Here is a 288,358-nt window from a genome sequence, read left to right as displayed (position 1 = left end):
ACCTAAACGCATTTCCTTTTCAGCATTTTTGAAGTTATATTATGTAATATCTAAAATTTGTCAATGTAATCATTCATAGGTGTATAAATTATGTACATACTATGCATGGAGTATTTATAAAATAAATGTATAATTATTTTTGTATTATATACCGGATATAAATACAATAAAAATATTATACTCTTTAATGTGTTTCATTTTAAATTTCCTATAGAAAAATGTAGAAAATTAAATTAATTCAATAATGTTATGAATAAAGTAACTAAGTATTTATTACAATTTCACAACATCTGGTCAAATATTTACTATTTTACATGTGAATATATAGAATTGGTGATTAAAGGCAGCCACAGGATTAAGGTACGAGGGAAGCACCTAAATAATGGCGCAGGAAGGTCAAGGATTACACGGAAAGAGGAAGGGACTGAATATGGACGTCTAACTACAGGAAGGCAGAGTAGGGCCCGATAGTTAACATCAAACGAGAAATTTAACAATGACCTGCATTTTATACATACGGTTTTGAACTCATTATACTCGTACTTTGACGTTAATTTATGAGCTCTGTAAAATTCAAATAGCACCTGATAGCAATTGCGTTGCTCCGACATATGAATACAGATACAGGGTATCCTAGTGTGGGGGCCAATGCACTTTACTTTACTTAAATATCCTGTATATCGTGTATAATAAAGTTTTTCTTTCTTTCTTTCAAATACAGTCCAATATTTCTGAATATATTTTAATGTTTTTTTCCAAAATTAAACATATAATTTTCTATGGATTGTTAAAATAACAATCGATCCAATGTTGAGCTTGAGTAAATAAAACATCCACTTATGGAATATTAATTAATCACTGGGTTATTTGGAAATATCTATACCCAATTTGACCCCATTCGCAATATCGCCCGAAGCGGCAATAGAGGTCTATCGCAAACAAACTTTGTACAAACTGAAAGTTATCGAAATGTTCGCTTTTATTGAATTGTTGATGCCGGAAGCTTTATATACTTCGAACATATGTTTATACAGGAAACAGGATGTTTTGCAACACAATTTTTTCAGATAGATTTTTCTAAATTATTATTTGTGTTATTTGCGACACTGTTATGTGCATGGTGATTGTTGCCAACAAGTGAGCATGAATAAATTCTATTTTGAAAATAAAAGTAAAAGTATTTGACTACCGTAACCACACATTTCTGTGTTTGTCTGTTATACAAATCGTTTCCTTTATAGGCAAGAAGGTAAGGCTTGATTCTAAGTATGTAATCCATTGAAAATATTTATTGTATCAGTGGATTACAGATTACTACCAGTTCGCAAGTTAAGGGCGTAGAGTGGGCGAGAAGAACTGGAAAGAACTTTTTTTAAATCGCCAAGTATTGATTAATATAAATTGTTTGAACTGGAGCAATCCCAAGGATTAGGATCATTTAAATATTTGACACACACATACGATGTACACATTAATAATAACAATTATCTCTATTCTTTTCTCACAAAAACTTTGTACATAAACAATAGTCACAGTTATTCAGTAACTCAGTGGATTACAGAAGTAAATTTCACGATAACCCATAGTGCTAGTGTTCTGATGCTAATATTTTTTGGTTCTAGTACATGCAGAGTTATTAGAGTATGATTGCCAATAAGTTATTCATTAAAACCAAGTGCAGACTGCAATTATTTCTTAGACGCACAGGTTTCCTTAGAATGGTTTCTTTACCGACAAATGAACTCAAACGTATCCATTGTACAACAGTATTCAGGACCACGAATACAGTTGCACTAGGCGCATTTTTAACCTAAAAGCTATATTAACAACAACTTACATCGTAAATAAAGCTTAACGCCCATAAGCCCTAAGTTAAGCAACAATTAATTGAAAAACTTTTGAGTTTATTGAAATTAAGTCGGTGTCATTGTTTCATTCACCGGTTGAGATAGGTACGCGGGAATTTTAATTACGTTTTTACTTTCGTTTAAACTAAACTAAAAAGTATGTAAGTATAGAGGATTTTTTATCCTATGCTATTTTAAAATGGGTTACGCAAAAACAAAAACACACACACACACATTTTACACACACATGTTACACATACAGTCCCCTTTCTCTCGTCTTTCTTTGGGGTTTTTGTTGTTAGATTAATTAATTTGTAAGTGCATATTGCACTGGATTCCTGGCGAACTTAGCCAGTCATTCTGACGCTTATGGAGGTTTAAGAGATATTTTTAATTTCGCTTGCAAAGTAAAATGCAATTTCAGACTGCATTTGGCACTCACTACAGCTGTGTTCACCATATACGGAACAAACTGATCGTACTAAAATTTAAATTACTTTTAAGATACAAAAGCGTATGAAGAAACTTTACATATAATACACTTAAAATCAACATTTATTTATCATTAATATTAAATAATACAATGTTTGATACATATTAAATCCATTATTTTATTACCTTATCACAAAATTAAATGATTAATTAACTGGGACGAAAAGAGAAATTTTTTTTTTCTAAAACTGATTTCGTTAGAGCGACACGATTATCTTTATGATTCAACTCTCATAAATAACTTAATCAGTTATTTTACAATTTAATTAACTAAGTAGACAAAATTATAAAGTAATTTTTCGGTTTTATTTACATATTATTTGTTAAAAAGTGTTAAGACTGACATACCATGTGTATGCATGGGACATCAAGGTCTTCCTTTAAACTACGATCCAAACAACTATTACAAAAACTCTTTCCCTAAGACAATTAATGGTAATTTTTTCTTATAAAACCTTTTTAACCGATTTTTTTAGTTTTGTTTTCGTCAAGACAGTTTTATCAGTTCGATTATTTTGGTAAAGTCTTAAAAACGACTTAAACCTATTGTCTATATTTATTTATTTTATATACATTATCACGCCTTTTTCCTCAAGGGGTAGGCTGAGACCACGGATCTCACTTGCTACGGTCTTAATATACCTCTATCGCTTCATCCACTTTCATGACATTCACCATGCATGCTCGTCGGTAATCTATGCTTTTAATTTGCCCCCTCCTTTTTACGTTCAAGATTTGGTCCAGGTCCAGGCTTTGAACATCCACGGTTCCCTTATCAACCGCTTCTCATTCTTCTGTTCTACACTATTAGTACTGATCCTATCTCGCAATGTTACACTACACATGCTTCTTAACATTGTCATTCACTCCATGGCATTAATTCTATTTTCATTCTTACACTGCAACACTCAACGAAGCTTCTAGCTTGACACACATTCGTCTAGTATAATGCAGTTTATCTTTAGAAAATATAGAACGAGAAGCACTTCGTTTACTATTTTGTTGTTATTCTATGATACTGTTTACGTTTTGGCCAAAGAAAAATAATACTTATAAATTAAATATACATTGGTCCCTATAAAAATGTAAATGTTTATAAGCCTCGATCAAAAGAGACAGTGTCTTCTACTCGATAGAGCGTATCACCTATCACGGCACCTAAATGAATGAATGAATAATTCAAATCCCTTTCACACTTCGGACGTGATTTATTTTCAGAAATGTTCACCGATGCGATTATTTAAATATTTTTATACTGAAATAAATGTTTGTCAATCTTCAAAGTCGTCCCTGAAAGGTTTTTGCATTTTCTCACAGTGGAGGTACGCTTGTTTTCTCGTTTATTGCTTAGACTTTATAAATATAGGTAAATATATTAAAAAATACTCGAAGTTTCTGATGTCTGAAGGGTCGCATAGCACATGTTCTTTAAATCTAAAGACTAAATAAAACCAAAAAGAAAAAAAACACAATTACTGTTTAAAGGTCCAATTGCCAGGTGATATGTTGAGATTTGAAGCATATCGTCGTTGCGTTTTTTGAGGCAGTTTATGCCACGCACCACCTCTATCTGGAACGAGCTACCCACTATTTCCGTACTAATTAAAACTAGGGTCCTTCAAGAAAAGAGCTTACTAATTCTTAAAATGCAGGCAACGCACTCGCGAACCTTCTGAAGTTGTGAGTGCCCATGAGCCTGATGTAAACCATAAGTTGAGGATCCCATTTGCCCTGTCTTCTATTAAAAAAATGTCATCTATAAGAAATACGACCATACAATTTAAAAATCAATAAATTATGCTCTCTAAAAGGCCGGCAACTTAACTAACATGGCTGTCCACGGGATGCTTAGCTGCCTTTCATGCTTCTTTTTGATTCTTTAAAGAAAATAAGCTGACAATTTGGGTATTGAGGGACTTCAACCGTTCATAAAAGGATTATGAATAAAATTATCATCACAGTGATTGCGGGCTGTAAATGCTGCTTTCAATTTTGTTTCATTCACTTTTACTTTACTGAATTCGGGTAGCCTCAAGACATTGAGGCATTTTGGTTAAATTTATATTAAATTATTTGCAATAACTAAAAAAGTCAGGCCTCCTTCCAGACCAACAAAATTATTAGCATTTTTTCATATATATGTACTAGGAATTTGGCGAAAATTAACGAGCTAAAATAGATTATTAAGTATTCATTCATTATTTTTTTATCTGCTTAGAAACTTTACGATCTTATGATCAGAGAAATTGTTGCCACGTCTATTTTAATATCAGTTTCATATCGTTATGATTTTCATTAATAAAATGTAAACAGTATGTGAATTTAAAATTTGACCACAGACATCGCACTGATATATGCAATTTTTTTATACAATAAATAAGTAAGCTTTCCTGATGTCAAACTAGGATTAACGCTTTGATTTGTGATAATGGACGTTCTGCAAATCAATTAGAACCTCTAAAATCGTCTCACATTGTAAGAAATAAACAAAGAACATCCAGACCAAATTATGAATATCACGTTCTGAAATTCAAAACTTACTTAGTTGATTGAAGCGTAAACCCATGTAATTAAATATAGACCCTAAAATAGCTTTAATTATAACACCTGTTAAATAGTGCTGCTATTCATAATAGCAGTGATATGTTTTAATAGTTTTGGGTAATGTGGAATTTATTTAAAACTATTACTGATATAAATGGATAAGGATAATATTGTAAAAAACAATTAGTAAGACCATTTTTTTCAGTTTTAGGCAACTCGTTTGTCAATGTGTCTAACATGTATGGCTGTAATAAAATAATAATTAAGGAATCTGCGATGATTTCATTTCTATTTAAATAAAGTTGTGACGTGAAACGGTAATGGTATTAGGCAGTGACGTAACTATATCATCAGGGGCCCGTGGCAATTTCTTTTGATAGGGCCCTGTCAGTAACAATCGTCACCTTGGACTCACTTTAATTCTAACAAACTTCGAGATTTTCAGCGTACTCAATTACACGTTGTATATATGTAATTAAAATGAAATAAAAATAACAACTTTTTGATCTCGCGGCGTCTTGGGCAGGGGCCCGTGGCATTTTGCTAGCCCTGCCACCCTATTGTTACGCCACTGATATTAGGTCCATACATATGAAAATGGCGTTTTGTCGTACTGGCCACATTGACCTCCAATATCTCCTCTTTGATTAGGAATTATTAAATTATTATTAAATTTTTAACAGCTTTTAATTTAATCGTGCAAACGCACGTCGACTGCTGCATTACATTACTCAACCGGCATAATTATATAATAGGCTCGGTGAATATAAATACATATATATTCATATGATAAAAAATATACGAATAAGTGAATTTTAATATAAATGAAATATACATGCTCTAACTCATCCTAATGCTATGCATTGCAATTTAATTAATATCGTATGGTTTATGACTCTATTACTAATAATAAATTAATGCTCGAACGAATGAAGCTATTTCGATTTCTTATAAATATATAAGATTTTAAAGTATTGCAAAATTGTATAGATTTCTATCTGTAGATATAGCAGTGACTTTTCTTTTGATAACTGTGATTACTGCGTGTAACAGTGATTTAAGGGCATCTGTAAAATAATTTTATTGTTTAGACGTGGAATTTCAATTTTGTATAATTAAACAAGTATAAAATTCACAGGTAAATTTTAAAATTAAAAGTCAAATAGAATTTTCGTTATGAATAAAGTTAGCAATATGAAATAGACACAATTATAATTATAATTAAGAGGTACGAATACAATAAAACGAATATAAACTTAAATTTGATGACGAGCGCATTGCAATATTTGTAACTGCAGAAGTATATCAACATGTAATTCATATATAATTAAATGTAAAATATTATATTTGTTTGGAGCAGTGATTCCCAATGTGAGGCCTCCACCTCAGATGTGGCAATTTGATTGATAAGTCAATCGAAAATTTAAAATTTTCAAATTAAGTTACTGTTTTTCGTTATCAATTTTCCAGTGCTTTATTTCCTATGATTTAAGTTTCTTAAATAAACAATTTTATATAAAAAATTATGTTATTTAGGGAAATTAATTAATTAACTAAATTTTTTAGAAAGGCTAACGTGAGGCATGGCAAAATAAAGGTTAGGAACAACAAGACTGTTTTAAAAAATTAACGTCTTTGAAGTTAGTTAAACGTTTAGTATTCGTGAAAACAAACACTGTATAATTTATTTATTAGTTTTTTTCCATTATTTATTATTCACAGTAATATAATTCTAATGAAAGATAAAACTAATTATAAATGCCACATATAATACGACTAGCGGATGCAACAGACGTTTTACTTACATACAGAAATAAATCTAATCTGAATCATTATCGACTCCACTTGGACACAAAAAAATCATCAAAAGTCGTCCAGTCGCTTCGGAGTTTAATTACGAACACATGCACATAATATTTATATATAAACCAGCTGTTAATTTGCTGTATAGAGAAATAACCTAGATACCGACTGTAGAATTATATATATGTAAAGATGATCGAATGTTATTAGAAACTATTATATTTATATATTATACATATCAATATATATTTTGTATAATAACGGGCACTTACGGAAATTTACGCTCTAAGGTCGGTTACCATTAATTATCTGACGTAGTCTCTATACTCATAATCATGTAAACTGTACATTAATAGTGAAGTGAATTTTGGCAATTTAAAATAAATAAATATGAATCCTTTAAAACTGATGTACACAACAAGAAGTGGTCAGCAATAAAGAAAACAAGATTTTTAAATAAAAGTTGCATAAGTTAAAACCTTATAGAACCTTGCAAAAATCACACTTACTCTTCTGGCGATATTTTCACGGTGCTTTAATTACGTTACAATGACCCTTTTTAGCTTACAAATGTTTTGTGGAGCAGGTTGCACGGTAAGTAACCTAAACCTTTCGAACGAAATTATTTGACTACTTTTATTTCTAAACTATGTACTGAGAAAAAAATGTGTGCGTGTACTAGTGTACACACGAAGTGTAATTTCTTTATGACAGAAATTGGTTAAATAAAGTTAAATTAGATAAAGTTTAAAGGCTTTTCTTATAATAGACATGAATACAAATAATACAAATATTTCATTTTACCTTATTACTACTAAGATTATTACAGAATTTCATTAATTGTAATAGAATTATTACTATAATTGTTATAGTTATTATATATTTTGTTGAATCTCTAAGAATCAACCGTGGTAGGGACAAGAAAAACATGCCGCGTAACGGAAAAATGAGACGCGTAACCGAAAAATGTGACGGTAAATTTTTTTACAACGCCGAGAAATTTCACTTCAAAAATTATAAATAGCTTTTTCAATAAAACTGTTTTACAAATAAAAAATAAATTAGTAGTAGATCAAATATTAAATATTTACAAAGGGATATCACAATTTATCTGGTAATTTATGAACTCGATACAAAAACAAATATTGTGTCCCCCAAGTTTCTCTCAGCCGAGGGTGACAATTTTTACGACCCTATGAAGATTTTACTAGTATGAAGTACGATTTGAGTTAGAAAACTGTGAACTTGATATTATAAAGAAGTATCATCAGTGAATTAATATAAAAAATTCTTTCACTGTTTCATTACAGAATAAATCTATAATCAAAAATGACTCGATGGACATTTTCAGAGTACTCTATATAGACTGTACGAGCCAAGGCTGTATATACTCACTCGGGTATCCTTAGTTTTATAATCGGGGCGATTACCTAAATCATGGTGGTTACGCCCCGAGTTTCATTGCATTGATTCCTTTCATAGCAATTAACAATTCATTATTTCGTTTATATTGTATTGTTGTCTTTAATATAGAGTAAAACATCTATTATTTTAAAGCACCCCGATGGAGGAACCGTACATAGGACCTTTCGTTGAGTCGTTTTAGCAACCTTGCTAACTATTTACTATTTTATTTTACCCTGTTATATTACTACATAATTGCTTTTAATGTATTTACATTGTATATACGTGGATGGTTAAATGCGATTTAGATATAAAAAGTCCCCTTGAGAGTTAAGTGTCACGATATTGTGGGCTATTCGATTGTGAGGAAGTTGCATGGATCTGGGTAACGCTGCGTCTTCATAAGATTTCATGTCATTTTTACGTTCCTATCCTTTGTATATTATTTTTTTATACGTATTTGATTGTATGACACGTAAACTAAAATAAAAATGAATTATAACATTATATAAACTTATGAATTATTATTAAATATTTCAAATTTAGATCTAATTTCTTGAACAGACCTTTGAGTCGCAGATAAATCATTTATATTCGTGATGTATTCAACTCAAATCAAATTTTCGTCGCAATTATAAAAAAAACATCTACTTACTCAACAAAAATCTTACGTAATATAGTTTTTAATTATTTGCTTACACTGCTAACTTTTACTATTATTATTTGTTTCTACTGAGTATTAGATTATTATTTGTTTTTTGCGACTGAGGCAAACTAGCTGCTGTTGTCTCTGGCAGAATGACCAGCGCTGTGGAACAACTCTGCTCCTCAGCATAATGCTGAGCCAGGGCCAATGCATTACACAATTAATCTTCCACATTCTTTTTTTATTTTTTTAGTTTTGTTAGTAATAAATGTTATGTCAATGTATTGTGTATTGGTATTCGTCATCGAGGCATCTACTGATACGAGCCAATGCATCGATTTTGAAAACGATCTTACTTCACAGCATAAGTCTTCCTTTCTGGTGATAAAATAATATATATTAAAATGTATAAATTTTAAGGTAGACACTAAGATTATGGAATTCACTCCGTGTTCTTATTCTTTTATGCCATACCTTTGTTTAATCTATACTTAATACGTATATTTTTTGCGCCTAACAGATTTTTGTGATTCAAAATCTTTATACTTTTATTTGTTAACATCATTTACACAAAGGCACGCATCGAAGCAACCCCTATGGATGACACCCCTATTTAACTCGGCAGGGCGCTCACTCGACGACCGGCTTCCAACAACACGCGCTCATAATATAGATTTTGTTTCCGTTGAAGAGTAATAAGGCACCCCATTGCCCTAATGACATAAGTCTGAATGTACTAGTGTTTATGCAACGAAGTTATAAATAAGTTAGACTGTGTGATATTCTGTGGACTTTAAATTCTAATTTTCAAATAAAGAATGCGAGCAACAAGTTCGTATACTCTGTGGTGCATTTACGGGAAATATGTGTGCAGCTTATGATAACACTCACATTATTGTAAGGTGACCGGGTCACGTATGATAAGGCTTTTCACATTAAACGACCTCAGAGCGTCCATATAAAACGCTGTAACCCCAAAGATTCATTTTGCTTCACGTTGGTGACTGTCAACGGTGTTTAAAGCACCTTTATATAGTATTTATTTATTTATAATTGATCTAATAATTCTGATTGTATTCTGATTTATGATCCTAACAAAATTCCCCAATATCCTTGTATCTTTTTAAATATTACATCATTTTATATGAACTAAAAATAATATTTCTAAGAATAATTAAACATAGTTTTATAAAATGGTTTTACCAAAGCTTTCCAATCCAATTTATCTTATCCTGTATGAAAGATAACTTCCTTTTAAGATCATGTAGACAGGAGCATTTAGCTAGTGATTAGTCAAGCCCAATAGTGAGGTCATACGTTCAAACCCCAGTAATTCCTACTTGCCCGTGGTGTGAAGGAATATATATATATATATATATATATATAAATGAATCCATATTTCCCTTGGTCGGGATCACACGTGAACGGCTGGGCCAATTACGCAAATTTTTTTTCGTTATGTTTGTTATTATCAGGAGAAGGTTCTTATGAATGTAAAAATTAAGAAAAGTGCGCGGAAAATTGGATAATTTAAGAATACTTTACCACCATATTATGTAATCATGACTTTTATTACGATAACAATTTTTTTTTCAGTGCTTTTACTTTGCAACCTTTTTTGATATAACCTTATGGCGTTTGACATAACATTGCCAGAATGCGTGCAGCAAATACCTTCAAGGAGGACGTAAGAAAAATGAAAATCGTTTAAAACAAATGCTTTAATCGGAGTTATTATATTAGTAATTAATATTCATAGTTAAGTTGTGTATATAACTGAGTACCATGTAATTCCCGAAAACAGCGACTTCCATTTCGTTTTTTTACGCACTACGGATATTAAGAAATATATGAAAAGTGTCGTGTTTATAGTTTTAGAAGTTACAGAGTACTCGTGCTGGCATAGATCTAGAATTTGATTATGTGTGACATACCCATGGCATGGAGAGGTGGATCGTGAGGTTTTTTAAATATATTTTTTTATAGAAGGCTCACGTGATGTTAAGTAATACCGCCGCCCATGGACACTCTCAATGCCAGAGGAAAGAGTATTGACGATGCATTATAAATATATCTCCATATAAATCCATTTTAGGTACTTCATTCTTAATTTTTTCTTCGTCATTTTAATTTTACATTCTCATTCATTCTATTACTTTTATTATTATTATCCAATTTCATTCTTAAGTTACGATATTTAATATTCCTGTACAAAGTCTTCGCAAATTAATAGGACGTAACCAATTTAACCCTAATTATTTTAAATTATCTTCGTAGTTTGTCTCGAGATTATATAAAAGTTTAATTTACCTTTCTACCGTCTTAAAATCTTTATATTTCAGAAGCCTTCACGTGTTCTATTACCATAGACTAGATGGTGATGTATGAAATTTGACGGTTACCTGGCAATGTTTTTCCAACAAGGTGTTTGTTCAAAACAATCTCTCTCAGTCTCTGAGATTTTAAATAAGATTATGATATTGTCTTTCAGTTGAAATTTTATCGTCGTTTAGCATTTAAGTAATATAATATCCCTCAAAGTATTATACAAAGTAATACTGATTTCAACTATTTTAACTGAATAACAAATTTCTGATGGATCATGGAACTAATTGTAAAATTATTTGGATTACATACAGTTTTTTCAGTCAGGACTGTAAGTAGTAAGTTTATTAAGTTATAGTTAGTGTTACATGTTATTTTTGATATTGTTATGCACTTCTATACTTTACCCTCTATAGGTGTTTATTATTTTACTATTCCATATTAGGGTTGTCTGTAAGAAATCGATTGCTAGGGATGAGGCCACCCGTTGCCTAGTTACTTATGTAATCTTTTTTATGTTTGTTTTTATATTAGGTAACGAATTGTGAATAAATAAATAAGTATAACCCTCGGCTGTGTGTAACTAACGCGGCCAAAAATAATTACTACGGTACGGTATAGAATAATCTTTTCCCGTAAAATTGTCAAAAACATAATTTCCGGAGTGTTTTAAGGTACTAATTATTAACAGTCATTTCAAAATATTGAGTAAAAATAAGTTCGTTTCACAGAATTTGTCGTGTATGTGGGTGTTTTGTTTTTCATTTTCATTGTTAAGTATTTATGTATTTAAAACCAATTTTGAATAAGATAGTAGATATAAAATTAATTATTTTATATTTGTTTTAAGGGAATGACGATTCTTTGATTTGTGGCTATATTTTAATAAAACTCACAGACGAAAAAACTTGAAAAAACTGAATGAACACACCAAAGCCTTAAAGGGAAATATTCTTATCAATAAATAAGTTATATGTTGTAATATTCATATTAAATGAAATATTGATTGCGAGTAGAGCCATTGGACAACGAAGATTCTGTTAGTTTTATAACAGAATATTTGTTTTAGAGTTCGGTTGTTCGGCATATTTATGTAGAAAATCTAATCCTTAGTCGTTATGAAATAATTTACGCGTTTTAAAACAGGAAACCAAAGTTTACATACAGCGCAAAGCCGTATTTGGTTGTACAAACAAGCTTAATTTATTTATTACAGGAAAGGTATATTTTTTTTGTTGAAGAAATGTGAAAATATATTTCGTAAAGGTTTATTTTATTTTTGCTCTCAAACATCACACATGTGTAAATTAAGACATGCAAATGTGTTATAGAAAGGATATACATGTGTAAATAATATGAGAACTTAAGAAGGACCAGCGCTAACCAGATCGATGCTCTTCTCGATCGAGTAGCCCTCAATATCGCAGCACTCAAATCGCATAGGTACATTATTATGTAGGGTAAAAAAAATAAATAATGACCATAGCAACGTTTCTAAAATAACTCGGTGAAAAGAGTCTTTAGAGTTGGTGTAAATGTTGTTGATGTAAATGTGATTGTCGCTATAAAAAAATATCAAAATATATAAAAAATTTAAAGACGAAATACCTAAAAAACAATTGAAAAATAAATATATATTCAAAGATACATTATTTCTCAAAAAATTACATTCACTTAACCAAAAGGTTTAGAACGGGTTAGTTATGTACATCACGTTATGAAATTATTTGAATAAGCTATATAAAATTAAAATATTAGTTTCTAACTTTTATAAGTTTTTTAAATTTGTAAAAAGGTTTTATTTCTTTTAAATTGGGTAAATACATAACGAAAGTGACTTTTGTGCTTCATAAATCATTTTAATGTAAGATAATGTCATTCAAGGAATGCAATATCACCTAGAGAATCGCAAATAATTTTATATGGTAAATTAGCTCGCTACAATGGCTTGGCAAGCACTAAACCAAACTTCTTTGCTTTATCACTTGACACCGAATGCAAAGATATTTGGAGACATTCCAAAGATATACAAGAGAATTTACATACTAATATGACATAAAAGTTTATGATTCAAAAAGTTTTGTTTGGAATAACATCCTTGAATAGACGTATTTTTATCGGTTAAATTTTATGAGTAACTTAGTTACGTCATTGGCCTACGGGATCTATCATATGACAATTCCAGGTGATTTGCTTTATTTGCGTAATTAATAAAAACTCTCAGTTTAATAAACCTCTATGATGTATCGTAAGCCAAGAAAGCTCATTATAGCACAGTTCAACACTGCCAAAAGGCTCGCAAGTGCGTTGCTTGCCTTTAAGGATTTGGTACGCTCTTATTGTAGGCTATCGTTCTTTGGGATCACTTTAAAAATCAAAGGCAGCGTCTAACCAACACAAAAACTTTTCCGGATAATAAGAGTAAATTGCGTGATTCGAGTGCTAACATTTGTAAATCAGATCATGCAGAATTTAGATGAGATGTAAACATATAAAGTTGTTTTTTATTTCATCAATAATATCAAACTTTTTTACCAAGTACTTTTGTACACTAAACCGTGTTTCCATTACGCCATTAAATAAGTTTTTAAGAGCTTACAAGAAAGATACGAAATAACTACTTATGAACTACGCTTTGGAGCTACGGGCGGTAATATTCTTAAATTCCTTCAGAATATACTACGGCGTAGCTACGAGTGTGCTACGAAGTTTCCAGACTGTATCGGTAAATACGGATAATGAATTACGTTTTATAAGTAAATAAAAACTAATAATGTGTTAATATGTCGTTATAATCCATAAGGATGAAGAAGTCTGTAGATCATGAGGATGTGGTTGTGTATCAGTATCTTCGGAGTATCAGGTATAAGTTTGTTATATAAGAGTTTGAACACAGGTAATCTTAACTTAAAAGTTCCCAAATCTTACATAATGTAATGCATTTGTATAATAAATTACTTTCTTTTTCTAGTTTTTTCAGTCATAAAATACGGAATAACAAACATAACATCTGTAATTGAAATATAATTTTAAAATATTTCAAGTATTTAGTAATACTATACTAATGTAGCGTATAAGCATAGCTCCCAGATTCTAAGCCTAACTGGTGGGAAATGAGTGAAAATTTTTACGACGCAGTAAACTTCGCTACCGTAAATTAAGTGTGGAAGTTCATCGTTCCCTCCTAATTCACAAGGTTTTATTACATTTATACATCTTTTATTTTCAATTACTAACACGAGTACATAATAAAATGTGTCCATGTACTAGTGTACACACATAAGAAGTGAAACTTCTTTACCTTATTTTTCGAAAAATGATTTACAGAAATTAGTTAAATAAAGTTAAATAAAATAAAGGCTTAAACAAAAGCTTTCATTATCATAGACATGAATACAAATAATACAATTATTTCATTTTACCTTATTACTACTAAGATTATTACAGAATTTCACTAATTGTAATATAATTATTACTGTCATTGTTATCGTTATTGTATATTTTTGTTATTAATGGCTTCGAATCTCTTCGAATTAACCGTGGTAGGGAGGCACAAGAAAAGGTGGCACGTAACGGAAAAGTGAGAAGCGTAACCGAAAAATGTGACGGTAATTTTTTTCCAATAAAAAGAAAAAGAAGTTTCACTTCAGAAAGCAGAATTCAAGATCAATTGTAATATAATTTATATTGTATTGTAATGTATTATTTCTCATTTCGTTCAGCGATACATCGCATCCTGGTGCTAGCTGTTAACGGGCGAGGCTCTAACGGCTGGCTAGTTCATGAAATTCGACAACCGTTCATATATTTTAGAACCGTTACCGCATAACATAGAAACACTTATTCAAACAAATGAATATTATTTAGGGTAGTCAGTATCTGTCAACTACTCTATAAAGTCCAAACCACTGAACAACTGGGACAATAAACTCAATTCAATGGTAATGATTTAGAAGGGTTAAAGTAGTTGTGTGTCAGTGACAGGTTCATTATTATAATCAAAGATTTATTACTCTCAAAGTTTGGGAATTATAAGAGGTATTTATGTAATCAATTTGTCATGTCAAATAAATGGATATTAATTTTAAAAGATTTTACTGAATTAAAATTATCAACTCAAATCCTGTGTGTGAGCCGTGAGTTTAAAACACCCGACATCTACTCTCCGAAGCTTCGGTTTTATCATTTTGTTTGCAATATATACGTCATCATAGTACGATAGTATCTTGTAACTTGGTTTGAAAAATATATGTATGTATGTATGTGTGGACTCTGGTTCCGCACTTAGACGCTCAATAGGTCCATTGTGCGTATTGAAAAATATATAAATTTGTGTAATTTTTTTTTTGCGTAAATTAGTTCGCTTAACACCGGTTCTCTATCCACAAACTTTGTCGGTAAACGTACTTTCTCACTGCACAAACTCCAATTTTGCTACGTTACATGTTAGTTGTATTAATTCCGCTAACTAGTATAAATTTTTTTGTCTGATATACGTTTTTCCAAAATACAATAAAAAATTTATATATAATCATAGAAACACATAAATTATTAAGAGGCTTTATACACGAGTGAATGACACTGACTTATTTTTTTTAAGAAGGAGCTTTCTGGAAATCTCCGAAAAATTAAGAAAACATACATAAATAAATACATTCAAGTAAGAAGTCAAAAGAATGATATATACATATTTATAATGTAGTACTATCCATCTTATTCGCAGGCCTCAGGCTTTAATACCTTCTTCCAAAATTCTATAAATGTAAGTAACTATTAATTATATAGATATTTTAAGAAGAAAAGAAATATTTAGTTGATTAAATAAAGTATATAGTAATGTCTATTGTTAACATAGCTTTTACACATTAAGAAAACGGATTGAAGCTATGTATTATTATTAAAAACTTATAATTAATAACATAATTTTAAATTATTTCCGACGTTTCGCGTGCTTTTCAGCTTGCGTGGTCACGGTGGCTGAAGGCAAAAGGTGATAATTATAAGTTTTTAATATTAATACATAGCTTCAATCCGTTTAAAAAGTGTTTTCTTAAATAAAGTATATTTAAAAAATAATACAAAAACAAACGCTTGAATCAAAAATAGGCCTAATCATCTCGGAGTAACACATACATGTATCAATTATAGTTATTCCTTAAAATAAATTAAAAAAACGTTCGTAGCTTTGTGTTGAAACGACCTTTTTGACCCCAGCCGGATTTATTCTGATACTCCTAATCTAACCTCAAGCTATTCAATAAGTTTTTCGTCCCAAAATCCTCGGACTTGGCATTTGCATTACAATTTCGACTAAGTTTAGATTGCGTGCCTTGTATGAGAATTGTGGTCTAAGCAACCGTTTATTATTAATACGTTATACTTATAGTGATAACATTGATTTGATTGAGATTGACAAATTTTTTTACATAATTTATCCTACTATGATGAAGCTATATCAGTTAACAACGTATATTGCCATAAAATTAGTATTTACAATACTGCCAGTTTTTACGATGATGACAAATAGTATTATTATCGTCTTTTATTCTTGAAACACCAAAGGACTGCTTCCGCTGGACCGTATTTAACGAAGAGCGATTCAAAGCGTGAACGACTAGTCACTTTCTGTGCGGCTTGATCCCTTGGCGTTGCGTAAAGAGAGTGTTCAGAGTACTTATTCGGTCTAATACCTGCGGCTGAGTTCCATTATTGGCAATCACGGCTCAATACAAAGTACCATCCGTAACACCTCGACGTCCGTCGTTCCACAACTAAGTGATTTTTAAGGAAATTTTTACCGCGCATCACCGCTATGTGGAACCAGCTGCCCATTGAAGTATTTTTGAACCAATTCGAGAAAATAGTGTATCAATTCTTGAAGGGCCGGCGACGCGCTTGCGAGCCTTTCGGCAATGTGAGCGGCCATGGGTCGTCTGTCCAGTTCTGTATTGAAAATAATAACAATAACGTACTGCGGGAAGTCATTGCTCATTACTGCTGAACAGCATTTTAACGTCAAATTAAAAAAAATATATTATATACGCGATCGAATTTCAACCAATTTCGGTAAAATTGTTACGGCTATTTAAAATATGCGAAATAAATATAGACTTTGTTCTATAGCCCCAGCTTTATAAATTGCATCAATAAAAAAACACTTTCTTCTTAATAATATTGTAGATAGAACTTAAGTTTGAATGAGTATTCGTAAATTAATCAATATTAACAGAATTCGCGCGTGTGTATTTAGTACTGCTGAATAAAAAGCATAATAACGATAGGAGTCCCGTGACCTATCTCCATGTAAACACATGAACCGTTAAAGTGGATTTGTGAATTTTCAATAGTCACAAAGTTACCTTTCCAGTAAAAACTAATTAGACTATTAAAAGAACCCAGCTTAATTACAACGTATTTTACTTTGAGAGAACCATTTAAAAATAAATTCATTTAAGGTGAATAAAAATTTTGTTGAAAGTAATTTAGGGATTGGAAAATGGTGGCGAGGATGGGAGACAAGTGGATGAATCTGGTGGAGGCCGTCACTCCGTCGAAGGTCGTGTACTAATGTTAAACATAATGACATGGACTTAATGTAGTCCTGATTATGTACTATTCGAACACAGGTTTTCTGTATTTATATTATTGACGTGACAACGTCTTATAAGTCGATGGAGCCGGCTGCACGCTCGAAATGACATGACTCATGCGGCGTTACCTCGCTCTTCGGCGTTACCTCGCTCTGCGGCGTTACCTCGCTCTGCGGCGTTACCTCGCTCTGCGGCGTTACCTCGCTCTTCGGCGTTACCTCGCTCTGCGGCGTTACCTCGCTCTGCGGCGTTACCTCGCTCTTTGGCGTTACCTCGATCTGCGGCGTTACCTCGCTCTGCGGCGTTACCTCGCTCTTCGGCGTTACCTCGCTCTGCGGCGTTACCTCGCTCTAAGGCGTTACCTCACTCTGCGGCGTTCCATTTAAGGCTTGAAGTGCAAGCGAGAGAGCGGAACGAGCGACATAGAGGCACAATCGGCCTCCGCGTTCAGCAGCGTTCGACATCTGTCTCTCTCCTACTTGAGTGAGCGATGAAAAAAAAATGACATAATTGTATTTATATACTTACTTCTCTATATCCATCAAACAAATAAAATTAATATTTTCTTTTGAAAAAGCAACCATTGCATCAGTATTTTCTTATGACGTTGTCACGTTCAACTATCGTCAGTAAACCGACTTTATAGACAACCGACTTTTTTTTATTAACATTCTCCGGATGGAAAATCTTTAAAATATAATTATTATGCTTTTAAATAAAGGTTTTAATAAAGGAGCACCAGCCACTTTTCATCACTGCGTAATCACAATTTGCCAGTATAAAACTAAGCATTTCTTGACTGTGTTTGTCAGTGAATAACATTTTAATAAAGTCATAATGTTCTATTTATTTTAATTCCAAAATCTACGAATCAAAAATTACATTATTAATTTAGGCCGAAAATCAATTTAGGAATAATCTTTTCCTAGTTTCCTAAGGCAATAGTAGACTAGGTAGGATTTAATTCATAACCGCAAAAGGGGTCTGATTACCTAATGATAGATTGAAAACATTAACGCCGTATTATGACTGCCCTAAGTATGTTTCATAATAAATATATCTTCACACTTCGATTTCTGTGAAAAATGATTTAAAAAGGTAACAATTTGGTATAGGCAAGTAGGTGATCAGCCTTCTTTGCATCATATACATTGATTTTAGTTTCTAAGTCTATTTTTATCCCCAGACTAATAAAATATTAATAATACTGTAAGTTAATAAAGTCTATCCCGATATCCTGAAAATCCAAGTTCGTAGAATAATAACGTAATAAAAAACCTCATAAATACCATAACCAGAATCCTCTGGATTGTGAAGGTTAAGTCGACCTTGGACGCCCTTGACTTGCCAACAGGTTTACGATCTGTTTTATTAGAACCTGCCGGAAATCCCGGAGCTTCATGTCAACATCACTCGCTATCTCGCTGATGTTAACTGTCAAATACAATTTTTATCGGTGCTTAGATGTTTTCGAAGTTCTCCTTTCAGTTTATTTCAATAAATTCGTACGAATTATGTTTTTACTTGAATAGTTTTCATGACGTTTATATGAATTAATGTACTCCTTTAGAAACTAACTTTGGTAGTAAATTATTACCATAGATATAAAAGAAATAAAAAATGGCAAAAAAATATGGTGTAACATTTAAGCAAGATGGCCGAGTTTGCTGGTACTTTTATTACTCACTCAAACCACTTTTTAAGGCTCATTTATAACTTTGAAAATGTGCTACCAGTTATTGTTATACCTGGCGTATATAACTAAACCTGGATTATATAGTAATTTTTACTAAGGTGACCATTTTCCCTATATATTCACAGATATTTATATATAAATATCTGTGGCCATAGGTCACAATATGATAAATGCGATTAAATTAGGTACTTTACAGGACTAGCAATTAAATTACTAAGAAATCTTGAAGGCACTGTTAAAATATGAAACACTTGATATATTAATAAGTCATACTGAGCAAAAAGGTACTTATCATTGTCTGATCTATGACCACATAAATATATATTAATATACTATTTATAAATATATATATATAATTATAATATATATATATATATATATATATTATAATTCGTTGGGGATATGAATCCTACCGTAACCACAGCCTTTCCAAATCAGAACGTGATATTGCTAGCGTAACTAATAACTGACTCCATGTCATGTTCTAGAACATTTCACTTTCAATAAATTAATTTTATTTTCCAAAATATTCAGGAATCCAAAATTATAAGTCCTCGGTGCATGGGAATATTATAGGCTCTAATATACAAGTAAAAATGTTCGTATAAATGTTCTTCGACATATTGTATGCTATCTAGAACATACCCATAAATATAATATTCGTAATTGATAGGAGTTCTACAAACAGAAACTTGAGTGTGACGTATCGAGGCTATCTCCGATCAAACAAAACTCCATTACACAAGAATTACTTTCTAACTCATATCCTGCCTACTCTCGCCCGGGTTTCTATTCATAATAGTTGTGTGTTTTCCTCAGTTTTTATTCTATTGAACGAGCTGAAGGCTCGCAAGTTAGCTGCACCGTCCAAGAACCTTCACACTGCTAGAGGATTAAAATGTTAGCGTTTCAGGAATAGATGCGCCCTTAAATCTAAAGATCTGGGGCGAATTGATGAAAAACTTCAATTGGCAGCTAGTTTCATATGATTGTAGGGTTAGGTGCACGCCTTAAAATCGTTTAATTTCTAGCAACATAATAATTCTTCATTCATACATACACAGGAAAAAGTACCCAAAATTAATCAGTAATAGTTTAAAATATTAATAAAAAGACGAACTATTTCTTTCAGTATAGGAACTGACACGAAACCAACCTTTTGTCAGTTCACCCAACGGATAATTAAAAACATCTGGTAAGATTTGAAGTTCATTATTAACCACACACAATCATGTGTGATGTGTTATCTATGTAATCATACTTTCCCTTGTGTTGCCCTCGAGTCCCTTAAAATGGTAAAAGCAAAAAAAAAAAGTAAATAGATACGAATTTGTTTATACGTAACTGTTAAAACATTTGTTTCATTTGGTTAAATGCTTCGACTAATCGGAACTAATGTGCTAGTTTTGAGGATTAGTCACATATTCCTATTAAGAAGTTTAATTAGACTGTTAGGTGGGGATTACCTTAGCTTTGAAATATTATGTACCCATATAAAGGCAACATTGACCTTTATCTTTGTCTTTTGCTTAACTAAAACATCTTCATAATAAAACTCAATAAATTTATTTTACTGTAAATCCTTTATTAACTGGAATTTATGTTGCCTATATTCATTCAGGTAAACTTTAGGTTCTAAATTAACATACGAAGAACTGGCAATAAACTCTCCGTCAATCTTTTAAATCGTCAAGATTTTTTTTAAATATTTCTAAGTACCTGCAACTTTTAAATTAAGTATTTTGAGTAATTAAATTAAAAAATATTAATAAATAAATATCTGCAAGGCGCGGTGAAAAAGGATCATACACTTACACTACTGTGGGAATAACAAGAGTATACCAAGTCTTAAAAGGACGGCAACACACTTGCGAGCCTTCTGGCAATGTGAGTGCATGGGCGACGGTATCACTTAACATCAGGTGAGCCTCTTATCTATTTGCCTCCTACAACATAAAAAACACACAAACCCTAAGAATCAACGTAAATGTAAGCAGTTATTAATAACCTTACACGTCACTAAGACTTTTATATATTTAACACAGTTGAAAGACTGTTCCATGTTGAACATATTTTTAAGAGGCATGCCAGAGTTTGTTCGGTCGCAGACTTGAGAAAATTTCATTAATCTCACTAACTTTAGGCTTCTCTCTTCAAGGCATAAAAAAACAGTTAAGCGTTGATGGGGTATGAACATAAGACCGGTCCGAGTCACGTCAAGATATCAAATGACTAAGTAAATGAAGGTACATTACGAGGTGTCCTGGAATAAATTCAGTAGTAAACACATTGTACTGTTGGCCCAGCGCCAGTTCAGTTTTAATATATTTGCGACCGCGTAAACAAAAGATACGTTTTTGGAGTTCCTTTTCTTACAAACCCACGTATGTATAAACGCGAGTATGTGTCAATCTTAATAAATTTACAAAGAAAATAAAAGACTTACGCAACAAAGTACTTATCATCTTAATATATATAAATCTCCTGTCACGATGTTTGTCCGCGATGTACTCCTAAACTACTTAACCGATTTTAAATTAAATTGGAATACCGTGAGCAGTCTTAAGTCGGTTAAGAGATAGGATAGTTTAGATCTTTAATTATAGAAACAATTTTATTTTATTGCAAATTATTTGTCTATAATTAATTGACAGTCACAATTATCTCCAAAAGATTCTAACAGATGTCGATACTTTTCGACTGGATTGAGTAAGTGATCAATAGATGGTACTGCTATGGTTAACCGACAAACGTGTCATATAAGCTACATTTCAATATCATGATTACCACGTGTTATTGAGGCTAAAGTATAAATTAAATTTATTTTGTAGTAAACGAAATACCGTGAAATTCAATTATTTCTACTATTTTTAATTTTTGGTGTTAGCATAGCCAACCACGTGTTACTTAGACCGAAGTCTAAATCAAATTCAAATTATAGTGACGATAATGCAGTGAAATTATTCTTTCGTGTCACGGTATTTAGGCTAACTAAAACCAAATTAAGGAGAAACGAAGTTCGCGGGGGCAGTAGTATATAAAATAACAGCTAACATTAATTAATGTAACATAAAACAATAACTAACTTTAAAATATAAGAACTAAAATATATTATCAAAATGCCCTTTAGGCAAGATTCCGAAGATACTGGCAGCGTTCCTCCTTTGAATAGCTAGATTAAATCTTTGTCCTAGGTTGCTGCCAACTCTTCGGTAAAATATATAAACTATAACATTTTGCAACGGTGTACAGAACCCTAGTAGTACAAAGTATTTGACAGCTTATAATATACTACAGCAAGTTATCATTTCTACTCAATTTCGTTACTATGTCTTTTGGTGTACCTAACCTAGACTAACCAGCTTCAAGAAACTACTGTCGTAATTTTTTTTTGCTTTCCATACATCTTACATCTTACTTACACCGTTATGAAAAGGGATTTTATTAAAAGAACTGTATTACTTTAAAAAATTACTAATATTTTCAATATCATTTTAACATGTAAATTATTGCCAGTTGACGTATTACGTTGTATTCCGAGAAACACCTCAAATTCATTAAACGTTTTGCACGTAGCTAATAATCTTAGTAAAGTCTAATCAACTTGTCACTTGCGTATTCCACAAAACCTAATCAAAAATTTCCAATTTATTATTTTTGAGCAGTGTTCGCGGAGGTTTCGGAGAGCGAATGTCCTCCCTGTCATAGATATCAATTCCGGCTGTGCACCAATATACTTTATATTTGCGCCTTTAACACTCGAGTTTTCTTGCGAACTTGGCTGCGGAACAATAACTGATATTAATAAATTTAGGTTGGTTCAATATAAACGTCAAGAGCTGCTTGAGGGCGACTTTCTTGTCCATGTACGAAATAAAAAAAATCGTGATGAACCAGCATGCTTTAGAGCCGACGTGTGCCAGGCTCACAACGCTGATAAATCGCAAAAAACAAATGATTACGAAACAGATACAGAAACCAAAGGCCAGACCTAACAGGTATCGCCCCTATTTTTGTTTTGGTATATTTTTGTCGATTTATTATGACATTTATTTTCGCGTTTCTTAGTCAGATATCCGTTTCGTTCAGTTCCAAGACCGGGAGATTATGTCAACATTTCCTCGAAAACGATTTAAGACAGTCCAAAGACAATTAAGAGCAAAACCTTGCCCGACAAATGTCAATAAAACGATAACGTCCATTAGCTGTGTTTATTCGTGATTCATACGTCTTAAATAAATATTCCTCCTTGGTTTCTTTCTTATATATTTTACAAACAAATTTAATTCATAGGCTTGGTTACATAAAGATACATAAATTTTTACAGTAATGTTTAGTTGTTCGGAGATGCACTCGGCTATTACTCCAACACCGAATGACGAGACAGCTACGTTACAATGAAAATTAAAGAACAAAAAATTACTTAAATACCATAAGTACATAGGATAAGTAATAACTACTAAAACGGTAGTAATTTAAATCTTACACGTTTTTATTTATCAGTTGATCTAGAATTTAAGAGTAATATTGTCCAGCGTTTATACTTAATATATTTTGTATAGTCAATACAAATTAAGTAAAGCCTTTATGGTTTCGCGTTTTCTTGTTCGGAATTTAAATTAATTTAATTAAGGCTCACCTGATATTAAGTGATACCGCCGAGTGTGTCCCGACTTTATACGAACTGGTAAATTATCTCTTATATACTTGTATTGTTTATTTAAATACTATTCCAGAGGTTTCAACATAAGGATGACAGCTGGTTCATCTTCTGTTCTTTAGTCTATAGCAATAACCATTGTACATCTCAGTTCAGTCAGTGTACACCTACATTCACGAATACGATTAGGTTGATATTTATAAAAGTGGCGTTTGGGTTTTCGATGTGCTTATAAGCATAACAATAATGTTACACATAAGGTAAAGACACAAAGAAATAATCAATACCAGTAGGTACAAGGATTAAAAAAAATGAAATAATTTTTACCAAAATTCGTCAATATATCATGTACCGCTGATAAAATCTCGGGTCAAACTATTTGTCGATCGAATGATGCCTTAACCTGAATTTCCACCGCCGACTATTACGTGTCTACAATAAAAACTAGGGAGCCATAAGACCAAAGATTTTATTACATCACCATAAATGCGTAATGCTTTTGTGACACTACCATAAAAACAGTGTAACCCACTAAAATATAAGGATTTTCCATGATTTTTTATCGCTTTTATGCAGAAAAATCAGTGACGCTACAGCCTTTGTTTAGGTCAGGACCTCAGGTTTTTGTTTCATAGTCATTAGTCAATCTAATAGGCACGTAGGTGATCAGCCTTCTGTGCCTGACACACACCATCGAGTTTTTCGGTCTAAGGCAAGTCGGTTTCCTTACGATGTTTTCCTTCACTGTTCGAGCAAGTGTTAAATGCGCACATGGAAAGAAAGTTGGTGCACAGTTGGGGATCGAACCTAGAACTGCAGGGATTAAAGTCGCACGCTGAAGCCACTAGTCTAACACCGCTATTTTATACAACTATCAAAGTAAAATTTTGATCAATGTTAGAAGAATTAAAAGAAGGGCTCAAAGTTAAAAATAATCAATTCTTCGGTGCTGATAAATTATTTACTGAATATAAAAGACAGTAAGTTGTAAAGTGTATAATGAAAACAAAACAAGCATTACTTATGCGAGAAACGTACAAAGTGAACGATAAAAAGGCGCTCAACCGCACTTCTATTCTAGTTGACGATTTTACCCTGAAGCCCCAAAGCAGGCGTTTCATACGAAATATTCCCATGATTGGGACAAAGGCCCTATACGACAACCATATACATGCTAAACAGCATGCCCGCAAGGGCCACAAAATCGATATTGTTTTATATCAGTTAAAATTTTAGGTAAAAAACTTTTTGACTAGTAATGTGGACTCGGCGTGTAGTTATGTGATGTAGTAACACATTTATACACATTACACTCTATATCCATGTGACTGCATGAGTCATACGCCTTACGCGTTTCGCAATGCTTTTTGTTAAATACAAGAAATTGTTTAAACAGTTTAAAAAATAATCATATTAATTTTGTTATGTTTTTAACTATTATTACATACATATACCTGATACACGATTTTTTTCATGGGGATCCCAAATCTTACACATTATGATGCATTGTTATATTGAATATTTTTATTTATTGTATTAAAAAAAACGACATATTTAATTCCTTATAACTCGTCTATTCAATGGCTCCATAAAGTAGTTGCATACGTAAGGGATCATCGCACTCGCAACCCATCAACTAGGAAGGATTTTAGTCACTGTACTGTATATACAATTTGATCCCGATTTTATTCTTGTGAATGTGACGTGATCTCTCAATACGTTGTATTACACTGAAGTATTTCCAAAACCATTCGATTTCAGATGCTTCAAGAAAAGAGCATACCAATTCTTAAAACGCAAGGCACAACCTTCAGAAATTGAGTCCATGGGCGATATCACATCAAATAAGCCTCCTGCCCGATTGTCTATAAATAAATACAATTTCAACGAAAAATAAGCTTAAACATAACTTGCATTAGATACTTTTATGGGTCTAAAATTAGTTATGTATTAGCTTCTTTAAAAGTTTATATAATAATGTGTATAGTTATTATACCGTTGCGAGAGTCAAGTGGCTTTTTATAGTTAAACACATATATACAATTGATATGTAAATTATACCACCATGAAATGTATAATGCTTCCTTAAGTTTCATCTGTTCGAAAATGAGCTTTATAGATATGGTCTGCGTCACAAATCGCACTCAAAGTTGCAACGTAATTTTATGTTAGGCTAAGCTAGTAAGCTAGTGTTTCTTAATTATATACATATATGTTATATGTCACTTATGAAATTGGAATAATCTAAGTGGGGAATCTATTATGAACACTTCCTAGCTAATAAAATGAATTGTATTAGATTTTCATCAATCACCCCGACCGTGGTCGAGAGATAAAAAAGGCGACATCCCTCAATTTTCCTTTGTTACACATTGGGGACGAAAGTCAAGGTCAGTCAAGGGTAGATAAACTTATAGGACGAGGAAACTCATCTTGCCATAGACAACCGTAATATATTCCGTCGTATTAAAATTAGTACTTGTAAAAAAGGCTCAAATTGCTATATCTCGATGCCTTGGTTGGTTATATTGTTTAAAAGCGGACCCGACAAACGATGTCCTGTCTTAAGTATGAATATTGATTTCGAATTGGTATAATTAACTAAAAATGCTTTATGATATACAACATTCTTTGTTTGTTTTTCTGGTTGGTATTCCGACATGAAAAATATGGATTTTCAAGATAATTGTCGACTGTAATTATTTTATATGTATTTTATCAATATAATAACTCCGATCGAAGCATTTGTTTTAAACGATATTCATTTTTCTTACATCCTCTTTGACGATATTTGCACTGTTATGTCAAACGCCATAAGGTTACATGAAAAAAGTTTGAATTGTAAAAGAACTATGCACTGAAAATAAGATTTTCTATCGTATTTTTACTAAATGTGGTGAAGAATTAGCGAAATCGGTCCAGCCGTTCGCGTGATGCCGTGACCTAGGGAAATAGGTATAAATTTATATATACATATATAGATATCATGAATATATATCAAAAGATAGCACCGATTTTAGATTTTTTATTAATTTTATTATAGATTCATTTAGTAGTTTATTATTTTATTTAGATATTTATTTTGGTTTTCGGCCGAACAGTCGTACTGGCTATGCCCCAATGGATTTTTGGTCTATATGCGAATTTATGCATCGAAAAACATCTTGAGGAAACCGTTATGCTATACGTGAAAACAACGGTTTTTATAAATAAAAAATATCTCCAAGGCTTACGTAGCTTCATGGTAAGAAAATTTTTCTTAGATAATTAATCTTAGAATATTTAATTAGCCGCGTAATTTATAATTACACTTAATTAGAAGTTCTTGGGACTGTCTTAGATAAGGTCATTTTTGCTTTGTACGAGCGTGAAGAAAAAATATAATTACGTGAATGTGATTTAATAAATAATTGACTGTTTACAGCGTCGTCAATCCAATTACTACTGAACCTGTTGGGCCCGCATGGGCACAGTTTTGTAGATTCATTTTTATATCGTTATAACTATAATAAAAAATTATGTTACAATATAATAAACTAAAGGCCCACGACTGCGTCTGTTTGGGACACCGCTAATGCATAAGTGTAACTGAAATATATTGATTATAGTTGAATAGGTCTTGTGGACGAAATGAAGTTAAAGCTTAAGTATTTCGGACACGTTCTACGTAATACAACTATTCAACTAATCATACAAGGCAAAGTGGCGGGTAGAAGGAGACCTGGCCACAGACGCATGTCTTGGTTGAAAAAACTAAGACAATGTTTTGATCAAAGCACCAAGTCATTGTTTAGAAGCATCCAAAATGATATTATACAGCCATGATGCCAGCGCTAACCGTGGCAAGACAAAGCACGTGGGTGAAGCTAGTAACTGACAGTTGTATTTATATGAAACTAACTAAAGCCCCATCAAAAGCGTTTCTCTATTTCATAGCATTGACACCACCCGCACAAACATTGCTAGGATTGATACAAAATCTTCTCAAGCTCATCTGAGCAATGGGGGTGTTCGTATCGATGATCCTATTTCAAGGCACTACAGATCAAGAACTTTTGATGGCTTTACAGTAGCAACACCTACAAACAAATTAATTGGAAGCTAGACGGGACTTACAGTTACTACGTACTGAACGTCATGAGGGTTGTAACGTACTACCCAAGTGTGCCTCAAGAACTCGGGTATGGGATATACCTTTGGGCTATGTGCGAGTGCGAAGGCCAAATTTGTTTGCGGTACCAAGGTCCGTCCATCCGTCTGTTCCACAGATCCCCATCAACAAATACGTTGCGCCTACTGAACACTGTGTCCGACACTATCGACATATTTATATGCTCCCAGAGTGAATCGCTATTTACACAGTAGCAATATTGCTATATTATGTGATTAATACCCTTCATTATAGTTTTTGAAGTTATACTTCCTTTGACGCGTTAGGGAAAAATGATGAAAGTAATTTTTTTCTATTGTTAGTGTAGTTATTTCTACAATCGTAGAATAAGACGAAAGACAAAAATTTTGAAATTATTTTAATTTTATTATAAGTTTATAATAAGTATCAATCAATATATCCTGATCAAGAATATGTTATTAATATTATTTTTATTTATATTTCAAGGTATTTAAATTTTTATGTAATATTCAAGAGGATTTTATGTAAAATTCAATATATATAATAAGCCAACAAATGCCTATTTATAATATGAAAATATCAGTATGAGAGAGGTATTTGTGGTTGATTAAATTTTAATCAAAGTAAATTAGGTTTTGCGGAAGGCAAAATTGTTTTATACAATTATTAAGCCTATTAAAGAGCAATTTGAGTCTTGTGGCAAGTGGCTTGCTTGCGCGTTTGAACATCGACTATATGCCTATGGGTTTTTGGGTATGCAATTTCAATGATGACGCTTTTCCAATGGCGAAAAATAAAAATTCACAGGCCTGCTTGACTGCTTTAAGCTTGTATATCCCCTTGGGTGGAGCAGATAGCAATTAGAATAGGATATAAGTCCGGACTTGGACCTCTTAAATAAAAATTGTTAAGAAAATAGATACTCGAAATGGTGGTTGGATTGCTTTATCCATTAATTTATCGAATTGTTTGAATTAAACATTTTAATTATAATATTTTCTTGAAGCCAGTATTTTGGTTAGATAGAAGCAAAATGTTCGGACAACTTTTTAATTTTAAATAAAAAAATATAGTATATTCTTTTTATACTGAGATTTGCCGTATATCTACTAGGCCTAAATTATTCAATAGAATCCAAAAATTGAATAAAATGGCCGAGCGTTCCATAAAATAGAAAAATGTTAAAATCAAGATCTCAAATAGTCCTTCATAAATCTCATGTAAACACTTCTTTTATTATTTACTCAGTTATGTTGGCACAGAGTTATTAAACGACCCAACGACATTTACCGACCCGCGTCTTATTTTTGGAAGCCTCTATTTTCATTAATTAAAAACATCAAAGAAATCATAATTAAGAATTGGGATTTTACCAGCAACTGCAAATGACTTAAATTAGTTCTAAGTGTGTGTCTTAATAATTAGGTTTACGCCAGCATTATTTATTGATTTATATACAAAATACATACACTACCAATACAATAATGTTAACAAATAGAATATATAACATTAAATATAATATCGCTACTGTGAAATCACTCTGCGAAAATGTAAAGATTTCGATAGTGTCTAAGATAGCATTCAGTAGAGGAAACTTCTTTGTTAACGGATAACGTATAAATATTGTACCGTTCGGTTGCTAAAAGTATATATCACCAAACAGTGGTGGTGTAACTCTTGGTCTAAGCCTCAGATTCCTGTATTTCGTAATAAGTTTCTAAACTTCTTTGCCTGACACATGCCGTTAACTTTTCGGGTCTAAGACATAACCCTAAGGTTTCCTCGCGACGCTTCATCCTACGTGTAAATGTTCACATTGAAAGTCTATTGGAGCACAGCCAGTGTTTGAACCTTAGAGATGTTAGTCGCAGGTTGAAGCCACTAGTCCAATTATAGCTGGATTTTTAGAAATATTATTGTGTCCCTATACTTTTCAATTATCTGTCGTTTTCATTACGAGTTATGTAATAAATTCTCATTTTTTCCAATATATAGGCTTTTTAAACAATGTTTTAAGTCTGATAAATATTATATATCAATATATAACGAATTTACTTCCAACATAAATATACAGTATTTAAAAGTCCTAAACTACTTAGTTATAATAATAATAGTTATCAAATGTAATATTAAAGTATCCCAAAACCCTCATTTAGGAAACAAATCCAAGTTTGAGGAAAGACAACCAGTATATATTAGATGTATACTTGTTGAATAAGGCACTGTGTTAAGAAACAACACTCTGCGAATGCAAATATGTCGTAAACTGAAACATACTTCAGCTGATACTCCATTCAAATCACTTAACGCTCAACGCATAATATCCCTTATTTTTATGGAAATATAGAATAATTTTAAACATCACACAATTTTCGCATGAGTAAAATTTAATTAATGTTGCTACGAAAATGGTTATACAATATGCTGTGCAAAGCTGTAAAATTATCATTAACACAACACAGCTAATGTTAAGCTTTTCACGTGAAACAAAAACAGATTTCTTCGTATAATCATTTTTTTAAAGCAACTGTTTAAGATCTTGTTATAAAAAAACTACCAGGTCTAATCTAACAATAATAAAATACGAATGATGTGTACAAAAATCGAGGAAAAAAGTGTAATTTGCTAACTTAGCTTTTACACATTAAGAAAACACTTTTTAAACGGATTGAAGCTATGTATTATTATTATAAACTTATATTTTACTTATAAATTATTAATAGTAATAAAAAATAACGGTCACGGTCACCGTGACCATGCACGCTGTAAAGCACGCGAAACGTCGGATTTTTTAAAATTTTATTTAAATAATTATAAGATTATAATAATAATACATAGCTTCAATCCGATAAAAGTGTTTTCTTAAGTGTAATATTGTTCATATTACACTCAAAGTATTCTTTTGAGAGGAGGAGGAGGAGCAACAGCAACTTAATAAAACTTCAGACTTCTATAACGCAACTGGTAATTGTATGATAATTAATATTATAAATTTTACTCAAAACTTTCAAAATCACTTCAGTCCTATTAGTCAAGTTTTAATTACTGTAAAGTTTAAAATTGAATTTTGACCCACAATGTTTTAAGTTAAAAGCCATATTAACAAAATAACGACTGTTTATAAATTATAGATATGACCGTAACTACATTTAGCACCCGAAACTCCTCAATAAAAAGAGTATATATACATAATAATAGGAGTACCAGCACATACATAGTTTGTGAGTCATCATCGGACGTTGAGGCAGAATACGAAAATCACCTCGACGTCCCGTTTCACAACTGAGCGTTTCTTACGGCAGTTTTCGCCACACCACCACTATGTGGAACCAGCTGCCCACTAAAATATTTTCGAACCAATTCGAATTAGGGTCCTTCAAGAAAAGAGCGTACCAATTCTTAAAAGGCCGGCAACGAACTCGCGAGCTCTCTGGCATTGAGAGTGTCTATCGGCGGTATCACTTAACATCAGGTGAGCCTCTTGCCCGTTTGCCTCCTGTTCTATAAAATATTATTAGGCCAAAAGTTCTATGCCCTTAGGAATAGAACATGACCACTCTTATCATTCTTGAAATCGCCTCAATCTTATACCCATTGGAGGCCTTCACCCTGGCGATATTGTATGTGTATTAACCATTAGTAGAAATACGTAGTTTCAATTACAATACATAGCAGCGTAATTTTTCATTGTCTTAGATATTAGATTTATAAAAATCATTTCTTTATACGTTGTATTGAAAGAAGTGTCATGTATAACACTAATGTTTAACTGTAAAAATCCAACTGAAATTCAAAATGTTTATGATCAATAAAAAGATCGTTTAATAGATGATAAAATGTTCAAAATTGAGTTGAGAAGCGCATTTTGAAGTATATTACTCAATTACACGTTTAACCGCGATCTATAAAACCCTGTAAGACAATAGAAAATTATGGTTGTACACACATTTAGAGATAGCTTCAAAGTGTTAAAGTTTTTTGTTTTTTCTCGTGTGTAGTTTCTCTACTTTACAGTTAAATGTTTTCTATATTAAACGGATTAGAGTTATTATTTTTAATGAAACATAAACTCATAACACACATTTTTACATATTACGTTAATCTTTAAGCTGCGTATTTTAAAATGTAATAAAACAAAATCAAAATTTCCTTCGTCTTAGTCGTGAAAGCTTCCTTTTTCGGTTCATCAGTCACTCCAGTTTAGGCATATCTTATGTAAACTTCACGCAACATCAAGCAGTAAGTTTAGAAGAATTAATAGCAATCAAAAATGTACGTTTTTGGAAAAAATAAACAGTTTTTTTTTGTTAGACTTTTAACAGATCTGCATGGTTATGATGAACCATAAAAAATCTATTCGCTACAACCTTCGGTGTTTGACTCAAATATATGTACGTGTATATTTCTTTACTTGATTGGCATATACGTGATCATACTTCATTGCTTGCCACATCGTAACGTTTTTTTCATGGTACGAGGAAGTGTTAAAGAACACAAAGAAAAGTCGATTGCACAGCCGTGATTCGAACGCATTACCTGTTGATTGAGAGTCGTATGTTCAATTCGCTAGACCAACACTGCGCATGATTACAGTTGCTCATCCAATAACGTCGTGAGGAAACCGACTTAGAAATTTATACTTACAAGTCGCATAAATATATATATTCTAGTATGTACATACATCCGAAAGTGCAACGACCTTTATTATTAATAGGGATCGCAAACTTTAACTGTTTGTGACAAAACATTTAATTTTTATTACAAAATTCCGGGTAATATAGTGACTTTTAAACTTCTAAACGATCTCAGTTGGCGATATTTCGTCCAACTTCGCCCCGAACTTGGCAAGTTGATATGACGTAAATTCCGTTAGAAGCCATAGTTTTCGTTGTTCATGATTGTTTGAAATTTTTCCACGACAATTGACTAATAACTATAAACTAATATTGAGTACTATAACTGTAATGTGAATTGAGGATCATGTTATATATATATGTCTAAATTCGTTTCAGTATCGATAAACATATATTACAAACAGGTAGTTCTAAACTGTAATTAAAAAATAAAAATAAATCAACGGCGCTACAACTATTTTAGGGCCTGGGCCTCAGGTTTCTCTTTTTGTGTTTTAGGCAAGCCGGTTTCCACATGATGTTTTCCTGCACCGTTCGAGCTAATGTTAAATGCGCACATAGAAAGAAAATACATTGGTGCACTAGGCCAACACTGCTCATACAAAGTCATATCACAGTTAAAACTTTAATTAAACCAACAACAAAAATAACTTTTACGGCAATCAACATTATAGAGTAAATTACCTGTGAAGAATTAATTCAAGCAGCAAACTAAAGTTTTCGCTGTCCCTTCTGAATCCAGTATCTAATTTTGTTATGAGATTAGTTTGCAGGCCAACAAGCATCGCTAGAGACGATGGGGAAGATTACGGACGATTGGAAGATGGGGCCAGGCTTTGATATGGGGTGCTTCTTCTGTGGACACGTTAGCCCCGTTTCATCTCCCTCGGACAAGGAAAAAGCTGGGGAGGCCGAAAGAAAGCAAAGAGCAGTCGGAAAATAATAAACGGATTAAATATAAGAGTCTTAGTATTGTCTTTTGTTAACATAGCTTTTGCAGATATATATTATGAACTTATAATTATTTGACGTAATTTTAAATATTTTCCGACGTTTCGCGTACTTTTCAGTGTGCGTGGTCACGGTGACTGAACACAAAAGGTGTTAAATGTCAAAAGTATCACAGCTGCAGAGAAATTTGTTTTATCTGTATTTATTGCCCCGAAGTTAATGTCGACTAATACATAGCCTTAATCCATTCAAAAACTGTTTTTCTTAATGTGTAAAAGCTATTTAAACAAAAGACAATACTATCATAATAATGGCAATATGACACGGCATCAATCATTAAGTCTTAATTATTATATGGATTGTCAAAAAGCCTTGGACTCCTTTAATAATAATAATTGTTATTGCCAATAAATAACGATATAACACTTATCAAAGGGTTCAAATTATAACTACGGAGTCTCATTTTAATATTGTGTTAATTACTATGGAATTCCCTTAGAATTTAGGAATCGCGTATGTACTGTTAATGAATAAAATTACATGGTACAATGAAAAATACATTTAAAAAAATCAGTAGCACTACAACCATTTAAGATCTGGGTCTCAGATTTCAGTATGTGTTGATCAGGTTTCAATCTATTAGGCTTTTATATAATTTTATTAATAAACTTTATAATAATTGTTAACGAATTTATTTATTTGTTGTATTAGACAGAGAATAAATTCAAATAATGTAAAATTGCATACTATCACTTTAATGGTAAATACTTTATTATTATAAAATAAAATTAGTATAACGTATATAATACACATACCTTAAACATACTTCCATAAATTAAGTTCTACGTTATAATTATAAGTTTATACATATCTTCAATCCGGTAAAAAGTCATTTCTTTAAATGTGTAAAAGCTATGTTAATAAAAGACAATATTATAAGTTCTACCGGTCAAAGTCCAGCATCAAAATTTAAACAACATTGAAAAATCTACAAATAACTAAGAGTGAACTGTGTTTGCAAGATTAAAGTCTTAATGTTTATTATACCTAAACATAAATTGCCTTTATCTAAGGAATTTATTCGAAACTTTGCTAACTATGACTCATACAAATATAATAAAGTAGTGATTTACTAGAATATATATATTACAATGAATATAGACCTAGTTGTAAGTACAATATAGCAATTGTATAGACGGAGCTTTCGCGCGCATTGAGTTTTGTAGCGTCTTGTCGCACGCACGTCCGTAGCTCTGTGGTCTCACGAAGTTATATCGAATTGAGAGCTTTTGTGTTTGAACTTTGTGTGTAATTGGTATGACTTTAATATAGTGTCATTTTTTCTTATTAGGTAAGTTAAATTAAAATTTAGTTTATTTTAAATGTAGAATAAATATTTTCTAATAATTTCGAAAAAAGCACTGTTAAAATAGTTGTTATCATTAATATTATTATTTTATCTATTTTTCCTTTTTAATTTTAAGCCATTCTAATTGCATATCGGACACTTATTTATTGTTATGATAAATACATTTAAATAAGAGATTATATGATATTATTAAGAAATAAACAGTGACAATAACCCATTTATTATAAAAAAGTATTTATTACAATCGTATGAAAAATGACAATGAACACCTAAAATCCTAACTTCTTTTTGTAAATGACTTATTAAAAGGCTAACTTGAGTCAACTATTAAATCTGCAAACAATTCCTTTAAGGCCTAATTATGTCAAAAAAGTCAAAATTAATTAAATAAGAAATATCGAAAGATAATAAGATAATACAATATACGAAACTAAAAATTATGTTTGAAAAATATTTTCATTTTAGTTTTTCGTTCGATGTTTTGATTAACATTTGTTCGGAGTTTTGAAATCTTGGGTGTACGCAGAGCTTTATAGTGTCGTTACTGGAATTAGATGGAATTGAAACCAAAGTCAGTGCTACACAACTATGTATTCCTACAAAGGAAAGTTTTATATATTTCATACAGCGTGCTTTCGATTGTATATACTAAATTGGTCATATACTCGTAATCAAATTACTTTTCACAATATGTTGGTCAGTAATGGTTGACACGGTACTCATTTGTTTCTTCAATTAATTAAAACTTATATTTGAAATACGAAATCTATTCCGATATTTGTTTTACAGCACACTGGCAAGGGCTGAATGAAAAAGGCTCGTGAGGCCTTGCTTCGACCGATAGGTGTCTGTGCTTCTTGCTTTTCATTTTGAGACGATTATTTTAGTTACTGGGGTAAAAAAGATATTATCAATACTAACCTATTGAATTATTTATAACTCATTTAATAAGTTATGGATCAATGGAAATGAGCAATATGAGTGGAAAAGTGGAGCAAAAACGCATAAAAATGGTACAGTAATCACAAAAGAGGAACAAAATTTATTTACTTTGTTTTATTTGTTGACGTCTCGTTGCAAGTATACAAAAATATAGTCCAATAAAATAACTAAATAAAAATAAGAGAAAATGGTGGCCTTATCACTTTCGAGTGGTTGCGTCCAGGCCAACCAACGTGAGATTTTTTTTTAAATTAATTTGGAAGTTGGATGGAAACAACAGTTGGTACATCGCAGAGAGTGGCATAATGCAAACAGAAATCATTGGGAGGAGGCCTTTGCCAAAAAAGGACACACAGATATCAAAAAATAATGAGATTATTTAAATGTTACGTATCAGAATTATGTTTCACTATTATTATTATTAAACATTACGAAAGTAGCAAAGTAATTTCTGTGAGTGAGGTCACCGCCTGCATCTATTAAGAAAATTCATGGCATTTGTGATGTATATATATTTAAATACATTATTACCATACATATATGTGTAAGTACATACTTTGTATGAATCGAAAAATACAAAGATTTTCGTGACATAAAAGTTTCAATGAAGTGTAACAAAAATAAATACCTCAAAACACTACACTACTGCAGCATTTATCAGGTTTATTTTGGATTTTTTAGTATTTTTTGAAAAATGTCGAGTTCTATGTTTATGTATGTTGCGGTGCTAGCGTAAACCAGTCATGAAAAATATTTAATGTACGTAAAATTTAATGAATTAATTAAAAGAATCTTTGCACATAATAACATCGATATTAAGCACATATAATGACCAGCTCAACTCCAGTAATAGGTTACCGATACTGTCTCTCAATTGAAACCTTTGTAATCTCTTTACTCTGCGGCCGCTCCAGAAACAAAAAAAAATTGTGGTTAAAATATTTTTACGTATATTGCTATGAATTGAAATAAATTATCAAATATGGTACTAATATTATAGTATATTATATTTATTATGACCTCAGAATTATGATATAGGCATAATGAATAGACAAACATAATACAACAAACAAATTGACGTATATACAAAAATATAAAAGCGCTGCCGTGCTTCATATGGACACAACCAGCGAAATAACCTATAATTTTTGGTATTATTTTTATAGAGAAACTCACTTACAGTCATTGTTATATTGATGTAGATTTATTTACGCCATAATTTGATAGGTAACGAAATTACGGTGATTTTAACGGTTTAATCAACAGCACAGAAAATATTGTTTCGAATTTCGTTGATTTCTTCCATCAAGATCCTGTCGGCTCTGAAAGTATAAATCAAAGAAAGGTCATGGAATCGATTTGACATACATGTAGCGTAAGAGTTGAAGACCATTTTTGTATGGAACTTTTCTATTATTAATAACCCGTATTACCCGTATATAATATTATTATTGTCTAACAGTTACAGAAAAGCACAATTATATTTTATTTCTCTAGTATTGTTCGTTACAAATAGCTTATGAATAGTTGATGTCGATCTGAATTATTAAAAAACCTAATGCGTTCATAAGTATTTTTTTTTTACTTCTGTTAATATGTAAGCTTTTTTGACGTGACAACGTCTTATAATTCGATAGAGCCGGCTGCACGAACCAAAAAACCATGACTCCAGCGGCGTTACCTCGGCCTGAGGCGTTCTATTTAAGTGCGGAACGAGCGACAAAGAGGCACAATCAGTCTCTGCGTTCGGCAGCGTTCGACATCTGTAACTCTCCTACTTCAGGGAGCGATGAAAAAAAATTAACATAATTGGATTTATGCGTACAAATAACTGTAACTTGATCAATTCAATTGTGATTTAGATTTACCTACTTCTCTATATCCTTAAAAAATATTTATCAAACAAATATAATTAAAATTTTCTTATGACGCTGTCACGTTCAACTATTTTTAGTAAACCGTTTTCTTAACCTTCGTAGTAATAGTCATTTTAATTATGTATTTGCGAGACTGGAACCAAACTTTATTTAAAGAGGGCTACCTTTGAATAAAGTAAAATGAGTGCTTACCGTAGGCCATAAACACTTGCAACACCGACGGGCTTTCATGTTTGTTGCCGGCCTTTAAGAGTAAATAAACATTTAACTAGCTCCTAAACTAACTGACCAACGTCATTATTCTCTATATATTTCGGATCGGATGTAACTCAGTGGAAAATTACGTATAATTCAAGGTCATTTATAAGTTTCTGGCCTTGACAGCGACCTTCAATCTTATCCGTTCCAATTTCCTCTTATTTACTGATCAATTAATTAAATACAATCAAGGTATGTAGAATCTTTTCCAAAAGTATTATATGTATTAAGGTTTATGGTCGATAACATAATAGCACAACAAAAGAATGGTTGTTTGTGAAGTCAGTTTACGGACGATAGTTTAACGTAACGTCATATTTCAACATTGTTGAAATTATTGCATACTTTTATCAATAAAATTGAATAGTTTTTATTGAATTATCGCTATTTTTAGGAAGTGGAAGAGAGAAAAATGACCATTTCAATTTCACCATCGGACGTCAAGGCTGAATATAATATACCATCCGTATTACCTTGACGTCCGACGTTCCACAACTGAGCGTTTCTTAAGGCATTTTCTGCCACACACTACCACTATATGGAACTAGCCGCCCACTGAAGTATTTCTAAACCAATTCGACTCAGGGTCCTTTAGGAAAAGAGCGTACCAATTCTTAAAAGGCAGGCAGCGCGCATGTGAGCCTTATGGCAGTGCGAGTGTAAAAACAAGATTCGGCGCAAACGTACAATGAGCGTAACGGGACAGTGGCCGTAATGGGACAATGAGTCATGCTTTTTCATGCCTGCAGCCGGTGTTCATCAATTTATTAGACGTTATCACTTCAAAATATTATAAAAATAACTAAACCTTCGAAATAACGAACTTAGTTCCTTTAGGTTAAGTCCGCAAACTTAAATACTCCAAAATTCGTTTAACATTTTTAACTATAATAATTTATTACTGTCAAGTTGATCTGTTAGCCTGTGAACTTAAGTTTTCATTGTATATACCTTTAACCTATTTAATAATATTTTATTAAATTTATCAACCTCCGCCATTTTAAAACCGAATTTCACCGGCATTATACTCTCCGCCACTGTTTTTGGCAGGTATTTTATTTTACAAAAATCTTTGTACGACACAATACACCGTTAGTTGGGGTGGCGTAATAGGAGCACGCACTTACATTATAGGGAAAACTAAACATAGTTCAAATAACTAATGATATACAAGTATAAATATGTATTCCTAAAATAGAATTAAAGGAAACATAAAATGATTGTATTAAATGCATTTTGCTATGATAACATAATCTATTTACAGCAGAATCCATCCTTTGCCTGCATTGATAAGAGCTTTGATAAAATAATTAAAACACCGAAGTGATTTCAACGCGAAAAACATATATTTAACTTTACATTCAACACCTCCAACGACAGACACTGAACTTAACTCACGTCTTGTATAAAATAATACTTAAATAGAATATTAACATTTAATTATTTATTTATTTACCACGAAGGAAACCTGATACATACATATCACAAATACAAGATATGTTAAAAAAATATATGTACATTGTCAAATGTCAATCTAATGGGCAAGTAGATGATCAACCTCCAGTACCTGACAAAATGATTTATTTCTTTTTGCTGCGTACAATATTTTCAGTGCAATATTCGTATTAAAGAAACATAGAAAATGAATGTGATAAAACTGTAAGCCATCTTCACCTGTCAAAATTGTTGATTCATTTATTGAGGATGGATATACGTAAAATAATAATTTATTTATTCAATCAGACAATCATAAGTCCATATATTTATTGTTGTGCTAGTTAATTTTGTCCCAAATATTACATTAGTAGGTTAGCTTAGTGGATTAAATCATAAAATTTAAAAGGGCACATTCAGTCCTTGGCAATGGCCCATGTGAGTGATAAGCCGGTAGCACGCGCCTTAATAGATACACAGCTCGCTGGCGCATCGTAGCGTAAAAATAGTTCACAACTGCACGACCAACTATTGCACGTGACATACGTGTTATTAACTATTGCGAGGACTCCTGAGAGATGTACTGAACGCATTTTTAAACTGAACACGGAGAGCATTGTATGATTTTTTTATAGCAAGATGTAATATTGATTTAAGCTATAGGCTTAAAATGATGTAAAATATGCTCTGAAAAAGGGTGTTTTTACCTACAGCCAAAACAGTGCAAGCTATCGAATGACATATTAGCTCTAACAAACAGCGCCCTTCGTCCCCGTCTTTTAGAATGCCTGTAACCTCTACAAAATGCCCGAGGTATTTTATCTTATCTACCCTCTCTAATAGTATACCATCATACCATACCATACGAACCAAGTTGGTGGTTAGCGATGATCGTAACGATGTTATTGCTAAAAAGTCTTAAAAATAGGTCTTTCGTGTGCTAAAAATTAAATAGTTACACTATTAGATACAGCTGGGAACGGCGATAATGTGTAATTTTGTGCACGAAAGTGTAAAAATGGCATAAAATAGCGTTCTAAAATAAAGCATTACGCTTTTGACAAATTAACGTAGTAGAAACTACAAGGCAGGGCTAGTATACTTGTTCAATACATATAACAATGGTTATAGTAAATAGTTAAGGTCAAAGTTAATGAAACTTCGTCGCTGTAATTCCTGTTAATTAACACATAAATTAACTGCCGCGCCACTGATTAAGTGTTGATTTTTATGGACTAAATGCAAGTTCAAAAATCACATATCGATAATATACTTGTAAAAATGTCATTTACTAAATTGACTAATAAAATGTATTGTCTTTGTTTTATTATTCCTTAAGTATATATCGCGAAGTCATATTAGTTACGAATGTCTTTGTCTTTTCAGCTTCAGAACAATTTAAATTAAATTTATATTTTTGAATTTATAACTCGGAAAGAAGCTACCAATATTTCCTATAATGCCTGACCCAAAAAAAATACGGCGCTACAACCTGTAGGCAAGTTGGTGATCAGCCTCCTGTGTCTGACACATGCTATCGATTGTTTGTATCTAAGGCCTAAGACAGAGGTTTCCTTAGTATTTCCCCTTTACCGTACAATCTCAAACCTATTCATATATGTAACCAACTACACTTATGAACGTCAACACAAAGGTATTAAAGTGATTCTAAATTAACACTTACTACCAGTTCGCAAGTAAAGGGTGCAGGTCGGACAAGAAGAACTGGCAAGAAACTCTCAGTCACTCTTTTTTATCGCCAAGTTTTGAGACACACAAATTGTTTGTAAGAGTTGAATATTTCAAGTTGAGCAAATCAATCCCAAGGATTACGATCATTTAAGTAATCGTCAAGTCTGTAGAAAGGTTTATTAAATAATTAACGTTTAACGAGAGTTTTTAATTTATTCAGTGATAATTCTCTTATTTCGCTTGGGGGAGTGTTGTAAAAACGAATACATTTCCGGTTTAACGACAACAGTTGAAGAATTATCTAGAAAATATTAAGTAAATACATTTCCATAATATAAGAAGTGGTTTATATTCTGGAGCCTGGTTGTTGGTAGAGATTTGTTTTGTTCTGTGTCGAGTATTATTGACATTTCAATTGTTTTACATAGATGTAAATTTTTTTATTTAAGATTGTTGCAAAGAAATTGCATTAACATGTTTTCCTTTTCAAGTTGTAGATACGCCAAACACCGCATGTAATAAGTTTGTTTGTCGAGGTCACAGATCTCTTAATAGAGGGTTATATTAGACCTCATTCGGATGATATCTTTGTTTGGAATTAGTTTGAGTTTAGAAAAAGTATATACTTTGCTTTGTTAGTTATTTAAAATAATGGAAATATCCAATTAACCGTCCACATTTCATCCCTAACGTATTAACTAATGTCAAACTGATCTAAAATTATCGTGATGTATGTACACATTTTCTTTTTCATTGTCCTGTAATTTATTTTTCACAGTGGTTGCCTGCAAGAAATCACTCCAAAGATATGAGGCCGCCAGTTGCCCTCCTTTTTATCAAATTATGTGTATGTGCAACGAAGTATGAAAAAATAAATAATATTTATCAAACCTGAAAGTAAACAAAAGCATTACCTAGCAGAGCTCATATCTTTTACCTAATTTACAGATTAGTATTGTCTTTTGTTAAAATAGCTTTTACACATTAAGAAAAACACTTTTTGAACGGATTAAAGCTATGTATTATTTTTAAAACTTATAGTTATTTACATAATTCTATTTCTTTCCGAAGTTTCGCGTACTTTTCAGTGTGCGTGGTCACGGTGACTGAGGACGAAAGGTGTTAAATGTCAAAAGTATCACAGCTGCAGAGAAAGTTGTTTTATATGTATTTATTGCCCCGAAGTTGATATCGACTAAAAGATGACAGAAAATTTAAAATTTAGTATTATGTAAATAACTATAAGTTTTCAAAATAATACATAGCATTAATCCGTTCAAAAAGTGTTTTTCTTAATTTACAGAATTTATGCAAAAAATAGTCATTTATTGTAAGCAATATTTACTTCTAAAACGCTATAAAATGATGGATAACGATTGAAAACGTCACGGCACACGGCTGTCTACATCACCAAGAGTAATTTTTTATCGTGCAGATAGAAGTCAATTGCGAGCCGCATGGTCAAGCCACTGCCTGAAACTATGTTTACACTTTTTCTTACACTATAGTTGGTGAAATGTAATTCCAAGGTCGCGAGCCTATTCAGAGTCTTCAGTATATTTATCTGTGTTACGTAAGAACCACGTGGATCATCTATAAATACAATTGAACGGATCAGAACATTGTTTACATTGCCGTAATAAAAACTCATTATAACCGTTCTTGAACTATTCGAAAAGAATGTATAATTTTTGTTGTGTTATTATATTAGATCCATACATTATGTATGAAATATTATCAAACGTGTAAAATGAGCTCGACAAGCCAGCTAGCCAGCAAAATGTAAAAGAAATGTTTATTTTTAGTAATTTTTGTTTAATATCTGTGTGTATATTTTAATTGATCTCGATCCGTGTGTTCTTGTAACATTTGAATACTTGTCGCTTTAGTGTTTCCTGTCTACATATTTTTGTCTATCAATATAATCATGTAGAATAAATAAAACCATAGAGAAAATAATCAGAACTCCAGGTCGTTAAAGGCTTTTGATCCCAATGATACTTTGCCGGTCATGATCTAGGCTTTCAGTCTAAATCGGCTCATTGAATCGTTATAACGGAACAGATTGAAGCATTTACTGCGTTTGACAGGAACTGATGATGCGTCCATATTTTGTTTATCATTTGTTAAGACTGACTGTATGTAATTGGGATATTATTTATCTACCTATGAGATTTTGAGGATGGTGAAACTCCAAGCCAAAGTTTGCTAAAACAGAAAATTAAATTTCCTACAGATAAAATGGTTTGATACATTTTTGTTCAAAATTTCAAATCAACTTCTGTGTAGATTTGTGACACTCGTGTCTGTTATCAGATCCAAATCAAAATCTCTAGACACACACAAAAATTGTTGCAAGTAAAAAGGGTACATATAATTTCAACTCCATTCCACATATTCAGATATTTTATTAAAGATGCGAATCAATCAGGGTACGATGAGATGTAAAGTATGGATATTAAAAAACGTATTTCCGTTATAAGGCAAGAAATAAACAATAATCTTATCTGGTATTCATTACATGAATATAAAAACCTAATATATCACACAAAACTCGACGTTTCAATTTCAAACGTGCAACACCGCATTGCCATTCAATCTAGTTAGATTTACAAAAGTGTAGTATATTTGCTAACCTTCGCCGACCTTGACGAAACAAACATAATATTGAGTGAAGCAAATATATCAGGAAGTGTGAGCGAGTACTTCGAGTACTACCACGATGTATACAAAAAATTGTTGCCATGGCTATAAAACTGTTTACTCACCCTTCTAGAAGTTATAGATCAGTGCCATGTATTTCTTTCAAGAGGAAGGTTATTAATTTTTTAAAGCCAAAGTGCCTTTATAGCGTAGGCGAGTATTTGGACCACAGATTTAGCATAGATTGTAAATAATTTAAATTTGACATTATTTTATGTAAAGTAAAAATTTAAATGACATTTGCATGCCTATTTATTTATGGCTGATTGTGTAGTTGATTGATCTAACCACTATACCACTATTTTGGCAAATAAACGATTATTATTATTATTGTTATAATTATTATCAAATTTCTATTGATAACACAAATATTATATCGAAAAATGACGAGGACGAATTAGGTAAATAATGTACGTTTATATAAGCAACTATAACGTTATATACATTTGGCGTTGAATGGGTTTAAATTTCGTTATAATATCAATTAATCATGCTTCATGTGTGTCAAAAACTATCACACGTAATATTCACTAATAAACACTGTACTCGTAAGGCATGTTTCGGTGTATTAATTATAGTACCGTATCACCTCGACGTCCGTCATTCCACCACTATGTGGAATCAGCTTCCCACTGATGTATTTCCGAACCAATTCTACTTCAATAAAGGAGTGTACCAACTCTTAAAAAGGCCGGCAACGCACTTGTGATCCCTCCGTCAATGACGGTGTCACTTAACATCAGATGAGCCTCCTGCCCGTTTGCCCTATATACCTCATATATAATAACTGTTGTGTTATGTCGCAATCTTGATATAATGTACGAATCTACACAGACGAAGCATCGGATGGAAGCCAGTTCCGTTTCGAATTGTTAGTTAAATTTACTTATTCAAGTCATGATTCATTACAGCTGCCATAAATTATTTAAATATTATATTCTACGTTTTAGAAAATATTAAACTCGTTATGTTATGTTGTAAACTACATTGCATAAAGTTTAACTATGTCGAGAGCTTAATATCTAAAAAATAAATAAAATGATTCAACTAGATAGGTGGATAGAAAAACTGTATACAATTTGTGTTTCCACCACACCAACTTCCTTTATATTAAGAACATTTATACAATAAATAAAAATAAAATAAATAACTGTTTGTTTGTTTCGTAACAACTTAATCACAGGAAATACTGGCTACAATTCAGACAATTGTGTTATCCATTTGTCGAGAACGGCTGTAGACTATTTGAAAAAATATACAACGTTATGATTAAATCAACGCAATAAATAAAAACCACATAATAAAATAAAAAAGCCTGTTTATTTTTTGTAAAGAACAAAGTAAACTTTATAATAGTATTAAGTTTACTTTTATAAATAGTGCAGTGTTGGAATAGTGGCTTCAGCGTGCGCCTCTCATCCCTGAGGTCGTAGGTTCGATCCCCGGCTGTGCACCAATGGATTTTCTTTCTATGTGCGCATTTAACATTAGCTCGAACGGTGAAGGAAAACATCGTGAGGAAACCGGCTTCCCTTAGACCCAAAAAGTTGACGGCGTGCGTCAGGCACAGGAGGCTGATCACCTACTTGCCTATTCGATTAATAAATGATTATGAAACAGATACAGAAATCTGAGGCCCAGACCTAAAAAGGTTGTAGCGCCATTGATTTTTTTTATAAATAGTTATTATATATGTCATTTTTAAGAAGGCCTCCTCCAAGGAACTCCAGGTATCTCAGTTTTGGGTGAGTTGCATGCAGCTCGAGTCAGCCGTTTTTGCAAAGTTGTTCGCCCATCTCGTGAGCGGTCTTCCTCTGTTTTGTTTTCCAATAGGACCACCCCACCGAGTCACCCTTATGGTCCATCGATCTTAAGGAGTCTTTCTACATGCCCTGCCCATCTTCATTTAAGGCAGAGTTTAACGCATTTAGCTTTGGTAACGCTTCTTATTTCTGAGTGTCTTATTTTATTAATTTTTTTAATGTTAAGCATGCTCCGTACTAGGCCTTTGACAAGTTTAGATTTTTCTTTTTATCTTCTCTGTATATTTCCACCAAATATAATATTTAAATCTTAATGAATTATAGGTAACTTAATTTGAATTGACAGTCGCGTTAATGAATAGTATAATTTTATATAACTGCGCGAACGAGATAACTTAAATCTTTTCTTTAATAAAATATTAGCGCAAAGTTCTTGCGGTTCACCTACAGTCTAAGTTATGGAGGCGACAAATTGAATTTTTTCCCTGACCGTAAAATTCCTTTTGTCTGATTACTTTAACAAAATACGTAGATCGAGCTAGCCCCGAGATTTATCTTATATCGTGGGACTTATCGGACTTTTATTTCGAAATATATATACTTTTGTTTAAAATAATTCACTAAATTAAAAAAAAAATTATAGAATTATGTAAATAACTATAAGTTTTAAAAATAATACATAGCTTTAATCCATTCAAAAAGTGTTTTTCATAATTCACATAGTTTATCTAGAGCAAACCTAGTATGTTATGATAATAATCCATTATTATCTAGTATATAAAATTCTCGTGTCAAGTTGTTTGTAATTAAACTCCTCCGAAATGGTTCGACCGATTTTTGTGAAATTTTGTGTGCATATCGTTTAGATATGTACAACCCTTAATTTTCACCCCTCTATGATCCACCCCTATTTTTTGTTAGTTAGAACTTATAACTTGAACTCTTGAGGTTTATATAGAGAAAAATTCACAGTAAACCATAAAACGTTTTCATTCCGGGAAACCGAACAGTCTCCGGGGTAGCATAGCAAAATGTTCCATGTTGGTATGCACTAAAAAGGTAGGCAAAGTAAAATCACAGTAAGGAGAAACGAAGCTCGCAGGGGCAGCTAGTGTACTTATAAATTACTTGGTTATAAATCCCAATGTTTGAAAATTGTAATGAGTCAGAAAAGTGTTAAATGTTATAATAATTTAAGTACACCCAATTCCTTTTTTTCTCTATAGTAAAGTTAAATTAAGTGATTGCAACATGAATTACAATCTAGACTATACAATAATTATGGCTAATAAGTAATATTACATTGACTTAATTTTCTACAATACCAGTTTAAAGCTAAAACTAAAGTAATGTTCATTAACAGTCTTAGTGTTCTAAAATGTTTTATCACTATGTTCGTGTGTCCAAGATACCACATTTGCGCTTATATACATTACACTAGGTTTATTAACTCAAAAGGTTAGTTGTCTTTGGGCGTCTAGTTCCTGTTGTATTTAGAAGTTGGGTTGCCAGCATTCACATGGTTATGTACCCTGTTTAATGCACCTTGTATCCACATTAATGTCCTAGTGGATACACAATGGATACTTTCATTTTTAATATAATATAGTGCATTGACAATGCCCCAAAGCACCTTGTTCTGAAACCGTTGCTACAAGTATTATTTCTAAATTGCTCTTCGCTGCGTTTTTTTATTTGTTAACTGTTGTGGTAAGTGAAGCATTTCTGTGCAATACTCAACATTTGGATCGCACGTTCTAACTCTGGCTGTTAAATTTAACGACTTATATTAGGCATAAAAATTTATCACCTACTTGTCTATGAGACAATATTAAATATAATCAGTTGCTGTCTAAGGCTTATGAATGCTTGTAGCTCCACTGAATTAGTATTATTTAACGGTATCATAATTTCATATCTTTCATCTCTTATCAAGTAAACTCACTTTGTATGTATAGAAGTAGTTGAAACCTCCATATAGTTTTTGAGTTTACTAATACAAAAACAAGTCTGTGACCAATTTTCAGGTCATATTAAATTACATTGTTCGGATAAGAGGCCCATACGTGCGCGTCCCGATAGGAATATAAAGGTTATTACGTTTACTATTTTTTTCTTTATCTTAGTTCACATTGTATTTTAGAAGGGTTCATCAAATTTACTTTGCTCCTTCAATATAAGTGTAAACTGTGCTACGCATGTGACTTTAACTCCGAAGTCGTTTCGTATGTTTAATTTTTGGTCTCAAACATCAAACATGTTAAACTACAGGTAAGATACTTATAAAAATATGACATATTATATAAAAATATAATATAGATAGGATATACACGTGTAAAAATGATATGAGAACTTAAGAAGGCACAGCGTTAACCAGATCTATCCAGGAAGTTGCTTCCTCACAGTCAAGTTGCGCGCCATATCGCAGCACACAACTGCCGTTTTGTATCGAAGGTGTCACATGTGTCTGAATCAAAATCAAAATCAAAAGTTTTTTATTTCAAATAGGCCTTTGCAGGCTCTTATGAAACGTCTAGTTGCACGGTTCCAAAAAGTGGGTCTCATGGAGAAGAACCGGTAAGAAACTCCATGGACACTCTTTTCAACAATGGTTTAGCTTACAAAGACTCGGTTACATTAGTAATAATCGGCTGAGAAGTTTATATAATGCAAGGTATACAGAGATTCTATACAATGCAAAAGAATATTGAGTTTTTACTATTAGTGTAAAATGAGATACACACACTTGCACAGCGCAAGTTGCCAGGGAAGCCGCACATGCAGAGATGAATTAGCGCCATACATCTTTATCGTCAACATAGTCTTGGATTTTATAATACACTTTTTTAATTAGGATTCCTTTGATGACGTTTTTGAACTTTTTAGTCGTAAGATCAGTTACACACTTCGGTAGCCTGTTGTAGAATCTGACACAATTCCCAAGAAACGATTTATTCGATTTTGTTAATCTGTATTTTGGGACTACTATTTTATGCTTACTCCTGGTATTTATAGAATGAATAACACTTTTGACAGTGAATTGATGCAATTTTTTACGAACAAACATGATATTCTCTAGAATGTAAAGGGAAGGCAACGTGAGTATATTAATTTGTTTAAATAATTCTCTCAGAGACTCGCGGAGGCCAAGATGCAAATGCACGAATTGCCCTTTTTCTGGAGAATGAATAGGGCATCTACGTCAGCCGCTGCGCCCCACAGTAGAATACCATAGGACATTATGCTATGAAAGTAATCAAAATATACAAGCCTAGCTGTAGCAACGTCAGTAAGCTGTCTTATTTTTCTGACTGCATAAGCTGCAGAACTTAGTATACCTGATAAGTCTGCCAAGCATTCGCGAATATACAAATACATACAATTATGTAGGAATATAAAGACTTGGCGAAAGGTCTCTGTATGTGCGCTGATAATTAATTAATACCCATAAGAGGAATAAAGACATCGTCTAATATAGACGACTTATCACCTAATTTTCTGCTATAAAAAATGTATAGTAATGTACCAATGAAGTGATACTTCTCACAAGTAAAACTTTATTCATAAAAGAAAACTTATTTTACGTCAGTTCTTGAATACCGCCCACAACCGTATATATAGATTAAGCTTATTTTAGTTGACACAAAAATGATCTTTATCGCAACTTGTATTATAATCTAGAGTGGAAATTTGTGTAAGCCACCGTAGCGTAGCAATGAAGGAGTTTGTATCTTGTCCCTAAGGGATAAGCGTAGCAAGGATATACTGTCCGGTGGCTTCGTAGAATTGTAGCTACTCGTAGCCGCGTAGGCGGCCCCTGTTTTGTAGCAGGATAAGTTCATTTGCTGGTATGAATCATAGTGCTACAAAAGCCTTCATACATTGATCCTAATAATTTTTGTTTACAGGTGGTAAGTAGAGCTGGTTTAATTATAAATTTCTATTTAAGTGGTGTAACCTATATTTATTATAATTATTTTGTTTCAAAGTAATATGAGGACCTATTAGGTATGATAAAAATGTCTGATTGTTGATCTTTCGATCCTACATATTTTAACTAAGTTTTAGAAACTATGGCTTACTACTTAACTAAAATAATAGCCCTATTAGCATCAATTAATTTTACAATTTATATGTCCATATATGAAAAGGATTCTTTTGTATACACAACAATTCATTCAATTTACTCCTACCCGTATTGATTAAGTCACCTTGGATGAGTCCTGGAAACTGCATATATTAAAATAAAATAAATAAAAAAAGGAAAATTAAATCCTTATTTGTAAGGTTCAAAATATTTAAGTTGTCGTAAATCGTTATGAGGCCATTACTTCTTCTCACCTAAAGGAATTAAGTTAAACATTAACTTGAAATTTGCTCTGGAGATAAACAACTTAGGGCACTTTACGCGATCAAGGTCAATTATATCGTAAACTAAGGTTAAAATGTTAATTGTTGCTACGTTCTAACTTTAATTATTTTCCTAATATGTAGAGTTTCTTTAAATTTTATTTAATTAAATAAATGATTTCTGGCATTACGTACAAAAAAATACCCGTCACCAAGTTGTTAATTCGGTGCATTTGGGAGCGTTTAGAGTTCACTCTATCATTTGATATTGGACTGGACTCACTAAAATATTATTATCACTAAAACGAGCTGTAATCACCAATAGTGTATCAGTAAGTGGAAGTAGGTGTACTAATTTTAGTAGTAGTTTTCAAGTTGACAGTTTGTTTAGTTTTGAATATTTTAAGTCCTTTTCATCTTCTAATAGGTCACATATTTTCGGGAAAATTTATGTAACACGCGATTCCAATTTATGATAAGTATATAATATAACAGACATTATAATTTTAACGTTTGAACACTTGAATAGAAAATCCATGATATTTTACAGCACTTGACTCGGAGAATACAATATTCTTTCCATGGCAAATATTTGAAGAACATTTATTCTATTTGAGCTACATTTTATGCATTGCAATGTTATTGCAGTTGGTTTTGCAATGAGATTTGAATACGTTTTATCGCACCTGCTAGCCTTAATTTATACTAGCTTCTGGGTACAGCTTTACTCATATTAGAGATCTATAAACATTTATAAATTTATGATATGCATTTAAAAAATAAATCAAATAAAGTTCTTACTTAGATATATAATTTGGTGTCCGTGATGGAAAGAGCGTTACGGACATAAAAGACTGCCACGCATTTGAGAGCCTTCTGACAATGTCCATAGTCGGCGGTAATAGATAATATCCGATGTGATTCCTGCCTGTTGTACTATAAAAACTACATCTATGTATGTTACTAGGTATTGTTATTTATTTTAAGAATACTATTTAAAGTTTATTAATATTATTTAATTCCAATTTATTCTTAAAAAAATGTAGTTAATGTGTTATTTCAACAGTACCCCAACAGGTTCTATTCAAATAAGCTAAGCTGATATTGAGCTATATATTGAAATATATTACTATATATCACTTTTTGCCTGTACCCTGTAGATAGTCCCCTTTAAAAGAAAATTACAACCACGTAATATATATAAAATAAGTGTTATTAATATATATTTTAAAACTACACATTTACAACAAATAAAGCTAAACACAACGTATTCTTTTAGTATATATAACACCTTTTAACAAGTTTGACAAACTTTAATGATTTTTAGGAGATTATTCAAAAATTCAAGGGCTTTTCAGCAACTTATGCAGGCTAGAGCCTGAGAGCTAGAGCTGATATTGTGATCAAATTGACAATTATCTATTTGATATGATAAATACAACCTTAATGTATATTAATTAACTTAGTGTTCATAATATTCCGATTTTGCTTCTTTGGTAAATTTTTACAATGTTTAAAATACAAAATATTTTACTTTAATCGATAGTAAATGTATAAGCTTAACTGAGCACTACTGCGAAACAATTCCGAAGCCATAAATATATGTTTCTTGAATAATTTTAAGTACATTTAATTTATATATATAAAATATTGCATTGATGTTTTCACTCATTGTTGCAGTCTCTTTGTTCTTTAATCTAGAAATTAACAAAGATAACAAACAATGACGATAAGGAATTAGCAAAATTATAATGGTTTTGAAAAAACAAGGTTCATCTCCATTCTCTGATTAAAATTTGAAAAGAAAGGCTCGCGATTTGTTTTAGAGACATTTTCCCTAAAAAGGGACATGGTGTTTGTCACTGATTAATTACGTCAGTCAAAAGGAGGTTTATTTCATAAAACCTTTTTGAGACTTATTTCTGGGACAACAAATGTATTTTATATGAGCTTAATTTTGCTTTGTTAATAAGCGCTCATGGTGAATGTTTAAGCTTTGATATAACAGTAAAAGAAATCAATTTTCATTTAGTATAGACTATTTTGGCTATTAAAACAAAGAAGATAACATAAGGCTTATTAAAATTATGTTTGTCTGGCTTTTATCTATTTTTTTATTTATTTATAAAAATATGTAGTTACAACAAGCAATTCAATTGCTCGTGAATAAAAAAACATATGAATCACTACACGATACTAACTTATTAAGACTATGCGAATATGTTATAATTTAAATTAGATGATATTATCTGAAATTCCACCTTATTAGCTTTGTATCAAAGTACTTTAATGTTTAATAAGTTAAGAATAGTTCACCATAAACGTTAAGAGCACTGTTGGTCTAGCTACTTGGCACACTTATCCCTGAGGTCGACTTTTCATTTGAACATCATGAAGATCCAGGCAAGGCATAGACCCATAAGAAGGTGTGTTGCAGGCACAACAGGCTGACCTACTTGCCAATTAGAAAAAACAAATGATCACAGATACAGAAATCTCAGTCTAAGGAGTTCCTGGCGTTGATTTATAAACCTTATTACATCTGTGTTTTTTTGGATTCAATTATATGTATGAATCATATCAATGATATGTTATATTTTGGAATTTCGTTTATATATTGCGCAAGAAAAGAAACGACAGATTCCAGTACTATCTGCCGATACTGCCTTACTTTGCAGTGGCACTTGTACTCCAGTAGCAACGACGGTTTTATGTAAAGGTGATTGTAATTAGTATATGCACCAAACGAAAAGAAAAGAAAAAATCAACGAGAATTTCAAATCTCGAACAATTTGACTTGACCTAGTTTCAGGGAATCTCAAGTTTTCTTCGCAACTAATTATCATAAGGTCACTTGAAACGTCAGTTAAACTTAAAGGGTGAAGACCGATAAGTGCAGAACTCATAAAACTTTATTACTCTTAGTTATCAATTCTAAAACTAGTCTGTGAAATTTCTCTTGAAATATTTCCGTTTTTATACTGAACAATGAGTCCTCTTACCTCTTCTATACAAACTTCTTTATTGGCAATATACTTCTTCTTTATTTTTCAGACGCGTAAATTTTCTATTTGGTAACCTCTAGTACGTGCGAATAAAAAGAGCCCCCCCCCCCCCGCAGATGAAATAAACTAGATAGCGATGAATGATTGGAAAAGTAGTGAAGATGAGAGACACATGGAAGAATTTGGAGGTGACCTTCAACCCTTTGGAGGTCGGGTACTTATGTTAAAATTAATATCGAATACAGGATAATTTTTAATTTATACTTTTTGTGGTGCGTTAGGGAAAATGATGAGAGTAAACTTTTTCGTATGCGCGAGCATACCGTCTCACACAAAGCTGGTCCCCTGCAGTTAGCATAGTCAACATTTTAAAATAAAAAAATTGCCATTTCTTTACCTATGTAGAAATATTTTTTTGTGATATTTAAATTAATCCAAAAAGCTTGGTGTGCTGAGCAAGGCGTTACTTCACTCCGGGCCACCGCTTGCAACTCTATAAAGCGCAAATTCGGCCCCACATGGAATATTGTTCTCACCTCTGGGTGGGGACTCCTCAGTACGAGCTCCTTCCACTTGACCATATTCAACGAAGAGCGGTTCGAAGAGCTTAGGCGTAGATATGTCTCACTCTGCATCTTCTACCGCATTCTACAATGGATGTTCAGAGGAGTGGTTCAGATTTATTAATCTGAGCTGAGTTTCATCATTGGACGTCGAGGCAGCATACAAAATTCCACCCGTATCACCTCGATGTCCACCGTTCCAATTCCAATTTTTGCCGCACACCACCGCTATGTGGAGCCAGCTGCCCACTGAAGTATTTCCTAACCAATTCGACTTAGGGCCCTTCAAGAAAGGAGCGTATCAATTCTTAAAAGGCCGGAAAGGCACTCGCGAGCCCTCTGGCATTGAGAGTTTCCATAGGCGGTGTCACTTAACATTAGGTGAGCCTCCTGCCCGTTTTCCCCCAGTTCTATAAAAAAAACTTTATTTAACTAGATAATGCGTTATAATAAAACTTTCAATGTATTAAATTCCTTTTTTTCTATTGATAGTGTCGTTTTTTCTACAAACGTAGAAAAAGACGAAAGGTAAAGTTTTAAAAAGATTTTTATCTTGTTACGCCAAAGAAGTATAACTTCTAACGCGTGTACATAAGTACACACACATGTTATTTAAAATTGTATATAATCTTTAGTACATTAAATTCAGTAAGCATTAATTTTCGCCTGTTATAGTTTGAAATTTAGTAATTTAAATATTTACAAAGTAGTATAATGGTTAAGTAAAACATCTTAGGACATAGAATGGAACCTAAAATGGAATACATACGGTAATTTCGTTGATCACGTTTCTCACTGGGCAAGTTAATCAGCTGTGGTTTCCAGCCCGAACTTCTATTTTGCAACATTTCCCAACATTATTTAATAATAACATTTTATTCATATAAATATAATCAAATACACGCTCTCCAGTATATCAAGATATGTTTGTGAAAATTCGAAGGAATTAGGTCTAGGTCTTAGAATTATAGAATTTAGTTGGAAGTTTAAAGGAGGCAAATTAAGTTTTAAAAGGTTGTTCGAAATACATAATTTCAATTTAATAATTTTTGATGAGGGTAATCCAAATATTTTTGCTCGGCCGACGTTACATTTATTAGTATAGTTACGTCCACTATTAAGAATTTTATAGTGAGTGTTTAGTGCATGGCAAGGTATTAGCATCAGTCTAACCTCTCTTTGTTCCCAAACTGATAGAATTTCCCCAAATCCTTACGGCTAATAATATTGTGTGCCTTACTTCCTGGTAAGAAGATATTGTAACGAGGTATGTACTCAGGACTTATTAATCTAGTATAAGATTGTGTATCGATGGCCACCGAACCGTTCTTTGTGGTACAAAGGTTAACAAATAAATTACAGAAAACAGTTTGATTTTTAATAATCGGGTACCTTTTATATAGGTTCAATTATTTTAATGTACGCTAAATTATATGTATGAAATGTAACTGTTTTTTAGGTCACAGTTATTCGCAAAGACATGATAAGATCTTTCTACAAATTAAGTTTGTGTTAGTCCTTTTTCTTGAGCACTTTGCCACATTAAGAGAGATGAGGCTTTACGTAGACTTAATACCTTAAGAAATAGAAGTTTTTCTTTCTTGACTTTGACACAAATAGAGGGAATTACTAAGCTATTTTTGATCGTTTCACTCAAAACGCAATTTGCGATTATTTCGTGATTTCCTTTGTTAAGAGAGATACTTTCGTTGTTAAGTAATCTTTATCAATCCAGAGTGTATAAAACACATAGAAGAATAAACTTATTTTTTTAAGTTCTTCTCTTGACGTTAGGGAAAAATGATGAATGTAAACTTTTTCTACAAGAACATGACGAAATTTTTGAAAACATTTTTATCTTGTTACGCCAAAGAAGTATAACGTCTAACGCGTACACACACGTCTTTTTAATAATTAAAGAAATTGTAAAAAAAATATATAGATAAATAAAGAGAGTAAAAACATAGGCCCACTGATAATTAGTGTTGTTGGCGACAGGAACTAAAGTTTTTAACCGCTTTTTATTAAAGTGAAAGTTATAAAAAGTAAAGTTATAAAGACAATTTATTCTTTCAAATTTGTTACCTTGTCTTACGTTGTACAAAAGTGCATTAACTTAATTAATGCCAAGTTGTATTTACGCTTTGATGGAAACAGACAGAGTAATATAGTCAAAACTGTGCAAGATTTCGTATTTTTCTTCTCAGAATAAGACGTATTCATACTGATGCCTGAGGGGGGGTAAGAATGTAAAATGACAGACGTAACGTCAGCGCATTTTGTTTGATTGTCATAGGTCAACAGAATTTCTAGTCCAACTCGTGACGGGATTTTTAATATTATGTCGAATTGTCCAATCACTACCAAACGCACGATTTTGCCTAAGCCACATTTTGGCATTTTACTACATAAACAATTTTCTTGAATATTGTTTATGACTTTGCGAAACGTATTACGGTACGTGTTTTGTGCGTATATTTTCCTGTTTTTCATAATAGCGAGTTTGTTTATTGTATTTTTTTGAGTGTGAGTCAATATCCTATATAAGTTGTCCAAATAATATAAATTTAATATTAATATTTTAGCCTTTACAATAATGGCTTTATTTTAATCTCAATTACCTTATAAACCTATCGTCTGTTGGATACATCTCATTTTCTGTTCCTCAATATTGAGCCGTATGCTCATACTGTAAGGTTGATAATCCTAACGTATTTTCAAACAAATATTCGTACCTTTATTTTTGAATAAAGTAATTAATTCTAGGGTTTATTGAAAGAGAGGTATCCGATCAAAAGGTATTTTAACATTGACGTTTAAATCACAATCTTTATTTATTCTGAACCAATATTATAAAGAAAACTGTGTATTTTGTTTATAAATTAGTTCAGAAACAAAAAATTAAAAATAATAATTTTAAAATCGTTTTAAGTATTTAAGAAAATCAAAAGCAGTCGTGCAAAGTCTAGCTTAGATAGTTATGAATAAAAAACACCTTTTGTATTAGTATCAATCTTCTTTCTATTGGAAAAACTGCATTTCGTAAATGACTATTTCTTGAAAATGTAAATAAATAATATGCATTAAAACTGAATTCTAATTAAGAAATTTTGGTCTGGTGGTATTTGTAACTTTGTATGACTGCTTAGAAAATTTTACTATGGAACTCGAAACACAAAAGCTTCCTCTGGATCATCAACCTTCATATCCACATTCAGTTTTATGTTAGTTCCCAAGTCCGTTCAGCGTGATATGAAGAAATTTTCATGAATAGTTATTTGCGATAAATGCTTAGGGCAACCATCTACGGAAAAAATAAATTATTGTTTTATATAATAGTATCATATTAAAGTACTAGCTACCCCCTCGAACTTCCTTTCTCCTTAATGTGGTTTTAGTTAGCCTTAATACCGTGACACGAAATAATAATTTCACTGTATTATCATCACTATAATTTGAATTTGATTTACACTTCGGTCTAAGTAACACGTGGTTGGCTATGCTAGAAATAATTGAATTTCACGGTATTTCGTTTACTACAAAATAAATTTAATTTATACTTTAGCCTCAATTACACGTGGTAATCATGATATTTAATTGTAGCTTATATGACACGTTTGTCGGTTTACCATTGCAGTGCCATCTATTGATTACTTACTCAATCCAGTCGAAAAGTATCGACATCTGTTAGAATCTTTTGGAGATTGTGACTGTCAATTAATTATAGACAAATAATTTGCAATAAAATAAAATTGCGACTATTATTAAAAATCTAAGCTATCCTATATCTTAAGTTGGACCACACTGCTCACGGTGTGCCAATTTAATTTAAAATCGGTTAAGTAGTTTAGAAGTCCATCGCGGACAAACATCGTGACAGGAGATTCATATATATTAAGATTACGGAACAACTCATAATGTTATATTTATTAGACAAGCCATATGAAGGTTTTAACATGATTATTAGCGACCTCTTCATTATTGTTATACATGGGCATAAAAGACTATATGAATAATCAATAGATATATATGTGCGACAGTTCGGTGTCTCACATTCACCAATATTAAAACAAGAAACAACGTACCTTTTTGGGTCTTAACAACAAAAATATCATCATTTTCTTTTTGGTATTAAAAATACATACAAACAACCCTTATTTTCCACCCTGATACCACAAATCCCTGTTGTTAATAGCGATATGTAAGTATAAAATATGAACAAAACAACATTTGCCCAGTCAGCTAGTAATTAAAAATTGTAAAGCAATTCTCTTGTTATATTTAATTGAGAATTTGTTGATTCAGAAAGATTGCAAGATAATTATAAATACATTTTATAATGTCGTGATAATAACGCTTTGTAAACTCATATGATGAAGAAAATCAATTTCTGGTTCAACAGGGAGCGACCGTGAGGGCAGCATACAAATACCGTAGTGTAATGTAAATCTTCTTTGACATAACACGGTCAGTGCCTTTGAATTGCATTTTATAATCCCGAGATTATAATTCTGAAGTATAATGTACCCTATATTACATATACGGGCTTATAATAAAACGTGGATGGAATTTCCCTTTTGTTTACTTATAATTATAGTAATATTTATTGAAGTGAAATTTCAAATTGACGCGCAAATTCACTAAAACCTGCGATGTTTATTTAAAATTTAGGATGAGAGTTAATCAAAAACACGACTAGTGTCTGTTTAATTATTTTTCCGGATGGATATTTATTATTGTTGCGATACCGACAACTAACATAAATAAGAAGATTTCTATTTCCTAATGTGTCTAATGAGTAAAGACTACGAGAGGAATACATTTTTATTACAATATGGAAGTTAGGTTGTAAAGAAAAACATTTATATCTCAAAACCGTAAATTATACTTTCAATTTAAACAACGTTGTCACGATACATCAATTATAAATGAATTAAATGGTTTTATATTAAATTCGCGTAAACCGTATAGTTACTTAAATATATTGTTTTGGGAAAGTAAATGCATTAACGACTTAAGTGATTATGGTAGATAATCCGGCGGTTCCGTTGCTTAATGGTATTTGATGATAATTGTGTGGGCCTGGGTATCCGGAAGCTATATCCAGGATGCTCCCTTCCCTCGGTGAAATAATATGCGCTGGTTCGGCTTTCGCGTGTCAGTAATAATAAAAAAAGGAATCAAAGGAAAGGATTTTCATGCGTGAAAATGCAATGAGAACTTAAGAAGGCACAGCGTGAACCATAAATTGTCAAAGTAAATCTGTCAATCTGACAGTAGTGCGTTTGATTGATTGCTGATTTTCAAATGTTTTGCGCTTTCGCTGCGCACGAACGTGCGCACTGACATATTTTATAATCGACGACTTTGACAGCTGTGGTGGGACGGTAACACAAATCATTCTGCATGCCTATCCATGAAATATGAAAATCTCCCATGAAAATGGAGTAGCAGGCAGGCAGGACTTCAAAGAATTCAGTCCCAGCAGGTCTTCACCTAAATGGTATCCAATTTTTTCTAAATATGATGGTTTTCTTCAAAAACTTCCAGCATAAACCTCCAAAGAGCATTATAAATAAAGGGACTCTGAAAACAAGCAGCATTTATCAACGGTCCGTTCATCCGAATAATTTTCAGTTTATTGCCGTCGGATTATGAAGCTTGTTATTGCATTCAGTACTTTGCAACGATGTGCCAAGAAGCAGGCTGTAGGTTCATAACCAAAATGTTAAATCTGAAAAAAATTGAAGGAGCAACTAGCTCTTCAGTTCATTAAAAACTAATGTGGAGGAGGTTCCACGACGTTTGCAAAATGGTGGACTACACGAGACAGCCTGTAGCTGGGGTGAGTCTCGTAAAAGTGAGGTCATGATAGCCGGTATTAGAGATACGTACAGATTTTCATTTCTGTAATAAGGTTATAATAGTATGAACATCTCAAGCAACACTATTTATTTTTGCGTAGTAAAAATAAAATTGTGGGTAAGCAACGTCTGTTGATACATGTTCCAATTGTTCCAGTGTTGTTGACAATGAAAATCCTTACAAACCTGGATTCTATTTTATTATTTGGTCACTCTAAATCACTAATTGTTTTTAGATAAGAAATAAACTTTGTATACCCATCTCCCAGATATTGCTTTAGTACCGTTTGATTTATAGTTATGTTGAGTTAAATAGGTTTTATACTGATATAACGTTACTCGATTTCTATTCACGTCAGGTACGTATGACGCCATCTTAGATATGGGGTTATTTATAAACCAGGGTTTGAAGTTCACTCTACTGTAAGCATAAATACGAGATAAGTTTAAATGAACACTAACTTATTCGAGCTTAGTGATATATAAAGACCAAGGGAAAATATAATAAAAACTATGGATAATTGTAATACTATCGTCAAAATAGCCACGATACAAATTAAACAAAACAACATAATACGTAAAATTATTGCGTATTTGGAAGGTGAGAGCTATTTACCTTTTCTAGCCCTGCATTTCTCTATAAGAAGAAAAATGCATTTGACCGTTTTTGCGTTCAGGACTTTAACGCAATAGTTAAGTTATACTTTTGGTATCAGGGCAGATTGGTATTCTTGGGCATTTTGTTTGTAGATGGTTTTGTCATCTGACTTCTGTTAATTTTTGTTTTATGGCATGCTAGCGAGGCTCTTGAACCCTAGTCCATATGTTCCGGATTTCGTGTAATTCCATTTTGGTAGGAGATTTGGTTTTGGATTCGAAGAAGGCTCATACAATTTACAAGTTAGCTGAAGAGTTTTATCTCATGAGGCTTCACTGGAGTTTATCCGGACGACCGACAGATAGCTGCAGAGTTTCCAGCTGGTCTACTTTGCTTTAAACCAAAGAGACTATAGATGCGTGGTTTTGTTTCGTTGTAAAGCCAACTATTTCCTTCCAGACATACATTAGTGTACATTAAGTTACCTATATGAATAAATAATGTATATTTTTTTTTCAATATAATTTTTCCTTATTCGTTAATAAGTAATTTTTGCAAAACTCTTAATTGATTTTTACGGTTGTAGTAACCGTGACTCTCCGTGACTCTCGTGAAACTCCATGAGAGCATATGGTGCAACCGTTTAACGAATAAACTGAACTCTAATATATTTCAGATAATTTACATAACGCCATAATACATTGTGTGATATTATGAATGTGTGTGTGTGCTATAAAAAAACTGTGCTATAAATAAAATTAGTTAAAATGTATGTTATTCTTTGGGTTAACATTTTGTAAATGTTTTTCGTTGGTGAATTATTATTATTATAAATCAATACATAAACCTAATAGTAATCAATCTGTTTTATTTTTTAATAAGTTTATTTGTCCTACAATTATGCGCTAATTACCTACTTGGAACATGTGTCGTCTAGTCTACAGTAATCATATTTGTCGTTGTTTTTGTTGACTGAGATGAAAGGGTTTTCATCAGTGCTTTTAATTTAATATACAAGGTCCTCGCGGTGACCCTATCATCACATCTGTTTCAAAGGGCTACCTCGCTCGCTTTGTTTATTTATATACAATCTTATGTTACTTACTTTTATCTTATATATATAAATATACTGGACTGAAAATTAAAATTTCGTGTCTAAGGCGTTACAATAGATCCTTGCCCTGGTCTGCTCTTTAAGCCCCATAACTCAAAGCATGGGGCAATATACTTGTCATGTTTATCATCATCTTAATACAGGTAGAATGTAGATGTAGGCTTGTGTGCAAACTCTAAATTCTTACTTCCGGGCATCAAACCCAGGCTTATACGTCAAATATTGGCGTATACAAGACAGATATTTACGACCTTAATTGTAAGACTCGGTGGCATGTCGCTTTTGAATATTTCCCGTAGGCTTGCGTATTTATACCAGGTCAGCGAACCTGGAATAAACATAATCTGAAATGTATATACTATGTAATTAAGACTATATCGTATACTAGTGAAATAATCGCGAATATGTTACATATACATTTACACAATAATAACACATGGAATACTGTTCTCACCTCTGGGCGGGAGCTCCCCAGTACCAGCTCCTTCCACTTGACCGTATTCAACGAAGAGCGATTCAAATCGTCGACGACCAATCACTTTCCGTGCGGCTTGATCCCTTGACGTTGACCACATTTACCATGGGAAGTGTTCAGAAGAGTTGTTCGGTCTAAAACCCGCAGCTGAGTTTCATTATCGGACGTCAAGGCAAAATACAAAATACCATCCGTATCACCTCGACGTCCGTCGTTCCACAACTGAGCGTTTTCTAAGGCACCAGTGGAACCAGCTGCCCACTGAAGTATTTCCGAACCAATTAGACTTAGGGTTCTTCTAGAAAAGAAGAACGAAATTGAAGAGACTTCAATTCTTGAAAGGCCGGCAACGCACTTGCGAGCCTTCTGGCAATGTGATCGTCCATGGGCGGCGGTATCGCTTCACATTAAGTGAGCCTCTTGCCCGTTTGCTTGCATTGCATATTACATTAAAAATTAAAAAAACTGTTTAATAATTGTTATCATTTACACAATTTGTGTTCTTCATCGTAGTGAACAAGTTCTACCACATCAAGTTGACATATTACTATTGGATATTATGATACCTCTTTAAATGACCATGAATACCAGTCGGTATTGGTATATATACTTATTACATTCAGATAAAGATGTTCTATTTCAATGTGTAGTACAAGACAAGTTAAGTGCTATTTTTTACGTTGTACGCCTAACGTGGGGACGACGATACATTATTTTTATGGCACCACAATCATTTTCAGTATGAGTCTGAAACCTAGACATGTTATAAGGGATCGCTGGGGCATTTATCGAAAGCATTTGTTTCTAGTATCTGATACAAAGTGAGGGAAACCTAAATCGTTTTATTGTATTGAGGTTACGATGCTATTTCAATCCTAAAACAAACGAACAATTACATTAATTGGAAAATATATCATATGGTAACACTTATCAAGGCACTTATGAAGGCAACTTTAACTTTGTATAGTTAATAACACTTTATATGCATCCATGCAACACACTCATACTTTTGCACAGACTCAGAAAAAGATATTTCATATAAATTCATCATGGACATGAACATATAAATTTATTTCTTTTAGTGCCTCTCCATAACTAGAGATTGCCCGTCAGTGTCTTGAAGCATGTCTTGTGTCAGATGCAGCAACGCTTCGGCAGTTGCAATATCCGTCCACCCCCTAACGTTGCGAAGCGAAATAAATATTATTTTTGAAGATTCAATAAACAAATTATAATTTAGTGTAACATTATTTCCGGTACGACTACATAAAAGCAATATACTACTGATCTATTACACTAAAATACATTTATATTTAAGTGTTAAACCTCCATCTTGATATGGAATATACGATTTTCCACAGATAATAAACAAAATGTGAATCCGGCATGGAAGAAGTCTGTGACAACTGCAGTCTTTACATAGACGAGAATGCAACTCTATGGAACAGCACCCAAAACGTCACCATCAACAAGTTTTATTTTTATCAGGTTAGTACCAAGTTATTAATTTATAAGAAGTTTTCCAACGGGCATTATAATAAAATGTTACATCTAGAAACAAACAAAAATAACAATTAAACTAATTACATCCTTTAATTCAAACACAGTTCATGTTTTAACGCATCCATTAAAAATGGGTTTCCATGGCTACCCTTTTTCAGCATCATGTCCCATAAAAAGTCCCAAATAACTTGACTTCCTCGATATATTCTCTGATTATAATATTTGAAACCCTGTATGCTTAATAAATTAATAAAGTTTTAATTAATTTAATTCTCTCGGTACTATAAGACCAATCAATAGAAATAGGAAATATTATTTAATACATAAATGCATTTTGAAGCCGGCTCGAATTTTCTTTTTAAATTTGTTTATTTGCTTCAATGCTCTCAATATGTAACAAAGAGTAAAGCATACTGATTCTCAAAAGGCCGGACACTTGCGAGTCCTCTGGTATTGAGAGTGTCCATGGGTGCTATCAATAAACATCAGCTGAACCTCTTCCCTGTTCTATAAAAAGGCATAATAATAACAGGCGCGTTATGATGTCCATTCGTAAAAACATCCCAAATAATATCCAAAGCATAAACACTACGAGTTCTCTTACAATTTATCTTAACATTAATTTTAGCACTCAAAATCTACTAAAATCTCACAAATCGGCCTTTCAATCTCAAGAATCATTATTAACACAAAATTTGTCACTTTATCCAAAATGTACAATGATAAACCTTAAAGTGTAAATAACAAGACTTAAATTTGAACAACACTTTTTAAGTGTGCACTGTGAGTGGATCTCTTTTATTAATTTGACTTTTATACTGTAAGCATAAAGTTTAATATTGCTTGTCACAGCAGAGTACAGATACTTGGGTTTCAATTAATTGTTTGAGGACGCTGAAGGATGGGTCTAGACGCAGTATTCTAATGGTTTTGAAATAGTAACACGTATTATTTCTGTTTCAACCGGATGTGACGTCGTTAATATCGCAAAACGAAAAATTAATTGTTAATTTTTATTTAAGAAAGTTAGTTAATAACAGTACATAATGTACTGTTATTAACAATATTTTAATTACTTTTACCCGCCGGGTAAACCTTTGATTTTGGTCAATATAACCAGTATGTTCTCCTAAACGATGTCGTAAACGATTTTGACTGCATTTGCAAAAAAACTTTACCATAAGAATATTTATAATTAACAAAAATATAAATAAATAATATACACAAATATTTTTGAAATACTTATGAAGCTGATACGAAAATTACATCCAAAATATTTTAGAATCTTATGTCATATGACTTCAGTATCTAAAAATGCAATAGTTGTCATAAACATTGACATACGGGAGTCAATTATATATCTCGTTTCTGAATATCACAATAAGTTTCGACACTGAATACTTGAACACGTGTTACTATGTTTTCACTCACCCTATGTACATGTTCGAGACTGTTCACTGTTATAAAGCTTTTTCATAGAAACATTTCTATGGACATGTCATAAGCATGTTTCAATGACCCATGAAAAGGTTCCCGTCAATTTATTCCTAGAAAATTTCTGCATCGAGGGTGTTTATGCAAAATGTATTTTAATTTACAACAAAAACCCATTAGTGTTGCCTTGTTATTCAGAACTCTCAACCGCTTTGCATTATGTTATAGATTTAATGTTAGTCCTTACTTTAGCATTATATAACTTGATGCTCGATAATATTATTAATTCATTTCGAAACTAAATTTTAGTTTAAAGAGATTAGAAAGTTAACGTTCAACTGCTTAATAATTGACTGGACAGATAGTTAGTCCAGTAGTAAGTACTTCAACGTTGTCTCACCATACACGTTTGCTCAAGAATTACAGAACTGAACTTGTATTACAAGGATTGTACGTTATTATGAACACCTTTTTAATGTCGTCTCAAGAAAAGTACGCGATTTTTTTCTAATTTGCTATACGCATTCAGTAATATATCAATGTTATCAATATTATTTTTAATAAGTAATTAAAAAATCAAATATACAGTACTTACAATACTTTTTGTAATTATTTGTAGGTAAATGTGTTATTTATGTTGAATAATAATTAACAGTGTTGCATCTGGCATTGTACCGTCAATGCTGACAGCATTTCCTTGATGTCTTGCGATCGTTTTTTTGTTATTTAATTTTAAATTTATATAATAATAAAAACACTACTCGATTCTTCATATTTAGTTTCATGTATCTCAGAACATATGTAACCTGAAAATAAATTCTAATTTTTTTTTTCAGACAGCGCAACTCGCAGTTCTATGGGTACTTTTGGTGGCAATCGTCGCTGGCAACGCGACAGTTATTCTTGCTCTTCTCCTCACGAAGACCAGGAAAAGTCGGATGAACTTCTTTATCATGAATTTGGCTATAGCTGGTTTGTAAATTTGCATTACATAGAAGTCACTGTTATTCTATAGAAGTGCTTATCATGGTCATTATCATGTAATTATTAAAACGAATATTTAAATACGTATTATAAACGTAATATCATAAATCGTATGTATTTAGGAAAATCACCTTTTGTATGGCATTATTTACAATAATTTACTAAAATAATTAAAAGATCTTTCGACTAGTCTTTAAAAATCGACTTGGCGTATTATTTTTGGAAATTTAAATAAATTATTATTTGAGTGAGACACTGTTGTTGATATAAATTTAATAACGTACAATATGATATGTAGGATACAAATAATATATGACTAATAATGTAAAATGTAAAAATCCTTTAAAGACAAATTTGCGCCCCATTGTGTGTGGCAGAATATCCGAACTTACTATTGAACCACCTCACACATAAATTATTATTATTATATATCGAACGGTCTACTTAGATCACTATTATAGAACTCAGGATTAAAATGAAATAATCTTCATAAAACTAAAATTGAGATTTAACGTAAACTATTTTATACATAAATATTTTAGCTACGTAAAGAATAATTAGATGCATTTCCCCTAATTCAGTTAATTACACTTAAAGTTTTGAATCATTTCTTTTCTGTAAAATAAATAGACTTATTTTATCAAGCGTAAATAGAGAAAATGAGTAATGTAATCTACTAGTAATTAGCCTTAATATACTATACATCTTTAAAACTCTGTCGGCATGCAATAAATCATGTGCAACATTAGTTAACTGTCTTAACTTCTTGGGATACAGTAACGATTAATCTCTGAAATTATATTAGCTTGTAAACTTTAAAAAGATTTTAGAATTAAAAATAATTTCATGAAATTTATGAAGTAAAGACATACCAACTTTTTTTGTTTAGACTGAATTGTTACTAACTCTAACTATAACTACATCTTTATTATATAATCTGAAAAAAGTTATTATTATTATTGTTCATGAAATGGTTTTGAATCCAGACTAATTTTTGAGATACAAATATCGGACTTTGTTATTGCATAACTCGCGTGGCTTGAAAGGACAAATTTATCAAGCGTTGTATATTGCAAGGTGATTCTTTGCCCACTGCCTACTTGTCCCATACACATATACAAAATTGCCACCATAACTTACAGTTTATGAAAAACTTTTAAAAATCGCTATTTATTTTTATCCGATAGTTTTTTAGTTAAACATGGCAACAATTACACCAACGAGGCAAGAACAGTAATAAACAAAGTAATACAACGAATCCAGAATCTGTTTGTTTAGTTAAGAATGATCATTGCGAAACTATATTTGTTTAGTTAAATCTAAAATTGGATTTCACTTTCAAGTACCTTCTAACACGTGCCAATATGTGCCAATTAATGCATGCCATACGCTTCGATAATTCTTGAGTACGCAAAGGTTGCGCGTTAGTGATACACTGAAAGAAATTAATTAAATTAATCTTTGATCTTATTTCATACATTTCAGGATTATATATGAAAGTACGTTTGATGTTTGATACAAACAACAGAGTTTAGTTTAGTTCGTACATTAATGTATAAAATATTAAAGATTTAAATGTTGATTATGAATTAGTTTATATAAATGTGATTAATATTTAAATGATCCTGATGATGGCCTAATCCTTGTGATTGATTTGCTCCAGTTCAAACAATTTGTATGACTCAATACTTGGCGATTAAAAGAGTGGCTGAAAGTTTCTTGCCAGCCCACTCTACGCCCTTGACTTGCGAACTGATAGTAAATGTAAATTTACAATTAATTTAACTTCTTTTTGACGTTCATAAGTGTACATGTTTACCTATATGAATAAAGAAATTTTGAGTTTGAGTTAGTAACTTTTATATCAGACCTACACGTAAAACGTCGCGCCACTAGTTTTTTAAAAGTTAAATATGCTAGTTGTTGTTCTAATTTCTTTTCCACCTTGAGTAAGTTGTGGAAATCCGACGGGACGGTCTAGCCTGTTGTCAACAGTACAGATGATTCTTGAGCCGAAATACGTGTTCGTTACAACAACCCAACTTGTTGATCAAACAATTAACAAATGCCTTAATGAGCCAAATTTTTTTTAGAACTTTTGTAACAATAACGTTTGTTTCAGATCTATGGGTGGGCCTTATCAGTGTTTTGCCCGATCTAATACAACGGGTAACAATTTCGTGGTTCGGTGGCTCCATAGCGTGTAAATTAATGAAATACTTACAGGTAGGCTACTATAAGCTAATAATCATGCTTTATAGACTAGTAAGTAATTGGCCTATGACTGACTCTCTTTTCAGTTGAAAGCTTATGTCTGAGCGTCGTGGTCAGCAAGAAAATACCTGGAGCGGACTATCTGTTTCCACCGGATTCTATGCAGCGTCATTCTAATTACACTGGACAGTATTGAGTCTATCACTTGATCGCTTCTTCTGCGGTACCAACCATGATCAATTTGTCCAAGTTCTCATCGCGGCCGCGCATTGTATGGCTGAAATATGAGATAGTTCGTTGTCGTTGTACGGTAGACTGGCGAGTCCGCTACCTGACACGTAAATTTGACTTTATAAAGATGTGTTCGTTTACTCTAGGTTGGTGTTTTAAATCCGCCGAAATTTGAAGGGTGAAGGCCCCTAAGACGTATCTGTTTAGAAATACCTCCACTTGAAACTGGGTTCACAAAGACGTGGTGCGCGGCAGAAAGTGTCTTCTTCACTTCTTAAAGTGTTGTGGAAGCGCTGAAATGAAAAGGAAATTTTAATTTTTTGTCCCTAAAAGAAAATGATTACAATTGTAATTGACAATATATTGTTAAAACAAACAATTAAACTGAAACATTAAACGACGTCCATCCGTGCCAAGATATAAATTAAGTCACCATTGCTCTGTACTGAAATCTGCAATTGATTTATTTCATTGATTCGGCTGTTTGAGCAATGTATACCAATTTAATTGCCAAACTGTCTCTTATTATATTGGAAATGAATACAACTTATTACTTTTATTTGTCACCCGTTTGTTCTCTTTTAATATTGGAAATGAATATTACTTATTTTACTAAGGTATAATTCAGTAGCAAATGAATGTTGGAAATCTGTGCAATATTTTAGTTTTTTTTTAATCTTTCTTATTTTTAATATTAGTTTAATCTAATCGTTACATAGATTGATTCCCCCCAAAATTGCTAACATTTTATGTAACTTTTTTCCGGTATTGAGTGTATAAGTTTTTATAAATACCATTCTGTATATAGAGCAGTATTAGCCTAGGCTTCAGCGTGTGACGCCCATACATAAGCTCGTAGGTTCTAATCCTGGCTGTGCACAAATTCCTTTCTATGTGCGCTTTTAGCATTCGCTCGAACAGTAAACGAAAACATCGTGAGTAATACGGTTTACCTTAGACCCAAAAAGTCGACATGTGTCAGGCACAGAAGGCTGATCATCTATTTGCCTATTAGATTGACCAATGATCATGAAACAGATACGGAAATCTGAGGCCCATACCTAAAAAGAATAGTGCAACTGATTTATATATTTTTATTTATTTATAACAAAAGTTAAATGTAACTATTGTTTCAGGGTGTAGTAACGTATTCATCAACGTATGTACTGGTCGCGCTAAGCGTTGATCGATGTGATGCTATCACGCATCCCATGAACTTCACAGGAAGTTGTAAGTAATTTTTTGTAACATTTATGTTTACCATAATTGTCATATATTTTAGAAAATATAGGTTGTAACATATACTGTATGATATAGCATTATGTATGATGTGGTGAACTTCAATTAATAATTAAATAAGTACTCTGTATTAAGATTCATAAATTTATATTCTATAACATTAATTTTGAAAGTCAAGCGACACTACGTTATTTTAAAATATATTCTATGGTTGATATAATATTCTAAACTTTTGTTTAAATATATTTATATTTAAGATTATTCGTTGCAGTTTCTAATACTTTAATGTGGCAATGTATACTAAGAGAAACCAATCAGTAAGGAGATATTTCTAAGGCATTTGTTTTACCATTGAAAACCCTCTCAATATACAAATACATCTTAAAACATATGCCACATCGAAGTGATAAGACTTATAGAAGTTATATGTCCATTATAAAATATTGGCAACTTTAAAAAAAATTAAAGAACTTTATTGCTCATTACAAAAATATATTTTATTTACTTGAGAAACTTAATAATATGTATATACGAGCGAGAAACACGTCGCCATTAGCCGTCCCAATTTCAGCCTACTAGTTTCACTCTGACATGTATCTTTGTTGCACTTTTGAATTTGTCAAACGCGCTAATATTGCGAATGTTTGACGGTACTTCATTAAATAATTGCACACCCTCATACTCAATAGACTTCAAATAATTTGTACGCGGCTTCGGCAAGATAAGTAAACTCTCTCCCGCTCGACGAGTATTGCGTGTGTGTTTGATTTTTTTTAATGACTTATCAGTGACTTACTGTAGCTTACTACTATGGAGAGAGTTATTTAATTTTTTTAAATTAAGATAAAGATGCTAACAAAATATAAACATATAGTTGTTTAATCGTCATTTGATTTCTTGGTAGACTGTATTAGTTTATGTTAAAAAAACGTGTCTAAATAGTGCTTTTATTAATTTATTTTGTAGTGTTTGTTAGTTAGAAATTTTGAAAATTACACATACATGTGAATAATTTATTTTAAACTTTCACAGGGCGTCGTGCGAGAGCTTTGATTTGCGGCGCTTGGCTTCTTAGTTTTTTATTCTGTATACCAATGCTTATATTGTTCGACGAAGCTGACATACAAGGTAAACTTTACAATGTGTTTTTAATTGATAAGACTTGTGTGACACTCTGTGACGTATATTCGAATAACGGCAGCGGCTATGGTATTTTCTCTCTATGCTAATTAGTACTTGTTGCTATGGTCAACTAGTCAAACATCGTGAGGAAACTGGCTTATCTCAAACCTAAAATTGTATGACATATGACTGACACATAAATACAAACAGGTCATATTTGTCTATGAAATTAAAATGTTCAAACAAACAGGGCATAGACTTATTTAGGGTTGTTGCGTCATTAAGTTGTAATTATAGTAATTGTACAGTACGCTGTAATAAAATATTACATAGCTTTATAAAAAAATGTATTTTTATTATGTAATAGAAATTATGGCTGGACTAGGTATTTGTTGTCTGGACTAAAAACAATAGGTATTGCAATTTCAGTCAAAGAAAACATTTCTATATTTTCGAAAATAATTTAATTGAACCGGTTAGAATCCATATTTTGTGATATATATATCTAGGGAGGTGTATACATATTTTAGATTTATTTTGGTATATGTATTAAGTCCTTACATATGAAATTGGCGTTTTGTCAAATATCAAATATCTCTTATTTGTTTAAGAATTCCAAATTCACAGCTATGCAGCTCATATATTTGATTTTGATAGAAAAATTTATATCATTTTTTTTTATTGGTGACTCCCGTTTTTTACGAGTACGAGTTCCACCAGGGCATCAGTGCTACAGAAACGGCTCAGCTGAATATTATATATTAACGTGTATATCCTAAAGCAATTCCCTAAGTCGAATTGGATCGACTGCTTCGTTCCTTTAAGAAAAGAGCGTAACAATTCTAAAATAGCTGACAACGCACTTGCAAGCCCTCTGGCAATGTGAGTATCTATCAGTGACGATATAACTTAGCATCAGGTGAGCCTCCCGTCAGTTTGTCCCCTTTTTATATTAAAAAAAAGACAGTATGGCAACTTTGCTTTAAAATTAATATAAGAAAAAGGTTTATGTTGAACAATGACAGTCCAACACAGCGTTTATGGCTTAACCTTTTCTTCTGAGAGATACAAATAAAAATGATATTCAGATGAACAGATATCTAAATATCCGTGGGTAATATTCTAGTTTACAGTTGATTGAATAACGTCTATTATTACTGAATATTTTTCCTAATATCAAAGGATTTTTTGCATGTTCGTTCGTGTTGAAATTCGGTATTGATAATCCCTCTGAAGTATCGTATGAATAAAAATATATTATTATGGGTTACGGAAAGTTTTAATTATCCACTTTTATCAATTATTTAGCCTAACATAAGTGTAAAAGTTACTTCAACTAACGCGCTACATCTCATGGTATTGGTCTCAGATTTCAGTATCTGAACTGATCATTTACACCTCTTCTTGCCTGTGTCTTAACGCACTAATTGCCTCCCATTTTCTTTCTCCATTTGCATGTATTAATAGTTGAATCCACCCATACTGAGGTTCAGACAAACGAACGATAGTTATTTTCCTAGACACTAGGATAGTTTCTGGTTCAAAGATATCTACTTAAAGAAGTCATTTAGTGAGAAAAAATTAATTTAAGGTAGGTTAGTTGTGTAGATCATGTTATTTTATTAGTAAATAAGCTATTTAAAATAAAAATATAAGTTGCTCAAAAATTAAAACATAAACTATGTCTCCCGGCTGTTTTCTTTCTGTGTGCGCATTTAACATAAGCTCGATGAGTGACCCAAAAAGTTGACGTCTTGTGTCAGGCACAGGTTGGTCACCTACTTGACTATTCGATTGACAAATTATAATGAAACAGATACAGAAATCTGAAGCCCAGACCTAAAAAGGTAGTAGCGCCATTGATTTATTTATTTTTTAATATTTTGTAGTAGCGCAAGTTTTTTTTTATGTAATAGGAGACAAACGGGCAGGAGGCTCATCTGATGTCAAGTGATACCGCTATAGACACTCACCTTGCCAGAAGGCTCGCAAGTGCGATGCCGGCCTTTCAATAAGTGCAAATGCATAAATGACATAACGTTGTTACAATGTTGGATTGTAATTATTTCTGAAGCGCTTGATCACAGATATAAATTAATTTAATGTAATAAAATAAAATGTGTGAGTATTCTAGAAGTGAAACTTCTTTATGACCTTATTTTTCAGAAAATGATCTACTGTATGCAACTTTAAAGAAATTCGTTAAATAAAGTTAAATTAGATAAAGTTTAACAAAAGGCTTTTATTATCATAGACACAAATAATACAATTGTTCCATATTAGCTTATTACTACTAAGATTATTACAGAATTTCATTAATTGTAATAGAATTAATACTATCATTGTTATCGTTATTATATTTTTCTTATTAATGGCTTTGAATCTCTTCCAATCAATCTTGGTAAGGACAAGAAAAAGGTGGCGCGAAACTGAAAAAATGTGACGCGTAACGGAATAATGTGTCGATAACTTTTTTCCACCTGAAAAATTACGCTAGCGGAATTGGATTTCGAATCTACAGAGAACTTAATACGTATTTTGGCATTATTCTGATAATCTGGTGCCGTAAAGTAACACAGACACAGCGCACGCTTAAACCAACTCTTAGCTGCGCACTCAAATACATGCGCAAACACCCCCATTCACACATACTTAATGTCTTAAGACTGGTGTTTGATTAGTTGTAATACTAAACCTACTTATTCTAAAGCTATTTTAAACATATACTAGTGACTAATTATTATCTAGTTACCCAGACAGCGATATATCAATTTTGTTCACAACCTATTAGTCATGAATTAAGTTTTTATGATTTTTATTATTATTTGGAAAAGTTATAAAATTACTCAATAAATACATTTATAAAGTACATACAGTGTTGGCCTAGTGGGTTCAGCGTGCGGCTCTCAACCCCTAGGTCGTAGGGTCGATCCCCGGCTGTGCTGAATGGACTTTCTATATGCGCATTTATCATTCGCTCTAACAGTGAAGGAAAACATCGCGAGGAAAACGGCTTGCAACCCAAAAAGTCATCGGCGTGTATCAGGCACAGAAGGCTGATCACTTACTTGCCTATTATATTAACAAATGATTATGAAACAGATTCAGAAATCTGAGGCCAAGAGCTAAACAAGTTGTATCGCCATTGATTTTCTTTTAAATACATTTATAGCAGTGATCATTACTGCTTGTACTACCATTGCTGCGTGTTGGCCTAGTGGCTAGTTCAGTGTAGCATTTATATGCTCAATTTATAGGCTGTGTACCAAGTTTTCCTGCTATATTATGACATCATTATGACATCAAGAGCCAAGACAAAACGTAGCGCTATATTTTTTTCTAATTACCTTTTAACATCAGCTTAAATCGTAATGGTATTCTAAATAGATTCAAATAATTTACACGCAATTTGGACGTTAATGTCTGGAAGCTAAAAGTTTGAGTGAAAACACGTTGTTGACTTTTTGCATGAGTCTTCCTCAATTAAAAATCATACTTCAAGAACTACATACATAACGTTATGCAGACATATATCATCTACGAGGTATTGTTATACCCAAATGTACCCCTTTTATTGAAATTTATCACCAAACCCAACATAGAATGGAACTTCAGTATTTCTCAGTTAAGCCACGTAAGGCCTAATGATTTTCACATGTTACATAACTAAATGCTATTAAAATTAATGTGTCATACTTGAATTTATGTTCTTTCTTCTGAATAAATTCATTAGAGAGAATTCCAAATTCCTTTACATGAATTACAATCTAGCCTATTCAATATTTATTTTATTAAAGAAACATTATGTTGACTTAATTTTCTACAATACTAATTAATAGCTTAAAATAAGGGAATGTTCATTATCAGTCTTAGTGTTCTGTAATATTTATGTGTTTATGCACTACGTTTATGTGTTCCAGATACCGCACTCGCACTTTTAGTCACTGCAGTAGGTTTATTAACTCAAAAGGTTTAGTTCTATTTAGGCGTCTTATTCCTGTCGTGTCAAGAATTTGCATTGCCTTAGATCTAAGAGATTAAAAAACCAACCGGTCTTTCTTATTAATAAAAATATTCTGAAGTAGAACAACAATTGTAAACATCATGAGAGCAGTCTCAGGAGCAGTCAATGCAGGTTTTGCAAGTCGAATTACGTATATACTCCAATAATTCTATATTACATTTAATTAACTGAAATTGACTCAGAACAAAAGTGAATTAGAGCCATATTCTTATTTTTTAGTTATTACACTATAATACATAGAACACAAATTATGGTGACGTAAGTGCAATTATTATTGAGGGTCTTAAAACCAACAAATTCTACATATGTTTTAAGTAATTAAACATTACGTACATTACGTTGTCTACGCACAACGTACCTAGAGTCTAAGTGCAGAAACTGATCCACAAACAAATACATTAAGTTGAAAGACGTAGAAGAGCGTACGCACTTTGTAACCTGTCCTAGGCTTCGAAGTGTGTCTGGTGTCTAGCACGTACGTACATACTGGTTGCAGTATTAAATGTATCTCGAAGTTTATTTTAATAAATGAAAATTTTTGAAGTGAAACTTATTTTTCGGCGTTGGAAAAAAAATTACCATATTACATATACCATACCATATTATATTTTTCGGTAGTGCGTCACATTTTTCGGTTATATATAACGACAATAATGATAGTAAAAATTATATTACACTTTATGAACTTCTGTAATAATCTTAGTAGTAATAAGGTAAAATGAAATAATTGTATTATTTATTATTATTCATGTCTATGATAATAAAATCCTTTTGTTAAACTGTATCTAATTTATCTTTATTTAACCAATTTCTGTATACTTGCACATAATAGATCATGTTTCAAAAAATAAGGTCATAAGGAAGTTTCACTTCTTAGTTTACGCACACATTTTTATATTAAATTCAAATTTCATACTTTAATTGTCATTCATGTATCAATCGAAATTGTAACAAAAACATCCGTCAAATAGACTTTTTATAGAAGGAACAATAAATTTGTATGTTATAATGGTAATTTTTAATACAAAAAGAAATATTTCTTTAAGTTTGCCATTATTTATAAAACGGTTCTTTCAGGCACGCTACAATGTTGGTCCGGCATCAACCAAACACAATGGCGGATATGGATGACAAGTGTCTTCCTGTCACTGTTTGTTGCGCCGGCGCTAATAATATCGGCGTGTTACGGCGTTATCGTTGTTACGATACGACAAAAAAGTCGTCGTGTGCTTGGTAAAAGAACTGCTACACGCCAATGTAAGTAATACATATTTTTTTTACACTTCGTTATTTAAACAAACATATAAAAATAAGTGACATAAATTATTAGCGAGTTGCCTTTCAACAAGCGATTTCTTCCAGGCAACCTTATTATGGAAATAGAAAATAAGACACCTACTGAGGGTAGAGTACAAGAAGTACATAAACAAATAAACATAAATTACATGTAACACTAGAAATTAATTAGGTTAACGAAACCAAATTCTAAAATAATAATAATATTAATAAGAATGTAAAATACAATTTTTTGATCCGGACAGAAGAACAATTTTTTTTTACGCCGGGAACTATAATTACTAGAAGCTATTATTGCAAATGTATCACTATGTCACGGAGACGAATGAATATATAGTGTAATAAGAAAAGGTTTTTTACAAAGATGAAATATTGCTCTCTTTTCTTATTATAATATTCTTAATACAAATACAAATTATGGGATTTTTTATAGAACAGGGGTTAAACTAGCAGGAGGCTTGAAGTTAAGTAATACCGCCGCCCATAGACACTTTCATTGCCAGAGGGCTCGTGAATGTGTTGCCAGCCTATTAAGATTGGTATGCTCTTTTCTTGAAGAACTCTAAGTTGAATTGTTTCCGAAATACAGCTGGATGGATCTACATAGTGCCTTAAACTGCCTTAAGAAATGTGGATATCGTGCTTCGATACGTGATGAACACTGCCTTTATGACATCACCACTCCACATGAAAAATCTCCAAGACAATAGAATGCCTTAGATGATTATGCGTAGCTGCTTTACAAGCAAAAAAATTGGCGTCTTGGAGCTCGCACTAGTGACCCAGTGCCTTTCTAGCGACGGGCTGATTATCATAACAGACCTATGTTATGATTATAAGCCCTAAGATGCTAACTAATTGTGATTTAAAGAAAACATAACTAAAAGATAATTTGTTAAAATCTAGTAGAATATTACAAACACCAACTTCGTAGCAATAAATGTCGTTGGTAAATATTGAACCATTTCAACAGAATCTAATCATCACATAGTTATCTTTCAACGAATTGTAACAGTTTCTTGATCATTGCTTGAAACGCCTACATGAAGTATGAAGAAAGAAAAAAAATCCCCAATAAAGTTTTTTATTTCTATTCTCTGCTCATATTCTTTATTTATAAATTCAGGCCCTACATGGTTTAGAAGATACGGTACTTCTTCTACCACCTGATCCTTTTAATCCACTTTTAGTATTTTCTTTGGTTAAAAGATCTATATAAATTATTTTTGTGTTTATGCGGTTATAAAAAGTTATAAATATAAATGCAATAGCATATAGTACAAATGCCGATGAAAAACTTTGATACTGTATCTTTCGGTAAATTAAGGCAAAAACGATCTCTGATTTAATGGTAATGTGAGAAGATTGTTCATTGTAATGTCTTGGCTAAACAGTTTGTCTATTCTATTTTTAGTGGCTACAAGTTCTTTTGTCATTGAACATCTTGTATCTTATGTGGGTCTGAGGTTTTTTTTTAATAATTTTTGCTTTTATTGCCGCGTAGGTAAAGTTTTCAATATTCTTTTACTAACTACTATTTTTTTAATAATTTTTAATACTAATACTTTATGGTTTTCTCACAGTATGAGTGTTAAACGTCCCAGATAAATGAATTGCTCCACATCTGAATTTTGAACAGCGTAAACGAGCCACACGTGCGCTCCTAAGCTACTAACAGCTACATAGTGGTCTGTCCTGGCTTCGCACGGCTAGACTTGACAATTTGTACATAAATCTCTATTAAAGGCCCAGTTACTTTTTATTTCAGCATACTATTTGACAGAAAGACAAATGAGCACTAAGCATTAAAAGTATATTAAGAATGATTTAGTTCGTTTTAATAATTATGTATGCTGTTAGGCTCTAAACTTAATATCTATGAATATTTAGATTTTAAGACCCCATAGAACCGAAAATACGACCCTCCTCCGAAACGACTTTTACAATTTTTATTAAAAATGGTGTATAAAAATATTTTGTATTTTTATAACATTTTTTTTTTTGTAATATATCAATATTGGTAGTAGCAAAACATTGGGTCAGCTTGTAGGTATAATAATATTTGTACTCTTAAACGGAAAATCTAATTTAAAATTAAATTTAAAGGTATCAAAGTCTTATGATTTCATATTCGTTCACATATTTATTATATGGATTCGTTTTGTATTTGTTTAGGCAAGAATATCGTGTTTCGTAATTGAAAATGTTCACAGCAAATGTTTATGTAAAAATGTTGAAAATTTCTATTACCCTTTGTTTGAACATTTGTTGTTTTCTTCAAGCCACAGGTTACATTCAGCTCTATTAAAATATATTTCATCAATCAATTAAATTTCAATTTCTTTATACAAAAATTTATAGTGATACATAACCAGTGTACATTATTTCCTAGACTGTAAACAAACTTATAAACATAACACGTTTTTAAACCGTTCTGCCTTTTTAAAACTTAAACAGATAAAGTTAGTTAAGCTAAAGTTATATTATTTCGAAAGGTTTACTAAAATTGAACTACCTGGGACCTATGCAAATATTTAGTTTAGATTTGCATTTTTGACATACCTAGTTTAAAGATGGAGCATAATAGCCTAAAAGCCAATATTTAGGATAAAAAGAAACTATTTAGTTATTATGACTAAAAATAAATGGGGTAGCACTGAAAACAAAAGAGTAGACGGCAAGTAATGACAGTAGGAACAGTCACCCGCTAAGGCTTGCGATAACGGTCAAGCGGCGCACGCGCATTCCAGTTCTATATCTCTAGATAATAAATATTCCATTATTGGCAAGTTTAATACTACTACTAATACTAACTAATTTCTATAAAATATTAATATGTTATTTCAAACAGGCGTATTTTTTATTCCACTCAAGTTAGACTCAGGGTTTCTATCGACTTTGTTCAAGTCGTATATTATTGCCACGTCGTTCTATGCTACTCAACCACAAATATTTTTCGTCCGCAATCGAATGCGTCCTCCAAACACATTCTCCATGTTAAGCATCGGCAAGCACTGAACGATGAAGGTAAGTATGATATTTAAAAAGCATTTCATTTATAGCATATATACGTCTTTATAAATTGCTTATATATTCATTCAAAGTCAAAAATCATTTATTCATATAGGTTACACGATTTACACTTATGAAGAAATATACATTAAATGCTTCTAATTTTACATTTACGGGATTGAAAAACTGACAATTAACTCTCCACCACTCTTTTTAATCGCCAAGTTTTTTTTTGTATTATATAACGTTTGTAACGAGCTGCAACCATTACACCATGTTTCACATGACATCTTAAGTAATGAATGAATTAAAAACAAAGATTTATCTCAGATTGTCAAAGATCCTCTATCATCAGGAGGCATGGTGAAATACGAGCACGAACTTACATTCTCGTGGGAACAACATGCAAATACATAGTCGAAATAATTAATATCACCAACATTAATAATAAAATATTTTATACATAATTTCGAATGAACGTTTCATCATAATTCAACGTGATAATAAAACTCCTATGAATACTCTACGTGATTACGAAATGAATTCGTAATAAGAATCAAAAAATTTTAAAGGAAAAATATCTTTTTCCTTACCAATCATCTTATTGAATTCCTTTACTCTCAAAGGATTTTATTACCAATATCTGTCATGTGACGGGATTGAATTTCAATAGGCTTCGGTTATGATATCTTATTACAATTGTACATTTTTTAAATGTATAATATACACTTTACAATATATGAAATAAAAATCGCGTAAGAAATATATATCAAACAATGATTTTTAGATAGATAAAATATAATATTACTTACAGATACTTTTAATTTAAATACATTTATATTTCTATATATTATCTGTGTGCCCCTTTTTTGGCAAAAGCCTCCTCAGAATACTGGAATTTCTGTTTGCACTGTACCACTGTGTGCCACTGTGTGTTTTCGTAACCTAGTATACCTTCTGAATTGACTTATCTTTTCCGTTTATTGTACCTCGGTAAAATATTTGCTTCTGCTTGTCTGCTCCAATTTTCTGTTCATCTTACCCTCGTCTGTTCTTTCACTTGTGATATAAACAATTATAGAATACAACAAACCTTAGGTTTTTTTATCCACTGTACTTATTGTACCCACTGAAATGTTTAAAGTATATTTACAACAAACAAATGTTGTAACAGTAACTTCCTAAGGTACTCTTCTCTGCTCTATATATTTACTCTTGTAGAGAGCAGTGTTGGCCAAGAGGCTTGACGTCGTGCGTTCGATTCACGGCTTGCACTGTGCACCAAAAGATTTTCCTTCTCTGAGCGCTTCTAACACTCACTCATACTAGTATGGTGAAGAAAGACAGCAAGAGGAAACCAACGTAACAACAGTGACAATATACTGCTAGAAGCCTATTCATAAAAAAAATATCGAGGAACAGATACAGAAATCTGAGACCACGGATTGTGGCGTTTATAATTTTTTAGTATATATTAAAGCAATATTATTTGTGGTAATAAAATATATATTTCAGATAGCGATGATCTGGACAGCAGACGTGCGAGCAGTCGCGGCATCATCCCAAAAGCCAAGATCAAAACCGTTAAAATGACGTTCGTTATAGTTTTTGGTAAGTGTTTCATTTGATACTTATTCTATGTCTGTATTATAAAATATATCTTTGTCAAGAGATCGGTCCACCGACTGAAAATAAAAATTTCGCCATTAATCGAAACTAAATTGCGTTAAGCGCGCCGCCAAGACCTTAGTAATAATTTTAGAAGTACTTCACAATTTTCACGCGTTCATAAAATGTTTTAACATTCATTAACACTAAAATATATTTTAATATTATATTTGCGTGCGTAAGGTTACGTGTTGATTTTTTAATTGTACAACAAAAGTCTAAGCTGGTTAGTTAGAAATGAGATTACTCGATTAGATTTCAGTTTCTCAGTCAAACATTGGATTAAAGTTTGTGTTATTAATATTTATCGCATATACTATAATATTGTGTATTATTGAAGTTTATTAGCAGTTTATTAAAGTGGTATAGTCATCATTGTCTTCATGTATTACCAAGTCTCTGTGAACAAAACTTAATTTAAAGCATACCAATACCTTTGTGACGTGATCATATGACTTTAAAAGAAGACAAATCCGACGCACGGTCCATTTCTGTTTTCAATTTGTGAACAACTATAACTAATTTTACCAAGTGAAATCAAAAGTCAAATTCATCACACTAAAAGCATTCATCAATGTTAAAGAAATTCTGACCAATATAAATGGAAAATTAATAAGCGTCTAGAAAGTTGACGAGAAAAACAAAATCATGTAAACGTCAAATAACTCCCCACTATTTGTATTCGCTTCATTTTCTCAAAGGGCCCTTTGTGTAGATTTATTGATAGTCAACTTATATACGACCCCACCGTTCTGAATCCGCTGACATCAATTATTCGTTATTATATTTTGTTTTTATTGTACAGACATGATGCCACAGAAATTGTTTATTTTGTGTATTGATAAAGTCACATACCTGTGGTTGTGCTTTGAAGCCCTTGTGCATCAATGACACATCTATGTACTTAGCTCCTACATGGTGATGGATATAACTGTCAGAAAATTTGTGTGTCTTAGGTTTATTAACGTCTCAGACACAGACTGTAAAAAACGATTAATAAAACGTTTCCGCCCCATGCCCCAGGGCTTACTGGATAGTATGGTTTCTAATAAAAGTTGTAGATGTACTCATACAATAGGACAGTTTGTAACATATAATTGTTTTTTATAATATGTTTTATTTCAATTAAAATTTACTGTTATCAGCTAAACCAATAAAGCTTTACATTATATTGTTCATTTAATTTAAATAATTCAACATGTTAACAGTTGTATACAACTGTCTAAATGTCAAACTGATTACATAAGGTAATGTAAATAATTAAAATTTATTTGAAAATACTCAAAATGTGTTGTTCTCACCATGTACAACTCTCTCAACTAACCATTTTTATTCTTCTATTGAAAGTCAAGCCTTTTTATCTATAATAACGACAACATAACGCCATAACCTAAACACGCAAACCTTTCTTGCAAATAATAAAAATCTCAAAAACGTTAAAGTCAAAGTCACTATCGCAGTGCCAAAAACAATTTTTCAGTTTAGACGCTTAAACTTTTATCCATTATACGATATCTTAATCGCTTGACAAAATAATATTATCGCCTATTTTGAAAACTTATAAAAGCTATGAAAATAAACATGAAAAGCTACAGCACAGCCATAAAGCCTTTACGATCGCTTCCATTATGTCTAAGTGGACAAAATTGTTATTCTTACGGTTTTACTATGAAACACGTCAAATTAATTAAGCCATAAAATTTATTGATTCTTAAGAAATGGTCTCTTTAGTTGTATTTGGCACTTAATACGATATTTGGTTAATGCCTGTTCATATAGAACTTATATATCACCATAATTTTGTGATACAACCAAAACATACAGAAAAGTATGTATTTTGACGCCGTCAACACGCATTTGTACTAAACACGTTAGTAAATATATGTATATGTTCTAATAATTGTTTTAATACAGTGATGAAAATGAAAATTATAATTGTAATTAACTAATTTACACAAAAAATGTATCTTCTAGACTAAAACATAACTTTTTTTCTCCAATCTCATATACATAGTTACACTTACGTTTAACATTTTGCCTCTGGTTATAAAGGAGATGATGCGTTATGCTTAATTGTAATTGATGAATCGGAATGAATATTGAACGAACGCTGTTAACAATTAATGTTAATTCTAACGCCTAAGTCCGAAACTTTAAGCAACAAATGCAGCAATATACATAATACATAGCAATAAATGGATACACTTAAAAATCTTTTATGTAAGTGTCTTTGGTGTAAACTAGACATTATATTTTAAACTTACAGGCAGTCACTTAAATCTTAATCTCATTTAATTCAATATAATATATTGAACCCTTTTATGTCCTCAAAACGTCTAAGTGTGCCTGAAGTCACTATACTCACGTACTGACATAACGTTGGGTGTACCGCGAAAGAATCTTATAAATTCACAATTTCAATCGTGACTCGACTTTTCATTTATCCCTTGAATACTTTTCTTTTAAATGATAAAAATATTATACAATGTAGTGAATAAAAAATTTGATCTAAAACATCTTGGTTTTTTAAGAGTAGAAATTTTAATGCTTTCAATGTCATCTGTTTTTACATTTGAATTTGTTTTTATTTTCTATAATATGTGTATATGCAAGTGAAAGATAATTTATAAATAAATGAATAATTATTTTTTTGATATTTTTAAGTGTCTATAAACTTCTTCAAGCAAAATTGCCTAGAGAATCGCGACGTTCAATGAAACACATTACATCAAAAATTCACTTGGATTAAACCCATAACTACATAAATATTTAAGGAACGTTAAAAATATGAATAATACAAGAATTACATACAAACACAAAGTGTAGTTGATGGCTATGTAGTTGATGATTTATTCAATGCAAGAGGATTTAAAATAAACAGAGATGTGTGGAACAAAAGACAACAAATACAAAGAACTCTAGTCGAGTACAAATTTACTACAAAATTGAATATCACAGTTAAATTTAATATCTAATCTTTAACTTTCGCGAATTTCTAAATCATCAAAAAAATAATTTATTAATATGAGTCATGATATTAGACGAACTTTATATTGAATAATTTAAATACTACAGAAAAAATACTCAGCAAAACAATATTTGTCTTTGGCTTGACTATGAAAATGTTGCGTCTCACAATTCGAGAACAAAATAAGATTGAAATTTTTGTTTATTTTCAGTGTTCGTACTATGCTGGTCACCGTACATGATTTTCGACCTGTTGCAAGTGTACGGATACGTCCCAGATACACAAGCGAACATCGCGATCGCTTCATTAATCCAGAGCCTTGCACCTCTCAACTCAGCTGCGAATCCTGTCATCTATTTCATATTTTCTAATCGGATATTTCTTAGCCTAAGGTAAGATATTGTTTTCTTAATTTAGTTTACTGAGCTAAGTTTCATTATTTGACGTCAAGGCAAAATACAAAATACCATCCGTATCGACTCGTCCGTCGTTCTGAAACTGAGCGTTCCTTAAGGTAGTTTTTGCCTCGCACCACCGCTATGTGAAACCAGTTGCTCACTCAAGTATTTACGAATCAATTCGACTTAGGATCCTTCAATAAAAGAGGGTACCAATTCTTAAAAAGCCGACAACACGCTTACGAGCTTTCTGGTAATATGTTACTTAGCGGTGAGCTTCCTATTACATAAAAATAAAAGTGTTGTATATTTTGAAAAATAAGTTTCGCACGCAATCATCGCAACTCAAAGAGCGATAACGATTTGTATATAATTCTCTCAATATCCGTAGGACTTATTTTGCGCCCTTGATACCAAAACTCAAACGCAAGGTACAAAAACTCACAACTGAACCCACGATAACTATTCCTACTAGGAACCAGTATCAAAGTATTATTTGAATATTTAACCTCTCTAAGTTTCGATGGTTAAAATTACTAATGAATCAAGTAGATAATAAAAAAAACAATCTTTCTTTGGAATAGTCGTTAATTTCTATAAATAATTTGTCGTAAAAATTGTGTGGAAAATCGGCAAATTAAATAACTTCTAAGCTACTTATATCTTAAGTAATTATTTAGTATAAATAGTATTAAAAATTCCTAAACCTAGAAATACCATATGTAGAAGTATGCCATTCCTCTGAAATATTTTTAAAAAGAGTGCGACTTGTCAAAGCGTAGGGCACACGCTTTCACGCTAATTAAGTTGTAGACTGATGTCTTCCTTAACAAAAAGATACAAAAATAGTTCATTTCCAATGAGCAGTTCCTGAAGGAAACAATATAATCAAAAATAAAATATGTTTATTATGGAATATAAGATACAGGTATCACTTATTCCACGTTATTAAATTTGTCATCAATAAAATCATCCCTACTCATCGGCAAAGAAGACAGAGGCCGAGCGAAAAGGCCAATGTAAAAAACTCTCGGTACTCCATTAAAATAGCAAATCATCATACAAATTGGTAAACAACACTAATTGTAAAACCAATATCGCAAATTTATTACATGAAATAATAGCTTTATGATATAAGTATTAGTAAAATATTTCATTTTAATATTATAAATTAATCTTACTTCTTAATCAATTCCTTTCCCTATCTACGATTTAAATGATTTATTGTTAATTGTTGTGAACGGTTTTATGGTTTCATTACCCGAAAGTCCATGAAATATTTTTGCCGATGGAGAAAAGTTTCTTACTGTTATTGAAAATTCGGGTTAATGAAAGGAAATTAATGGTCGAACTTTGTATTAAGTCTAAAATTATTAAGTGCTATATTACAACTGTTATACAAGTTTTTATTGGTTATTTTTGTGGACACAGTTTCCGCAATTAGCCTCTCAATAGGCCCTTTGTGCGTTAAGTCCTGGCTAACTAAGCCTGCGTAACTCAAAAGCACAGAAGGCTCCTGTTTAGCCACAGCCTCGCATTCCAGGGCTACGTAGGTGACTGATTCCTCTGCGCTGAAACAGCCTCTGCACATGGGCCTGTCTGTCGCGCCTAAGACAAAAAGATGTTTAGGTATTAAGGAGATAGTTTTCAGATTAGTTCTGTTTAGGTTTAGAAGTCGCTTTATCAATTGCGAGTTAACTGCTGACAGAGCCATTGTGGACTGTCTGCAGTCCGCGCTTCTCGACCATCGTGTTGTTTGTCGGAGAATTTTGGCAAATACAGGTTCGCACTTGCGACAAGGGCATGGGAAGGAGTGGCTATGAGTCAGCAGGCATCATTACGGAGCCTCTGCTTACAAGTTCATCGGCAGATTCATTGCCGAGAGATCCACTAAGTCTCTTCACCCACTGTAGGGTAACTGTTTTTCAGGGTTATTTCCTCCAGTACATTATGACAATCCAGTATCTATGTTAGACAAGTATTTTATTCAATTGCTTATACAGACAATTAAAATTATATAATCTTTATAAGCAGTCATTATTTTTTCTATAATTCAAACAGTATGTAACTAATGAATACTTAAGGTATTGCTGTATATATTCGCCATACTGTCGATTTCACATAATAAGTCATTTTTGTTTTCCTAAACTCTATGTAAAATATGTGTACTAATAGAAATTCACTTGTAAAAAGAATTTAGAAAGAAACCATTTCTTCGAGTGCGTCGTACTAACTGTCGATGAGATTTGTTTCATGTTGAATTTGTTATATATTATGTGCGTATATAATTGTAAATTATTTAGTATTTAGGTCATATTTATTTTGTTGATACACAATCATGAAATTTGTTTTTATAGAAACATTCCACCTTACAAGTGGGTGTGGTGTTTGATGGCTCGCGGAGATAGCCCGGCTGGAAATGAGTCGCGTGCGCACACCGAGTTGCTGACGTCATCCCACCGGCGCACAAGACATGATCTTACTATACGGGTAAATTGACATCATTCATTTATTTCGTTTTTTAAGTTTTTGTCCCAGTGTGTGTCTCAGCAGTGTTGGGTTAACCTCGTGACTCTCATCCATGAGGATATTGTTTCAATTCCCGGCCACTGGACTTTCTGTCTATGTGACCATTTATCACTCGCTCATACGGTAAAGGAAAACATCGTAACAGAAGGCTGATAACTTACTTATCTGTTAAGAAAAAAAGTGATCACGAAACAAATACCCAAAAACAAATCTGAGGCCCAAATCTAGATGGTTGTAGCGCCATTGGGTATATCATTTTTACACGGGGCTCGCTTTCCGCGCTCCAGATATGACCAATACTGTAACAAAATGTTTAGAAAGTGATTTGATAAATTGGGATGTTTACCAAACGTTTCCCTGTCACAAGCTTGTTCCTTGGGATTATCCCGACATCAAGCGTAATTTGAATATTTGTAGAAGCGAACTCATTACATATTTATGAAGCAGTTATTTTTATTGCCCATTATCCTATTTGCTTAAGATGCGGCGACGATTATATTTTGTAAAATATATAATCCACAGGATGTAAACGTGGCATATCAGACAACTGTATTACATCCTGATACTATACCATTATTTATATAGACGAACATCTTTTCTTTCACAAGGGAAGATTCAGATTCGAGTCGCGCTAATCAATTTTGGTCTATGTCCCGACTTTATATATTTCCCTCACACATGCTTTATGGTTTCCTCACGCTATATTTCTTGAAAGGGCAAATGCTAATTGCGCATATAGAAAAATCTGTATGTTGTAAAAGCTTTGATGAAAAACATAGAATAAAACACTCTGGCCTTTTGTGAGCTTTAATAAATGGTATGTCTTCCGTCGTGACATACTTAATTTATAAAAAATCTCTGCCTCTGACAAAATATTCTAAAGCAAAACATTCATGTATTCTTATCACATTTGTATGTGTGAGAAAATGTATTCAAACCAGAAGGGTGACCAAATGTTTTAGCTTTTTTTCCTACTTTCAAAGTATTCGCAAAATGTAGATTTATTAGTACCAAAAAAAACATAATCTAGAGGATTCATTAATAATGTGATTGCGAAACAGGAGGTAATAATTGTTATATTTTAAAACAAATTATTGTGAAGAGTAGGTTCTTTATTAAGTAATATTTATATTTAATTTACGAAAAATTACAGTGATTAATTCCATATATTTTTTATATTTCTATTAGAATACTCACTTAGCACAACAATCACTTATTACCACTACACTACAATGGTTAGGGTTGCCGTAAAAAACTTTACCTAGCTTAACTGATCACACTTGTCCTCAATTTTACGCCTAAAATAAAGATGTTTTTAGAAATGGTGATTGCATACATAGACTAATAAATGCTTCTAAATTTATATTTGACAATGTGTATCTCTATCCCTTTATATAAATGTAATACAATATTTTTAACAGGTAAAAGATGACAGCATTAAATATCCAAACCAGCGTCTTCAGTCCAGCAATTCCCGCAAAGTTAGGCTTAACTTGCCCGATCAAATACAAATTAACAACAACTGTCATCAGGCATTACGCCGACGGGACGACACCTTTCTCTAAAGGCAGATTAATTTGTTCCACATTACATCCATAATAATTACGTAAGATTTTGATTATACTTCTTTTAGAACAGAGTCCATTGAATTATTCGATTTTTTTAGGAAAACAGCTACGAAATTTAATGTCTACGTATTATTTAACGACTAATTTAGGGTACCTTTTATGACTTCCAATTAAATCTTTAATTTGACTCTATAATCCTTTGAATATGTCTGTAATTATTATTACAAAATAAATCAGCCGTATTTGTGTCAAACCTATTAAATAACAAATATATTTTATTTGAAAACTGATGTTAAAAGTTACTCGTTCCCAACCGAATGTATTGTAATTTACAGACAATTCAAATGTTGTATACGCTTTCTAAGTACACTGGTCACAATGCTAAAACAAATAAGTTGATCGGTTACTTGACTTCTTTATTAAATTATAAAAATACATTCATGAAACCGCATTTAAAGAGTCACCGCGTTAGACTTAAAGTAACAATATTTTTGTTGCAAAAAAACGAAAATATATATTTGCTTTTCGTACAGACGCTTGTCCACAGTGTGTTGTATGTGGAAAACTAGATGGTCCCAAACGTCAACGAGTAATTTAAAATTAAAATTTTCATAATTTGCAAGGATTATTTAGTCAACGTTCTTGCAGTTAAACAGACTTAATTTGATTTTATTCAATTGATGCTCGTTTTTGATCTTTGACGTTATTGTTACCCTACGTTGAATCTACACATTGTACACATATATTCATGTATGTTTATTAATGTTATTAGCGTCGAAACTTTTTGTTAAAAGCAGTTTATATAAAAATAAATAGATATACTATACACTTCTAAAATAACCATATATTAACATAGGGAAATAAATTACATCAAAATTGACGCAAATTATACATTATTATAGCAAATTGCGACTATGTAAGTCGTAAACAAATCGTATTTGTTATCAAATTTATGGTCTCACAATAACTAGGCAATCCATACCTATTAGTATAAATGTTAGGTTATTTAATTATTTAAAGCATATTGCTGGATAATTATAAAAGTCACGTAGATTTTTAGGTATTATTCATTTGTGTAATATTTGTATAAACAATCATGGTATTTATTATTTAAATAACAATGAAAATATCTAATGCAATATTTACAAATATAAAAACTGAAACCTGTGCTGCTTTCAGAACTTGCTACAAATGTAATCAAATTTTTATTTTCTTTGCTACGAAATGCCCGAACTACGCGTTGCTACGAAGTCGTACAACGCTACGAACGTAACATTTGTATGTAATTAGAAATATCACTGTAGTATAAAAATCAAAATACAGGGATTATATATGTATTATAATTAATATTTTTCACATATTGTCTATGTTTTGTAGGGCAAACCCACTATTATTATCAAAAATGCATGTAGTTGTTAGTATGTAAGAATGTATCTGACAGATAAACTTAAATGTCACCATAGCATTTGTATCTACAGAGAATTATAACTAAAAATAATATTGATTTAATACAAAGTCATTTAAATATACAAGCCATAATGTCAATGAAATTTATCGTCTTTCTACGTTGCCATAAAAATAGTTTTTTTTCTATATATACAAGCTTTTGGATATTTCTTGTAAAATTTCCTACCTACCTTTTGTGTAGTATATTTCCATCTCTTATAAATGTAATAAACGAATGTAAATATTAATCAACAGTGCCAAAATATCAGGAGTAAAACTCTAGTGATTGGTCAAAATATAATTGTTATTAAATGTAATAAATATTGTGTAATCTGTGTAAATAAATGTGTATAAATTATATGTATTTTATTTGCCTCCCTTTATTCTTCTTATAAATTGTGTCTGCACAACGACACAATGATCATTAACATCATCGTGACATCAAGATTATCATTACGATCTAGCCTAACTTAAGGCTAATAAGTAGTTTAAAACTAAACTAATTTACTAAAAAGCTTATAGAAAGTGTCCAATAACACTAAAGTTATTTTTTAAGTTTAGGACTAACCATTGTCTTTGGTGGGTATTTATATTGTAAAGCTACCATTCTCGCACACCATCGTCTGTATTCTATATTTACTACGGCTATGTTACGATCCGTGTCTAGAACGTTAATCTAATAATCTAGAACTTTTTCATATACAGGGGGCAAACGGACAGGAGAAGCATTTGATTTTCAGTCATACGCCGCCTATGGATACTAAATTTACCAGAAACCTCACGTTGCAGGCTTTAAAATAATTAGTAGTAGTAGTAATACTTTTCTTGAAGAACCCTAAGTTGAATTGGTTCGTAAATACTTCAGCGTACAGGATCGACATAGTTGCATTAAATATTAAAGGATTTTTTCGGTATAAAGCTAGACATTTGATAGCACACAAGACGATATTGTGTCTTTAGATATGTGCGTATTGATAATATGGACTTATGTGAGCTACAGAATGGAGAGAGCACCCATATATGCGTACATACTTGTATAAAAAAAGTCTCCTGGATAGGATTAGTTTTAATATATTATTGTCTTAATAATTTTAACTCAATGTACATATAAAATTGGTTTTATCATGCCATGGATTTATGTGACATTTCAAAGTAATAATTGAATAAAGTTATACAACCATAAATCTCAGCGAATCCAGATTCGTCTCGACGATAAAACTATCTAAGAGTGTAAATAAAGACAACGGTGAATGCTTTATGTCTGGGAAAGGGATAAGTTTGAATTTTTCAACTCTTATTCAGTTTTACTTAAAGACGGTCCCTCGAATTAAGCAGATTAGTTTGTTTAAATTTACATATTAGGTATAGACACGTAACTTTGCTTTTAACTTGTGGTCAGTTTCTAATTATATAATACAAATGTGGGTGTACAATAAAACACAATTCTACAATAGCAATAATATACTACTCTTTAAAAAAACAAGAAACTTAAACAAAACAGTGAGTCAGTCCTCAGACAGTCAGTCCTCTGTCCTCCGACAATGCTGGCTTACAGTTGGAGCTGGTCCTCCTCCAGTCTACTCATCTAGCGTTGACCAATACACACTTCAATTGAAAACAAAACAGAAAAAATAAGAATCACACAATTTGTTAATATCCCAGCACTTAGCACCACATAGAAAAGAAGTAAGGTAAGTTACACAAGTAAGTAGAAAAATAAAATAAGATCTTTAAATATTTCAAAGATCGTATCTTAAATAGAAGTAATTACCAAATATCGACAAAGATAAACCACTTGCTAATAACAAGGCAGGCACTTTTTGAAGGGAGAGTTAACCCTACTCAACAAACTTAATCACTAACTTGTATCTGATAATTATTTGTTATTGATCATACTTTGACACTTTCATTAACGAGCAAGTATTTTGGTGGTGTAAGTAATGGAATGACACATAAAAACAGTTGTTTACTTGTTACAACTTGTAAGGCATCGAAAGATTTATTAAATAATTGAGCAGCAGTTTGAAGAAGAAATTGTTTGATAAGAATTTGAATACGTGTTATATACTTAAAAAGTAGCTCAATACATATAGTATACGCCGTGCACGCAATAGTTTACTGTGTAAAGTATATGTATGATTTTGTGTTAAACAAAGAGATCGGACCTATAGCTATACTATGCTACATGAAATGAAAAAAGTACGTATATAAAATATATAAGGCAGTTAAACAAAATATTAAGAGATCATGTTTATAAATTACAAAATTAATTATGTAGCGTAGCTACAAAATCGTTTCAATATATTTAAAACAAGGATTAATTGTAACGAGCTGACGTTTATTGCTCCAAAAGATTGATTGTCAAAAGCATGAATGGTGAATTTCTTAAAACAAAGCCAGTGTTGATATAACAAGTTTTTGTTGTTTTTTGACCAGTATTTGATAGTGAGATATGATTTATTTTCTCCAAATTTAAAAATAGAACGTCTTGGTATGTTGTGTTAGAAAAGGCTTAAGCTCTAATTCAACATTTTCAAGTTGATATAACCACAGTAAAATGAAAAACGAATATTTTTTAATCTAATACATTTTCATATCTAACGTTAAAAAATACTTATCAATTAGGACATAAACGAGGATGATCAAACCAGACGATTTTATTACCAACAAGCGATTTCTATCAGGCGACTCTAACTAGTCATTTATGTAACTTAACTATTTATGGTTGTAACGCCTTTAAAATACGTTTAAGCATCACAATTGTTAACTAAAAATGAGTAATAATAATACTGTTAATATTACTGAACAAAATTATGTATGACATCTTGATCCGATATACTGTATGTTTTTTTTTAAATTGACTTGTTTGTTACAAAAGCTCTCCAGGTTAAGCCGGCATTTAATAAAATGTATTTTTTGTTAATCCTTTATAATTCCCCCAAGCTAACATCTTTTTTTAGCAAGTAGGTACATAACAGGTAACACTAACTTCAGAGTTAGGAACCGCAAATATAGCCATGTGTTAAAGAAACAATACATACAATTGTCATCAAAGTATCAAATAAATTAAATGACCTTTTATGAGAATAAATTCTTAAGTTTCACTTTAAATGCGCTCATTCTTCGCAGACACCATACAGACACCTTATAGCTTATGCCACGGGAAAATAAAATAAGAGGATTTATGAATCAAGTACATTGAAAATAAAATACTTTTCTCCTTGGTTTCTTTATCATCTCTTTGTTGTTTTGTTCATATGCTATATAATCTTAAAATACTGTGATTCTCGACGTCGCAATTGTGATAAAAAACAGTTTTGCTAGATTTATTTTTACTATTTATTACACGGGGAGTCTCTCCGTTGTAATAGAATACATATACATTAAGGGCTATTTTAAAGGCCGTCAACGAACTCGCGATTCCACTAGCATTGAGAGTGTCCGTAGGCGGAGGTATTACTTATGCCAGTATAATACAATTACCTAGGTAACACTGAAAATGTTCAGAAAATCACAATCAAATATTCACCAGTTCATGCGAAGGTGTTTTTGATCGTCTGTTAAAGTATGGGGAATACATCTGGTACAAAGCTTCCTGACGCCTAAATGTTCGTTTAATATTTTTGAACTTGTCTCATACCAATGCCTAGGCTTGCCCGTATCTGCTGATAGGTCACTTATCAGAGACATATTTTCTTCTATCATTCGTCGCACAGCACTGATGTTATCTTCAGTAGTCGCTGTTAATGTGTCCCTCATGCGAATCGTCATTGGCATTGCTACGTCCACGCTTAAACTCGTTAAACCAATTGTAAATAATGGCACGAAATGGGGCATTAAGAAATTAGTATTTTTAGCAGCCTATCATAGATTTGTTGTTGAGTAGGCTCATAACGAAAGTCATAATAAATCATTGACCGAAAATTTTCTCGCGTTAGGTTCATTTTCACGTATAACAAGAGTTTTAGATTTGCCGCCAATTCACATAAACAAATGACAAATGAATGCAATGCACTACATTAGGTAACCAAAGAGTTCTAAACTTAAAATTCAAAAAAGTTTTCATTAGCAATGTTCCTAATTGGCCAGTTCTAAACATTTTCAGTGTTACCCACGTGCAAATAATTCTTCTAAGCTGGAAATGAAATCCAAGGTCTACAAGCACGGGCCCCGTGCGTTAATAATTCGGTTACGACGCTAGGTGTCTTAAAAAAATATATTTAAAATACCAGTGTTAAAAACGTGTACGGCAAAGTTAAAATTTTACAAAAACATATAGATATGTTTTATGTGTAATTAAATGTAAACATTAATATGATTAACATTTAATATGATTATTAATATTATATTATTGATGAATATGATTATTATTATGAATAATAATTATTTTTATTGGGCACTAGCTGCTTCCGAGCTTGCATTTCACCTTCAAATTATTTTTAAACAGCCTACCTTTTTAGTTTATACCAACATATGGAACATTTTGATATGCTGCCCCATAGAAACTGTATCCTTTTAGAATAAAACCCCAACCTAACTGTTTTGTGTTATATTGTTCTAGTTTTTCTCTCCATAAAAATCTTCCTTAGCAACATATTCAGAGATTAATTTTTATTAATACATATTTCATTAAAATACATATCAGTTAATTACAAAACAGAAATAAAATTTAATATAACATTCCGTTATAAAGAAATCATAACAACGTCGCCAAATCTTATCTCGGCTCTCTCGTGTTTATGAGTTGTTGAAGACAATAAAATCGATAAAGGACTGCAAATAATCGGTGGTGACCCGATTTGGAACGGGTCACGACATTGCATGGGGTGATAGTGTAGGCTATAATTTTTGCTACAAACGTTATGCGATGGGATGTTAAGCTCATACGACACATGAATGAAAAAAGCCTTAAGCCGGCCTTTCTTGGCAGCAGAATATTACTCAGAGATATAATAATGCCGTTTCTAATATTTGTTACATAGTAATATTAAGATTCTTTGCAGGAATTAAAAGTTGTAACATTTTTTAAGTTAATAGAAAATGTTTAAACAGTGATTCAAGTATTAAGTTAGCACTATTAGATATTTGATTGTCTTAATTGGTGATTACGTCAACAGTAATTATTTACTTTTTTACACATATTATATCGATTGTCTATGATTGAAATGTGCCGTCGAGGATTCCAACATTGTTGCACATGCTACTGGACTGTCCGGCGTATGAGGGATTCCGGTCTGAACTACAGCAGAAAACAAAAGTAGCTCTGACGAAAGCTTCATTGCCCCAGTTAATGACACACACCCGAACACAGAATGTACTTGGAGAACGTGCGAACGGATAGTACAAAGAAATAAAAATGAAACAGTTTTGCAGTCTCTGTCAGTGTCAGCTACCGCATGGTAATTGTACAATTGTGCAAATTTGAGCACATCCAATTCTATAATAATGTCTAGTACATGTTAAGGAAGAGGTATATATACTCCAATACCTGTTAAAACAATGTAACTTGTTATTTAATCATATTTTTTTTCCATTTTTTAAATAACTAATTCAAAATCATTTATTCCTATAGGTAACACAATGTACACTTCTGAACTTTAAAAATAAAGATATATACATTAAATGCTTCTTATTTTACATTTTCTGCCAGTTTTCAAATCAAGGGCGTAGAACGGAAGAGAAGAACTGGCAATAAACTCTCCGCCACTCTTTTTAATCCCTAAGTTTTTTGTTATACACAATGTTTGTAAGAAGCAACCATTATACCATATTCCACATGACATCTTAAGTAATTAATAGTTAATATAAAAAACAAAGATTTTCTCTATCAGCAGTGGGCATGGTAAAACAGGAGCACACGCTTTCATTCTCGAGGGAACAACACGCAAACGTAAACTCTTAATAATATAACGACAGCTTATCACCTTGATGGGTCTTCCACGGTCCATTTCACAAGGCATTTTCTTTTGCGAACTTGTGAACTGTGGAATCGACTCCCAGTGTGGGCTTTCCTTGAGACATACGACCTCCAACTCTTCAAAATTCGAGTGTACTCCTCGGTAAAAGGCCGGCAACGCACCCACTGAAAATGGGTGTTTATAGGCTGTTATAACTGCCCTTTTTGGGCGTCCCTCATGGCCCCCCAATTATATCAAAACAGACCTGCTATATCCACCTTTTTATGTACAAAACAGTAACAAATAGTCTTGACTTAATGAATACAAATGTTTAATATAAAGCCTAGAAAGAAAAACCTACGATCCAAATATTTCCGAAGGTCAATATTTCATAGTGCCCGATAACTCTGACAGCTACAAATTACTCCACAACTCACTATCAGCAATCTTTATATCTAAAATGTATATTGTATATTAGGTAGACTATAACTTCGTGACTGTTCAGAAATTCTTCTAACATAAAAAAATGTAACTCACAACTAAGGAACCTGGTTAAGAACTTCCAGTAGATACTCCGTATAGCTATTTCGCAATTTCAATATTTTCTTTTTATACCTTGTCATTCTATGACATCAGACTGATATTAAAAGAACTACGACAAAGTTGGATCGTCAGATGACGTCATTGGGGTTCTGTAGAGTGGAAATCTCAGACAATTGTTATCTATTTATAGAGTTCATATTTATTTTATTTATTACACGTAAACTAAGGCTTTTGAGTGTGACGCCACTGGTTCATCATCAGTATTTGTATATGTACGGATGTTCAAACGTGGTGAAACTATTAGTAAGCCTTTATTGTCCAACCTTCAAAAAAATTACCAATAAGTGTATGTGTTTATAATCTTGAAATGGTATAATGATACATTAGTATTCTCTGACCCAGAATTTTTATGAGGTTTCCAACCCTAAAGACCCTTTCAGAGTTATACAATATAGCCCTTAAAGCTTAAGATACCCATGAGTTTCTATGGGCTGCAGCCTTTTATGGCTGTCCCGTAGACTGGTTTGTCCTCCATCATTAATAATGGGAAATACCATTCTGGTTTTTTTAAATCCAGTTTTTTTAAATGTAATCGTGAAATAGCACGTGTGAAAAAATATAACAGATTGTTAAATATTATTCAGACAATACATTACCTATTTACTCTATCAATTTAGTCAGCCGCAAACATTACGAACATCGAGAATTGTGGAATGCGGTTTTTATTCAAATCGTGAGCGAAGTTAGTGACTATGACTTTCATAGAATCCCAGATACTTCACTGAAACTTTATTGTATAGTGTTTCTGTTTTTTTTAATCAGCTACGTTATCGTGAAATAGAACCTGTGAAAAAATATAACAGATTGTTAAATATTATTCAAACAATACATTACCTATTTACTCTATCAATTAAGTCAGCCGCAAACATAACCAACATCGAGAATTGTGGAATGCGGTTTTTATTCAAATCGTGAGTGAAGTTAGTGACTATGTCTTTCATAGAATCCCAGATACTTCACTGAAACTTTATTGTATAGTGTTTCTGTTTTTTTTTAAATCAGCTACGTTATCGTGAGATAGAACCTGTGAAAAAATATAACAGATTGTTAAATATTATTCAAACAATACATTACCTATTTACTCTATCAATTTAGTCAGCCGCAAACATAACCAACATCGAGAATTGTGGAATGCGGTTTTTATTCAAATCGTGAGTGAAGTTAGTGACTATGTCTTTCATAGAATCCCAGATACTTCACTGAAACTTTATTGTATAGTGTTTCTGTTTTTTTTTAAATCAGCTACGTTATCGTGAAATAGAACCTGTGAAAAAATATAACAGATTGTTAAATATTATTCAAACAATACATTACCTATTTACTCTATCAATTTAGTCAGCCGCAAACATAACCAACATCGAGAATTGTGGAATGCGGTTTTTATTCAAATCGTGAGGGAAGTTAGTGACTATGTCTTTCATAGAATCCCAGATACTTCACTGAAACTTTATTGTATAGTGTTTCGATTCTATATTATAATAAAGAAATCTTTTTGGTTTTAAAACACAAATATATATATATATATACAACTTTAATGTATATTTTGTTATATACACTGCCAACGAAAACAAACTTTTAAAATTTATTTTAATATAAAAAAAATCTATTAATTTTCTTTTAATTACAATTATTATAAGAATGTAGGTTTAGAATATTATAATTACTCTATATCTGTGTGTAGGAAATATACCATAGTTGTACAATTATATGCGTTAAGTTTGCTACAAACGAAATAGTTTTAAATTTCGTAGCTACGAAATTTAGATCATCATAATGTTGCGTCCTGAATGAAATGAACAGTCATAATATCAAGAGAATATCTCTTACGATAGTTTTTTTTTTGTTTATATAACAGGGGGCAAAAGTACAATAGGCTTACATAATCTTTAGTGATACCCATACACAACCTTGAAGCGTTTATTCCAAAACCATGTTCGATAGATTTTTTTTGAGAATAAGGGGCACACGGGCAGGAGGCTCACCTGATGTTAAGTTATTACTAAACGCGTTGCTGGTCTTTTAAGAATTAGTACGCTTCGAGGACCCTAAGTCAAATTGAATTTTCTATTTCATGGTTATCCTAACAATAGCAAACCGTGTCTAAAACTAGACAATAGCTCACAAAGAGTACTGCACATAAATCTATGTAAATTTCGCTGGACCTGAATATAAAGAATACACGAGCTTAATAGTGGCTTTCATAATGTATTCCTGCTGAGTTTATTATTTAAAATTGAATCAATTTAAATAATAAAGAGATTACATATACATGTACATGTATACAAGGTAGAGAAGGAAGTTCCATCTTATTTTTGGAATGTTTAACTGCTAAGTTGGTATAGCTCATAACTCCAAGGTCCAGGGTATCTTATTTTTAGGGTACTGGTGGAAGGATATTTGATTAGGATAGGACGGCCGAAAAGACTGATTTCCTAAAGACGTCTATAAACCATCATCATCAGAAATTCTAAGCCTATAAAGTCAAAGTTGAAATAACTTTATTCATATAGGTAAACAAGTAAACCTATGAACGTCAGAAAAGAAGATAAATTAATTCTAAATTTACATTTACTATCAGTTCGCAAGTCAAGGGCAGAGAGCGGTCAAGAAGAACTAGCAAAAAACTTTCCGCCAATCGTTTTAATCGCTAAGTTTTGAGTCATACAAATTGTTTGAACTGAAGCGAAGCAATCGCAAGGGATATTATAAAAAAGCTTTATTGATTAATTTACGTTTAAGGTATGTAATATCACTATTTGTATGTATATTATATATATTTAAAATTTTATCTATAATAAGGTTATCTAAAAATACTTAAGCTACAAAGGACTCTCATAGAGCTTACGTAGTATGTTGACAATCTCCCAAAGGGCTAAAAGGTCAGAAACGGTCAGATAAAGTTCCTTTTTATAGAACGTAAAATATAGCCTAGGGGCGTAGGGCAATCTGGCTTAAATATTATGAAATTAATGTGTAAAATATTAGAAATAAATAAAACTTGGTTTCGTTCATCGTCATAGCCACATTAGTTACTTCCTTTTACTCTGGCTTTCTTTATAGATATCAACCAAAAGTTTTATTACTATATTTTGTTATAATATTTAAGATACGTATGAATTTATTTACGCCATTTGAGATTATATATAAAGCTTTGTAAATCATGGGACGGAATTCGTTGGTTTCATTGACAGTTTTTACTTAAGGCAAATATGACATCTTCTATGTCATAATAAATACATTACACAGCAGAGTTGAAAATAGCAGAATCAAGACTAGACTAACACTCTTCCAGTTACTGCTTAATTGCCGCAGCCAAAAAGGTTGACAATTGTCAGTTTGAATTGGAGCCAGGTGACGGATGATTAACATGATGATGCATCTTACATTATTGAGACTTGAGCACACGCGCAACAAATTTCAAACATATTTTTTATGAGTTATGCCAAAACCGTATTTAACTATGCATTGGATAAGAAGGCCAAGGTTAAAACAGAAAACCATCAGCACCAAATCTTAGTTTTAATGGGATTTACATTAATACTCATATTATTCACTTACTGTAAATTTATATTGACTGAATAATGGTTTGGACGACACAGCTTCCCTACTACGTAACTATTATACTTATCGATCGGTGTTGTTACAAAAAACAAACATAATAAACCTTTTTTCTTTAAATTTTAAACAAGTCATAAAAGTAAAAAAATTCTAGGCCACCAACAAAAAAGCAAAGCTTTAGACATTCTAAGTTTAAATTTATTTGCATTCTGTTCACGACAAAACATTCGGCTTCAGTATTCAGCACAAAATCAAATTTAAAATGTTTATGTAATCTTAAAATTTATAATACTTAAATAGCATGGCCAATTAGCAAATATTTTGATTAATTTCTTCATTGCACAAATAGATAAAAAATAACATGGATTCTCAACGTAAGTAACTTTTATTGTAAATAGCAAATATTGTTTTATGTCTATTAGTTAAATAGCTTTAGTTTCTGAGTAAACAGCTAGAAATGCTCTTCGTAAGCATTAATTAAAAAAGATAAAAGTGGAAGTAATTATTATTTATAATACGAAAAATGCAATAGATACAATTGGTTGAATTCAAATCGTAGTCTATATTCTCGCTTTAACATAGGATCAAAACATATTTTGTATATATTGTTTTCCATTTTTGGCTCTATTTTTAGTATTGTTGTTTATTTTATCTGTAGCATTACGGAATAAATCATCAAAATATTATTTCCAAAATCTTATGGGGCTTTGAGAAAAAAATTAAAACAAATTCGACAACACGACTGATAGACATTTGACGTCACCCTTGTTTTTGAAAAACAATTTCACGATGTAGATGGTTGACGTCGTTTCTGAAAACATTTTTGACTCATTAATGATACTTTTGCTTAATGTCATACAACTATGTAGCACGTCAAACTGGGGTCAGTAGTTGGATATATACTTATGTATAATGGTTTGTTTGATTAAAGACTTTTACATTATTCCTGTCATCGCTTCAATCCACAAATGAAAGTCAAAGTCAAATCATTTATTTCAATTAGGTCTATTGAAAAAACACTTTTGGAAGTCAAAATTACAAGTTAAAAATATAATAAAATTACTAGGTGCTCCGTCTAAAAGGCAAAAAACTCTATACTTCTTGATGAACCTTCTCAAACAACTCGTCCCTATTAAAAAAATTCAACAGGGGACGGCCTTATACACAAATATACAATTGTCCACATTCCAGAGAGCTCATTTGGAGATCTTTTAGACCTGACAGACACCGCATCATCTTCGTCACATACAGGACTATTTGAAACTAATGAAAATATTGTGCTAGAGCTTCATGACATCAAGAAGGGAGACCCTACTCCTCAAACGGAAACGGCGCAGACAGACTCGAAAAAGAAGAGAAGAAAGAAACGAGCCCAACCAGCAACTGATAAAAGTACAACTTCAACGTCGAGTGATGCTTCAGAAAGTGGGCCCAAGATAGAAGATCAGGGGAAAGAGGAGTTCTATGATGCCAAGGGGAGCGTGCATGCCCTTCCAGGTTCGCAGTTTTTTCGTAACAATCAATACATTAACTTAGTGCAAATCAAACATACTTTTCAAGTGATATTTGACAGTTTGACGTTCCTATTATTTAAATACAACTGAAATATTGTCAGTTTTATAGGTAACTAATAGTTTACATAATTTCTTAGCAAGGAACAAAACACTTGGGCATTTTTTACAAGGAAACAACGATGAGAAGCGTAAAAGATTACGATCTTGGATTACAATTATTTTGTTAGAAAAGTTGATATTTCTATGGATACCTGGGCTACCATTTAAGATGTATTCTTTAGTATTCTTTTATTACACGTTGTTGTAATGAAATATCTAGTACTAAATAAACAACCAATATTTTATTTTTATATTGTCTTGATCACTATTTACATGCGTTTTGATTGCTTTTTGTTCCATTAGTTTTGTCTAAATTACTTTGTCTTATGCATTTTTGCACCGCTTATCTTATGTAAACTTTTTTCACACAAAAGTTGCCTAGAGCCTGCCATCCTTTCAATTTAATTATGTCAATTTTATTATAACTATTTATGAAACAAACTGTTCTAAGAACGATAGAACGATAAATAAATCAATAATTTAAACATCAAATTAAGTTTGGTATAAGTATATTATTATTTAGAGAGTCAAGCAAAGCCAGCTGCAACTATAGTACTCGCACAAGCACACTCGGAACATGGACAAGATCCGAAAGCACCTGGAGCCGAGAGAACGTCTGCAACGCAACGCCAGCCTTCCACTATTACGGTAATACCTCATTGTCACTCAGCTCTTGCTACTTCTCCTACTACTGCTCGAATCATTGCCCTGAACTCTATTGCTAACAGTGAGTTTCGCAGTATCTCTTCAACTGAATTACTCACAATTATGGTAATAACAGCGACACCAGTAGTGGCTCCCGAGTTCCTTGCTCACATCGCTTCAATGTTTTCTTCTAGGTACTAGGCTCGCAAAGTAATTGAAAGTTTTGTCCTTATTGCTCTCGTGTGACTTGATGATGACAATAAATAATTGGTACATTTTATAGGTTAAACAGCCTTGTGTTAAAGAGAACACTTAAACAATTGTTTGAAGATTATCATTATTAGGTCTGTTTTTCAAAATAAATAAGTTACATTTATTGCTCAGCTGGATGAAACTGTTCAATAAAAAAATAAGCAATACTATATCATATTTTACATTTAAGAAATTTATTTATTACAAGATTAATATTTTACAGAAACCTGTAGCACCGCCCGATTCTTGATGTGAAGATCAATCATATAGAAGATCCTAAAATAGTTACACAAAGAAATGCCACTGATAACATTTTGTTAAAGCCAGAGAGCACCGTCCCGTAAAGCTCACCTAAATTGGATTATTCAATAAACCGAAGTTATTAGAAAAACGTTTTTTATTTGGGTCTAATCAATATTTGATTATAGATAAAATTACGCAACTAGTTGCTATTGCAATCTTCACACATGCTATCATCTTTTTAGGGTTAGGTTAGGGTTTATACTGCGCCCAATACGTAAATTAGGGTAACTACTCTTAAGTGATGATGATGATTGCAGCCACCACGAAAATTTCTACTACTTTCCGACGTTTATTGATGTTTTACTACGTTTAATGGGCCAATTTCTTTTGTGGTCTAATCAAAGGAAAAATCTTTACAATTCTGATATCGACAGACCATCCTTTTTCAAAAATTTGTTTCAAATCGGCAGTAAGTCGCAAAGACTACGAATAGATGAATTTATAATTAAGCATTTAGAATATTTAACAGGTGAGTTATATATTGTAAATAGTAACAAGCTCAAAGATCTGGCCTACTTATTCTCGCTAGTATAGTAAGCTTAGTATTAGTACTTCTACTATTATGAAACGGCCACCACCGTCAGCCAGTATATGATAAATTCCCAGATCAGATAAGGCTACACTCTGTCTTGCTTTTATTAGTACCGCGACGTATATCTATGCCGCGTCAATATCTTCAGCCGTGGTTTCTAGCATTACCAGTACTGCTCAAATCTTTGTGTAGGTCCAAAAATAAGTTTAGTTCGATAGCTTTTTGTCCTTCCTTCTACCCTTTCTCCCCGTAACTTAATGATAATAATAAAGGGTTTATTTACAAAGAAAGTAACATCTTTGCAACTTTGATTTGAGAAGAGAGTGAGTGGCTTGACTAAGTACCATTTCAAGGAAGTCCGTTTTCTGTATTTTTAACTGTGCCAAAAATTATAAAATAACAACAAAATATCTCATATAAGACCTTTGTGTCGGTCTCATAAACACATTACGATCACGCCCACTCACGCGCCACCTATAACCCATCTCATCTGGTCTCAACTGATATTTTTAAATAATAGATATAAATAAAATAGAAAAAGCCTTTCTTCCTGTACTTAATTGTATGGTATTATACAATCTTTATTATTAACACCATATCTCCTCGATAAAGGCCCCTTCCAAATGCCGCCATGTTAACCTTTCATTCACTATACTCTACTATTATCACCCCAGTTACTTATGTCGTCCTCCCAACGCCATACCTGCCTTCTCGTGCTTCTCTATCCATCCCTTGGGTACCTTACTTATTGTTTATATATTGTACTAGCGGGCACGATGACAACGTTGTCCTGCATGATATTTCCATTAGCGATAGTGATTAGGACATTAAACAAAGTAAGCCATCTGCCGGGCTGCGGGGCTAAGAAGGCTCCACCCAAACGCACACAAAAATCATTCAAATCGGTCCAGCTGTTTAAAAGGAGTTCAGTGAAATACACACGTACAGTAGAATTATATATCCATAGCGGACAAACAACATTACGCGTGATTTACATATGTTAAGATTTTATTCTATAATTGTTTTTGTCATATAAATTTACTCTATATATTTCATATTCTGACGTTGTCAATTATTAAATTCGTGTGGTTGTTTACCTATTTTATTTTTTAATTTTGTAATTAAACTCGGGAGTCCCTTGGTGTGGGGCATCCCGGGACTTTTCGGTGACTTTTATTTATTCATCTGAGACATGAAAATAATAAAAATCAAAGGCAAAATCCCAAACAAGTTTTTGTATAGTGATGGAAAAACCTACTAGACCGAAAAGTAAGAATAAGACTTCTGCAGCAAAGCCCAAATCTGCGAAGAAACGAAAAAGTGATGGTATTTATTTTTGATACTTTTATATTCAGATTAGTAGTTCTATTGAGTGTCAAAAGTGCTAAAGTCATATTTATCATAATCATACATACGTATGGGATTATGTACCAAATTGGTATTTTACTCTTAAGAATAGTATGTTTTAGTTGCATTAAAATGCTTACGTTTGTTTACTTTACTATCATGTTCTAAATCGTTCAGTATTTTTTAACCAAAAGCTTTCTTTTCTATATTTATTAGTGGATCGCGAACTTGTTTGATTTTCAGAGAAGGTTCTCTATTTAGTTTGGAGGTCCTTAGCCTCATTCAAATACTAGTCATAGAAAACGGTTTAGATGACAAAACTTACTCAACAAAACAACTTGCTTGTTAATTTAATATTACGTGTGTGTGTGCTCCATACATTGTCATAACTTTTTATAATTTTTACAAACTTTAAATCTTTAAATGCACTTTTTAACGCACACCTCCAAGTATATAGTGTCTATAATACCATTTTTTAAATATTTTTTTTTAACTTTCACGTAGTCATTTAACATCAGGTAAGGTTGTGATTTGTATAGTTTCAAAAAATCCCCCAGAACTTTACACAAGGCACGCTAGTTTCCTGCGTTCGCACTTCTAGTTTTATTATCCTAGATTAGGTGATCTGCCTATTGGAATCCTAATAGATAAATAGACAAATTCTTTGTTTCTTTAGGACCCACGTGCTCAATGTTCTTGGCTGATTTAACGAGGAAATTAATGTTGAAAAAGAAAGAGGACGCCGAAGCGCCAACAAACATAGTCCGTTAGTGTTACTAAATTATTCATTTACGTTTCTCATTGTAATGGATTTAAGCAATCGAATTTTTGTTTTCATAGAAACAATAATTGAAAGCCTCACTAACGCACTACCGGTGAAATTGTCCAGAAAAACACCACCTAGAAAAGATTCGCCTATGAAAATAGAAGCCTTACAGGCATACGCGCCCGAATTACTTTCGAATGACACACTTGATATACCTAGACCTGTAATTATTATTGCTGATGAACCCTCCAGTGATACTCTTGGCTTAAAGAACAATTTGAAGATACCAAAAATGCCACTAACAAGCAGTGACATGTTCAAAGCGCCGGAAAGGAAAATTAGAATTCCAACTGAAGATGTTGCCGTTAATACTGGAAGTGATAAAGATGTTGCGGGTGAAATTGCCAAGTATGTAAGCACGTTGAAGAGGATATCACTTATTGCCGAAGAGTTTAATCAGAAGACAGGTAAGAGAAACAAATTAAAAGGCAGAGATAGTTAATATGATGCAACATGTGAGTCTCTAGGGGTCACCATACATGCTCGTTTTAATAATTAAGTATGGCCGATACCCATACATATAAATACGGAAAACACATTGTGTTTTTAACCCGTGTCTACTACCAAGACGAAGACAGATAATAGAGAACGTAACATCGCGTGCACACTCACTTTGCCAGAAAGCGTGTATAGTAGATACAATTGTTGTTATTATATATACAGTAATAACAACAATTGAAATATATGTCGCATAAGATAGTGACGAAAGTAATAATTATAATAAACGTTATTTGGCAGGTTTAATTGGAATTAATTGTTTCAGCCAAAAATCTTAAAGAAATCGTCGACAGTGTACAAGAAGATCTCATAAAAAAATTGGAAGAAATTAAAACAGAACAAGGTGCGAGGCCTGCCAGTAAAATAAACCTTCAAATTGAAGCAGCGACTGCATCTAAGAAATGACGTCACAGAAAAATAAAACGCTGTCAACGCATGTCAAAATGTTTGATCGGCTTGACAAAATTTCTCGTAAATAAATCCGTAAAAATTTCACAGTTGTTTTACTAAATCTTACGTGTAGAATGTAGCCTTAAATTCACAGAAAAAGGTACTATAGTAAGTAGTCATGTCATTGTTAATTAGCAAATTAAAACTCGATAGTAAATTTGACATTTATATTGCTTCCTTAGATGGATATTCATGACTCACCAAAACTCTCAAATTCAAAAGAAACCAAAATAGCTTTTGGGCGGATGACGTCACGAAGTAAGATGGCTAAAGGTAAAGTTTGGTTCATAACGATTTTAAGACAAAATTGAGACCTCGTATTGTATATAAAGTGTGAAAGACTCATGTACAGCTTGCCAGCTAGTGGAATGTGTGTTTAAGTTTATATATAGTAAATGTCAGGAGTAAATGTTTAATGTAGATAAATAGATTAGTAGATATATGAGAGGGTAAGATCTAACTACCCTATGCGTCCCTAAGCCCTATAGATGTACCCTAAGACTTAACATAACAACCAAGTGAGCCATGCCAGCAATTGGTCAATGTTCAAATGATATCTGAACAACGACTTTGCTTCCGTTTTTAGGCATGTGTTTAGTCCGTGACTGATATATATGTCCCAAATTTTCAATTTCACAGATTTAAAACATACAACGCACGAGGAAAAGAAAGAAGAAAAGACAAAACCAGTAAAAATACCAGTTTTATATCTCAAGAAAAATAATGCACAAAGCAGCGGGCATCTTGATATTGCAGGTATTTGTTTATATATTAAAATAACATATGTAAAATGAGTAATAATATATATTAATCGATACAATTTTGTTATAACAGTCTCTTTGACAATATAAAACATTTCAGATAATTTAATGACTATACCTTCGCAAATTGTATCTTTTTATTCTGTTACATTAAATTACATTATTTTAAGTTACCTTCAACAGGCTTTACTATGTAACATGGCATCGCAGCAGGTTAAACATTCAGACACTAGTTTTTAGTGGGTTTATTATTATTATGTAATAGTGTGGCAAAAAATTTCAAATACATTAATAAAATACCCTGGAACCGCAGTTTATAAATAATGTTAGAATACTATAAAAGTCGATAATTTTGTACAAAAAAAAAAACTTAAACTATTTTGCGCAATATCTGAGTAGTCAATGTTATTCTATCGTACTTAGCAGTTTTCATATTTTTTCTTTAGCGCTTAATTTTGAAAAGGAGTCCCTGTGATTATTTCGCTAATTCTATGAAAAATACACTAAATACTGAATTTTTCGATAAAACATCTCTGAAGAAACTAAACTTCACAACACACCAGCATGTTACCGTCGATTCGACAATGAATGACTAATTCTGACCGATGTCACGTGACTAACATGATTTATTAACGATAGGTTTCAACAACGCTTTATTTCTCATACCGTCAAATGGCCTATTGCATAATAGCTTAAAAGTTGTTTAAAATGTTTATTAACCTGAACTAAATATTGTCTTTCCTTTCAAATCTGATGCGGATTAGCTTGTATTCAGACCTGTTGTATGACCAATTTTGAATCGCCCATAAATTTGTTTGCTTCAATCTATACTGTATCCATTTTCTAAGCCTGCATTATAGAAGATCGCGAATTTATATAGCTTCATAGTAATGTTTCTATTGGTTAGATTAAAAATAGGTTACCATTCTGTCATAATTTTGGTTTTACCAGATTTTCATAAGCGTTAAATTGCCAAATTTCATCTTTGATGCTATCTTGTGTTTTTGTTCGTGTTAAAAGCTTTTTTTTCACATTTATTCACAAATAATTAAAAATGTATTTATCAGATATATCGATATTAATGTATGTTTTAGGTGAACCAGCGACAAGCAGAAAAGCAAAGACAACAACAAAAAAGCTCGAATTACCAAGTAAATATTGTTTTTTTTTTCAATATTTACTCAAGCAATAATTAAAACATTAATAAGCCAAGCGTTAGCCAAGTGGTTAAGTGTATTAACTTTACGTAACACACTGAACTGAAACCGGCATGTCTTAAATTCAAAACCGCTAACTTGCTTGCTCATCGAAAAAGCATAGGCCCAGTTTTAATATCCAATATTGATAATTGCTAGGATTCACGAATATTTTGAAAGAGTAAACGAAAAATGTCGTTAAGACATAGAAATCTGGAAAGACATACATTTTCCAACGCTATTTTAATATGATTACAGAACCAGATAAGCAACCCAGCAGAATACCAAGGCGGAACATAAGTTTCATAAATAAGAAACGAGCTAAGGATACTGACCGCGTTTTCCTCCAGAACCAAAATGTTCAGAGAGTACAAATATTTAATTCGCCAGGTATTTTATTTTTTTACGGGGGGCAAACATATAGGAGAGTCGCATATAGTTAAATGCTAATGACCATGGATACCACGTGGTGTCTTTCAAGTTTGCATTGCCAGCCTTTAATAAAATCACTACTCTTGAAAGCACCTAAGTCAAAAAAGACACTAGTAATGGTGGCTGGTTCAAAAACGTTTAGTTCTGAGGAGTGCTTATATTTTATACTCGTTCGAAATATATGATAAAAACAGATGTTTACTAATCAAGTAATATTAGTTTTATTGTGAAGTTGTTATAATAATACATAAGATTATCTACATTCAGAGAAACAGCTTAGTCCTCTTCTAGATTCTTTGCGAATCGATCTATTTGCTATGCGTATGACGGCAATATATTGTGATTTAAAAATATATTTATAAAAGATTAATTGATTAATTGGTTTCGGTAATTTCATAAAAATCCCTTAATTATATAAAGTTTTATTTTTAGTAAATGTTTGTCCATGCCTAGCTGTAAATAAATAAATACTCGTTATAAACTAAATAAAAAAATCACGATTAAAACGAAAATACACTGACTTAAAAAATAAATTTCTGGAAATAAAAATATTTGAATTAATAATTTTAGGTTTAACAGATGTGGACGCGCCGGTTTCTGTTACTGCAACGAGGCCAATTCCAACGTTAGGAATCATTTATGGAAACTCAATATTCAGCAGTGACGTTTACAATGGTTATAAACTAATATATTTTTACATAAATAAAAAGTCAACAGTATAGAGTACATTTAAAAAGATCATTATAAACATCATTTCTAGATTGATGAAAGAACGCTGATATCAGCTATGAGCCTTGCATGACTATTATGGATTGACCAAACTTAATTTCATTGTCATAAAAAAGGGACAAAAATATTTTATTACAATCATCTATTGAAAACAAACTGATGGTTACTATGTAAAGAATCTCGATAAAAGTTCTGGGGAAACTTGGGTTCCCAGTTATAGTTGATTTGTTGAATGTTTGATAAATTACTTCGGCATATTTGTCGAAACACGGCTCCATCGTAAAACAGCTCCGAATTTTTTTTCCATCGTTCTTTACGATACCCTAAGTAATATTAAAGAGACGTAGGCTTTGAAAAATTATAAATATTGCATACATGATGTAAAATATATTGTCTCAGTTCCCAATGAATTAAATTAGCTAAGATTAGGTTACGTTAAAGCCCAAAATTTGTACCTTTTTCAGTCATTTCACAAGTCATGCTGTATTAATTAATTCCAATGGGGTTAAAGAGCATGCGCACACATTGCCGAGTAATAAAATAGTTGAAAAAAAATTGGAGCTGTTTTAAAGTAACTGTTACTTCTATTAATTGTTGGTGTTTCTTTGTAATATTGTTTGTGGTGTGTAACTGTTAATAGTAGCTGCAAATGTTTTTTGATAGTTTGAACAGAAAATATTCTATAATGATAAATATGGCACATTCATGCTGGTATTAATAATAATAATTTTAAAGTAAGATCTCAATTGTTACAATTTATAGATACCGTCTTAGAGAACTTGTATTATGAGTAACACTTAACACAAAATTTAATCGAATTTAATTCTAAATAACAGATAGGTAACACCGAAAATATTTAGAGAATAAAAAACGGCGTAATGTAGAAAGATGCCAATACTTTTATTGTTTTTCGAAATAATCTCTGTTCCTCTCTACGCATCGTCGCATTCGATGGAACCACTGAGAAAAGCAGTGGGTCCATTCTTCCTTAGAGGTCTCTTCTATAGCACTTACGTACGCTTTCAACGCATCTTTAGGGCGTGTAAAGCGAATAGCACGAATTTTATCTTTAGTTCTTAGAAATAAATGAAAGTCGCAGGGCCTGTATGTCGGATGACTCATTATCTCGATACCAGATATAAAATATTCAACAGTCCGTTTTGTGGAGTGCGCTGTAGCATTGTCGTGGTGAAGGAGGATCCTGCTTCGAGGGCGCTGCTGTTGAATTTATTCGAAGACCTTCTAGCACAACTGTCGCGAAATTAACTTTCCGACCCAAGAGTGAGACAATCATCTTCTTCCTTGACTTCTTTCTTTGTTTACCTTAGTTGGCCGATCTTCGAAAGGAAACAGCCACTGAGCTGATTATTTTTGGTTTCGGATTCGTAGCAATATATCCAGCTTTCATCACCTGTGACGATGTCAAATACAGCATTTGAGCCTTTGAAGCCATAATAAATCATTGACCGAAAATTTTCTCGCGTTAGGTTCATTTTCACGTATAACAAGAGTTTTAGATTTGCCGCCAATTCACAAAAACAAAAGACAAATGAATGCAATGCACCACATTAGGTTAGGATTATACAAACAGTTCTAAACATTTTCAGTGCTACCCACGTAAATATACGAAAACATGAGAACTGTAACTTCCAAAAGCGACCCCGATTGCAAGGTCTTATAACCGTGCGATCTCTAGGTTGCGATATCAACACTGCGTATATTAAGAGAAAGTACCTTGCATACAGTTACATTACACAGGCCGCAAAAAAAAATTGTAATTGTTTGTGTGTGCTATAATCTTAAAATGTTGCTTTTAGATTATTTCTTAGGATCAATCGAACAACACCATGACCAGTTTCGTCCACAAGAAAGTGAAATTACGAATAACGCATCGAGTGTCAGAAATAGTTCATCTAAATCTGGTAATATTATTTATTAATTTATTCACAAATATGGATACACTATACTTACTAAGCCAATGCGATAGTATCGACTATGAACTCACTCAGCGAACATATAAAGACGATGGAGTCAGAATTTAGCAGGCGCATCTTCTTAACGGGGTTCTGTGAACCGACTGGTTCAGGACCTTGGTATCGCAAACCACCTTGGCCTACGCCATCGCATATGTATATAACAAATTTCATTATAACTAGGGGTTATAAAGAAATTTGTTTTCTGATAAAGCGGAAATAGCAAAAAATTACATAATGAATAGATACGAAAATAAATAAAAAATTAACACTTAGATTTTACTTATAATATTTGTCGAATTAATATCGTCACTAAATTAATATGCGAGCTCATAAGACACAAAAAAATATTGTACAGTATTTAATTTAGATAAAATTCTATTACCTATTACTAATAACTATTTATAATATATTATATTTATATTGTAACGGCCAGCGGGTTCAAGGTACCGGATTTTTTTTTAATCACATACCCAACTTGGTCAAACGTGATGAATGATAAGCATAACAATGCTCCAAACTTACTTACTAATTTATATTTCAATGTCAATGTTATTATCAAACGAATCAATGAAGACAGACTGAACCATATTCAGAATTGAGACTAAGCACAAACTTTAAAACTTACTCTGTTTATTTTATGTTGATAGCCGTTTCGTCACCCGTAAACCTTGAAAAATTTAACTAAACCTCTCATGAATCATTCTAGGTAACCGCAATATATTCCGTACAGTAGTTTTTGTAGTTAATGCGAACTGACCGACAGATAAACGTGGCGGAAGATTTCTTTACATCCTGTCGCTGAATATTTTGTAGGCATTATCAAGCTACAACTTTTGTCTAGAACTCTATCATCATCATCATATCATCTATCTATCATCGTATAACCACACTTCGTAAGAAAGCTTTTCCTTAGATGGTTTTACTCCGACTACTACGAAAAAGTCTATCCATTTTTCCAGTTAATATAAAGCCTCACAAGTAATGTGTCTTTCTTTTGGTAAAAGAATTCAGAATCAGTGTAAAAGATTCTTTGTATAATATTATTTTATTATGTATTTTTTTTAGAAGATGTGAGCCAAATTCAAAAGGAGCAATCGAATAACACTGTTATATTCAGGAATTTTTTTAAAACAACAAATGAAAATGTTAAGGAATGGCTTTCGTCTGAACTGGAAAAACCTACAAGAGATAATGAAACAGGTAAATACTTTTCTATAAAATAATTTATAATTTTAAAGTGTGAAAATCGGTCCAAACAGATTCCAGCTATATATCGGCGATTTGGATTATTATTAATGTTATTCTTAGTCTAGCACATTACCGTTATTTGTGTAAATATATTTAAAAAACGAGTCATAATTTTTAAATCGGAGCTTTATATATTGTAAGTGAACATATAGCGACTATATATATATAACTCCGTCACTCGGGCCTTTGGGCTGACCAGTCAGTGGTTAGACTTATTGATGATCCTTTCTTTAGGTCAGAGGAAGAGCAGCCCCTCAGAGAGAGCAGAGAAAGGATTCTCCATGTACCTCTAACGAGTCCTGTGAATTAGTTTCAGGTTACCATTCAGTTAACTCTCCAAGGAATTGTCCTGATCCTTCACCCCATTCAAGCTCCAAAGAATTCAAAGCAGACTTAATAAGAAAATATTCGATGCTGTTTAAGAAACGTCGCGAACCTAAGAAGTCTGTCTCAACAGCTGATATATCTAAAAAAAGTAGTACTGGTATAGTCATTTTCTTTACCTCCGTATTTCTTGAAACTACAACACAGAAAAGTATACATTTACAGGATTCTACAAATTACCTATAATCAAATTTAATTTACTGATCTCGTACTCCCGACAGAGATTACTGCATTTCGATTGTTAAATAATAAATACAAAGGTTAAGTGTGTAAAGAAGTAGCAATAACTTAAACATTTAGAACACACCAGGCTGCTGTGTTGAAAACACTTTCAGGGACCTGTAGTTTGTCAGGTGTAAATTTTACTTAGATATAATACTAATCGCAGATTCGGAGCGATTAATATTTGCCAAAATGTTTTTTTTTTTGGCTTTTATTTATGCCAACTGGGCACAAGGTACTTCGCCAGTGTCGTGTAGATGGAGAAGACACGAAGGAGATTGATCGGTAAAAATAATAATTAAGTTAATTTTGAATATGCACAAAAAAAATTGTTGAAATTGGATTGTTAGTTTTGAGACAGCACAGACAACACAAATATGAGTAAAAGCATTATTAAATACTTGTTACTATTTATGAATAATTTATATATATTACACTTTAATTCTATTGTTTTCTATATATTTACATAAAAATCTACAATATGGACTAAACACAAACATTAACAAACATTTAACACTTAAAGGACGTGGGACTTTAGGGGGAAGAATGTCATAAAGAGGATAAGTTAGTTTGGGACAATTAAAGATACAGTGCCTTCATCCAAGCCACACTCACAGATAGAGTGATCCCTAATCCGGAGCTTGGCTAGATGAACAGGGGTACAAGCATGTCCAAGACGCAGACGCGAGATTGTAGATGTAATCCAGCGATTTGCATTTCGATAATAACAAAACCAGGGTTGTCTTGGTATGTTTGGTTGGATGGAAGCATAAAACTTACCCTTAACCGATTTGGAGTCATTCCAAAATGTCTTCCACGTTCTGTCCAGATATATCTTTGCAAGAGAACAAAGATCCTGAGCTGAATTTTTAAAATGATCTAGAGATTTTGCCAAAATGTTATAGATCCAACGATCGGTTGAACGCAATACTGTGAAATTGACTTTGACAATTTACAACTTATAAGATGTTAATGGTATTGCACGGTGTTGCCATTCTTATAAAACAAAAGACATCGTTTTGTTTTATTTCACACATGACTCTGATATGCTTAAACTATAATAAAGTATCGAAAGAAAACAATTTTTTTACCGGATTAAAGCTATTTGTATTATTAGATAACACAACTTTCTCTACAGCTGTGATACTTTTGACATTCAACACCTTTTGTCTTCAGTCACCGTGACCATGCACGCTGTAAAACACGCGAAACGTAGGAAAAATTTTAAATTTATTTAAATCATTATAAGTTTATAATAATACAATTAGATTTAATCCGATAAAAAATATTGTTTTCTTTCAATGTGTAAAAGCTATGTTAACGAAAGACAATACTATATAAATCATAGCTTATCTATATTCAATTTTAATGGTGCAAATTCGGTGAGGGTCGGCGATTTTCACGGCTGCCTTCCGTTTTGTTGCCGCGCTGTTTCCTACTTTGGTTCTTTGCTAAACATTCTTTACGTATTTCATTTTTTCAGCAAATTCAGCCAAATCAAAGTCTACAAAATTAACTGACAACCGCGAAGTAAAAACTAAGAATCTTTTACCTAAGATGAACACTGATATTAAGCCCCTGAAGCCCTCGAACGTTGGTTAGTTAAATAGTTTTGAACTTACTGAATTACTTTATATTTTTAAACATCCAAACATGTTAAGTCGGTTTTTAGTTAGTTTTAAATTACTTATTAATCTATTATTAAATTGTGTCTTGATGCAGAGACAATTTGTAAAAAATACACATTTGTAGCCCCAAAACATAATGACATGATATTATAAAAAATACAGAACAGAACTACAGCTATATATTGTACAATAGTTACAATATATAGCTGGAATCTCTTGGGATGATTGGGATCAATTACTTGGGAATTAATATTTATCATGATCATTGCATGATGGAACCACCAAAAGCATGTGCTATTCTCGCAGCTGACATTTAATATATTCCGGTTCAATTAAACTACAAGGAAATGTAACATAAGTAATGGACAAAAATGTATAAAACTAAGACCACGTAGTGTAAGCTGATAAAAACTTGATAGGGTTATTTTTATTATTCAACGTTTGTGGGTATCCTTTGTCGTCCAATGTTAAGTTTCTTTCCGAAAAACTACTCATTTATAACGGCAGCAACTGCAATCTATTAAGTCAGAGTTTACACTGTTATTAGGGAATGAATTGTATTAAAAGGGAGATCCTAGTAAAAGAAGTAATCAAGCGAGTGTTGAAAAACATACTTTCCTTGTTTTACTATTTTTATGCAGGTTTTTACGCAACATTTAAATTTCCGTCAACACCGAATCCAACTAAAAGAAGAGAGTATGGCACCAGTGCAGGCGCAGGTGTGCCTTCCTATGTTGAGTGTGCGTCCGAGGTTCTACAGAAAACTACCAATTTCGAAACAGAAGGTGTGTGTTAGACGCGACGAATAATTCTAAATAAATCTTGTAAAGCATTACGGCGCCGGTGAGCGGTAAAATTATCTGTATAAAATTTTGTTAAATAATTTCCTGTTATTTTTAAAAAATCTCCGAAATAATTACTCCATCTATGTTATCAGGGCGAGACACGCCCAGCACATTGAATGGCAAAGAAAACCTACCGAATTCAAGCCAGGTGCTGGATGATGTTAGCGAGATAACTGATCAGTTGGACTGGAGATTACCAAGTTCGCAATGCAGTACTATCTTCAAGACCTCCAAGGAATCGGAGACCACTGTCAGTACTTGGCACGGTCAGAGAGATTTATCAAGTGATTATTCCGCTTTTAAATATCAAGGTACAAAATACTTTATGATTTACAAAATACTGCAACTAGGACAATTGACTCAAAACAAATATAAATTAACTGGAATAACGCCTCATGTACGTATATAGGTGAGAATGTAAATAATATTCTGCCCTCTTCATGGTGGAAATATTAATTTGTCTGGATCCAATTACACCAAGATCCATAGTCAATCACGGAATATACGCTTGAATAAAAAAATGAAGCCAACTATTATGAGGCCTATTATTATCTATGATTGTAATAGGATAATTATGTTAAGAAAACAGTTTTTAAACGTATTGAAGCTATGTATTATTATTAAAAACTTATCAGTGCTATTCAGCGTGCGTGGTTACGGTCAAATTTAAAATTATGTAAATAATTATAAGTTTTTAATAATAATACATAGCTTCAATCCGTTTAAAAGTGTTTTCTTACTGTGTAAAAGCTATGTTAACAAAAGACAATACTAGGATAATTATGTATAAATTTTCTGGTAAAATCTAAATACCTGCAGCTGAGTTTCATCATTAGACGTCAAGGCAGAATACAAAATACCATCCGTGATACCTCGACGTCCGTCATTCCACAACTGAGGGCTCCGTAAGGCATTTTTGCCGCATCAGCACTATGGGGAACCATCTGCCCACTGATCAATATATTTCAGAATCAATTTAACTTAGGGCCCTTCAAGAAAATTGCTTAAAAGGCCGGCAACGCACTTGTGTGCCTTTTGGCAACGTGTCCATGGGCGGGCGTTATCACTTAACATCAGATGAGCCTCTTGCCAGTTTGCCTCCTGTTAGATAAAACATGAAGAAATTGTGTTTGATATATAATTAATGTTTCTATACCTTTTGGGTTATTATTTATTATAAAAAAACGCTTAACGCGAGTTTATACTAAACATACAAACACTAGAATTGAAATAAATTCACCATTTTGGTATAATATTTCAGATAATTGTAGCTATCACGAATATTTCTACCATTATTGTTGGCGGAAGGAAGTGGTTGGACGCGACAATGATCGGCGAAACCTTCGTGACTCGTACGGGAGATGCAAAAAGTGCCATAAGTATAGAAATTATCCTGTCAAGAGTAAAAGTAAGGCAAATTCGATATTTTAGTGTAAATTATTTATAAATTAAAGGAGTTGAGTGGCAATTCGTTCTTAAACAAATAAAACGCGTGCTTTCTCGACACAAATTTCGTTGACACAAATCTATTGATGACTAAAAGACCTAACGATTGCTATTTTTGGGTCATAACTCGTTTACAATTTTAAATAATATAAACCTAAGTTATAACGTAAGTGTTTAATAAATGATGCTATTAAACTAAAATAGTATATTATACGTTAGTAAACGTTCTCTTGCAGTTTCTAGAAGATTAGTGAAATTGAAAAACCGAATTGCATTAAGCCGCGTCTGCAAACATCGCTGGAATCGAGTGTGGAAGAAAACTACGCAGAGATTTTCAGATTGGTCTAAGTCAACTAAGTATACTAAATGTAAGGAGGATTAAATGTTAAACTATTTAGAGACAATTTCTTAACACAGACTAATACAGTCTACCAAGAAACCAAAATTATGACGATTAAAATAACTCTTTTCATAGTAGCTTATCATTAAAAAAAACAAACACACAACTACACGCAACACTCGTCGAGCAAGTTTGCTTATCTTGCCGAAGCCGCGCACAAATTATTTGAAGAGGTCAATTAGGTGCAACTATTTAATCAATTACCATCAAATTTCGCAATATTATCGCGTTTAACAAATTCAAAAACACATTAAAAATACATTTCAGAGTGAATCTTAAGACTGAAATTGGGGCTTGTAACTCGCTCGTATATACATAAAGTAAATAAAATACAATTTTGTAATGAGAAAATAAAGTTCTTTAAATATTAATAATATTATTAACAGTAAATATATGCGTATGTAAGAGTGAGGTTTCGACACGCCAGTTTATAGATATCTACTAGTAAACTAAACAATAATGCAGTCGTACTCGAGTCAAAATTACAACGATTAAAAATTTATATAGACTATCTTAGCTTATGAGTTTTTTTCCTCTAAATAGACTAGGGCTGAAAGAAGAAATAAAAGTTTTAATTAGGCGACTAAACAAAATAGAAACTTCATAGTCGTATTTATATGATTTACTTTATAATATTTATTATATTAATATAACCTACTGTTGAGGCAGTGTTGGCCTAGTGGCTTCAGCGTGCGATACTCATCCCTCATGTCGTAGGTTGGAACTCTGGCTGTGCACCAATGGACTTTCTTTCTATGTGCGCATTTAACGTACGCTCGAACGGTTAAGGAAAATATAGTGAGGAAACCGGCTTGCCTTAGACCCAAAAAGTCGGCGACCTGTGTCAGGCACAGGAAGCTCGCTACCCACTTACCTATCAGATTGACAAATGATTATGAAATATTCAGACATTTGAGGCGCAGACCTAAAAAGGTCGTAGTGCCACTGATTTATTTTTATAGCTTAATATTACGACCAAGTACGATTGTATAATAGTTCAATGTGTCGTGAATTTCCACACGCACATAGAATTACGTGTCAAATGTAGTTTCTATGAAAGGTGTCTCAGACAAAAACCACTCTAAATGAAATTTTCTCTATACAAAATTTCTGATCTTATTTACGCGTTGAAATACTGTATTCGAATGGGATTTTATTTGAAATAGATTTTATTTTAGATTTCAGTGAGTTATAAATTATAGGAGATAAAATTTTATTTAATTATTTTTAAATTCAAAGTCTTAGGCATGTTCGGATCCTATTTGTACCCTATTAACTATAACAGTGGTTGCCAAGAGATCGCTAGAAAACGATTAGGCCGCCAGTTGTTATATATTTATTGTACTGTATTACTGCAACGAAGTGTAAATAAATAAATGAATAGAATATAAACTCTTTTGTATGTTTTTGTGAAATTGTATTTACACGCAATTCTTGTTGTGTTAAAAACAATTTGACAGAATCAGATAAAACACATGAGACACACATGATGACAGATAAGTACTTCAGTGAAATCGTTGCTTAGGTACGTGATCAATCCAACTTAAATCTAGTGTCAAGACTAATTACACCATGTTTTTCTGTATGAAGAAAGCAAATAATTACAAATATTTGTAGAGTTTTATTATGTTTATACTTAGGGTTGTGTGATAACTTGTGTTATGAGAGTTTAAATTATTTTATTGCAAAGAATTGTTGATAAAATAAATACAAGTACAAATATACCGTAGTTTTATAATAAATTATTTTGTTTCAGTTCGAATGTTGCATTACTTACAACGGTATCATTTCGATAATGCTGACGTTCAAACGACATTGCTTGTCTACCATGAAACAGGTAACCAAGAGTTTATATCGTTTCATATTATATAAAATTGTTAATTTTGACTATTTTTTATTTTAAATTTAAATTTCGGAGGCCTATGGGTAAGATTCAGAAACTGCGCGAACTATGACTTCCTTTTGTCAAAATCCAATAGGATTGCGATAACAGCGCTGCATATACTGAGATAATCTTAATATATATAAATCTCCTGTCACGATGTTTGTCCGCGATGGACTCCTAAACTACTTAAACGATTTTAAATTAAATTGGCACACCGTGAGCAGTCTGGTCCAACTTAAGAGATAGGATAGCTTAGATCTTTAATTATAGTCGCAATTTTATTTTATTGTAAATTATTTGTCTATAATTAATTGACAGTCACAATTATCTGTAAACTCCAAAAGATTCTAACAGATGTTGATACTTTTCGACTGGATTGAGTGAGTAATTAATAGATAGCACTGCTATGGTAAACCGACAAACGTGTCTTATAAGCCACAATTTAATATCATGATTACCACGTGTTATTGAGGCTAAAGTATAAATTAAATTTATTTTGTAGTAAACGAAATACTACAAAATTAATACTTTTTAATTTTTGGTGTTAGCATAGCCAACCACGTGTTACTTAGACGATAATACAGTGAAATTATTCTTTCGTATCACGGTATTAAGGCTAACTAAAACCACATTAAGGAGAAACGAAGTTCGCGGGGGAAGCTAGTAATATAGAAATTGCATACAAAAACGTCATGATCGTTATCGGTATTGGAAATTCCGCGGTACCGGTGAAGTTAAGTCAAGACAATAATTACAGCAAAGGATGTTTATAATGTCTTATATGTATGTTATTTGTGAGTTTAAGGTAGTATGTAAATAAGATATTATAATTATGTTTTGCTGTAAATAAATCAATATATGACAAAACTTCGGGACGTATTTATAATTCAAATATATAATTTCAAGATTGTATTTGTTACAGACAAAAGTGTGTTAAAGTTTTCTGTTACGTCTGTACCATTCTCATTAGTGATATTTTTTTCCATATATCTTAATCATCAATTTTAAAGATCTGGCTGCACGGCAACAAATGGGCAGGAGGCTCATCTGATGTTACGTAATACCACCGCCCACAGCCACTCACAATACTAGACTCCCGCAAGTGCGTTGCCGACCTTTTAACAATTGGTCCGCTCTTTGAGAAGACCCTAAATCGAATTGGTTCTAATATACTTAAATAGGCAGCTAGTTCTTAAAAGTGGTTGTGAGCGGCAAAAGCTGCCATAACGCTTGTGTATATCGACGGACGTCGAGGCGATACGGGTGTAATTTCGTATTCTGCCTTGACGTCCGACGCGTTCAAAACCACGTATAAGACACATAAATTCTGACAGAAATGCTTTTCAATATATTAGATTATCTTAAATTTACTTAGAATTAATTTTCAGTAAGATCATTCAGATAGAATTATTCGAGTGTAATATTTTTATTCTATACGATATTTAAACGTATCATTTATCTCACGTAGGAGAACGTAAATTATGATAAAATCGGAATAAAATTTGCCATCTATTTGAGTTATAGCATAATAAGTCTTAATTCGATTCCTTTTCAATAACTTACCGAAACTGTCAAGTCTGAATTGATATTAGACCAAAGTTTAGCGGTTTAAAGAGATCAACTGGTTTCGATAGGTATGTAATATTGTGTTGATGTTATAATCTCTTCACGATGTCGCCAAGCACCACTAACTAACTCTGGCTAAATAGACCAGACTAGATCGATTTTCAGACCTCACTACGATATAGTATATGTAAATATCGTTATTAATTTATCTTTGAAATGTAAACAATCTTCTTCTGTAAATACAGTTCAATTTCCTTCAAAACTTATTCTTTACTACTTACTTTTATTCCTAATCGCCATAAAATTAAATTTCAAAAAATCTGTGGATTTTTTTTGATCTGGGCCTCAGATTTCTATAACTAATTTATGATCATTGGTCAATCTAAAAGACATGTAGGTGATCAACCTCGTGTAGCCGGATTCCTCACGATATTTTCCTCCATGGTACGAGCTAGTATTTAAATAGGCATATTCCAAAGTCCATTGGTACACAGTCGGGGATCGAACCTACGACCTCAGGGATAAAAATCCCACGCCGAAGCCACTGAGATCAGACAAATGATCATGAAACAGATGCAGAAATCTCAGGCCGCTGATTGATTAAATTAAACTAAACACTTGATGTAATAATAAGTCCTACTGAGAAAAAAATTACTTATCATTGTCTGATCTGTGACCATAGATATTTTAGACAGAAATTTATCTATAAATAGAATCATTTTACGTGTTGTAAAATTGATTCCAACCCTCAAGTAATAATTAAGTACTTTTGGAAATAATGTATCATTTGAGTGACATTATGATTAATATTAATTTGATAATATATTTTAATGATGTAGTGATAATATAAGTGTTGACTATAATATAATGTAATATGTAACTTCTATGGAAAATTCCTTTTAAGACACATTTTCACACCCACGGCAGACTATACGAAGTTAAGATCCACCACCATAACATTTTTGTACCATATTCTTGCATTATTATTATTATTGACAATTTAATCCTCTGTTCATAAAATGATAACTAACATTGAAAAATATTTGAATATATGAAAAGTTTATGAGTACAAATATATACCAACATTTTGTGTAAATCGCGGGAAATGTCGACTTAAAAAGCTTTTATGTTTTAGGTACTGACGCACGGGCATTGGCTCAGAAATCAGCAGCAATCACGACGGAAAATTTCCAAGTAGCTACACGGAATGAATTAGGTTAATATATTCTTTGCCTAACCTTACCTCAGCACAGAAATATAAAAACAGTGGATGCACATCCCTTCAGATTTCAGTATCTTTGACAAGTAGGTTGTTAACCTCCAATGCTTTTTTTAATAATACTAGAACTTACACTTACTTACTTTACAAGTGTAGATGTTGTAGGTGGAATTTAAATAATAATAACCATTTTTTTATCTTCATTTCCAGACAATAAGTTTTAAAGTTATGCAGGAAGTCAGAACCTTTACTTCTTAAATAAAAATATAGATTAGGAATAAATGTTGTTTCTATAATTCGTACAGAATATTACTTTGCAGGCCAAAGAGATTGAAATAATATTTATCTGAATGGTCTGTAAAAACCTCAAATATCTAATAAATGTTGTATGTGTGTTCCGATTAGCTATATATAGTTATATTTTATAGATTTTACCAGCTAAGGCTACATACATATTGTTCTCTCAGGTTTTTTAGTAGTATAAACGTGGTGACCTCCTAAATCGTCGAAGTTACGCCCCAAGTGTATAACTAGACATAGGCATCCCCATCAACTCTTACATTGCATTCATTCAGATAAAAATATAAGAACAGGTCTGTCTAACTACTTCATGAAGATCTTGCCTGAATGATATTATTATATATTATTTTAAGAGGTCAATTAGGTATGAGGGTGTGCAACTATTGATTCAATTACATCTAAAAAAAATCGCAATATAGCGCGTCTAACAAATTCAAAAGGGCATTAAAAATGTCCAAGTGAATCTACTAGACTAAAATTGGGACGTGTATATACATAATGTTAAGTTTCTCATGTAAATAAATTCAATATTGTAATGAAAAATAAAGTTCTTTAAACATTGAAAAATTTATTTTTCAGTTGGATCTAATACGTCCACTGTTCCCAAGAATAATCACGTCAACGTTGGACCTTCTATATTTCCAATGGTTGTTGAGAAACAAAGTAAGAATTTGTAATCGTTTTCTGTCTAATATAATATTAACGTTAATTATCGTTTATCTTTCGCTTTCTTTGCGTAACGGTTTTTTAAAGCCATCTGTGTACAGATTTCTTTCAATAAAATTTTATTGTCGGCATGACACATTTGATATCTAGCTGTTATTGCTATGCCGTATTCTCTTGATGAACATGCAGATATGAACGTCTTCATTTTAGCAATACTCGGTAACTTTACAATTTTTAATATAAAAAAAATGTTTTAGAACCTCAAATGATATCTGAAGCCATATCGACACAAAGATCCAAATTTTCAATGGAACCTAAACTTCGGGGAAGTGAACTTATGAAAAACTCGAAATACATTGAAACTGATGGTTTGTATAAGGATTTAAGTCAACATTAAATAGAGTACTAGGAAATTAAACAACCCATTAATAACTTGATTAACATATTTTTCTTCCCAAAATTCACTTAAAACTGTATCATTCCAAAGTTAGATAAAGAATGGCTGTACGCTTTTATAGAATGTCGCTCTTGGCCTGTAGGGCCTTACCTTGACAGCTAAGCTCGGGCTGTTTTTGAGAGCGTATGCCATGCGTATGCGCATGTACAACAGCTAGTTTTACACTCGATTCCCTACTCCCACTCAACTCCTCGGGCGGGCGTATCGGTCGTAAACCACTAGACTAAAATTTTAATAGCACATGTGTGCTTATTTAAATATTTTAAAAACATGATTATATTTTATTATTATTAATTATAAGAAAATATATATTCCTTACACTGTTATTTAACTATATAAGCGCCAATTATACTTTCAATAATATAATGACTTTTTTAAATAAAATTAGCATTTCCTTATTTTGGTGTTCAAAAGACCCATAACCCTTATTGTATTTTTAAAAGCCACTCAATCAAGGAAAAGGATGAATAATCCTCGCCAAAGAAAACGCAAAAATGTTTTTCTTTGTCTTTTGTCCCTTAAAGACATCATTATAATACTAGTTGCTCTCGCAAATCTTTTTCTTACTTATTTTTATTTGAACAAAGATTTTTAACTAAATGAGGCCTTTGAATGTAACTTGGGCATAAAAATATGAATAATTGTTTGCATTAAGAAAATATTTTTTACCAAAATATATTTGTACCTTATAAAACTACAGAATCACGTTGACTACTTGGTTCTAATAAAATAGCTATGGTTTAATTCATTAATCTTTGCTTAACAGAAAGGAATCAATATTTTTATTCAGTAGGTCGGTTTTGGTATTATGTATGGAGGGCTGGAAAGTTCATAGACTAACGCAGAAAAAATATTTTAATCGAATTGTATTTGATTATTCACTCACTCACTTTGAGAGCGATACAACGATTATAGATTTTATAAAAAAAATCGATACCATTTTTATAGTATAATTTGAATTAGCCTCGAAATGAGCTTCAGTCTCGGCGATGGGATAATCACCAATAATTTATACTTATGAAATCATACTGGTAAATAGTTTTAAAATAAATTTGTTCGAAAAAGTATCGCAGTAAGAAGTTTCTAGCTTTCGTGCGAAAGCCAATTAAAGTTTAATAAAAAAAAGTAAATTAGGCTCTACTTAGTACTACAATATCAAAAAAGATACATATATGAAATTCATATGACTGATAATGTAAAATGTAAAGACAAAATTGCGCGGTATTGTATGTGGCAGATTATGCGAACTTATGATTGTCCCACCTTACACTTTGGTACCCTATTTTTGCAATAAATTATTATAAGTATTAATGCTTCTAATTTTACATTTATTGCCAGGTCTCAAACCAAAGACGTAGAATGAACGAACTGGCAATAAACTCTCTCTTTATAGTAATGAATACTGTATATTAATAAAAACAGTTCGCACTTTTGGCCTCATATTACATATTTGTATTCCAGGGACCTGCCTTAAAAGTACATCTACGAATTTAGAGTGTACATTGATTCGAAAAGTGGATCAGTGTTCAGGTTTGTTGAAAAGTTTTTGTTTTTGTAAATTTCATCTCGTCTTGAACTTAATCTAGAAAAAATAATAAAACACATAGAAAGAGGGCTTGATTTATGAAGTATTTAAAAAAGTAATTTATTTAGCACAGAATATAATTATTACATCCTTGTAATTAGTTGAATAGAAATTTAGATATAACTAAGTATTATGTAATATGGTTTGATTCGGTTACACAAAGAATTCGCCAGATTGAAAGAAAACAATTTTTTAACCGGATTAAAGCTGTTTGTATGATTATAAACTTATAATTATTTTACATAGTTTTAAATTTAAATTTTTTCGACGTTTCGCGTGCTTTACAGCGTGCGTGGTCACGGTGAAATTGTTTTCTTTCAATGTGCAAAAGCTATGTTAACCAAAGACAAAATTTATGATACTTTTCTGTATACTCTATTTACAGTTTAAAATAAATGTATTATCTTTATCTTAAGTTCATAAATTGGGCATTATTGTGTATTTAATTTTATTACATATCATTCTCGTGTTAAGCTTATATGGGGACACAAATATATCATGCACGCTAATGCGTGTTAGGTGACTTAGGGATACCAGTCCGTTTATTCCTGTACTACATAGACATATCCAGAACCCATGTTGTACTGTTTCAAATCTAAATATCATTTCATTTATATAGGTAAAATTATGAACGAAAATAAAATAAAAACTTTTAGATTTACACTAACTACTTATCAAATCATGGTCGTAGAATAAACGAGATGGATCTGCAACAATTAGGAACACGAGATGCCATCTTTTTCTTTCTCTTTTTAACTAACATTAATTAATTAACTGTAAACATAAGTAATAGATCGTGCGCATCACAGATTATGTAGGTGCATTAACAAAACCCTAGTATATATTATATATTGTATTTCACAGATACAATGTGTATGCCGACAAGTACGGTCAGCGCATTGGTTTTTAATAACGAAATCCCGCGTCAAATTTATCCGCCGAATATGATGATCCCATGTCATAATGCAGGTAATTTTACATCTCACGGTCACGGTCACGGTCACTATTTATTTTTACATAATAATAGGAATCTAAAATTTAAAGCATGTCTTTTCGATGTATACGGTAACCGTCAAATTAGGTCAGTAGTAAACAGTTTAGATAATTTTTTTTACAGTATACAATATTTATTTTTTTTCTCCTGTCCGTTGATGATCTCATCTGATGTTAAGGGATACCACTGCCTGTGGACACTCTCAATTTTAAGAGTTGGTACGGTCTTTTCGTAAAGGACATTAAATAGAATTGGTTCGGAAACACTTTAGTGGTTCCACATAGTGGTGGTGCGTGGCAAAAACTGCTTAGTTATATAATGATATACGTTATTTCATAATTGGATTGTAACATACAATACTATGTCCTTACAAAGATATACTAACTATAAGTCAAAGGGTTATAGTGCGAGGCTTCCGACTCATAAAGCTGTTACTTTAGACAATTCTAACTCTTGATGTCATAATCTTGAATTTATTGCTTTGATGTCATTGTTACGACTGTAATTGTATGAGAACTCTAAATTATTTTTGAAATAAATATGATTATAAAATTTAAGGAAGGAATCTCTATTAAAAAGTTAATATGCCCTGTAATTTGAAGTTATTCATTATTAAAAAAAGTAATTCAACCTTTTTAGGTCTGGGCCTCAGATTTCTGTATCTGTTTCATAACCATTTGTCAATCCGATAGGCAAGTAGGTGATTAGCCTCCTGTGTATACACGCCGTTGATTTTTTTCTCTATGGCTAGCCTCTTTCCTCACGATGTTTTTTTACCGTTCGAGCCTATGTTAAATGCGAATATAGAGAGAAAGAGTCCATTGGTACAAAGCCGAGGATCGAACCTACGACTTTAGGGATGAGAGTCACACGCTGAACCCACTAGGCCAACACTGCTTTGAGATAAATAAGCTTAGTTGATGAATAGTTATTTCAGCCACAGACATAACATTTATGCCGACGTTAGAAGCTCCTCCAATAAACTCGTCGAATATTTGCCAATGTAAACTGCCAAGAGCAAACAATTCTTCAAATACAGGTAATGAATTCATACGATCGATGGATAAGTAGTTTCACGTTATTAATTATATTATTTAAATGATGTATTTAAAAAAATTAATTAAATGGAACTATAATTTTGTAACAAAATTACGCAATGCTACCTACTACGATCTGTTTCGTGTCAGCTGGATGTTGCTACGAGATAGCTACGACGCCATACTACCATATATTTACAATTTGTTTTCTGTAAATTCGTATGGCAACAAAACCAATAATCATCATTCATTTGGGCCCCATTTTAGTGGAAAAATAAAAAAAAAGTCAGTGGCACCACAAGCTCTTTAGGTCTGTGCTTCAGATTTCTGAATCTGTTTCATGATCATTTGACAATCTAATAGGCGAGTAGGCCCTTCTGTGCCTAATACACGCCATTGTCTTTTTGGGTCTAAATCATGTCGATTTTCTTACGATGTTTTCCTTCACTGTTCGAACGAATGTTAAATGCGCACATAGAAAGAAATCCCTTTGGTGGACAGCCAGGGATCGAACCTACGACCTCACTGATGAGAGTCATGTGCTGCCAACCACTAGGCCAACACTGCACAATTGTTGTCTTCAACCATAGACAAAATCTTTTATTTGACATTTTTGTCTCCGTCCGCTTGACGTAAAATGCCCCAGTTAGAAAAACAAATATTCTCCAATTACGCACATATTAAATACTAAGTAGTTATAACTAAAGTATACCGATTTAATTGTAAAATATATAGCCCCTGTATTTATTTTATCAATACAATAATAATAATTTAATGTAATGGAACACTTATAAAATTGTAACTGTTTCTTTTGAAGCAAGGATTTTGGAAAAAAAATCACAAAAGCGAGAAATAACTCGCTTCATTCGACATTCCGTTCACGTTAATATTTGTATAAGATTATGTTTCGCGTAGAAAAATATAAGTTTATTTTATTTCAGTTGGAGAAATAAAATGCAGTCCAACGAAAGTGCCTCCGGCTTATTGCGATTGCAGCCTTTCAACAAATACAGATTTAAAAAACACTTACAGCAATATAGGTATTTTCTTTATAATATATAAAAATATAATAAAAAATATAATACACAGACACGTGATAGTAGTTTTAAAAAAAACTATCATTCTTCCATGATTATTTATAATTCTTTTTATTTATAAATTGTTATGAATACATAACTAGCGGCCTGTAGTGAGTTCGCATGACTGCGACTTTTAAATTAGTCACGCATGATGATGATAGATTTTTTGCAATTCTGTTCTAAGAATAAGATATTGACATAGTCCAAATAATATATCGTTGTTTTTCAGGTACAGACATGATCATAAATACTCTACCAATTTCTCCTACCGTTACTATAAAGGCCGAATCAATGCTTCCGAGCGGCAACTCCAAAAGAAATTACTCCGTCCAGTTGATTTCAAATAAAGGTTAATTTAATGTTATCATTTTCCAGTTAAGTAGGTAGGTCGTCCAGTTTCCTTGAATAGAGCTCTTTCAAGTGCTTTTATATTGAATTTGTAGAGTATGTTAGTCTTCAATGTTTTACTGTTAGAGATCCCACCTCTTACTTGGGCCATGACAAGGTAGTGATCTGAGTCCACATTTACTCCTCTACAAGTTTGAACGACGGCTTGGTTGGAAATTTGGCGTGCGTTATGATCGATTTGGCTAGATAACTAATCATGCATCCTCCCGAAGATATACTTTTGCAATAGTTATAGTCTAAGAATTAACAAAATATTTTATACTCCAAATAAAATACAGTTGTTTTTCAGGTACAGACATGATCATAAATCCACTACCAATTTCTCCTACCGTTACCATAAAAGCTGAGTCAATGGTTCCAAGCGAAAACTCCAACAGAATTGATTCCGACCAGTTGATCTCGAATAAAGGTTAAATACTACTCCTATATAAGAACGCAGATCGTTCAATTTATATTTTAAGCTAAAAGTATTGAAGCATTTTTAGTTACTGTTTGTTATTGATGAATCTTTTTAAAAATATTAGATTGAAAAACTTTTCTAATTTTAAACAAAACTTTATTTAATGCTAATATTTGAACTTTGAAAGTCTAATGACGTAAGTACAATATCGAGAATAAAATATAAATAACGCTAAATAATTGCTCAAACGAAATAAGACGTCATTTCCACAAAGTTTGGATCACCAAATAGTTTTCATTATTTTGCTTGAAAGTCTATGCCCTGTGGTATGTTATAATGACAGCAATCTGTGACGCCATTACATCGTTGGTATACTTTATGACTATTCAAATCATCGCCTACTTTAAATTGAGAATTATTATTGTCTTATGTCTTATATTATTGTCTGTTTTAAAATAAATTAATAGTTATTGTATCATTTCTAGTTTCCAACTTAATACGAGCAACATCTACGTCTACTCATTCCACGTTAAAAAACAAAAGTAAAACTGGTAAGTGCATTAATTGTCTATAAACATATCTATATTCAAATAGCTACTGAATGATTTGTCTTTATCACTTTGCAAATAACATACGACAAAATATTCATTAATATGGACTGTTAGTACATGACCAAAATTCGTTATGAATTATTATGCCTATACATACATTTCTTGCCATGCACATAAAAGGATAAAAATATTCTAGACTTATTTCCTGCGAAGCTTAGTTTTTCAATTCGAATTAAATTATGGTAATGAATGTTTTGTTAAATTTTTGTCAAAGACAACTTATGCAAAAAAGCAATCACCTTTGGCGCTTATTGGTAAATCAGTTCTCGGTTTGATACTCCACTGGAGGTTAATAATAAAAACAAAAAAAAGATAATGAAAATAATTGTAAAACGTATTATATTATGATATTTTCGTATGTATATTTGTGTAATTTATTGGATGCTAAGTAAGACATTTTTTTAGAATCAAATGCGACCAAGGCACCACCAAACTATACATCAAATATAAAAATATCTACGGGCACACTAACCACAGAATCAAGCTTTCAAGATACACCAAGTGTTATTACTGGTAAATAAAATTGATAAATGAAATGTACAAGATTCAACGTTCCATTCCATTTTAATGTGTGCTAAAATTCAATAAAATCGCTGTAGATGTAACGTTACAGTTTGTAACTAAGTATATTATACTATTATTTAAATTAATGTTGAATTATACAATTAAGTCTCGTTACCGATTGGGACATGAACCAGACACTTTTGGCGTCTTATTTATTTATGTGTTAATGGACAACTAGGTGAGCCTTATATGATTGTTCGATCCACCCAGATAAAGCGACAACGGTTACCTCAATATATTTTAAAAGAAAGTTATAAACGGAAAAACATTAAACCCATCACATAACATGTGATTGGTGCGCGTCACTATTGGATATTTTTTTTGAATGGGTTCTCGCTTTTGGCCTCAATGGCCTCTACAGCATTGCTCGGCTGGAATTTGCGTTTTCTATATTCAACGTATTCTATAAAAGTTATTTATTTTTTATTTATAAATCTAGAGTGTGTATAATTAGTTCTTGTGAAGTTAGCGACATAAAGTTTCACATTCTTTGTTCGAAAATGAATCACTAATTAGTTGTTTTTTAATGATTTTTCAGATACATTAATCCCTTGTAAACGACTAGAGAATAGAGGATTGGCTAAACTAAGAACTCCTAAAGGCACAGTATTGTCTTGTGCAGGTAATGAACCTATACCGATAAATCGTAAAAAAATATTATTTGCTCTTTTATGTATCACGTAAAAGGATTGAAAAATACTCTATTAACCGAATGTTTTTTTCTACATACTTTCAAAGTATTTGGTTCGATTAAAAATTTCGAAAATGTTAGATGTTACAAAACAGTCAAATTCTGTTCCGTTTGTCATTATCTATATAACGTCAAGTGATATTGCTCTGTGCTAGACGTATCGCGCTGTACCATCCTTACTTTATACCCTTCAAAGTCTTTGACTTGAGTGTTAAGGTTTTTTACCTCGCAATCCGGAATGTACTACATCGAAAGAACTTACGTTACAACAATCTTCCTACTAACTTTGTGTATTAATGAGTTGTTTACGGTATTAATGAGGTTTCAGTTTCTATTTAGGTTTAGTATTTTTTTGCTAGTTTGTTATTTTTATGTTCTAATATAATTGATGTATGTGTATTTGTGTAAATTTTGATAAGTCATTTGTTGCATATTTTAAGCATACATGTCGTTTTAGAACTAGATTTAATCTTGGTTGTCATTCTAGAACATGAGCCAATAGAGTTTCGGGGCCACTCCGTTTTATAATTTACTACTGCTAAGTAATGAAACTTTCTGCCCGAGTTGCCTGATTATTATAACAGGGATACCATAAAAAATTGCACGGCATAATTAACCCACTCATTGTACATTCAGAATCTAAAAATATACATTTAATTTTATCCATAGCTTGGTATTATCTAAACATTTCAGGAACTAAAATAACATCAGTGTCTTCAGTCAATCTTCAGACCTGCTCCGTGTTCTGCAAACCAGCTAGTACTATAAACACAGGTAATTTCTCAAGTTGGTTTTATTAGTAGTAACATCTGCAGCTGCAATTAGAAGGATGACGGCATACACTGAATCGCGTTTTGGTATTGTGTTAATTCCTGAAATATCTCTTCCTTGCCTTTGGGCAAGTAAATGGTTAGACTAGTGGAGGATAATCCCTTTCTTCTTCAACACTGTCATATTATTTAAAAGCCTAGTATATGGTACTTAATAATATTTATATATGAACGACGTCCGTCGTGCCACAACTGAGCGTTTAAGGCTGTACCACACTATGTAGAAAATTCACCATTCCTTTGAAGGACGGCAATACAGTTGCAATTCTTGTGTGAGTGTCCATGGACGGTATCACTTAACATTACGTGAACCACATTAACTCCCGGATTTATTAAAATAAATTTAATTCCCATACCTGCCACAGATCTCTTTCCAAACAAAATAGTACCAAATATAGTTTCTTGAATCATTACCAGGAAAATTAAGGAAAATATGCGAAGTTGGTTATTAAGTCAAAATAGGTTTATTTATTTATTTGCAAGACATACATATTACACTTGCGATAATGTCGAAAAACAAAATAAATATAATAATGGATATATATAGTTTTAAGTACACAATATCGCTACTGTGAACCCTATGCGAACATTTAAAGATGTCGATAGTATTGGATACAGCATTCAGTAGGCGCAACGTCTTTGTTAACGGGGATATGTACATTGGCCTTTACCGTCACACGTACAGGTACAAAGAAGCCGAGTTCTTGATTAATATTGTACCCCAAGACAAATAATGTTGGATACATTAAGATAGTAAGTAAACAAAAATAATGTTTCAGCAATGACCACAAATTTGGTTTCCACAAGGAATACACAATGCTTTACAGCGCCATCTCTGTTCAGACGAAGACAAAGGGATACATCTATAGGTATGTTTGTATAAATTGTCACCCAAAACCAATTCTACGGCGGACTACTCATGCAAATTACTGTAGTGAGCTCGTGAGAATAAGTGTCTCAATTCTATTATTCTGATGGGACGAATGATGATCATAGATATCAGCAGGCAGCGAGAGCAATTGCAGGATAGCTTTAAGTGCTTATTCCAGATAAGAGGGTTCAAACACTATCGATGTGTCGCTACCGTAGAAATTTTTAATAAAAATCTAATTTTAAAAAACAGAAAATTTTAATTTTTCCTAATAATTCAATTTCAACCGCCATTTCAATTTTGGTGATGTAATTACATCACCAAAATGAATGGTCGTGTTTGAATACAGCGATATATAGAGCATAGATATGTCTTTATACTAACGGAATGTATAGACTATACTAGTAAAGAAACGTAATAAAAATTGGTTTTTGATTATTGTGATTTTGTTTGTTTCTAAGGGCTGTTTCTTTTTTTTCTTATGAACAAATAAATACTTCATTCTATAATTTATAGGTTTAGACGTGACATTGGAGGAAATGAAACACGACGATTCGACTTCCACTAACGAAATTAGAGATTTAAAATGCGATATTGGTAAGCGAACTCTTGTTTAAGTCTACTACCCTAGTACCTCAAAACACCAAAATATGTGTTCACTTTTTTATATAGATCAGGAGGAAAGAAGGCTCACCTGATGTTAAGTAATACCGCCGCTTATGGACACTCCCAATGCCAGAGGGCTCGCAAGTGCCGGCCTAACACTAACTTGTAACTTTATACCTGATACATAATTGTTATATAATATATTTATTTTAGTTAAAGAAGCACAAACCAAATGTTAAAAATCATTCAATAAATTTCAAAACGTCAGGTTTGGTAGTATTAATATAGGGATGTTTAGTTTATCATGCCCCCGTAAATTGTAAATTTGTAATATAAATTCTCTGATAATTATAAAAACGCGCAATGGTTTTTATATATTATATTTTATATATTATATACAATACTTTTAGCAGCACAAATTAATAAAAATTAATTGTAATTCTTATTGACACGTGATTGACAACTTGAAAAGCTCAAACCAAAACTGATTCGTTCGCGATATAAATAAAAGCTTTTATTCTAGTACGCATTAAAATATCTTGAATTAGGGAATTATTGATTAGTTTGCGACCATGGATTTTACAAAGAATTGTATTTGGTTTAATCAAGCACTATAAGATGTCGCTGACAATGTTGTATGAAACTCTCTCAACACACTAAAATAATATAATAATTCTATTACATCCGTTAAGAATTAATACACAAGTGTGTCACAAAACCTCAAAGTCGTGGGCTATTGTAGTCCAGGCATAATCTTGTTAGCCTTATTTGCTAAACATCGTATAGGAATGTGTAACGTTAGTTAGCAGCAACCAATACAGCGATACATCTGGTGTGTACTATAGAAATACAGTTCGATACTGTATTTTAGTAGAAGGAATTTCAATCCCTGTTCCTCTATTTTAAATATGCAAATACAGTTATTATTTATTCCCTTCAGCGCTGTCCACGACAAAGTTGATTGATACAGCGTCTTTCAATTGCGGAGCCCAGCTTTCTCAACGAAGTTTTAATGATGGTTCGTATGTTATATAACTAAAATTAATTATTTCTGACTATAGACACATGTGTACATACTAATAAGTATTAAAGTCAGATCTTAGCAATTTATTAAGTAATTAAATAAGCCGAACTAAAGATTAATCGGTTGGCAAACATTATTCATTGATAGTAAAAAATAAAATTTATTATAATTGATAAATTCACATTGATCAATTGCCTGCATTATATAGGTTCAATTCCCGGCAGAAAAAAAATCATTTTTTGGGTTTCCTTACTCCGCATAGGTATACTCTATATACAAATATTACATTCAAAATATAACTCGAATAGTGACTTGACTTGAAACATAATTTAAAGTTAACTAGGCAAACACTACACAAAAATGTCTGTAAAACTTAAAGCTTTCTATAGCAGATTTTTTTACAGTTCATAAACTTTGATGTAAATATAGTAGTATAGTAGTAGTAGTAATATTTACTTATTGTAATTGAGAAATTATCATTTGGCTCAGTTTATCGTGGATTTGAGTTCGCAAAAGCTCACGTTATACGATGCTATAAACTTGGAGATAAGTAGCTGAAAATGATTTCAGTAATCTCTTGACATCTTTTATGGTTTTGAATCTTTATTGGTTGAATTAAATTTCAAGTTGAAATAATTTTAACTGCGCCTAAATTTGGGTAAATTGTGAGTAATATTGCTTTAATAAAATCTAAATTTTATGTAAATTTAATTGAATAAGGACGTAAACTCGATGTAGTGTAGTGCTAAATCCAGGTACACTATATACACATAGCTTACCTGGATTTAGTGCTGGAACAATAATTGCTTCAGCGTGTATTCAAAAATAATAAAAACAACGGTCATATAAATGTATCCAGTAGTGAATAACCAACAGAAAAGCATTTCTAAATTTTATTTTTCTTGTTTAAATATACTTAAAATATTGTGTACTTTATAGACTATATTGTTTTCTATATTTTATGTATGCGAGCTGAAGCCTAGTAGCTTCAGCGTGCGACTCTTATCCCTGAAGTTTTAGCTTCGATCCCCGGCCGTACACCAATGGGACGGTGTTGTAAAACATCGTGAGAAAACCGGCTCGCCTTAGACCCAAAAAGTCCCCGTGTGTCAGACATACACACACACAGACACAGACAGAGGCTGATCGCCTACTTACCCATTAGATTAATAAATGATCATGAAACACCTACTTAAAGGTTGTGATTTTTTTAATATCTATTGTTAATTTTTAGATTTTCGCCCTACAACATCAACGGTTTTCACCAATACGGAACTGGAAGTGACGGAACCTATCGTGTTAATTAACGCTTCTGTTTTAACAGACCGAAGCAAATATACAACTGAAACGTGTGCACAATACAGTAGTAAAGGCAAGAATGGTAAGTAATATATATATTTAAAACACATGTTATATGTTAGTTATTGAAACATAATCCAACGCACAATTAAGTATGTCAACATCTTGCAGAAGAATGGTTCTGCCGATGTTGAGACTAGTTTTATTAAATATGCATTTTAGAATAAAGAATAAAAATGTTATTAAACTCCTTAGATGGATAGATATGATGTATCTTCTATAATTAATACAGATTTAAAGTTGGATAATGCGAAATATTTTACAGTTTGAAAGCAGTATAAATAAATATCCACCTCTCAGTAGTTGCCTGGAATAAATCGCTCGTAGCGATTAGGCTGCCAGTTAACCTTCTTTTCATTTATTCATGTCAATTGTATTATATTACTGCAGCGAAGTGTTTATTAATAAATAAATCATGTCTAAAAACGCATATCGTGGGCCTCTCTTATACTTATCAACTTTTTTGCAACACATTGATAACATAAATATAATAATTGCCAGGCACACATTGCAGTTTTATTCGCGTTTATTTAAAACGATACGAGCAGTGTTGTCCTTGAGCGTGGAACTCTCAACCTTAAGGTTGTAGGTTCCAAACCCTGTGCGCCAATATGCTTTGACTATGTGCGGATTTAACACGAGTATGAAATAAAAAAAAACAAACTAACAGAGACTGAAGACTGATTACCTACTTTCCTGTTTGGATTTATTGTATTTGTTGATTTTGGAATTGGATAAAAAAAATCCATGGATTTCGTAACCGTCAAACATTTGATGTTCATACTGGATGGAAAATTTTCCTCTCAAATTAAAAAAAAAAACGTAACGTATTTCAATATAGGTATCGCCGAATCGTCAAGATGTGTCCACGGTATAAGGATAATGGCGAAAATACGCATCAAAAAAGACAAAAGACAATATTTCCCAGCTTTTTAGTATTTTTCTTTATAGATTATTTATTTTTCAAATCTGTCCACAAATATTTCGAGATCATAATCAGCCAAATCGGTTCAGCCATTCCCGAGTTTTAGCGAGACTATAGAACAGCAATCCATTTATTTAACTTAATATAAATTAATTGTATTACTTTAATAAAATCGTATCCCGAACTTTCTTACTAACTACTAACTGACGTGAGACTTATCTTAAATTATCGTGATTTATGTGTCTTTTTACTCTTTAATGTATCTTTAATATTTTATTCCTGTTTAGTTTTGTTTAACAACTGTGTATTACATGTATTTTGCACTACTTGCCTATCTTATTTAATACATTTATTTTTTTCTTTACTCACAGTGGTTGCCTGGAAGAGATCGCTCGTAAGCGATAAGGCCGCCAGTTGCCCTCCTTTTGATTTAATTATGTTAATTTTTATTTTTATTTTGTAGTGTAACGAAGTGTAAATAAATAAAATAAATAAATAAAATCATAAATTAAGTTCATTTTTCTGTAACACGACGTTGATTAACTGTTAGACGGTACGAAGTTTGCAGGGTCCGTTAGTAATATTAATATATACATACACAGATCCGTATCCGTTCCGTTTTGTCTTTCAAAATAGAGATATTTTGTAGAGATGTTTCAATCAATATTTTTTCGGTAAGAGATATATTATGCGATGAGATATTTAATGGGGTTTGAATTTTCTAGATTCCCTAGAGTCCGAACATATAGGCCGCAGTCAACTGATGTCTGTTCGTATGCTTGGTGACTCTGTATCCGATATGTCTACGCAAGCCCAACCCTTATTAATAGATGCAGGTATTTACAATTGTGTTGATAAGTTAATATAGATATTATGTATATTTAAACGAAAATCCAATATTTCCTAAGGGTTAAAAACATATAATAATATTATTTTCACTGTCATTTGCAGAGACCCGTACAATACCAAAGGGAATAACTTCGGCCGCTGTTTTTACTTCACGCTTCGAATTGGATCGTAATCCAAGAGATTCTAAAGAAAACGCTATAGGTACGAGAAAATACGGTCTTGTTATAAAACCTAGTATTTGTCCTGGTTACCATAAGTTTTATAAGTTACATCTAGGGTAGTAGACTGAAAAGTGTTTTAATTTTTTTTCCTACCCATTAGCGTTAGTTAGCAAAGGGTATTAAAGATACATGTCAAATTGAATCTTGTAGACTAAAATTGTGTGTTTCGCTCGTATATACATAATATTAAGTTTCTCATGTAAATACAATACATTTTTGTAATGAGAAAATAAAGTTCTTTAAACATTAAACATTTCTTAAAATGCCGGCAACGACGAGCCCTCTGGCGTTAAGAGTATCCATGGGCGGCGGGTATCACTTAACATCAGGTGAGCCAGCCCGTTTGCCTCCTGTGATATAAAAGAAATTATATGGTATGGTCTATACCTAACAACTATAACCCTAAGCATTACATATGTACCTTAACAAATACATACTGAATATGTCAATAAGTACGGGATGCACCAAGGTACCTTAGGTAATAGACGACTACTGGTTGTATTAGAGGTTCAAGTGGGATTACCTCAAAGCTGTGTTAGCTTCAATCAACATCTTATTCACATGTACACAATATAACTCTTATGAGTTGTTGGATATCGCGCATCGCAAAGCATCTCTATGTAATCTAGCTATTAAAATATGTTCAATTGAAATATAAATAATATTAACAAACGCGGTAGATTCTCTATTAGGTGGGCTGAAAAGTTCTTAGGCTAATATAGAAAATAAACTTATTTTGATTTTATTATTCAATAGTTGCCTTTGAGAGTGATACAACGTTTATAGCGGGAATATTTGAAAAATTTATGATTTCAAAAATTCTTAGTTTGTACTGCAATTAAAAATATAATTTTTTTCTCTCTTTTGGCACGTGTACTACGGTCAAATTATTGTGATAATGTATGAACAGTGTTGTCAACATTAAAAGGTAATTTAGCACTGTAGCGGCCTCAAGTACCACTATGGTTTTCCACAGATTATATTTTCAATCCAATTATTTTTACTACAGTGTCCTAGTATACGTTGATATTTTATTTGTTTCTTAATATTAAGAAATTATAAAATATTATGGAATATAACATACTAATGTATTAGTATCTGCCTGTGTAGTAATAATGTGTTCTAATAGTGAAATAATTTTTGGAATCAGTCCTGTAGTTTTTCAGAGTTCGTTTCAAACTGTGTTTTATATTTGTGTATGTGGTAGCTTAATCGGGCCACAACATTATTTGTTTTTCCTATCGTTTTATACTGTCCATATATATTAAGAATGTACAGATAAGCAGAACTTAATTATTTATAGAAAGTACACAACTAAAGGACTTGTTTGTGTCTTTTTAGATTTAGGAACAGCTGAGGTGAAAACTGATATCAAAGCGAATAAGGAGATGCCAAGTAAGTGAAATATTAAATTTTAAATTATTAAAGTCTTCTATGTAATAAATATTGATTCGAACTTGTATAAGTCTACAAAATACTGGCGACGTAAACAAAATTTGTATGTAGCTTTTTTTAAACAAATTTTTGTTTAAAATATAGACTGGTAAGGTTTTGAGTATAATTTTATTCATAGTAACTTTATATAGATAAAGGTTGTAAATCCACTACTTTAACTATGTAAGAAACTTTCCAAAATTATTTTTAACTGTCGTCAAAAAGGGGTGGTTACACTTACTTTATCAAAAATGTTTGAATTACTTAATATTTTCTTACTTTTATAATTTCTCCAAGACTCAACATTTTAAATCTCGCATTAAAGATGTATATATAAATTGTTTCGCATATTTTCAAAACATGTGCCAAGTTTGTTAATTTACTTACTTGTTTAATTAAATCTATCCTATGAACTTTGTAACCACTTAGATTTTCAAGTCTTAAACCTTGTAGGCTTCTCGCTTCTTTAGCTTAATAGAAATCTGAACTTTTGTTCATTCATTAAGATACTTAAAAACTTTTAATCATTTGTAAGTATCTATGTACGCAATTAACATTTGTTGTTCATAATGAAACCTTTTATTTATTTAGATTTAAGTTCTAAAACAACGTGTATTCATTAAAATATTATACAAAGAAAATACCATAACAAATTTTACACATTAACATCAATAATATAAGTACATAAGCAAGGGAGAAAATTTAACAAGCAACCACCAAATAAAATACACAAGAAAGTAATAATAACTAAAACTAAATAGAAGCTTAAACCTCATTAAAGGTTCATTATTATTTAGATAATTGAATATTTACAATATTAGGTATTTTTCTAATGTAACTACCAGCTTCTTATCCGCTTGATAAGTTACGCGCCATTAATATCACAGCATATTTATGAAAATCGTCCAGTCGGCTATGTCGTCGTCGTCTACCACGCTTTAAGTGACATGGACACCATTCTGTCATAATACTGAACCATTTCTCCACTTCCATTTCAGCTTATTAATAGTCGTTCAATGCCTCTTACTCCGTCTATCAGCTTTTTTCCCATCATAGTCCTTTCTATTGCCTGTCAACTTCATATAGATCTCGGATACTGTTGGTGCCCACGATTCAGGTACATACGTTGGTCCAGGAAGTATGAATGAATCGAATAATTTCAATTTTATTAACATAACGTTTTAAATTTATTAAAACCGGCAACACACTTGCGAGCCCTATGGGTGTCTATATGTGTGATGCCACATATCAGGTGAAACTCCTGCCCGTTTAACCCTGTTACAATTTTTGTATACTTTAGCCACGTCAATGGTGAGGCCACCGAGCTGATCGTCACCACTGTGATCAAGCATAAATTCGAAGGGACCAACTAACTTATAGCTATAATAAAAACTTTATTTATAAAAGAATTATCGTTGTAACAAAAACGCCCTGTGCTGTGTGTAACTAGATTACAATACGTGGTACATGGTGCATGTTAACAACGATATGACAAAGTAGAAAAAGTAGAAGTAGTAAAAGTAGTCTTACATTTAATCAAACACAAGTCGTATAAAGCATGCGTGAATGTATGAGTGTGTGAATAAGTGTGTGTGTATGGCTGAGAGTTGATATAGGCGTGCGCTGTCTGTGTTAGTTTTTGGAACCTCGTGCCAAAATTCGTGAAGTAAAATGCAAGCTTTGGATTAGTATCAAAAGCAAAGTACTAGGTTTCTAAGAGTTCTTTAAGATTAGAACATGTACTTTCAATTAAGTTACAGTCATTAGAATTTCATGTCTGCTTATTAGCTTAATCTTGCATAGTAGTGAAATTAAAGTTGAAAAATTACCTTTATAAGATATTAAACTAAAGATGTTAAAAAGTTGATTTCTTAAATATATAGGGTTTGCCTTAATTAAATATTATTTATAAAATTCAACAAAACCTATTATAATACTGGATTATAACTAAGCTTATTAAAATAAATTGTATATTTAAGCATGAAGTATGCCTTTTCATCCTGTATCGTAATAAATATTATATCATACAAAATATTAAAAAAATTAAATTTGTCGTGATTAAACACGATAAATTATTCGGTACAGGCAAAGGTTAATGAGTCCACAATATCATTAAAGCAATCGAAAACAACGTTTTATTTGATATTTGTAAAACTTTGAGTATGTTATTAATAAAGAGTTGAGTGATCCTCGTAAATTTACAGTCAATAGCCAACAAGAGACGTCGCCACCAAAGCAGCCAGTAATTCCCTCCCAAGCTGAGAAATCGAACCTGGTACAACCACGCCATCCAAGCGTAGTTATATCCAGTAATTTAAATGCTGCCAAGTGGATGAAAGGGTGCACCAAAGATGGTAAGATTTTAGTTTTGGTTATAACGATATTTTTGGGTTGTGTCAGCCTTTTTTCCCATTGTACTAGTCAATTTTTTACTTTTAAAACGAATAATTAAACGTAAATTTGTTGTGTGTTGGCCTAGTGGCTCCAGCGTGCGACTCTCAACCTTGACGTAGATTCAAACCTCGGCTGTGCACCAATAAACTTTCTTTCTATGTGCGCATTTAACATTCGCTCGAACGGTGAAGGAAAACATCGTAAGGAAACCGGCTTACCCATAAAGTCGACGGCGTGTGATGGACACAGGACACCTACATGCCTATTAGATTGACAAATGATCATGAAACAGATACTGAAATATGCTGAAGTAGATTTATTTTATTTTATAAATAATGTGTAATGGATGTCTATTGATTGATGGCTACTATTATGTGTCCATTAAAGTGTTAATAAATAGTTTTGCTATTCAAACTAAGGACCGTGTTGGTTGCAATTACATAAGTGAGTAGCGAGTTAAGTCGACGGTTTATATAATTTATAGTTTTACATAGTTTTTAAGGATTGTAAAACTGTATAAATATTGTATTGTCTTTTGTTAAAATAGCTTTTACACATTAAGAAAAATACTTTTAAAACGGATTTAAGCTATGTATTATTATTAAAAACTTATATTTTTTTACATAATTCTAAATTTTAAATTTTTTCCGACGTTTCGCGTGCTTTTCAGCGTGCGTGGTCACGGTGACTGAAGACAGAAGGTGTTTAATGTCAAAAGTATCACAGCTGCAGAGAAAGTCCTCCTTGACAGAGGACACCGTGAGTCATTTTTGCAATAACCCGTCATCTTTTAGTCGATATCAACTTCGGGGCAATGAATACAGATAAAACAACTTTCTCTGCAGCTGGGATACTTTTGACATTTAAAACCTTTTGTCTGCAGTCACCGTGACCACGCACGCTGAAAAGCACGCGAAACGTCGGAGAAAATTTAGAAATATGTAAATAATTATACTTTTTAATAATAAATACATAGCTTTAATCCGTTCAAAAAGTGTTTTTCTTAATGTATAAATATTTGCAAACAACGTTTAGTATAAATGCTTTTTATTATCTTTCAGATTACCAATCAATTATAGATATAAGTGAAGTAACTGTATCAGAGTCTTTAGAGAAAGCCACTTTGGCTGTCGCAACCTCTAATGCCTTCAACTCCAATTTGAGTGCGAAGCCGGAACCAGCTGTTAATTGTAGTGAGTTTCGCTGAGCTTATTTTCAATGCAAGCGTTTAGGGATTTTGCTGATGATGCAAGTAATTATTCGATAGCCTAAACATTATATAGATTATTGTTAAATAAAATCACCTGTTTTGTGTATTCTTGCAATATAATTTAGCATACACACATATAGTTATAAATACGTATGGCGTCCTTTTACAGATACAGATTGTATTAATATTTATAAGAATCTGTTAAGTGGTTTGTAATATTACAATACACGATATATTTGGCTTTATGTAACGCAATTTGGATTTGGTTTCCATGGGCTTTCCAATTTTCCTTTCTCTAAATTCAAAGAATAAGTCAAACTAGTCGTCTTCGAGCTTTGCGTTATTCTTATGTGCAAATTAAAGGACCGGCGATGACTCGCGAGCCCGCATTGAGAGTGTCCATGGGCACTTAACATCAGGTTAGTCTTCTGCCCGTCTTCTCCCTGTAAAAAAAATGAAATATTTCAGTGAGTACACAGCCTCATGTTATATCGACTATTAACTTGGCGGATGTATTGCCTAAAAATGAAGAAAATACACAGCCCACGAATGACAGGCAAGGAACTAACGAAGGTATGAAGAATTGACTTAAATGTCTTTTTATAATAGAAGTTGTATTATCTAACCTCTGTTAAGTAATTCCCAAAAGCAAAATTAAAGTTGCGTATCCGACCGCAAACGTCGTACCAAAAAGCTACAAGTTTTAAAAGGTAAAAATCATCACGTATGTTGTGTGTAAAAAATGTATTACATGAGTATCTGTCAACTAAAACCGCTGGGCTCTTAAGTTCTCTCAGTATATATAATCTTACCAGACCAAATAGACAATTCTCTTTCAGACGAACAAAGAGAATCGGCGCTCCAAGTCCGGCCTAACACCTGCGATGCAGGTAAATAGCCTTTCCTGCTTTTGGTTACGTCAAAAGAACTCGTAAAAGTTCTGTTTACTTTTGACTTTTGTTAAAAAGTATTTATTAATTATACATACATAACCGAGCTAAAGATATTAAAAAAATACTGAAACAATATTATTTCTTCCGTAGTTCAAAGAAGTTCTACAAAACCCAATTCAAAGTTTGGTATTATATTAAAGTTGGACAGATTTAACAAAAGTAATTGTGTAATTACGATTAATATCGAAACGAACCCTAGGAAATAGGTAGGTTTTTTTAAACTAATTTACCTGTATGAGTTTAATTTTAGATTTTCAAATCATATTGCGTACTGCAGCACGATAATTTTAATTAGATAAAACGCGTATAATTGTGTATAAGGATGTTTTGTTTTTATTTTTGGGCAAAAGGGCAGAAGGCTCACCTGTATAAGTGTCACCACCGACCGTGACACAATGCCAGAATGGTAGCGAGAGCTTTGCCTGCTTTTAAGAATCGCTCTTTTCTCTTTACACTTAGCACGGACTATGAGTCAGATATGTCAAAATTCAAGTTTTATTTTGACATACGACAGTCCCACTTAGCATTTATTTTCGTTCCAGAATCTTACTCTAAGTAAGTAAGTAAGGAATTGGTCCAGAACTACTATTTATTTAATTACTATATACCACTAAATGTCTGTCGTGTGTTTCATTAATCATTACATACTTAATTCAACTTGCCAATTATTCAATAAATCACGAATGCAGTTAGTTATATAATTATAATTTTGTTTTAGGTATAAATGTAAAACTTCCCCTTCTTATTGAGCGAAGATCAGCCACTGTTCACACATCTCGTCATATTCTAATTACGCCGAAGAAATGTCACGCAGAAACCGCAGGTAACTTGATAGAAATATTATATAATTTATCGCTTAAAGGGCAAAACTATTCAAATTAGTGAACTAGTTTTAGTTCACGTTACTGCTAAACACTTGAACAATGGTAAGTGGAAATAATAGACAAGAAAAGAGTGTCTTCCCCTTAATAGGGACTGTACATAACAGCGAGATATTGGTAAACTGAAAGTGAAGTAAACTCTAGTCGGCCCACACATAGAACCTTTTTGAAATAGACTGAGCTCTGCAGTATATATACAGTTAAGAAAATCCGACTGTTTACTGATATGGACACGGCTGAAATTGTGTATCATGGCTACTTTCACAGCGTTATCTCGTACGGTATCCTACTGTGGGGTTCTGCTGAATAGGTTAAATCCATATTTCTGAAGAAGCGGGCTGTTCGGCGTATTCGTTGTGTTTCCTCAAGGGAGTACGGTACGGAATAAGTTACAAATTAAATATTTGTTTCTCGAATAAATCGACTTATCTACGACGACATCTTAACAAACACAAATCCAGCTCAATTTAGTATCGATGCTTAGTCTTCTCATCTTACCTCGTAACCTGGTCACTGCCGAATAAAGAGTATCTTCATAAAGAGAACGAATCAAGAGAACGGTTATGCAATACACAAATCTAAAGCCCAGGCTTAAAACCATGTCATGGGATGTATTCTATGTATGTATACCGTCGTTTCTGTAGCGCATAACAGACGTCATTGGTGATTCAAAATCCCCAAAAGCGTCGCTGTTAAAAAATAAACCCTGATATTTCGGTTCTTTTAAGTTAGTTTTAAAATATTGGCAAGCTTCCTTGAGATGCTATTTTGAAGCAGATATGTCAATGTCGGTAAAGTAAGTCAAACAATTTATTCTCACTGTAAAACGTTTCTATGAATCGAAGCGAAATCAGTCAAAGTTTGTGTTTACGTCATTTATCTTTGAGATCGATTTAGCAATTTTAAAAGTGCTTTTAAAGATTTAACTTGCATTATGTACGGATATAAATAGTATTATTATTATTACAGTAGCAGTATTATTATTAAATTTAATTAATTATATAAGTTGGCGCCTAGATAGTACCAGTGATTCTAGAGCTGGTGCTTTTATCGCTCAAAAAATGAGTATCGCAATACAGCGAAGCTGCGATCAATGTTGCCAGCGTTATAGGTACTCAGGAAGTTTTTAAATTTGTTTTAATTTTCTATTATTATTATTCAGTAGCAGTTAGTTTGTGTTGGATTCAATACAGCATCTCTTTCATAGATCATTTATTATAGGAGAGTAACTTCAGCCTTCAGTAACTAAACTTTCGTCGATACATAAGGGGTATAAGTGTAACATACTCCTCTTTATTTTTTCAATTCATTTTGTTGTATGTGTTCACACGTTCACAATCTTTGAAAATTTGGTAGAAATTTAACACTTTATAAAACATTATAATTAAACACGTATTTATGATTTGTAACTAGGGTAACTCAATCAATATTACCTACGATTGTTAACACCAGTTTGTACATAAACTTTTTTAAATTATGTTTTGACATAATAACATAATAAAAGCTTCATATTCTAATTCCTATTGTTAGCGGTAGTTGATCTAGTTCTTAGGGTATGAAATTAAACACTTCAATGATAACTTAATTCACTATAATTCACAGATTTTACGTGAACTGTATAACTTCAAACGTGTACAAAGGAATAGCCCGTGCGCTTTTTTTTTGTTTTTTGAATGGAATCTCGCTGTTGGTCTTAAGGGCCTTTACAGCTCAGCTCGGCCAGAATAGCCCGTGCGCATGTGTCACAACCTCTTTTATAATCACAACTTCCCTACTCCGACTCGACCATCCAACTTCGGTGAGATGGTCGAGTTAATTCGTAACAATTCGTAAACAACCGAACGAGTCAAATGAATAACTATTGCACATGCGCACTTGTAGTAAGATTCTTAAGAATATGTTTCATAAAAATGTTTAGAATTTAATTAAATAAATTTTATTTTAGAAGGTAACACTATATTATTAGTTTTTGTGCATATTTCAGATTGTCTATACGTATACGATCGCGCCCGCTGCGTTGTTCACAGTCAGCGGACAGACATGGGTGTTCAAATTAAGTCCACACATTCGGGATTTGGGCAGGAAACGAAAGGTAGTTTATATATTTTTAACGTGTCATTAACCCGAAGGTTTGGTTTGATTCCCGGTAACACTTATACCGGACATCATTACCGGTGGGTAGTGATGCAAAGATGTTTATAGAAGTGACAATATAGTCTACCAATATCAAAGACACGTTGTTAATTAATTATGCACTCGTTGTACTTTACCCTCTATAGGTGTTTGTTTTTTTTATTGTCTGATATTAGGGTTGCCTGGAAGAAATCGCTTGTTAGCGATAAGGCCGCCTGTTGCCTAATAACTTATGTAACCTACTTACTTTTTGTTTTTTTATTTGTATAATTATGGTAAAAAAGTATAAATAAATAAAAGCGTCGCACATAAAAAATGTTAATTTTAGAATTAGTTTTATTTTTGATTAGTACATGCTATACTTTGGCATTTGACTAAAAACTAAAGAAATCCTTTCAAATAGCATATAGTCGTGATATATAGAAAATCATATATTTGGTTGCCACTGTTGTGGCAATGTTTTAATTTGTTTCCATATTAATGTTATATGTGAAATCATCGGCTGGACTGGGCCTACCCACCATAAGGTCAATCACGGTTCGTTTGCCATCTGATCTGTTTGGTAAAATATAACATAATAATATACCATGAAAGAAGAATATTTCTACGGTCCAAGAACAAACGAGAGCAAACTGTGCATGGCAGTGTGTATACAGCCTAAAAAGTAAAACCTTTTTACAGTAAAACCGTGGCAAGGCAATCGTACCGTGGGCTTAGTGACGTCAGTTTTAAAACCACATTGTTGCCACAAACACACCAGCGGTTTGCTTGGCGAAGTTTTGACTCCACAAGGTATTTGCATTTAAGAATTTGTAATCTGTCGTGTTGGAAATTTGTAGTTGTAGCTAATGCAGATTTAAATTTAGAACATAAATTCGAATTAAATTAAAATTAACGAGTTAAAACACGCTGATCGTTGACTTGTATAGAAGTGACAATATAGACATATTAACAATTTACATCATATTTTATTGTATAATTTGACAGTGTTACATGTAATTGTATTTTTTATTTGAAACTTTGCTTCTGCACTTTTTGCCTGCCTTAGTACAGTGGAATCTCTATAACTCTTTTTTTTCGACTTAACAAGAATTCAAAAGTTACTTATGATTTTACTGTTGAAATTTCGACTGACAGAGGAGCGATTTCCATTTGTATTTTTCGATTTGTAGAGTCGTATTTGAATAACAATTTAACTTAGGTTTTGTAGTATATATTACCCATATATTATATGGTATATAACGAATGGTATTTTAATGAAGTAAGCTGTACACTATAAACGTATTCATTCATTTCACGTTTAGAAGACAAAAACGATAGATTAGAAGCCCCGAAACTGAACATTCATTTTGGATTTCATCCTATTATTTCGGGGAATTCCAAGTAAGACGTCATTATATTTTTCTAACTGCGACTTACGTAATCTCCTTCTGGAAATTGGAACTATAGATTATTAATATGTATTATCAATACTTCGTAGGGAAATAAGATTTTTTTCGAGTTGCAATGTCTATATAATACGAGATACCACGTATTTAAAGGGTTCAGCAGATGCGAATGGCAATTTTTTTCGACTTAACGAGATTCGAGTTATTAGAGATCCAACTGTATTTTTTTCTTACTACAGCCTCTAAGATCGCTTATTAGCGATAAGGCCACCCGGTGCAAAAAAAAAATATTTTTCTTGTTTTTTATTTGTTTTAACGGACTTTTAATAAATATATTTAAGCTATATTTTACTTTATAACATATTTTTAATGTTTATAAAACGTCTAAATTACATCCTGAGACAAAGATCCTTATATGAGCTTTCTCGTCTAGACATTTGATTTTTTAATATGTCGTCAAGTAGGGCGTACTAAGACACGCCTCCTGGTCCTGACAGCTGTTGACATAAAGCGGTTATGAGCTTGACAGCTTTATCGGTTTTTAGTTTACTCTAGACATTTCGCCTTCGATACTCACGTCCTTAATTCTGCAAATAGTGAGACAAATTAAAAGATCAGCTGGATTCACGGGACCTGAGAGTTTGAGACACCATGGCACATTTTATAGCTGGACCTGGAGCTTCCTGTTTCAAAATTCATCTAAATCTATTAAGCATTTCCGCGTGTGTCTCTTTTATATGAACAAATCGTTTTATTCAGATCGCAACGTAAAAACTTCACAAATTTAGAATATATACTAAAATAATATTCTACTTTCATATATTTAATCCCCCGTTTGTATGAACGCGATAAACTCAAAAACAACTCAACCTATTTTAGCGATAGGGATTCCTGAGTAGCAAAACAAAAAGTGATGAAAAATGGTGACTTGTGCTATCTGGGGCCGTCAAATGGACAACCATAATTAATATTGATAATGTGTTTTCATGACTCTTTATATCGCTTAATAAAATATTTTAGTGTACAAAACGTTGTACGAGACGTCGAAATTAATTGCCAAAGACCGTTCTTTGTCGAAGGAAATTGGAATTGTTGAGAACAAAGCAGGTTGGTCCGGACATTTCTAATTATTAGCTATATATTTTAGATTTTAAAATAATATAAAATGTAATCAGTTTGACGTCGATATTGTTAGAATTAATCTAAGAAAAACACTTTTTGAACGTATTAAAGCTATGTATTATTTTTAAAACTTATAGTTATTTACATAATTCTAAATTTAAAAAAAAATTCCGACGTTTCGCGTACTCTTCAGTGTGCGTGGTCACGGTGACTGAAGACGAAAGGTGTTAAATGTCAAAAGTATCACAGCTGCAGAGAAAGTTGTTTTATCTGTATTTATTGCCCCGAAGTTGGTACCGACTAAAAGATGACGGTTTTTGCAATTGCAATTTGGTCCAAATTAAAACCCGAAGACAAACAATCCGCGAAAACAGAGGACACCGTGAGCCATTTTTGCAAAAAGTGTTTTTCTTGATGTGTAAAAGTTATTTTAACAAAAGACAATACTAGAATTAATCTATTTTCGCTAGCGTACGCCAAATTTTTGAAGTATAGGTATGTGATTTTAACGGAAACTGAAAATCGAGATGATCCTCATTATCCCATTATCATTATCATCTATACAGCTTCCTGTCCTAAACTCCTTGAGTATATTTCGCCATCGCAATATATTTAGTGCTTCTTGCGTCCAACTTCGAACCTCTATTGTTTCGAGGTCTTTTGCAGCCTCGTTCCACCGGTTTTTCTCTTGCCACCATGTTGTAATTTCAGTAAGAACCTTGTTGTTCTGTCGTCCATCATTCGGTGCACATGTGCTCTGAGTGATTCTCTGATATAAATGAATTAAGAAGAAAACCCAAGCCTTATAGTCAAGTCAAGTTAAAATCATTTATTCATATAGGTCACACAATGTACACTTATGAACGTCAAAAAAAGAAACATACATTAAATGCTACTAATATATAATATAATATATAGATACAGTAGTTTTTGAAATATAAGTAGCCATTTCTTAACCAACCTCACGCACTAACTTCGCTGGCTTTACGACTGCAAATGTTTCTGCCTTCCGACACGAGACTCCCAGCGCTTCCTGGGCCGCCAATTGATTGCTTTAAACTGCAGCGGATCCTCCTCCACTCTTTCGATGAAGTCGCTGGACTGGCTGGAGACTAGACCAGGCTTTGGTGTGCATACTTCACTGCCCGATGTTGGCCCATGCGCTATTGGTGCCCGAACCAAGATAGTTGATAGTTATTGTATTCGGCTATACTCTTGAGCTGGGATACCAATTGTTCTATTTCATTATTTCCGTACTCTCCATGGTCCAATAAATAAATTATTCATGGAGCCGGCCTTAATTGATATTATATACCTAAGTATTTATACCCATGTATATGTATAGGTATATCTAAACTTTAAAGTTGAAATGTCAATGTTTTAGAACGTTCTGTACAAGTTTTAAGGGATGATTGGAGTTGTGTGATCTGCCCATATTGTGCTAAGAGATTTACAGCTCACGAAATTGGGAATTTAGGTAAGAATAATTTACAGACGTTATTCGGAAATTTATTAATTACTTTCGGTCTTAGTTTTATTTCCGAATGTGATCAGAAAGCCGATGAAAGGCTAATTTTAAAAATATAGCCAGTCTTTTAAAAAAAATAGTTCAATCATGGCGTATTAACTTATTACTTATCTGTCCCTTTTTGCCACGGCGTCATTACAATTTAACAGAAAATATGAAATAGCACTTTAGTTAGAGTTCTACGTACTTTTGTCCCTTAGAAATCGTAATAGAAGATTGTAACTCTTTCAGTAGTGTACGTAAGAACACAATATCATACCTCAAGTGACGATAAAGGCAAAAAAGCATTTAGACTGCGCTAAGTATGACTTTCCTAAGTCAAAACGTGTTAGTCATGTTTCGCACTAATTTCTGATTCTCGAATTAACCTCAGACTATACAAAAAGGTTTAAAAGTATTTTTAAATTACGGTTTATAGTCCTATATAGTCTTTATCTTTGATATGCATAGATTTTGATTGTTTGAACACCTTTAGTCCCTATTAACTATTAAAATTCATTTAATGTTATGACAAGATGTGACGCCATTAAAATTTCAGTTTTACGAGAAATTAATATGTGGTTTTTAGTATTATTTGTATACGAAGTCTGTGATTAGGCCCCAGAATATTAAATACTTTGAATAACACAGAATTTTTAATGTTTTAGATGTAAATAATGAATGGTTGGAAACGGAGCTGGCAACATGTTGCCGTAACCATAGCAACTACCTAATAAAAAATATAACTCGTATAAAGGATAATTGTAAGCACTTTACTTTTTTATAACTATTTCGCTGCAGTAATACAGAGATAAAGTGAAATTAAAACTCACTTTCGAGCAAACTCTTTCAAGCTACTACTGGAGGAGAAAAAATAAAATAAGACAAAGTGACTTGAAGACATTATCAGGCAGCAATCAAAAATATAAATTGTTAAAGTTCAACCGTAACACGTCCAGAGATTTGAAACGAATCAATAAAAAAACAAAACTTCTTTTACGTCGTTGTTGTACAAGCGTTGTAATTTTGACGTGTTTTTTGTAAATTGTTAAATGCCAAAATAATATTTATTTATGCAATAAAATTATTTAAAGATAAGTTAAAAGTCCAATACAAATACGTACTACGAAATTATGGAAGACTACTTTTACAATAATATCGATAATATGACGTTATAGCTGCTATAAAATAGCAACTTTTTCTAAATTTGTTTTTTGGCAATAACCACGTAAAACAAAACCTTTGTTTCTATGCATTATGACATTAGGCACAAGTCATGACGTTGACAGGAGCGACTCCGATCCATCAGGTCGTAGGTTCGATGCCCAGCTGTGCACGTCCACAAATTGATTTACTTTCTGTCCATACTTAACATTCGCTCGAATAGTGAAGTAAAACATCGTGAGGGTTGCCTTTGACACAAAAGTCGACGGTGTGTCTCAGGCACAGGAGTATGATCAGCTACTTGCCTATTAGATTGGCAAATGATCATGAAACAGACACGGTAATCTGCGGCCCAGACCTAAATAGGTTGTAGCGCCACTGAATTATTTATGATCAGTTAAGAATATATTATAATATTATTTTAGTTAAGAAACATCTACCAATGAGCCGGCCAGAACGGGACTTCGTCGAAGCCTGCACAATGAAGCCAAGCGGGCGCCAAGACAAGAATTGTCAAGCAAAATTTGCCCCAGAATATCTTTGCCAAAATTGTATTTTACCGCCGACAGCCAGCGCCACGGATATACGAGGAGAGGAAAGCCATGACTTGCGAACTGTTTACTATTTCCTTGCCGCCATCGAAGGGAGAGTCCGCAGATTGAAACAAAATTTGTGAAAGTTCAATAGTTTTCCACTAGGTGGCGCTTAACATAATAATTCTAATATATAAAAAATGTGGCCGTAGTTCAATCGTTTTCCACTAGGTGGCGCTTAACAATATTACTAATATATAAAAAATTGTAATCGTAGTTCTGTTTTTCTTACCTAGTTAGCTTGACGCAACAAGTAGATCACGCTACAATATTTTGTACTATATACGACCCTTTTTGTCTTACGAAATATAAAAATCCGAAATACTTACTTTTTTATTTATATAAATATTGTTGGTGAAGTTACTCTTATTAGATAGGCATACATTAATAAATGACACAGTTTGAAGTATTAGTTGAAAGTTTGTAAATTAACTGTATAAATATCTTTACTACTGTAATTTTTTTATTAGATTTTTTAGGTGGCACAGTTATTTAGCTTAAGTTTACAGTTAAGTACCCACTTTATTGAAGAATATATTATTTAGATATATTATAAGAATATATTATATATATTATTTAGATTTATATATATACTATATATATATATATATATATAAATCTAAATAATATATATAATTAAATTATATATATTATTGGTTTATTATTGGAGGTTATTGCGACCGATTGCGGGCGATAGTTGGACGGATCAGAGCGATCGCCTTTTTTAGGGATCGGATGTATCAAAGCTGTCTTCCAGCACTTCGGAACAGTGTTGAGGGAGTACAGGTACCGGAAAAGGCGCGTTAGGACCGGAGCCAACTCAGGAGCACAAGAACACCTTCTAGAATATTTCGATTATAATTAAATATTGCGGTATTTTTTTTGTAAAATCCCTTCTTATTTTTAGGTTCTAATGTGACTAAATCGAGTTTTAGATTTTTTTGTGGTAGTAATGTTTTATTACGGATACGGATACGTTGGAGCGCGGGGCCCGGGAGCATTTGCTTCTTTTGCTACGTGGCTAATCCAGCACTGCTCTTAGGTATGTCATTATCATGATCATTATCATCACTGGCTCTACAGCCCCTTATGGGCCTCAATCTCTCACGTGCTTTGTGCGTCTAACCTCGAATATCTACTTATTGTTTCGAGATCCTTGACAACTCCATCCCGCCAACACAGCTTCGGTTTACTGGATTTTGTCTTGCCACCAGGTTGTGGGTTCAGCAAGAATCTTGGGGTTCTGTCGTCCGCCGTTCAGCACACACGTTCCAACCACTTGAGCCTGTTGTATTTTATAAATTGGACGGCGGTGGTGTCGTCAAGGATATGTATATGTTATACAGTTCTTTATGAAAACGAATCTATTAAACAGCGTCGTTTCAACTAGGGCTAATAATTTTCGAAGAATCTTCCTCATAAAAATTAAGAGCGCAAGCTCGTCCGTCTTGCTAAGGATCCAGGTGAACCATAGGTGAAGCTTATCTCTCATAAATTCTCGCGATGCAGTATCTGAAACATCAGGGCAATTTAAAGGCAAGCTTACCAATTGATTATGAAAACTAACTACCTACTAGGCTGGTTACCCATTCGTCAGCGACGCGATGGCCATGTTCTCCATCTCCTATATTCCATCCTGTTCAACCCTAAAACTCCTTCCTATGTCAAAAATGACATCAAATTTTTGGGAACCCATAACTATAGTTTACGCTCTTCTGAAAACTATACCCTTGAAATCCCATCTCATATCTCCTCCTTTCTTGGCGATTCCTTTAAGGTCTCTGCTGTTAGGCTATGGAAGTCACTTCCCGTCCCTATACGCTTAGCTCTTTCTCTATCTTCCTTTAAATTTCTTCTGTACAAACATTACCTGTCCACATCGTATCCCTAACTTTCGTACTAACTACGAATTGGATTATCGTGATTCATGTTCACTTTTTACTTTTTGTATTTCATGTATCCAGTATCAGTTTAGTTTTTGTTCCTGTTTAGTTTCTTCTTTATAACCATATGTAAAATGTATCTTTACACTTCTTGCCTAACTTATGTAATTTAATACGTTTTTTTTTCTTTACTCACACTCGTTGCCTGGAAGAGATCGCTCGAAAGCGATAAGGCCGCCAGTTGCCCTCCCTGTTGATTTGATTATGTTCCATTTTTTTTATATTGTAATGTAACGAAGTGTTAATAAATAAATATTTACCCCAAACTTTAAAGTTTAGGGAATGCCTCCTACTTTCGGGAAACAAACTTATACATCACTATAACAGAAACAAGAAGATAAATATATAATACGTATTAGATGCATCCTACTAATTATGCACACGCGTCACAGCAGAACCGTAGACAAGTAGACAATACAATGTTTAGTTATTCAAGATGATGACAAAAAAACAAATTATATATTATAGGTCTATAATTCGATGAAGTTCTTTTTCATCAGCTTGTTGAACCTATTGGCGTAACGGTTCTTAAGAATATCTGAAAATTGTAATATCTGAAAACTGTAATTCTCTATTGGTTGTGTTAAGGAATTTGCTGTATTGTCTTAGTTTGATAAGTAGAGGAGTGCGAAAATATGTATTAAGTGTAAGGGTCTTGTAGTACGTTGTGGTTCACAATCCCGCGAGATAGATTACAACCAAACGGTATTAACAATTTTACGATGACACAAAATGACAACGCTTGATACATGACGCTATTTTGGTTGTTTGTTGTTGTCAAAAGGTTCTTATGGTCGAAAAAATTAAAAAAATAGCGCGGAATATTAGAAAATTTAAGAATACTTAACCACTATATTAAGTTATCATGACTTGTTTATTTTTTCAGTGTATAGCACTTTTACAATTCAAACTTTACAATCAAAACAAGACAACGTCTAGTCCGCTAATACTTAATAAAACTCTAAAATTTTGTAGGTATCCTAGGTAGATAGTAATATGTCTGTGGATGTGCTGTCAGTGTCAAGTTAGAATATTTATGACAGACAATACGCATGGCATGTCGCCATTTTGACAATGACAATTTGCCGTAGTATTTACGCACACTTGCAAATTAGTTGACATGGCGACATCGGTATTGGAGGACGTGTTAAAACGAAATAATAAAATCAACTCGAATAATATTTTCATTTAATATTTGGAGAATTAACAAAACAATATATTTCTTAACACAATATACAGTACATTTATGCCTTATGTTTAAATTATTCACATTATATACATAACAATACGAGTATATACAATTCCTGCGTTTAACAAACAAACAAGCAATATCTTGAAAATATAATCAGAAAAAAATATTAATCGTGACGGAGTTTTCCGATTATTTTTCGCGCCTATTTTTTTTAACTGTCCAAAGACACGTTTAATCCCAGAGCGATGGCAAGTGCGTTGCTGGCTTTTTAGGAATTGGTAAGCTCTTGAAGGAAATATTTTCCTTATAAAGGAAATTGTACTTTCTTGAATATTAAATAACGAATATATTTTATTAGAGAGTAATACTGTAGTCTAAACAAATAACCATTTTCTAAAACTATCACACTTCTTGTAAGGAATTAAAAAAAAAACATTTTGACATGTAACATTCGATAATAAAATTAAGTAAAATATTTACAATATCTTTGCCTGGAATAATCTAAAATGACAGCTCATGTCAATTGTCACATCAACACAATCATTGTCACACATCTGACATTTTGGAATTTCTCTAAAAACAATTGTATATAATCATGTTTTTAGTGAATGACAGCCGTGTCACTCTTTAAAATCAAAATCGATTAGTCAATAATTAGTTATTAGATACTATTAATATGGTTTTAACATTAAGTATCAATACGCCGAACTTATAATGTTCGTAACAGTGTTGTCAACATAAAAAATTAATTAGCACTGCAATCTCTAATCTAAATGGCTGGAATAGGCATTTTATATGGAACAAAGTTACGTACAAATATCAAAATCGGATGCAAAATCATTACTAAGCTAAAACCACAAATTTTCTTTAAGAACCATGAACACGTTTACACAATAGTATGCCCGATCAAGGATTTTACGATGCACTAATATCTGACAGTTATCAATAGCGATTATGTCACTGTCATTCACATTTAACCACAGCCTATATTCACAATAGCCAGATACAAATCTGAAATAAAATAATAACAATTAAAACTAAATGAATGTTTGGCCATCTTTAACACTAAAAATAATAATAATTCAGTGACGCTATAAGCCTTGGTCTTGGCCACAGATTACGTAAGTTTCTTTGATCATTTCATTTCATCGACAATTAGATCAGCGTTCTATCTGACACATGTCATCGATTTTTGTGTTTGAGACATGCCGGTTTCTTCTAAATATAATATAACGTAGGTATATATACGTATAACGTAGGTAATATAAATATAGGTAACATTTTTTCATCTTCATTTCATTTATTTCCAACAAAACACACACACACACAGAGAGAAACACATAAAATAACAATAATCAAAAAGAAAAATATATAAAAATAATAATAATAGAGAGATAACAATTTTTTAAAGCAAAAGGTTTAATTTAATTTAATTGTGTAATGTGTGTGTGCTGTGGTTGTAATTGGCCCTGGCTCAGCATTTTGCTGAGGAGCAGAGTTGTTTCACAGGCATTCTGCCTCAGAGACCACAGCAGCTAGTTTGGTACCATATCAAATATGGTATTACATGTATATTAACTGAATTTTTCTTGTATATAATATATACAGTTTAAAAAAAATTCATTGCGTATACTACCCGCATTTAAATAAAAAATACTTTTCGAATTCAAACAACGAAGGTTGATGTCCAAATGGTCGTATGATCGCTAACGGCCTAAGTGCAAATTTAACACTTGCACGTACGGTATACAAACACATGAGGAAACCGGAATGTATCAGGCACTGATAGCTGAGCAACTACTTGCCTATTAAAAAACAAATCCGCCACTCGGGTTGTAGAGCTGCAACTTTTTTATGCAAAATGAAAAAGGCCTTCATCAGAAAAATGAAATTTAACATTACCTTAAGGCTCTTCAGACGAGCGATCTCGGCGTGAAGACGTGAACCAAAGAGTCCCACCCACAATCGGCGAGCTGGTGCGGCCTCAACGTATTCCAGTCGAGGCCGTACGTGAATTCCGAATGGTGTCTTATCGTTTCTAATGGATCACAGCCGCGTTTTAAGTCCCATATTCTAAAAAAAATAGGCCTTTATTCATCCACGTCTTTGACATACATTTAATAAGAAAAAGATATAAATACAATTTTAACTAAGATACGGCCCCTGTCCGGGAGAAGGCATCCTCCAACTATTTCCACCCTTATTTATTTTGTGCCATCGTCATCACTTTCTCTTTTCTTCTCTCTCGATCGCGTCAGCCCATCGCTCTATTGATCTTCCTTTGTTCTTTTTTCCTGTTGGACAAGTCCATTCGGTTTCTGGTTTAGACCGTCTGTCATCTGTACAACGGGCTACGTGGCCTGCCCATCTCCATTTAAGGGCATATTGCTCAGCATCGATAATTTGATCTTAATCTTAAGTGGGAGCTTACATTTGAGGGTTTCTTTTAACTAATTTAGCCTACGGGCAAAAAGGGCAGTCATCGCAGCCCATAGGCCCCACAGCCAACCCATTTTAGTGGGTGGGTTACCGGCCTTTGAGGGCGGAGTATGCTTTTTTCTTAATACATAACATAATTCACGGATAAGACACGCCCCATATATATATATAAAAAATATTGCACGAAATTGTCTTCATACAACATATATATTTTACCTTGTAGTAAAATCGTATGACACAGCCGCTACTATCGAAGGCGCATGCGACGAAAACTGAACCCTCCTTACAGCACATTCACAGCCTGAAATATAACAAATATAATATTTACGATCTTATCGAGTGTTAAACGATGCCTCTGTACAGAGGTAATTTATAATCAGAAGTGAAACTTCTTTGTTAATTAATTATTACTAAGGTAAAAACCCCAAAAGATGACACACATGTATTTGTATATCTATATTCACACTGTTCACACACGTGTATACGTGCTAATGATAATATAAATAAATAAATAAAATGCGTTTACTGGACAAGATTGCCATCTAAAGTAAGTAACTACTAAAGGAATACATCAACCAATAGAGTGTATTTTTTCTCGATCTCCCTCAATCTTTCTCACTATAGCTCTCTCCCACCTCCAACTCTATGGCACTATGCGTGATGGGACGTTCGCTCTATACTACTATCTCTCTCAATCTTTCTCCCTTTCTCACTCTCTCTCAATCGGTCTCAATCGTTCTCATCCCTTTTCTTCGACAAAACCGCTGCACATCTTCGTGACGCTAATATTATTATTATTGCGCTTCAAAAAGAATTGTGTTTATTACAATTGAAAACAGATGACACTAACAAGTTAGCTAACCTAACCATAGATGGCGCAATTGAAAATAAATCACTTAAGAAATATAATTAGTTTTAGTTGTAAATTTTTAATAACACATTAGTAAATTAATAAAAAAAAATAATTAATTCTCATACACAAAAAGACAAATTATGTTGGATAAATAATTATTTATCTGTAATTTAATAAAATATTTTTAATAATGTGATGATGTAGTGACAAAGTAATATTATAACTGACTATGTAAAATTTAACCTTTTAAATATGTAAAATAAATTTACACGCACTTATATGTGGCAGAATATGCGAGGTTCAGATTGTACCACCATAATATATTTGTACCGTATTCTTCGAAATTAATGATTATTACAAAGATCTATAAATTACTAGCTTCCCGCGCTTCGTTTCTCCTTAATGTGGTTTTAGTTAGCCTTAATACCGGGACACGAAAGAATAATTTCACTGTATTATTGTCACTATTTTTTGAATTTGATTTACACTTCGGTCTAAGTAACACGTGGTTGGCTATGCTAACACCAAAAATTAACAAAAGTAGCAATAATTGAATTTCACGGTATTTCGTTTACTACAAAATAAATTTTATTTATACTTCAGCCTCAATAACACGTGGTAATCATGATGTTGAATTTTAGCATAGCAGTGCCATCTATTGATCACTTACTCAATCCAGTCGAAAAGTATCGACATCTGTTAGAATCTTTTGGAGTTAACAGATAATTGTGACTGTCAATTAATTACTATAATTAAAGATCTAAGCGATCTTATCTCTTAAGTTGGACCAGACTGCTCACGTTGTGCCAATTTAAGTAATCGGTTAAGTAGTGTAGGAGTCCATAGCGGACAAACATCGTGACAGGAGATTTATATATATTAAGATAATAAAAAAAGCGGGATCTGACCGCAAAACATCAACCCATCATCAGACTTACCTTTAAGAGTGAACATAGGCGCAGTCAGTCTCCGAAGGTCCCAGCCACGAATGAGACCGTCGGAACCAGCCGTTGCTACCACGTGGCTTTCCGACTTACTCCAGTCACAGGATAACACCTAAAACACCATCTTAAACTATAATAACCTGTGGTTTTGTCCGCATTTAGTCACCATACTTAGTGATGCCGACACCTATGAACACTCACATTGACAGCTCACAAGTGCATTGCTGGAGTTTTAAGAATTGGCCGTAAGTGTATTGACAGCTGGTTCCACATAGTGTTGTTGAACGCAATCGATTTATGAACCAATCCTAATGTTCTAAGAATTCTTCAATTGAATCCGCACTTATATTATAAAGAAGAATCGATTCTTTTGCATATCTTCAAAACTACTGAACCGATATGAAAAATTCTTCCACCATTGGAATCCTACAATATTCCTGATGTAAATAGAATATTGTCAAAAAAGTTAGGGTCTATATGGAAACTTTCACAATGTAATTTAAAAAATTAACAAAATCCCCGTATCGCAAATATACATTAGTTTGCAAATTAGATTACGACAACGTGTTCGTTGTTACGATTTGAACTTGTGTAAAGTTTGTTGACATTACCAGGCTGATGTTCTTCTCGGTCAGTGTCGGTAGGTACTGTATTTTGTATCCATCAACAGTAACTTGAATGATGAACATTCTTTTTTCTCAACATCAACACAGAAATGATACAGATACCGGCAAACATCTTGAACAAATGTCCTGCAAAACATATCACTCAGAGTGACGTGTCGATCGCGTGATTGGTAAGTCAGTTGACGTTTGTGTCCCGCACTGTGTACGATGCGCAAATTTTCCCCCACTCCCTTGTTTAATGCTCAAGAAGTTTGCCGGTATCTGTATGGCCAGTTTTTCCTACATTTGCAAACAGATGACGCCGTTGTGTTTTTCGTTACTCTACTGATAAGTATATATGACTCATTTTACATAAGAAATTAACAACATTATCCATAAAATAATATACATTTTTGAATCTCTAAATTACTACTACTACTACTTAATATAACTTTTAATTTTAATTAATTTCTTAATAATAGCGTCACCTATATTTGCAATTAGCTAACATGACACATCATTTACTTCCATTGTAAAAATCCTACAAATGACGTTTCGGTGATAACCATACCTCACCCAATTAAAACCCTGAAAACCGATTACAATATTTAAGGGAATATTACCTCTGCATCATGAGCTTTAACAACCGCCGCAGGCCGCGATGATTCCGTACATGACCACAATTTGAGGTGACCATCACCTGACACCGACGCAAAAGTCGCTGGCGAATGAGGGGAGAAAGCTGCCGTGTAAACCAGTTGGGAATGACCCGCGAATGTGTTGAGACATGTTTCCGATTCGGGGTCCCACTGTAATGGATGATAGATTTATTAATTAGGTATGCCAACTGTAAAAAGCAAGTGTCAGCCTAGTGGCTTTAGCGTGCTACTCTCTGTGGTCATAGGTTCGATCCCCGGCTGTGCCCCAATGGACTTTCTTTCCATGTGTGAAGTGTCAATCAAATCAATCAAACAGTGAAGGAAAACCTGGTAAGAAAACCGGCTCGTCTTAGACCCAAAAAGTCAACGACGTGTCAGGCACAGGAGGCTGATCACCTGCTTGTCAATTAGATAGACAAATGATATACAGAAATCTGAGGCCCAGACCTAAAAAGATTGTAGCGGCATTTTGATTTATTTAATGCTATGCTTTAAAAACTTTAAAAAATCTCAATGGAACCCTGCCCTATATTTAATGATATGTACTAAAACGTGCAAACATTACACATAAAATTTTTAGAAAGAATTAGAAAGAAACAAACTCATTGAGAGCGTAATACAAGCATTATTAAGTAGAAGCATTGTTACGCAATTTATAAATATTTTCATTAATATATACTACTAGCTGCCACCGCGAACTTCGTTTCCTCTTCCTGTAATTTTACTTAGTCTACCTTTTTAAAAAAAAATGTGTTTATTATGGAGCATAAGATACATGTATCACTAATTCCACGTCATTAAATTTAAATAAGTAGATATCCCTACTGATCGGCAAAGAAGACAGAGGATGTAGGCCGAAAGAAAAAGCAGGCGTAAAAAAACTCTTGGTACTCTTTTAAAATAGCAAATCATAAAACAACACTTATTTTAAAACAAATATCGCAAATTAATTAGAAGTAGCCTGTCTAGCACTAGTCCCAGGCCCTTTTATCAACTAGATAATCGTTAACTTTATTGTAAGCCTTTTTACACAGCTCTCTTTAATACATTTCTTAAATTTATTAAAAGGCAGAGATAAAAGAGCCTCTGGGATTTTATTAAGGAAAAGTATACCTTTTCCCAGAAAAGAATTACTAACTTTAGATAATTTAGTACGGTGAAATTGCAGCCTGCGTTTGTTTCGAGTATTAACATTGTGCGTATGTTCTATTCTAGAATACTTTTCAGTATTTTTGTATACATAAATATTGCGAGGGAAAGGTACATACCAACATGGAACATTTTGGATTTTGCAGAGGCTGTTCGGCTTACCAGAATGAAAACTTTTACATTTTTCTCTGTGAATTTTTTCTCTATATAAACCTCAGAGTTCAAGTCATAAGATTTTAATTAACAAATAAAATAGAGGGGTGAAAATTAAGGGTTCTATGTATGTTTGTATGCTGTATCATAAAAAAAGTGTAAAAAAACTTGACGAAAATCAGTGGAGACATTTCGAAGTATAATTACAAACACTGTGCCACAAGTTTTACATATTTGATTAAAAAACCAAAAGAAAGTATAACACGGGTCAACATGAAATTTGACTTTGATTGCAAAGCATTAAATTTCGGTAGTTTAGGTCGTAATAAGACGGAAAAAAATATATGGCATGAAAAACTTTGCTTTTGTGCTTAGAAGACTGATTGAACAAAATTTTTAAAAATCTCGGATTTTAATTTTTGATTGAAAATAAAACTATTGAAATAAAAATGTTTATTATTTTTATTAAGTTTTACTCTCAAATTAGCTTACAGAAAAGTGGAAAATAACTTAAAAGTGCACACTTTTACTTTTTCTTTTATGTTCATAGCTACTTTCTCTCAATAAACCCCAAACATAGTAGCCCATCATGTTTTCATTGTATTGGCCTTGATAGCGTTGTTCATTGTTTATTATAACTATCACAAAATCAAACTTTATACCGAAAAAAGGTATTTTCTTTTCGTTTTTGTGCATAACTAACTGGAAAATAATAGTATAAACTTTAGGACAAAGAACGATTTTTTTTTTGTAGAGTCGTGTAATTCAGCTATAAGGATAAGTTAATACTAAAATATAGTTAATTAATAAAAAAAAATACTCAGCATATATATTTTTATATAAAAGTATTGGAAAATTTCACTATACCACCACACCATATCCCATATATAAAATAGAGCCTTTGGGTGGACTGCGGTGCGCAGTGGATAGCTGGAGCACTGAGGCCCGCCTGCCCGTTATTACAATTAGTTACGAAAAAAATTATTTAATTTTCTTTTTTTTTTGAAATGAATTACTTGTCTTGCAATAAAATATATCGTGTAAATTTCAAAACATATTCTTTATATATTTTCGTCATAAAATGATATTAAAGTGTCAAAAATTGTCTTTGTTTGGATTTTTTTCTATCGAGCGAAGTTAATTAAATCGTGTATCGATCTTTCAAAATGGATACATATACCACTCAACTTCACCATATATTTTTTCTATTTGCCCTACTTCAAGAAACGATGCCAAAAAACTGGAAACAAACAATGTACTTTTTTGGAGTTTGGCGACCGGATAGTTCCTTAATCAGTAGTATTATTGAAAAAAATCATGTTTTATAAAACTTTATTGATTTATTATAAAGATTGGTATACTTTCATGAATTTCTTAACGCTTGCGTTTGTCGAGACATTTTTCATACTCAAAATAACTGTATTCATAACGGTAAACAAGTATACTTAGAAGCGTCAACAGAAAAGATGTTAAATGAGTCTAAATTTACATTTACTACCAGTTCGCAAATCAATGGCGTAAAACGGCAAATATGTATACAAATATCTTTGTTACCATTTAATATTTTATCTGTACCATAAACTCCAATCGATAACAAAAATATGTACACGCGTAAGAAGTGAAACTGACTTTATTTTTAGAAAAATCTCTCTCTCAAAAATATCTATCTCTAGAAGATCTACTATATGCAACTTTACAGAAATTGGTTAAATAAAGTTTAACAAAATGCTTTTATTATCATATAGACATGAATGCAAATAATACAATTATTTAATTTTACCTTATTACTACAAAGATTATTACAGAATTTCATTAATTGTAATATAATTATTACTATCATTGTTATCGTTATTATATATTATTGTTATTACTGGCTTCGAATATCTTCCAACTAACCGTGGTAGGGAAAAGACAAGACGGTATTTTTTTTTCCAAAGCCGATAAAGAAGTTTCACACACATACATAATTTTAAATTTCCTTAGTGTAATGGACTAAACATATGTTTAAGTTCAGCTTTGTTTAATAAATATACCGCTAATTTTAGGAAATTCCATCGTATTTAACAAATAGTATTGCAAAAGTTCAACGGAATATTTACCTACTACTAATAAGGAAACGTACCTTTAAACCTGTTTTTGCAAAGAAATTAATAAATAATAATGGATCTTATCTTTTTCTTTTTAGTATCCTTACGAGAATACTAAACGTTATTCTATTCGGTATACGATAATTATGAGATCGATTCCCAGCCAAAAAATATATATACAGTTTAGTAGGAGGAGAAAGAAGAGACACCAGAAGAAAGAGGAGAACCTAATTTCCTTAATCAATAAGACAGACACAGAAATATGTCTATCTTATGTCTTACAAAAACTAATTTATTTAAATTATATAAACTTTTTTTTGTCCAGTATAAAGAACTCGAACGAGTTAAAAATCACAATTCAATATAACTATACAAAAATTTAACTGTTTAATTAAAATAAGATTAGAAAAATAACTCACCAATTTGACCGTAGTATCCCAACTGGCGCTTAGCAAATGCGTTCGCATCCAATCAACAGAACAGACTTCACTGTGATGCGCGCGCAAAACTCGGAGGGGTGCGGCACAACCCACGCGCCACACGATAATCGTGCCATCGCCTGAACCGCAAGCCGCGACACCGTCTGACGTACCTGACCACGTCTGCAAATAAATTATATAGCCATACATATATATTATACCTACTTGCCTCTACTGGAATTTGTTTAAAATAACATATCAAAACAAAACAGTACATTAATGCCTTATACTGTATGTAAAAGTCATTAAGACGGTTGTCAGATTCCAGTAATTAGTATTTGATTAATTTTAACCAATAATGGTTATATCAGCAACACTGATTGTACTTTTGCAATAATCTATTAATTATTGATTTAATAAATTAATGTTTACACCATTTACATATGGGTTCGACACAGCTTTCATCGAACAAACATATGATATTGATAGGTTTGATATCAATTACAAATAAATAAAAATTAAATATTTCATATCAATTATTATAATCTACTAATTGACAATAAATTATTGAACATGAAATTCATTTGTGTTACGGCACATAGAAATAATTGTAATAAGATAATATATGTTAAGCCCTGCAATGTTTGTGTACACACATTTTTCTTTTAAACAGGTGTAGATGAGATATATGGAATATATATAACATATTAGGAACATACACTATGTACCCTATTTATAAGAATGATTATTCTTAGTTAATTTAATTCTTAATTATTCTGAATTACTTAGCAGTCATGGCTTACAACTCTCTCCTTTGTCATAATAACACTTCAATAACTTTGATATCAATTCATCAATAAATTATTTTTAATAATTGAAATACTTAATATCCTATAATGCATATAAAATATACTATCAACTTTTAAGAAGAGAAAATTTGAAATTTTCTTGGTAGGTAATGGAATGTTTATAATTAAAATTGGTTTATATTTCTTTCTAACATATCTTTTCTTATGTAGTTGTGTATTCATATTTTGAAGATATTGTAGATGATTTTGCTGAGAGCAGTTATCTTTAATAAAAATATCTCCCCATAGTATTAAGTAAAACAATTACGACAATGGAAATTTAAAGATTCCTTAAAATTTGGCTACTTTTGTCATTTTCATACTTGATTAGGTACCTCTAATCTTATAAACTTTACATTTTTTAATATACAATATGAATATTTTACCTTTTTTTATTATGTTTAGTAAAATTATGAAAATATTTACTACATGTTGCTTAAGCAGAAAGATTAAATGAAGGTAAATGAATACTAAGCCTCTTAAGCCCCCACGTCAGGCGTTCACATAACTGCACTTTGGAGGCTTCAAAAGGTTACTCATACTATGCCGTTCTCAATTGTGACCTAATGCAATAAACTTTAATGAGATTGAAACAGTTAACTCTGTTACTTAGAAAATATTTAAATTCTCTCTTAATTATCAGTAAATTAAGAATGCTTCATCTATATTTTCTGGAAAGTTCTTGTATATCTCTGAAGTATTAAACTCAATTAACAATATGTTAGTTGGATATATACATGGTATAATTTTAGAAATTTTTTTGTTATACAACAGAACAATTTGTGTCTCTAAAAGCTAATTAATAATTCACCTAACATAATAATAGCTAGCCATTACTATGAAATGAATGCACATCAATATTTAAGTCAATCAAAGCATCAAAATTGGATATAAATCATTTCAATAATGCTCAAGCTGACTTAGATGTAGCCTTTTTAAGACTTATTGTTTCTACAGAAAAATTTACTTACTACATCAAATAATCCATCAGTCCACTCTAGTTTTTGTACTTCAACTATTGTAGAACCATCTGGTGCAATCTCGAGGAAAAATAATGTCCCTCCACCAGCCAATCCATAGTACTGACTAGTTGCTACAGCTAAAGCATCAGGTCTTGTTCTTGAGAAACGGACACTATAGCCGTGCCGGCCTGGTGTTAAGAAGGTCGGCATGCTGAGTGTGTAACTGGAATTAGTAACAATTGTCTTATTAATATTTAACACATATAAGTACTTATACATAATGTAAGCAAGATCCTTAAAATTTAAAATTGTAACAGGTTCTTAAAAATTTCTTAGGCCACTTATGAATTTCATTAGGAAGTATGGTTTGTAAATGATGTAACATAATTGAATAATGACAACAAACAACTAATCTAAGTTAGGCAGATTTTGGGTAATTAAATATGGTTCATAACATACTGTTGGCATTTACAAATGTTAACACATTCCCATTTTATTATTATTTCTTGCAATAATATGTAAATATGTTTTTGTATTCCAACTTTGTCTAACTAGATTCTAACTGGAAACAAGTAAAACAATACTTTATTCCTTATAACTTCGTTTGTATTTTAAGAACATACTTATTTTCTAAATAAAAAACTAGATCATTTATTAATGAAGTCAAATTTTTTGTTTATCAAAATTTTCAGATTAATGTTGTGACTTAAAACGTTAGTATTTCGGGAAAATGTCTGTCAAAACTCATATTATGAAAACTGACAACGCTTGATTGTCAACTTATATTTAATATGACATTTCATGTATTTTTGACTGTATACAGACTAAGTTTAACTAGTGTTACCCATAATTTATCGATTGAACTGTTACAAAACATCGTCATACGAGTATAATCCAATTTGTGGCTCCTACGAGTTAAATCTCATTAACTTGCTACTCTAGCTAAGAAACCTCACAGGTTGCGGGTATATATAAATAATGTGGCTCTACACCGATCATTTCTGGTGAAAGCCTCACAGCCTAAACATTCCAACAACAATCCACATTAATAGAAGTCTCTTGAATCAGATTTATCCTGTGGTCTTGCATTCATTTGCACCTAGCAAAATGCTTGACTACCTCTCCCTTATCTTTGTCGTTGCCGTCAAAGTTTTCAAAAAAACCACCCCCAATGGAAAAGTTACGGTTTACCTTGGCAAGCGTGACTTCATTGATCACATTGACTACTGTGACCCAATCGATGGAGTAGTGGTCGTTGACACCGACTACCTGAAAGGACGAAAAGTTTACAGCCAGGTATAGTGTTGTGAAAAAGTGAAGAAAGTGAATTGTGATAAGTGGAGTGAAGCGAGGATATAATTTTGTTTTCTTTGTGCAGCTCGTGACCACTTACCGCTATGGTAGAGAGGAAGATGAGGTCATGGGAGTCAAATTCTCCAAGGAGATGGTCGTTGGTACGGAACAAGTCGTCCCAATGGTCAACGCTAAAATGGAACTTACACCAGTCCAGGAGAAGCTTCTGAAGAAATTGGGACCCAACGCCTTCCCTTTCACCTTCAACTTCCCCGAAATGTCACCAAGCTCGGTAATAAATAATACTCTGGGATTCAAATTAAATTAAATTCCTACTGAATCAAATCCAGATCTTAAAAATTTAATTCTCTTTTGGAATAGGTAACACTCCAGGCTAACGACGATGACCAGGGAAAGCCCATGGGCGTTGAATACTGCGTCCGCACCTATGTAGCCGAGAGCGAGGAGCAGAAGAGCCACAAGAGGAGCTCGGTTACCTTGGCGATCAAGAAGGTAAAATCACGTAACCAAAAGATTACTAATTTTTAATCACCACTTTTTCTTTATTACCCAGATCTAATTTGTTATTAATTACAGCTTCAACACGCCCCTGCCTCCCGTGGACGACGACTTCCAAGCTCCCTTGTGAGCAAAGGCTTCACTTTCAGCAACGGAAAGATCAGCCTGGAAGTCACATTGGACAAGGAGATCTACTACCATGGCGAAAAGATCTGCGCTAACATCATTGTATCCAACAACTCCAGGAAATCTGTTCGCAACATCCGGTGCATGGTTGTACAGCATGTCGAAATTACCATGATCAACTCTCAGTTCAGCCGCCACGTCGCATCTTTGGAGAGCCGTGAGGGTTGCCCCGTTACTCCCGGAGCTAGCCTGTCCAAGAGCTTCTACCTCGTTCCCCTTGCTCGTAGCAACAAGGACGTTCGCGGTAAGTTACATTTTCTAAACGTCTAACGTCTTACTATGCTGAATATTTCATTAACTAACATTTCAATGATACAGGAGTGGCTTTGGACGGACACCTGAAAGAGGACGACGTCAACCTTGCCAGCTCTACCCTGGTCACTGAGGGAAAATGCCCAGCCGACGCTATTGGTATTGTGGTATCCTACTCCGTCCGCGTGAAGCTGAACTGTGGAACTCTTGGTGGCGAACTGGTCACCGATGTGCCCTTCAAGCTCCTTCATCCAGCTGAGGGTAAGTGGTAGCAAATATATTTCTACAAACGCTTACAAGGTTAACATCAAATAAATTGGCGTTTTGTCTAGGTTCTGTTGAGAAGCAGCGTTTCAACGCCATGAAGAAGATGCAGTCTATTGAACGTCACCGCTATGAGAACTCTCTGTACACCAACGAGGAGGAGGACAACATTGTGTTTGAAGACTTCGCCCGCCTCAGGATGAACGAGCCAGAATAAAATGTGGGTCGTCTTGGGACAAAAATCAAAAAAAAGGAAAAAAAATATATCATAAAAATACCAAAAAAATACACGTAACCAAGCAAGTTAACCATGTAACTAATCTACTTAATCGGGCTAACATTGGCACCCCTTAATTAGTATACTTATTTAGAAGTTTATTTGTGTACTATCATAGTCATTATAATTATATAAATAATATAATTATAGCTTAACATCTATTAAATTGTGAGGCAAATATGTATATTCTGAAAATATGTTAAAATCACCCATCATTTCATTTAACCTACCTTGTTAAAATTGAATAAAAAAAATCACCAGACTTGTCGTATTTCACTTCGTAACTACACCTCTACCTCAATGTTCAATCAAATGAAACAAATTTAAAAAAGTAATGTGACCTCCATGAAGTCATTTACAATACTAACACTACTTCGACTTGCAAATCAGAAGTGCACATGACCATCCGAAGATACAACCCATTGTGTTTTTTTTATACCAAGGGGCGTTTCTCCCCAATGCTTATTAATTTGAATATATTAAAAAGAGTTTCAAAAAATTATATTGCTATTTAATAATATGATAATTATCGAAAACAAATAAACTTTCACTTATTTAAATTTCAGTTAATTAAATGTTTAATATATTTGTCTCATATAGTCTGAATACGAGTAGGTACATATACATATAATCGGGTAAATATAGCGTTTTAAATTACGCTTTAAGTGAATGCAGATAATAAAAATTTGACGTGGGTGATGGACTCATGGGGAATTCAAATAGTATAACTTTTATGTTTTTCTAGGCTTTTCTGTTTCTAAGATTTGTCTAGTTAAATAAACTATAATATTATTATTTTAAACAAAGGAAAACGAAAACAGGAAACATTTAAAAACAAAAAGCATTTCCTATTGGCTATTAATTAAATACCTACTTTTTAAACAAACAATGATAGGAATATCACAACTAAATAAATATTTTAAACGAAGTATAATATCATATTTGGTTTACTACTAATATAATTTAATTGGAAAAAATACTTTAATGGATTTTGTTTTACCCTGATACCAAAATACCTAGCAAAATATACAGTTCCGCCTTAGAACTCCTAAAGCTAAAGTCTCCTTCATCAAAAAAAAAGTTATGTACCTCAAAGAACGGTTCGGTCGTTGATACACAATTTTATATTATAATAATAATAAGATAATAATTTATTTATTTATTAACCCTTCGTTGCGGAAACATAATATAATTGAAAATTTAGTGAAAAGGAGAGCAACTGGCAGCCTTATCGCTTTCGAGCAATCTCTTAGAGACCACCACTGTGAAAAAAATTACACAAGATGAGCAAGAAATGCAAACATACATAATATATATAGTTGTTGAGACAAAACTAAAACAGGACATATGAAAAATAACACATAAATCATTAATTATTTCAGATCAATCAGTTAGCACGAAAGTTGAGGATACGGTGTGGACAGGTAAATCTTTAAAAGAAGATAGAGAAGGAGCTAAGAGATAGGGGAAGGGAAGTAAATTCCATAGCATTATTGCGGACACCTTAAAGAAGAAAGAAAGAGTTGTGAGATGGGATTTCAAGGATTTAGATTTCGGTGAACGTAAGCTATAGCTATGGGCTCCGAAAAATGTGTTTATTAGTTTGGGAACACAACGAGAGGTTAGACTGATAATATGTATACTGCTAATGCACACAAAGCAAAACACACACGTTACTCACTACAAAATTATAAAATTGAGTACGTAACTAATATACTAAACGTAACATAAACATCCGAGTGAAATAAAACATTAACGGAATCAAATACGTGATGATCCTAGGAGAAATATTTTTGAAAAATCTTATGAAAATTTATGAAACTAATTAATGTAATAATTTATCAAACAGTCAAAATGCCTATATTGTCTCGGCTTTGAAATGAATGAAAAGATAAATGATGATGGATATATATTTTATTAGGCTGCGAAACTGGTATAGTTTTATGTAACTTTGCTACATTTTTTCTTTTAGGCGTTAATAATAAAATGACTACTTGGTCACATAACAATGATTTGAAATTAACTTGAGTTTCGGATATATTTAATTATACAACAAAATAAAATTATCATTAGGCTGTAAGTTTCAGCCATTACCATAAAATCTCGAATTGTTCACCAACTTTGTTGAACTTTTGAAGTCGTTTATAAATACATATTTATTAAGTGTGTTGAAAATATAATTAAGCGCAACTGGATTATTATCATGATCAAATTAAATATTTCTACGAAGTATAAAAAATAGAATTATTGTATTACACCTAATTTGTTACAAGACTAAACAATACTTCACTTCCTTCAACTATGTTACAATTGTTTCAAAATTTTTTCAATTTAAATTAACAATTTCATTAAGTAATCATCAAGTCAGCAATCTTGTCCAAATAAATAGTGATCTATTTCATTGACAATGATGAAAAAATTACGTAACGTTTGCAAAACTTTCTCAGGACAAAACTGGTCAAACCAGTTGTGGACAATGGTGTCTAAAGACACTGTCCTTTATCATACAAGGGTTGGCCAAAACCCGTCTGACCGCCTATGTGGGAAAGGACACTGAATGACCCTTTATTTGCATGTCAAAGGTGAATTCGCAATAACAAAATATAGGGTTAATGCATTGCAATATAACTGTCACATGCAGAAAGTTGTCTGCTGATATTTTTTAGTAATTTTTATAGTACAAATTAATTTCTGTAGATACAAAAATTAGTAGATTTTTCCGTATTAGAAATTGAAATTATTTGTTTTGTTTTAAAATAAAATATAACATTAATCGACCTATTTCCGTACCTCTTCTACTTTTAGGCTTCACGTAACTAGAATGCTAAACTTCTAGGTATAATCTTTTCAATGATACATTGTGAACACAATAAATTTTCTTCATATTATATCAGTTTTTTACTCTGTGGAACGTGATTTAATATTATCTGTTTTATCTTGTATTTTAACAGTAATTTGATTCCTTTATTAAATAAATATATATCACGCTTTTAGAAGTACTCATAAAACAATTATTATAAATACATTTTAAGCCTAGCCACGTCTGGTCCTTTTATTAAAAGGTGATGAATTGTACACAGAGAACCAAAGGGAGCATCTGAAAACACGTCACGAAGATGTGAGAAGGGACCGTATGGACCATTTTCGAGGGTCAACAAATGCTTTGTTAATATTTTATTATACAAACGTTTTTGTTTGTTTAAAAAATTGTTTAAATTCAATATAATATTGTAGTCGCGTGATTATGGGTCTTCGCTTCAGGTATAGGTTTTCATTTTATATTTTTCTTTACAGTGAAGTAGATCTTCAGTCATTTGATACACGCCGTACAGCATTTTTTACGAACTCTGTATGTTGGACAGTACCAACTTTATATAACCTTGAAGCAGTTATAACTGTAAAAACATTAAAAGTCATTCAAATCATTTAAAGAAACTTGCCTGTATACACAGAGGGATCCAACACGGCTGCACCACGATGTATTCAAGAAACTGTTACGTGGCTATGAAATTATTTAATCACCTTCCTAGAAGTTAAAACTGTGTAATTCTTTATAGTGTGGTTGACTGTTTAGACCATAAGTTTGACACCAATTCTAAATACCTTATTATTATGACATTATGTTTAATGTTCTTATTATATGAACTTTATATGACATTATGACTGATTGTGCGCATTATTATAATTAATCTTAATTACATTAGAACGTATTTATTTATTTAGATATACCTACTAGAAGACTTTGAAGCTTAAACTCTCAGGCCGGTTTCAATAAATTCATCACCGGACTAGACTTCATCGTACCAAAGTTTATCACCTCATGATTTAGAAGGTCAGGACAGTTACATTATCAGTTTTGTAGACCGGACCTTTTAATAAACCCATAGAACTTTTGTATGACAGCCCGCATTGGATACATAACGGTAGACGCTTATCAGATAAACCTAGCTATTGTTTAACCTGTGAGAAAGTTCGTTTCTTGACCCCTGTTTTAAACTTTTAAGGGTCCTAACGAAGATAAGATATTTTTAAAACTTATAATAACTATATTCAAATGTAGAAAGTGTTCTATAGAGTAACTCTTCCCTTGTGCCCTGAATCCTAAGTATAAGGAAGGCTAAATATTAAAATTACTCAGTTATACGTTAGACTAAGACTTGTAATTTATAAATAAAAAAAAGGATATGGTTGGAGGACTCAGCTTTCGAACTTATAGCGTATAAATTAGGTTCGTGGTGCATGTCCTGGATAACTATGCCCGAAACACAGAAGTCTCCTGGGCACTCCACAGACTATAGATAGGTAGGTACATGATGGAATAGGTTACTATACATAGAATACTTAATAGTTTTGCCGTTTAGCTAGTGTAGGTTAAAATTGTATATCTTTAATTCACTCCCCCTACGAAACTTTTGCGAAAACAGATCACATCGTACGTTAGAAGAAATAAATTACGTTTGCAAAACTTTCTCAGGACAAAACTGGTCAAACCAGTTGTGGACAATGGTGTCTAAAGACACTGTCCTTTATCATACAAGGGTTGGCCAAAACCCGTCTGACCGCCTATGTGGGAAAGGACACTGAATGACCCTATATTTGCATGTCGAAGGTGAAGGTGAGTAATTTCTTTATACATCAACCCTTTCGACAAGTGTTAGAACTTCTTTGTAATGGTACAGACAATTGTAATGCTTAGCTAAAGGGAATAAAGGTCTGAATTTAACCTATGCCGCTGGCTACAATTGCCTTAGAAAACTGGTAATACTGGTTTATGCAAGAAGGGTTGAGTTGGTCAGGCCTTCCTACGTGGTAACGGTCTTTTGGCAGGGATTACAATCGGTCATGTGGGAATATAGATAGACAACTGTTGCTTTAAGAAGAGCTGTTTTAATTTAGAGCTCCTCTAATTTTTATTACTTTCTCAAGCCTTGGTTTTCATTTTTACAGTATTACAATATTCTTAACCTTCATAAAAAAATCGATGGCGCTACCACCTTTTTAGGTCTGGGCCTCAGATTTCTGTATCTGTTTCATGATCATTTGTTAATCTAATAGTCAAGCAGCCTTCTATGCCTGATGAACTCCGTCGACTTTTTTGGGTCTAAGAGAAACCGGTTTCCTCACTATGTTTTCCTTCAACGTTCGAATGTTAAATGCGAAAGTCTATTGGTTGTGAAAGTTGCACAGCCGCGGATCGAACCTACGACCTCAGGGATGAGAGTCGCACTCTGAACCCACTAGGCCAACACTGATCTTAACGTATAGTAATAATAATAATAAAAATTAAAACACATTATCAACTTATGTTATGGAAATATTGTATTGTCTACTTACAGTTTTGCTGTCATGTTTGTATAATTGTATATTATTTTTCTGTGAAACCGTTTTATGATACATCTAATATTCTTTGAATTTCTATAATAAGAACGTCAGATCTATTCCTTATTTCAAAATAAAATAATCGTAACAATACATTTTTTGTGAGTGAATACTTGCAATGATTAAAAACAAGATGCTGAACATGCTGATCATATACTTAACAAGTTAATACTATCAAAAAATCCAAGAACAGATTTTTTATTAAATGTTACGTATGTAGCATTTTTCACACGGGCAAAATGGCATTGATTTACGCGGTAGTTCTATATACATAGTAATTTTGGTAAGTTTAAAATTACAAAATGTATATTTAGTATCAAGTTCCGCAGTTAAAACTTAACAGTAAAATAAACAAAAATGAGTCGTAAAAAATATAAAATCGATCATAAATAAATACTGAGTATATATAATAGCTAAATGGGTATATAATAGATCAATGGTACGATTGGCCATCCTAAACCTGACCTAACTTTGTTATTGTAAGCCGAAATAACTGCCCAATTGTTTTTTTTTACTGTCGCACAAGTTAAGCAAACCAGTAATCATAATAACATCTCGTATATTTAAATAACAGTTCAAATAATTAGTTTCCATTGTAAATTTTTTAGCGTTTAATTTTACTTTAGAAAATATTATTAACTTTATGATAACTGTAGCGCATTATTAATAAGCTTATATGTGTTTTTAGTGTCTAGATCTTTATTAAAGTCTAGTGAATATCTCAGATAGATAAGTTTGGTAGTGCCTCTTTGAATTGTTAATAAGTAGTATTTAAGCGTTATCGATCGATTTTCATTTCGTTTTTTTAATTGCTTTGTTTAATATTTGTATCTTTTCGTGTATGTGATGTTAGCCTATTAGGACTTATCTCATAAAAAATGTATATTGTGGTGCTTTTATCAATCTATCAGTTCTCCGACCGTTCACAAGCTATTATCAATAAAAAAATATATTTTCAATTACACACACTCTTTTAAAACCATCTCTTGGAAAAACATTAGTAACAACTGCCATACATTTACTTACATATTTGGAATCAATAATATTACAATCACAGGTAGTTCTAGCATTCTTGAGGTTTGAAGTACTTGCATAACAATAAGTCAGCTTGAATGAGGTAGCATCAGCATCCGGTATTTTGATGAGACGCGTGCCAATGTTTATCAAAAGGGTTCTATGAAGAGCGTATAAAAAGTGTTATGTTAAACATGAATAGAGAATGAAGGGAGAATAATTTTATAAACTTAAGGTAACCAATTTATAGTAAACGTGTTGTATTAGTAGTTCAAGGCGTTTCTGAGAGCTTTTCTCGAGCTTGGTCACATTTATATTGTCTAATAGTTGACGTTTTTATTAAGTTTGTGCGTGTTTTCATTTTGAATTTGTAGCTGCAGTTGGTGTGACTATTTTCTATCATTAACTTTTGATGAAAGTAAGCCTACTTTGTTACTACCGAATTTTATTCGAAAATTTTGATTGTATTTAGTAAAAATATTTTTCGGTTTGATTGATTTGATTTGATCCACTGAACCATTTAGACTTAGGGTCTTTCAAGAAAAGAGTGTACCAATTCTTAAAAGGCCGGCAACACGCACGAGAGCCCTCTGGCGTTCGTTTGCCCACCATTTATCAAAAATCATTACTGGGACTGGTTCCAAAATACATTAATACAAAAAGTTAATAACAATGCTTTTAATATAAATTTGATTAAAATTTAAAATAAATTATGTCTTATTTAACTTAAAATAATTAATTAACCACAATCGGTTGCAAGAAGAACGCTTGTCCTGTCCTTCTATCGATAACATGACCTGTGGTTGGTTCAAAGTAAAGTCTTGGCTGACTGGATGGCTGACTGACTGAACCTAGCTTTTGTCTCTCTAAGTCTTGATTAGGAGGCTCCAAAAACCTTCTTGGCTCTTTAACAGCTCTGTCCCTTTCATTTACAATGAGAACAATATCATTCTTTACTCGTTTGCTTGGTTCTTGTTGTATTTTTGGCTTCTTTTGTGTTCGTTCTTCATTTTCATCATTAACAATTGCAGTACGATGCTCTTTACTACTGTTTGTGTGAGCTCTTTTTCTGCGTTCACTTTCATCATTAGTGTCTTTTTGTATGTCTTCGTAGTTGGACGATTGCTCGCTAGATTCATCATATGAGTCGTCATCTGAATGGTACTCTCCATCATCGTGGTCATTGTTATGACCAGCATGGTTTAGATCCCAATAATGTTCGCCATAGCCTCCTTTTTTATCACCCCATCGCACCTTAAAATTACAATTTTTATTAAATTTAATAAACCAATAAAATAGATATTTTAATGATTAAATAACATAACAATAACTAGACGTATTAGAAAAACGTAAGTAAGTAGAATAAGTTAAAAAAAATAAGAACTTTGAAAAAATTAAAATGTTCAGTACATTCTTAAATTAATATGCTGTTATTACAATATTGCTTGTTTAGTATAAAAGTTAGTAAAATAAGAAAAACGAAGTCATATATTAAGAGTTTTAACACCGCTTGCTTATAAGAAATGTCTTGTCAGAATAATTTAAACAATATTTTTTCTACAATTTGACATTTTTTATAAATAAGAAGGCGATAATAAGGCGTTATCATAGATAACAGAGATAGATATATCAAAAGCATAAGCGTACTTTAGCGTTATACAGTCCAGCAGAAGGTCTCGATCGTTCGTGTCTTTCAGTGAAGTGTTGGGAGCTGCCCAGCCGGTGACCTTGATCAAAGTCCTCCGACGTGGGCAGGTGCCTATACCTTACCAAGCCAAGCGAAAAGACAGCATAAGTTATGAATTTGAGTAAATAACTATTATCAATGATTAGTAGAGAAAAAGAGAAAGTATGGAAAACCTCTTTCACCTTCCGACGTTGCGTCTTTCTCAATCTTGAATAGCTCACGATCATTCATTTATTTAAGTTGTAAATCGCATTGTAAATCGCAAACAGAAAAACACTTATTTTGTAAACTTATTTCTTTAGTATATTGTAGATGGCCCAATATTATGTAGGATAGAATAAATATAAATAATAAGCATTCAACTGATAAAACACGAGAAAGCGATTAAAAACAAAAACATCAAATAGACGGTTTTCATAATCCCAGTACCAATGTTAACAGATACGAAGAGTAGAAGATAGAAAAGAAGCATAGAAGTAAGCGTATGTGAAAATTTTACTTTTCCCATATCCCTGTGGTTTTTATAATCTTTCTTCTCGTAGCGCTGTTCCCAGGTATTGGGATCTTCACAAACGTGACCAAACTCAATCTTGTACGGGCTCAACTGTACTGAGAAAAAATCCCTATAATAATTATGTAATAATTAATTAATTAATTCCCTTTGGAGTAGGCTCTTAAGTAGGGTTCAAGTGCACAGACGCTAATTAAAGATTTAAGTTGGCGCCTGGTAGATAGTAACGCTGATTGCTGGTGCTTTCTTCGCTCAGCGAATACGTAGTACAATACAGTGAGGAAATGCTGCCAGCGTCAAAGGTACACTGCCACAGGGACCAAACTATTGTAAATACTGTACATTTGTAGTAGAGCTTTAGTAGTTTCTTCTACCTATCTTAAAATCGGAAAATAATTCGTGAAAAATAAAAGGATTTGTGAAACTCCCGCACTTAAAAACTCATCCGATTTTGATGATGTTTTGTTAAAAGATTAGGAAAGAATACAAATTACTTTATAGCATATATCTATACTATACGTGTCTATATTGCCATGGAAACCCAATGACAAATGGTCGTCAAGTATTTTGATTTATTTAGTCAAAAAAGTCGGAAGGGAGCAGTTTCTATAACAAACAGTTATAATATACTAACTATAGTTTCTTATAAGATATTAAAATTATATTAAAAAGCTTACTGGAAAAATTTTGCCTGTGACTCTATTACACCAGTTGCGGACGGCTTTGGCTGATTTGGCAATGCTCCACCGCTTACTGGACTCCATGTTTGGCCAAGGTATATCACCAATATCGACCAAATCCAATTCTGAGAAAATTTCAATTAATTTATTTGGGAATATGATAAGTGCAACAAAAGTTACCTTTCACTCGTAAACGTCTTTTGTAATCGACTAATAAATGAAAGGCCGGTAACGCACTCGTGCCGTCTGGCATTGAGTGTCCATAGGCGGCGGTTTGCCTCCTGTTCTATATATAAAAAAATATTAATTGATTAGTATCCGTTGATTTAAAATAACGGATATCCCGCCCGCCCAACACAATCCCAATAGGACATAAGACTCAAGAAAAAAAAACTAATAAGTTAGATGTAATGGTAGCAAAAGGACTCAATAAATAACAAGATAAAATTGATCACTTGTACAACTGGTTCAGGATTTAAAAAATACATTGTCAAAACGAGTTATGTAACGAATGTAATAAATTCGCGGTTTTCACATTCATCAAAACTAGTTCAATAACAAAAAAAATTAATTCAACTACGTAATATTACTGAATCTATAACTTTCATTCTATTATTTGAATCATCACACAAAACCTCAAATACACTTTCACTCAAAGAAACACTTTTTTACAACAATACCATTTCATTGAGACGTTGTGACATCTTGAGATGTTGACAGTATTTGATTTACAATAGAGTTTGTAATTTTATTTATAGGCTTTGTTGGGAGATAGTTAAGAAATATGTTGAAGAAATGTCGAGGCGGAGGCTTTTAAGGCTGTCAAAAGAATATTAATTTGAATTAAAAAGCTAATAAATTAATCTGATTTTTTAAAAATCTTTTTTAATGTGAATATATTAGTTTTTTTTTAATAACTGGTTAGTTGTTTCACCTTTATAGACAAGTACACATGATTAATGCGATTGGTTCATGACCATTATTTTATAAAATAATGGAAAACTGGTGTACTGGTAATAATCGATACGTTTATTCAAAAATAATAAATTATTATACAACAAAATAAAACATAAAAAAAAGATTAAACTTGAGACATGAGAACATTTAAAGAAAAACTATTCATGATTTTTCGTAAAAATTTATAATTATAATTTTATAATATGTTCGACAAGTATTTCCGAACCGAATCGACTATAGCTACTTAAATAAGAGAGCGTACTGATTCCTAAAAAAGGTTTCGAAGGCGAGCCTTCTTTATATGTGAGTGTTCCTGGTATCACTTATTATTAGACGAGTTTGTTATCTTAATATATATAAATCTCCTGTCACGATATTTGTCCGCGATGTACTCCTAAACTACTTAACCGATTACTTAAATTGGCACAACCTGAGCAGTCTGTGCCAACTTAAGAGATAGCTTAGATCTTTAATTATAGTCGCAATTTTATTTTATTGCAAATTATTTGTCTATAATTAATTGACAGTCACAATTATCTGTAAACTCCAAAAGATTCTAACAGATGTCGATACTTTTCGACGGGATTGAGTAAGTAATCAATAGATGGCACTGCTACGGTAAACCGACAAACGTGTCATATAAGCTACAATTCAATATCATGATTACCACGTGTTATTGAGGCTAAGGTATAAATTAAATTTATTTTGTCGTAAACAAAATACCGTGAAATTCAATTATTTCTAATTTTTGGTGTTAGCATAGCCAACCAAGTGTTACTTAGACCGAAGTGTAAATCAAATTCAAATTATAGTGACGATAATACAGTGAAATTATTCTTTCGTGTCACGGTATTAAGGCTAACTAAAACCACATTAAGGAGAAACGAAGTTCGCGGGGGCAGCTAGTATACAATGTAATATACAAATCGGTGTATACAAAATTTTGTATAAACTATTTTAAAAGAGTAAGTATGTTTCTTGTCCATTCTTTTCAATATAAAAATACCAAAAATATCCCTTTTCAGAAGTGCCTTTTTAATTGGCCTAGTTGAAATTTACAATTTACTTTATAAAAAAGTGTTATCATGATTTTATACCAGTCGTGCTACAGCTTTTGACGGCTTCAATATTTCTGTTTGGTAATTTGTTATTTCAAATAATTTGGCCTTCTGCGCCTGACAAATGCCGACTTTTGGAGTCCAAGGCATGCTGGTTTCCTCCCTATGATCTCCTTCACCATACGAGCGAGTGTTATAAACGCAGATAAAATCCATTGGAGCAAAGCTGAAGTTCGAACCTACGACCCAGTCGCATCTGAAGCCATTAGGCCAAAGGCTCTTGGATTTATAATAACTTGGGTTTAATTAGACTTTAACAAACTACTTATATTGGCCATGTCATTCATAAAGGCGTTACTAATTGGTTTAAGAATATGTTAACTTTTAACGAACCACACTGAGTACGGATATTCTACTAGATATCTATTGTATTATAGTATTATAGTTATGTATATAATATATATATATACTCCCTCGGCTATAATATTAAATTATTTTTACATAGGCAAAGTGCCTTTATAGCGCTTATAGTATTTGGACCATAGATTCCTTACCAATTGTAAATAACTTAACTTTGACATTATTTTATGTTCTTATTATAAGACATTGTAAAAATTGATATGACATTTGCATGCCTATTTATATATGGCTGATTGTGCGGATATTTGTAGTTGATCGATCTAACCACTGCACCACTATCTTGGCAAATAAACGATTATTATTATCATTATTATATATAAAGTAGGGATGTGAATCCTATCTTACACATCCGAGTTACCATTACTACCAAGTTATAGTGATAACTTAAGTGTTTGTTACTATATTATAAAGACTTTTTTGTTTCAATATGTCAGGCGAAGCGTTGCAGTGTTTCAGAACTTTGGATGAAAATTAATATCGTAAATTTATTTTCAATATTTATAATCTAACAATAAAACAAATTTTGATTTGAATTCAAGTCGAGTGTTAAAAAATAAACCAATGGAATGTTAAACAATAACCAAAGCTTTGACGTCTAAATTATGCAATAAGTTCAGTCAAGCGAAACACGAGACAGGAGCAAAACAATATCCGCTAATTATCGTCAACCGTGTAATAATAGTTTATGTAATATCCCATCATTATTTACTGGCTTTTATTTAAGGTGGTGGGATACCGGGAACGGAGATTGGTATAATCGTGTAGGTTTGCGGGTTTTGCTAGCGTCCTATCGAGACGTCTCATGGCTGGACTATTAGTATATCTTGGTAATAAATATTGTTACGAGCTAGGGGATCGGATAGAAAATGCCGTAGATTTCTTCAAGGGTTTATTTCTTGAAAAATCAATGAGGAATGTATGGGCAAAAATTAATTGCAGAGATGCACTAATTACACACACAAAACAATCACTAATTACTTCACTTATACACTCTTCACACTGTACTTTATCACTTATATTCACTTTATTCGCACTTTATCGCTTCGGTGTTTCGATCTTGTTATCGCATTCAAAACTAAAGGTGACTAGTCGCGTTTCGGCTCGCTTATATATCCCTGGGAATAATTCTAAACAATATTCGAGAACTTTCTAGGCGGGCTTGCTACTGAGTAGCGATTGCACAATTCTAGAACGTCCGCACTCTTTGTCTCTTTCGCACGTTGCTCCGTCCTTGTCGTACGGCGTTGCGTAGAGTGCTCAGTCTAGTTTCGAGAAAGTTCTGATCTTCTCTCTCTCTCTCGTATCATTTCGTCCTTGTCTCACACCTAGAAAGTTCGGTCTAGAATATTCGTTCATCAAAGGGGTATACCTAGGCCCGAAAACGCCTGAAAACGGGTCTCCTGAAAACTGCACCAATCGACTACACATGTTCTGAAACTGACTGAAAAAAAATTTCAACTTCCTGAAAACTAGGGTAACATTATGAAAATTACAATTTTCTAATACGTGATTGACCCTCTCCTGAAACGGTCAGAAATCATATTACAGCCTGCTGAAAAGTTCTCTAACTAGTGGAAAAATCTAGAAACATGCAGTCGACCCGTCTTCGTAATAATATAGACATGAAGTTGTAAAATTCTACAGGCGAAATGAGTCCGTATATTTTTTTTGCCAAATTATAGTACCTTATTAACGTTTCTGTGTGAAGTAAAGATAACATACATACAGTCAAAACTTGTTATAACGACATCGAAGAGACTACTCATATCTGGTCGTATCAGCCGATGACGTCGTTATTAAGTAGGTAGCTAATACTTAACCATTGATTTTGGTCAATATAACCGGTATATTGTTGTGAACAATGTCGGTTTTGTCTGCATTTATAAAAATAACTTATACAAAATATGATAGATGAGTGATTTATAGCAAGCACATGCATAATTGCATTTGTAGGGGCTTACAAGGATAACTAGGAACCTTTAAGAATACGGCATAATATATATGCCCACAGTCCTAAAAGAATAATTCATCTTGAATTTAAAAAAACACTCCGAAATATATCTATACTCTTCAGAGGTGGTTAAAATTTAAATTGTAAAGGCTAAAACAAAATTTCGTTCTAAACTATTCAAGTTATTAATTCCCGATGTGCCAACAGCTTTATTTTAATCTCTTTACCGGTTTCTTTCTATTTTCCATCTTGTTCCTGTTTTAATTCCTATTTCCAATTAGATAACTAATAGAAAGTCATCAAAGCACGTTTTTGTATTATTTTCCATAATTAATCTTAACTTTTTCTGTAGTATGCTTTTAGTATATTAATTAAATTTAGGATATTAATGAGTAAAGAAATGTCTGCTTAACGCACACAGTATTTATTGTCAATATAAGTGTACATTCATAATATTAAAGAATGATTACATTTGCGTAGAAAAAATTGTGCTGTTCTGTGGTGAGTATTCCTTTGGATGGTGCAGGTTCTATCGATGTAATGTTAACGTCACAATATAAGCTCCCTATTCTTAAGCTTCGCGATGAATAGCGGCTCCTGCCGCAATCATAATTGCTGCCTAAAGTCTGTTGAGAAATCTCTCTTATGATGCAGTATGCTGAAAAAATATCGTTGAATAATGAAAAAGGCATCCGCAACTAGTCGAAGTACTAACAAGCCGAAAGCCCCAGTGTCTAAGGTAGAAAAGTTGTTCTAGCGGTTGAAACTTCGTCATGGTACTAACTTTATTCCACTTAATAAAATAATTACACAAGTATCGCGGACGTATACATACATACAATATACAAGCCTACATCTCCAGAGATTTAAATGCCTTCAAAGGCATTATGAAACAAACGAAAGTATGCCGCGTAATTACAGTCAGGGACAGAACTGTCGAAAAATAATTAAACATTAATATCTCTCATTCGTTGTCATGAGTCGCTGAACAGAATTGCAATATGGAGTTATGATTTTTGACTCTAGTCTTGGGAAATTACAGTAAATTTCGAGTTGTAACGGTGAAATTACGTACCCTTTTGGACTTTTATACGTACGTAAATCTTTCATATATTTATTTATTTCCACTTCGCAGAAACACAATACAAATGACATACCACGAAACCACTAGGGAAAATTAGGTAATGTAAGAAAGAAATGCAAAAATACATAATACATATTAGATATTTAGACAAAACTAAAACAGGAACAGAAAACTAAACTAAAAATTACACATGAAAAAGAAAACGTGCACATGAATCACGATAATTTTAGATTAGTCTCACAGTTAGTAGGAAAGTTAGTGATACGGTGTGGACAGGTAATATTTGTACAGCAGAGATTCTAAAGGAAGATACAGAAGGAGCTAATGGGGCGCGAAGTGAATTCCATATACGTCAGATCTGTCATTCAACTGTCTTAATTCATACAAACTATTTCGGTTACAATAGGAATTCTATCCTAACAAACTATGTGCTTCCGTTTAGTTTAAAATACGCCTTAAGACTTCTGCACATAATGTCTTTACAGCAATATATTGTTACCATACTATTACGTTAAGTCAGTTCGTACAAATAGGATTAAAAACGTTATACGATACCGTTAGAAACCGCTAGAGAACGCTCATATAGGAAAAAATAGAGGAGGCTTTTGTCGAAGGATAAACAATAAATAAATACCCGTTTGCCGATAGATCACTCACTTCTAAATAATACTAGACACATTTACTTTATATTTAGCATGTCAACGGTAGTAAGGGTTTTTTTTATTAACTTCGGCTGTGTGAACCCCGAACTCGGCAAACGTGGTTTTGTCATGTATATTATTTATAGGAAACATTTTTTAGTTCAGTAAAAATAACCTATTTACAATAATAAAAAATAGGGGTTGATCGTAGAGGGGTGACAATTAAGGGTTGTAAGTATTTTTGTATGTAATGAAAAATAAAAAACAAAAAAAATTGTGCAAAAAATAAAAAAAATTAAAATTGGGATGGACATCCTTATCATTCAGGTTTGAACGATATAGATAGTAGTCGATGCTCAGACTTACTGAATATCCATAAAAAAATTTCGTAAGAATCGGTCGAGCCGTTTCGGAGGAGTATGGGAAAGAAGATTGTGACACGAGAATATTACATTGATAGATGATGAAGATCATTCTGAACTTTGTGATTATTAATCGTCATATTACGTAGTTGAGCTGGTTTCTTGGTTTTCATTCCTTCAGTCACGCGTTACCAACGCTTGTTTTTAAAGTTGGTTACATTTGTCTCACCGACGGTAAGGTCTGGTATAGGTCCTTTAGATATAGATTTAGATGCATAACTAAGATTAAGGTTTTTTATTGAGTAGGTATAGATTTATTTATAGAATTTATATGTTTTATAGATACCGCCGCCCATGGACACTCAATGCCAAAAGACTCGCGAGTGCGTTGTCGACGTTTAAAAAAGTTAAACATTACATTGACTGTGACATAAAATACTTACTTTGGTTCTGCTTAATTGCTAGTGTTGTGTTATATTTAATTTAAACAGGATGGTAACACAGCAATCAGTGACAATCTCAAACTCTTGTAAATTCAAATTGGAATATTGTTAAATTATTTAACATTTATTGTGTAGTATTTATGATATTCTTAGCCTTACATAGAATGAAACTCAAAAATTATAATTAAAAACTAATAAATATAAAATTGTCTAGTAAAATTGTGGTCTGTGTACTCACAATATTACATTTATTTATACAATAAATACCTGAGATCGATATGTATCACACAATATTTTTTTTTTAAAATAAATGTGACAAGACTGCTTAACGAATTAATCACATATGTGAGTAATATAATTGATATAATCAAATTAATAATAATAATTTAAAAGTAAGTAAAATAGATAGTACCTATAACCCTAGAGCTGGTGCTTCCTCGCTGAACGAATAAGTATCGCAATACAGCAAGGAAATGCTGCCAGCGTTAAAGGTACTGCCACAGGGACAAAACTTTTTTTAATTCTCTATTTATTAATTGTAGTAGGTAATTAATTACTATGTAGGTTAGTAAATACTGTATGTATCAGTAGTAAATAAATACATATGTTACAGTTAAAGAGAGATGACTCAGACTTAATATTTCTAGATATTTTATGGAACAACTATATTGAATAACCCCAAATAGTTTAAACTATTAAACCGAACGCACTCACATGAGTGAGCGTGAATGCATGAGCATTCACGCGTATGTTAATACTTTTTAAAAATTAAAATTGTATTTTTAAATAATATTTTTACTTTGAAACTATGTGTTTGTTATAGAAGAGCTGGGAACTCTGTTACAGGTATTTTTCACTTAAAAAGCTTCACAAATCTTACACATTGTAATGCATTGTTATAATTAACAAATTTTTTGTCATAGAACTCGTCATGCTTGAGCTGTTTCATATTTTGGTACTTAATATTTATTTACACGTATTGTCCATATAATAAAGAGTACGCGAGCCTACACTTGTTCTATTTTATCTAAAAAACGTCTATTTACAACGGAAATAAGCTAATCGATAACACACACACTCATTGTACATTCCCACACACACCTCAACGAGCAATAAAAATATAAGAACATTGTCTTTATTCGTTCATAATGTTCAAATGGTTATATAGGTCATAAATAAATCCAGTATGAAAAAATATTAAGAAAAAAGATGAAATAATCATAGAAAAAATAGTATAAGAGATCAAAGCCTTAATTTGTACTGATAACTAGATATTTTAACTACAAAATCCACAGAAAAGATAGATTTTATATTTTGGCTTAATAAAACTAAACTAAAACACTATGTATTTCATAGAATCAAATAATCTAGTTGTATTATACTAGTTCACATTAAAAACGACATAAAAAATAAACCCTCTAGCGTAAAAAAAATATTATTTTATGTCTACAGAAGAGATTTATTTTCTGTCGATTCTTAATTAAATATTACTATCAATCAAAGTGAGCTCAGCTCCTAATTAATTAATAAAATAAGATAATCGTAAAAAGACTACTCTAGCGTGTTACAAACGTCGCCACTTATAGTATGCTTGTAGTAAGTACGCTAGAACATAGGTTCGTCATCTACGCTGTCAAAGAAGTGATTGATAAATGTTATTTTAGCCTGCTAAGGTTGTATAATGAAGTCGTCTTCATCGCTGCCGTCTGTGCGTAATGGCTGAAAACGTTGTGGAGGAAAAATTATATCTGAATCATCAGAGTCTGATAGGGACGTCGATCTTAGGGAAGTAAAGGTGGTTCCTGAGAAACAGATTCTTCTTCAGATTTTACCTATAAGTAATTGTAGAAGCATTGGCTGTGTCTACACTTCTCGGAGATATATTTCTTGCTTCAGCCAGATTCGCGTGACGTTGTGATCGCGTATCATCGAATGGAACCTTTATCTGACCACAAACTGCATTTGTAGCACAGACAGTCCATAATTTAAAACTAAGCCTTACATGTAAAATATTTGGTTCGTTTCGATTCCAAGAAAGTTGGTGAATATTAAATGTCCCTTTATAAGTATTCATTTTATTTTTGGCGACCATTTCTTGAATTTCTTGCACAGTTGGATCTTCTATTCCGTAATTTTTTATACACGATATAAGAGAATCATAATCAGGTACGTCTTAACCCATTGCGACCGAATTTTTACATAGCTTTTTGATGCAACCACCTACTCCGTAAGGAGCACCTTTGCCATGACCTTACTCACTGTAGTAACATTTATACTGTTGACATCCTTTATTTATTGGCTTATAAAGTTTATAATTAACAAGAACATAGATTTGCTTCGGTACTGCGTTGTTGGGCCGTCAATTAATATGTGTAATTCTGTTAAGTTCGAACTAACTTCTTCAATTCTGTAAGATTGGTTTATTTCTCAATTTAATAAAGTTTATTGCTCAATTTAATAAAGTTTATTACTCAAGCTGATAAAGTTTATTGCTATATTTAATAAAGTCTATTGCTCAAGTTAATAAAGTTTATTTCTCTAGTTGATAAAGTTTATTGCTCAATTTAATAATGTTTATTGCTCAAGTTGATAGAGTTTATTGCTCAATTTAATTAAGTTTATATATCAGCTTAATAAAGTTTATATTTCAATTTAAGGTAGGCACAGATCATCAGTAACTGACCACAGAAAAGTTTGCCCACGGAAGGGTAAACCAATCAAAAGAAACGTTATAACACGTGACAATTACTTGCTCATAACGAACCTTCTTTTTGTAAATAGACGCCAATAACAATCGATATAAATATATTTACGTATATTTCAATAAAACACTTACAGTACTATCATCGTCACAGAAAAGTCGCAACCATCTTTGGTTCGCAACCATATCGCAACATTAAAGTAAAACAATTCCTAGAGATTTCTATTTTTATTGTTGGAGCACTTGCATACACCGCATGGACTAAGCTATACTTGAACTGACAGGTTGAAATAAAGCCAGTTAAAATAAATATTCTAAGTTTGCATTCCAACTATCGACTGTTCAGCATCAAATTTATTTGGACCACGGAAGGAGTGGCGGTACCGATGACAACTTGTGTATGTATCATTCGAAGGAATTTAGTTTAAATATTATGTAACAGTGGAAAACAATATTTTGATTATATGAATGACAAATACAATAGGCGATGTATTTTAAATTATTATAATGTCATTTTGTTAATGAAGTTCGAAACCTAGGCTGGAAACGGTCCTCGGAGAGGTACCAAAAGGATGTTTATCGTATTATAAGTAATAATACGAATGTAAGTATTACCTTGCATGCAGTCATATGTACTAATAGTAAATAATTGAAGGTAATAATATTTTAGGGTTAATTTTGAGACAACGCACACATTTTTTTAATGTTCTGTTTATGATCCTTATATTTTTAATCTATTTTAAGGCTATGAATAAAGTGGTTAATAAAGACATGTCATGTCACGCATAGTCATGTCATGGTATGGTTATGAATAAGACTGGTGTGTAAGGCAGTTTCTCGCTACCATCCAAGTATATACAATAGAAAGTGCTAAGCTAATTATTAATTTCAATCTAGAAGTGAAAGCTGCTTTGCTGCAGGCTATTGCACTGCATAGACTCATTTCTTCAATAAAATCTTCATACCACGATGAATTTTGCATACCTTAACTCCCGTTCTTAGGTGTATTCATAGGATGTACTTCTAAGGTGTATTTATGTAATAATTGGAAGGGCTCTTACGTGATGTTTTTAGACTATTCACTTTTAAAAATTGGTACGCTCTTTTCTTGTCTACCTTAAGTCGAATTGGTTCGAAAATACTTGCTGAATATAGTTCTCTTATGTAATAAAACATATGTGTGTACATGATATCTTTTATAAATTGTATTCATCGTTTGTAGAAAAAACGACACTAACAACTAAACGACAATAACACTCTATATTTAATACATTGAAAGTGTTATTATATACGCATGATCTAGTTAAATAAAGTTTATTTAAATATCACAAAAACAATATATAATTAACTTCAGAGTGTCGGTTTTTTGTGACGGAGTGCGCGCGTATCATAATATACAAATTTACTCTCATAATTTTTACGTAACGCGCCAAAAGAAGCACATCTTCAATAATACTGTATTTATACCAAAAAATCATGTATAGTTTCTCTGTAAATATTCTCAGTTGACTCATTTGAATAAGAATATTTCTTAAATATAATATTTTACAGCCTACAGATGTATCTGTTTTAAAGCATGAAGCATTTATGCTTAGCCGTGGCTAAATGAAATTCTAATTATTGTGATCGATTGTTTTAAATTTATAAACAGAATTTGAATTTGACCTTATTTTGACGACCTTTAAAAAATTCGTACTTAACCTCTATTTTTAACAATTAAAGTCGAGATGAAATTACGTTTAAAATCGATTTGAGCGTGATTCACGACGGCCATGTTGCGAACAATATAATTTTATTACATTATTTATTGAAAATAATTTATTTTTAAAATGATATTTATATTGTGGAGTGCCGTAATATTTCATTGGGAAACGGGTAAAATTATATGCGAGTACCGAAACCACCAGGTCTTGAATGATATGGGTTTTAGCTTTCTGTTTAACTTTCCTTCATGGTATCTCACGTAAACGTGAAGTGAATGAAGGAGACATCATTCAGCGGAGCAACTTTGTCATGAGTAGATTTTTTTTTCACGTAGTCGATTTGTTCTGACTTCAACTTATACGTATATGTACCTGACTGTGTATTGTAATAAAGTGCATTTACCAACTGTTGTTTTCTATAGAAAAACGACTCATAAAAATTACGACATGTATCGCACTAAACTGGTTCGATAGTAATCAATAATTTAAAAAAAATACTGTATAAATTAACATATAAAACTTGCCAAATTTAACACGTCAAGTTAATTGAAATCACACGCACTTATAATTTTAATTATGATAAGTATTGCTTCACTGAACTTGCTCCACAAACTTGCGTGACACATAATACATAATTTCAAATGTAAGTAGTTAATACCATATGTTCAACAATTAACACTTTTTTATATTTTGGCAATAGTTTTTAATTTATGCCAGTTTCAAGGAAACTACACACGAGAAAAAATAAACAAGACCTCAAAAGAAAGCAAAGGGATAAGCTAGTTAAAAACAAAATATATGCATAAACATTTTTTATTTCATTACATCTTAATATTATTATTGATTACAAGTAACATTTTCGCAATCAATTAAAACATCGGCAAGCATCAGTATTTATGACGTAAATAAAACATCCCTCAGAAACGAGCGCTTTAAAGGGTATTTAAAATTGTTTTGGATACTGATACTGTAGTGGATTATGCGTGAGACCCACACCTAAGGATTGCCATCCATGTAAAGAATTATGACTAGAACATAATAAAAATAAAGCGCGCGTTTTTCGAAGAAAGATCTAACAATTATGAAATCATAATGTAATTATCTCCATAGAATATGGAAACTTACATATGACCATCATATTAGTAAAGGGAACGTAGAATTAATAATGGTTTTTAAACACAATATATACAGTCTTAATATATTTATTTCCTAAATACAAAAATATATTTACAATATTCTTCACCTAACTAGTAATAATAATTAAAAATTGATAAACAGAAAATTAAAACAAATTTGAAATGTTGGTCTGTGTGGCAGTGTACCTTTAATGCTGGCAGCATTTCCTCGCTGTATTGTTAATTAATCTTAAATTATGTTAACTAACCGAGTTGTGCTCATGCGATAGTTTCTATCAACATTGCCTCCTGTTCTAGGTACTTGTGGTTGCACAATGCAGTCACAATTTCTGGACGGTCTCTTACATACATTTCAATGTTTAGACATATATATATACTTATAATAGTATTTTTAATCAACCTGCAGAATAGTTAAACATGGATAAATAGAAAACTAAAACTTTCATTGTTTGTTCCCTCTTGCAGTGTACCTCAAATGCCTCACTGTATTCCAACACTTATCCGATAACTCCATAGCATAAAAGATCAAACTTGTAGGAAAGACTTGTATTTTTGCCGTTTGTTATTACGCCCTACAAAGGTCGTCATCTAAACAGTGTTTAAAGACTGTGAAGGTACAAACCATATCAAATCGGCCACTCAAGCGTGAAGCCGATAGAAAGTATTATTTCTTTCTTTATAAAAGCCGCATTGGCGATACCTTCCATTACTCTTTGATATGGATTGCTACACTTTGGTAAGTTTTTATGTAATTTTATGTTGACGTTTCGATCTGGTTACTACCGTGGGAATTGTCTTACGTATTCCGTATATTATTTTAGGTCAATCTTTTTACAATTTACCCTAACATGTGGGTCATTAGTATATATTTATAAAAAAAACTCCCGGTGTTGTACAGTTTGACATTTAAACACCTGTTAATAAAGCTTTTATATAAATCGAACTAGTAAGTAAGTATGTAACTAGACAACTATGGATTGGGCCTTATATATTAGCATATACAGGTGAGTGTACATCATTTTGGTCTTTGGTACGTTTCCTTATCTTTACTTTTGTAGTAACAACAGTTGTATGAAAATAAATATCTGGTACACCCGCCAGGTCTCAATGACCTCAGGGTTGAGAGTCCCATTAAAGCTTAAAGCTAAAGATTCCCTAAAATTGTTTCAGGTGTTACTAGCAAGTTTATTGGTGATTACTGAAGCTTGGTCATCACCTTATCACGCAGTGAGACCCATGCGAGTTACAAGATATGCCCAGATACCACACAGAATACCAAGTAAGTATTATAGTTAGTGGGAAATCACATCATCATCATACAACTGTAGCTATACCCAATGTATCTCCAAACTCTAAAGCTTTATTTTCTGTTTGCAAAAGGTTTCAAAAGCTCGGCAATATATAGATAAATATAAATAAGTGCTAGTTTAAATGTACAATAAATAACATAACAATCACTGTTTTCAACTGTTTACGGGCCGATTAACGCCTTTATTAGATTTCAATAACTTTGAGGTGCCACAAAGTTATTGAAGTGATTTTAAGCCCTTTTTAAAGTAAATGCTTACGAAACTTGTAAAGTCAATACACAATATGTACAATCTAAACTTCGCATACTCTACCACATAAATGGTGTAAATTTGTCTTAAAAGATATAATTATACACAGTAGTTACATAATACATATCATTATCAATCATATCGTCATAATCTATTTTTATATTATTTTACCACTACCTAATCATATTATTAAAATATAATCTTTCAGTACCAAATTAATATTAGTTATAACGTTTCAGTCAAATCATCGTTAGAATAATATTTAAAAAAAAAAATTAAAAAAAAATCAATAGCGCTTTTCAGGTCTTGGCCTCAGATTTCTATATCTGTTTCATGATTATTTGTCAAACTAATAGGCAAGTAGGTGATCAGCCTCCTGTGCCTGACGCACGCCGTGGACTTTTTGGGTGTAAAGCAAGCCGGTTTCCTCACGATGTTTTCCTTCACCGTTCGACCGAATGTTAAATGCGCACATAGAAAGAAAGCCCATTGGTGCACAGCTGGGAATTGAAACTACGACCTCAGGGGTGACAATCGCAGGCTGAAGCCACTAGGCCAACACGGCTCTAATTTTTAAAAACTCTGGTATAATTCTGGTAAATCAATATAAACCTTGATTGCCTTACAAAAGGCTTCTCAGAAATCCTGTCACACATCTCTTTATTAAGACACAGATCCAAATGTTGTGTGTTATCCGATTTGTCGGCGGTTTGTAATACACACCTGTAATCTAAGTTGACTACTGTTTATCGAGACAAGGTTAACTTTTGAAATAGTAGATGACAAGTTATTCTCAATGACCAGCTTAGTTAGTGGCATTTGTTTCATATGAAACTAACATAGGGTTAAACATCGTCAGGAAATCAGAGACCTTGCCTTAGACCCAAAAAATCGATGGCGTGTGTCCGGCACAGGCTGATCCCCAACTTGCCTATTAGATTGACAAATGATCAACAAATAGAGAAATCTGAGATTCAGACCTAAAAAAGATTATTGGTAGGGTATATCACAACATATAGGAAAATTTAACTGAGTATATATCCTCCTTTATTGGAAAGTTTGGCGTTTAATATCGCTATTAAGTCAATTATGATAGCCACAATGAGCTTTTATTACATTTTAAATTCAAAAATTCCAAATCATTTATTCATATAGGTAACACAATGTACACTTATAAACGTCAATACAAATATACATATGAAATACTTCAAACTTTACAATTACTGCCAGTTCTCAAATCAAGGGCGTAGAACGGAAGAAAAGAACTGGCAATAAACTCCGCCACTCTTTTCTTATTTCTTTAAAATTGGGGCCTTTGAGGTCTGGTCCTAAGATTTCTATATGTTTCGTGCTCTAAAGTAGGTGATCAGTCTTCTGTGTTTGACATCATCGACTTTTTGTGTCTAAGGCATCACGATTCCTTCACCGTATGAGTGTAACACCTTAGGGTGTTAAAACACGAATCGATCGATTGGTTTGGTAGCTTTAATTGATCGACGGATACCGGTGGACTAACCAATCGATCAATTTCCCGTCGATGGCATCGGTCGACCGCATCAGTCGACGTAGATCGATTGACCCTGGCTATATTCCATCAGTTTCTTTCGAAATGTATTCACAAGAGGATGCGTTGTTGTTGGCCAGTACGATTTTGCTCGTACTATTATTACAGAGACACAAACGCAGGTTGACATGGTGAGCTCAAGCAGCTCGATCGACAATCGATCGATTTGTCTGGTAGAAACTATCGATCGATGTCGACCATCGATCGATGGCATAGATCGACTCTCGATCAATTGGTGTGGTAACAGCCTTAAATACGCACATAGAAAGAGGTTATATTTCTCGATAAACTTATGATTTATTCAGTATAACTTAAATTAGTCATTATCTCTACTTACTATTTCATATTATCTCCTCATCAAATGTATGAGTCACTATGATAAAACCTACTAAATCTCATTCAGAATTTTATTATGTTGATTGTATTTGTGACCTTTGCCCCGGAGGTGGAGTTTCTGAGAAACACATTAAATGTATTTATTACATCGTCATAAGAACTAAATAAAGCTTTTTAGAGTTAAAGAGAAGATGTCCATTAATATCATGACTGACAGAACTTTTTTGAAAAGCTTACATAGGACTAAAGTTCGAACGAAAAAGCCCTTTACACTGGTCACGGTGATTATTTTTTTATAAAATAACCTTTCATTAATTTTACAGTTCCTTCACTTCCAATGAGACACCTGAACTGGAATCGACCGAAGCGTGGTCAACACCACGAAGTGGATCACGATTACGACCGCGATCACGACTATGACCGCGATCATGATTACAACCGCGATCACGACTATGACAGTCACAAAGGCGTTACTGGTCCTGTACACACATTTGTGAAAACTGATAAAAATGCTAATTATAAATGGGGCGTGAGACATCATGTTGGGAACAAATACGCATCTTAACTAGAAGAAGTAACTTTTATATTTTATTTAGTGTTTATTAGTGATCTGATTGTTATGTTAATTGTAAATTAATAAATAGACATAATTTAATATATGTTTTATTTTTAAATATAAAATCTCCCTTTCCTAGCATCGTCTGATTAGAACCCATAAAAACTGTTTTCTAAACCTACAGTGTTTCAGTCGCGTGAATTTTTACAGCGTCTTATTGGCCATTCGAAAAATACATGTTCGTATATGAATCATATACTTATCGCTTTTGAACGTCACAAAAAATATATACATATTGAGTTCTACTGCATTTACCACGGAGATCGTTCAGAGGTGTTGTTCGGATTGATACATGCTGAGTTTCATCATCAGACCTCGAAGCGGAATACAAAATTCCATTCGTATAGCTTCGACATCCGCGTTCCACTACTAAGCGTTTTTAAAGGCAGTTTTTGGCACGCACCACCACTATGTGGACAATGTAACAATTCACAACGCACTGAGAGCCCTCTGGCAATTTGAGTGGTTATGGGCGGCGGTATCACCATCAGGTGAGCCTCCTGCCCGTTTGCCTATTACATTAAAAAAATGCAAAGTGAACAGACCTGAGTTGAACCTGGATTTATGTATCTCAGTTTTCCACCATGTTTGGAAACAATATATTGAAATAATGGGTTCAAAATGGTTTATTTGATACTAAATTTAATTATTTAAATAGAGGAGTGGGTAGTAAACGTATTGTGCCTACGATTGGTAAAGAACAACAGCCTTTAGGCTACTCTAGATCCTTATAAAGTATTGTATAACTGTATCGAATTACCATGCGCCTGCGCCGTCTGCGGCCGACACACACGAATACCCAAATCCGTTCACTTAAATTATTACAACATTATGTTGCCACTTGTGTAGCCTGTAAGCGATTTAGGCTAAAACGACATAAAATTACGTTATTAGACTATTTTAATCTTAGTTAATAGATCCGACATCTGCTATACTATCTATACTTAGATAGATCTAAAGATATGTTAGAAACGGGATCCATTTTTGGACAAAGATCTTCAGTAAAGTGCTTTAATTTCGTACACGTCAATTTCGGAGCTTTCGGAAAACTTTTCTAACAGTGTTTTTATACATGAACATTTTAGATGATCCCCAGTGTGTCTAGAATATTTAAAATTCTACTTAACATTCGTTTCTAACGCATGCCATAGCGACTATTAGACCGTCGTTCGTGAGTATCAAGCTTTATAATGACATAATAATAGACTTTATCAATGAATAATTAAATTTATATCTTTTAAATTGCACTTCCGTTATCAGGTCAATGAATTGGGTTTGATCAAGGCTTTGACGTGGCTTTCACCTTTATACGTAATTAAATTTAAAACACGATTTTTTAAGATTTTAAATACAAGCTTTCATGTGCTGGGAGATTCTGATTACAGAGGACACTTTTTGGATCGCAGATCTACCTTAGTGTGTTAGGAAGCTTGTGTATGTCCTTAAAATAGGGTTAATAATAATAACAATTTATTCCAATTAGATAGTACACATCCATTTTATTCACTAGTATACCTTAATGACTAATTTTAGTAGACACGAACATCAACAAAAATGAAATATATCCCAGTAACAGTAAAATTAAATGGAGACTAGATATTCTTAATATCCATTATTATATATATTATAGACTAGATATTGAGAATATCTAGTCTCCGTTTAAAATACTTTGTACATTCGTATGGTCTAGATATTGCTAGATAAAGCATATTGTTGCCGAAGGTCCTTTGAAATAGTTTTCTCAATACATTTGGTGTGACCTTAAAATGCAAGGCGTGGTGAATGTTCACAAAGAACATGTGTGTATAACTTCACGTATAAGCTGTAATGGTGCTTATTTAAAAAGATAAAATCTCATTTTGTCTATGCGAGATTTCAATTTCAATTAAATTTTGAGGTAGTAAGTAAGCAAGTGGGAAGCGTAAGCGTGGCCGTCCTAAGCAAACTGCTCTCGTACAGTTGCAGATGAGGCGAAGAGTGTCGAAAAGACTTGGAGCGAGGTGAAGTACGGGGATCAAGACCGAACGCGATGGAGACTCATTATGGACGCTATCTGCCCCATCTAGGTGTTACATTAAGACAATAAGTCGCATAAGTTGCATAAGTCTTGAGCAAGGTAGCTGAAGCATCAGTTCTAAGAAAATGTTGAAGGACAAAGATATAGAAGACTTAAGATTGATGCGAAAGTAAGGCAGAATAATATTATAGATATCTACTTTTAGCACAGTTATGATTTTTTAAATGTCAAAATGTTAACTTTGGAGGAAGTTCGACAGAACAATGATTTTAATAGACATTTGCAGATGTGGCAAAGAGAAAGAGTGAGATGAAAAGCGAAGATTAAGACCGAAAGAGGTTATCTCTGGACGCTCTCTGCCTGGTTATAGGACTTTAAGTCGAGTGCAGCCACACACTGTGTCTGTAATTTTGTGTCTATGCAATTTTATTATTGATAAAAATATGAATAATTTTATAACGTGAAACTTACGTCGACAAGACAAGATATTACGTTGTTCAACGTACAAATAATTTGAAAGAAACAAAATTATGTATAATAAAATATTATTTTAATGATAAAAAGACAAGCCTCACAGATCTGCACTTGAGATCAACGTCAGTTAAAAAGCTAGTTAATTGAATAGCTTTTGCTAGCTTTTTAACTAACATTCTAAGATATACATCAGACATTATGAAACAGTGTTTGCATTGTATGACTAATAAAAATTTAATTATTCAAATTATTAGGCAGAAACATATTTTAAAGTTATATAATTGTATTTTAATAAAATATTTATTAAAATACAATCATTAATGGGTCCCAATATTTAATGTTTTCATCAATTAAGGTAATCTTCTTCCAACTTTTATTTTCTTCCGTTTAGGGTAGACACTCTTGGACCGTGGGTTTAAAGTTGCACAGCCAAGCTAGTGGCTAGCTAGAGCTTTCCTCGCTCAACGAATACGGATATAGAGCGCCACCAAACTTTTTAATTTTGTTTTTTTACTTTATTATTATTATTATAATGGTGGGAAATCTTATTATTTCAATTAAAGTTATCTCATTTCATTACTCTCATTAAACGGATTAGTCTAATGGTTAAGGGTTTTCGGACCTTCAGTGTATATGTACAATAAAAGCTTTCTCGTGCTGTAATATTTAGAATAGAGACTTAGCCCTAAGTAAGACTTCCGTATGTTAAAAAGACTCTAACAGTGATGACACTATAACAGCAATAGACGATCGGCTACTTGCCTATAAACATGATTAACGAAAAAGTTGGGGAAATTTTAATCTAAGACCCTTGAAGGACTGAATAAGTGCGAGTATGTGTCCGTTATAAGTTACATATTTTTAACGGCTTGTAAAGGCTTACTGAATTGTCAATCCCCCAATGCTAATAGAAGGGGTGTCAGTATATAAAGTATCAGCGCACGCGCAGGCCTACAAACGTTGTGGGACCCGTGTGTGGAGTGGACTTTATTTTTATTTCGAAGGCTCGTGTGTGCAATGTTGCGTTATTGTGTTGTATTTGCGGTGGTCGGCTGTGTGCTAGGAACCCCTGTCGCTCAGTACCAAGTACAGGTTTGTTGCATTTTTATCCAGATCGTGGCTTAGTGGCTTCTTCTGTCCTCGTGTATCGGAATATAACCAATGTACTACTAATTTTTTTCTTCTAATCAATCAAAATTTTTAGTACAGTTTTTATTCAACTTGTTCCGTTATAAGAACATCATAGATGACGTAAGGGTTTAAACTACAAAGAATTGTATTAAATCATTAATAAAAATTATAAATGAATTTAATATTTTTATCAAATGACTAACATTTTTTGAAATTATAACATATGTATTACGTAATTTAAGTATTATCAATTAAACAATTTACATTTATATACTATTAAAAAAATCTTTAACTCTGTTATGATGAATAATGTAATTGTCTCCTCCTTGATGTGATTATCCTCGACTTACGCGATTATCAAATTTCAATAGTCTAAGTTCTGGATATAACAATATATTTTAATAAAACATTTTTATGTTAAAACACATTACAATATGCATTATATAATATGGCATATTTCACGTGAAACAGACAGCGAAAAATAATGCGAATTGAAATTCCTATTTATCGAGTAGTTTCAAAAGGATTGTTTTTCGCTTTGAAATTCGTACAGATCGTTCTTTCCTCTTTTTGATAAAAAAATAAATTTTGATAAAGTTACAATATTTGACAGCCAGGTGGTAACAAAAATTTAAAGTGAGTTTTTAAAAAAATTCAACCGATTTTATAAAATTTATTTTAGTCCAAAACATTGCTTCATGTATATTACAAATTTCATAGTTGGCTGATTAATGTTAAGGAAGATAGGTGAATATAAATGCATGTCGCACTGAATTATTGTACGAGTATATAATGTGTCTTACATTGTTTCGAAACAACAGCTACACTTAGGGAGAAGTGCAGTTGAGAAGTGTAGTGAAAGTGAATTTACGATAGCTCCGTCGTGAATACTTGCATTTAATTTTCGTTCGGAGACAAATAATAAGACCGTGCTTTGAATGTATTATTTACAACAGAAATACAGTATATTTAAAAGTCACTTAATGCACCGATCATTATGCAGAATATATAATTAAAATGTCCGAGATGTGGAACTGTAATTTTATTAAAAATTGTATTATATTAAGGCATAACAATTTGCATAATAATTGAATCGACTGATTATCGATGCGTTTAAATTATACTGCTCCTTTACGATTCTTTATTTTGAGTAATTCTTTTACATTGCGTTAAAAAAATGTACATCTTGAAGTTATTATTAAGAACATATTTTACTATACGTAATATTTAGATCAAATAAAAAATAGATAATATCAAGGAAAAGGTCTCATGCCTGACTCTACGGAACATTTCACATATCAAGGATAGTAATAGTAAATTGTCTGTGATCATACAAGTTTAGTTTTCTCAAGAAGGAAAGGATTTATGGGTACTTCAATAGACTCCAATACCAAACGGCTGCACAGTTTAGGTGCGTACAAAAGTAAACAGAAAATCTTGTTATAAATATTATATATTAATTCTTTCTGTAGGTATCGAGTATAAAAAGTTTTATTAAGAGACAGTATTTTACACACGACTTTTTAGCGTATAGCAGCACATTTTTAATTAATTCGTTTAGAATATGTCGTAACATGATTATAGGTGTAGGCGTAGAATTCATTAATAGATTGTAACACATCAATCATTTCTTAATTGTGTGCAATATTTTAACTAGAGCGTTTACTGTTATGTAAAGAAACACGTTGACTTTGATTATGCATAACTGTCATGATTTTAAGGTTAATTAGCATGGTCTTAATTTTAATAGGTTTATTATGTTATCAATAATTGAGTGCAGTAAAATCAGCTTTATCTATAATCAGTTGCATTATCTAAGCAGTGAAATATATCCAAACTTTTATTGTAAAAATTCAATTCAATATCATTTATTCATATAGGTAACACAATATACACTTATGAAAGTCGAAAAAGATATGAAATGCTTCTAAATTTACATTTACTGCCAGTTTTCAAATCAAGGGTGAAGAATGGAAGAGAAGAACTGGCAATAAACTCTCCGCCACTCTTTTTAATCGACAAGTTTCTTGTTTTACACAACGTTTGTAAGGAGCTGCAAGCATAACACCATGTTCTACATGTCATCTTAAGTAATTAATAATAATAATCAGCAGGAATGACCCTTCTAGTGGCATTAGTATTTAATTTTGACAACTGACATGTTTGACAGCTTATTCAAAGTTAATTTTTAAAGAAGTCATTATGAAATCTCGACCATTACAAAAGCAACAGTGTCGTAATTATTATATCATATTATTTCGCGTTCTTTTGTCTAATTTATATTACCATATTTTAGTAAATATTCATGAATGCTTACATTTGGGCAATTATACATTATATCACTCTTTTATGTAGGACAATTTATTTAGACAAACATTTAAAAAATATTGTTCGATATTACATGTTTACAATATTATTAGGGACTTTCTTAGTAAAAAAAAATCACGAAGAAAATGACATGTTTTACAATTTTTTGCGCCTGATATTATTTTCTTATAAAAGTTGCTTATTAGGCCACGCTTTTTATTCTTATTTTGCCTTTTACTTTAATAACGCTAAAAATGTCTTTGGATAATGAATATTGTAATTACACAATTACACAGATTAAATGCGTTACAAGACTTAATAGTAATGGCCGGAGAATGGTTAGAGCTCTATTTTTAGATCTTAGATTTATTTTTCTCAATTTCGGTCAACTTTTTAATTTTATAAATAAAGTCGTTTTAGTAAAATATGTATTTTCTTTACTGTTCTTTACAAACGTACGACCTCTAGAACTAAAAAGTTTTATTATACCCAACTAACCAATTGTTTGTCAGCAGGAAGAAGGTATACCACCACACCTGCTGAGACAGTACATTGGCCAGGGCCAGCAGCAACATGCTCCACGACCGCAACAGGCTGCACCAGCTAGATTAGTGAGTTACTTTTATACAATATTACAAAAATTGTTTCCAACTACTGGCCCTAAAGTTGTTGAGATGAGAGATGAGAGAGACAAGAGATGTTGTAGTCCGCGCTCGGAGACTGATAGCGCGTTCAGGATTAGACATTTCCCGTCATTCTAGTCTAGATTTTAGATACCGTTTAACATTTTACAAATATTTTTTTCAGACGTACGATTTACAAAATGTATAAACTAATTTAATGGACTTATCGATGAAGTAATTGATTACATATTTCATCAATCGCCTATGTACATTTATGTATTAATGAAGCTTTATTACAGCCCTACAACGCGCAAAGTGAAGATCAGTACGAGGCGCGTCCTCAGTACCAGCCTCAGCCCCAAGCCCAACCACAGCCTCAATACAGACCCCAACCCCAGCAGCAGAAAGCCCCAGAAGACTATGACGTAAGATTTCAGATCATTTAATAATAATATCATTTATTTAAATTTAACGATTGCAGTGTTAACTAGTGGCTTAAGTGCGCGACTCTCATCCCTGGTCGTAGGTTCGATCCCCTACCAATGGATTAACTTTCTATGTGTTGATTTAACATTTCCTCGAACGGAAAAGGACGGAACGGAAGGAAACCGGCTTGCCAGAGACCGATCAAGTCGACGGCTTGGCACAGGAGGATAATGAATATAAGATTGGCAAATGATTATGAAACAGATACAGAATACAGATACAGATTATGAATCTGAGGCCCAGACCTAAAAAAGGTTGTGTCGCCTCTGGTTTTTAAATATTATTTAACAATAAAATTAAAATATTTTTCATAATTCGCGATATTTTTACTTACGTTTTCTTCGACATGCAAGAAATTAACTGTTATTATTTGTTAACACAAAGCATTTATACAAAAATACATAAAAATATTGGTATTTATTGGTTTTCTAGGTTTACCTACGGTCTACGGTTACCGGGATTTAATGAAATAAATTTGTAAAAACGATAATCGTTACGTACCTGACTTGGTTTACTAAACTTAAATGAGCATGATTATTCTGGAAATGAATTCATTTCCAGAATGCCTTAATCATGCCTTGCCATTTTATCGTATAATCTAATTAGTAGATTTATATAATTTGACATAAGGCTGCCTGTATCATCATAGTTCGGTCCTAAAATGTCTGTATACAAATGACAAATACCAAGATCAAACTAATGTGCTACTTTAAAAATGGCCATGAGGCAATACCTCGTGTCCACATACTTGCCTGACTGTAACAAATTACTTCGACGCGGTTACATAAAGAATAATTATGTTTATTGCTACAAAATCAGAGCAGTGTCAGTGTATTGCTATTAAGACAGGTCGTGCGTTCGAATCGCAGTTTCTTTATATGACGACATGACATGTCAAAAATTAATGACAGATGTCAAGCACAGAACAAGGTCCTAAAACAAATCCAGATTTTTTATTTATTAAATGTAGGCAATTTATTCTACGCATATTTTTAATTATACACTTATTCAAATTTGTAATAATTAATGATAAACAATTAGATTGCATAATTTATGCTGGATTGCGATTGGGATATTTTTGTAATATGGAAAATCTTTCAAATCACGCGAATAAAAAGTTTTCCACTCTCAGTAATTTATTATAACGAGTTTGTGGCAAGTTTGAAGTGAAAGTAGTTCATTCGTCCCGTACATGTACGTAAAGTGTACCAGTTTCTGTAAACGGTTAAATATTGTTTAATAATTGGGTAAGAATTAGATTTTAGATCAGTCGCAAAACCTAGTACCTACACTAGAACTTCTGTAACTCGAATATCAAGGGAGACATCAAAATATTGGATATATAGAGGATTTCGGCTTAGGTGGGTTTTGATTCGATTTGTACGGGTTTTCGTTTAGTTACAGATGTAACAACAACTCCTAAATGCTTAGAAAACTTACTTAACTTGATTACGGTGGTGGGGGGTATACATTGTGGGACATAAAATCGAGTTATTGCGTCTAATTATCGAGTTTATTATCGAGATACAAATGTCCAATTAACGTTTTCGATTCATAGAGCGAAATATGTACCAAAACGGCTTGCTCCTTGAGGTTTCAATGTTTATGGAGGTCATGGAGGGAAGGGACCAAAAAATGTTTTTCTCGTGTTGGAGACTTTCGAATTATTGAGATTCTACTGTACATACATTGCAAGTATATACAGACTGATAATACTACTTTTATAATAAAAAAAAACCACTATCCTTAGTCTTAGCCTCAGATTGCTGTATGTGTTTCGTGATAATTCTTCTAATAGGCAACTTGATAAACAGCTTTCTGTACCAGACATAGCGTTGACTTTTTGAGAAAGCATGCCGGTTTTCTCACGATGTTTTCTTCACGGAACGAGCGAGTGTTTTATCCGCACATGCACAGAAAAATCCATTGCACATGCGAGGTTTGAACCTATACCTATAAACACTATATAATAAGCCCATACTCATTGTAGAATAAAGTTGATGTTTAATGCATATGAAAGTTCATTGACCTTTTTACCGTAAGTTAATTCGCACTCGAACGATAATTTCGCACATTTAAACAATCGCCGGTTATTGGCAAAACGGTAAATTCAAAATTCATTCTTCAATACAAATGAATATGAAATCTAAAGAAGTAATTCTTTTCGTTAAAATACAACAATACGTGAACAATACAATTATTGTAACCATATGTTTTTTTTTAATTTCGACGATAATTAGCTTATTTGTTAATAAAAGTACGATAATGACTCATTATGGAAATGCTTTTTCTTTTAACAGCCAAGCCCCTCCTACCAATTCGGTTTCGACGTGAATGACGACCAATACACAAACTACCAGAACAGAAAAGAACAGAGGGACGGTGATGTCATCAAGGGATCCTACTCTGTGGTAGACAGTGATGGCTTTATCAGAACTGTCACTTACACCGCTGACCCGAAAGAGGGCTTCAAAGCCGAGGTAACAATTTTTATTTTCCATAAACATTTAAAATTCTATAATTTTTAGGGATGCAGATATTTTCTACTACTTTTTAAATAGGTAATAATGAATTTTGTGAAGCGTTTGGCTTCACAATATAATATAATATTTTATAACACGGATTAAACAGAACTTATCCGGAGCTGGATGTATTCGTTAATGGGCTAATCGGGTTTAGAGAGAGCATAGTTAGGTGCCTATCTCGAACATAATCCGCTGTTTTGCTGGTACGTTTTTTTCTGCTTAACAAAAATTCCTGGTATTTTTAACTAAATCTTTTTTTATCTCGTATTTTCAATATTTTTTTTTTGTAAACATAAATTTACCTAAATTTTCATACATTTTAGATAAAAGAGTTTGTAACATATGCCGTTTAGAACTATGTATGATGTGGTAAACTTTAAGAAATAAATAAACACAAAAATTCTTCCAATCTTCACTTTGTACTATATTGTAGTCACAATTAAATTTTTCCCTACCAGGTCTCTCGCAAACCCACCGACATCGTAATCAAGTTCCCCACACCCAAACCTCAGACGCAAGAAGCTCAACAGCCCCAAAAGCAACAGCAATATGTACCACAACAGCAACAGCAATATGTGCCTCAACAGCAACAGCAATACGTGCCACAACAGCAACAACAGGCTCACCAGCAACGACCACAGCCTCAACAGCAACAGTATTACCGTTATGAATAATTAAGCAATTTCGGTGTACACTACTAAATATATTCTCAAAAGTATCATAAGTATAGCTTTACGGTTAATGTAAATAAGTTAGCATTAATCATAAAAACTTATCAAATAAAGTTTCCGTTTCATCTCATAATGTTTATATGTTATTGAGATTGACCGTAAAGCTTCTCGTGTTATTCAGTAAAACAAACAATTTCAATACTCAATTTTAAAGAATCTATATACTATTTATTATTAAAATGTTTACAAAAATCTTCTTATCGACAAAGTGTACATCAAAATTACTGTTATCAGCTGGAAAATTACTTTCTCTCTACTCAATTCTAAGCAATATTTTACAGTGAGTGGTTTCTATTCAATGCCATCTTAACTCTTAAGTCATATACATTTTCATTCTGTCATATTAATCATTATTTCGTTTAGGGATTCATTCGCTAAGTGCCAAACTAATGCATATATAGTTCATCATGTTACCGTTCTAATTGTATACTTTCCTTCCAATTTAGTTCGGCGATATTTTATTTTTTGTGTCTTAATGCCGTAATCAATATGAATAAAAAGTCAACCCATGTGTTTCGACATCATATCCGTTATCACTAAGCACGCGTATAACTTTTTCAATCAAATTTGTAGATGAATTTTACAACTCTCTATTATTTTTAATTTTTTTCATACTATGTGCATGTTTGACTACAGTTTATGTCACATTCTCAGATTTCCATACAAAAGTTATTTGAATTAGTAATGAAGATTTGTATAAGGGCCGAGCTTTGCAGATATTATAAAAGCTCTTTAACACAAGCTATGTTAAGTAGTACCGTCATATATTCTTAGATTTTAGCTTTTAGTCTGCCAACTATTAGATTAAGAATAGTCCAAAATGTTAAAGTAATAAATGAGTTTATTTAAAATATTTTAATGCTTTTATACCGCAATTTAGAGTTGATTTATGTTTTCGGTATGTGATATGAAATCTTGTTAATAAAATGTTTTATGAGTATTGTTTTCTTATTATTGCATGAATACAGTTTTTCATTATACCTAATTTACAACAAAAGAAAAGCCTTTTTCATAAATTCATTTATTTTACAGAAATTCGTTGACCCTTAAACATTAAAATAACTTAAACACAATTATAATATATATAATAAATATAACATATGAAAAAATATAATTATATTTTTCTAAATAAATTAACAAAATACTAAAATTTCAGTCTATACAAAACCTAGGCTAATTAAGTATTTTATTAAGTTTTCTAATAAATGCATTTTTAAACTAACTTAAACTTAACTAATACTTTTTACCATATTTTTATTTCTTGCTACTCATTAGTAAAAACTTTCACACTTATGAATGACTCCGTATAACCCAGAATATATTTTTTCAATTTTTATTTAATCAATTTTTTAATAAAATTTAAACCTCCTCATAAACTCCTAAAATTATTAATTAACAACAACAGCAAGGTTACCCTTAACCTATAGCGTCGTCAATTTAATGTTTGATACCGGCAAACATCTTAAACAGACGTCATTGCCTGTGCAGAAGCGATTTTTAGGTAACACTTTGGTGACGTGTCGATCGCGTGATTGGTCAATCAGTTGACGTCAACGGGACGATGCGCAAACTTTCCCCCACTCCTTTGTTTAATGCTCAAGAAGTTTGCCGGTATCTGTACAAATATCGCGACATCTCCACTACGAATTAAGATTAGTTTACGTTTAATAACAAACAACAGCCAATTGATTCCAGAGTAGCCCTGCTGAATATTACGTGAATAGCGTAAATATTTAAAATCCCTACACCGTATGACAAGATCCATTTACTATAGATGTATTATGAAAAATGAAATGTACAAATGTTATATCGTGTATTGTGATTTAATACTTTTTTTATAAAACATCATCAACGACTATAAACTCTCGCCACTTGTAAACGGAGATGTCGTTGTGAAAATAATTTACGTTTATATCCGTTAAAATAGTCGCATTAACCAAATAATTCTTGCAATACCATCAAAATATTCGCTACACAATTGGGTCTGGCCTACACACGCATCCAGATTCCACAAGAACGTAATCCTGCCCAGTTAACGTCACAGGACCCAATGGCAATACGAGAAAGAGGTAGGGAACATACGTCTGTGTACACGAACCACGGATAACTGAGCATTCGCTTGACCTGAAATGAAAATTAATTAATTCTTTATTCTGTACGATGTTGCCAAGTACTACAGTTTGTTATAAGGGTTTCTCGAACCTAATATTATTAAAAATTTGACGTGAGATAATGGAAATATGAAAAGGAGTTTCAAACAAATGCAGAAAAACACTTAAGGTCCAATAGTGTTTGTGTAATTAAGTAATTTGATTTACTATTTTCATAGTATCATGATAACTAAAAAAACTTAAGTGTTTTTGCAGCGATCTCAAATTCCACGAATATCTTTCCACTCATAATCTTATAGTTATTATTTTTGTCGGATTTCAACGTATACAGACTTACATTTTACATTTTTGACGTTCAGACTAAGACTGGTTTCTAAATGTCACCCGTGACTAAGCGCTAACTATGACTCCCATGTGTCAAAAAAGTATTAGATTTGACATAGTCATACTGTCTAATTCTTATATATGTCGTAGCCAGCTTTATTAGCCGTTCAATCAACAGCCCGGACTCTTTCATTCAGCCATTTGATCAAACACCTACGCAAATTACTTGAATCAATGACGTACACATAACTTGCAGAAAATGCAAGTAATGTATACTGTTCACGTAATGTTAATTAAAATTCAGTTCCACTTTTAGCTATTTACTCCAAATTTTCAGTATAGTGTCGAAATGAAATTTGTACGGTGAAGTGTAAGCAAACTAATACGTTACATACACTAAATAATACGCTAATATAATACACTAAAGAATTTCTTATGTCAGATGTTTCAGCTTTTTTATTTCATAAAGGCTTACGAATGACCTAAGTATTAATTTATTATATTTAATCAGGTCGCTAGTTAAACGGCGCTGTTCAGTTAAAAGGCTTGGCTGTTGAATGAATGGCTAATAAAGCTAATTGGCTGCGAGGACAAGAAAATAATTATGGTGTACTTAAAATATTTTAAGTTCTTTATCTTTCGTTAACGTGGCGGTCTAATGTGGAACTAAAGTTGTAGGCTCAGTCATTGTGATTCAAAATCATCATAATTAAAAATATAATCTTACTCGCAAACTTCAAAGACGACTTGCTGTAAAAGATCAGGGAACTTCTGAACGATAGTGACAGGTTGACCAGATGTTAAAGACACACCGTACATAGGTGCTGTAGTGTTATAACGGGTTTTACATAATCTGGTTCCGCCGCAAGTGCTTGGCGAACTTGGAGCTAATCCCGGAAGGCTTGATGCACGTGCTGAAAATAGATGAATTGATGGTAACTAAAATATACTCATTGTATTAAGAATATCTATAGCGCTTAATAATGGATAATGAGCACACACTACATACACACCATCACACAACACAGCCAAACTTAGTCAAATGTATTGAATATTTTTTATTGACTGTCTTTTGTTAACATAGCTGTTACACATTAAGAAAAACACTTTACGAACGGATTGAAGCTATGTATTATTATTAAAACACCTCCATTAAAACACAACCACGGTGTCACCGTGACCACGCACACTGAAAAGCACGCGAAACGTCGGAAAAAAATTAAAATTTAGAATTATGTAAATAATTATAATACATAGCTTCAATCCGTTCGAAAAGTGTTTTTCTTAATTTTTATTGATTTTATTATTTTGTAAATGTTGGCTACATATTATGTAATCCATTTTCGGCTAAATCTTTAGTATTTAGTATTTTTGTTATATATAATTTATGTTAGCTGTGGGATTACGCGAAATAAATAAATATAGCATTACTGTCGGCATTATATTTTTTTTTAGCTGGTACGTTTCTTGTACTGTAGTCTTATTTAACGAGTATTACTCACAAGAGATGAGAAATATTGGTTTTCTTCATTTAAATCGTAATTTTTTTCATCTAGCAGATCTCCACTAAACCCTCCATAAAATCACTGAGACTAGCCCTTTGAATAATGGTAAAATGTATCTTTAAAAATTGAGGATTAATAAGTCTTAAGAAGGTACAGTAGCAGAGTTTAAGCACAGACTAGCCAGTGCTAAGCCCCGGTGTATAATATGGAGGAACATCTTAGCACTCGGAACCACTTCAGTAGCACGATTCACGCCATCAAAGTATGGGTTCTAATTGCGGATTGTCGATGATAGCGGATGTAGCGACAAATGTACAACAATTGCGATTAAAGTTTCGGAATAAGTCTGCATGATATTGTATAATTAAATGTTACCTGTTCTATTAGTTGGCGCCAGCATTAACCCCTCGGAGTATTTTTCATGGGCCTCCAACAATGCTCTTCGCATCAGCCCCGGATTTACTGTTTTCATATCCCGCCCTTGACGTGAAGATTGACCCCAGGGTCCCGATTTTAACGCCCGGTTTACCATTTGCCTGAAAACGATTAGTTTTGAATAAAATGTATGATTTCTTTGTAAAATAATATTACTTGCTAATAAGACGAAAAGCTCGTGGGTTTGTTCATAATAAGTTCTAGATTAAGTAATAAATTCGCAGTTACAGAAGATTTATGTTTATGTCACGTGCGAGCTTAAACTATAGACTATGAGAAAGAGAGATCGATTTAAAAAAGTTTAAATTGAAAGCTTTAATGTAATGTAAGTTAGCGCCATCTAGGTCTGCTACTATAAACTAATATAATTTCATGCGTGCTACTGCTCAAATTGCAAAACTATAAAAACAAAGGTAGATTCTTATTTCAAACTTTGAAAACTTTACGTTTGGAAACACAGATACTAGGAATTAATAAAACCTGTCAGATGTCAGAAGTCTAGAGTCAAAAGACTTCACAATATAATGAGTCTCAGGTGGGAAATTCCCATGGCCGTTATTAACTTATTGTTAAAGAAAACGGGATCCGTGTACCGTAGCAATTTCCAAAACATTAATGATTAAATTAATCCGAATTATACTTAAAAACACATAAGAATTGTGTAGCCACCCCTATAATCAGTATGTCATACCGTGAATCATGCTTACAGAGTTCTATCTGGGGCCACTGGGGCGTTCAAGGCAGTCATTGGTTAAACTGGTTGAAGATGCATAATTTAGGTCGCAAGAAGAGCGCAACATAGTTCCACACATCAACATCTTTTAAATACATTAAGACAAATAAGTAGAAGTCAGAAAAAGCTACTCCATCTCCAAATGTGGCTAAACTGGGCGCAATAAATATCGTTGAATCAAATGATATAGAAATAATTGTTTCATTTGTAGATTGATCCCTTGTTTGACTGAAAGTTATGAAATCTCACATATGTGTTTTTAAATACTTGAATATTTTCCTATAACCTAAGGGAGGATTGTTAAGCCGATTCACCGGCTAATAGTGTAAGGCCATTCGAGGTGTGATGTGTTCGTACAGACTGTAGATGTCACTATCGTCATATTTAACAGTTCTAAGATTAGATTTGGATTGTTTACTGCTACTTTTACTGATAATCATTATGTAACCTGCTTTTTTATATGTGTACGAGCCAAGGATTTTCCTCACTCAGGCTATCTTAGAATTATAAGCGTGATGATCCCTATGTACGTGCCAAGGTTCGTACATTTTTGCTCTTTTACAATAGTGACAAATTCCTATGTTTGTACGTACCTAAATCATGGGAGTTACACCCCGAGAGCATAGCCAGACGTAGGCACTCTCTTCCACATTACAGTTATTCGTTCATAGCGATTAACTAAATCATGGGAGTTACACCCCAAGAGCATAGCCAGACGTAGGCACTCTCTTCTACATTACAGTTATTCGTTCATAGCGATTAACTAAATCATGGGAGTTACACCCCGAGAGCATAGCCAGACGTAGGCACTCTCTTTGACTGCAATTAGCACGTCATTATTTCGCTCATATTCTATTGTAACACGCGAGTGGTTAATATAGAGTAAATTAATAAACCTCTATTATTTAAAGCATCCCGTTGACCCAGGAACCTTACAATATTTATGTTTTTGTATAAGGAAAGAAGGGTGAATATTTTCAATATATAATTGTCAAGGTATAGTCTGTGAATCGTTTGCCCTCCTTGCCTCTTCAATTGTCATGTACTATATTTTTTGTATTTTTCGTTGAAATTAACTAATTTCATTAGGTTTTATATTTTAAGCACAATAAGTAGGACTGCATTTTTGGGTTGGTAGAAGGAAAATGTAAAATATCAAAAAACCGCCAAGCAGAAATCTTTTTGATAACTAGATTGTCAAAAAAAATTCGTCCATCAAATTTTTCGCCCTAGGCTTCTAGCTAATCAGCCTGCAGGTAATCCTACATATCATTAAGTTTCGAATTTCAAACTTATCCGAAAAGTGCGTCAACGTTTTCCTACATTCTGAATCATCGCCACTTTCTAAAGTAGTATTAGCCTGCTAAATATTTTTTTTTGTAGTATTACTAGGGCTGAACGTTCGCACTTGTTTTAATGGCTTCAAGTGAATGAACTTAGTTACTAGATTCCCGTAGACCATTAAATATTTATACGCCTCGTACGGTCGTAATATCAAGTATGACGACTTGTCCACAAGAAAATAGTTCGTGCGTTGCGTTCTCTGCTCCGTTCAGTCACATTCCTCCAAGAGGATCACATCAAGTGACAACATCCATGTCTGCTCTTAAACACGCCTTTGATTGGAATTTTTCTGAATTCGGTGAACAGATACTGTATAATGTAAAAAAAATATTGGAAAGATACAGTGACACAGGGACCAACATTTTAAATTTGTTTTGATTTTCTTTTTAATTGTTTTTATTATTACTTTGTAGGTTAAGAAAATTGTGATTACTTCTTACTTCCATATAATTAATAAAATAAAAATACAAAATTATTGGCAATAGATATTTATATAAATGTTTTTGACACGTTTCGTGGTTTTAATATAAAGCTAAGATGCAATTGATTTTTTTTTAGATTTTTGTCAATGTAACTTATTTTATTCCATTCCTAATAATATTTGTATATTGTTTAGCAAGTGTTTTTGTATCCAAAATTCAAAATCATTTATTCATATAGGTAACACAATGTACACTTATAAACGTCAAAAACAGAAATGTATATAAAATGCTACTAATTTTACATTTACTGCCAGTTCTCAAATCAAGGGTGTATGGTGAACTATTTGGGATTTTATTTAAAGTTAAGTAATTTTATCTGTCTACTCACCACTACTCTCAAAGTAGTTATAATTGTTTTTTAATTTCGACATATTATAAATGTTAAACCTATAACAGTAATAGAAGTAAAATTACATTTTCCAAAGTTATTTCTAAGTATTGTTATCCTTATATTTCACTTACTTAACGGAGACCCCAGGTATTGGACATTCACGCCACTTGCTCTGTATAATTTATAACGTATTTTAATTGAAACAAAACAAATAACTTTCGCCATGTAACAAGCTACAAATGCAAGGAACGAAGAAGGTATCTAATAGACAGTTCTTCCTGGCGTCTTTATCCTTCTGTGTAACATTATTGTTTAGCTTATCAACTCATCCCAAAAAACAAATGCCGCATAGAATTAAAAAAATCCTGTTACATTTTTTCATTATTAGGTACGATTCAAGGATATAGCGAGGTGGCCGCCAAAAAATTCTTTACGGTTTAATATTATGTTTTGTGATAACTAGACAAAATAAACTAAGTGTTGCTGTAGGTTTAAGAATTAGTCGACACCGAAGACAAAGTATATTTCTAAGCGGTTTATAAACATTTAGAATTATTAGGTAAATATTTGTTATTTTCATACAGCTTGACATACAACAGAGTTACGGCTTTTCCTTAGGAATGATTTGTCTATTTACTTTATTTGTCTTTGACTCACCTGATGTCAAAAGTGGACCAACATTGGTATTTTTACTTAACGTAAGTACGTGTTTTCTTTAGCAGAGGATATATATACCCTTTTCAACAAAAGTATTTCGAATTTTGGATTTATTATGCAGATAGCTGATAAATAACAATGTACCTGGGATACGGGGCACCCTCGGGTCCAGGACAATCTGTGCCTTGAAGAGCGTCACCCCAAGCATACTTCAACCGAGGCCCGCAATCACTGACCACGCAACTCGTGATTATAGCCTGAAAATATAAAATACATTTTTGAGAAAAAAGTGTTTTTCGTGCGAATTATCGTGCGCGTGCGCTTACTGCAAAGAAAACTTCATGAAAAAAATGTTAATTAGGTGTATTTAGTTAGTATCTCGACGTGGTGATCAGTCCACAAAAGGCCTTGGCGTCCAGGGGAAGATGGAAGGCACTAGAACGCGCGGAAGGTCACCTACGCGTTGGACTGACCAGATCAAGTCTGCCGTAGGAGGTACACTCAATGAGTGTAGCAGGATGACCATTAATAGGCAACGATGGCGAAATGTCGTGAAGCGCATCACATCCGCCCCTTTGATTACCACTACTACATAGCGATCACGACCGCTCTGTCAAGAGTGTACCGGATAAGGAGAAGATTAATTAGGAAATGTAATATTTATTTTCCCTAATTACAAAATAAGGTTCCTCGCTCAACGAATAAGTATCGTAATACAGCGAGCAAATGCTACCAGCGTTAACGGTAGGTACACTGCCACAAGGACCAAACTTTTTTTGTATTATTACTTTGCAGGTTAAGAAATTGGAAATGTATATACAATTGTAATAATAATTGCTTTTAAACAGATTAATATACAATAATACACATACAGTTTATATCGACAAAACCTAATAGAATACTTAACTAATTAATTGCTCGTCGCGATAAAATTATATCTAAAGTCAGATTATATAAGAATTAAATTAAACAGATTAAAAGCTAATAAACGCCAAACAGCTGTGCGAAATCGTATTGGCGAATTGGTCATGAATTATGAAAAACCGATTTATAACTGAAAGCGAAAAGATATCGAAAGTTAATACGTGAAAGTTGCAAATTTATTGTTTATTAATAATAATGAATTGATAAATAGAAAATTATAACAAATTATGGTCCCTGGGCGTTCTTTAGGGATCATTCAAGTATAACGTAACGAATTGGGGGGGGGGTCCTCTTGTAAAACGTTACGGGCGGGGATTGAATTACGCGTTATTGATAATATTATTTTGGACTTTCCAGTACTTTACACCACATAATGGTAAGTTTTAGGTATAAAGAGTCACTGGGGGTGATCACGAAATGTTTTACTATAATAGAATATTGATAAATTCATTCTGGATTTTTATTTATTCATAGAAAACACTTTTCAATTGTTTCGTAGGTTAGACTACAATGTTTGTTGTACTTTTACAATCGAAAATTATGTGCGAATGTTATACATATAGAATAAAAGCGAATTTTGTAAATACTTTATTATACGAATAAAGGCTATATTTTCATTGAATTGTGGGTCAGCCTTACATTAAAGTAAATAAGCCATGGGATATAAAACATTATACCCTTGCTTTTATTGGACAACGGATTCTATGTGGAACCAGCTGCCCACTAAAGTATATCCGAATCACTTAGACTTAGGGTCCTTCAAAAAAAGAGCGTTCCAATTCTTAAAGGGCCGGCAACGCACTTGCAAGTCTTCTGGCAATGTGAGTCCGTGGGCGGTGGTATCACTTAACATCAAATGAGCCGTTTGACTACCGTAGCTTTTTCGTACTAATACGATGAATCCAACTCAACATTACTGTAATATTATTTACTTATATGCTACAATAAGGCCCAAGTATTTAAAAAAAAATCACAACAATTGTGTATCTATGTTGCCTGAGTATATTTTATATTTTCACCTAAAGTATCTATCTAACGAAAAATATAAAGGGCTGGTCTAATAAAAAAGATAGTTTAAAATTTTACAAAAAAAAAAACAATGGGGTTACGACAATTAGCCTTACACTCTTTTTTTCTTAATTTGCAAGTCAGCCGAGTTGACACACGCCGTTGATTGTAAGTCACGTGGTTTCCTCACGTGACACACGTCCTTTGATGCAAAGTCATGATTCGAACTCAAAAGTTTAGGTTTCGAGACGCCTTCAAGCCACTAAATTAAAATTGCTGTTACACATACTATATGGTATGTTTTCAACCTAATAATAACCAAGTATATTAAACAAATAATACACTACAAATGAATCTCTGAAAGGAGGCAAAATATATTGAATCTTTTGTAATAAATTTATTATCTAGGTAAGTAGGTATTTGAACGGACAAATTCAATAATTATTATCATGATTCACGATATAATTTCGAGGCACGATTTCACGGTCAAACGTGCTCATAGGCAGAAACTGAATGTGTGCCATGGCCTATTGGCACAATTCCTGTTCAAGTCAAGAACTAGATATCTAGACAGAAATTACTAGGAAATCTATGTCAGTTAAGTTATTAATACAGCTTTTACATTAAGCTTTATTTTTCGCCACTTCCACCAATGCATGCTGGCTTCAGCAACGTTATCTTCTCTCCGTACCTATTAGTATAGTACAATAAAGCTCATAAGGTTCCAGAGATAATTAAATGTTTAATGATTAGTCAGTAGTAGTAGTAGTTTATGGGGCCCAAGCCACAAACAAGTCTCCAAAGAGAGAAAATTTTATATTATACGTATCTTGTAAGTTGTTCCAGACAGTGTTTTTGCTACCATTTTGATTTTTCTACTACTTATGCGCTCGAAGCACACACAATACTGTGTGTATTGTGTATGTCTATGTATGTAGTAGTAGTATGTCTGGGGTGCTTATGGTAGCTAAACACATCACAAATATATTCCTTTCAGGAGAAAATTTAGCAGGAAATTTAATAAAAAATAAAAGCTATGACAAACGAACATATTTGAGGGTACTTACATCATTTTTGCGAATTAAATTATTTTATTATATTTTTTAATTATAATACTATGTATACACTAATATATATATATTATCTTCTTTCTTATCGAAAGTTTTGTGCTGTCGTCACTTGACCATTAAACTCGGAGTCCGAATTATCCTTTGTTGTATATGGCCAATTGTTCTGTACGGTTGTAAAGACAATTCAAGAATCATTTAATGTGCTTAGAATCATTTAAGATGTGGTGTTATCGTCGCATGCTTCGTATAAGCAGAAATTCTGAAACTAGTAGGAATATCGAAAAAACATATGCATGCAGAACATTAAACAACGGAATGTTGCGTACCTGGGCAACGTGTTGCGCCATGGCCACTACCACCTACTTCAATTAATAATAATGGCTAAAATCCAGGGTAAGCCGCGTATTGGTGGAAGTAATCATGGCTTCGCAACGTTAGTGGACGGATATTGCAACTAAGGAAGAGTTTCTGCATCTGGCAAAGGACAAGGCTTCAAGAGACTGACTGCCAATCTCCAGTAATGGAGAGGCATTAAAAGAAGAAGATATACTAATATAATAAAATCGACCGGAAGAGGGAAGAGTAATTGTGTATAGTTATGTGCGTTGAATCGTAAAGCCCTCGAAGAAAGTGGCCGTGTCATATTTCTAGGCCAGATTTATAACATGTCATTGAACCTATAAAGAAAATCCAACATGACAAGTGCACAGACTTCCACTTCGATTAAAAGCCACAGAACGTAAACCACTTTTTAAAGTTTGTGGTTGGTGGACCTTACAGGTTCCAAATTCAAATTTATTAAGACAAATCGAAGTTCTATATTTAAATTAAAGCTATATACAGAATACGTATTTTTAGATTTTAAAGCTTCAAGTGTACATATTAAGATTGCTATGCAAGAAATTAATTATTATAAACCAATGTAATTGATAAGGATTTCACAGATAATTTATGAGTGTAACATTTCGTTATAAGCAATTTTAAAGGTAAAAACAAATGAGGTAAAGTAGATAAAAAAGTGAAAATTGTTGAAAACCCAGAGAAAGTAAATATTTTAGAGCACTGAGGACAGCACGACGCTGTTTGAATAATCATTGTTGACCAGTGGTCAGTATAATAACGGGATAATCTTTATTTGAAATTTCAATTTCAGTTTTAAGCAACGAAGAATTTGTTTTTGCTAGTACATCATTTCGGTACCTTAACAATAAATATTTAAAAAACAGCTTAATAATCTTTTTCTTCTATATCAATATGATCAACCTTTCGCCTGAAATACGCAGTCGATTTTCGTGTCTATGGCACAACACTTATTTTGCAGTCGTTGGCTTAAAGGTCTCGTTGCCAGGCCATAAAATTAAAAAAAAAATATTTTGCAGTGAATTATATTAAAAAAAAATATTTCCGTTATTTTCTTACCGTAAGCATTAAGAAAATATCTCTTGTTAATATACACAATACACAAGGGTGAATTTAGAATAACTTCCAATAATATAACTATTAAAATCGTAATGAACTATTTTTCTACCTATTGATACAATTTGCTGACTCATACAAGTTTGAACTCATTTCGAATCCCGTCACAGCGCACATGCCATGTTACCATCATTGGGCACCTGCTAACCAAACACCGTTACGACTATTTAAATAAATATCCATAAAATAACATAATAGTATTTAATTAATTCGAGCTTAACTAATTGTTATTATAAATACTTACTTACACAACAAAGGCAAGTCGTTTCAATTTGATAATAAACTTCACTAAAATATATATTTATAAAGTTGAAGATCTGTCGGAAACACTAAAGCAAAATTTGTTACCTATTACTATTTTTAACCGACTTAAAGTATCTCAAACTCATTGAATTGATAATTTATCAGAACAATCTCTTTTCTTCCTCAGTCCGTGGACCGATATGAATCGAAATGCCAAATGATTTGAATTTCATTTTGACTGTGATAAAACAAACTAATTTATTGTATTTATGCCTATATCATTTTCTCTGAAGGAATAGGATAACGGATGTCCAGTTGCTACAGTCCTGACAAACCTCCCTCGCTTCATCCACTTGAATGACTAAAATAAATGAATATATATGAAATGCTTCAAATTTACTGTCAGTTCTGAAATCAAGGGTGTAGAACTGAAGAGAAGAACTAGCAATAAACTCTCCGCCACTTATTTTAATCGCGACTATTAGTTGTGTTAGCAGAAGTTGGGGGTAAAAACCTCCTTCATATTTTTCCATTACTCTTTTTTTCTTTGATTTTTCTCTATGCATTTTTGGATTATAGGGATGTAACGTTGAAAGTGCATACTATTAAATTGTTGTGACGTGAGCTATGTAACCCAACATAACTTAATTTACATACTAAAAATCATATATATATATATATATATATATATATATATATATCTATATTTTAGTTAAAAATTAGAACCGTAAACAATCATGGCACACTTGAAGCCAATATGAGGCCTATAGTTTTTGTTGTATAAGTGTCATTTAGATTTATGAACTCTTAGCTAAACCAAGTTGGTTTTTGTTATTGGAATCCAGCGGGATTGGGGAGTAACGTTAGTAACGATTTCAACGTTAAGTATATATACTCCTCTTGGACAAGACCAATTAATATAAAAAATAAATTTTCTTAAAACATATATTAACTTTCTTGCCTTTTGGCGTCAGTTGTTTTAAGACCTAGAGAAAAATAAATACGTAATTTTATTTAATTCCAAAGAGTCATAAAAGCATGTAATTTAAATATACTTTCTCCTGGCTCTCATGCTGATAAGCCATCGTTTTGCCAAGTATGTGGTTAGAATAATCATACGTCTTAATGATGACATTTTAAACGTTCACGTGTCTTGTAACCTCATATATTGTTCCGCGGCTTGTTTACCCTCAAATAAACACAATTCGACTTAGCTGTCTCGAACTTGCGAGCCTTCGCACTTCTGGCAATGTGAGGGTTCATGAGCGGTATCACTTAACATCAGGTGACCCTCCTGCCCGTCTGTTATATATATATAAAACAATGTTAAAGCAATGAATTCCGCAATGGAGCGAACGGTTTTCTATATTTTTATTACTTTTATTCAATTTTTTTAATAAAATCGCTGAGGCTAGTGTCTTGTATTTAAAGGAATATAAAGTTTGAATATTCTACTTTAAATCACACTCATATGATTTTACCGTATTGGCCAGTTTGAATTTACTTGCTTAACAAGCTGATGTGAAAAACAAAAATAAATTTTGTATAGAATATCAGTCAAAGCTCAAGCTCAACAAGCTCCTAATATCCAAGAAGGAACTGTCTTCACGCTATTATTACTGCTAAATTATACCCTTCACAATGCGTCATAAGTTGTTAAGCGGGTTTGTAACATCGCCAGCTTTAAGGTCGGACGCACTGCGAGATTTATCCGCTTCAAAATAGTAGAACAAAACGCTCCAAATTCATTACCAAGCCTGAAGTCGTGGACGGTGATGTTGAAGAAAATTATTCACATATTTTGGACACACTTTAAATGAATTTTTCATATCACTTTGGGCTCAATACGAATAACTTTGAAGACAGGACTGTAGTTTTAATTATGATTTATAACACTAAATTTCCTTTGTTTGTGTATTAGCTCCGACAAATCTAATGTTAGATAAAAAATATCCATGGCCGCGTCTGTGTATGAATGCGATAAACTAAAAAGCTACCGAACAGAATGTACGATTCTTACTAATATCTGAGGAAAGTGTAATCAATGTTTATGTAATTTAAGTGAATCATAAAAATTACTTATGACGTAAAAAGTCTTTCCCAAATATTCTACTAAACGAGTTCAATCTCAGTGCGGTCCCAACTTAAATTATAGGAAACAGCATCGGTCAGCAACCTTCGACTAATGACACGGTAATGCGCTTACAGGCTTGCGGATAACAGTAAATGAATGATGTCTTCACCCACAGCACACCTTTTTTCCTATCTTCCTGAACGGTTCGCTCTAAATGCATAACTAATGAGTCAGGCAACAGTAAGCTAATTCAATAATAACTAAATATATTCATTTAAAGAAACAATACAAGGTACGGTTTTAACAATTTCTCACTGACATGATGGTTTAATAAATAAATTATAACCTTCAGTGATTAAAATCAGGAATAAAACTAAAGAATTTAATATATAATAGGATAGTATACAAAATTCTACATCATTTGTATAACTTTACTAGTAAAATATTAACTTATAATGATACATCTTAAATGATATTAAGAATATAAATAATAATTTATATCCACTTAAAATAGCGTCCCTGTTAATATCGTATATTTTTTGTGAAATAATAATAACTATTATATTGGATTATTTTAAAGTAATTCATAAATACATTTATTAATAAAACTTACCACATAAAAACACACTAATGAACTTTTTAAGCACATTTTAAAAAATTAATGTTTATTTACACTACTTGAAATTTAAATTGAATATTTTCGCGGCACACATTCAGTACATTTGCGAATTTTGACCCGAATGTAGAGATTACACATTCGCGGTTGTAGAAGGGCGTGCGGTCGGCGCACTGCCCGTGTAGACAACAAGTGGTTTTCATTATAACGGGAACTTGGGAGTGTATACTGCTGCCGCAAATACCAATTCTAGTACAAATTGACTCTCTCTTTTCATCAATTAGTAATTATTTCAACGCCATCTATTGGATTTTTTTTACGAAAGTCCTACCTAATTTTTAGTTTAAATACTATCTACTAAATACAATGAGGATTTTTTTGTTAAATTTATCTAATTACAAGGAATTAACTGTATGTTTAAGACCCTAGTAAAAACCACTCAAGAAAGGACAATAAACTTAAATTTAATTGTTATTATTAAGTAAAGACGAACAGTTGTAAAATGTCACTGCGACCTCTGTCAAAAACTTGTCGGTTCTACCGGTTTATACCGGACAATTCATTGGCGGACGAGAATTATGCTATGACTTATAATAAGGTTATATTGCAAAAGTGAAATTTAGTATGTTTCCGCAAATAAACATAAAGATACTATATATTTTACAATATGTTTGGGTTCCCAGATGTTAATTGTCTATATTTAATTGTACTCTATGGTCGCGAGTGTCAGCAAATACAAAATGCTAAGTGTCAAATGACAGTTGACAACTGGAGTCTGGACTGCTTATTCCAAACTTTAAACCAATGATAATTAATGTCGAAATCCAGTTAAACATAAACAATTAGGGACGAAGCAGCTGTTAAAGAAGAGTTAGTATAAAGTAATGTTCAATTATTTAAGAAATTTGATCTTCTGTGTTTTTCTGACAAACCACAATAAGTATTGGTCTTCAGAGTTTGACAGCGGTAAACAAAGTTTCAAGGACAGCGATAAACTATTAAAAGCTAACTAAACTATAAGAAACTGTATTTACATTATTTTATCAATCAAATTATTATTTTTTGAATTTAAATTATATGTAATTTATCATCTTTAAAATAGTTTAATATTGAGGTAAGTTGTTGTATTATTTTGAAAAATCAGCTGTTTGTCAATAATATCTTCGATCTCTTTCATTCATTGATCAAAATGTTAATGCTGTCCTTATCCCACAAATACATTTTTGGGCATTCTATTTTGGTACATTACCATCACTATGAGATGTGATTATACTAATTTTGTGTCGTCTTATGGTTTAAGAATAATCTTAGGTTTCATAATTAATGGTTGGAAGGTAACTTACGTTAAATAACACATCGATTTCCGCAACAAAACCATGCTTTGCTTCTTGCTTACTCTAACCAATAAACATCATAATTCTATGAATGGTTACAAAACATTTTCCTTAATATTTCATATTTGAACTGAGAATACACAATTTTTAGTACTACATACATTTTAGACAACTGTCTTATTTATGACAAATCATAATGCACTAATGCAGTTTGACTATACTTTTAAGATGAACATGTATTAAATATCAATTTATATACCAATTCAGTCAATCAAAGCAATCTGATAGAACTGACTGCTGTCTAAAGAGTTTGAGATTTATTATTTAACTTTATACTTTCTATATTTTAGAATCTTATATATTTCTAGTTAATAGTGTAAAATTTCTAAATAGTTTTGAATTTCCAGAAATAATGAACATTTACCAATCTTGTCAAAAAGCATGGAGACTAAAGCATGTATGGATAAATGCAAGGTAAAAGAAGATAATAGTGCAAGATATAAATGTGAATACGATGGGTGTGAGAGAACATACAGTACAGTTGGTAATCTACGAACCCACTTGAAAACACACACAGGTAATGGTTAAATATTTATGACACACCATATTGTCAAACAATATATTACCATCTGTTATATTTGTATGTCTAGAAATCTAGGTGTCTATTCTTAATATAATTAAATTAATATGTAATTTAGACAAAAACATCGTTTATTTTGGTATTTTTAGCTATATATAAACTTGAAGCTTTTATATCTTGGCTATTTTTCTAAAGATTTGAAAATTAATCAAGAAAACTGACTGACTCTTTTAAAGATATCTATTGGTTCACTAGACCCACTTTTCGCTTCCTATTTTAACGATACGCCTGTAAGTACTTGAAAAAACCTTTTGGTTATATGAAAGTAGATTATAATAAACCTAATAATTAAATAGTACTAGCACTATTTTTACTATGTATGTATTATTTAAAGGTATTTTAAAGTTTGGATGTAATCATTTGTTTTTACCACCTATTGCTAACATGACTCTTTTTTAGTAAGTTCAAGTTTTGGTAATTAAGCTATCTCCTATTTATCTTTGCAGGCGAGTACAGGTTCACATGTCCGATGCCATCATGTAATAAGGCGTTTCTCACATCCTACAGTCTCAAGATTCATGTGCGAGCCCACACGAAGGCAAAACCATTTGCATGTAATATGGGAAATTGTAATAAGGCATTCAACACTCTATACAGGTATATTCATATTCATACATTGTGTATTTGAATTTATTATTATAATTTATTACTTTATTTAATACAAACAGAATCTTTTTGCTATTTTCCTTACTAAAATACTATCTAGTGTGGTATCTTTGTTGTATTTGGTTAGCTATTTTATCCTGCATGTGTATAGCATTTCCTTCTTACTAACCATTTTTTTTAAATCTTTGGTTTGTAGAAATCCATAATTAACTTAATCATTACTACTCCAGAGGATACCTAAAACCTTTTATAGTTTATTAATGCATGTTCACTATAACAGGAGGAGAAGTGGAAATTTAATTGTGTTACTCCATTCAAAAATTAAAGTTAATAGTTTCGTTTTAGTTATTATATACAAAACGTACATACTAGTTTCGATCTTTGTAAAAAAGTATTCAAAATAAGCACAGGTCCAAAATGTCTTCAAAGCAAAGTTTTTAGTATTTTCTGTATAACCAATGCGAACGATTGTAATTATTTCCCTCTGAATTTAACAAGACACAATTGTATATCAAAATAAACCGTTAAACCGTCATAAAAAGTATTAAATTATATAATATATCCAAAGTAAATATACGTTATTCTACCAAAATTTATTTCAGCCACAGTTTTAATTTATTTTATACATACACATTACAAATTAATTACAACATTGCTTCTGTCTAATAGAGGTTATCAGCCCCAAGCCCCATTAATTATGACATCACAAGTACCTTGGACTTGGACAACTACGATTATGCAATCCGACAAAAGGGTTATTGTTTTCGAAACATGAGTTTCTAAACAGAACAACTCTTAAGATTTATGATCACTTGGGAAATTGCCAATTCGTATCAAAGCGCGATGTTAATGCAAATTTGTGAATCAACTTTATGTCACTGGAATTAGAGTCAATTTTGATTGTATTAGCCTAACTATTTCTATACCGCATATCTGCCACAAAACTTTGTGGTTGCCCTATAATTTTTTAGTTTATTCTTATCATTTTTGGTGTTTCCTTTCATGGTCTTCTATTACGAAATTCGCTCAATTTGTTTCACCAATTGTTAGGTTAGCGATACAATATTATTAGAATTATATTGAAAGACAGTGTCGTGTTTTATTGACTCTTTATATCCGCCATTTTTCCAATGTGTTAAAGATTGCTTGATTTAGATCGATTGATACTTTATTGATCGATAGATATTGATACTTATTATTTTCCGAAATTATCGTGCATGCTTAGTACTGTAAGGATAGTGTATGTATTGTTGTTAGTAAATACATGTTAGCTTATATTGACTATAGATAACTTAGGATATTAGAAGTAAACAAGATAATCCACAGATCGTTTGGTATAAAATGTTTTTCGTAGGTAATCACGTTGCCATGATAACGCACAAGAGGTCAACGATCTTAAACGATTTTCAAAATTTGAATTAAATCTGTTAAGCCAAACGGGTAACAATAATGTTTTTTTCGGTTTTTACAAAATATATTAATGTTAATAGATTACGTTTAAAACACGTTGTGTAAAAACTAAAAAGAAACGAAATTGCCACAGTAAGGCCGTGTCAATAATTATAAATTTAATTAATCATATATTTTTTTTGAGGCCTAGCTTCAGCGTTCTGTACTCTCATTATTGAGGCCATAGGTTCAATCCCCGGCACTGCACCAATAAATTTCTTGCTATATGCGCATTTAAAATTAGCTCGAACGGTGAAGGAAAACATCGTGAGGGAACCGGCTTGCCTTAGACCCAAAAAAGTCGATGGCGTGCGTCAGGCACAGAAGGCTAGACCTACTTGCCTATTCGATTTACAAATGATCATGAAACAGATACAGAAATTTGAGGCCCAGACCTAAAAAGGTTGTAGCGCCATTGATTTATTTTATTTTTATATATTTTGTTAACGTATTAACTGTACATTTATAAGAAAATATTGAAATATATAATAAAATAAAAATATAACAACAGAATGACCAATATATTAAAAGACACTGTTTTATAAAACACAAGAAAGACAAATTTGGCTTAAAGTGATCCCATAAATACTGACGGGTCGCGAGTGCGTTGCCGGAATCTTGAAGCAACCAGTCCTTAAACATTAGACTTTTTTTATTAGTATTCATTCTGGTGTTACGTGTCCATTTTTCCTTATTTTTAATTGCATTTGTACTTAACCCTCAGTAGGTACTTTTATTTTTTATTCTCCATACCTACCTGGGTTGCCTGGAAGAAGAATAATTTATGTAATTTTTTTTATGTATGGTAACGAAATAAATAAAACAACTTTTTCGCGTAGAAATGAAAAATACAACACATTTACAAAATCGGTACCACCCATAGACTATTAGACCATAGACCATAGAATATTATTAGATGAAAAAATGGGCCTATCAGAACATATCAATGACATAACAAGCAAAGCGTATAATCAACTAGCATTTGTCAAGCGGTCATGCCAGTCATTTAAAAACATTAATTGCATAAAAAGTATTTATTTTGCATATGTCAGAAGCGTGCTGGAGTATGCCAGCATTATCTGGAATATGGAGAATATTATTTAAAATATAAAAATGCTGTGGAAAATATACGAAAAAACTTTCTGAAATTCCTTAGTTTAAAAAAATATATATGTTTCGATAGTTATTCAGGTTCTTGCAAATATTTTTATTTAGATTCATTACATAGGCGGAGTCAGCAAGCTAGGAGCAAGCAAAAATTGCACGAAATTATTAATGGGCGGATAGATAGCCCTTATTTGCTGTCGTTTATTAATATTAAAATTACTTCTCCTTATGCGACAAGATCACAAATTATTGATTACCTGCAAAATTCGCTAATGTTTCGGATTTTATCTAACTATGACACCAACTACATATAAGAATATTGATATTTTCCACCTCACCATAGAAGATGTGAGGAAGTTTTTGAAGAGGCAAAAAGACTGTGATTTTGTCTAAGTGTCTTTGAAATATTAATTATTATTTGCTGTTTCAAATGCTAAATTTTAATTTTCTTTAGTTTCAATTTTTTTTTAATATTTTGTCTATAAATATGCTTACTTATTTTCTATATATTGTTAATCTATGTAATCTGTTTTGGCTTTCTGTATTGTATTTTGTTTTATAATGTATGCATGTTAGCTGTAAGCTTATAAGTAATTAATTAAAAAAATAAAATAGAAATTATCACATCACGTGTCGAACATGCTAGGGGATTGATAGGTGACAAATTGCGGATGGGAAGGTATTCGCACGTTAAATGTATTGTGCCAGAGATCAGAATTGCTAGATATTTGGCACGCTTCCTATAGTGTTGTTTATTGCTAATTTAGAACATAATACTTTTTAATTGAATTGTTTTTCATTTTATGCATTAACAATTTGATAAATTATTGGTTCACTAATAGTACCTAATTGTAATTTAAAAAGGTTCCATTCTCTGAGTAGTACGATTTTTTTTATAGAACAGAGAGCAAACGAGCAGGAGGCTCACCTGATGTTACGGAATACCGCCGCCCATGGACACTACATGCCAGAGGGCTTAGTGCGTTCCCGGCCTTTCAAGAATTTATACGCTGTTTACTTGAAGGACCCGTTAACGAATTGATTCGGAGTTATTTCAGTGGGCAACTGGTTCCACATAGGTGTAGGGCGTCAAAAACTGGCTTAAAAAACTCAACGAACCTGGAACGACGCACGTCGAGGTGACACGGGTGGATCATCGTATACTGCGTCGACGTCCGATGACGAATCTCACCTGCATTTATTAATCTGAACAACTGAACACTATCCATGGTAAATGCGGTAGAAGATGCAGCGCATAGCTCTACGCAACGCAAAGGAATGAAGCCGTTCGGAAAGGGATTGATCGTCGACGAACGAACGTTTCTTCGTTGAATACGGCCAAGTTGAAGGAGCTGGTTCTGGGGAGCTCTCGCCCAGAGGTGAGGACAGTACTCCATCTGGGACCGGAAGGAGGAGTAGCAACGAAAGGAGTTTTATTACCAGAAAACGCGCAAACTTGTGTCTTATTAGGGTTAAATTGGACTAGATTTGTACCGTCTAAGTAATTTTTCTTTTATACACTAATCTGTGTTACTCTACGCTCTATGGCACAAATTGCTGATAAGGTTGACTCGATCTTTATTGTTAACATTACGTGTTTATGCCTTTTAAATTTATACTAAAATTTGAGTGAATTAAGAACTTTTTCACCTGTTTCGTCTCATTTACAATTACAGATTGAGAGCTCACCAAAGATTACACAGCGGTGATACATTCAATTGCAAGGCTGAGGGTTGTACGAAGTTCTTTACGACGCTAAGCGATTTGAAAAAACACATACGAACACACACACAGGAGCGGCCGTACAAGTGAGATCTATTTACGTTATTTTAGCATAAAGTCTTACGATTGACAAGGTTTTAAAAGCAATTTCAGATTATTTTAAAAGGCCAACAACGCACTTGCGATAACTCAAAAAATCGGCGGCTTGGGTCAGGCACAGAACTCCTAATGATCACGAAACCGGTACAGATATCTTAGGCCCAGACCTTAAAAGGTTGCAACTTCACTGGTTTATTTACAGACACTTTTTTTTAAATATATACACCGGGTATATATAACCGGGGGTAAATGTAAGGTGACAAAGCCGTCGATAGACACTCAATTCCAGAGAGGTCGCGAGTGTGTTGCCGGCCTTTTAATAGTAGAATCTTCTCTTCCACCCTAAGTCAAATTGGTTCGGAAATACTTTAGTGGTTAGCTGGTTCCAAATAGTGCTGCCTGTCTTAAATACCTGAATCAGAGCATTACGTTTGATATTGATTAATTATTTATAATGATACTATTAATTATGTGTTTCCAACTTCACTTTTACTTTTTCATTAAAAAAAATACCTTATTTTTCAGATGTGGAACAGAAGGTTGCGGTAAGTCATTCACCGCGTCTCACCATTTGAAGGCACATGCGCGTACGCACACGGGCTCGAGGCCGCACGCGTGCGCCGCGCCATCTTGCGGAAAACACTTCGCAACGCCCACTAGCCTAAGAGCCCATGCTGCTAAACATCAGGTAACAACATTTAGGCCTTTGGTCCAGTTTCGGTTTCACCATTAGTAGTATGATTGTTTCATCACGCGTTATGCTTTACACTTGCGGTACGATTGCGGTGCCTACTTACAACTTTCATTCTTATTTATCTATACCGTGGCCCTAACACAAAAGTTAGACTTGAGTAATAATTATTGAGCCTTCCGCATATCATACTAATGTATGAACGAACCTCAAATGTGTTGCTGAATTATGTATTCTAAGGTACAACGTTTAGAGTTTGCTATTTAACTTGAAAACAGTTTCTTTATAAACCAAAATAATATTTGAATTTAATTTAACTGACAAGCCAACACTAACGTCTTTTCCACAGACTAACAAACTAATTAAATGTAACATCAGCTGACACATAATGGATAATCAATAATTTAATAATTATAATTGTTTCTTTATTAATAATATTCATAGTAACCTCTAATTCTCATTTGAATTCTTCGCGAATATAACGGATTAAACTGTTGGCCTGTAAAACTGAAGTAGGCGATTATGTAATTGTAAAAATAATATGGTCCTTATATTTTACCTTGCTTGAGCCTATTTCATTTGTTCGCGTCAGAATCATATAGAGTTGCAACAACTTGAAATTGCTGCCAATTTACAATAACAAATGATGTATTTACCAGGCATGTCCGAAAGCCATACCCTTATGTTCAGATTTTTTTAATTAAAATACTAACTGCCTAGTTAGCCTAGTGGCTCCAGCGTGCGATTTTTTATCTATGTTCGCATTTAACACGCTCGTACGGTGAAGGAAAATATCAAAAGGAAATCTGCACGTCTCATGTTCGCTAACATGTGTCAGTAATAGAAGTCTGTTACTTGTCTATTTAAAAAAAAAAAAAAAAAAAACAAATGATGTCGAAATACAAAATCCAAGGCCCAGACGTATTAAAGGATTGTAGTGACATGTTGTTTTTTTTTTAATTCAGTGTAAAAACTACTTAATTCGCTTTTTTTTTTCAATTAATGCAACCAAAGAGTTTGAAAAAAAAAGTTCTCATTCCCAGTACTAATTGATAGGTTTTCAAAAGTTTCAGTATTTTCTCCGAATGACAATTACATATTTGAAATAGATACAAAATTACTTGTTTTATGAGGAGGTGCGCTAAGATACTAAATAAGTAGGAAAGATAGGAAAGAGAAATCACACATATATCCATATAAATATAATATAAAATACCGTTGAAGTCATTTATTTTGCTATAGAACAAAAACACTTGCAATAATTGAAAAATGTCTAGTGAGATCTGACCCGTTACAGCCGTTTGTGCAAATTCAGCAAAGAACAATATATACGTTCCATAACTGAGCGTTTTCTAAGTCAGTTTCTGCCGCGCACCACCACTATGTGGAACCAGCTGCCCACTGAAGTATTTTCGAACCAATTCGACTTAGGGTCATTCAAGAAAAGAGCGTACCAATTCTTAAAAGGCCGGTAAGGCACTTCCAGCCTTCTGGCAATGTAAGTGTCCATGGGCGGCGGTATCGCTTAACATCAGCCTCTTGCCCGTTTGCCTCCTATTACATAAAAAAAAAATCAACAAATATCTGCGCAGTGACGCGCTGCCTGCCTGCCTCAGTCAGATTGGACTAGAAGGTTTTGCAATTACTATACTACCTATTTGCCTTTTCAGACGGAAAGTGAGCCGCAACCAGTTAAAGTAAATCCCCTTCCGGGTAAACCTCCAGATGGTATGAATTGGGATAGCCTCCTCGAATCTTTCGGAAAAATCACCACAGAGTCCAACTCTACTGACGGCAGCCTAGACGATATTAACCCTCTCTCTAACAACGTCGACATTACCGAACTACTTTTTGACAACCCTAACGATAACGCTAACTACGACATCACTAATCTTGACCTAATTCCCTTCGACGATAAAACCAAGAAAATCGACTGGAATAAAAATATGGACATCAAACCCAAAGCGATGCAATTAGCCCTAGCCAACGAAGTGGAACTGCAGGCACCGTGGATTGACGTCACAGCTTTAGCGGCTTCCATACAAGAAACTCCAGTCAGCATCAAAGAGAAAACACCAGAAAATATATTCACCCTTGCCACTTTTGTCCCCACACACATGCAAAGTTACATAGACCTTAATTCAGAAGTTCCTACAGCGAATGTCGAAACTTTCGATCTAGATACGCCTAACATACTAGACGTCAGCGATAAAGTGTTTAATGACAGTGAATTGGTAACAAACTTCGATCATCCAACGGAAATAGATTTTCTTAAACCCGGCCCTTCGATTGACAGATCTCTAAATACGCCACCCCCGAAAGTTCAGCACAATATTGAAGTAAATCCTTCCAATTCTGTATTGTTTAATACGGATCTCGCTTTAGAAGACACTCTTCTATTCGACAATGAACCCCCATCCGATATGTATGTGGTTAGGACAGAGAATATATTCGGCAAACAGAAGAGGAATGCTCTAGAACAATTAGCGGCCGATGCAGGCATTTGTTCCTGCGTCGATTGTAAATGCGATCCCAATGGTAATTGCTCTAACGACGTAAAATCAATTAGCAAAGATTGCTGTGAAGATAAATGCTCATGCGTGAACTGCAAATGCAATCACGCCGAAATGAAATGCGCAGTTGGATGCGGTAAAGCCACAGATACAAACCACAACACGTTCCTAGATTATCATAAACGTCATAATAATTCAAATTTAGAAGAGTATGGAGTCTATACGCACGAGTGTTACGATGACACACCGGCCAGTGTCGCCGAGAGCTTAAAGAAGTTGACATGTTCTTGTGATACAGATAATAACACCTGCTGTCAAACCAATGATAAAAGAGATAAAAAATCTTGTTGCGTTACTATTTGTATTAAAAATGTGGAGACATTTAAACGTTTTCTTAATAATGATTTGTTAACTGCTTTGAAGCCACCAAGTTTTAATATGACAACGAGTTAGCTTTTCATAGTAATGTTTATGCATTTATTTGTGTACTTATATGTTTTTGTGTGCATACAGAAATTGCACTATCTGGTGCTGTACATTAGAATCTAAGAACTATAGCTTTATAATGAATTTAAAGTTATTAATATTTTATGTATTGTTAAAAAATTATATATTGAAATTTTATATCAAAAGTGATATTAAACCACATTTTATTAATATATTTAAAAATAATTTTAAATGGTGCAATTAATATTTATAAAAAAACAACAACCAAAGATGGTATAGTATTAAATAATAATGTACAAAACTATGGTATTTAAAGTATGTTAGGGCATAAAATAAATTTTATTCATGTTATAAAATTAGGTAAGATATTTTTGTAGTAATCTTGATATAAAGTATATATTTTAATATATGTATAATACGAAACTAATGTGCCATCACAATTTTTTTATAGTGTATATGTAAATTAATCTATGGTGATGAAAATGTGCCTTAAACATTGTTATAGTACTTACCTAAGTGCCTTGCACAAATCAAAATGAGATTTTATTAGATATTAAAAGCAATAATCACAAGCTGTAAACTTTCTAGTCTCAATAATTAACGCTTTTCATAATAGAAGTCTTTTATTTCTCAATTCACATTAAAAGTATATGTAAAAACTTAAAAGCTATTTGAGTATTTCATTTACGTAAATCTACCAAATAATATAAAAAAAATATTAAACTATCTTTACAAAAGAGTTTTAATTAACAGCCATGTTTAAATGCAATACACTTACTATACTTAGAGATTAATTAAATATTAAATGAATACATCTATGACATATTAAGCCAATTGTTTTGCTTAATATTTTCACAATTTAAAAGTATTATAAAAACTGATCCAAAAGCTAAACAGAAGTAAGTTTTCATATGCTAATTTGATTATACTGACTCTGAACTAAACACAAATAATTTATAAAAGTAGCACTCATAGCTTAACGCCGTTTTTTCTTGTCATGCCTTCGAGCTCTAGAGATTGTTGCTCGATGTCCTGGAGATGATTGTTCTGAGCTACACTCGTCGCTGTCAGTGTATGCCTAAAATTTAATCATTATTATTGGTTAAATAACATTTCATTATTATTTGTATGAAATACAAATTGCTCTCATATGATTTACCTTATGCAAGTTGGTGGTTTTGGCTTTTGTGCTTTTATATACAAGCTTACCAATTTTATAAGCCTACAACTTGCATCATTAATTATTATAGTATTGTTTCTTTAATATGATACATACAATTTATGAATAAAAATTACTTTCTATTGAAGTTAGCAATATTATGTATATATAAGTTCATTAATTGTAATTACAAAGCAATAAGTAAAGTCAATGTGACTATTAAATTTTAGGAGTTCAGGATGTTTCACATTAAATAGACGACACAACAGCACACAACTTCAGATTATAATTATTTAGTACATATGACAATACCTTTTCATACGGGTAAGGTTCACTTTGGTCGTCCGTAAGGGTAACACTTGCCAGTAAGCAAACTAGTTGAAATGCCGCCCCAATGTAGAGTCCGTACCGAATAATGGTACTCATCATATCTTCAGCGAATATCTCACTCGGAATCATTTTTTGAGTAACGAAATAGGTTTATACAGTAAAGTGATAAATGTAATTATTACTAGCTTTTCTGTAACATTGACAATAATCAATACGGAATAAAAACAAAAGCACTTCAATAATGCCGACTTAAACAATTGTAAGTTGTCAAATTCATAGACATAATGTCTGTCATACTGTGGCCACAGACTATTAAGTATTACGCTACATTCTGATCGTTTAAAGCTTAACAATGTTTTAGCATTATATTATAGTTTAATAATAAAGAGTATTAGTTGATTTTTTTTCTTTCTTGGCCTGCACGGTTTGTGCGTCAGCCATGCAAAAAAGTCAGGAAGTGTATTATTAGATTTATTTTATTGGTTTGGAAATTGGATGGGAATTTGGAAAAGGATCAGATAAATTAGGTATAAAATAAGTACCTTAATGATTATAATTTTATATTGTTATGAAAAATGAAACTGGCTAAAATTCTATATACATCAATATTTATATGAGATAAAAGGATAGAGATTGAAGTAGGAAAAGGAATTTTAATTGACAAAAGCGAGGAAATAAAAGCGGAACTGTCATGTTGACGACATGCAAAGAATGTATGATTAAAATCCCCAACGTCATTGTCACAGTGACATCTTTATATTAGTGATATGCCAAAAGGGAATGCATGCATGGCACAGTTTCATACGTTAGTTGATTTTGTTATACAGTATTAATTCCTTAATTACCATTATGATCTAAATCTAATGATCTAATCTGCTTGTCTCTAGGATAGTAACTAAACATTTGTATGTAAAGTATTTTCAGTTTACTATTTTATCAAGACATTGTATTTTTGGTAATAATAATTCTTGAATTATATTTTTTTTATTTCTTCAGTTTGTAGATAATAAAGGACAATAAAACGTATATTATTTCAAGTTAACTCCATGTTTATTAAGAATAAACTCAAAACGTAGTTGTAAATAGTAGTAGTATATAAAAAAAAATGTAAATAGAAGTAGGTAGGTTAAACAAATAATCTCTTGTGATTATAAAAATATACGTTGTACAATTATATTAATACTTCTGAGACTAAATTAATGATTATAGCATTTATATATAGAATTTTTTTTTCTGTCTTAGGCCGCTATACCATCTGCGTTTCCTAGGCATCCAGCAAAAACTGGCCAGTCGCATACCTGTAACAAATTATTTTGTTAATAATTTTTAGATGGTGCTCTGCTGCAGTGTGTTGTAGGGCTATATCTATGAATGTAGGATACATTATTCAACACATTTTCCCCACTTCTATAATTAACTTGCTATACCGAAATATTTTATTTTTTCGCGTAAAATTATATTTTCTGTATTTGGTTAAATGTGACAAACTCGAAGTAATGTGTAATAATCATAAATTAAACTTCTGTGCCACTTATAATTTATAACTGACCTGAAGTTCTTTATTGAAGTGAAGATTAGGAGGGCACGACATTCCAACTTTTTTGCCCCATACGCAAGAGTAGAAAACGCCACAGTTTTCTGGTTCAGACACAAGCCAATGAATATAGGGATCTACTGGGCAACCATTCTCCAGAAACTCAATGCCTGGCTTCTCTGTTGGCAGGACTTCCACTTCTGTTCCCTCCCCGTCAACAATTACCGGTTCGTCTGATAGGTTCTGGATTGATGCAGCATGATTGACAATTTCTTGGTATGCTAACTCAGGATCTTCAGTTTCTGTTTCTGTTTCTGGTGGGGTGTTGGGCTGGCAGTTTACGTTAATTGGCCAGTCACATATCGATTCGGGCTCGTTGAAATGGAGTCCTGCTGGGCAGATTCTTTCAACGGGATAACCGTGTGTGCACTGGTAGAACTTATTGCAATCTTCGTGGGCGAACAATTTCTCAATTGTCCAGTCAAGGGCTTGCTCTGGTGGACAGGGATTCTCGCGTTGGGCCAGTGTCGCCACAGCCAAAAATAATAAACCTGCAACTGGATAAGATACAATTATGTTTAATTATCGAATTACAAATAAAATTTAATTGAATCCTCAAGTTTACCTTTCATGATTGATCAAAGGTGTATGAATGCTTGTCTCGAGTGGGTGTATATTAGTATTTATAGGAAACTTAAAAATCATTATCTTTTGAAATCAAAGCAATTGAAATATTATCAAAAGTTCTGATAAAACCTGAGCCGTAAAAGATGATAAAGTTTATTGTTTAATTGTCTATCGTAAGAAAGTAAATTGATGTTTTTCATTAAAGGTAAATAAAACTACGAATATGATAATAACATGTTATTATCAGGCTTGAGTAATTTATGATTCAGCTCTTTGAAAATTGGCGGCAATTGACGTGATCATTGTCGAATTATCGTACAAAAATACCATCGCTTTTCGTTAGTCTACACAGCATTGTGTCATTATGGAGTATGAAGATAATTGGTTTATATAGACAAAGGCTCTGTTATTTACTAGACTAGCTGATATATGAGTTAAGTTACTATAGAAAAAAACGAATATTTCCCAAGTATGAGGAATGGTGTTATTCAATCCTAAGGATATACTCTATCGAGCGGTCACACACCGTCTGGAAATTGATTTATATTAACAATTGCTCGTATGGTGAAGGAAAACATTGTGAATCCCGGCTCACTGAACTCAAAAGACGATATGTGTAGGCACAATTGATCACCTACTTGCCTACAATCTAGCGTCTCATAAAAGTATGTATCGTATTATTTTTCCTTTTTTCTATCATTACGGCAACTTGAATGAATTATCATTATCCAAGTATATCCATAATGAATAAACCTAACAATGAACATTTTAAAATTGATACTTTAGACTCTCGACGAAAACAATACGACATAATACTACATGACATCAAATAAAATTAATTGCAGCTCACTTCTAGAAAAAATGAACTTCCATGTTACCCAACAGCCGCGTAATAGTGCTTTGTTTCACGATCCTCAAAGCAACACAAACTATCCAAAAACTTAGTTTCGTATTGCGGAGCCCGGACATACCTACTGCGAGCATTATTTAAGCCTTCAAATGTTTAAACTATGCAGGAGTATGCTTAGCTCTAAATCAACTGCATCATGAGCACACCCCACATACACACCCTATTGTACCTAGCCTCACTTTAACACCATCACACAACACAGCCGAATTAGGCATAACTTAGTTAAATGTATTTAATAATTTTCATTATTTTTTTACTTTTGTGAATATTGAAGCCTTTTTGTAGGTATATATTATATATTCCATCTTTGGCTATAAGGAATATAGGAATAAGAAATAAAATAAACAATGTAATTTCATAATTTTGAAATAAGAAAAACCGCGAAAGGAAATAGCACACATTACGGTGGTATGCGGTACGTAATTCAAGTATATTACGCATTATTGTAGCGTTATCGTACGTGGAAAACAATAGTAAAAACATGTCTTGTTTCTTACAAGGACTAGGGCATGTAATTTACAAGGATGCACTTGTGACACTCCAAGGCGTGACGAGTAACACAGCCTGTCGCCTGAGTGTTTTCTAAGGAAGTCGTGTTTCTTAGAATAAAATCTTTGCTGCATTACGCACTATGATACAACTAGAAATAACAGCAATAATTCAGTCAATTTGCGTTTTTTTAAATTACTTTATTTAGCATCATCATCTGCTGCAGTGTATTCCAAAACTCTGGGGAATAGTCAATGCTCCCTGGTACATTCGCAATTACGACCTCCATCAGGACCTTAAGGTAAAGGACGTCGCTACCTTAATAAAAAAGACTGCTGGAGCCCACGAACATTGGCTCCACCATCACGTGAATGTCGAGGCTATTCAACTCCTTGACACTACGGGCTTTGTGAGAAGTTTGATAAGGAAAAGGACCATTTGAACTAGTGAATTAGTGTTAGTGCACTTTAATATTAAGTGCTAAATAGTGAATGAAAAAAAAATTGAACACAAGAACAGAGTGTCTTCCCTTTAATAGAGACTGTTATTAGTGTTATTGGACACTTCCTTATGATAACAATTCTTTTTAGTAAATTAGGTTAAACTTAAATTACTTATTAGTCTTAAGTTAGGCTAGATCGTAATGTTCCATGATGTCGTAGTAAAGACACATGTATATAAAAAATTAAAAATCCGCTGCAGTGTTAGCTAGCTTGAGGTCGTATTCAGAAATCAGAGGCGCAGATGTTTTTAGTAATCGCATAGACTATAAACCAAAGTCATAACGCTGCACCTGGAAGTCGAAAAAGTCCATAACAAGCTTTACGATTATATTTATTCATTATGGTAAATTATATTATATAAGGGAGCAGTGTTTGCCTAGTGGCTTCAGCGTTTGAATCACAACCCTGTAGTCGTAGGTTCGAATCCCGGCTGGACTTTCTTTCTATGTGCGCATTTACATTCTATCGAACGGTAAAGGAAAACATCATGAGGAAACCGCCTAGCCTTGGACCCAAAAAGTCGATGGCGTGGGTCAGGCACATGAGACTGATTACCTGCTTGGCTATTAGATTGACAAATGATCATGAATCAGAAATCTGAGGCCCAGACCTAAAAGGTTGTAGCGCCACTGATTTATACAGTAACACAAATATAGATTATTCACAATATTCTTAACATGTAACTAAATATATTTTCGATACGATTATTATTTAAAAAAAAAGAATATTTCGAAATAGTTATTTCCCAATTAGATTGGATAGTTTATTGATCGATACGTAGAAAATCGTACTGTTAAACTAATCAGACAGATAAGAGATTTATGGCATATTGTTTATAACATCGGTATTAATCACAAGATTACAATTACTGCGAATATGAAACTTTTTATTTGTAAGTTTTTTATTGATGTCTATTATTATTAACAAAGCAGACACGAAGTCCACATAGTTATCATTGTGTTAGTTACAATACCGTCTTAAATATTATATTCATAAGTTAGCTGTATATTTTACTACGGTGGATGGCCCTCAAACTATTTTATCACCTTCCTAGTCTTTATAGATTACTGCCGTGTAATTCTTTTTATTTTTATAGCCTGGGAGATTATTTAGACCATAGATTTTGACAAAAATTATAAATAACTTAACTGTTATTATTTTGACATTATCATAATTAATTTGTTATGTGCATGCCTATTTCCACATGGCTGATTGCGAGGTATTTTTATATTAATCAATCTGAACGTACCACTTTATTTGCAAGCGATTTTTATATTAAGATATATTTAATGATAAAGTTAAAATGGGCACATGTAGTCCATCGTAACGACCCATCCAGCCATCCAGCATTTGCCGCCAGCATTAGGTTTATTTAATTTTGTTCCTATGAATTATGCTTACTCTAATTATCTCGGCGTTTCTGATAATTAATCGATTATTTTGGTGGAATGCAGTATTTTAATTTTTAATGCCAAATCATTGTTAAAGCTGGACTTGTTAAATTTTATCCTCGTTGGATCTTAACTTTTAGGCCAACAAAAAAACTTTTACCTCTATATAATTCATATAAATTTATTGTAGGTGGCTCTTATACGTACTCTATAATCTCTTATAGAAATTGTGGAAATTACTTAAGGTCTTGGAAACATGAATTGTCTAAATATGATTTTTATACCTCAAATAATATATATTGTCTTTGGTTAACATAGCTTCTACACATTGAAAGAAAACAATTTTTGGTCGTAAAAATTAACGTCGGAAAACTTTAAATTAAAAAATTATGTAAAATAATTATAAGTTTATAATAATACAAATAGCTTTAATCTGGTAAAAAATTGTTTTCTTATATATATAGTTTCGCATGGAAATCATTGCCACGACTTGAATGCGCGACTCCAGCATTGAGAGTCGCGTGCAAACACTAAAAATGTAAATAAATGAATGAAATACGGTATTTTTAGTTTTTATGATACTCCTTGTGAATGGAATCGACACAAGAAGAAAGAAGAAGATGAGAGATTCTGGGGGAAGTCTGGAAACTAATTCTTATAAGAATATAGATATGCGAGGAAGGATAAGAAAGTCATTTTTTGTGGTAATTTAGTTGTTTGTTTTAAACTAAGCTGAGAAATGTAGTTTTCCTTTTTTTCTCATAAAAAAAGAATCGCTAAAGCCTACTGAATACTTTGTTGCTTCACTTTTCTGTTACCTTGAATTATGTTTCTACTATTTCGGACGAAGATAGATCCAAAAACATATTAGAAACGTTCTTCAATTATAAATGTTGTAAATACCTCAGTATGTAAATGCCTGTAGTAGTAAAACTGTTTGGTTAAAGCATCAGGACATTATTCAGAAGCACAGCATCCAATTTTAAAGAAGCCACGGTGATTGCCTTCAATAGGAGATGCTACAAGAAGATGATGTTCAAAATGAAGATTTTATCGTAATACATATAAAAATTATTTGTTATACGAGAGTCATAGTTAGCGCTATTTCTGTACCCAATTTTGATAAATTTTCAAAATCCAAAGTTACAATTCAATATCTGGATTGCTATGTATCTCTATTATTGATATTTTTTATCAAGCAAGATGAGAAAGGCCACTATCACGTAATGTCTACTTACATAAATAATTTAAACCTCGTATACAGCGTTATTATTTTAGCATATTTGACTAGCGAGTGGAGTTTAAATAATATTATTTATATTTTATTTCGAATAATTGCTTACTTTAAAAGAGTACAATAGTAGAACTTAATAATATCATTATTAAAAAAACCGTGTTACATATCATAATAGCCTTATTATATAGTCTAATATAAGAATTACATCGAAACTTTGACAGTACAAACTTTAAACACGTTTTATAAGGCATGATATTTTTTTCTATAGAACAAAAGGCATGACAATGCCAAAGGGCTCGCGAGTGTACTCCCACCATTTAACGAATTGGTACGCTAACTTCATCACAGTGTGTATACAATTTGGGAAAACGGAAGTACGCACTAAAAATGATGGAGATTTCAGAGATTTTTTATTTTATAGGCCCACGCACAAGATAATTTAGACTCCAATACAATATGTTCCCCAATATCAGCGCTGCTACCCATCGGTAAACTGGCGCTCGGCGCGGTTAACACCACTTTGGATGAAATGCTTGAGGGTATCGGAGTTATAAGTCAAAAGAAGGTTGGTTATATAAATCTTAGTAACAACGTACTCTAATACAAGTAGTTAAGTGTTGAGTTGTCCATGATTGAGGAAGGTAACGGTTGCTCTTAACTTAAGAAGCGATCTCTAAGTAACACTGGTAGTAAAAAAAACCTTGGCGACAGTACAGGAAAAACGAAGCTTTTTATATTATAAAGAATGTATAGAATTAACTAAACTAAGACAGTTGTTATATCTAAGATTCCTTTACAGATTAAATCACATTTTAAACACTTGATTGCGGAATTGCGTTATCTGCCTGGTGTGAAGTTGGACATAGCTTGCAGACTATACATCAGTAACCAGGGCAAATTAAAATCTTCATTTGAATCTGATACGAAAGAAATCTTCAGTTCTAGCGCTGAGAAAGTTGATTTCGAATCTCCAGTTATAACTGCGGACAAGATTAATGCATGGGTAAATGTTTTGCTATGTATATTATTATAGAGAGCAATATAATATAAAATACCGATGACGCTTCAATTTCTATGCCCTGAGGTTTCAGCGATGGCCTAGTATCTAAATAAAGATGTGCCTACATGGCATGGATGGCTGTGCACCAATGCCTACCACTTGTTAGTTTTTAACCGAGACTTCAGATTAAACTGGACGTCAAACAATTGATTAATTAATGTTATCTCTTGCTTTATATAATTTATAACAAATGTATCAAATAGAGACGTCTTCCTTGCATCTTCTTCTGTGTAAAAACGAACATTAGTGATTAGCTTATAAGTTCATCCAAAAGACAAACGCCACTTTGAATCAACGAAAAAAACACTTGCTCGTACGGTGAAGGAAATCGCGAGGAAAGCGTCATGTCTCAAAATCCAACGACATGTGTCAGAGAGGATTGACAATCTGTGGTCCCTATAGGGTTGTAGCGCCACTAGATTATTATTATTATTTAGTATGGTAACTGAGTCCTTTAGCTCAGGATCTGTTCATAATCCTCGAACACTGTCGCACACGGGTTTCGGCCAAGTTTAATTAATACATGTGTCTTTACTAAGCATCATGGAAAATTACGATCTAGATAAGACTAATAAGTTATTACTTATGCTATTATATTTATATACTATTGTATATAATCTAAATTACTAATAATTATATTTAATATAAGAAATTGTCCAATAACACTTATTACAGTCTCAATTAAATGGAAGACACTCTGTTATAAACCCAAGTGACCCTAGGTTTTTATTATTATTGTTTAATAATTTCAACTAGAAATTTACTGAATCAAAATTGTATTTATTTAACGTCGCCAATACGACAGTGACTATTTCTCATTAATATTATCAAATTAATGATTTTTTTAAAGAAAACAAATGTAAACACAATTAGTCAGAGAGACTTAGAGTAAAAATAATTTTAGGTGGAGTCCCAAACAGCTAACATGATCCACGACATGATATCACCAGATGAAATTGATCCAGAGATGTCTTTAATTATGATAAATGCTATTTATTTTAATGTAAGTAAAACTATCATGTCTCATGGAACTTGTGGAAGCGGCCTTTTATAATTACTTGATGAAGTGGGCTCCAATCCCTTTACAATTAGATTGAGCAACGCATTTACGTACACTGTAATGCTACGAATAACTATTTATTATTGTTGCTTGGGTTAGCAATGTTCTTTTTCTTTCTACGTCTATTTCCTTGTTTTGAAACAGCGCCATCTAGTGAGCAATATAAACAACAACGAGATTTTGTAAGAAAACACGCGTGCGATCCTATTCGAGTAGAAAGACAAGATTCGAGTGAATTACCGTCTTGCGTTGTTGAATCAAAGACCTTTAGCGAGCTCCCAAATGTGTGTGATTTTCATGTGTTAAAAGACAAAAGAGTTGTAATAGAATAATATTTTGCCTAACTCGATACAGTAACATCCTATATTGTATATATTTTATTATACAATATTTTTATGTAATAGGAGGCAAACGGGCAGGAGGCTCATCTGGTGTTAAGTGATACCGCCGTCCATGGACACTCACCTTTTTCAGAAGGCTCGCAAGTACGTTGTCGGCCTTTCAAGAATTGATACGCTCTTGTCTTGTAGAACCTTAATCGAATTGGTTCGAGAATACTTCAGCGGCCAGCTGGTTCCACATAGTGGTGGTGCGCGGCAAAAACTGCCTTAAAAACGCCGGCAACGCTCTCGCGATCCTTTTGGTAGGTATTGAGAGTGACCAAGGGCGGTGGTATCACTTAACATCAGATGAGCCTGCTGCCCTTTTTTATTGCAGTGTCTGGTTTGTAGGACGACTGAGTCCTTCGCTTAATTGAAGTAATTGGTAAAGTTTTAATTATTTTGAGAAGAAATTAATTATATTCGGAGCAATAGACTGCTTGGCACGTGTGTATGCGTACACCGAGTGTAAACTATGTGTAAAATAATATTTGTTAATGTAGATTACGTCTTATTATACAATAAATGACTACATTTACGATTCAAAGGCTTCGCCTTCGTGCGTGTCTTTAAGAGGGCGCAGACAGTTCGACTATGCTACGTTCATATATATGTCTCATATTTTTCTTAAATTAATTTTATGTATATTTTAGGGAAAGTGGGAAACGCCATTTAAAACAATACAAACGGCGACATTCCATACGCCGTCAGATGTTCGACGCATAAATATGATGTCTGTAAATTCGCATTTCAATTATACAGACAGTGCGGCCCTGAATGCACAGGTATTATAGCTATTCTATTATCTACGCATTACATGTATACATTATAATATATTATTATGTAACAAGTCTGGCCATGAGTTCTGTTACAAAAAAAAAATTTTTTTTTCAACTTCTTAATTATTTTGAATTTGGAACATTGTATACTAATTCAAAAACTTCTTTCGATTTTGCGCCATTTCACATATTTTTTCGTGTTAAATATTACATTACAATATGGAATGGGATGTTAAAGAACTCTTAGCACTAGAGGTGCAAGGCGATCACTGCAAGGGAAGATTGCAGTGATCGCCATGCACAAACTGGGTATGGAACCGTCGGTTATAGTCCAGACACTTTAAATGCTTGGTATCGGAGCGGCCGCGTGAAGTTACGACTATAAAGGCAGTTATGTTAGGCTGTTAAAGCAATAAAAACCAAACGAATTAAATTTTGATCAAAAATGCTAGGAGAATAAAGGAATTTAATCTGGATGATACAACTGTATTTCTTGTAAACACCATGGATTCAAAACTTCGGTGGTCCCCTCATACTTGACCCTGGCGAAAAGACTTAGTTCTGCAGCTTACGCGGTTTAAAAAATTTGCTCACTAACTGATGTCGATACAGCTAGACTTGTTTATTTGAGTTACTTTCACGGCTTAAATAAATTATAAGAAATGTATTAATGTAAATAGGCTTAATATAAAGTTAACGAGTATCTAGTTGATAAAGGCCTGTGACTAGTGCTAGGCAGGCTACTTCTAATTCATTTGCGATATTTGTTTTAAAATAAGTGTTGTTCGATGATTTGCTATTTTAAAAGAGTACCGGTAGTAATTTTTTACGCCGGTTTTTTCTCTTTGCCTACACCCTCTGTCTTCTTTACCGATGAGTAGGTATGTCTACTATACAAATTTAGTGACGTGGAATAAGTGATAGGTGTATCTTATACTCCATAATAAACATATTTTATTTTTATGCTGTTAAAGCCAGAATCCGTCGAAATCCCATTAAGAAGCAAAAAATCTTATCGCGAGAAATAAAGAATCCCGCTAGGACTTTGTCGCGTATTATAAAACAAGACCCGAGGCTCGGTGCTTATCGTCGATATACAGGACATTCCCTAAATCAATATTTACAATTAAAGAGAGTGGATCAAAACGCCTTCTGACGCGATACGCAGGTGAAAAGCACAGATATATTGTTTTTACCGATGAAAAAATTTTCACGATTGAAGAAAAAATCTATAAGCAAAATGATAAAGTTGATAATGATAAATGATAAAGCTGCTCACGTGGTCGGAAAGGTGTTGTTTTGTGGGGTGTGTCTTATCTAGGAGACACAAAACTACATTTTTGTGAAAAAGGAGTGAAAACTTCAGCCAAAGTGTATCAAGATACAGTCTTGGATCATGTTGTGAAACCTCTCAGCAATACACTTCTAAAAATTATACCTTGGACTTTCCAGCAGGATTCTGCAACGGTCACACGGCAGGAACTACCCACGCCTTACTTGAAACCAACGTTCCGGCCTTTATAAGCCTAATAGACTTCAAATTATGGTCAGTTTTAGAGGACATGGCCTCTTCTAAACGACACAGTGACTTTGAGTCTCTTAAATTTTTTTTTGAGCAAAGAGTTGCAAAATTTCCCTTGGAATCTGTGCGGAAATCCATAGATTCGTGGCCAAACATATTAAAGGCCTATATAAACGCCAAAGGTGGCCATTTCGAATAGAATATTCTTGTAGTTTTTCTGAGTTTTAATGTATAAATTTTAATAGTATTATGGTTTATGTTGGACTCATTTCCCTTAGACTCGTACTTGGTTCGTTGTGCGCTAAGTCCTGGCTAATTAAGCCAGCCTAGCCTCCTTCCAGAAGCACAAAAGTCTCCCGGGCACTTTACAGGTTTCACGGAGCGATCTCACTGTTCCAAGGATATTTGTACGTTGCCTTAGCCTCGCATTCCAGGACTACGTGGCTGACTTATTCCCTCTGCGCTGAAACAGCCTCTGCACAAGGAGCTGTCGCGCCTAGGACCAAAAGATGATTGAAGAGACAATGGCCCGTAATTGTCTCTATCATTGTTTTGAGATTGGTTCTATTTAAGCCTAGACGTCGCTTTATTAGTTGCGGGTTCACCGAGCCATTTTCGACTATTTGCAGTCCGCACTTTGCGACCATCGTTGATGCTGGAGTTCAGCGGATTTCTGGCGAATCCAGGCTCGCACTAGTGAGAAGGGTAAGGGGAGGAGCGGATACAGGCCAGTAGGCATCATTCCGGAGCCTCTTCTCGCAAGCTCGTCGGCAGCATCATTGCCGAGAGAACCACAATGTCCCTTTATTAATATTAGTTTACTTCATGAAAAAAATTGTATTTTCATTTGTAGCAGAAGTTATGGCTGGACTAGGTATATATATGGACATCTATAGTCTTTCAGGAAAGTTTATTGATCCTCTAATCTAATTAATTCATAATTATATACGTACTCAAAACTTTAACATATTAGATGTCGCTATATCAATAAACAATTCTGTTAATGTATTAGGTCCTTACATATGAAATTGGCGTTTTGTATGGGAGGAAAAAAAAGTCGAATATTTTTAAATATTATATATTTAATTAATCAAAGGATGAACCATTGTTTTCTATGCACTTTTCCCATCTTATAGGTAGTTCATTGATCCCTTTACTAAAAAAACCAGTCGGACGGGAATCAATAAAATCTGTGAAGGCGATTTGGACTGCCCCATCAGAGTTAAATTTCTCCCTTGCAAGAGTTTCGAAAAAAATTGTAATCTGTTGGAGCCAGGTCCGGGGAGTACGGAGGATGTCTTAGACATTCCAATTGAAGCTCTTCTGATTTGGTAGCCGTCTCTTGTGTAGTGTGTGGTCTAGCGTTGTCATGAAGTAGCAGTGGCGTGGAGCGATTGAACATCCTAGGTTGTTTAGCCGCTAGCTTTTCCATCATGGTTTGCAATTGCTGACAATAGACATCAGCCCTAATAGTCTGGCCAGATTTGAGAAAACTGCAATGAACAATACCGGCACTAGTCCATCAAATGCTTAGAAGTAACTTTTTTGGGGTTAATTTTCGCTTGGGGCAGGATGCAACCATTGCGCTGAGTGCTTCCGATTATCGTAAAGAATCAATTTGTCATCACAGGTAATGATTCGATTTAAAATACCTTCATTATTGTGCCGGTTCAGTAATGTAACGCAGCAGTTGACGCGCGTTTGCCGGTTTGCTTCAGTCAATTCGTGAGGTACCCACCTTTCAAGCTTTTTAATCGTCCCAATTTGCTTCAATTGAATTAAAACAGTTTTATCACTGACACCGCAGCCTGTAGCTAACTCGGACATGGTTTGCGATGGATCCGCTTCCACAATAGCCTTCAATACTTAATTATCAACTTGGGTCTCAGGCCGTCCACGGGGCTTGTTCTGCAGGTCGAAATTTCCAGAACGAAAACGTTGGAACCAAAAACGAACTGTGTTTTCTTTTGCAACATGACCGCCATACACATCATTCACCCTTCGAGTCGTTTCCGCAGCACTAGTGCCACGGCGAAACTCGTACTCGTAAATAATTCGATACTTTAAGTTTTACATTTTGTAAAATGAGTGACGCAAACAGAAAAAAACAAATGAATGACGGTCATCGAAGCACAAATACATGAGTACATAGCTGTACAAATTTGAATTTGAAATTCCAAACCAAAGAGGAGGTATTTGAGGTCAAAGTGTCAGTACGACAAAACGCCAATTTCATATGTAAGGACCTAATATTCAAACTTTTCATAAACAGCTGAATCAATTTTTATGATTTTATTTGTATGTTCGGTAGGTCTGAAAATAGGCCGTAAACTTAGTATTCGATTTTTTATTATTTGGCAAAAGATTGGCTGAGCGAGTATTTTTATAGAAAAATCTACGCTAGAAGCTATCATTGATAATTCGGATATAACCAAGACACATAGACTATCTCACGTTACTAGGAATAAAACTGGATGAAAAAAAAATTACATTAAAAACAATTGAAACAAAAGTTCGTAATTTCATTTTTTTTATAAATATGCATTTTAGCAGAATTTTTTTTTTAGATTCTCAAACTCCCATACACCGGTGGAACAGCTGCTCTAGTAATTATATTACCCAAGGCGCGAAACGGCTTGCCGCTTCTCTTACATCAAATAAAGCTAGCACCAGAAGTATTAGACTCGGCCTTAAACGCCATGTTAGAGCACACAGTGCAGGCTACGATACCGAAGTTTAGGTTAGAAAGTGAAATGGATTTGAGGAAAATGTATGAAAAGGTATGAATATTTATTAAGACGAAAATATCATCTTTAAGAGTAGTATGGGGCTAGCTTAAGCGTTCGAATCACGGCTCAATTACCATTTCCACCTAGGGTGAATGTTGAGGAAAATGGTTTAAAGTCCAAAAATATTTTTTTTATTTTTCATACAACAAGGGTGAAACGAGCTGGAGGCTCACCTGATGTTAAGTGATGGCCACCGTCCATGGATAATCACATGGCCAGAAGGCTCGCAAGTGCATTGACGGCCTTTTAAGAGGGGTTGGGCTCCGGGAATCTCATACAAAACAGGAGTACAATAAGGCGAACCTATTGCATCACTTCGCGTCGGTTTCTGAGAGACAGTGAGGCCCAGGCCGTGCCTGTCTATTTGGCTGAAGCTTGAAGACAACAGCAGGGCACTCACACTAGGATCTACGATTTGTCAGGAATAGATCACCTGGTCAAAAATGATTGATGAAACCGATGCGGCTAACGGCGAAATTATTATTATTTATCTTAACAGTTACTACTAATACGATAGAACGACACAATACACATAGATTATCCTAAATTAAAGGCATTTAATAATATATATGTAAACCTAAACCTTATAACTAACAATATAGCAAGCAACTCTTGTGAACTCAGCCAGTGTACAAACAAATAGGTTTACCTCGATAGAAATTCTGTTTATTATTTGTATTGCTCGCGTGAGTGGCGCTTCGCTAACCAAGTTGGAATGTGCGCATCCAAAAGTTTAGACTTAGGCCTTTACTTGGTACCCTTCCAATATGTACCTTTGTATTTATTGACTCATTTTTTTTCTGTGTGAACATTCTCGTATATTAAAAATCCGCTAAGAAACCGAAATATTTTAGACGCAAAACAAACGTGTGATCTAATTTCGGGCAGTCTTTATCAACAAAGGTTTACAAAATCTTATGTGTTCAATTAAATTCCAAATTCAAACTTATGTTTAAAATAGAATTGTCTGATCTCGATAATATTGTTCTCAATTTAAATAAAATACAGTGAAATTTCATTTGAACCAATATTGTCCATAATATTTGGTTTGAACTGTTTTAAACACAATAAACATGTAGATAATAGCTAAATTTTAATAAAAAGCTACGCAACGCAAAATTTAGATAAGCCTTGTCTTGCTCGTGAAAATGACTTGCTTGTTTTGTTAATATTGATAAAACTACTTTGTAGATTTCAGAAAGGGCTAGCAAGGTCGTCAATTAGCATATTTACTACTAGGAGTGGAATGATTTTTACTCTATAGATGTACGATGCTCTTTTGTTAGTCTTCTATGAGCTGTCGTTTTATGTAACATAATATTTGGACTTATTATTTTTCAAAGCCTACCACGTATATTACAGGTAGGAATAAGAAAAATATTCAAAGAATACGAATCCGATTTAACGGGTATTGTGAGGGACAAAGTTGTTATCGTCTCTAAAGCGAAACAAAAGGCAGTCATTGATGTGAACGAACGAGGCACTGAGGCAGCGGCTGCGTCTTGTAAGTATATTTTTTACCAAAAGTGAACACGATTATGAAATCTGTAATAAATGTATAATTGAAAGTTATAAAGCTAGACATTTACGTTATATCCATAGAAAGCATATTAATGTTGAAGTAACCGTGTTTTAATTTGGTAAATATATCAATAATATTTTATGCCTTTTCTGATTAGTTGAACTTCAAAGTCAAAAATCATTTATTTATATATAGGTAACACAATGCACACTTATGAACGTCAATAAAAAATAAATATACATTAAATGCTTCTAATTTTACATTTACTGCCAATTTTCAATTCAAGTTCGTAGAACGGAAGAGAAGAACTGGCAATAAACTCTCCACCACTCTTTTTAATTGCCAAGTTTTTTTTTTGTCTTATACAACCATCACACCATGTTCCGCATGACATCATGGTGCAATAGGAGCACGCACTTACACTCTCGTGGGAACAACATGCAAATAGATAGTCAAAAATAACTAACATCACCGCATACACAAATTCGAGTACGACTAGTCACCACAAGTAGCACCCGTTCACGAGTATCACGCATGGCCAGCCATCGGCCCCCTCGCCATGACGCATGGACGCCACCACAAGCAATGACATTTAAGCGAGCATGACGATCCTTGAAATGTGAACTTGGCTCATGACATACTTAACAATTTTAATTCATAGAATAAGCATTACTATAGAGAAAAATAAAAGAATTGTCCTAGCACAGTGTTGCCCCACCGTTACCGTGCCGTGCTCCAACTTAGCCTTTCTAAAATTCTTATTCAGCCCCCCTATGTAACATACATTATTTTTAATATTAAACATTAAATTGTACTCTTTAAAATTACTAGGAGATAAGATACTAGGAGAAAACGTTGAGACCTTTTTCAAATTGCCCGCCCGTGTGGAGTGTTGTCCCCACTTTTGGCATCGAAGCTTCACCGAGCGACTGATGTCGTAGGTTCGAAACCTTGTTGTGGAATTTCTGTGTATGTTTACTTTTAATCCTCGCTTGTAGAGCAAAGCTAACATCGTAGAGATAAAATGCTTTAGTTCCAAAAACTCAAAGTGTGTCAGGCACAGACTCATCCTATTTTTTGATAAGCAAAAACAAATGATCACGAAAAAGATACAGAGGGTTCAAGGGTAGATTTTATAGAGGAAATTGTTCGCCAAAATTATTACAAACATGGCTCATTAATTTTTTAAATACCTATATCAATAATCTAAAGATAACTGTATATTTATATCTTAAGTTTCTTTCACCATGAGAATGCGGAATAAATCCCAAAACATAATAATTCATAAATGTCCACCCAGTGTTGCGAAGGAAGGTCTTGTCAAGGCGTAAGTTAAACATATCTCTTTATGTGTTATATTAATTTTCTATATAGGCGATCACACTTATCTGTAGAAATTGTGTACATAAAAAATAATGACTCAAACTCATAAAATGATTTCAGTTATTCCCCTTCTAATAAAAATATATCCATTGCACAACTGATAAAGTAAACATAAAAAATCACGTGTACATTACAACTAGTTTACAACATAATAAATTATATTTCTTCCGACTAATGTCATCATTGTTTATTATGGACATCTTTTGTCCATTAATCAATGCGAAAGCCTACTGAGATTAATGCACACAAACTCTTAAATTATTGTCTATTGTTTTAGCCAAGTCTTTAAGCGTCCTAACGTTCAGTTATACCTTCGAAACCCAGCCGTATGCTTTCTTTAACACAATAGTGGGACAGTGGGTTCGTGGGTTAAAATAAAAAATGTGTGCGTGTACTAGTGTACACACGTAAGAAGTGAAACTTCTTTATGAGCTTATTTTTCGAAAGATACTATATGAAAACTTTACAGAAATTGGTTAAATAAAGTTAAATTAGATAAAGTTTAACAGAAGGCTTTTACTATCATAGACATGAATATAAATAATACATTTTTTTCTGTATACCTTATTACTACTAAGATTATTAGAGAATCTTATCAATTGTAATAGAATTGTTACTATCATTGTTGTCGTTATTATCTATTTTTGTTATTAATGGCTTTGAATCTCTTCAAATCAATAGTGGTAGGGACAAGGAAAATATGTTTTGTATCGAAAAAGTGTGACGCGTAACGGAAAAATGATACGCGTAACCAAAAAATGTGACGGTATTTTTTTTACAACGCCGATAAAGATGTTTAACATCAAAAATTGGTATAAGCTCAAAGCGGCTAGAATAGCTTAGAAAGTTATCATTTCAGTTGCGGAAGTGTCTGTACTTCAAACTTAAAAAGATTAATAAAACTTTATTCTTGACAGAAATATGGTTATGACAAAATTGATATAACGCTAGTCTCCACACTAAGAAGCCCCTGTGGGTAATTAGATTACAATTCCGTCGTACATGGTGCATGTTTAAAACGTTTTTTAAAGAAAATGTAGTCCTAATGTTACATCTAATCAAACAAAATTCGCATAAATACTTAAGTATGTGTGAACGTATGAGTATGTGGATGGGTGTGAGGGTGTGCGTATAATGCTCTGTATTCAATAGTATCGCTGAGAGTTATTATAAGCGTGTCTGTGTTAGTTTTTTGGAAGAGTCATGGCAAAATATATATTAAGCCATTTATTATTACCTAAATTTATAATACATTTTGTTTTAGCAACAAGCATGGTTCAAATGGCGTTGACGAAAACCGTCAAATTCAAGGCTGATCACCCATTCTTGTTCATACTGCTGTCACACACTCAGCAGTTGTTCGCTGGAACCCTCGTGCATCCACATACAGCTGGAAAGAGAGGCTAACTGTTATTTTAAACTGTGACTTGTATAAAATATAGTTTCATGTGATATTACATATGCATAAAGAAGGCTGTGTTTGTCTGTATTTGATTAACTTAAAAACAAAATATTCAAAGGCCAGCAACGCTCTTGCGAACCTTCTGAAAATGTCTGTATCACTTAACAGGTAAGCCTCCAGCCCGTTTGCACCCGTCACTTTAATAATAATAAAAAAAAACTATCGAATTCCGAATGGAAATGGTTTAAATTTATTATTCATTATGTTTTTATGTACTTGAAATATATTTATTTATTTACACTTCGGTACCATAATATATAAAATCATACATATAAGAAAATCGATTATTTCTAGGTTCTATAAAAGAAATTGCCATTAACTATTATACAGGCTTAACTATTATACAGGTCTACAGGTATTATACATTCAAAATAATTTACGATTTATGACATAATATGCTACATATTAACAACATTATTCTACAGGATATGTAAATTATTGAAATAAACATATGTTTGAATTGATTAAATGTTTTATTAAAAGTTGTACATAGTTCTTGTACATCGAAGCCAAAGATTTGTTTGAATACAGTAAGTACGTGTTTGTCGATGTTTTCGCACTTGTAAGAAATGTATATATATATATATATAGGATTCTTATGATCATACATTCTCCATTTATTGCAGTATTTTTTAAATAAACCGAATTTACTATTTAGGCCCGTATTTTAGAACACTAATCAAACTTCACTGTTTTTCATGAATTTTGATATATTCAACAGCGCTCACGATTAAGTATACGAATTAGAATATGAGCGCTTTACATGTTATAAAGATGAAAAAAATTAAAGACGCGAAGTAAAAAGCTCTTAATTTTGAGGTCCATCAATTGCTAATGAGTCTCGAAACTTCAAAACATCAATTCATCAGCATTTATCACATCCCTAACTTCGTCGATTAGGGATAACTTTTCACGCATGCGCACACAACTTTGCCACTTTGAAATTCAGTCACCCCATTATTTACGAATCACCCTCAGTACCATTCCGCACCCCATGACGATAGCTCCTATTGCGATGTGACGAGAAATCCGAAACTTTTACGCGAATTCCCTTTTAGTTTTGGAAAAAAATGTGATAGTGGATATGGAACAGTATAAATTCCCAAAGAGGAATGGTGTCTATGTAAAGTTTAAAAATATTACTTATAAATGGAAGTGAAGTTTCTGGTTTACCTAGTGTTGGCTGAATTGGTATTTTTCATTAATGGGCATGTGGTGACAAGTAAGTAAATTGTCTTTATTATTGAGACTTGTTTAAGCCTGTTTTCACTAAAAAACTGGTCTCTTTTCATCATAGAGCAATGGTAGATATATAGAAAGAGACGTACTTTAGGTAAGATAAATTTTTGTACAAGAGAAGCTCAAATAAAATTAAATCGTTAAAATATTTTAGATGTTGAAAAAGATGAAGGTAGCAAAGGAAAAAATGATATTAGAGAAGAAATCGAGAAACCTCTCGACTTCCTTACCAACCTCCCAAAGGGCGAAATCAAAGATTACTTCTTACCAGCTGTATTTCCCAATCACGAGGAAATGGAAGAGGACGAGGAAGAAGATGAAGCAGAACAGACCTATTTAGACTATGAAGATAGTAATTATAAGGACCCAACCGAGACCACAATTAAAAACGATGATTCTCACATTGATGATAAGATCCCACTACATCCAGTTAATGATAATCTACCAGTATTCTTGCTTGAACCTGAAAATACGTATGTTGTTAAAAATAAGCCAGCTATTCTAAAATGCAGCGCTGCAAATGCTTTAGATGTAAGTAAGGATGAATAAATAAAACATTATTAAGAAATTTTGATGATGAAAATTAAGGAGGCGACTTAGTTTAATATTAAAGATTTTTTGGGGCAAACAATAATCAATTCAATGATTAATTATATAACTTAACGTTTTGACAATAAAGACGAATATATGACGTTAATATAGCCACATTTCAATGGGCCTTTATCGTTTTAAATAGTGATTACTGTGACTTAAATACAATTTCTTTGTGGAACGGGAGACTCCCGTTGTATTTTGAAACTGAATAAATTGAGAGAGAAATTGTATTTAAGTGTGAAAAACTCTTATTGGCATCCAAAGATAATGGTTATTAATATCGTATTATTGTAGGTATATTTTAACTGTAATGGAGTAAAAACTCCATCAACGAATTTCGAGTTTGTGGACCCTCAAACTGGAGTCAGAATTATTGAAGGTGAATATAAAGTGACAAGAGATAAAGTCGATGAATATTTTGGAAGTGAGAAATTCCAATGCTCTTGCTTTGCCTGGACTAGCAGAGGTCATGTGTGGAGTCAGCCTGCGACGATTGAACTTGCTTGTAAGTTAAATAGATGTTATAATGATTAACATTTTAAGACGAATGAATACGCTATATAAAAATGTTATATTAGTATAATTGTTACTGACAATGCTTGAAAACTCTTAGACACGTCAGGAGGCTTAAATAAATAATTGTTATTAAGATGTTTAAATACATTCATCGTCCGTCAAGGCAGAATAAAAAATACCATCCGTATCACCTTGACGTCTGTCGTTCCACAACTAAGTTTCTTAAGACAATTTCAGCCACGTACCACCACTATGTGGATTGCTGCCCAATGAAGAATTTCCGAACCAATTCAAGTTAGGGCCCTTTAAGAAAAAAACATCCCAATTCTTATAAGGCCGGCAGCGCGCTTGCTGGCCTTCTGGCAGTGCGAGTGTCCATGGGCGGCAGTATCTTAAAATCAGATGAGCCTTCTGCCTTATAATGGATAAATTAAAAAAAAAAAACACACACACAATCAGCCAGCCTAGCCAGCTAATTAAAGACAGTAAAATTGTGTATTGTTATATTATATCTTAGTATCTTAAAAGTTTTAATCTAAGAAATCCGTTACAATATAAACACCTTTCCTTGAAAGCTTTATACGGTAGTTTTCTGAAGCCTGTAGCAAGGTGATCACATAGGTTGAGCATGGTGCTAAATCCTGATACCCACAGCCATGTTGGATCCCCCGGTTATATTTTAAATGAATAAAATTGCTATAGCTGCAAAAAATTTCTGATAAATTTCTGATTCAAGTGTAACGTAAGGTTATGTTTATTAATATATATTAAATGGGATGGTTATATTTTTGTAAATATAACAATAGTTTTTTGCGATATGAAGCACTTTGTGAAAAAGATTTTACTTCAATATGTTTATATATAGGCGTATCACAATAGCACCCCAATCCTAGTGAAATTGAAAAGTGACATTCCCATGAGAGCCTCCCTAAAAGCTCTTTGAAGAAACTAGTAATAATTTTAGGCACGCGGACTATATTCTAGCTTTTTTTTGCCTTTTTAACACATGTGTTAGATTTAATGTATTTTTTTTTCAAAAATGTGTGCGTAGTAGTGTACACACGTAAGACGTGAAACTTCTTTAAACCTTATTTTTCGAAAAATTATCTACTCTATGCAACTTTACAGAAATTGGTTAAATAAAGTTTTACAAAACGCCATTACTACCAAGATTATTACAGAATTTTATAAAATGTAATAGAATTATTACTATCATTGTTAACGTTTATGTATTTTTGTTATTAATGGCTTCGAATCAACCGTGGTAGGGACAAGAAAAAGATGGCGTGTAACGGAAAAATGTGACGGTAAATTTTTTTCCAACGCCGATAAAGAAGTTTGCTTCAAAAACATTAAATTCTATTTATATTCGCCAATTGAAGTTGCATAGTTGAGCGGCAAATAGTCCAGTAACTTGGGTCGATTTTGATGTTGTGTAATAATAAAACTAATATGTTTATCATCAAAAACTCAAATAAATATATACTTAACTAAATTAGATAAAATCTAGGAGTTTGGCTCGGGTCAAATATTAATGGCATAGTAAATCTTTTTTGGCTAGTACTTGACAATTTAATTGTTGTTTAAAGCATGTACTATATCTATATGTTAAAATCAGTGCTGGCCTAATGGATTCAGCATGCGACTCTCATCCGTGAGATCGTCGAATTGATCACAGGCACCGTCAGGCACCGGAGGCTGATCACCTACTTGACATTGATCATTAGATTGCCAAATGATTATGAAACAGTATCTAAGGCCCAGACCTAAAAAGTTTGTAGCGCCCCTGAATTAAAAAAAATATCTATATATTGGTTTAGCTAATGTATTCTATAAAATTTAATATTTGTAATCTATGTATCAACGAGAGATTGGCTCAATCCTGGTAACTGTTATATGACAAAGAGAAAAATCTTGTCGTAACTTCTGATGCTTTTGATTAGGGCTTCAAAAATTGGTTCATACGGACTGAAGTTGCAATAATAGTTTTGACCATTATTATTTAAAAGTAATCGGTCTTAACACATACTTTATTCAAAGTATACGTACGTAAGATGAAATCGGTTAGTGTAATAAGATTCATTATGGATATAATAATACAGATTTATATATAAGATAAAAACTAATTTACTGGGAAAATAGTACAATTTGTTATACAAGGCGTTTTCTATTAAAAAAATACGACTAAATATATGATATGTTAATACATCTCTATTCTAATATATTATTACATATATTTGTAGATATAAAGAAGCATTTCATATTAGCACCCCAATCTCAGCTGGTGAAATTGAATAGTGGTGTGGCATTCCGTTGTGAGCCACCCCAAGCGGCGCCATTTCCACAAACGTACTGGCTGAAAAATGGCGGACCCGTCGTAGCTGATGAAAATGTTCAAATAACTAAAGAAGGCAATTTGCTTATTAAACAAGCCACTTTATTGGTAAGATTACATTTACGATAAATATAGGGTTTATTGCTTTAGGTATTGATACTAATTAATTTATTGTATCAATAAAACAGGTGTAAAACGACCGAATGTACTCAATTATCATAACGTGATATAATTTGTTAGTACTTTGGTTAGTTAGTAATGTTGGCATATAATTCCGTCTGGAACCAACTATTATAAAAAAAAAACTATTTAATCCAGTAACTCTCTGTCGTATATTGATTATTTTTGTTCTACTTATACTTTTAATACATTTTTTTTATAAAACAAATTCTTGTATTGTTCCCGTTTAAGGTTCTATAAGCCTTTATAGTTTTATATTACTAAACTGATAATTATTTTACTATACATTATTTCGAATGTGTATTTAAAAATCTGACGCCAATGTTTAATACTGGACTTTCCCATCTCATCATAAAAAAATGCCGTAAATTGTAATATTGTATAAAATTTATTTAGGGTTGGGAAAAAAATATCTGAGCGTAGAATAAATTACCAAAAAATTTTTTTCTTAAGATAAAATTTGTTGCTCAAACAAGGTGAATTTCAGGATATGGCCAACTACACCTGCGTCGCTGAGAACGTAGCGGGGAAAAGGATGTCTGAGCCCGCCCTATTAACGGTCTTTGGTGAGTTGTTAACAAATTTCAAGACAATATTACATTTTAAAATCCTTGTATACATATATTGTATTGACATTTTAACATTTTTTTTTGTGGACGTTTATAAGTGTACTTGGTAACATATACGAATAAAGTTAGTTCGAATTTGAGTTTCACTTTGTTTATTTTATAGACTAATCTTTTTCACTGTGAAAAACATACATCCTAAACCTTCGACCCCGTCGACTTTTTGAACCAAGGCACGCCGGTTTTTCACCATGTATTCCTTCATCCATACCAAAATTCCATTAGTGGACAGCCGGGGATTGAACCTACGACCTCAGGGATGTGAGTCGCAATAACGCCTATAGTCGCAAGTCGAAATATAATAAATCTCTAATATCTTTATAATTGCCAACAATTTTTTAGTGAATGGAGGCTGGACGGCATGGTCTACATGGAGTGACTGCTTCTGTGCTGGACAGCCTCGTGAGGGTCGTGGCAGGAGACGAGTGAGGACCTGCACGTCCCCAAGACCTATGAATGGCGGTCAGGCATGCGTAGGACCTAGTATTCAGAAAACGCAGGATTGTTTTGACTGTGATTTAGGTAAAGAAACTTTTTTAAACCTTATTCACTTAGTTAAGATATCTCTAATTAAGTCTGCTACATCTCTCAAATGTCATACATTATCTAATTGAGTTTTTTATTTCATAATATTAAGTACTTATAGTAGTCCAGGTTGGTGAATTTATAAATAAAATCTTTATTAAGTAATCATAGTAATCAAATACATGGTATATACAATTTTCTAATCCTACTTAGAAATAATTAACAAATTTTAAATTTTTTCGTACCTTTAACGCTGACAGCATTACCTCGTTGTATTGCGATACTTATAAATAATATCTTTCTCAGATGTTTATGTAGACACTTTGGATGAGCTGGCTGATGAATCTTCGGATATTATTATTGGTAAGAATTGTTATTAATATTTTTCCTTATATGTTGAATTAGTCAATATTGCATGGTTGTGCTCCTAATAATAGAAAATCACATAACAATGATCTGACTGCCAATTAAGAATACTACTGCGTTTACCACCCGTGTGTGTCATCCGATATGTGTCACCCATATGTGTAATTTATATAAAATAGTAAGAAAATAAGAGGATCAATCTTATAACGTATGTTATTTGCCTTTGAATTTTTTCCAAGTATAAAACATATATGCCCAGTGAATAAATTAGTAAGATGTACTGTACATAGGAGCATATTTCATACTGATACAAATATCAATTAAACAGACGTAGAAATGTGTGCCTCATAAAGGGTGTCACTGTGTGTAGGTCGCTGGTCAAAATGGTCGGAGTGGTCTCTTTGCGACTCGGATTGTCTACAAACGCGTCGTAGGCGCTGCGTTACAAGCACGGCCTGCCTCGGAAAGGATTATCAAGTCGCACAATGTTCACTCTGTATTCGAACTTCGAAATCTGATCTGCTACATGACGGTAGATACATTTTTTATACCCACCTACCGCCCTTACAAGAAAATTTATTTTAAACGTTAATCTTGGTTTTTAATGTCTAGCAGACTAACATACTCTCGTCTCTGTCTTTCATATTGAGTTGAGTCTGTCATGAAAAGAGAGACAATTATCTACAAACCAGAATAAACTAACGGTACATATTAAGATGTATGTAATATGTTCATGTACATATTTTGTTTTTAACTAGCTTATCCCTTTGTTTCCTTTTGATGATTTTTTTCTCGTGCCTAGCTTCCCAACCTTTTACTTGCAACTGGCATAAAGTTACAACTATTGCCATAATATTAAAGAACTATCGGTACTTACGTTGATGATTATTTATGACACAGTCTTAATGTGATAAATTAGAAAAACACATTAACTAAATTAAAAAAAATATTAAAAGTATAACCAAACAGGATATATGTATATTTTGATGAACCTTGTGCATTGTTGGCCGGAAAGGCTGAGTTCTTAATTTGGTTGGCATGCTTAAACATAGAATATAAGGTAACATATCATTGTGTACCTAATAAGAAATAAATAAGATTTTAGTTATATTTTCGTTCAACGGAAGTCATAATGACAGAACATTCAATATTCACTTTTGGTTTGTTTTAGTTGAAGAACAAACGACTATGTTATAAAATCTATATTAATTCAGTTTCAATACAAACAAAAACGGTTTTCAGCAATTTCTGACATGATTTTCGTTTACAGGTTCATCATATTGGCCATTATTCATAATAGTATCAATAGCATTCCTAATATTCATTATAGTCGCTGTGTTAGTTATAAAATATATGAAAATAAAAATGACTGAAAACTCACCCTACGTAAAACCACCGCCAGGTAAAAATATAGTATATTTATTTCTAGATAATAAAGATGAGACAATTCTAATCTAATCTAGAGCTAATTCAGATTTTGACAGATGACAGTTTACAGCTGTCTAATGATATTTGATGTTCGGTGCCATGTTCTGTTCTGACGTTTACACGTCACTCAAAATTAAATTAAAACTATTTCTTGCCTTGCTTAGCAACGATATTGAGCAAATGGGACACACAATTTTAAGTCTCACAAGAAATGTCAAATTTTATATTACATTCAGAATCCCAGATTCTGTTTCGTGGAATAATTAGTTTATGTTTTTGTAGGGTCTAATTATTTTGGTAGCGTGATAAAGCGAACACTTACAAACCAGCCAGACTTGATCCACGAGGAATTTCAGACAGTAGCATTAACAAGACAAACGCACAGACCACCAAATGCCAGTATCCGGCACGAACATTTGTATGAGGTGCCTCAATTGGCTAACAGGTTAGTTTAAAGTTTAGTAATAATGGGCAATTTTGTTAGGTCAAGTTGTTTGAAGTGAAGCTTCTTGTCACATTTTTCCGTTACGCGCCATCTTTTTCTTGTCTTTACCACGGTTGATTCAATTGAGATTTGAAGTCATTAATGATAGGAATAATAAAGTAAAATGAAATAATTATATTATTTGTATTCATACAAATAATAAACGCCTTTTGTCAAACTTTATCTAATTTTATTTTATTTAACCAATTTCTATAAAGTTGCATATAGTAGATAATTTTTCGAAAAATAAGGTCATTAAGAAGTTCACTTCTTACGTGTATACACTAGTACACGCACATATTTTTTTAAAGGCACACTAACAAAACACATACAAACAATTACAGAGAACACATGACACACAAAAATAACACATGCACGTACATCAATGACAAGATGGCATAACAATAAAAAGGAAACATTACAATGATAAAAGAGAAAATAACTTATACAATAAAAACAAAAGACAATAAACTAGATTAAGCATATTTTGCAATTGTTATCATTACTATTATTTATTTATATAAATTTACGGTTAGGTACCGTGATTATTTAACGTAACAATAGTTTAAAACTTTAATTAACTTTTCAGCGTTTCATAACTCGAAAGTGAGATGTAAATACAAGATTTGATATTATAAATAAGGGAGAAGTTTCTCTAGGATCTTTAGGATTCTAGAATTTTTCGTTCTAGTACTTTATATATAATACAGATCTACTGGAATATTGCATTTTTTTCGTAGTTACAGATTACAGGCGAACAAGTTCTTAATTAAAATAAATGATGGTGTTAAAACCTAAGAGAAGTTGCCGGATGCGTAATAATTAAATAATAATAATACAAAACTACTTTATAGAGTTATTATATTCATATTTCATATTTTTTGCATTTCTTCTCAATATTCCAACTCAGGATTTTTTTGCAATAGGCAACTTTACTGTATATTTAAATTGTTAAAGACATTTTTGTTTTTATATTAGTATTTTTACGTATTTATTACAGCTATATGTCACCAATAGACCATGAGGTAAGCAAAGAGCGAAAGCCGAACGAAAAGATTCTCGCTTGCAAAGACCCCGTTGAGTCTGAGCGGTCTGACTCCAGCTGCTTTTTGAGTTGTGAGTGTTTTAAAAAATCATTTATTTTTCCAGAGTTCAACACATTATTAAATACTCTTTTATGGTCTAAATATCCTCTTAACTTACTTCTTATATAATAAATAATATAATTTTATTTTTAGCATTTTTTACCAATGACACAAATGAGTTTTAACTAATGGTTGTTTTAAAAATTTAGCATATCTTATAAGTACATGCTAGCATACGAAAGGTATGCGCTTTCCAGCCATGCAATGCTAGTTGCGAATATGCCCGCTGCGCCTTAAAATAATATTAATGACACAGAAACAGAAATGTGTCTTCCCCAACACTAATAAGGAATTTATTCAGCAAAAACCATGTTTTTTTCGAATTTAAGACAATTCTCTTCCAGCTGGCTCATCATATGGCAATGAAAGTGTAGAAATGTCGCCATCATTAAAAAACCATGCCTCCATCGATTCTAAAGTCAATAATTTTTTGGAAACTACAACGTCAAAGATTGTTTTGGGTGATGGCGAATGGTTGAATTTGAATAAGTGTGGAGTTAGTTTATTTATACCCGATGGGGTTGTGGAGAAAGGGGAGGAACTCTTCTCCCTTGACGTCACTGATGAAGAATGGAATAGGCCGATATTACAAGAAGGTGGGTTATAAAAATTATACTCTTTAGATATTGATAATATCTTGCGTTCCCGCAATTACCAAACAGGTTTTACATTGTTTTTTATGGAGTCCAAGGAGTCAAACAAAGGCCCATCTTATGTTAGGTGATACGGCCGCCCATGGACACACATATTGCCAGAAGGCTCCCAAAGAAAGGCCTTTTAAGAATTGGTTTTATCTCTGTATCTTTAATAAGTTACTTTTATATGGAGCTTTAACTTTTAAAATAATTTTGTTAATTAAAATAAAGTTATGGAATTATGTCACTCAATATCAGCAAGGGATAATAGGAAGAACATAGATATTTAGATTTATTAAAAGTTTAAGTTGGCGCCTAGGAGACCAGTACCAGTGGTCCCAGAGCTGGGGCTCATTGAATAATGCTGGTAGCATTATTCATTAGGTCTGCCACAGAGGTCAAACTTTTTAAATTTTGCATTAATTTTCTATTTATCCATTTTTAATTATTATTATTACTATGTAGGTTAAAAATATTATAAATACTATATATTTCGTTTGGAAATGAATTTTATGAATTAAGAAAGAGGAAAAGTGTATCTTTTTAAAGGAAATAATTTACTTTAAAAAGATACACTTTTTTGAAGTATTTCAGTCCATGCTACCAAACTTTGTTTCTATTTACGTATAGCATTCAACATTAACCTCTAATTCACCTTGTGATTGCTCATAAATAACGTGACCCAGATGACATTTCAATACCCTTAAAATATCACTCCGACCTACTTAATAGTAATTAAAAACAGATTAGCTTGTCAGTATTTTATTTTATATTTCTATTAAATATTAAAATTATATTCATAATATTTCGGGATATTTTTCATCTACTCGTTTATTTTTACTCTTATTCTGCACTCTCAGATTTTCCAACATCACTCATAAATCGCGTTAAATTTATTAAGCATTCCTTACAGGTGAAACTCAACTCAGCCCCGTCATCAGATGCGGCCCCAAAAACTTCCACTTCTCTAAAGCGGTCGTCCTCACTTTCCCGCACTGTGCAGCTTTAAAAAGCTCAAGCTGGATGCTTTCAATACTGCAAAAGCCCGAGGAAATCAACTCAAGAGAATGGAGAAAAGTTCTAACACTCGGACAAGAAACTCCGGGTACACCAATATTCGCTCAAGTCGACCCAACTAAAGTTTATTTAGTGTGTGAATTTCTCAGTGACTTCGTTCTTATAGGCCGAAGTTTCAATGGCCTAGATGCGAAACTGTTGAAGCTAGGCATATTTGTTAACAAAACCAGCGAAGACCATTATTGCTTAAATGTCAGAGTGTGCAATGACACACCGTACGCGTTTTACGAGTGTTTTGAAAACGAAAGGCGCGCAGGTGGTTACTTGATGTGCGAGCCGAAAACCTTGTATTTCCAAGAGAATTGCTCCGATCTCTGCTTCAACGTTCGAGATGTAGGAACGGGGTGGAAAATACAACCGGAAGCCAAGTACCAGGAGCTTTCGTACTTACACGTTTGGAATATGAGCGTTAGGTCTTTGTACTGTGTTTTCGGGTTGACCCAAATCGACGAGATCAATTGCCTGGAACTGAACATAACGGTGTATCAGAAACAGAAACAATCGAATTCCGTCAATTTCAATTTGAAAACGAATGATTTTAATTCGAATCTCAATTGTAATAAACGATTTAGCTACTCGGGCACGGAGATGGGATATACAGTTAATATTCTCGAGAATCCATTCAATTATTCGTCATTATCGAAAAAGGAGGACAAGTATGATTTTATTTACAGGAACGGAAACAGGAATTACACGATGGACAATAATTATTATAGGATTAACGTGTTGACGAAGTCCGATAGGGTGATATTGTGTAAATTGTTGGATAGCCAGTCGTCGAAAGGGAACGATTGGAGATTGCTGGCTGAGAAATTGAAATTGACGTCGTATTATTACTATTTCTCTAACACGTGCTCTCCCACAGAGAATATATTGAATCTGTGGATATGTAGGAACAACGATGCGAATATGTTGGTTAATTTGTCGAGGATTTTTAGAGAGATGTCGAGGGTGGATTGTGCGACGGTTGTTGAACGACGATGCTTTCCTAATTAGACTGATCTTAAATTTTATAATTGATGGATAATTCAATTTATCGCCCTTATTCATAAAAATACCTTTATGACGGCGTAAACACAAATTATCAGAATAACGTTAAAGACGCTTTAATAATGCAATTATAATTATTTCATTATGAATAAGGCGGTAAGTTTGTTGTAAATATGTTTCTGAACTTTTAAACTGTATGATAAAAAAACACGTTATTTCGTTCAGGCATATTACAGTAAGTAAAAATACCCGATCAACATAAAAACGGTGATATTTTATTTAGATCTGTTTAACATTTCGTACCTCTCATTATATGATTTTATCTTATGTAACAAATGAACACGATAGTTTAAACTTAGATTGATTTCACGAGTGATAAGTTTTTAACGCACAATCGTTTCAAATGTAGTGATTTTTTGTAACAACAAGTCATTGATGGAATTGATGAACTATGGCGAGTCATTCTTTAAGTTCAATGGGATTTATGGTTAAATGACGTCATTATGTGCTCTTTATGTCAATTGTCAACTATTCTTGATAATTGAAATCGCTTTTTTTATGCCGCGGTTAGATTGATGTGTCACCACTATGACCCACAATTTTACAGGTATTACGTATTATTACGCAGTACGCCAGGTATGGCTATTTCTTATTCATCAATTCCAGGGTCAAAGTTATAATAAAACGTTATAGATATTATAATAATTGAAGCACACATGTAATGTTGAAAATAAATGTCAATTGTCATTATGATTCAAAGCAATTGTCCTATCTTTGACAATTGACTAGTTTCGTCAACGTCAACGTCAAAATGACATTTTCAGAAACTGATTTATCGGATAAAAAACTTTACGCTAAACATTAATTTCTATTAACAACATAGAACGCGTTTATAACTAAGCAATTATTAGATATTCGCTATTTATATTACATCCGATGAATCGGTTTACAAATATCACGTAATGTTTTGTAAAATATGTAGGCCAAACAAAAGAGTATGTTTTAAACATAATAGCTATGTAAAGAGTACCAATAGAATGGTATAGATAAGAATAGTAGTGGTTTAAATTTTTGAAATAAATTTTTAAAATATACATGTTTTTCATTCATAATAATTTGTATATATATCAAAATTGATTGTGAGGAATTCGCTTCGAGTTAGTTAGCGCTGCGCCTTCATAAGTTCTCAAGTCATTTTCACACGAATTTATCCATTCTATAATATATTTTCATAAGTATCTAATTATCCTCATTTTGACATGTGTGATGTTTTAGTTCAATTTTATGTTACTGAAAAAGTAAAATATATAATTTTAAACAGCAACAGGAAAAGTAATTAGATACATTATCGTTAATTGTTAACGTGAAACGAAGTTCGCGGGGGCAGCTAGTAGTTCTATAATAAAAATAAAGCCCATTTATTTCCAACAACCTTAAATAACATTTGTATCTTATAAGTATTCATCTAAAACTATGTTATTGGAACCACATGTAGGATAAATGCCTCCTCTAGTAGAACTTCTATGTTTCCTTTTTTTAGTTCGTTTGTTAGAGTAAAATCCACCTAATTTCTAGCTTTTCCATCCGGTGATAGCCAGGTCCATTTTCAGTTTTTTCTTTAAGTTTAAAGCATGTTTATAATGCTTCTTTTATGTTTTTTCTTGATGAGAAAGCTTAGCGCGTACAAGCCAGGCGTTTCTCCTTTATAACATATATATTTATCTTGTTTTTTAACATTGCATCCCTTCGTATAGCGGAAGTTCCTGACTTCCGCTATACAAGTATGTCTATTTCTATTTTTTGTAGTGAATGTATTATTTATGTATTTTATGTATCTTATCTCTGACACTAATAAAATGTACCAATTTTTAGAGTTTTATTTTTGATTTTATTTTATTTTATCTAGAGGGTTATAGTTTTATAATAACAGATTAAGTTTAGTAGTTTTTTGTTATGGGAAATAAGGTCGTACTACCATCTTAAAATATCTCAATAAGTTGAAGCATCTAATCAAAACATCTTTTAATAATAATTTTAATTATTTTTATTTGATTTTGTTCCCTTTGGAGTAGAGACTCTTGGGCTTGGGCCGGGTTCAAGAGCACAGACGCTAATTAAATTGAAGTTGACGCCTGGTAGATAGTACAGAACAACCCCAGGATTTTTTCTGGCTCAACGAATAATTATTGCAATAGAGCGAGAAAATGTTGCCAGAATTAAAGGAGACTCAGAGACCAAACATTAAAACTAAATTTAGTTTTATAATTATCCATTTTCTATTATAACTATATACGTTAAGAAAATTGCAAATATTCTAAATATATTTCAATATATAAAAAAGTACATAATATACAAGCGAGACATACATTCTCTCAGCAGACATGACGAGCATACCAAGCACAGAATGTCTTACGGCGTGGACATTTGCAGAGCAAATACCAGGAATTGACATAACATTATTGGTAGCATAAATATTTCTATAGATTATAGGTAGTTCCAAAAACACGTTGACCACTGCCATAATCTGTTTCAAAAGTACTAAATTTTTCTGAGTAAATAACCTAACACTTGTCGTTCATGGAAGAATGGTGAATGATATTTTTAGGCGGAATTTTAAACGAATTGAATTAAATGAATTTCGATATCAATATTAATTATTCGCAGCTCTTAATCAATATCACTACGTAGTATTTAATTCGATGTGATACATGGTTTAACGACGTCGTGTGTTCTTTAGGTAAATTATCAACTATTCTTGATAATTAAAATTACTTCTGATATGCCGTGATTTTAATGGATCCTAATTGTTAATGGATTTTACTTTGCTTTGAGAAGCAGGTGAGGCTGTAGTGTTCTTACTAATAGGAAAATGGACGTTGTATATGACATCAACAGCATTTATTTTAAGCAAAAATGTAATGTGAAATAATTTGTATGACACAGATCCCGTGTTTTCTGACCTGGATACAGAGTATTAAAGTATTTACGTGAGGGTTGGAGGCACCCGCGATTGCATTGTTAAATAATTGATATCAGCTTCTACATTGCTCTGTATTGGTTTGCCGTGTGACATGAGTTAGGGCGTTATAGTACGGGAATAAATTTAATTAAAATATATGTATTGTGGTATAATCTACTTATAATAAATGTGTTTTGTTTTTAAAAAGTGTCTTTGCCGCCAACGCACTCGCGAGCTTTCTGACATTGAGTGTGTGCATGGGCGGCGTTATTACTCAACATTTGCACCCTATTTATTTATAAAAAAGTACTCTTCAGTCAAAAATAACAGTCAAAACCCATTGTTTTTGGCCTCTGATTTATGTATCTGTTTAACGATATTAATTATGTTCTTAATCAAATTGGTTATCAGCACTCTATAGGTCTTTAGGTCCGATTTCTAAAAATCAATCTAAAAGGTGATCCACCTCCTGTGCCTGACACACGCCATCGAATATTTGGGTCGTTTCCTCGCGTTATTTTGTTTCACCGTTCAAGCGAATGCTGACAGAAAGCCTATTGGTGCACAGTCGGGCATCGAACCAACGACGCCAAGGTTGAGTCGCACGCTGAAGACACTCGGCCAACACTGCTACTCAAATACTATATTTCCAGTATTTTTTTGCATCACGGCTATATCCTATCACTTGGGAAGCGACTTGAGTAAGGGTTTCACGAGCTGCCTTTCATTTCTATTAAAGAAAGCCCTTAATAAAGATGAGGGTGTATGGTATGCGTGAGGCACTGACTTTTAACACAGTACTATTATCATGCATTGATGCCTCGTGGCCTATATACATATATAAATATTTGAGGCACATCTATCTTAGGTGTGTACCCTTCTTACCAACTCATGTATCCGAATTTAGTTACTCTTGGGTTCTATGGGCTACAACGTGTATAGAGTACATCGAGAATTTTAGCTTGTGTTGTACTTAATAGGAGCAGTATTGTCCTAGTAGTTTCAGCGTGCTACTCTAATCCCTGAGGTCGTAGGTTCGATCCCGGCTGTGCACCAATTGCCTATTTTCTATGTGTGCATTTAACATTAGCTCGAACGGTGAAGGAAAACATCGTGCGGAAACCGGCTTGCCTTAGACTTAAAAATTCGACGGCGTGCGTCAAGCTCAGAAGGCTGATTACTTACTTCCCTATTCGTACTTAATAACATAGTTTCATGCTAAGGACAGTAATCCATTATGGCTACGTACGTATCGTCCGCCGTGAAGTAACAAAAGTACTATTATTTGTTAGTGCCTGTAATAGTTATTTAATTTTGGTGTTTTTTATCATATAATTTTGTTTTTCCGAATTCATTTGTTATGTCTGGTTTTTTGTTTCGTGTATAAATTTTATTCACTTTTTGTTCATTCTTGTCAATTTAGGTTCATCTGTTAGGACAGAACTTTTTATAAATAAATAAATTTGTGATGAAAATTTACAGTACACTACCATGTAACCATCCTTTGAGCTATCTCTATAAATAAATACAGGGAAAATATTAAATATTTGTAACGAATCTAATAAAAAACGGCATTGTTCTTCAGGCTATAATTATGTCCAAAATATTTAAAAACATACATTAAATAAAATAAAAATCAATCAGTGGCGTCACAATCCTTTTAGTTGTCAATCTAATTCACAGGGTCGAATCGAAAATCACACTTATTTGGGTCTAAGACGGCTTGCTTCCACGATGTTTTCCTTCATCATTCGAGCGAATGTTATATGCGCACATAGAAAGAATTTCCATTGGAGCACAGCCGGGGTTCAAACCTACGACTACAGGGATGAGAGTCGCACGCTAAAACCACTAAGCCATTATAGGCAACAATATTTCTTAAATCCATCATTGTACCTACGGGCCATACCTTTAACTACTAACTAGGACGGTTAATATACTAAACTCGATTAAATTAAGGTTTAATTTGTATGATAAAGTATAACGCGTTAAGCAAATTTGATATAACTACAAACATCTTGAACAATACAAGAATATTTATCGATGTTTTGAGATATAGACCTGTCATATCCTTGTTCACACCTCATTGAGCGTACGAATGTTTATCAGAACCCTCCAGTGTGTTAAAAGCATAATTTGTTACCTTTTGTGATTCGCGTGGAAACATTTCTAATACTGTCAAACAAATTGCATTTATTTCTCATATAAGACAGGGTTTTTGGTTTCATACATACACTCATATTATTCATAATAATAAGCCTTTATTCATTCACACCTTAGTGACATATATTTTAAAAAAAATACCATTCTAAGATCCGACAAGTTCCTTCACCTTTTCCCACCCTATTTTATTTTGTTCCACTGTCATCTAATTTTTTTGGATCCCGGCGGCCCATCGCTCTATTGGTCTATCCTCGTTCGTGTTTCCTATTGGAACCGTCCATTAAAGTATTTCCGAACCAAATCGACTTAGGGTCCTTCAAAAAAAGAGCGTACCAATCCTTTAAAGGCCCTCAAGCACTTGCGAGCCTCCTAGCAATGTGAGTGTGGTGGCGGTATCACTTAGCATCAGTTTGCCTCCTATTACATTTAAAAAAAAATGTTTACTATTTTAAACCATCTGTCATATGTATATGACACTCATATTAAAATGTCTTTAACATTGAATTCTTTTAATAGAATATCTCCAAAATGCACTAGAAAATAAATACTATTTTTAATCATAGGCCTCATAAAGCTAAAGCCGGGCGAATGGTTAAATAAAGAGGTTTAAGAAAATTAAATCTATGAAGAGATTATGGAAAAATTCTTTAAGGCGTCAAATTGTCTGCCCACAGAACGTATTCCATTATCTATGGACAATGATATTGATAATGATATGATTGAATAGGTTTACGTATACATATATAATTCTATATAAAAGAGACTACATTAAAAGATGTCCCACGGCCTTTATTTTTTAATAATACAAATCGAGATCAAAAGATTATCACTTCATTAATTTATAAGACATAGTTTCTTTTTCATTCATTATTATTAAATCTATATATAAAAATTTATCCCTATTTCCCTTGGTCACGGCATCACGCGTGAACGGCTGGACCGATTGCGCTAATTCTTTTTTTGTTGTGTTTATTATTGCCAGGAGAAAATTGCGCAGACAATTAGAAACTGAATACTTTTGTTACGATGACATATTTCTTTTTTCATGTGGCGTTTGACATAACTTTGACAGTTGCGTGCTGCAATTATCGTCAAAGAGTATCTAGAAAAAAAGGAATATCGTTTATAATAAATGCTTTCATCGGAATTATTATATTGATAAACACATATAAAATAATTATAGTCGCTAATTGTTTGTGGCATTAATCTTGAAATTCCAATTTCACTTGGCAAGGTATATGTTGGAATAGGCGTCCAACAAAACATTAAAAGAAATACAAACAAAGAATGTTCTATATCATAAAGCATTTTTACCATACCATACCAATTCGAAATTAATATTCATAGCTAAGACAGGACAACGTCTACCGGATCCGCTACTTTAGAGAAAAACAAATGAATTAAATACAATTTCCTATAAAAAAAGTTCATCTATCGACAATGAGCTTTATACGTTTAAGAAACAATTGAATAGAAAAGTCCTGAGTTAAAAGACTTTGACTTTAACAAAGAAGATATTCAATTAAGACTTGGTGTAAGTTAATTGCGACTAGCTCCCAGAAAACTTCAATTTCCTTCGAACTCAATGGGATTTCCTGCGGTCTTGGATCAAAGTGGATCAAAGACAAGGTCTATTAAAAACAAAGCGTCAACCTCCGGGTTTTTTGTAGTCGGTTATATGGGAATGTAGTACGTATTTCCATCAAGATTTGTTGACAGGAGGCAAACAAACAGGCTCCTGCGACACCTGCCTGGTTTGCAAGTACATTGATGGCCTTTTAGATAATGGAACGGTGACCTTGACCTTGAACCAGCACCTAGACTTACCTGTAACTTATATATATATATATATATTATATTATATACATAGAAATTTTGAATAGATAAATGGACACTACTTTAAAATGTTCACTAAGTCCTCATTCAAGACAAACAAAGCAATTAGTACAATAAAAATAGAGTTTTTAAAAATATTTCTTTCGTATAGATTTATTTTTTATTTATTTATGTATTTATTGTATAAGTGTTCTTAATATAAAGGAAGTTGATGTGGTGGAAACACAAACTGTGCACAGTTTTTCTATCCACCAGGAGGTCGAACATAATTAAATCATTAACACACACATATATATACTAAGGCCAGTGACATATAAACTATAACATTATAACAATCAAACCATTCAAACGATTAAATTTGCACGTAAAACGTCATAAACAAATCTAAACACTGACGCGCCATAGATAGCCGATGCAAGAAACCTGTTCTTGTCGAGAATTCTCATTCACATACAGGGTTCCTATATTCGAATTTTTTTTTAATGACGTATATAGCATAATTTATGTTATGCATAATTTATAATTGTTTGACTTATGTAGTATTTTTTTAATTTAAATTTAATATTGTTTCTTGTTATATTAGTAAGAAGTGTAGCTGGTATCGAGTTTATTAAATTTGGAATAATGTAATGTAATGTTTTTTTCCCATATAAATTATTGTATTTGGGTAATAGAAATTCGTTTTTTTTAATTTTCTACGTGTTGAGTAGTGATAGTGAGTTTTAATTGTTATGAGGTAATTTTCTGTAAAGTAGTTTTCATTTAGTAATCCTAGTTGCACTTTCTCGTGTATAGGTATAATTTTGAAAAATGCAAATAGCTTTCTGTAGTCCACTTTATATTGTGATTTTAATTTTATGGGAGCAATTATTTTCAAAATACGTATTTGTATTGCAAATATTTGATTTAGATAAGTTTTGCATGTTCTCCCATAGCTTGAAAGTGTATATGTTATAATGGATTCGGCTAGTGCTTTGTATAATAGTAGCAGAGTTTTAAGAGGTATTTTATTTTTTATTAAAGTGAATTTGGCAAGTATCGCTCTTAGCCTATCACAGACAGAATTAATGTGCATTTTCCAGGAGATTCGGTCATCTATTGTAAGCCCCAGGTACTTATGGTTATGAACTAATTCTAAGGCGTTGCAGTTGCAGCTATTGGGGTACAAGTTATAAGAATGTGCACATGTGTGGTTGTGTAAGATTAAGTTGGGTGTACGTGAGCTTAGATTGTGACTGGATCGGATATGCATGAACTTTGTTTTGTTAGGATTTAGTACAAGTCCAACGTCGTGGGACCATTTAGCCAATGTATCGAAATCAGATACTACAGATACAGATACAGATTACAGATACTGAATATTAGAGCTTATTATAGTTTATTTTAATCCTTTTCTATCAAAGTGCGTATCAAACGAAGGATCCCTCTGCGGTGCGATTTTACGTAAACCGATACGACAAGATTTCAAAGTTGGATAATTATTGTTTTATGGAGAATTAAGGAGTTGTGAACACCTACAAAGCTGTGCCAAAGTCATTGGGCCTGCCCATAAACAAAAAAAATGTAATTGACCTTTCTGCCGCATGCCTGAAAATTAATTATTTTCCCATGTCCAATTTATAACGCCGAAGTTAATTTATTATAACGGATAAACAGAATTTTTGCGATAAAGAGTTATCGCATTTGCGATAATAATAGATAATGGTTTAATCGTTGGACCTCCAGGTTTAAAGCCGCTTAGATTGTTCCTTCTTCGTTCTTTACTTAATAACTGGTAGTTAATATAAGACAGAGTGGAGAACCTACTGCAGCTAAAAGACAGCAATACAAACAGGGTGACACAGGACCGCTGGATGCTTCTTGTTTCGGACGCCATTACTCATTTTGGGTCGCAGAGCCAACGGAGTGAAGTAAATATATGTTTAAGGGGCCATTTCATCGGCGTTGTACAAAATTTACTGTCACATTTTTTGGTTACGCGTCACATTAATCCGATACGGGCCACATTTTTCTGTTACATGACATATATTTTTGTCCCTACCACGGTTAATTCGAAGATATTCGAAGCCAGTAATAACAAAAATATATAATAACGATAACAATGATAGTAATAATTATATTACGAATAATGAAATTCTCTAATAATCTTAGTACTAATAAGGTAAAATAAAATAATTGTATTATTTGTTATTATCATAGATATGATAATAAAAACCTTAATACAAAACTACAGACTTTGTTTTAACTTTAGTTTAACTTGTTGTAGTTGCATATAGTAGATAATTTTTTAAAAAACAAGGTCATACAGAAGTTTCACCTCTTACGTATGTCCACATTTTTATTATTGACGTGGATTTTATTCGAAACATATCGTACTCGTAAGACATCGTAACGGATAGTCTAAAGTGCCGGTACTGTGTTATAGCCGTGAAATCGTTTAAAAACACTTCCCAAGTTCGTGGAGGGTTGCTTCTAATTGGAGAGTGCTTAGTTCACGAGCTCTTCAAGCTCCTTATAAAGAGCTGTGGTAGCTGTCTAGCATCTAGGGTTAATTAGGAAATGTTTAAAAGTTGGTTACCGAGGTACGGTTTCCTTGAAGTTTTCGGAGAAATGCTTCATTTCTAGTCTGCAATTTTAAAAATTAATGAAAAAAACAACGGCTCATGGTTCCAGATATTTGTGCAGCTATATTCTCCTTAAATAAAAGTATACAATAAACGCATGGTCAAGACATATATTCTTTCCATTTCCCTGTATGGAGTCGAATCATAGACGCTTTCGAAATGTGGTGCTGGCGACGTATCCTGCGTATTCCCTGGACACCCCATAGGACAATGTCACAACTCTGACTGGATATTACCGAGACGATTTGAAGCATTTGTCTCCAGAGAGTGTTGCAATATTTCGGCCGGAGATGATTTGAAGATGGAAATTGAGATCGGCAGAGATGGAAGCTGTACAGTTTTCTGTCCCAATTTGGGGCATCACAAGTACATCGTAGGATTAGGTTTCACCATCTCTTTGTAAGTAAGGTTACGTGTCCACTAATATATAAAATACGGACGAACGGACAAGGCTATATGTCATACCAAATCACTGAGGCTTAGTAATTAGATGTTCATACAATCAAATACATAAACGAAATGATAATATTTAAATACGTTTGAATACATTATTAAAAATTTGTATTTACTATACCTCGTCCTACAATCTACACCAACATCAGTATGATGTATTGATATCCAAAATCGCTTTAAACATTTACTCCTATCACTAAGCGTAATAAAAGTTACATACAAATAGAAGATTTCTTTAGTATTTCCCAATATCCATAAACATTGTATCTCGCAGTACAAAAACTTAATATAATTCAGGATTGCAGGGAGTAGAGGACAACGATGTAGATATGTACTCCTATATTGCTCATAACATGCGAAGCTAGAATAACCATAAAAGTAATTTTTAAAATATCATTAGCATATAATTTTAACAGTGATAAGTTTCACGGACTCACGGATCTAAACTTTATTTAAAGATAAACAAATGAAAAAAAATATCTGCAAGTTTATTTTCATTATGGTACAAAAATAGTATGGTGGTACAATCTAAATTTGACATATTCTGGCGTGCATTCTTAAAAGTAATTTTACATAGACATATGTATGACAGTATGAGTCGTATTACTCGTACTATAATTTTTATATTATTTGTAGTCATAAATTAACATTATTAAATTATATTTTATTAATAATATAAATTATTATGTATTATAAACTTTGTATAATAAAATGAATAAACTCAAAATTTACTCGACTGATTTTGTTTATCTACCGCCGACATTATCCCCGAGTAATATACGTTAAATCTAGTTACGCTATACGTAGTTTTGTATAAAAAGACTGAAGCTCTTTTGTTCCAGACTCCATATCCTAAAAAAAGTACGGTCCCTAATATAACGTATTTATTAAAGTAGATATGAACTGAATTATCATATAAATTTCTCATCAAAACGGCGCGTTCGTTTGAAATACATAACTATAATGGAATGGCTATTTGATAATATAAAAGATAAGTGTTATTGGGCGTAGGTAATCTGTTTATAAAATCGTGTAAAATTAATTGTAAATAATCCTTAGATTGTGAATTTTTTGAAACTAAACATTAATAATATGATACCTGCAGCTGAGTTTTATCATCGGACATCGAGGCAGAATACTAAATTCCATCGTTCCACAACTGAGCGTTATTTAAGGCAGGTTTTCGCGCACCACCGGTATGTGGATACAGCTGACCATTGAAGTACTTCCGAACCAATTCGACTGAGGGTCAAGAAAAGAGCGTCTCAAAGCCTGCCTTTTAAGCAATTCTTAAAAGGCCGGTAACGCACTCGGGAGCCCTCTGGCATCGAGAGTGTCCATGGGCGATTTTATCACTTAACATCAGGTGAGCCTCCTGCCCGTTTGCCCCAGCTATATCGAATCGACGGTAATGTAGCATGCTTGTTAAACGTCTTTGTCTGTCCTAATACTATTTTGAGTTGAGTTTGTCGAAGACTGTTTTTATTTAAACATATAATATCTACGTAATAACCATTCTAATATGAAGAAATTTTATTTATTTCCAAGGTCAAAATCATTTAGTCATATAGAGACTATGTACACTTATGAACATAAAAAAAGACATAAATATTCATTATATACGTACGTACAATAATCTTAACGTACATAGTTATAAAAATAATAAATAGAAAATTTAAACAAATCTTAAAAGTTTGGTCCTGTGGCTGTGTACCTTTAACGCTGGTGGCATTTCCGCGCTGTTCTGCGATACTTATTCGTTGAGCGAGGGAAGCACCGCCTATGGCGTCCAACCCAACCGCCAAGAGTCTTTACTCCAAATTATTATTTATTTAACATTTATAATGAATACGTAATAGAACCCGACTTTCGTTTACGTGCTTATAAGTATGGTAGATAATAGGGATTAGGGAGAAGGTTTTTGGCGAGTTTTTGAAGTTATGAATGTTTAATATGCTTTTTCTAGCCAAAAAATAAAATACAAAAGTAAAATATCATAAATTTTACTAATACTGTATAATCTGAAATAGATTTTGTTTTGTCAAATAACCTACAAGCATACTTTTGCGTCTGTTTTATTGTTAATTGTTGTAATCGAGACGACGATTAGCCTTCTACGCCAGAAAATTATTTTTTCCTAGTATATATGTAGTTATACGTAGTAGCTGTTTTTAACTAATACTAGCGGTTTTAACACGGTCTAACTTCTGTGCAGAGTAGGCTTGGTCTAGTGAATCTTATATCCGATCATAATTTTTTTAAATGCTATATAGCAGTTGGTTAGACAGATTGATGTGTTTCCACCTTTCTGAAAAATATTTATTTGCCAGGAATCGGTTCAAATATGACCACCATGTCTTTAAATTTGCATTGACTGCCAGTTCACAAATTAAGGGTGTATATATAATACGGTCGGAAAGATCTCTGTTTTTCATTTAGTATTTTGTATAATAGGATACATGTTCCTTCACGTGACCTAGAATAAATCACAATAACAATGAAGTGAGAACAACAAGCAGACAGTAGAACAAGGTACGAGGTAGTAAGTGGAAAAAATTTGGTCTTATACTAAAGTGTACATCAGCATAAACAAAGTATAAATTTATTTGCGAAACATTTACGGTGGTAAAGCGGTTTGGTTTGTTGCCAAAGAGAAAACAATTTGCACTCATTCAAAAAGGACCTATAGTGGATCTGTGCCAGAACGATTCTTGTTAAAAAGTTCGAATCAACGGTACGTCGCTTGTACTAATGCAATATGGATTGCGTAATGCATACAAATGTATACTAGATATAGTGAGTTGGCATTTTCAAAGACTTAATTTAATGAAATCTCTTAGAATGTAGGGGTTGCATGCAAGATGCATTTGACAAACATTTAGTGACAAGTAGGCTTTTACATTTCTTCATTTTTATATATTAACTTAATTTAGTCTCTAGTATTATTTTATCAAATACTGGCACTGTTAATGCCTTATAAACATTTAAGCACTTTGTCTTTGTTATAAATTAAATAATAATATACAGAGCAGTGACCTCTTACATGATATTAAAATTGTCGTCCCGTACTCAGTCCCTAGGTCTAAAACCAGAAATATCTTCCAAATTCCTCATACAAAAACCAAACTAGGAGTCCAGGGACCTCTCTTTCGAATTCTTCCCGAGTTTAACGGATTGAATAGTGCTTATATAGCTGGATATATTCGGTAGTGGGCTGATCGGTTTTAGAAAAAGCATTGTTAGGTGCCTATCTCGAACCTAATTCCCTGTTTTGCTGATGATTTTTTTGTATTATATGCTTTAATTGTATTTTTTTATGTATATGTTTTAAAACAAATTGAAACACTTATGTTTACTTCAATTTTTATACATTTTAGATAAAATATTCAGTAGATTAAGAACAATGTATGGTGTGGTGAGCTTTAATAAATAAATAATTGGCAACTACGACACTAATTATGAAGAGGTTGATATTTTCCACCTTACCACAGAGGATGTGAGGAAAACTATGTGTCGTTTGTAAGGAAACTTTGTAAGGAATAAAGATTGGAAATAAAATCGGAAAAATTATATTACAAAGCTCAAGATTGAATGAATCAATCTAGGTACACTGTTTCACACGGAACTAAGCCAATTAAACACAGTTTTTTATGGGTTACTATTATGTATTAATATGCGTATTTGACATAACTGCTTTTGGAAGGTTAAATGGATTTCTGGAGGCCTAACAATTTGATAGATTCGTGTTACTGTTTTGGGATCATTCCGATGGATTATTATTTTTATATAATGAAAACTTAAGGCAAGGAAAAAATATAAGGCTCTACCAGCTGTGTATCGATTGGAACTTTTATATATAGCAAAGGACCAAAAACAACTGGAGGTTTAATTGTGACAATTTAATGACAATATTCAGAAATTCCATTCACATCTAAGACAATACTGTATGCAAATTTAACCCTTAACTCGGTCGATTTAATCGTCGAACTCCCAAGTACGGAAATGAAGGGTGAATAAATTTAAAAACCTCTTAGGGTAATACTTAGTGAGTGAGGAAGTTTATGTTTATGTCAAAAGTATGGTTTTCGCTTTAATTTGCGAGAGTGCTTCTGAAGTTTTGGTGGTCGAAGTTAATATGTAAATTATAGTATACGAGTACAAAAGTAATTCTCGAGTTTTTTACTTAATACGATCTCAATGTACGAGTTCAGTGCAGAGATGCTTATCACTTAGGTAGCTGATGGATTATGATGATCTAACACCCAACTGTGTTGTTAATTTTTTTGCACCCTCTCAACCTTGGTAATACTTTGGAACCCTGACGGTATGCCATATGAAAGGTACACTGCCACAGGGACCAAACTTTATAAATTTGTTTTATTTTCTTTTTATTAAATTTTAATTACGAAAATTGTAAATACTGTATATTTGATTGTTATTATTTCTAATAAACTGTAAAGAAATTATTTTTTTATATCTAAGTAAGCAATAAAAACTAAACTCGTATAACGCTGGTAATCTATAGAGAAAGGTGATCAAAGAGATGCCGAAATCTCAGTCCATTAGCTTGTTACTCCACTGATACCATATTGTTACGAAGACGGGTCGACTGCAATGTTTCTAGATTTTTTCACTAGTTAGAGAACTTTTCAGCAGGCTGTAATATGATTTCTGACCGTTTCAGGAGAGGGTCAATCACATATTAGAAAATTGTAATTTTCATAATGTTACCCTAGTTTTCAGGAAGCTGAAACCTTTTTTTCAGTCGGTTTCAGAACATGTGTAGTCGAGTGGTGCAGTTTTCAGGAGACCCGTTTTCAGGCGTTTTCAGGCCTAGGTATAACCCTTTGATGAAGGAATATTCTAGACCAAACTTTCTAGGTGTGAGACAAGGACGAAATGATACGAGAGAGAGAGAGAGAAGATCAGAACTTTCTCGAAGCTAGACTGAGCACTCTAGAACGCCGTACGACAAGGACGGAGCAATGTGCGAAAGAGACAAAGAGTGCGGACGTTCTAGAATTGTGCAATCGCTACTCAGTAGCAAGCCCGCCTAGAAAGTTCTCGAATATTGTTGAGAATTATTCCCAGGGATATATAAGCGAGCCGAAACGAGACTAGTCGCCTTTAATTTTGAATGCGATAACAAGAGTGAAACACCGAAGCGATAAAGTGCGAATAAAGTGAATACAAGTGATAAAGTACTGTGTGAAAAGTGCATAAGTGAAGTAATTAGTGACTGTGTTTTTGTTTGTTATTAGTGCATCTCTGCAATTAATTTGTGCCCATAAATTCCTCATTGATTTTTCAAGAAATAAACCCTTGAATAAATTTACGGCATTTTCTATCCGATCCCCTAGCTCGTAACAATATATTTAAAACATAAGAATACGGTATTAACATAGCATCAGAGAGCACCACATTTCGAGTAAGACATGAATGTGAAATAATACAGCAGAACTATATTGTCGAGGTAACAGACACCGATCATATTACCGACCACTGCAATATAATAAAAAATGAAATACTTCATTATTTTTCTAGATTCACTATAATTATCTTCATTCACTTTACTGGTTTTAAGTTTATTTTATTTATTTATCGTATACATAATCTTAAATAGAAAAGAAGTTGGTGTGGTGCAAACATAAATTGGACACTGTTTTTCTGTCCACCAGGACGTCGAACATATTTGAATAATTAACTAATATACTAAGGCCAGTGACATATACACTATAACATTATAACCAACAAACCATCACAATTGCACGTAAAACTTCACAAACCAATTGAAACATTGATGCTCCATAGATAGCTGATGAAAGATACCTGACGATATTCTTGACGAGAATCCACATTCGAATACAGGATGTATCCCTATATTCGAATACAGGATGTATCCCTATATTCGAATACAGGATGTATCCCTATATTCGAATAAAAATTAAATGAAGATGATGTCTGGTTAGCATAAATTTTGTTATATAAACTGTATTACTTCAAACTTAAACGAAGAATGCCTGTGCGCATGTGCCGCGGCATATTTTATATTCTATTCCTTATTCCGACTTGACCACTTCTTCGGGCGGATGTTCGACGTAAAAGAGTTAAATCAGAAATAGCACATGCGCGCTTATGTCTCTTATATATTCTTAAGAATATGACATATATATCCATATATTTCATAAATAATCATTAAATAAATTCTTATTATTATTTATGAAATATTTAATATTGCGCTTAGATTTAACCAATCTATCGATATGTATACATATTTTATTTGTAAAACTACTATGAGATCCTTACAAACCGGGCAAACCATGATGGAATAGCTGTTACACAACCAAGGCTGGTCAATCTCTCTAGGCCACTGCTGCTTCACGACAGGCTACCAAATTAGAGAAGCTTCAATTGGAATGTCTAAGTCTTCCACCGTACTCCCCGGACCTTGCTTCAACAGATTACCTTTTTTTAATTTGGATAAATTCTTGCAAGGTTCAACTCTGATGGGGCAGTCAAAATCGTCGTCAAAGATTTTATTGATTCCCATCCGAATGATTTTTTTGTAAAGGGATCAGTGAACTACCGATAAGACGGCAAAAGTACACAGATAGCAATGATACTTTGATTAATTAAATATATTCTATATAAAAACAATCTACTTTTTGTTTCTCCCATATAAAACGGCAATTTTAAATGTAAGGACCTAATATATAGAGATTTTACTAATAATAAAAAAATCTAAAAGTGTATAAAATATTTTATATAACGAAACACATCTTTGTCTAAACGTTTTAATTTAATTTTCATCGTGAATCTTCATTTATTATTCATTTTGGTTAAAAGCCTTCACTGGTTTTGGAAACTTTTTACCGAGCTGATTTATAGCGGACATAAAATCGTTTTAACTTTCTAAACACTCACCGTTGATCAAGAACTTAATACATTTCCTACTTGAACACAACATAAAATCTATATATTTAGAAATCTCGTGTACCTTAATATAATCACTGTATTGTCACTGGACTCACTCAATCGATTTATATGAAGAAAAACACTTTTTGAAGGTATTAAAGCTATGTATTATTATTAAAAACTTATAATTTTTTACATAATTCAAAAAAAAAACCGACGTTTCGCGTGCTTTTCAGCGTGCGTGGTCACCGTGACCAATAATACATAGCTTTAATCCGTTCAAAAAATGTTTTCTTAATGTGTAAAAGCTATTTTAACAATACGATTTATATAATTTTTTTATGTATATTTTATATTGCCTAGATTCGAGTGTGAGCGTGTCTCTGTTGTATTTTCTTCTAAAACTTTTTTAGCGAGGATAGTATAACAATTCACTTCGAACTACAAATTTAAAACAGTATCTTTCCTATCTTTGGATGCATCAGAATTATTCTTCTGTTTTCCTCTTTAAAGCCAAGTGAGTGATAAGGCATGCAGTCGTGTGATGGTTTTCTGTCAACGATATTCTTTTACCCTCTGACCACATAGGCATAAAGGCCACCACTTTGGTACACAGCATGGTGCAAACCCACGTCCTCACAGTTGACCTCGCGCCTGGCCACTAGGCTCTGAAATATATATAAATATAAAGTAACAGTAGATTGTATATCAACAAAAACCAGTGGCACTACAACCTTTTTAGGTCTGGGACTCAGATTTCTTTATCTGCTTCATGATCATTTGTTAATCTAATAGGCAAGTAGGTAGCCAGTTATGGCTGCCCCACCACCGAGGACTTCAATTGTAACAGTTTAATTATAATAATGCTAAAATATTTGACAGCAAAAATCCAGTTCCATCAGGAATGGAATCCCAGAAATTTAACGCATTTTATAAATAATCTGTTTTGTAGTTAAAGGAAGTCGTGACGTTTTTGATACCATTTTTTTATTGTTACGTTTACCAAGTAAAAATGTATTAAAAGGGGTTGGATTTGAGAATAGCCAGACAACACAGTCTGAGGTTAGAGAAAATTAATGTTTTGATCAATTTTACTTATTTTTTTGTTTATTTTCACAGGTTTGAAACTTTATAGATATTTAACTATATCAGCCTACCTGCAACTCTATCCTGTCCTTTCTAAAATTTTGCAATAACTTATCATTATCTTTCGCTTTTTAGATCTAGATTTATATCTAAAAAGATACTAAATATAGTATTTAGAGTAGTGTTGGCAAATTCAACGTGCGATTCTCATCCCTGAGGTCATAGTCGTCGATCCTCCGGCTGTACGTCAATGGACTATCTATCTATGTGCGCATTTAAGATTCGCTCGAACGGTGAAGGAAAACATCGCGAGGAATCCGACCTTGCGATGGACCCAAAAAGTCGGCGGTGAGGCAGGCACAGAGGGCAAATTACCTACTTACCTATTCAAACTCAAACTCAAAATATCTTTATTCATATAGGTATACAAATACATGTATGAACGACAAAAAGAAGTCAAATTAATTGTAAATTTACATTTACTACCAGTTCGCAAGTCAAGGGGGTAAGAAGAACTGTCAAGAAACTTTCTGCCACTCCTTTTAATCTCCAAGTATTGAGTCATACAAATTGGTATTAGATTGATGATCATGAAACATACGCAGAAATTTGGCGCCTAGACCTAAAAAGGTTGTAGCGCCACTGGTTTTTGTTGTTGCTATTCATTGTTATTTTTATACATGTAATATTTTATTGTAATGTCTATTGGCAGACCTTTTTTAATAAAACAAATTCACATTCTAATCCTACTGTTCTCTAGTGTTTTTTGTTGCAAGTAAGATCTGGTGAAACATTCAACCGAGCAGTACGAACTTGCACTAATAATGTAATAAAGCTTTTACATAAGCCAGCAGGTAAATATTCCTTTCTATATTTAAATGTAAGCAGAGGTAGCCACTTGGGAGCAAAATGTCAATCCCAGTTCCAATGAGGGTGTACTGAGTGCATATTCGTGTCGCGTCTCAACGTATGAACTATATTTTTACTCAAGCATGGAAATGAAGCTAATTGGTTAATAACTGTCTATAATATAATAAGTAAATGACGTTGATATAAATATCTTAATTGAGAATTCGTTATGTCATCATTTTTATAAGCATAGTTAGAATTCAATAGGGGAAAATCTTGTCCTTTCTAATATTAAAACAATATACATTCAATAATCATAATAATTATATCTATTCAATTGAATATCGATACCTTGAATATTCTTTTTACATAACCGGGGGCAAACGGGCAGGAGGCTCACCTGATACACTCTTTGAGGTGCTTAAGTTGAATTGGTTCGGAAGAACTTCAATGGCGGTTGGTTGCACATGAGCGGCATAATCTGCCTTAAAAAACGCTGTCTACTTATCGTGCTTATATTTAGATAGTATTGGTCGTAAAATTAATTTAGGTTTATGTGCAAATTGTTGCTTTTGCGCACGTAAGTCTTTTCTTAAATTATTTAATATAAACAGTTATGTGGTTCAACCCTCCTGCAAGAGAAACTAGCACGGGAAAACACGAAGTGACTTTTATAATTTAGTTCACAGTGCAGTGGATATAGGCACCATGTTTGTCCTTGGCTCCCTTAGTATATATTCATCACCGCAATACACTTCAACTACCAACGCGAGAATTGGTCTCAGTCTAGTGTTATGAATATATGTTTAATTCGGTTATAAAAAAGATTTATTTAGTAACAGTTTTCTGGACACTCGGAAGCGCGACCTAATTGTGAAGCGTATGTATAGTAAACGGTTTCTATCACCTTATTTATATACATAATTTTACTAGACGTGTGTCACTGAACTCCTATTAAACGGCTGGACTGATTTAAATAATTTTTTATTATGCGTTTCTGTCGCGCCCTGGATGGTTTAGATTTACAAATCAGCCCGGTAGATGGCGCTGCAGTCAATAACTAGGTTATTTATCTATACAGCAAACAAACAGCTGGTGTATATATAAATCTTCTGTGCATGTGTTCGTAATTAAACCCCTAAACGGCTGGACAGATTTTGATGAAATTTTTAGTATGTTGAAGAGGATTTATATACAAAGTCTGTTAGATGCGCGAGTTATTGTATAAATAAAAATAATTGTATAATGTGTAGTTTTGTAATATTTTTTATTAAAATTTGGCGTATGTATGGTGTAAATAAGAGCAAGAGGACACTCCTGAGGTCGTAGGTTCGAACCCGGCTGTGAACTAATGGACTTCCTTTTTGTGTGTACCTTTAACATTCGCTCGAACGGTAAAGGAACACATGAGGAAACCGGGTTTGCAGACACAAAGCACTCAATTCAAGCACACAAGGCTGATCACCTACTTGCCTATTAGAATGGCAAATGTACATGAAGCATATACAGAAATCTGAAGCATGATTGCGTGAAACTGACAGATTTATTTGTGTTTTGTTTTGTGCTCTAAATGAATAAAAGATCTTAACCATATATTATATATGACACTTAAATAATGTTGTTTATTAAATATCCGTAAAGTTTAACAAACTGATAGTAACAAAGACGTTCAGTATATACATGAGTATGATTATGCGGAGCGTTGTCACGCATTAAGTGCACAGCTCAAAGTACCACGATGCCCTATGGAGTCCTGAATACCTAATGAGGTTTATCTACTTCAATAGCATTGTAGTAAACTGATATGTTTACAAATGGAATAGGAAGTGTTACGTTAGTAGAATAAAAGTAGTTTTAATTTTAGTTAAACATTATGATTGAAAAAAAAAGCCGTTAATGTATCTATTTCGTGATGATTTGATTCGTGAAAAATCTAATCGGCCAGTCGACCTCATGTGACTCCTGTGGCTGACACACGCGTCGAATTTTTGCGTCAAACGCATGGTTGTTTCATTCAACGAGCGAATGTTAAATGCATAGACAGAAAGTCCATGGGCAGGGATTGAACCTACAAACTCAGGGTTGCAAGTCACACATTGAAGCCAACACTGCAAATTTAACAAATAATGAATACACATTTCATAATCCAGACACTAGAGCCGATTGGGCCTTGGTCTTGTCCAGCAAGAAGCTCCAGATGGTTACATGAAAACGTATATTATCTATAGTAGTAAAAGTAGAACGCCTTACACGTTAACATGGGATTCTCAATCGTGAGGTCGGGCGTTTGAGTCCCGACTGTAGCAAAGGATTGCCCTGTTCGTGCGCGGTATGACGTCGCAAGGAAACCAACTCTTAGATATCTAAATCCATGTGCATGGTACACAGGGCTGCTTGCAGTTATTTATATACTCGAACATATATGTAACAGATACAGATATTATGTAAATGTACAAATTTATTTACATTTATACAAAAATATATAATATAGTAGTAAAATTGAGCTGCAACACTGCTTAGTTGTTTCAGTGAGCGACTCTCAACCCTGGGGTCATTTGAAACTGGCCTTTAGACAAAAAGAGTTAACGTGTATCAGGCACATAAGCTTGATCACCTACTTGCATATTAAAAATGATCACAGAACAGATACATAAATCTCAAGCCTAAAAAGTTGTAGCGCTATTAGTATATAATACTAAATTTCAGTCACAAACATGTACAAAGCGGTGCATGTAGGAAATAACATACAAAGCCCTTTGTGACAAAGCGTGACAAACTGTCACGGGAGAGACGGTGCGAATAACAGCAATGTAGATACGCTCGAGTTTTCTTCGTCTTTAACCATTAAATTTCGTATTTTGAGCAAAAATATTTAGTTATAATATTACATAATCTGTGATCGAATGTTATAAAAACACAAGTGAAGAATAAATTTAAATTTAGATCAAATTATAACCAACTTTAAACTGTCATATATTCGGCGTTTAATAACTATTGAATGATTACCACCACAACATAAAAGGACGACACATATTTTATTATAATTTGGTGTTTATTGAGTTATATTCAATAATTATTTGTGTTTTCTAGTTCACATCAATATGATAGGAACCCAACGCGAGTGGAGTGTATATGAATAATGTAAGTATGTTCATTTCGCTGTGCCAATTGATGGTAGAGCGATATTTTTTAAATAAACCAATTTATTCAGGTCATGTGGATGTTAGAACATATTTTGCAATCAAAAATGGTGGCTGAGGGTTTCTTGCCAGTTCTTCTTGTCCGTTCTACTTCTTTAAAGGGCAGGTAATATAAATCGAAACATATTCGTGTTCAAACATGTTCGAAATACATAATTCCAATTTAATAATTTTTGATAAGGGTGATCTTCCTGGTAAGAAGATATTGTAACGAGGTATGTACTCAGGACTTATTATTCTAGTATAAGATTGTGTATCGACGGCCACCGAACCGTTCTTTGTGGTACAGCCACAGATACAAAAGTTAAGTGAAAGTTATATGTTTAAAATCGGAACCCAAGACAATTTCGATAGGCATAGCTTTTAAAAGCGCAGAATGAAATCAATTTAAGTTAATGTAGACATATCGAATAGTTTAGGATTAGATTAGACTAGATTAAAATTCTTGTTAGCATATTATTGTAATATTCAGTGTTGGTTAGTTGTGCGTTGCAGGATTACATAAAAAATATCATATTAAATGTAGTTGATCTTTATAACAGTCATTTGACAATTACCTAACAAACGCCACTGAAGCTCATTCAACCCGAACCGCAACAAACATCCTTTTATTGCTTTGTTATATCTAAATAAATTAATATTTATTTTAAAAATTTAATCTAAACTAAAAAAAAAACATGGGTGTGTGAATCAAACAGTATGTGTTCCTATAAGAGGCCTTTGTTTTATTAAACACATCAATATGAGAAAATCATGGTATTGGATACAAATTCTATTTATGGGAATATTATATTATTGTATTAACAGAGTACAACGTACGTCTAAGGACAGAAAAATTCATGTGATCTGGGCAGTCTAGGTGTCGCATAAAGGTTTGTAGAAATAATTAGTCTAGAACAGGTTGTATATATGTATACAAGCGAAAAAAACCTAAATTCTAATCTAAACTTAAATGTCAGTGTATTAAGTTTAGTTTTTTTTTTTTTTTTTTTTTTTATAAAATAGGGGGCAAACGGGCAGGAGGCTCACCTGATGTTAAGTGATACCGCCGCCCATGGACACTCTCAATGCCAGAGGGCTCGCGAGTGCGTTGCCGGCCTTTTAAGAATTTGTACGCTCTTTTCTTGAAGGACCCTAAGTCGAATTGGTTCGGAAATACTTCAGTGGGCAGCTGGTTCCACATAGCGGTGGTGCGCGGCAAAAATTGCCTTGAGAAACGCTCAGTCGTGGAACGTCGGACGTCGAGGTGATACGGGTGGAATTTTGTATTTAAAGTAAAGTATTTAGTTAAAGTTTTATTGACATTAATTGAGAACAAGCCAGATAAGCCTGTCGTTTGTAACTTTCAAAGAGGGATTACCTTCCAAAACATAAATTCCTTACCGATAAATGATAATTATTTTATTGTTCAAGTATTTCTATGTAGCTGAATAAAATATTGCCTTTATACATTTTGGTGCAAGTGGTGAACGGTGCGAGATTTGTTAACGAAATATCTATCTAGCTATAAGCATATATTGAGCACTTGGTAATTTCATTTGATTGGTGTGTTAAGTGGTGCTATCACTACTTAACAAAAAGTATCATGTTTTATATATGAATAGCGAACCTGAGAGACGTTGTCCTGTACACACTTCTTGAATAGAAAATAACAAAATAAAAATAAAACTTCTAATTGTAAATAAACTGAACTATTCTCGAATCCTTAAGGGAATTATCATCAAAATGGGTGGTGGTTTGCGTTTTGTTATTCCGTGTTATATTTGTTATATCATTTGTAACAAATTAATAATGACTGATAATTTTTTAGTTTTTCTGTTTGTTGCGTTTTGTTATAACCACGTTTTAACAAATGAATGATGACTGATGTTTTGACTGATATTTTTTTTAGTTTTACTGTTTGTTGCGTTTTGTTATAACCAAGTTTTAACAAATGAATGATGACTGATGTTACAGGATAAAATCCTGTGTCCGTCTCCAGGGTCTAAGCTACCTCTCCACCAATTTCCAACCAAATTGGTTTAGCGGGTCTTAAGGGCTAAAATATCATGTAACTAACGCTTTTATATATAGATAAATTATGTAACATTTTGTATTTTCGGAAACTAGCTTACTTAATTCAATTACCTTCGCTTAAATATAGTTAAATGAAAAATTGATACCTTTTAATTCATTAAAGCCAAATGCAGACGAAAATATATTTTTTTTGCACCGTGTTGAAAGCAAGCATTGTCTTTATTTTACTAAACATTTATTTAGTCAAAACGCGTGTTTGAATTATTCAGTTATGTATTAAAGTTTGTTTTCTGATTCAACACGATACATAATACAAAAAAATACGCGACATCGTACGGTAATAAATATGTATAAACTTTCCTCATTCGCTTTTGATTTAATTCAAAAAATCTATCGTTTGTTTTTTACTAGGTTTTAAAGCAACACTCTTCAATTTGTGACTTATCCCATACATCCGCTCGACTGAACCCGGGGGATAAGGGAGAATATTTTAAGGGATGCTGCAGAAATTTCGGACACTTTAATGCGAGTTTTGATGTTTTATGCTAATAATTCAAGTTTGCGGAATTGTCATCGAATCGCGATCGTTAGGGATTCAATACTAGAACTAGGATAGATTTTTTAAGGCAGTTGTTGCCAGGCACCACCACTATGTGAAACCAGCTGCCCACTGATGTATTTCCAAACCAATTCGACTTAGGGTTCTTCAAGAAAAGAGCGATTCTTGATAGGCAAGGAACTAGCAAGCTCTCTGGAATTGGAGTCCATGGGTGGTATCACTTAACATCAGATACGCCACCTTTACGTTTGCCCGC

The 288,358-nt window shown here is 32.6% G+C and overlaps 14 protein-coding genes across 25 annotated transcripts; 10 read left to right on the top strand and 4 right to left on the bottom strand.

The window, feature by feature from the left end:
• The first annotated feature begins 34,957 nt into the window (after positions 1-34,957).
• LOC123711830 (cardioacceleratory peptide receptor-like) lies at positions 34,958-88,364 on the top strand. The gene is made up of 11 exons (XM_045664657.1): positions 34,958-35,075; positions 63,093-63,219; positions 65,505-65,640; positions 67,775-67,878; positions 69,234-69,327; positions 70,369-70,464; positions 75,560-75,739; positions 80,306-80,401; positions 83,638-83,818; positions 86,182-86,314; positions 87,775-88,364. Exons 2-11 carry the CDS (start codon positions 63,118-63,120, stop codon positions 87,916-87,918), a joined length of 1,266 nt encoding a protein of 421 aa, XP_045520613.1. The 5' UTR covers positions 34,958-35,075; positions 63,093-63,117; the 3' UTR covers positions 87,919-88,364.
• Positions 88,365-99,617: 11,253 nt separating this feature from the next.
• On the top strand, positions 99,618-102,326 carry LOC123711988. 2 transcript variants are annotated; one of them, XM_045664885.1, is made up of 4 exons: positions 99,618-99,799; positions 100,617-100,922; positions 101,562-101,686; positions 102,159-102,326. In XM_045664885.1, the coding sequence occupies exons 1-4, from the start codon at positions 99,787-99,789 to the stop codon at positions 102,183-102,185; spliced, it is 471 nt and encodes a 156-aa protein (XP_045520841.1). In that variant the 5' UTR covers positions 99,618-99,786; the 3' UTR covers positions 102,186-102,326. The 2 variants fall into 2 exon arrangements, with proteins under 2 accessions (XP_045520841.1, XP_045520842.1); XM_045664886.1 differs by having other exon boundaries at positions 99,619-99,799; positions 100,710-100,922.
• A 1,519-nt stretch (positions 102,327-103,845) lies between these two features.
• On the top strand, positions 103,846-105,934 carry LOC123712211. Its single transcript, XM_045665214.1, has 4 exons — positions 103,846-104,096; positions 104,794-104,883; positions 104,958-105,350; positions 105,707-105,934. The coding sequence occupies exons 1-4, from the start codon at positions 104,015-104,017 to the stop codon at positions 105,844-105,846; spliced, it is 705 nt and encodes a 234-aa protein (XP_045521170.1). The 5' UTR covers positions 103,846-104,014; the 3' UTR covers positions 105,847-105,934.
• LOC123712210 lies at positions 105,874-152,408 on the top strand. 8 transcript variants are annotated; one of them, XM_045665211.1, is made up of 46 exons: positions 105,874-105,999; positions 106,074-106,164; positions 106,531-106,647; positions 107,747-107,803; positions 108,107-108,238; positions 108,860-108,955; positions 110,827-110,931; positions 112,051-112,185; positions 112,544-112,717; positions 114,323-114,436; positions 115,109-115,252; positions 115,405-115,623; positions 116,574-116,720; positions 116,995-117,126; positions 118,915-118,995; positions 121,745-121,825; positions 122,708-122,791; positions 123,052-123,162; positions 124,713-124,781; positions 125,701-125,805; positions 126,768-126,869; positions 127,809-127,907; positions 128,176-128,295; positions 128,644-128,763; positions 129,240-129,305; positions 129,771-129,878; positions 130,468-130,551; positions 131,314-131,394; positions 132,230-132,319; positions 132,838-132,918; positions 133,868-133,945; positions 135,186-135,332; positions 136,961-137,071; positions 137,187-137,285; positions 138,647-138,700; positions 140,944-141,093; positions 142,195-142,326; positions 142,812-142,916; positions 143,183-143,233; positions 144,015-144,119; positions 146,162-146,269; positions 146,992-147,102; positions 148,719-148,805; positions 150,205-150,297; positions 150,996-151,091; positions 151,917-152,408. In XM_045665211.1, exons 2-46 carry the CDS (start codon positions 106,074-106,076, stop codon positions 152,165-152,167), a joined length of 4,923 nt encoding a protein of 1,640 aa, XP_045521167.1. In that variant the 5' UTR covers positions 105,874-105,999; the 3' UTR covers positions 152,168-152,408. The 8 variants fall into 8 exon arrangements, 7 of the variants coding, with proteins under 7 accessions (XP_045521167.1, XP_045521165.1, XP_045521166.1 ...); XM_045665209.1 differs by having other exon boundaries at positions 108,851-108,955; positions 112,054-112,185; XM_045665210.1 differs by having other exon boundaries at positions 108,851-108,955; positions 126,774-126,869.
• A 2,790-nt stretch (positions 152,409-155,198) lies between these two features.
• Positions 155,199-167,048, bottom strand: LOC123712550 (peroxisomal targeting signal 2 receptor). Of its 2 annotated transcripts, none has more exons than XM_045665709.1 (8): positions 166,961-167,048; positions 166,347-166,560; positions 164,528-164,710; positions 160,684-160,869; positions 159,450-159,567; positions 157,875-157,959; positions 157,122-157,292; positions 155,199-156,230 (listed from the first exon to the last, which is right to left on the bottom strand). In XM_045665709.1, the coding sequence occupies exons 2-7, from the start codon at positions 166,545-166,547 to the stop codon at positions 157,133-157,135; spliced, it is 933 nt and encodes a 310-aa protein (XP_045521665.1). In that variant the 5' UTR covers positions 166,548-166,560; positions 166,961-167,048; the 3' UTR covers positions 155,199-156,230; positions 157,122-157,132. The 2 variants fall into 2 exon arrangements, with proteins under 2 accessions (XP_045521665.1, XP_045521664.1); XM_045665708.1 differs by lacking the exon at positions 166,961-167,048 and adding an exon at positions 166,797-166,936.
• Positions 167,049-167,324: 276 nt separating this feature from the next.
• LOC123712320 (arrestin homolog) lies at positions 167,325-169,390 on the top strand. Its single transcript, XM_045665341.1, has 6 exons — positions 167,325-167,633; positions 167,716-167,922; positions 168,012-168,143; positions 168,228-168,579; positions 168,654-168,848; positions 168,920-169,390. Exons 1-6 carry the CDS (start codon positions 167,445-167,447, stop codon positions 169,066-169,068), a joined length of 1,224 nt encoding a protein of 407 aa, XP_045521297.1. The 5' UTR covers positions 167,325-167,444; the 3' UTR covers positions 169,069-169,390.
• A 6,866-nt stretch (positions 169,391-176,256) lies between these two features.
• Positions 176,257-179,103, bottom strand: LOC123712278. Its single transcript, XM_045665288.1, has 4 exons — positions 179,080-179,103; positions 178,397-178,524; positions 177,708-177,831; positions 176,257-176,775 (listed from the first exon to the last, which is right to left on the bottom strand). Exons 1-4 carry the CDS (start codon positions 179,101-179,103, stop codon positions 176,257-176,259), a joined length of 795 nt encoding a protein of 264 aa, XP_045521244.1.
• A 12,470-nt stretch (positions 179,104-191,573) lies between these two features.
• Positions 191,574-194,879, top strand: LOC123712277. Its single transcript, XM_045665287.1, has 3 exons — positions 191,574-191,591; positions 192,026-192,134; positions 194,638-194,879. Exons 1-3 carry the CDS (start codon positions 191,574-191,576, stop codon positions 194,877-194,879), a joined length of 369 nt encoding a protein of 122 aa, XP_045521243.1.
• Positions 194,880-198,412: 3,533 nt separating this feature from the next.
• LOC123712014 (cuticle protein 19.8) lies at positions 198,413-206,162 on the top strand. The gene is made up of 5 exons (XM_045664921.1): positions 198,413-198,513; positions 201,375-201,470; positions 201,782-201,907; positions 204,269-204,448; positions 204,952-206,162. The coding sequence occupies exons 1-5, from the start codon at positions 198,439-198,441 to the stop codon at positions 205,165-205,167; spliced, it is 693 nt and encodes a 230-aa protein (XP_045520877.1). The 5' UTR covers positions 198,413-198,438; the 3' UTR covers positions 205,168-206,162.
• A 543-nt stretch (positions 206,163-206,705) lies between these two features.
• On the bottom strand, positions 206,706-220,668 carry LOC123712055. Its single transcript, XM_045664989.1, has 5 exons — positions 220,555-220,668; positions 213,291-213,403; positions 209,540-209,700; positions 208,387-208,573; positions 206,706-207,348 (listed from the first exon to the last, which is right to left on the bottom strand). Exons 1-5 carry the CDS (start codon positions 220,588-220,590, stop codon positions 207,195-207,197), a joined length of 651 nt encoding a protein of 216 aa, XP_045520945.1. The 5' UTR covers positions 220,591-220,668; the 3' UTR covers positions 206,706-207,194.
• A 668-nt stretch (positions 220,669-221,336) lies between these two features.
• LOC123712029 (zinc finger and BTB domain-containing protein 24) lies at positions 221,337-231,610 on the top strand. 3 transcript variants are annotated; one of them, XM_045664939.1, is made up of 6 exons: positions 221,337-221,427; positions 222,299-222,468; positions 222,978-223,128; positions 227,370-227,501; positions 228,040-228,202; positions 229,876-231,610. In XM_045664939.1, the coding sequence occupies exons 2-6, from the start codon at positions 222,333-222,335 to the stop codon at positions 231,169-231,171; spliced, it is 1,878 nt and encodes a 625-aa protein (XP_045520895.1). In that variant the 5' UTR covers positions 221,337-221,427; positions 222,299-222,332; the 3' UTR covers positions 231,172-231,610. The 3 variants fall into 3 exon arrangements, with proteins under 3 accessions (XP_045520895.1, XP_045520894.1, XP_045520893.1); XM_045664938.1 differs by having other exon boundaries at positions 221,337-221,671; XM_045664937.1 differs by lacking the exon at positions 221,337-221,427 and adding an exon at positions 221,801-221,891.
• A 2,072-nt stretch (positions 231,611-233,682) lies between these two features.
• On the bottom strand, positions 233,683-234,903 carry LOC123712569 (peritrophin-1-like). The gene is made up of 3 exons (XM_045665735.1): positions 234,814-234,903; positions 234,204-234,745; positions 233,683-233,952 (listed from the first exon to the last, which is right to left on the bottom strand). The coding sequence occupies exons 1-3, from the start codon at positions 234,818-234,820 to the stop codon at positions 233,893-233,895; spliced, it is 609 nt and encodes a 202-aa protein (XP_045521691.1). The 5' UTR covers positions 234,821-234,903; the 3' UTR covers positions 233,683-233,892.
• A 2,279-nt stretch (positions 234,904-237,182) lies between these two features.
• On the top strand, positions 237,183-251,766 carry LOC123712482 (antichymotrypsin-2-like). The gene is made up of 9 exons (XM_045665590.1): positions 237,183-237,609; positions 238,679-238,812; positions 239,767-239,910; positions 240,145-240,348; positions 241,310-241,408; positions 242,499-242,630; positions 246,714-246,926; positions 248,298-248,439; positions 251,105-251,766. The coding sequence occupies exons 1-9, from the start codon at positions 237,594-237,596 to the stop codon at positions 251,245-251,247; spliced, it is 1,227 nt and encodes a 408-aa protein (XP_045521546.1). The 5' UTR covers positions 237,183-237,593; the 3' UTR covers positions 251,248-251,766.
• Positions 251,767-252,338: 572 nt separating this feature from the next.
• LOC123712481 (netrin receptor UNC5B-like) lies at positions 252,339-264,487 on the top strand. The gene is made up of 13 exons (XM_045665589.1): positions 252,339-252,524; positions 252,696-253,072; positions 253,430-253,640; positions 255,895-256,094; positions 256,654-256,732; positions 257,135-257,314; positions 257,624-257,680; positions 258,054-258,215; positions 258,954-259,085; positions 259,394-259,556; positions 260,596-260,711; positions 261,085-261,336; positions 262,289-264,487. Exons 1-13 carry the CDS (start codon positions 252,452-252,454, stop codon positions 263,446-263,448), a joined length of 3,162 nt encoding a protein of 1,053 aa, XP_045521545.1. The 5' UTR covers positions 252,339-252,451; the 3' UTR covers positions 263,449-264,487.
• The last annotated feature ends 23,871 nt before the right edge of the window (positions 264,488-288,358 follow it).

Source organism: Pieris brassicae, chromosome 7, assembly GCF_905147105.1.
Source record: "Pieris brassicae chromosome 7, ilPieBrab1.1, whole genome shotgun sequence".
NCBI classification, from domain to species: Eukaryota; Metazoa; Arthropoda; class Insecta; order Lepidoptera; family Pieridae; genus Pieris; species Pieris brassicae.
Note: the sequence above shows the minus strand (reverse complement) of the source record. Positions and strands in the feature narration are given on the sequence as shown.

Coding starts and splice junctions, on each gene's coding strand:
- LOC123711830 (XM_045664657.1), top strand. CDS start 63,118: ATGGAAGAAGTCTGTGACAACTGCAGTCTTTACATAGACGAGAATGCA. Junction 63,220..65,504: donor ACAAGTTTTATTTTTATCAG/GTTAGTACCAAG, acceptor TTTTTTTTTCAG/ACAGCGCAACTCGCAGTTCT. Junction 83,819..86,181: donor CGGATATTTCTTAGCCTAAG/GTAAGATATTGT, acceptor TTGTTTTTATAG/AAACATTCCACCTTACAAGT.
- LOC123711988 (XM_045664885.1), top strand. Junction 100,923..101,561: donor GAGCGTGCATGCCCTTCCAG/GTTCGCAGTTTT, acceptor ATTATTATTTAG/AGAGTCAAGCAAAGCCAGCT. Junction 101,687..102,158: donor GCCAGCCTTCCACTATTACG/GTAATACCTCAT, acceptor AATATTTTACAG/AAACCTGTAGCACCGCCCGA.
- LOC123712211 (XM_045665214.1), top strand. CDS start 104,015: ATGGAAAAACCTACTAGACCGAAAAGTAAGAATAAGACTTCTGCAGCA. Junction 104,097..104,793: donor GAAGAAACGAAAAAGTGATG/GTATTTATTTTT, acceptor TTGTTTCTTTAG/GACCCACGTGCTCAATGTTC. Junction 104,884..104,957: donor AGCGCCAACAAACATAGTCC/GTTAGTGTTACT, acceptor TTGTTTTCATAG/AAACAATAATTGAAAGCCTC.
- LOC123712210 (XM_045665207.1), top strand. CDS start 106,074: ATGGATATTCATGACTCACCAAAACTCTCAAATTCAAAAGAAACCAAA. Junction 124,782..125,700: donor AAAAGTGGATCAGTGTTCAG/GTTTGTTGAAAA, acceptor TGTATTTCACAG/ATACAATGTGTATGCCGACA. Junction 133,946..135,185: donor TCAACGAAGTTTTAATGATG/GTTCGTATGTTA, acceptor GTTAATTTTTAG/ATTTTCGCCCTACAACATCA.
- LOC123712550 (XM_045665709.1), bottom strand. CDS start 166,547: ATGCCGACCTTCTTAACACCAGGCCGGCACGGCTATAGTGTCCGTTTC. Junction 160,870..164,527: donor GGGATACTACGGTCAAATTG/GTGAGTTATTTT, acceptor CATCCATTACAG/TGGGACCCCGAATCGGAAAC. Junction 159,568..160,683: donor TTAAAGCTCATGATGCAGAG/GTAATATTCCCT, acceptor ATGGTGTTTTAG/GTGTTATCCTGTGACTGGAG.
- LOC123712320 (XM_045665341.1), top strand. CDS start 167,445: ATGCTTGACTACCTCTCCCTTATCTTTGTCGTTGCCGTCAAAGTTTTC. Junction 167,634..167,715: donor GACGAAAAGTTTACAGCCAG/GTATAGTGTTGT, acceptor TTCTTTGTGCAG/CTCGTGACCACTTACCGCTA. Junction 168,580..168,653: donor TAGCAACAAGGACGTTCGCG/GTAAGTTACATT, acceptor TCAATGATACAG/GAGTGGCTTTGGACGGACAC.
- LOC123712278 (XM_045665288.1), bottom strand. CDS start 179,103: ATGTCACAACGTCTCAATGAAATG. Junction 178,525..179,079: donor CACAACGTCTCAATGAAATG/GTATTGTTGTAA, acceptor AAATTTTCTCAG/AATTGGATTTGGTCGATATT. Junction 176,776..177,707: donor ACCACAGGGATATGGGAAAA/GTAAAATTTTCA, acceptor TGTAATTTTAAG/GTGCGATGGGGTGATAAAAA.
- LOC123712277 (XM_045665287.1), top strand. Junction 192,135..194,637: donor GATACCACACAGAATACCAA/GTAAGTATTATA, acceptor TTAATTTTACAG/TTCCTTCACTTCCAATGAGA.
- LOC123712014 (XM_045664921.1), top strand. CDS start 198,439: ATGTTGCGTTATTGTGTTGTATTTGCGGTGGTCGGCTGTGTGCTAGGA. Junction 201,908..204,268: donor AAGCCCCAGAAGACTATGAC/GTAAGATTTCAG, acceptor TTCTTTTAACAG/CCAAGCCCCTCCTACCAATT. Junction 204,449..204,951: donor AAGAGGGCTTCAAAGCCGAG/GTAACAATTTTT, acceptor TTTCCCTACCAG/GTCTCTCGCAAACCCACCGA.
- LOC123712055 (XM_045664989.1), bottom strand. CDS start 220,590: ATGTGCTTAAAAAGTTCATTAGTGTGTTTTTATGTG. Junction 208,574..209,539: donor GGCGCCAACTAATAGAACAG/GTAACATTTAAT, acceptor ATCTATTTTCAG/CACGTGCATCAAGCCTTCCG. Junction 207,349..208,386: donor GTCGTCTTTGAAGTTTGCGA/GTAAGATTATAT, acceptor TTTTCATTTCAG/GTCAAGCGAATGCTCAGTTA.
- LOC123712029 (XM_045664937.1), top strand. Junction 222,469..222,977: donor CCACTTGAAAACACACACAG/GTAATGGTTAAA, acceptor TTATCTTTGCAG/GCGAGTACAGGTTCACATGT. Junction 227,502..228,039: donor ACACAGGAGCGGCCGTACAA/GTGAGATCTATT, acceptor CTTATTTTTCAG/ATGTGGAACAGAAGGTTGCG.
- LOC123712569 (XM_045665735.1), bottom strand. Junction 233,953..234,203: donor ACTTCAATAAAGAACTTCAG/GTCAGTTATAAA, acceptor AATTTGTTACAG/GTATGCGACTGGCCAGTTTT.
- LOC123712482 (XM_045665590.1), top strand. Junction 241,409..242,498: donor TAAATGCTATTTATTTTAAT/GTAAGTAAAACT, acceptor TGTATATTTTAG/GGAAAGTGGGAAACGCCATT. Junction 246,927..248,297: donor TGAGGAAAATGTATGAAAAG/GTATGAATATTT, acceptor CGTATATTACAG/GTAGGAATAAGAAAAATATT.
- LOC123712481 (XM_045665589.1), top strand. CDS start 252,452: ATGGAAGTGAAGTTTCTGGTTTACCTAGTGTTGGCTGAATTGGTATTT. Junction 252,525..252,695: donor TAATGGGCATGTGGTGACAA/GTAAGTAAATTG, acceptor AAAATATTTTAG/ATGTTGAAAAAGATGAAGGT. Junction 253,073..253,429: donor GCGCTGCAAATGCTTTAGAT/GTAAGTAAGGAT, acceptor GTATTATTGTAG/GTATATTTTAACTGTAATGG.